The sequence below is a fragment of the Heterocephalus glaber genome, unplaced genomic scaffold (genome assembly GCF_053883595.1).
Source record: "Heterocephalus glaber isolate CG9 unplaced genomic scaffold, H.glaber_assembly_v1.0 deba00001689, whole genome shotgun sequence".
Classification (NCBI taxonomy): Eukaryota; Metazoa; Chordata; class Mammalia; order Rodentia; family Bathyergidae; genus Heterocephalus; species Heterocephalus glaber.
Genome location: NW_028258414.1, coordinates 14,739,717 through 14,983,509, shown reverse-complemented (window position 1 = coordinate 14,983,509; position 243,793 = coordinate 14,739,717). Strand labels below are relative to the sequence as shown.

Genomic DNA, 243,793 nt, shown 5'->3' with positions numbered 1-243,793 from the left:
CTACATCCCCAGCCCAGCTGACCATATTTAGTTTTGTTTTGTTTTGTTTTTGTACCAGGGATCGAACTCATGACCTTGCACTTGTGAGGCAGGTGGTGGAACCACTGAGCTAAATCCCCGGCCCCTTTGTTTTGTTTTTGAGACAGGGTCTCACCATACAGTGCAGGCTGGTCTTGGACTCACTATGTAGTCCAGGCTGACCTCAAACTCTTGGCAATCCTCCTGCCTCAGCCTCCTGAGTTCTGGGGTTACAGGCGTGTGCCACTATGCCTGGCACAGGGATGATGATCTGAAACTTTAATGCATTTTTGCAAACACTCTTACTGCTGACAACAAACATTGCCCACCCTTATCCCAGTGTGGAGATAACCTGTCAGTGTCCTTGAATTCTCACCTGCTCTCTGTCTCATATCTTGATGTGAACGCTGGGTCATATCGAGACTTCATCTGGTGCACAGCATGCCTCAGTCTATCTTGTGCAGTTTTGTTTTTTTTTTTGGGTACCGGGGATAGTACTCGGGACCTTAGGCCTGCAAGGCAGGCGGCGGAACCACTGAGCTACATCCCCAACCCTGTCTTGTGCAGCTTTGATGGCATACTTGAGATTGGGCAGGGAACAGAGATGATTGCTTACAGTTCTGGAGGCTGGGAAGTCCAGGGTCCTGGGGTCTGCATCCAGCAAGGGGCTTCTTGTGCATCACCCCATGGCAGGGATGTTAGGGCAAGAGAGAAGTGTAGGTGGGCAATGCTTTTACAACAAACCCGACGCTCTCTAGACACACAAACCATTGTGTGACTCTATCTTGGGGCCTCACATGTAACAGGCTCTCAGCGTACATCCATGAATGTACATGGAATGAATCGTGCACACCTTGCCAGCAGGTGTGGTCCCCGTGAGAGCTGAAGGACAGTTACAGAGCGTAGGGGGCCCTGGGCAGGTTCCTGGTGGGGAAAGCTGTGACTTGCACCCTGGAGAGAGGTTTGAAGGGAAACATGAGATTGCCAGGGGCATGGTGGGATTGAAAAAGGGCCGGACCTCTCCTTGGCACCGTCGGTGGTGGTCAGTGGTAGCTGGGGGAGGAGCAGCAGATGCTGAATTCAGGTGGCCCCTGGCCAACACCTGAGGAAACTGAGTTCTGGGAGGAAGAAGATTGTGTAGAAGGGTGCATAGCTTGTTGTACAAGGATGCCTGGAGCTTGGTTCCTACACATACCTTTGCCTAGATGCCCAGTCGCTCAGGCTCCGGAGGATGCGCCACACCTGCACCAGGTCGCCTCAGCATCTTTCCTAGGTTGCTCTCCAGAGGCTGTCACTCTCAGCCCCGCCTTGCCCCTGCCCCGCCCCCTCTCCAGCCAATCCGAGAACCCCAGCAACTCCCCTGGCCAATCAGGAGCCTTCAGGCCCGAGCCCCGCCCCCTGCACCTTCAGCTCGGCCCGGGAAGAGCGGTCTGCTGAACCCGCTCGGTGCTCCTCCACTTCTTCGCTCCGCGAACCCGAGCTGTGGGATGGGGGCGCGCTCAGTCCCATCCTGGCTCCCGACCCCCCTCGCAGGCTCGGGCTCAGCATCCGCGGGGCTTGGGCTACCGGGTCCGCTCCGGACCATTTAACCGAGGGCAAAACTAGGTCATATAAGTTCCCTCTGGACTGGGTCGGCTGTCCCGTTTGCTGTCCTGGCCTCACGGTGGGATCCCAACCCAGCCCAGATTCCTGCGTCCCCACCTCCATCCCCTCTCCCCCCAGGGCCGGTAGCCGAACCTAGCGCTGTCGCCATGGGCTTTGGCTCCACCTAGTGGCATTTAATTGCAGAGGCGCCCGCAGAAGCTGAGGTTGCGTTGAAGCTGAGGCTGGCAGGCAGTGGACACCCCAGCATCTCAAAGACAGAAGCAGGGACAGTGTCGCTTTTCTGTCTCAGCCACTGCCAATGCCTGGTCCCGAGTAGAGGCTGGAGGACGATGCACCTAAGTCTAGTGTCAGCTTTTCATGTCACCCCGGTGGGGGCCTGTGCCTGGGAGACGAAGAAGCCTCTCACATTTCTTGCACGAGGCCACCTGACTGGAGCACAGAAGCTATGACCCCAAAACAAGTGCGGGCAACTGCTCTGTGGCTCTGTGCTCTGTGGCTGGCTATGAAGACCAGGAAAAGGCAGGTATGGTGGTGCTTGCCTGTAGTCCTGGCACTCAGGAGGCTGAGGCAGGAAGAGTGCTGCAAATTCGAGGCCAGCCTGGGTGACATAATGAGTTCAAGGCCAGTCTGAACTGCATAGTAAGACTTTGTCTTAAAAAAAACTAACCAACCAAACAAAAAACAACCAAACAAAAAAATCCCTGGACAGGTGGCCCCTTCCCCTCTGCCCCCGTGCCCATGCCAATCCTAGGAGTAACTTGCCCAGGTCTCTGAGCCCTGAGTAACTCCAGCCACTGGGTGTAGCGAGGAAGTCTTTCCTCAGATGACCTGAACTGACACTGCTGCTGTGTCTCTGCACTGCCCTGCCTCGTCCTTACTTACTGTCCATCTCTGCAGCTTGCCAAGGTGGATGTCGTTCTAGTTATGCACATGTATAAGCAGGTGTGGGCCTTGTGTTGAGGAGGGAAGCCCTGTGTCCCAGGTTCTTACATGCTGTCTGCTGAGAAGTCACTGCCCGGGGACTCCTAGCACCCATGTGAGCCATGACAGCTGGAAAAAAGGATTGGCTCTAAAATAAGAACACTGTAAAAAGGAAATCAATAAATCCATCATCCAATGTCCAACTGTAACATTGTATCAATCTCATTAATTGTTAAATTTAGTATTCATAAAAATTTCATTACACTTGAAAGAATTGTGGTCCCTTTTTTTTTTTTCATTTTTTGAGAATTCCTGATTGCACTTGAAAGCAATTACTCATAGCCAAGTGGTTTCAAGAAAAAAATTATAAGTACCCTTTTTCAAAAATCTTCAGAGCTATTTTTTTTTTTTTGGTACTGGGGATTGAACTCAGGACCTTGTACTTGTGAGGCAGGTACGTTGCCATTGAGCTAAATTCTGGCCCCTTCAGAGCTATTTTTAAAAAAAATAGTTTAATGTTGAAATGATGGGGAAGGAAGCTTCCAAAAATAAAAACACCAGGGCTTACTGAGGTCCTAAACTGTTGTCTCCTGATGAAGGAGAAGGCCAGGTGGTGAGGGCTGGTTGTGGGGTGGGGGCCCAGGAAGATGGGGACAGTAGTCATGGTGGGGACGAGGTAGTGCATATCCTCCCTGAATACAGCAGGGTGTGCTCTGGGTTACACTCACCTCTCAAGTTGGGGTGGGGCCTCCTGGGACTTAGTGGGGCAAGGAGGTACTGCACAGGTTTGGATGGAAGATGTCCCCCCAAAAGCTCATGTGTTTCGAGGTGGGGCTCTTGGGGTGTAATAGGATCACAAGAGTTCTAACTTCATAGGTGGACAAAGCCATTGATGGATTCATAATTAGATGGCATTCTTGGGAGGTGATGAAGATTTGGGAGGTCGGGCCTAGTTGAAGGGAGTGGGTCATGGGGGTGTGACCTTGGGGACTATGTCTGGTCTCCAGCCCCTTTCTCTCTGGCTCTCTCACTCTGTTTCCTGTCTGCCATGAAGTGACCAGCTTTCCTCTGCCAAACCCTTCCACTGTGATGTTTCTACCTCACCACCTGGCCCAAATGCAGTGGAGCTGGGTGACCATGGATGGAGCCCTCTGAAACTGTGAGCCAAAATCAACCTCTCTTCCTTCAAGTTGTTTTTCACAGGAACTTTGTCACAGTGATGGAAAGAAAGCCAGTTAACATGACGGGAAAGCTGAGTGAAGATTGGGGCCCAGGCTTGAGATCATCCCATGGGAAGCCCACGTGAGCGATTTCCTGTAGGAGGGCTCAGGTGGCTGGGGCCCCATCTGGGAACACTGCATGGCTGAGGATTCTGAGCCCTTGGCTTTATGAAAATGAAAGGAAAAATCTAGCCAGGTGTGGTGGTTCATGCCTGTAATCCGAACACCTAGGAGGCTGAGGCAGGAGTACATATTGAAACTCAGTCTCAAATAAATAAATAAATAAATAAATAAATAAATAAATAAATAAATAGAAAGTCATGAGAGAAAGTTCACAAAAGAAGTGGGAGGCACTTAGAAAGCAGGATTCATGCCTGCTACCTGCTGCTACTGGCGGGTGTGAACTCAGTTCTCCTCTGACTGCGGGCCTCTGGTGCCTGGGGCTGGAGGTGGTATCAGAGGTCACCTTGTCCTTGTTGTAGGGCCTTTGTGAGCAGCAGAACGCATTCTTTGTTGTCTGTTGTCACATATTCTTTGTCAATGGCATCTGTCCTCTGCTCAAGCAGAAGTTTCCTCACAAAACAATTTTTAATACTTTAATAAATTGGCATAGCTTATCCATATAAGCTCCTACTTTCTCTGTCTTTGGAGCCCTGATTTACAGCTCTCTGAATCTTATTTCCCCAGCTGCAATTCCTGAAACTCCAAATGAAGTCCTTTCCTCTCGCACTTTCAGAGTTTGAGTGGACTGACAGCTTCCAGGTCTTGTCTTCTCCCTCCCTGACCCCGCTTTACTCCTGCCCCCAAGATTTTGCCAACTGCATGCTGGCCAGAAGGACTAGTTAAGGATCTATTAAAAGCAATGCTCTCAGCTGGGCGCAGTGGCACATAACAAACAAATATCCCCTCCCCCCAAATAAAACAGCAACAACAAAACAGTTGCCAAAGTAGGGGCCCCTTTCCAGGATGTGGAGTAACCAGGTGCCATAAATCTCCGTGATATAATTGCTAACCCAGGCTGTGAAGGTGTGTGTTATTCCTTCCCCAGGAAAGGTTTCCCGCCCTCAAATGATCACATCACCTTCCCAAGGCAAAGAAAAAGAACAGCAAAAGGAACTGAGTGTTAATCTAATGGTAATAAAAAAGTTTTAATAGTCACATTGTGTTACTTAAAATGAGAAATGCCATAACCTTGAATCTTGTCTCCAGGCCTGCTTTCTCCATAGACATCTCTAAGGTTCTTCCTACTTCCTTTAAATAATAATAATAGATCATGCAACATAAAAGAATTCCAATGCATAGTGCCATAGCCAGAAAAATGAAGAGTTTTTTTTCCCATTAAGTTGTTCCAGAGAACCAGGATGCCAGCCAGTCATTAAAGCTTACCGCAGAGTATCATTTTGTGAACATAGATCTTGTAATACATTTTCAGAGTTGTCAGGAATGTGCACACACCATTCTGTTTTGATACTAGCATAGGTATCACTTTGTGCTGTTGTGCAGTCAGTAATGAATGAGTCAGTACCTCTTAACACAATACTGTGATTATAGCTCTGGGTAGGAATCTATCCCATGTGTTGGGTGGCATTGTTCCATTTTTCATAAGTATGGGGTTTTTTGTTCCCATCAAAGAGGTGTTAGTTGGCTGAATTACCCTATAGTAGAGGTCACCCAGCTATGTTCACCCTGGACCTGAAAATCTTTATCTATAAACCGATGATTATCTTTCATCATGGGAGTTTTAGCACTGTGGAGTAGATCAAGATCTCTACATTTCCATGTATGAGTATTAATTGTGGCTAGAGGAAAAAATTTTCCCATGGCTCTTTTGATAAAGAGTCTCATTTATTGGCCATCAAGAGACAAAAAGCTTGCTAGCAAGCTTTAGAATTAACCCTGTAGTTTGTAAAATTTTGAAGCTTTATCCAATCACCTCCCTGTAGAGGAAATACCCACTGTAGTAGCCCAGCTGTACTAGAAATGGGTAACTGTCACAAATCCAGTATGCATCTTTGTTAATGTTTTTGGAATACTGCTGGGCCCAGTCAAGGAACATATCAGTTCCTCATTGGAGAACAGTATAAAGATTAAGAAAAAAATTCATTGTCTGACTTTGATTTTAGACAAGTAATCAAAACTTTGTTTTCCCATTAAGTTTATTGGTACCTTTTAGGTATAAAATACAGTTACATTCATCATTGGGATCTTGCACCATTACATGAGTATCTTGGTTCTTTTTTTTTTCCCCTTCCCCTGCCCTCCCTTCACCCCCTCCACCATTCCCTATTTGCAAAGATTTTGTTTCCATTGTTTTCCTTTTCTCATATTTTTTCTTTTCCCTTCTTTCCTTTCCCCTACCCCTCCCACTTCCCCTGCACCTTCAGACCTTTTCTTCCTGTTACACAATATCAATTATACATTTTTAAAATTACAATATCAAGATCTAGGAACATTACCACAGATTTTACAGAATTTAAAAGGATATAGAAAGCATATTTCAAAAATCTGTTTTGAAATAAATTTGACAACTTCCAAGAAGTACCTTGGAAGACAAATTAATGAGACTAACTCTGGAAGAAATATAAAATTTGAATAGCATCTATTAAAGAAAGTATATTCCTAGTTTGAAAACCTACCTATATGACAACAGCAGGCTCATATACATTATAACTGATAAATTATATCAAACAATTAAAGCAGAAAAAAGAAGGAACACTTCTCCCCTCATTTTAGGAACTCAACATTGTGCTAATCCTAAAACTGGATAAAGATAATAGAAGAAAAAAGTATGAACATAGAAATTTATTTAACAAAACAAACTATTAGAAGTCAGATCTGGCAGGATGTAGAAAGTGGTTTTGTTATAGGGATGGCAGTGTTGGTTCAGCATTGGAAGATCCACCCCCAAAAGTCATCATTTTAACAGAGGAAAGGAAAAAGCCATATGATCCTGTCACTAGTTGGAGAAAAAGTATTGGACTAAATTCTACAGCTGTTCATGGTAAAAGCTATCAGGAGACTAGAAGTAGAACAGAACCTTTTCAACAGATTAAAGACATGTACTCCATACTTCCAGCGAGAATGCTTTATATGAATGGAGAAGATACAATGCTTTCTCCTTAAGGTGGGGAATAAGGGCACATATGCTTACTCTTTATCTGTCCATTAAACTTTGAAACCTAGGCCCCACCAAAATAGTCTGGCAATAAAATGACACAATTAGGATAGGATTGGCAAGGTAGAAGCAAAATCTTTATATGTAGATGAAATGATTATCTACAGAGAAAATACTAAGAAATGTCTAGGAGCCCCTGGAACTTGTCTTTGAATTTAGCAGGATTAGAAAACACAAGGTATATATAAAAATTCAGGTCTATGTATACTTGCTATAAATGAAGAATTGGATATTGAAATTTAAAAGTTATGTAGGAGTACAAAGGACCTAGAAAAGTTAAAAATAACAGTGTCGGAAGACGTTTAGTACCTAATTTTAAGACTTCTTCTAAAGCTACAGTAATCAAGGCAGTGTTGGTGTAAGGAAAGACATATAGATCATTTGAATAAAACAGAGAATCTAGAAATAGAACCACACATATATGGTCCACTGAGTTTTGAAAGATCATTTAACATTAGCATTTTATAGAGTATAAACTCAATTCAAGAGCCAAGGAAGAGATAGTGTTTTCAGCAAATGGCACTGGAACACCTGGTATCCGTATATAAAAATTTAACCTCAACCCTTTATTTCCATACTTTAAAATAACTTGACGGGATCTATAGCTGGGGATTTAGCTCAGTGGTTCTGCCGCCTGCACCACAAGCACAAGGACCCAAGTTCAATCTCTGGTACCAAAAAAAAAAAAAAAAAAAAAATGAAGGGATCTATGAACCTAAATATGAAAGCCTAAAAGTATAAAACTTTAAGGAGAAATTATAAGGGAAAATGTTTATGAATTCAGGATAGGCAAGAACTACCTAGGATACAAAAGACATGATGTATAAAAGAAAAAATTGATAAATTAGATTCCATCAAAATTTAGAACTTGAAATGACATCATTAAAATGAAAAATAGTCCTTAAACAGACCATATTTACAATGCATATAACCTATGACCAGAATATATAAAGAATTCTTAGAGCTCATTAATAGACAACCCAATTAAAAAGTAGATATAAGAAGATAAATAGCCAGTACAGCAAAAGGAAAGGTGTGCAACTCTAGAATCAGAAAAATACTAGTCAGTACAATAACAAGATTGAATTATACACTCATTAGGGAGATGAAGTTAGAAGTTTTAAGTCATGACTTTTTCTTTTTGTTGGATTCTCCCCCTTTGCGTTTAATTTGTCATGCCCAATGGATTCATTCTGCTGGGTTTCCTGGGGTTGTGATCCTCATTGTCTTTTCCTAGGGTATTGTCTAAAATTTTTTGGAGTGCCAGTTTGATATTCATGAAGTTCCTGAGGTGCTCTTTATCATGAAAGTATCTTATTTCTCCACCAATTTTGAAAGATAGTTTTGCAGGGTACATCAATCTGGGTTGGAGGCTGTTTTCCTTTAGGGCTTGAAATACATCACTCCAAGCTCTTCTTGCCTTGAGGGTTTGCACTGAGAAGTCTGCTGTGATTCTGATGGGCTTTCCTTCGTATGTGATTTTTTTCTTTTGTCTCACTGCTTGTAGAATTTTGTTCTTCTGTTGGATTTCTGGAATCCTAACTATTATATGCCTATGTGTAGATTTTTTTGATCACGGCTAGTTGGAGTCCTATATGCCTCACTTATCTGTATGTCAAGTTCTTTTCCCCTGCTTGGGAAGTTTTCTGCCATCACTTCTGTGAACAGTTTTTTTATGTCATCTGCACTCTCTCCTCTTTCTTCATTGACTCCAATCAGTCTTATGTTATTCTTCTTTGCATCGTCTAGCAGCTGTTGGATTGATTTCTCGTCTTCCTTTACAATTTTAAAGCAATTTTTCTTTTCCTGGTCACTAATTGCAATCTTTTCTTCTATATCTGAAATTCTATCCTCACATTGGTTCATTTTGCTGTGCAGACTTTCGATGGAGTTTTTAATCTCCTGGAAATCTGTTTCATCTGTTTTATGGATTCCATTTGTTTCCTATGTTGGGATTCCATCATGTTCCTCAGAGCCTCTATTTTTTATCTGTGTCCTCTCTAGATTTATTAATCATGTCTTGCACCATGAGCAAAATCTTTGCTGTTATCTGAGTAATTATTTCTGATTTCATTTTTCCCAGATCCTCTTTTGTTGCCAGTTCAGGTGGTTGAGTATCAGATTGTTCCATCTTGTTTCCCTTTGGGGTTGCTGTAGGTGATCCAGAAGTCTGTTTTCGAGGCTTGTTTACGTGTCTTCTCATTTCCACGGTTGGCGGGGGGAGTGCTTCTGGCGCCCGCGCAGCTTAGCTTCTCTGCCCTAGGAGCTTGGGATGGTGGCGGGGGAGCTTCCTTCCAGGTGCTGGGACTGCAATCAAAACTTTTTATAGCTATAAGTCATAGGTACAGCAGAGACTGCTGGCAGAGGCTGGGTCAGTGCTGTGGAGCCCCCTTTTTTAGCCTAGCTTTTAATTTTATAAAATTTAATTTTATAAAATTTTGGTTATTCTGTCATGTTGGATGTTTAAAACTAAGTCAAAGTGAAACCTATATTAACCAACACTAATTCCTCTCGCTGTCTCTGTCTCTCTCTTTATGCCTGTCTCCCCCCCCCCCCATATCTCTATCTCTATCTCTATCTCTGTCAAGATCAGTTTAGGCTTCTCAGGCATTATTTTTGGGGCAATGGGCAGAACCACTTGGCTCCTCTAGTTTTTTCTGTGCCAGTTGTGTCATCTGCCAGGATAGGTCACAGTCTACTTGACCACACAACTTCCCTTGGAAGCACGGGGACAGTTCCCTCTTCAGTAACCCTCCTTTGATCACAATGCACACTGGTTGGCTCCTGTCCTCTGGGGTCCAACAGTCTCCCAGTGTAGGAGACTGGGTGGCAGCAGAGTTGTAGGATGCTTTAGAGAGGTCCTGTTATGGTTTGGGTCTAGATATCCCCTGAAAGCCTCATGAGGTGGCTGAATCTAGAGTGTATGATGCTGGGGTTAAGGGCGTGTGATTACTAAACCAGTACACTGATTGGTCGGGCACCATGCTAATCCTGATAGTCTGGGTAAGATAAAAGGGGCAGAAAGAGTCTGTGAAGCTCCACTGTTGCTTTTGCTACAATGTAAACACCATGAACTAGGGCCAGGGAATTAGCTCAGTGGTTTCGCAGCCTGCTGCACAAGTGCAAGTACCCAAATTCAATCCCCAGTACCAACAAAACAAAACAAAACACCATGAACTGTTTCTCCTCTGCAATGTCCCTCTGTCATGTACCACTCTGCCTTCGAGCCAGCTGATTATGGACTGAAACCTCTACAAGCTGTAAGCCAAATAAACCTTTCCCATCTAACTCTGGGTGCCCAGTATTTTGTCTCAGTAATGAGAAAAAAGTAACTAATACAAGTTCCCTCATGTCCTGGGTCCTTGTTGACCATGGAAGGCCAGGGCCAAAATATTGGCCATTTTCTTAGCCCAATTATCTTTTCAGCTTTGGTCTCTAAGCCTTAGTTGTTGAACACTCAGGAAGTCAGTTATATCAGTACTGAAGTGGGAGCAGTAGGTTTAACTATCTCATCTGAATACCAAGTACCTTGAAATATAAAGTATGGCCTGGGCCGGGGATGTAGCTCAGTGGCACAACACCTGCCTGGCAAGTGCGAGATCCTGAGTTTGATCCCCAGTACCTAAATATATATAATATATTAATATTAAATAAATAACATTATTAATAATTACTAATAAACCAATATAATCATTGATAATCAACATTAATATATTAATAAATATATCGATGATATTAATATTAAATAAATAATGCATTAATATATAAATATATTTAATAATATATTTATATGAATAAATAAATATGTAAAGTATGGCCAGGGAACTGCTATTTTTTAATCAGTCATGATTGTCTTAGAAGTCAAATTCCTGTAGAATATTTACAGATAAGAGTTATAAAGTTTTACTAAGAAAATTTAAAATTAAGAGCAATTCAGCATCTTAGCTCAACATTTGTGATGACTTTATTATTTTTGAAATACATTTAAATTTCCAGTTCAGTATAAAATAACTTTTCATTTGGTTATTTTAAAAATGTTAAATGATGTAAAGAAATTTTTACCTAAACTTGTTACCTTTTAATAAAGTGCCATTTAAGTAGAATGTACTTGTTCTTTTTTTTAATTCTTTTTTTTTTCCCAGTACCGGGGATCAAAACTTAGGACCTTGTGCTTTCGAGGCAGGCGGTACCACTGAGCTAAATCCCCAGCCCCTTAGAAAGTACTTGTTTATGGATGTATTTGATAGTTTACTAATAATGTCCATTTTCAAATCATTAGAGTGACATTGTGTGGACTGTATATCATTTAGGCAAAATCAACTATCATAACACAATTACATAACAATCACTTAAACATAAACCTGCAAACATCCATCATCATGAATAACTTTAGTGGAGATCATTAGTATGATCAAATCCTGCATCTTAGAAGGCCTGAACACTTGAGAAACACAAATATATTTAGTATACCATGAGGTTAGCAATAGTAATTAGCATCACAGCTATATAGAAGTCTTTATATATACTAAGTTTTTTAAGACAAAATTTAAATTTTTAAAAACATTTATATAGTGTAACTCTACTGACAAACACTAAAGGGTATCTTTAGTGCTCTTATAAGTTTAGGAAACAGTGTTACTGACCACAAATAGACTTATTATCTAATATATAAGTGTATCTTATTTATACAATGGCAAAATGTTTGATGTAGGTCACATTTTAAATGGCAGGACCAAATTTTAAAAGAAGACAAAAATTTTGATCATTTGATATGTCTAAGGCCTAGATATAATGTATATTGTATAAAAGAGTGCTTATTAGTTACTTTGCATGTATTAAAGTTAAAGGCAATTTTTCAGCATATTTTGTCTTCAGATTGATTTACATCTTTAGTCTCAGATATATATAGAATGTGTTACAAACTAAGATAATAGTAGTTTAAGTAATTATAACCTGATTATTGAAAACATTTTCTAAGTCAACATTGAAATAATCTAACTTTTAAAACTCAGTTTTTTAAGTCACAGCCTAACAATGGAAAACATAAGAAATTATTTTAGTAAAATATAAAACTGTTGTTTTAAAATCTAATTTAACCAAGAGAATTTTAAGATCTCAAGAAAAACTTATTGCTTTTGACATAGAAAGCTCAGTCTTTTAATTATAGCCAACTTAGTTCTATATACAAATATAATTTTTACTACACTTGATCTTAGCCAAAAGGCCAAGAAGCGATACAAATATAATTTTAAAAAATCACATTTGTTGGAGTGGGGCTCAATAAGACTCTGGGTGAAAAACTGGAGAAACTGTATCCATTAGTGGAGAAAACTGAGCAAATTAGTTCAGGCAGCTGCTTTTTCAGTCACAGAGGGCAATTTTGCCCAGTAATTCCTCAGGCCCAAGGGCCCCCACCTAGGATAATATTTTAAAAAATATATTATTTTAATATTAGAAATTTAACTTAATAACAAAGCAACTTTAAACCTTAATATATATTAATAATTTATGAAACACATTTAATAGACCAAAATATGTTTAAGAAGCCAAGAATACTTGAATTTACATTTAGCAACTGATGATTTAGATGTGATAAACATTTATAAACATTAATCTTATTTACATTTACCTATTTATTCATCTTAACCATTTAGATGAATCATGAGAATAAAAGCATAGCACAGTTAACATTTGTAAGCTATATATTTTTATTTTCTTTGACCAAGGAAAAACTTTTAAGTTATTGTATGCAGACAGCATTAGACACTGTATTTCTCTTTCTTGTTTTTGTTGTTGTTGTTGTTTGTTTTTTGAGACAGGGTCTTGCTATGTAGTGAGGCTGGCCTTGAACTTATAGCAATCCTCCTGCCCCACCCACCCGAGTGCCGGGATTACAGGCATGCACCATCATGGCCTGTGGACATTGTATTTCTAAAACCAATTTTTAAAATAAATATTATCTGGATTTGCTAACAGCCTGTATGGAAACATGTCACCATTTTTTTTTTTTTGGTACCGGGGATCAAACTTGGGACCTGCGTTTCTGAGGCAGGTGGTGGAACCACTGAGTTAAGTCCCCAGGCCCGATGTCACCAATTTTAAAGACATCTTTATTTTTATCTTATTAACTCACTGTTAAGCCATGTGAACAAAAGTATTGCACTATGAGTGTCAACTTATGTATAAGCCAACTTAAGCAGAACTTTTGAAGTATAATATATACCTGGAAGTTAACACACAGAAACACACATATTAACCTAAATCACATCTAACCTTTATGTTACATTAACTCGCCTGTAAGCCTTGAGCCTATTAGCTCTCATCTGGTTGTGTTTTGAGTTTGGCCATCCTTCAAAACCTGTACAATCAATTCTTTGTTTGGGAAGCCTTAACCAAGCCAGAAGTCTATAAGGACAAGAAATAAAAATAAAAAGGAATGAAAACACTGATCATCTATTCTATGCCAGCCACTGTGCCCCGGGCTGCAGGTCTCTGAGGTTCCAGGCACATCTCTGTCCCTGGAAGTCCTGGAGTGATTGAGTGACAGAGGAGACATGTGGCAAGGTAAGATCACCAGCTCCCTTCCTGGGGAAGCGGGATGAAGAGCAGGCCTCAGAGTGACTGTCTCAAGCAGGCTTCCCTCCTGTTCTTTCCTGACTTGCTCTAACTTACTGTGGCTCAGGTGGCTGGCTGGGAACATTGCCACCAAAATCAGAACAACCTCTTCCAGCCTCCCTGGAGCTAGGTGCTGTCACGCAGTTAAGTTCTGGCCACTGTGATGTAGCTGGATGTGTGTGGGACTTGGAGCAGGGCTGATTACATGGAGCAACTGTGCAGGGAGGGGCTCTTTACCTCTTACTCCTCCTCCTGGTCACTGACATGGTTAGAGCTCAGCAGCAGCATTTTGGACCATGAAGTGGCCTACAGGTGCAAATTAAGTGGTTATATAAGGAAGCAAGGAGACTGAGCCTGGGGTTCCATGGGACCCGCACACCAGTCCTGCACTGCCCAGGATTGAACTCAGGTCTTTGCTCTTGCACAGCAGGCGGTGAAACCACTGAGCTAAATCCCTGGCCCCTCTTCCTTCTTCTTTGAGACAGGGACTCAAAACTTGGGGCAATCCTCCTGCCTCAGCCTCCCCAGTGCTGGCATGCAAACAACCCTTGCAGCTTCTAATGTCTTTAAGCCTGTGATTTGCATTTTCTCTTTCTCCACCCTAATCAGATCACCATCGATAAAGCCACTTTCTTCTCAATAGTCCTGTTGGGTGGGTGTTCATTTTCCCATGAGCAAATGAGGAAACTGGACAGAGGGGTTGGCAAAGGCCCCTTGATGGTGGTGGATATGGATTCAACTGCATATTTGCCAGCCTCGTGAGCCTTTTTACCCTTTTCCTCCTACACATTGGGGTGACTGAGATAGCACTGTTTGAGCTGGAGGTGGTGACATGGAAGGCATGACAGGAAGGACCTGCTGGTGCCCAGAGGATGCAGGGCCCATCGAGGCCTCAGCAGGTTGATCTGGTCTTGAGACTGGAGCCCGGGTAAGGGACTGGGTTGAGATTGGTTTTGATCTTAGAAACCTGGTACTTGTTGAGCATTCTGGGAAACCACATGGACAAAAGCCCACAGGGGCATCAAATCTGCATAGTCAGTGGTGTGAGGTTGCCAAGGATTGCAGGGCCACCCAGGGGGGCACATGCCCCCCTGCCACATGTGACTGTGACCAGTGGACAGGATAAGATGACAGCTTCCAGCCTGGGCCCCTCCTGGTTCCACAGTGCATGGGCAAGGGGAATATGTGGAAGCTTGGATTGTAATTGGGGCAGCTGCCAGGCAGGGGACCACAGAGTCTGTGCTGAGATCTGAGGAAAACATGCTGCTTTCTTTGTGGAAGGTGTCACCTTGGTGCTGCTGGTGAGCTGCCACAGTCTCTGGCTGATGTCACCGAGGCTGGAGGCCCTTCGGCACAGAGCAGGCTCTCTGCAGACTGCCTTTGGCAGAAAGCCTGTGCCCAAGGGAGGAGTGGGTATGCCCATTAGAACAATGACAGCCACTCTTGAGAAGGGATCATTATTTTTCTGCTAAAATATCATGCTCTGGGTTTGCTGAAAGTGGCTTGATGCTGTTGTAATCTTGGGTCAAGTGGCTGTGTAGGGATGGTGTCTGCTGTCATCTGGGATCTATAAACCATAAGAACAAGAGAGGGGTCAGGAGGACATGGCTTTGTGTGTCTGCGTGTGTGTGTGTCTGCGTGTATGTGTGTGTGTGTGTGTGTGTACGACCTGTTGAGAGAGAACTGGAAGATCATACAATGCACACATCTAAAGTGTACAGTTTAATGGTTTTCATGTATTCACAGTCATCTCCACCATCAGCTTTAGAACATTTTCATCTTTTTTGATTTGTTTTGAGACAGGGTCTCACTGTATAGTTCAGGCTGGCCTTGAATCCTCTGGCCTTAGCCTCCCGAGGGCTGAGATTACAGGCAAGCGCCACCACGCTTGGCAAGAACATTTTCATCTTCATCACCCTGAGTCCTTGTACAATTTACATATTGTAACGCCCTAAGCAACCACCAATTAATTCTTTCTCTCTGAAGTCCTGGGGATTGAACCCAGGGCCTTGACACTAAGCTACATCCCCAGCCCATTTAGAATTTTTTGTGTGTGGAGACAGGGTCTCGCTAAGTTGCCCAGGCTGGGCTCAAATTCGTGACCCTCCTGCTGCAGCCTCCCAGGTGTTGGGATTACAGGTATGAGCAACCATGCCTAGATTTACTGCCTTTTACAGGTATTTTAAATGTATCTTTATTCACCAGTGGATGAGGGTTGCCGTAATATTCCCTAGTCTAAAATCTGAGTTATCGTGTAGACAGCTGCCAGGCAATGTTCTGTGGGGAACGTGTGTTTTGTGTTGCACATACTTTTACCACGGGGCTTTTGTGTTGTGAGATGATTCCACAGCTATCTGGTCAGGACTGCCTGGGAAAGCATGTGAAGAGGGTGGGCTGGGAGGATGGATCTGGGGGTCTGGAAGGGGTCAAAGACAGGGAGGAGGTGACATGGGGCATTTGGTGGTGGCCAGATCCTCCTCTGAGGTCCTGGAGTGAGCCAGCCACATCCTGACCTTAGCCCAGTGGACCCGGGCCACCTTCCAAGGCAGCCTCACTGACTCATGACCCAGGTGGACAAGGAGGGAGGACAAGGAATTGGATTCCAAGGTCACATTTCTTCCTTTGTTCCAGATGGCAGTTGGCACTGTGACTTTGGCCATGTATGAAGGATGACTGAAAAATATAATGACCACTTAATTTAAAAAAACCATTGCAGTAAAAACACATCACCAAGAATAATGAGATAAGTGTATTCAAAGCAGGGAGGAGGGTTGTTTTTTTTTTTTTTTTTTTTTTGCTACTGGGGATCAAACTCCGGACCTTGTGCTTTCGAGGCAGGTGGCAGAACCACTGAGTTAAATCCTTAGCTGGGGAGGAGGGTTTTGAGGGGCATTCATGGCAAATGGGTCTTTCACTATAACACATTTTTAAAAATGTAAACATTCAGCATATTTTTGAATCACACCTTGTAGGCAGCCTGCTGAGCCTCAGTTTTCTGTTGCTGGGACAAAATACCCAACATCCACAACTTAATGGAGGACAGGGTTATTTGGCTCATGGTTTCAGGGGTTTCCATCCATGGTCAGCTGGCCCTGAGGCAGACATGGGGTAGTGGAGGAAAGCTGCCCACCTCATGTCATCCAAGAAGCGGAGGCCAGGGAAGAGCCAGCAAGCAACTCTCCAGGAACCTCTTAGTACTGTCAAGTTCCAATTAAGACTGTTACCACACACACACGGTCTTCTCCACATTCCCCAATCCAGGCCTCTCTACTTCTGCTGGGTGCTGGGCCCATTTGCTCCACATGGACATGGCATTGGAGGAGCTTTGGAGGAAGCCCAGGTAGAATGGGATCACAGGGGACCTGGGATCGGGTTCAGATAGCTAGGCAAGCTGTGTCCTGCTCACTGGGGCCCTGTCCTTCCTCCAGTACAGCCCAGTGAGGCTGAGACAGGACTCCAAGTAGACACACTGTTCCCTGGGGAACTGCCCCTTGTCCACTTTTTCTTGCCTCGCTCTCATCCCGAGACAGGCAGTGTGTCAGCCAGAGAGAGCTTTCTCTGAAGCCAGTCCCCTGTACCTGCACAGCCTTGCTCCTCCACCCACCTCCTGCAGTGCCAGGCTGGCCTCACCTACTCTCTCCTGCCCAGCCTCCTCTCTGGCCTTTCCTTTTTCCTCTGCTGCTTTCTGTCTGCATAGGTATCCCTATTTTGCCCCCCAAAGGAAATAAAAGCCACCCTAACTCAACTTATCTTTCTGATCCAGGTGCTGTCCAGGTCCCTGCCCCCCACGGCCAAACTCCCAGGAGTCATGAGGTGCAAGGCTTGTGTGGCCCAGAGGACAATGTCCTGTAATGGACAGGAACATGCTGAGTAGCTGTGTGACAGAGGTGACTGTCACCAGAGAAGTCAGTGAGCTCTGGGCCTCAGCTGGGAAGAGGCTGACTGTGGTGGGTCCAATTCGGAGCCAGGCAGGACCCTGCCTTGGTGGCTGCTCTCAGTCCCTTCCCATGGAAACTGGCGGCAGGAAGCCCGAAGGCTGTGTCAGACACCTAACTCACCATCCTGTCCTAGTAGTTCGGCCAGTCAGCTTCATGTACTGATTTATGTACAGTCAGTGGTACTGATGATGGCTTATGTGTCAATGTAGCTAGGCTAGGTCCCCACTTAGACAAACCCTAATCTAGGCAGATATGATTTTTTGAGACAGGGTCTTGCTATGTACCCCAGGCTGGCCTTGAATTTGCAGGGATCCTCTTGCCTCAGCCTCCTGAGTGCTGGGATCACAGGTGTCCACCACCAGGCTCAGCCTAGGTGGATATGATTAAAGTCTTTAATCAGCTGACGAAGTGAGGGAGGACAGAACATACTTCCTGATGCCTTCTGGGAACTTGCTTAGTCAGCCCGAGGTTGTACAAGTCATTCCTGGTACTGGGCCTTGAACACAGGACCTTGCACTGAGCTGCATCCGCAGCCTTTTTTATTGTTTGCTTTGAGACAGGGTCTGACTAAATTGTCCAGTTTGGCCTTGGACTTTTGAACCTCTTACCTCAGTCTCCTGAGAAGCTGGTATTAAAGGTAAATTGATCTCTCAATTCATATTTTCTACTCTTCTGCTTCTTTGGTTGAACCCAGACTGATATAAGTGTTACTTGAATTTTTTTCCAGTGCTGGGCATTAACATGCTAAGCAAGCCCTCTGCCATGAAGCTACACCCCAGCCCTTTAAATTTTTTTTAAATTTTAAAATAGATTCTCAATAAATTACCCAGGCTAGCTTGGAACTTGTGATCCTCCTGCCTCAGCCTCCTGAGTAGTTGGGATTATAGGTGTGAGATATCATGCCCAGCATGACTTGAATTTTAAATCCATCTATGTGTATTATCTTGATAAAACTAGACATTGAAATAGAAGTTTGATAAATAAAAGTTCAGTCACCCGGAAAAAAAAACAAAGAAGCATTCATTAGAAAAGGATGGGAAAGGTACACAGAAAAATGTTTTTTAACAGTTATCTCAAGGTGATGGAACTACAGGTATTGTGGTAACTGTCTCCAAATTACAAGTAAGATGGTTTAAATGATCCAACTCAGTTTTTTGAATTGAGGTGCTAACATGATGTTTGAAATATAACAGTATGACCAAATTTTAGCAATATAAGTTGTTTACTACTGTGCCATCCAGAATTCTTAGTTGTCACAACATAAGTCACTGTGACTAAGATGTAGCAGGAAAGGAGTTTGTCAAGGGAGGTTAGTTACATACAGGAGGGTAGATAATCAGGCTTCTATGCCATGGTGTCAGGAACATCACTTGAGTTACATCCCAGAGCTGCCCTGGTGGCCACCCATGACCCCCACAGGGCTTAGGCCCGGAAGCTGGCCCAGGCTGGAGGCTTTTGTCGGCCTTGTGTCAGAGTGTGTGCACAGGGTGCCTGGCTTGTCAGAGCTCAACAACCAAAGTTTCATGAGGGCTCATCTGATTGGTGGAGCCCAAGGCACCTGGGTGCATTCCAGTTCCAAAGGATGCTGGGAAAGTCCGTTTTAGCTTCTGCTCTAAGAGGAGATGTGCAGTTAGTGGGTGGAGAATCTCTATAAAATCGGTGGGAATTTATATCCTGACACTTCAGCTCAGGATGCTAAGCTGTTTTGATAAAAGGCAGATCCAAGTTAATTGGCAGAATCAATTGAGAGAACAAGGTGGCTGTCACCTGAATCATCTGCAGGAGGGCAGTTTAGGTTGGCAGGGCCCTCACCCCAGCTGGGAACCACTGAACAAACTGCTGCCCCTTCCCTGCCAGATAGCAGTGACCCACAGTGCCTCCAAGAGCTGCTGGCTCCCAGCGCCCACCTCTGAATCCTCTGTGCCACACTGGGTGGGCTTCACTCTGCCTGGGGAGATAATCCCTGTGGGCTCGAGCTGGCACATCCTCACAGTGCCCAGGAGGAAAGGCTTCACCAAAGCTTATTTTGGGTTCATCTCTTTTTTAATGAGTCAGTGTCCTCTTGGGAAAGTCCTTTGGTTTTTTTCTACAAAGTAATCTGATAGGAACAGATGCAAATTTTTTCATTTTTCTTTTTATTGGGTAACATAATAAAAAACATCACAAGTATGTAGTTCAGTGAGTTTTGATATACTCTGAAGAATAAGCATTCCAAGAATTCCAGAAAGTTCTCTTGTTCCTCTTTCAATCATTACTCTGAGACAACCACTTTGAACACCTTAAGTAAATTTTGCTGATCCTTGAAGTCAACCTGGAATCCAATGGCATGTGTCTGACTTCTTTCACTCAACACTAATGGCTCATAAGATCTTAATTTTCTTGTTTGTCCTTTTCCTAAGTATTCCATAACAAACAAATAGGACTGTGATTTTTAAAATTGCAGGGGGTAGTGGTGCATGCCTGTAATCCCAGCACTTGGAAGACTGAGACAGGAGGATGGCCTTGAGTTTAAGGCCAGCATGGGCTGCGTAGCAAGATCAAGGTCAGTCTGAACCACGTAGTGAGACCCTGTCTCAAAAAACCAGTAATAATAATAATAATAATAATAATAATAATAATAGTAGTAGTAGTAGGAGTAGGAGTCGTAGTAGTAATAATACTTGCCAATTATCACCTTTTCAGAGAACATAGGATTTTTTTCTTTGGCAAGCAGAAAAAAAGTAGAACTTTAAAAATTAGGGAGCTATAAAAATGTTTATAATCACACATACGTAAATAGCAGGGTCACAAGGAAGATGTCAGATAAAGTTGGCAAAGTGGCTCTGACTTTCTCTTGGGCCCCTACTGACCCCTAAGTCCAGGCTGTCCCATCTTGAAGAGACAGAGCCTGGATGTCATTCCTGGGGACAAGAAAGGTCTCAGCACAAGTTAAGAGGAAAATGTCTCTGGGCCTGCTCTGGCTGTCCCTGGGGACATAGACTAAGGGTCTCCTGTCTCTGGCTGCAGAGATTCTAGGCTGGACATCAGGCCTGGGTCTGGGAGGGGCGGTGAGCTCAGGAGGAGTGGCAAGGGCTTCACTTCCCTCTCAGCCTTGAGCCCGTCCTTATAAGCATGGCCCAAGGTTCAGGCTGGTTGCACTGTGGCAGAGTCTGTTCTGAAGGGCACGTGCTGTAGTAGCGGGTGGAGTATGCTGTCCAAGAGGCTTTCCCTGCACTCAGTGCTGGTCAAAGGCTGCCAGGCTTTCCTGAGCATCAGCCTTCAGGGCCTAACAAATCATCCCAAGATGCTCCCTAGAGGCATGGCTGGCACCTCTGCCCGCCGTCCTCGCCCCTTCCAGGAGATCCCTTCCCCAGGTGACAATGGTTGGCTAAACCTGTACCATTTCTGGAGGGAGAAAGGGACTTACCATATCCACTACCGCCATGTCCAGAATTTCCAGAAGTACGGCCCCATTTACAGGTGAGCCTGGCAGAGGGCGAAGGGCAGAGGGTGCAGGGTGGAAGCAAGTGGGGTAGGGAGGCGCAGGTGGCTTCGGGTGCCAGACCCCTAGCTACTTCCCAGTGCTGGTGGACAAGGATGAGTCCTCCCCTCTCCCAGCCCTGAGACCTGAGCCTTCTTCAGGGAAACTATACACTGGGGTGTGTGTGTGTGTGTGTAGAAGAACAAACCCCCCATCATCCCCAGGACACCTCATGAGGGGTTGGAGGCTGAGCTTGAGGATCAGGCTCCCTGGGACCGGTCAGAGCCCTTTCCTCACCTTGCCTTGCATAGCTTTGTGCTGTCCCCTTGCTTCTGGAAGCATCTGCCTTGCTTCTGCCAGCTGCAAAGCTGTGCCCTGTGCCCGGCTTAGCATTGTCCAAGTCAGTAGCCTTGAAGCCACTCCTGAGAGCAGTGTCGGAGAGGGGCGGTGCCGGCCATGGTGGCTAGGGGTGGGGAGGGGAGGCCAGGAGGGCCACTGGGTAAGTGACAGGATCTTTAGCCACGCAAAGAATTTTAACAGGAAAGTTGTGGTAGGAAGGTGGCATGTGTGCCTAGTCCTGTCCTGCCCCCTCTCTCCCACAGCCCTTTGATGTCCAGTCCAGACTTTTTTTTTTTTTTTTTTACAGTTGCTTGGAGGCAGAGAGCCCCAGTCCCCACGACTGGGTTAGGAGAGGTGGCTTCTTCTGTGTCTCTGGACCTATGTCCTCAGTGTCCCTAGTTACCCTGGTTCCTGCCCTTTTGCTCCTTCTCCATTTCCCAGTCCAAGTAGGATGCCTCACTGGATTAACTATCTCTGTTTTCTGAACCACTTTCCTCTGAGTTTTTGCCCTGTCCTTGAGGCTGGGGTTATGATCCCCATTTTATCTTCGGGAATGGTTAGGATTAGACAGGGTAAGGTTGGGGTTAGCCACAGGATTAGTCAGGGTTAACCAGTGTTAGCCAGGGCTAAGCCAGGGCTGGAAAATGAATCGTGTGACTCCCAGGTCTGTGTGCCAGGATTAGGCTACAGTTTACAGCTGCAGATAATTAACTCTGGAATAAACATGAGGGATTTAAAATAAAACTTTCAAGGCTCTCCCCACACTACAAAGGCTGTTTCCATTCTTCTTCTTCTTTGTGTTTTTTCTTTCAATACTGGGGATTGAACCCAGGGGCTTCACATTGAACTTCTGCCCCAGCCCTTTTCATGTTTTATTTGGAGACAGGGTTTTGCTAAGTCACTAAGTTGCTCAGGCGGGGCTCAGACTTGGGGTCTTCCTGCCTCAGTCCTCCAGATTGCTGGGATTACAGGCATGTGCCATCACACCTGGCCAGTGTTCCCATTCTTTATAGAGTAGGTAACAAAGTGCAGTCCAGTGCAGATGAAGAATTGCCATGGAATCCATGGATAAAATTTGAGTACCACAGCAGCTGAAGTGTGAATGAGCCAGGTCTTTAAGGCAGTCCTGAAAGGAACCGACCTCCCTGGACATGCTGGGGTAGCTGTTGCTCAGGCCAGATCAGTTTTACCTTGGGCTGGGTTCCCAGATGGCATAGATAGCAGCCCAAGGCCTCAGGAGCCTAGGCTGGGGACTAGAAAACACAGAATTTTCTGGAGGCCATAAATAAGCCAAGGTCAATACAGGCAGGCAGGCACAGGCCTTGGGGCTCCCTGGCGAAGGCAGCACTCTCTGAAGCGGGGAGGAGAGAGTGAGGGAGGGAGAGAGGAGGGGAGGGAGAGAGGAGGAGAGGGAGGGAGGGCACACTTGGACCTGTACAGGTTCATTTTTTAATATGTTGCCTTAAATATATGTTTTCAATTAATTATACCTTAGAAAAAAGGAGATTCAAGAAAGTAGCCTTCTTTTTTCCCCTTCCCTTCCCTTCCTTCCTTCCTTCCTCCCTCCCTCCCTCCCCTTCCCTCCCTTCCCTTCTATTCCCTTCCCTTCCCTCCCTCCTTTTCTCTTTCCTTTCTTCCTTCTCTCCCTCTTTCCTGCTTTTTTCTTTCTTTCTCTCCCCCCTCTCCCTCGCGCCCTCCTCTTTCTCTTTTGCTTACATAGCAGAAGCACATTGCCTTACAGTTCTGGAGCTGGAAGTCAGGGGCTGGTGGCTTGGGCTGCTTTCTCTTTGGCCTTTCTCCAGGGCTGTGAGATGCCAGCTTGCCCCTGGCTTCACACAGCCGACCCTCTGTGGGTCAGGACTCTGCCAGTTGCTCTGTGAGCCCCTTACCTGCCCAAGTTTATGCCAGGGGTCTGATGTTTTATTGCCAGTTTAGTTCAACAGAGATGAAACGCTCTGCGTGACTCCTGGAGAGGGTGACAATCTGCACTATGACAATCCTAGAAGGGACAGGCTGGCCTGGGACACTTGCCCACCCAGCTGGTGAGTCACTGCAGGGCGCTCTCTGTGGAGTGACATGCATGTGTGCCACTGACCTAGCTCTTAGGGTGGCTAAGAGGCTGAGGTATGGGGGAGGGCAGCGACACTGGAAGGAGAGTGTGGGGCAGGGGACCAGACGGTCTGCTGGAGGCCAGGGGTATGTGACAACAGCAATCATGAGGCTGTCACTCACAGAAGGCTTGGCAAAGGTGCCATCTGTGTCAATGCCTTCATCCATCCCTACATATGGAAGAGGAGCTGGAGACCCAGAGCTGCAAGGCTTTGTCCACACCCAGAATGCTGTGGCCCACAGGACAGCTGTTGGGGTCCTCTCAGACTCACCCACAGCCCCCTTCTTGTCTCCCAGGGAGAAGCTTGGCAACATAGAGTCGGTTTATATCATGGACCCTGAGGACGCGGCTTTGCTCTTCAAATGCGAGGGCCCGCACCCTGAGCGATACCTCATTCCACCCTGGGTGGCTTATCACCAGTACTACCAGAGGCCCGTTGGTGTCCTGCTCAAGTGAGTCCTACATGTCTGCAGGCTGGAGAGCTGGGTGAGAAAGGGGAGAGCCTGGGGGAGGCTGGGAGTCGAGTCCCTGTCACCCTCCTGCCACCACAGGACAGAGGACGGTGACGATGGTGACAGGAAAATGTCAGGCTGCAGATCTGCATGAATAACTCAAGATCTTGCAAGGATTAAGTCTCATCTGATTGAGCACCTGATGTGTGGCAGGGCTAGGGTCAGGTCCAGGGGCACCATGACAAACAGGTCTGGGCCTTGCCACCTTGAGTCCCCTATGATCTAAAGGAGGTGTGAGGAACGAGGATGCTGGCTCAGTGTGAAGGCCTTGAGTTCAATCCTCAGTACCGCACCCCCCCCCAAAAGAAGTGTGCCATTCAGTTCTGAATCTCTGAAGTCTCCCTGCTGCAGTGAATCCTGGGACACCTGAGGGGTGTGGAGGAAGAGAAACCCACTTTATTCGGGAGAGAGAAAAGATGACCTTGGAGAGGCGCTTGGTGTTGAAGGTGTGTGAGGGTTGGAACACAGGTGGAGGAACGAGTTTTAGAGTCACAGCAGCAAGAGCGGCCGGAAGCTTCATCCTTCTTCTCTTTGTCCCTTCTCTCCTCGGCCCAGCAGAGGGCACAGGGAGCAGGCACTGTGTGGTGCCAGGTGCTCGGGCTCGGGCCCAGGCCTGGAAAGCCCTGTTATACCTCGGCATGGACCATACTGGGATCTGCAACATGGGCCTGTGTTTTCTCAGGAAGTCGGAAGCCTGGAAGAAAGACCGTGTGGTCCTGAACCAGGAGGTGATGGCACTGGAGTCCATTAGGAACTTTGTGCCCCTGCTGGAGCCAGTATCCCAGGACTTTGTCAGTCTCCTACACAGGCGCATCCAGCAGCAGAACTCCGGGAAGTTCTCAGGGGATATCAGTGATGACCTGTTCCGCTTTGCCTTTGAGTGTAAGGGTCTTGCACTGGCTGGCAGGGGTTTGGGGTGAGAGGGCCCAGAGTTCATCCTCTTAGCTCAAGACCCAGCACAGCCCCCGCAGAAGTGACAGGCCTGCCTTCTGGGAGGAGCTGCTGGACACATCTGCCACCATCAGCCACCTATCAGGTAGTAGTGTCCCCCATGTCTGGCACTCATCTTGGGGGGTGAGGATCCTCAAAGGATGGATCCCCTTTGCCATCATCCCCCAAAAGTCAGAGGTTGGCTTAGCCCTTAATTCTGTAAGTCTCCCTCCTCTGAGAAACAAACCTTTGAAGTCTGGGAAGAGAGAGGAAGGTTAGGTGGTTATTCACAGCTAGGTGTTGAAGGATGTGTAGGAGTTATCCAGGCAAGATGAAGCAGTCAGGCAACTTGGGCAAGGGGAGTAGCATGCGCATATGGCTTAATGGAGATCATGTGGTCACTGCAGGAGATTTGGGGTGCTCTGGGCTTGCTATAAAACCAGCATTCAGGTTCCTCACCTGGCAGGTGAGAAAAGTTTGAAGTTCTTGTGGCTTCTTAGGCACAGCCAGACTGGGATGCAATGAGCAATCTCTCTTGCAGGCAGGGTGGCAGCTCGAGCCCTCTCCTTACCAAGCAGCCCTCCTCATGTCTCCTATGTGCCCTTTGGGGGCTGAGTAGTGGCCAAAAGAGCAGCTTTCTGCTGTCCTGCAGGCCCTGCTCTGCACCTGTTTCTTCCCTAGAGGAAGCTAGGGTTGGCTGGAGTGTGCTGGGCGTGGTGGGCAAGGTGTACAGAGGCTCTCAGCTTTGGGGTTGGAAGGGGCTGCTCAGCTTCAGTGCTCCTGCCCCTGCAGCCATCACCAACGTCATATTTGGGGAGCGGATGGGAATGCTGGAGGAGGTTGTGGATGCCGAGGCCCAGCGGTTCATCAACGCCATCTACCAGATGTTTCACACCAGCGTGCCCATGCTCAACCTGCCCCCAGGCCTCTTCCGGCTCTTCAGGACCAAGACCTGGAGGGACCATGCGGCTGCCTGGGATGTGATTTTCAATAAAGGTGAAGGCTTCTTGGGCAGAGCGCTGTCTTATCAGGGAGAAAGACGAGACCACTAAAAGCCCACGCCTCGGGCTACCTGTGTCCCAAGACTTGCTGGGGGCCACGGATGTGCCATGCAGGAAATCCACCTCTGGTGGGTAGGGATGAGCGTTGGGAAGACAGTGGAAGCCCTGGCCTTGGTGGTCTGAGCCAGGCTGTTGGGGAGGATTAGTTTTTTTGGGGTGGAAGGTGGGTGACCGGCCATGGTTGTACCAGGACCCTTGAGTAGAAGAGATCAGAGAAGGTCAGGTGGAGAAGGGTGACTGGGAGGTGCTGAGTCAGTGTCCCCTTGGCCCCTTAACCCACATGACCTTGGAAAGTGACCATCTGTGCCCTTGTTCCTTTCTCTGGAAAATAGGAATGACATCACATACCCCACAAAGTTGTGGTCAAGAATTAAGCAACATGAAGGGTTTGGTGCAGATTAAGTGCTAGGTAAAATGGCAGCCTATGGAGCAGGAGCCCCAGAATTCCATCCCTGGGTGCCCCCGTCTCCCCGAGATGGCCACATCCTCCTTCCTTGCCACTGCAGGGCCTCATGCCACTGTGTCCTTTGTCCCTCCCCACAGCCGACACATACACCAAGAACTTTTACTGGGACTTGAGACAGAAGAAAGACTTTCAGGACAAGTACCCCGGCATCCTCTATAGCCTCCTGGGAAGTAACAAGCTGCCCTTCCAGAACATTCAGGCCAACATCACCGAGATGTTGGCAGGAGGTGTGGACACGGTGAGTGGCAGTGGGCATGTCCTGGGCCTCCCTGTACCCACGTGAGTTGTCTGAAGCCCTGATGTTTAAGGGGGTTGTGTCCAGGTGGGGTCTGCCTCCTCTCTCTGGACACTAATCTAGGAGGGTGAGGTCAGAGGGCACCCACTGGCCGGGTTGGAGGCTGATCAGCCAGATTTCTCTGTGCCTGTGGGAAGGAATAGACTGGGCTACACTTTCTCTGGGTACCTACATGGGGCCATGGCCCATGTCATTGGAACTCCGATTCTAGACTGTTTATACTACGGGGGCTGGTGCTGTGCCCTCCTGGTCACCATGCTGGTCAGGATGGCAAGAGAGGTGACTTTGACCTAGCCCAGGAAAGGTCAAAATGCAACATTCAGGAGTTATATTTCTCCCAATACTTACTGCTTTTGCATCAGTGTACAGTCGAAAAATCCTTAAGTCAAACCATCCTCAGTAAAGACTGTCTATATGTTTTACATGACGTGAGGACTCCATAAAGAAACAAAGACTCAAAAGCAGGCAAACCTGAGGGCTTTTGTACTAGGCAGTGAGGCCCAGGTTCCTCATAGTCTTCATTTTTTAAATTTTTAATTTTGGTCTTTTATAACAGGCTCTTGAAATGTAGTTCAGGGTGGCCTTGAACTCACCATGTACCCTAGGATGGCCTTGAATTCACAGTGATCCTCCTGTCTCAGCCTCCTGAGTGCTGGGATTGCAGGGGTGCATTGCCATGCCCAGCTCTGTGGAGCCTTTAAGGGTGTGGCTTCTCAGATCTAGGAAGACAGGCAGACAGAGACCAGAAACATTGGAGTTGGTTTCTGGGGTCCTTTTGTCATTTCTTCTCCTCTCCTTTAGACCTCACTGCCCCATGGTACCCTGAAGTCCAGAGGCTTCCACTGTGAGGCCTCCCTCCCACTGTCTACACTGTATCCCAGAGGCTTCCCTGTGTGTGGCACTGGGGATTGAACTCAGGACCTTTGCACTGAGCTACACCCCCCCACCCTTTCTAAAGGTTTAAAGTCACTTTGCGGTTAATACTTTCTTTCCAAGGTATTATGCTTTGATGGAGGAGTTTAGTCCTTAAGGCAGTTGGAGCCTCTGAGTGCATTTGGGGCATAGTTCATTGCCATGAAGTAGAGGAGCTCTCCAAAAATTGCTCCCTGCACCCAAGCAGCCCTCACTAGGAGATGCCATTTATTTAGCACGTGCTACCTGGCAGGCAGCATCCTAAGCTTTTCACAGTGCTGCCTCCTTTACTGCTTGCCCAGGATATGGTGAAGTAGTCGCTGTCATCCTCTCTTCTTTTAGATGAGGAAACAGGGCTACAGACAGGTTAAATAACTAGGCCAAAGTCACACAGCTAACTTAAAGTCACAGTTAACTTAGTTAACTACCTTATTAAACAGGTCCCTTCCAACTACCTACTTGGGGACAGGCCTGGGAGGTACTGAGATAAAGGCACGCATGTGGTTGGTATGCACTTGCTTCCTGAGTGGGGAGGGAATTCCAGGAGGGGGAGTTAGTGTGGGGCAGATTTCTGGGCCTCAGGAGTTATGTGCAGCCCTGTGTCACCAGGGACCAGATGTGTGCTCTGTGGAGGTGGGGCTATTAGAGCCACAGGCAGGTATTGGGGTGGGGTTCAGGCCTCTGTATGTCATCTAGAGGCCTTGGGGAGCCAGGCAAGAATTCAGAGCTGGGAAAGGACTGAGTGGCCCTTTTTCATTGTTGCCTCTCCTGGGAGAAATGAAAGGTAGCCAAGCCTCCTGGGAAAGGTAATGTGCTGATGATCTGCGTCCCAGCCCCAGGGAGGGGGGTGTTCCTGGCTGGGGCCCCAGGCGGGCCTCTCTGTCACCAAGGAGGAGTCTGGGAGCGAGCGGTTTGAGGGCTGCCGGTCACAAGCCCTGGCTTCTGTTGACACTGGCTACTCTGTCTCTGTATATCCTGCATGTTACCTTCAATCCAGACAGAAGTCCCATCTTCCACCTGGCTTTGGGACCTATGTGCCTCGCTCTAAGCTCTACTGGGGTTTGGGGAGTCTGGCTAGGAGTGGGTGGCTGTTTGAAAGAGTTCAGGAGTAGGGGCAGTTAGTTGTATAAGAGATGACCCATGCAGAGGCAGGGTTGGCTTCTGAAGGCACCGGGAGTCCTTTGGAAGAAGCACTGACAGGTGCTGATGCTCTGTAGCTGGAGATAGATCAGGAGGGCTGGGGACAGGGACAGCCGAGATCACCTTCTTGGGTGTTTGCTTTTCACATTCTGCTTTGCTTCTGCCCATGATGTCTTGGAGATGGTGATGAAGGCAGAGAAGGGAGAGGTTCTTGGAGAGGAGAATTTAGCATGGGCCAGGGACCTCAAGGTGCCCAAGTGACCGGCCCTGCTGGTCTCTGTGTCCCCCCCTCTCTCCCTGCCAGACATCCATGACCCTCCAGTGGCACTTATACGAGATAGCTTGCAACCTCAAGGTGCAGGCCATGCTGCGGGAGGAGGTGCAGGCTGCTCGGCGCCAGGCCCAGGGGGACATGATCAAGATGCTGCAGCTGGTGCCGCTGCTCAAGGCCAGCATCAAGGAGACACTGAGGCAAGCCCACCCCACCCCATCCCACTGTGCCTCCCTGCCCATTCCCCACCCTGGCTGGGGCTGAGGGAGGGGTCCAAGGAGGGGCTGGCAGGGATCAGATGCAGGCAGCATGGAGTCGGAAGACAGCTGAGAAGGGGAGGAGGAAATAGATCCCCCGGGGGCTGCTGCTGGGGCCGGGACAGGATGGAGGGCCTGGCACGTGTCCCAGTCTTGGGGCCATCCGTTTCTGAGTGCCTTCTTCCCACAGACTGCACCCCATCTCTGTGACCCTGCAGAGATATGTTTCGAGTGACTTGGTTCTCCGTGATTACTTGATTCCAGCCAAGGTAGGAGCAGCCGGGAGCTGCACGTTCTGTCAGTCAGACAGAGGAGGCAGGGGGCAGGTGAAGAAGGCTGCCGTTGTGACAGATGGTGGCTATAGACTCTGTCCTACCTTTCTTCTGGGCCCTGGGGCAGTAGCTCTTAGTGGCAGCAGTCTGAGTTTGAAGGAAGAAGAGCAGAGGTGGGGGGATGGTGGGTAACGCTGCTGCCGAGTTGCTGATGCTCAGAGATAGGAAGTAGATCTCACCTCGGACCCTCCTGAGGCTCAGGAGCAGTGGGAGGACCCATTGTTATCCTGGCCTTGGGTTTTCAGCAGCCCTCATTTCCTGGGAGTGAGGTCCAGGGAGGGGCTAGACCTGGTTCAAGGTCACACAGTGAGCAGAATGCCAATGTCCTGACCTGGGTACTTGGGCAGCCATGTGGGCAGCGGATTTGGGGGGTGGGAGCACAGGAGCCTGGGGATGCAGGGTGGCCTGCTCAGGTCTCTGGCCACCTTTCCCTCAGACATTGGTGCAGGTGGCCAACTATGCCATGGGCCGGGAACCCAGCTACTTCTCCAAGCCCGTCATTTTTGACCCAACCCGGTGGCTAGACAAGGACAAGAACACTACCCACTTCCGGTATCTGGGCTTCGGCTGGGGTGTACGGCAGTGTCTGGGTCGGCGGATCGCAGAGCTGGAAATGACCATCTTCCTCATCTATGTGAGTGGGTCTTGGGGACACCTGGGCACCCTAGGCTCCCTGGTCCTTGTAAGTCACCAACCTCGCCTTCTTCCATCTCTGTCCAGAGCCCAGGAGGTGCAGGGCTGGAGCACATTGTCTCCTTCCTCTCCTGGGGTGACCCACGCATCACTCACTGAAGTCCTCAGGGCCATCGTGAAATGGGGAGGGGTGGGGAGGGATGTTGTAGACTGGTTAAGGGCAAGGCCTAAACCCAGGGAACAGGACGCTCATGGTGCGTTTAAATGAGGAGCTGGGGCTGCAGCCCTTGGGCTCCCCAAGGTGCACTCAACAGCCCTGTTTGCAGGTAGATGAGCCTGGCCTGGAGAGACAGCCCTCTGGCCCCTCCCTAAGTCCACCTCCTTTCTCAGGTGCTGGAGAACTTCAGGATTCAATTGCAGCAGTTGACAGATGTGGGTACCAAGTTCAACCTCATCCTCACTCCAGAGAAGCCCATCTACTTCACCTTCCTGCCCTTCAAAGAGGACACTGCCCAGGTGTGATCTCAGAGGGTGGCACTGCCTCCTACCAACAAGGCTGCAGTCAAGTGGGCAATGGCTGGAGGCGGGGCACTGGGCCTCACATCTGCAGTCCTGTGTCCCCACTCCTTCAGGGACGGTGGTTTGGCTCAGCGTTCACCTGCCCCAACTCCATTGAACCCTCCCCTGCCTTCCCCTCTAGCCCACTTTTCCCCTTCTCCTACCATGGGAAGACAATAAATGGCTGAACTATGGGAGTGTTTTTCTTTCCCGCAGACCTTATGGTGCTTGTCACCCTCGTGCAGATTGGGGCATGCAGGGGGGACCCTGATGTGACCACCTACCCACAGCAGCTCAGGCTGCTGGGAGTTGGGGCAAGGCTGGGAGGGGAGGGCTAGTGCCACCATGCGGGACAGGCAATAATTACAAAGGAGCTGGGGAGGTCCCCTTTGAGGACAAGATGGCTTGGGCCAGTCCTGCCCTCTTGGGTGGCACACCCAACAGTGCACTGCTTTGCTGATCCCAGGTGGGAGTTCCTTGTGGGGTTGGAAGGGGCTGGTGTGAGGTGCCTGGCCCAGGACAGGGGCCTTGCATGCTTGCTCCACCTCCTGACCCCTCTCTGGGTTTGCCATGCCTTCTGCCTGGCTCCAGGGAGACATGTCCAAGCCCTGGACAGTAGGCAGGGGACCAGAGCAGTCCTGGTGCATTATTGGGACTGTGTGACTGTCCCTGTCCAGGCCCTTAAATCCCTCTGAGTTTCTCAACTCTGGCCCAGAGCAGGGGCCAGCCTCTTGCGGGCTCTTGGTCCCCCAGGTCTATTTCCTGCAGGTGGACAGGGGACTTGTCCAGCCTGGGACAGTGGTCCGACTGGCTTGGGCTCTTCTCCCAAGGACCTGCAAGTTCTGGGTCCTCTCCCACAGCCTTTCTGCTTTTCCCCACCATGTACTCCTCCTCTCTTTTATCCTTTTTTCTCCTTCCTGCTTCTGCTCTGCTCTCTGGGCTTGAGTTATCTTTGGCTCAGAAATGTCAGAGCTGGAAAGAGAAAGACACCCAGCTCTGTGTGGGATAGAGGAAAAAACTGGTTCAGAGACTTGGAGTTATCCGAGGTCACACTGGATGCTTGCAGCCAGGACCCTGACCTGTTGACTCTCAGTGAGGCCCTGGCTGCTTTCTGGTCCCTGGCCGCACTTGGACACAGCCCAGGTGGATGGGGTATTTTACATGGTGATGCCCGGGAAGGCTTCAAGCCTTGCCCTGCCCAGGAGACAGATGAACCAACCACGTGAGAGAAAGGATTTCAGGCACGACAGATGTTGGGGGCAGGTGGGGAGTCCTGGGCTCCCTCCCATCTCCTGACAGGGTGGCTTCATTTCCCCTGGAGGGCAGGAAGGGGCTTGTCTCCTCTGTCCCTCTTCTCACCACCCCCCTAGTCCGTTACAGGCAGGAGCCTGTGGGGCTGAGGCCAAGGACTGGGGATCAGAGTAGGGTCTGAGAGGAGGCAGCAGGGCCCAGGCCACCCTGTTCCAAGAAAGAGAACACTTGTTGAGCTTCAGCATTTAATAAAGTCATCTTTAGGGGGTAGGCTCAGACTGCCCAGTGCCCAGGGAAGGAGGAGGCCTGCGTGGGGCTCACATGTGCTGGGAGCTGAAGGTCTCTGCCTGGGTGTCTGAGGGCCGGCTGGGCTTGGAGTCTGAGTCGGGCAGCAAAACTTCCTGCTTTGAGGGCCGCATGAGGTCCTTGGCATGGGTCGAGGCATTCTGTGGGAGGCAAAGTGGGCATGTGAGTGTATTCTCATTCCCAGGGGTAACCTCTTCAAGGCATCTTGGCCGGCCAGCCACAACACTGGGATCCACCACCCGTAACTTTTGGAAGATTTCTCAACTGATCCGACCACAGCAGATGACACCTAATTTCTCCGAGTCCATGGGCCTAGAGGGAGTTGCAGATGGTTTCTATGTCCCCGTCAGCCTCTGTGTCCTTGTAAGGCCCTTTCTGGGAGTTTGGAGCCTTAGCCATGAGCAAAATACTGAGGGCCAAGAGCAGAAGTCAGGGCCTTTGCTTTGAAGGGCCAGGGTCCCCAGGGCTGGGGTGAGGGGTGGTATACACAGGCCTGTTTGTGCCTTGGAAGCTGCCAAGATGGCACCCACCTCAACTATGTGGGAGCCTAAGGGTGGGTGGTAAGGGGACTCGGGACAGTGAGCTTGGTGAGTGGAGGCTCCTGCTACTCTGAGTATAGCCAGTCCTCGAATACAGGCAGTGACAGAACAGTCCAGAAGTGCCTGTGTGGGCCCCCACTCATCCAGTCATCTCTTCCTGGAGTTTCACAACAACTTGTGGGGGAAGGGGTTCCTGTTCTCCCAGATGGGTGGGGAAATTGACCAAGTGACAGCTTCAGTTGGTAGCAGAGCAGGAACTGAGCTCAGTACTTCTGATCCCAGACTGTGGGTTGGCCCCACCCAAGTTCTTCTTAAGCCCAGTGACTTAGAGATAGGGTCCCAGGCCTACCATCTGGATTCCAGCAGCAGGGTCACTCACAGGCTGGTCTGTGATGAGGTTTGGGGGCCGCGCAAAGCCATGTTCTTGCTCCTGCAGCCGTGTGGCCAAGTTCTGCTTCTCTCGGCCCCAGCGTCGGGCTGAGTCCTCTAACTGCAGACATGGACAGGAGTAGTGGGAAGATCCATGGGTCCCAGGGCCCATCAGGATCTGGGCCTGCTCGCTGGGCAGAGAGCAAAGCTACTGGGCAACGGACCTTGTGGGTGACGAGGTGAGGGTGACAGAGAGGGAGCCAAACAGCCAGACAGACATGGAGGACCTTCTCTGCAACCTGACAACATCCTGAGCCCAGACACTGAGTCCATGATGGTTCTGGACTCTGGTCACAGACCAAATCTAAATTGGTCATGCACTGAGCCCTGATCCTGCTTATACTCTGAGCCCTGGCTTTGGCCACAGACAGAGCAGTGGGCCTGGCCCAGCCTGACTGACCCCTGCACATTACCAACCTGGCTTTCCAGGGACAAGATCCGGCTCTGAGCCTGCTCCAGCTTGGCCATGAGGTTAAACTTGTCTGTAATACTGGCAAGGAGATCCTGTGGGCAGAGCAGAAGCTCATGTTTGGTCCCAGCTGGGGCAGCGACCCCAGGAACTCGGGAAGCTGCAAGGTCCTGAAGGGGAGACCAGCCAGGTCTGAGTCCAGTCAGCTCCTGGAGGCAGCACCTCTTTCTGAAGTTCTGGGCCTGAGTTTCCTTCACAGCTATTTCCTCTGCAGGTTTGGGGCACCACAGTGTTTTAATGTAAAAGGCATCATCGAGCTCCCTTGTAATGCCCAGGAGGGAGTTGGGCAGGTAGTCTTTGTGCAGAGTGAAGAATCTGTGAAGCCAGGGCCCCATCCCTATGTTTTCCCTGGATGTCTGCCATCCGAGGCTTCAAAAGGGAGCTCCCCTCCTATAAGTCCTGTCCTGTGCACCCCACTCCACCTGCTCTGACTCCAAGCAGCTTGTCATTGAATGTGTCCAGTGGCAGGCACCTGGAGTAGCCTACATGGAGGAGGGGCCTGGGACACCCACCTGTGCAGGCAGGGTCTCAGTGCACTTGGAGTGGCCGGGGCCATCTGTCTTTCGCATGCTCTCTGCCAAGTCTCCACCTGCTCCCAACTCCCTGGGGTCCACCTGGGATGGGGAAAAGGGCTCTCCAGGGCTGCACCAATCCTAGAAAATGCTCTGGAAGCTCGGAGAGGCCTGTGTGGGTGTGGCTGGGAGCCAGGGGTTTGCTTTTTCCCGGGATGCTAGGCAAGAATCAAGGTGAAGCTCAGATGCATGCATTCCCAGGAGCTCAGGCACACTGGTGAGCCCAGGAAGCCCAGCTCTAGGCCTGGGTGTTCAACTTGGATTGTGCTGTGGGTGATACTGGGCACCTGGTGATCAGTGCAGGTGGGTCCAGGCCAAGCTGTGCTGGAGGCTCTTACCGGAAGGGGCTGCTGCTGCAGGATGATCGGAGCTGATAGGTGGCGGTTCTTTTCCAGCTCAGCCCGCAGCCTTGAGTTTTCTGCCAGTAGCGCCGAGTAAAGGTCAACAGATGTCTCTCCTGCGGAACCCAGCTGGAGGCCAGAGGCTGAGGGCACAGGGAAGGCTGTGAACACCGCCACAGGTGTTTGTGAGATAGGCCTTCTTGCCTCCATGTCCCTGCCCTGGGTCAGCCCCAGCATTTTGCTCCTTGATGCTCTTCCTCTGCTCCCAAGCCATTGATGGCTCCCTACTGCCAGTGGAACCAGGCCCACACATCTCAGGCTGTCCTTCTAGGCTGTTTAGAATCGGACTGCAACATTTTACCCTCCCCTCTGTCCAACTATTTGGCCTCTGGATATTTCAGGCTGTCCTCTCTCTTGCCTTCCTTCTCTGCTCCCGGCATTCTTCCTCCCTGGCCCTTTGCCTGGTTGCGGCCTTCCCTAGATGCTCTCACCCAGGTTCCCAGGGACCTAAGGGTCCCTGAAAGGCAGGCCAGGCTTTCATTATTTTCTAATGCCTTTCAGACCCCCAGGGCCCCCAGCCAAGGGGGCTGAGCACAGAGCCAGGCTCGCAGAAGGTGTCCCTTGCTTTGGTTTCTTTCTCACTCTTCCCTGCCTATCCAAACAGCCTCTGGCTGGCAGTTCTAGGTGGCTGTGGTTAACCTGAAAGGGTTTCTGCACAGTGTTCATTCATTAGCTGGTTTGCTTTGCAAAGAGAATCTTTGAAGATATGAAATAATTCAAAGGATTTGGGTTACGGAGTCAGAACTGCTACCCAGGGTGGCTCTCTGTTGGGCAAGCCCCTCTCTGCTGGCCCCTGTGTCCCTGCCGTGTCCCAGTCTGCAGGCCTCTCCCTGGAGGGTTGGCCTCTTTCCAGCCTGGCTTATACCAGTGTCTCCCTAGAGGCATCCTGGCTGGAGGGAGCTCAGGGCCCTGGGGTGGGGGGCAGCACTGTCCTGGGTGTCCCAACCCACAGATGTGACCGAGTAGGTTCTCCTGCAGCTGGGGGTGCCAGAGGACTGGGCCTCGAGAGAGAGCTGTGCAAGAACTGGGGAGTGGATCCCCTCCTGATCAGAGTGGGGCATGGGGGACCCACCTGACTGCGGCTTCCCCAGTGGCTTGCTGGGCAGCATGGGCTCCTTCCTCTCCCGCAGCAGCAGCCGCCCCCCCAGCACCTGCTCCATCCTCTCTATCACCTGTGGGGCGGAGCACGAGGGGGGCTGGGCTGGGAGACGCCACACCTTCCCGTGTGCAGCCTCCCACCATGGGCGAGCCAGGCACCTGCCTTCTCCTGCTGTCGCACGGTGTCCTCCAGCGCCTTCATTTTCTGCAGCTTGTCCTGGTACCGCCTCAGCAGGGTGGCCTTAGGCTGCTGTGCCTGATACTGTACCAGCAGCTCCTTTTCTTGGTCATTCTTCTGCACAGAGAGGAGCGGTGGGTGGGAAGAATGGGTGCCTGGGGGAAACCCTGGGCACCAGCCACCCAGGTCCCCTGGGATCCCCTGCTGCCCCCTACACTGCCCACCCCTTCCTCTCAGCCCCCACTCACCCGAATCAGCTCATTCTGCAGGTGCTGCACCTTGTCCCTCAGTTTCTTCACATCCAGCTCACTTAGCAGCAGCTGCTGACTCATGGATGTTGCTGGGGTGGGTGGGGAGTCAGCTCATGGGAGGGGTCTCCATTTTCCCTCAGCAGGGGAAGGGGGAGCAGGCGCCCCTAGGCCTGGGCTGGAGACAGGGCTAGACACTCCTTTTCCCATCTGAGAGGACATCACTGGGTAGGGACCGTGTGAGGGTCTATGGGTGGGTGGTGGGGTGTTTGGGACTCCTGCTAGCCTGAATCCAGCTGCATGCACATCTGGGGGAAGCTCCCCATCTACCACCCTGTCTCCAACCCAGACCTGGGGCCCAGGGAGGTGTCTGGATGCATGTGGTGGCCTGTGCATTCTCACCCAGGTCCTGGGTCTCAACAGCCTTGTTCTCTTCCACCTCCTGCTGGACCAGGCGGCTTCTTAGCACCTGGTTCTCCCCCTGCAAGAGGCTGGCCTGTTTCCGCAGTGACAGGATATCCTCTGCCATCCTCTGCATGGCCCGCTGGTAGTTATTCATTTCCTGTGGGTCCCAGAGCCAGAGCTGAGCCCTCTGCCCCCCAGGAGCCCCTGTCCTACATCTGCACCCATGCTTGGGACTCTCCAGGCTAAGGAGCAGCATAAGCCCCAAGGGGTGTCCCCATGTCCCAGCAATTCCCTGGAGGGGTGACTTGGTCCTCACCCTCCCGGATGCATTAGGGCAGCTGCATAGATGTGCTCTCCCAGGGGCCACAAGGATTCTGGTGATGGTGATTTGGTGGGAACCGAGGGCGCAGACCCCAGGGGAAAAGGTAAGTGAGCTGAAAGGATCAGGGCCACCAAATCTTGCTAAGTCATAGCCATTCTCTGCCGTTTCCCTCTTCCTTTCCCCTCTTCCAATCCCCCTTCTTCCAGAGTGGCTGACCCCAGAGAACAAGCTCTTAGAAATCCCACTCATTGGCACTTAGGAGCAGACCCTGGCACCAGCCCAGAAGTCAGGAAGGGACACAGAGGAGGCGAGGAGTCTCAGGGTCAAGGTCAGATGTGGGTTGCAGGGTGGGGGCCAGGGAGCAGGAATCAGAGTCAGGCATCAGGTTAGGAACAGTAATACTGGTGTTCCTTAAGCATTTACTATGATCCAGGGCTCCTTCTGACTGTTTTATGTACCTCCCCTCATTCAGTCCTCACAATGAGCCCATGAGAGTAGGTGCTCCAATCACCTCATCTTTACAGATGAGGAAATCAAGGGTCAGAGAGGCAAGTAATTTGCTCAGTGACAAAACCAGTGGGTAGCAGAGCTGGGGCCTGAAACCCAGGCCCATTGGTGCTTGAGTGTTCTTACCTGCTGTGCCGTCCTGCCCTGATGTCCCCACCCCCAGAGACCTCGCAATATGCCTAGACATGATCAAAGCAGGCAACAAAAAGCCAGAATGTTCGGGTAGAGGAGGCAGAGCTAGGCTGGGTGGGGTCTGGCGATCAGGGACACGTGCTTGCTCTGGGAGCTTGGTGGCCTACGGACTTCCTGAGGCTGACAAACTGGGGTGGGGACTCCCAAGCCCCAGGGAGCAGGGATCTGTCCCCAACCCCCACCTGGGCCTCATGCTGCCTGGGGAGGTGGCCTGGATACCCAGCCACTGCCTCCCACCTGCTGCATGGCAGGCCACTGGCTTCTAGGGGAGGAGCCTGAGACAGCAGGGGCCCAGCAGCCACCACTTGTCATCTGTCACTGTCTACCCCTCAGGCTGGACTCCGTCTAACTGGTGGTGGCAATGTTGGGTCTATCTTACCAGCACCTGCCCCGGCCAAGGTCCAGGTCTTGGCTTTGCCCAATCTTTCCATCTGGCATCCTCAGAGAGCATATTGGCTAGGACACTCAGCTCAAGGACCTAACAAAAGACTGTGTGGTCGAGAGAGGCTGTGTGGGGTCCAGACTTGGGGAGCCTCAGAGTCCTCATAGTGGGGACTCCTGGGGTTGCTGCAAGGCTCAGAAGCAGCAGGTGAAGCCCCTGCCTGGGCAGAGCTAATTCAGAGGCACTATTCTCATCCCATCCCACCCTGAGCTCCTTGCTTCCTGCTCTGCTGTGCTCTGGGTCTTGATTTATGGGGTTTGAAGGCCCAGCAGGCTCGCTGGAGAAAGCCCATGATACTGTGGCAAAGGAAATTTGCCCCTTCTTTCCTTTCCAGCCTAGTTCAGCCTCTTATGGTGTCTGCTTTGGACAATGACAACAGCAGCCAGTAGACTTTCTTGGCTTCTAGGCTTACTTTCTTATACTTGTGCGCGTGTGCACAGGCACACGTGCGCACACACACACACCCACACACATGCACGGCCAAGAAATCATGTTCAAGGTTGCTTACTGCAGCGCAGCTCATAGTCTTATGCCAGGGAACGCTTGATGTCTGCTCAACAGTCACAAAGAGTGACCTGGAATTAAGTGTCAGGTCACAGGGACAGCCACACTCTATTGTGAAATGAAGAGCGTGCAGAGAGAGGGAGAGGATCAGTCCATAACTGGTGTGGATGTGCATATCCCCAGGGGTCCCAAGAAGGGGCTGCCAGTTGCCCAGCTCATCCCATAGGTCTGATTCATTCAGGGGCTCTGACTCCTGCTGTTCCCAAACCCCCAGCATCCTCCACCTCCTCAGCTCTGGGGTTGTGTTCTGTCACTAGCACACATGTCCCTGGGAACCTGGGGTCTGTCCTTCCTCCTCAGTTGGCCCCACCTGCCTGGTGGAGCAGGAACCTTGGGAGGCCACTGTCTGCAGACAGCAGCCCTGACCTCTCCCCACAGCTGGGGCTGGGCTCTCTCAGGGCCACACTGTGCGTCACAGCCTTGAGAGCATGTGGACACTGTGCCCCAGATTCTCCCTGTGGTCCTGCCCCCCAAACCTGTGCCCTTGTCTTGAGGCTGGCACATCTGCCATGGGCACCGACTGCAGTGCCACTCTACCTGACCCTGAGTGCCCACCGTCACCCACTGACACTGCCACCGCCAGGACCTCAATCCTGAACCTCCCCAGGTGAGACATGCTGGGGGCCCAAAGCTACCCCGTTGTCACCAAGCACTGGTGACCTTGGCCACAGCAACACCTCTTTGGCTTGGGAGGGGAGCAGCTGTTCCCTGAGCCTCTGTGTCCTCATTTGAGGGGTGGAAAGGCCATGCCTGTGGGGTTGCTGTGGGGTTGGGAGGGGAGCATGAGGGCTGGCGGACCCTGGTCCTGGGTACCCGGCAGCATAACTCCCTTCCCTGCGGCCCTCTGAGTTCCTTAACAAAACAATTATTAGAAGGGCCTGGGCACTGGGCACAGAGCTGATTAGATGATGGCACCCACGTTACAGAGCAAGGCCGAGTTTCCACAAAGAAGGGCAGGGCTGTCACAGAGGCAGAAGAGGGTGGTGCTCTGCTCCCTTCTCCTGAGATAAGAAGCCCTGCAGTGGGCCTGAGGCCCCTCACCCAAGTGGACTTTCAGCTATATCCACAGCCACAACCAACTACAGGGATCAGAAGGATGCTTATGCCCTCCTTGTATGGATGGGGAAACTGAGGCTGGGTCCCCAAGGCTTCCTGATAAAAGGCTCCACCAGAAGCAGTGCAGTAAACTCCTGGCCAGTCAGCATGTGCTGAGGGCCACCATGTCTAGACTGATGTCCCTGCCCACAGTGCTCTTGCCTCTGCACTGGGGGGAGGCAGAAGTGTCCCGGATAGAGAGGGCTTAGAGGAGGCTCTTTCTTGGCCTAGGGGTCCTGGAAGGCTTCCTGGAGGTGGCAACAACAAATGTTGACTCTTGGATACATGGGTTCTATCTGGGGGTGGTGTGAGTGGTCCCAGACAGAGGTGGGACCACGGGTGACCAGAACAAAGCAGGTGTCACTGGAGGACAGCGGGTGGGGTTGGAAGGAGTGTGACAAGACCTGTCTGGCTGCCCAGCACCAGGACAGAGTGGAGATGATGGCCGAGAGCAGCGTACCGGGAGGAGGCCGTGGGCACGGAGAGGGGCACGGGAGGTTTGGGACCCAAGAGGTCGGGATGGCAGATGAGGAGCCATGCAGGACAGCAAGTGGGAGGACCTGGCACAGGAGGTGTGGCTGGAGCTTGAGAAGGAAGTGATCTTCAGAGTCAGGGGTGTGGGGTGGGAGGAGCCCAGAGAGGAGGAGGCCGAGGGGTAGCACAGGCTCGAAAAAGGCTAGGCCAGAGAGCTTCCCAAAAGAGGCTGGGGTGGCTGAGCCTGGCTTCTGGCTTTGCTGAGCCGGGCACACTTTTGCCTCCTCCGCCTGGGCGTTTGCTCGACTCCCTGGTCCCCAGCCCCAAGACCCTTGCTGGCCAGTCCAAGCCACTTGCATGTCATTAGCCTTTTTGGCCACCAGAGAGCAGCCGCCTCCCACAGATGCTCCTTCAGCCTGACCTAAAAACCAGGGCAGCTCGGGCATGGTGGCGCATGCCTGCAATCCCTGCACTTAGGAGGCTGAGGCAAGAGGATCATCTCCAGTTTGAGGCCAGTCTTGACTAAACAGTGAGCTCAAGTCCAGCCTGGACTACATATCGAGACTCTGTCTAAAAAAAAAAGAAAAGAAAAACAAAAAACAAACCAGGCTGGGCCACCCTGAGCAGGCCCTACCGGAGAAAGGCAAGTCTACCTCCTCGGGACACCCCTCTGCTCCTGGGACACCAGCTGACGTGCATTACCAACCCTCCTTGCATGGATTTGCTCTGCCCAGGGTGGATCGCCCACTGCCGTCTGGCCTGAAGTCTCTCTCTTCTCTCCAGCACCCTCCTAGCTCCAGGCCTCCCTTACAGCTGGTTTCCTTTGTGCTACAATACACAACCCAGGTAGCTGAGGGATGGCTGCTCCTCCCCTCCCTCTGGATCTGGGCTGGTGACCTTGGGGACTTGCAGGAGGCAGCAGACAGCCAGGCTTCGGCTCCCTGGAGAGGCCGTTCAGTGGGAAGGCCCCTTCGGGCCCAGCCCTGGGCTGCCTGGCCTCTGCCCCCTCAGTTACCTGGCGAGGATGGGGCCATGGGGAATAGAGACAGCCCTCCCTGCTGGGCCTTGGCTGACATCTTGGTCCACGGAACTGAGACGTAACAATGAAGACAAAATGACTATTTAGATTGTACTGTCCAGAAGTGGTTTGTTAGGCAGCAATAGACAGTGGAACATTCCCCCTGGCATCTTGGATGAAAGCCATCCACAGCTTCTCTGTGCCCACATCACATACTTCCAACTTTGAAGTTCAAGGCAGCCGGTCCCACACAGCTCAGCCCCTTGCACATGGGGTCAGCCTCCTGGGCCCCTTTACAGCCTCACCTATGTGGACACGTGGCCGTCCCTGCCCCATGCAGCCTGGCACTCATTCCCCTGCCTCTCTCAGGCAGAGCCCCTGTGGTGGCCCTCCTACCAGACCTGCCACACTTTGCACACTGCAGACCTGGAGGATGAGAGAGGCCTTTCCTGCTAATCTGTTATCCAGGATTTGAAGTGAATCAACCACAGCTCTTTTAAAATAAAAGAGATAGGGCCAGGGATGTAGCTCAGTGGTTCTGCTGCCTGCCTTGTAAGCACAAGGTCCCGAGTTCCGGTATAAAAAAAATAAATAAATAAATAAATAAAATAAAAGAGACATGTCACCACCAGAGGGCAGGCAAGGGAGGCCCATGCATTCCAATGGCACAGCAGGACACTGAGGCACAGAGCTGGCCAGATGGGGCAGTGAAATGGGAGGGGACAGCGAGAGATGCCACAACCCAAGACACAGAGGGCAGGGCTCCGAGGTCTGGGCAGGGCATTCTCTTTGATCGGGGCCTTGGGCCTGGGAGGAGGGGTCTGGCAGTAGGGCCTCCCTTCTCCCTGCCATCACCGGGGTGCGCCCAGCTTCCCAAGCCTGTTCTGGGCTCTGCATTGTTATAAATCTCCCTTCCACCTCCTCTTGCAGCAAGGCTGGCAACCAGGATCTGCACCCCAAGCTCAACTCTGTTGGTGTGGAAAGACCCTTGTCCCCAGGGAGCCACCAGTCTCAGGGTGGGGACTCGTCACTGGACTCTGCTCACAAAGTGTAAATAAGAGGCAAGGAGTGGAGAGGGGGTGCCCCCCCCGGAAGGGGCGGAGCCAGGTCTTTGAAGCAGAGTCAGGATCTGCCTGGACTGGGTGGGATTCAAGAGGTGGGGACACAACACAAGCCACAAAGCACCTAGGCTTGTGTGTCCAGAGAGCTGAGCAGGCCTCGCCTGTGTTACTTTGAGTCCTGCCTCTGAACAGAGAGCAGTTGGGAGCCACGGATGGTTCCAGCACCAGGGCCTGCCCACCCCAGCTGTTGCCCTGTGAATGCTTCTCCTCATATGCGGCTGGGTCTCCGGGCCACAGCAAATCTGTGCCAAGTGCTGTTTCGAACAGGTTCCCCCGCTCTGTGGGAATCACATGCCCTCCTGGGGAGGGAAGGCGTTGCCTCTTTGTTCAGCCCAAGGTTACAGCAAAGAAACAAAAGGCATAGATTTCCCCTTTCTTCTGCTCTTTCTCTTGCCTCCTGGAGCAGCAGAGACATCTAGAAAGCCTTTGTGCTGGGCTGGGCAAGTTTGGGGGTGGGGGTGGCCTTGGCCGGTAGCTGACCCTGGCCCTGGTCTAATTGGGCCCTGCAGGAGCCAGGCCTGCTAATTGGGCCAGGCTGGGACAATGCAGTGGGGCAGCGGGTGGGGGGAGGCTTCCTGGAAAATTCCAGCTTCCTGTCTCCATCCTCATCCTTTTCCCCACACTCAGGCCTCCCTCAACCTTTCTCAACCTTCAAGGCTCAGCTTGGGGGCCTCCACTTCCAGGAAGACCCCAGGCATCCCAAGCCCAGCCATCAGTCGCACTTCCTCATCTGACAGCACCTTGGGTCCTGCCCTTGTCTATACTCCGGGAGCTGGGGAAGGAGTCTGTCCCCTCCCAGAGTGGCTCTGCTCACTCTCCCACAGAGACCCCTTCCCACTTTAAGGGATTTCCCCAGGGCCCGGGCTCTCCTCCCTCTCTGGGTTAGGGTGTGGGGCTGGGGACCGCACAGAAAGTTCCTGTGACCTTGGGCGGCCAGGAGCCAGTGCCTGTCCTCCCCACCCTCCTGTGGGCGCTGGGAGTGCCTCTGCCAGTTGCCTGGCAACCACCCTACACACCTGCTTGCTAGGTAAGCGCCCCATCTAATCCTGGAAGCAGGGGCGTGGGCACTTACAGAGTCACTGTCAGCCAGGCCCAGGGTGGCCTTGGGGGCCAGCAGGGATTGGGAAACTTGCTCCCCCATCTTTGCTTCTAGCTGTGCTGGTCCCCTTGATGGGTCCCCAGGGCCGGTTGCTACAACAAGCGCCTGCCTGGAGACCCAGCCCAGCCCCCAGGAAGGCAGGCAGCCCAGGCCATTTCCCCTCTGTCCCAGGGCGGGGGCGCCTGGGCTGGGGAGCTGAGGCTGGGCTCACTTCTTGGCCAGGGAAATACTGCCAGGGAGGCGGCAGGGCTGGGAGGGCTGTGGGGATCCCCAAGGATTTGGGGCTTCTGAGTCCCCCAGCCTGGGTCTCGGCAACCCCCATGCTACGTGTCCTACACTTCCCTCCCCTCTTCTCGCCTGCTCTTGAGTTCTCCCTCTCTGTCTGCGCTTTTTTTTGAGACAGGGTCTTGCTGTGTATCCAGGCTGGCCTCGGAATTGAGGCAGTCTTCCCGACTCAGCCTCCCAGGGTGCTGGGATGACAGGCATGTGCCATCACGCCTGGCTCCCAGTCTCCACTTTAGCCTGCCCGCCTTCATCCTCCCTTCTCTCCCTGTCCTCCTGCTGTTTCTCCTCTTTGCCCCTTCTCGGCGCTCCCTCCAGCCATCCAGGCCAGCCTCCCTTCCTCCCTGCAGCTGTGTGTGGAGCTGAGTACACCCCACCCGGCCCCTGGGGCCTCCAGGCTCTGCTTTCCTGAGGTCTGGACAAATTCCTTTCCCTTTAGTTCAGCAGGACGGGGCGGGCTGGGGTGGATGTTTTCAGAAGGAACTCTGGGAAGCAAAGGCAAAACAAACCCAAACAAGCTGGCCCGCCCCCTAGAAACCCTTGGCCAGGGTCATGAACTGCCCCAGCCCGGTTGGAGGGGCCCTCCTGTGGCGGGTAACGCCTGTCCGCCTGTCTGCCTGTGGACGGCTGCATCCCGACCCGGCATGGTGCCTGCCCAGCGCTGGGCTTGCCTGCGGATGCCTGAGGGTCAGGGTCTGGGTTCTCCTGACCTGGTGGTGACACTTGCAGTCCTGGCACCTGTTTCCTTCTCTATCCCCGGGCTCTGGCCTCTGTCAGTGCCACAGGGGCCTTAGTCTTCTCACTTCAGGCCTCATTTCCCACTCCACTTTTTCTTTCTTTTTTTTTGCTTTTGTTTTATGAGATGAGATCTCCCTTTGTAGTTCAGGCTGGCTTTGAGCTCCCCAAGCAACCCAGGATGGCCTCGAACTCAGTGGCGATCCTCTTGCCTCAGCCTCCCAAGTGCTATGATCATAGGCAGGCACCACCATGCCTGTTTGTTCGAGGGGATTTCTTTCCCCATGTGACAAGGCCAGGAAAGCAGTTGGACAGGACCATCCCACCCTCTCAGTAGCTCTAGATGGCCTGGTGGAGGATACTGATTAGCTGTGTGCCTCTGGACAGTCACTCAACCTCTCTGTGCCCACCTCATGGAGCCATTTCCGGGCACTGTGTGAGGCAGTGAGTGTGGGACTCTGAGCGGTGCATGGCCTATGCCCCCTCCTCCGTGTGAGCTTCACGGTGGGAATTGGGGGTCCTAACTCTCCTTCAGGGGAGTAGAAACCAGGCTTGGGGTGACACCCAGTTTTGGCCCTCCTGTGGCCTAGTCCCTCCCCTCCAGGGACATGGGCTGCAGACTCCTGCTCTCCTCCCAGAGGTCCTAGGCCCAAAGCCTAGGGGCCTGACAGGGGCCCCTCCCTGCAGGGGCCCAGGCATCCTGCACCCGCTGCGTTGCCAATCGATAGAATCTGCTCCTTCCTCAGGCTCAACATGAATTTTTCATCAAAGGCCTGTAGACTTTGGGAAATGCACAATTAGGACCCCATCAATAATGCACCATGTGTCGGATGGTGGGGAAGCCAGATTTCAGCCCGTGCTGGCAGGAGGCAAAAGGAGCACCACGGAGACCCTGGGGTCCGTCCCTGGACCTGGACAGGTGGGGATGTGGAGGGGTTCGGGAAGCTGCACCCTCGAGGCGCTTGGGTCCAGGGGTTCATCTAGAAAACAGGTGCTAAGGGGCCCCCATCCCTTCCCATGCTGGGCCAGCGCCAGGCCCTGCTGAGGAGGGAGAGGGAGGCAGCACAGAGACCCCGGGGATGTTGGGGGCTTTTGCACCCTTCCTTCCTGTGTGACCATCAAGGTATACATGGTCCCCTTCCTCAGGCACGGCTCCCCACCTGCAGGCCTTTCCAGGTCACCCACTCCCCACAGAAGTCCTGCTTGCCTGGTAAATCTGCTCATGTGCTGTATAGGACAGCAGAGCTCAGAGAGGGCAATTGGGGGCCTAGCCTCACACAGCATTTTGGTGGCAGAGCCAGCTCAGATTTCCCAGCCCTCCAGGGTCAGAGCCTTGGGCCCAGGGCAGGAAGGAGGTCTATTGGAGCTTGAAAGGGGTGGGGAAACTTCTGGAGGGAAGAAGGTCCCAGAGAAATGCAGGCTGAGATGCGGGTCACCAGAACCCTTGGGATGGAGACAGTCCAGGAGAGATGCTGTGTGCATTAGCTTTCTGGATGGGTCGCTTGCCTGGATGTCCCCACACACCCCTGGCAGCCCTTGACTGATGTTGCTCCAGGGAGGCACACTTGGGAGTGGCTTCTCAGCCCCTTCTCAAGCGGGTGACTCAAACATGTCACTCTTCCTGGAGCAAGCAGGGACCACCAGGACCTCAAGCTGGAGCACCCCCTCCCCGCACCAGGGCTGGCTTTGCCATCTTGGTCCTGGATGAGGGGGAGCCTCAGCGTGGTGAAATGGGGTGCTCTGTTGCTTCTCTGGGGCACGTGGAGGAGGGGACGCGACCCACACATGCCTGCTGAGGATGCCGGAAAAGAACAGATGGCGCCAACAAGTGCAAATTAATTGAGCGCAGCCTGTGTACCAGGCGCTGCGAACAGGCGGCTGACAGGTTGGGGAGGCGGGGGACAGGGCAGGGAGCAGAGGAGCTGTAACGAGCACTTATCGATGTCTGGCTGGCTCCGCAGCCCAGCGCAGCGTTATTGACAAAGCCTGTCTATAAAGCTCCCAGCCGCATCTCCAGAAGCCTTAATTACGGGGCCTCATTACCCTTCACACCTCTGAGTGCGGAGACCAGGCTGGGCTGACAGATGGGCTGAGCCCCTGCAGCAGGAGCGGATGCCTGGGGACACATTCGGGGCCAGTGACTGCCCAGGGGACAGGCAGAGGCCTGGGGCTGGGCAGGGCGGGACTTTGGAGCCAGAGGGCTCTAGGTGTCCATCCCAGTCCTGCCAGTTACTGTTGAGTCTAATGAGCGCTTTCCTCAGTTTCCTCCTCTGCAGGATGGGAAGAGGGCTGTGGGAGGAATGGGAGTGGCTGTGGGTGTGGTGCAGGCCGGCAGCCTGGCCCCGCCTCCAGGTCCCGCGTCACTCCCCAGCACGGCACAGGCTGCTCTCTGACCACAGAAGCCACCAAACCGATCCCATTCCTGGCTAGTGGGATGATGCTGCGGCTTTACAGTGACAGTTTTAACCTTGTGTTACCAGCCCTGCCTTCTAGACATCAGTGACCAGGATCCCCACTCACAGAAGTCTCCCCGTGAACAGCCAGGCAGAGCAAAGCCCCAGTTCCTCACACCAGCAAACATCCAGGCCCTGCTGCCACCTCCTTGTCCTCCCCAAGCCCACCGCCTCAGGGCCACCTCCTGCCTGGGTCTTGTCTCTTCCCTAGTGATGGAAACCCAGGGCCCAGACCCTTCCAGTGCAGGTGGGATGGGGGAGGTGGCTTCGTGGGGGCAGCCCCCTTGGCCTGGCTCCTAGAATGTCCCACCCCCACCCTGTTACCCAAGTCCTGATTAAGCTGCCTGCCTGCACCACGCCGGCCCAATCCTGCCTCCCTTCTGGGTCCAGGCTCCCCTTGCTAAGGTGGGTGGCAGATAGCAGAGGGTATGGGGGTCTGGAACCCATCCACAGCGCATAGGTGGATTCCGCAACAGAGCAGCGTATGGATGGCTACCCCCACGTGAGGGTCTTGGAGGAGAGAGAGAGAACCTGGCCCCCAGGCCCTGCCCCCATGCACCAAGGAGTCCCATCACGTGCCCGTGGGTGATGATTGGCATCACCTGAGGCTCCTGTAAGTGCTGGGTGGAGCAAGCTGTCCTCCCATCTACACCACCCAGCTTCGGGGGTGCGGAGGTACTGCTGGGCAGATGGCTGTGGGTGGAACATTCTGAGTTCAGGCAAGGACATGGGGTGCAGAGTTCAGAGGTCCCAGATCCATCAGGGCTTGGGGCTCAGGCTGCAGGTCACAGAGCCATGGAAGGGTTCAGGCCAGAGGCAGCATCTCTGGAACTGCACCAGGGAGACGGGGTGGATCAGTGTCTCCAACTGTCATGAAGGAGAGGATACAGTAGCGGGGGTCTAGTCTTCCGAGCTGGCCCTCCCAGGGCCCTTCCAAAACCCAGAGTCACCATTCGTCCCATTCCCAGGGTCCACAGGGCCAGGCGGATTTGCATATCTGAAAGCGAGAAAAAATTCTGTGCAGAGGCTTAGTGCCATCGGGGCTGGGAGCCCCCTTTGTCTGTTTGAGTAAGAGCTGGCTAAAGGCAGAAGGATAATTGGTCCCTCGTGGGCTGAGCGCCCCCTCCTTGAAGATTTAAAGGCACAGCCAGCACTGCCTGCACCCCCACCTCACTGAGCCATGGGAGCCGATGAATGGGCATTTTATCTGATTAAACTGGGAGTGAACTGGCTGTTCTCTATTATCTGTGGACTTGATTGGATATTTAGCACTAAGTGTGCGCCTGTGTGTGTGTTGGGCTTTTCTAGTCTGTGTGGCAGGAGGAAATTGGATTGCACTGGAAAGCATTTAATCTGAGCTCAGAGGCCACCCTACGCAGAGCTGGAGTGGCACTGGGGGGACAATTTGGCCTCAGCCCCAGACAAGACAGGCTTCCTCCCTGAACCCCGTGTTTGAATGTCCTGTTTCTGGTACTCTGGGTGTATAACCTTCCCACAGGGTAGAGAGCTCCCCCGGACCACCAGGGTCTCCTGTGAATCTGGGAGGTCTCTGAGGTCCTGCATAAGTTGCATCTGCCATGGTTGAGGGACAGAACCTATTTAATAGTCTGCTGCTTCAGCCCAACTTGTAATTGAATTATTTGGAGCGTGGGCCCTCGCTCATACTCTCGAAGCCCCCAGATGGGCCTGGGAGGGGACTGGTAGCCACAGAGCTGTCTCAGTGTTTACGAGGAAACTGAGGCAGCCCTGCCTCCCAGATGGGCCAGGAGGTGGTGAGTCAGGCTCCCCAGGCGCCCACCCTCTGAGTCATCACGTTCAGCCCAACTGGAGCCCAGGGCTGGTTGCTCAGGCTTGCCAGGGCCCTGGGTGGTGCCGGAAGGGTGGAAGGTTCTTTTCCCCACTTGCAAAGGGGGGCTGATAACTGTACCAGTTGTGATAAAAAAATATGGTAGATGTTTAAAAAATTATTACAATTAAAGATTCATTGCCATTCATCTCCCCCAACACAACCCCAAACATAACCCATTGTTCTTGCTACTTTTAGAAGCAGTCCTGAGAGTTCTCCTTTGTGCATGTCTTTAGTTGTGCAGTTCTGGCTGCCTTAATGTCCCGAATCCATTCAAAATGTTTCCCTTTCATGGTCATTTTGATTTTGGGGAAGAGCCACAAGTCCTGTGGTGCCAGATCTCTTGAATAAGGCAGATGAGGACATGCTGTGATGTTTTTACAAGCCTGCCTTTCCATTGCATGGCACTCAGCAGCAGCATTCACTGCATTTATGATCACACTCCATATGTTCCCCATCAGGTTGAGGGAATGATTAAGTGAAATTATGGCGAAAGTCCTGAGCACAGAGTGGGTGCTCACTAAATATTGCTGGCCCTGCTTAGCATTATTAACTGGAGGCTCAGGATGGCGGCTGGCACAGGAGGGACAGCCCTGAAGCCCAGGCTGGCACTCTCTCCGTATTCACCCTCACCAATCAGCAACTCAAGCCCTCAGCAATGACGGCCTCCTCATCTCCTCCCCTTATTTATGGAAAGCACCTCACTCCTGACCCGTCCTCCACCCGTGGGCCCATAGTTAATTAAGGGCTGAAGGGGGGCACCTGGGACATGGTTATCCTGGCCACCTCACTAAGGAGCAGGGTGAACAAGCAAGTCATCAGGACCTTCCCCTCACCCAGAGATGGGGTGTCAGAGGCCCAAGGTGGAGGATCAGCCAGGGTGACTCTCAGACTGAAGTCCTGTTTGTTTTTTTTTTTTGAGACAAGGTCTCACCTTGTAGCCCAGGCTAGCCTGGAACTTGCAGGGATCCTCCTGCCTCCGCCTCTCAAGTGCTGGGATGACAGGCGTGTGCCACCATGCCCAGCTCCCTCATTCCCCAGTCTTGAAAGATTCAAGAATGTGCTGTGATAGAGCCTCCCTCAAAGTGGACAGCCCTCCACAGTGCCCAAAGCACTGCCGCCCACACTTGCGTCAGAGTCTCAGGAGAAGGGCGGGGAGACTGTTTCTTCTACTTGACAATGGGGACACTGGGTGGGGGAGGTGTGGTGACTGCCCCCAGGTTGCACCGCTCTTGAGTGGTGGTGATGGGGCTCCCACATGCTAGAGCTACACAGAGGGAGCCTGAATGAAAGAGTGTCTACCTGCTAGACTAGCTGCAAGCCCAGCTGGCGGGGAGCCCTTGCCAGTTTCTCCCCCATGCTCCCTTGATCCCTTCTTGGCCCCTTGAGTGCAGCTCACACTGGGGTTTCAATCCTAGCCCCTCTGTGGCCTGCAGGGTGACACCCTCTCTCTTGCCCTTCCCAGCTGTCTCACTCCCCTTGGCCTCTGCAGGCCTCTCCTGTTAGGCTGGGGCTTTCTCTGTGGACGTGGGATTCCCCCTCCCCTGGGGTTACCCCAGTAGTGCCCCCCTCAAGCAGCTACCCTTGGGCCTGAGGCTGCACCCCCTGAAAGTATTTGACCCATAGGGAGATGAACTTCAGGAAGGGCTTGCATAGCCCTCAGCTGGAGGGCAGGGGTTCTGGGGCCCTGGGGCCCTGAGAGTGGTCCAAGTGTGGGGCTTGGGCCCCAGGGCCTTTGACCTGCCAGGTGGGGAGGGACCAGAGCCTGCCTGTCTGCACCCTGTTCCCGGGCTTGGGGCTCCGGCCTTGGGTCCAGGCCACTCTGGCAGTGGATCAGGAGGACCAGGCCCTCCAGGGGCCTGGGGATGGGGCGGGGGGAACTGAGCCTCCTGGGGGTGGGTTGGGGGAGGGGAGCCGGCCAGCAGGAGGCCGGCCCAGCGCTTGCGCACCCGGAGACAATAAATCGACAAACACTTAATCTCTCTGCAAATTGAAACGAAGCCGTAAATATCTGCTGCGTCCTAGCCGCTGAGTTCTGAGTCTCGTTTATTAATCTCTTCATTCCCGGGTGACAAATGGAGGAGAATGGCTCGCAGGGGAGGCAGGGGTGGGGGAGGGGCCGGGGATCCGGGGCAGCCCCTCCAAGAAGGGGTCAGACAAGGGAGAGGCTTCAGGACTTGCGCTTCCTCCCCGCCCATTCTTGGCCTCCAAGGTCCCCGTGAACGCTGAGACTATTATAATAATCAGGCCCCTGCAAAGTAGCCAGTCCTTTACACTTTCCAACACACTGCCATCCACTCCCTCATTAATCCTTCCCACAGCCTCAGGAGCTGGGCAGGGGGACAGCAGTCCCTCCACGTTATAGTGAGCACATGGGGCCAGAGAGCCGCAGGGATTTCTCCAAGGTCACACAGCTCTGGAGTGATAGAGATGGGGCTCCCACTTGCTAGAGGCACACAGAGAGAGGAAGGGTCTGCAGGGAGGCCCCAGGCCCATGCAGGGGACACGAACCTCCTTTCTTACTGCCCAGCTTTCTGCTTTCCTCTCTCCCTTCCTAAAGTGCTTAGTAAGCACTGCCTGTGTACTAGAGGAGGAAACGGACAGAGATGGGAGGATTAGGAGGGAAACAGAGCTGGCAAGGTTATTTTTAGAGCTCCTTCCAGGGACCAGCTCAAAGGGCTCAGAGCTGCAGGGCACAGTGGGGACCAGCAAAGTGGCCGGGGCCCTGAGAAGCCCTCCTGCCTGCTGGAGTGGGGCCTGGTGGGCCAAGTGCGGGTGACAGGGCCTTTGGGGGTGTGCAGTGGGCATGAGCTGCCGGTGGGCCTTGGGGCCAGGTGGGCAGACAGGGGCTGCATAGGTGGTGGCATCAGGGGCTATGGAGCCTGGGCTGTGGGGGCAGGGAGGATGGGCCGAAGAGGTGTCTGCTGCTCATGTGGGAGGCCTGAAGGGAACACCGAGTTGGGAGTGTCATGGAGGCTGGGGCACCAGCGGCTCTGTTTTCCTGGTCTCCACTGTCTCACTCCCTGTCCTCTCTTGTGTCTCTACCTCTTATTCCAAAGGATCAGGGTCCCCCCACTGTGGGGGTTGCTGCAGGTGGGGGACCTTCCCCCCAGGCCTGGCTTGTGCTCTTTGCTGGTCTCCCAGCCCCTGAGAGGCCCAGGCATCCTGGTCACCTCAAGGCCCTCACCCAGTCAGATGCGCAGATGCATCTGGTACTCTCTGCCTTCCTTGTGGGCAGTTCCAGGTGCCCTGGTCCCCTCATCCTCTGTGACTCCTGTCCACGGCGCCAGAAGCTCCTGCTCAGGACCTGCCACCAGGTGGAGCTGAGCCCCATGATCCGCAGTCCCCACAGCAGGGTCCTGGGCTGGACAGAGGCTCTGCCATGGAACATAGCTCATTTGCTCCAACCTCCTCACTGACAGAGGCAGGGTCTGGGGACCAGAGAGGGGAAAGGGGTGCAAGGTCATTTCCAGGACCAGGAGAGGCTGTGAGTACTGGGCACAGCAGCTATACCCTGCAGGATGCTCAGGGGGAACTCTGTGGGGCAGGAGCAGGGAGGCCAGGCAGGGCCCATGGCACAGGGCAGCTGCTCTCCTCGGCTACTGATGGGACAACCGAAGCACAGGGATGCAGCATGCTGGGTGGGACACCTGTCCTCCTGGTGTGTGTGACTTGGGAGAAGCCAACGCTCCCTGGCCTTGCTCTCCACGCCTAGGAAATTGGGTCTCTGGCTGCAGTTGTCTCCCACTCTTGGGCACAGTTAAATGGGGCAGGAGTAATCCTGTGGGGTCCAGCAGGCTCAAGAAAGAGAAAGAAACAAAGCTGGAGCTGGGGGCAGGAATGGCAGAGGAAGACAGAGGCTTTCACAGAGAGAATGAAAGAGAGTTATTCTAGCATGGGGAGCCTGGCAAAACTCCACTGAATGTTTAAACAACCCTGTCAATTATTCATCTCCCGGTATGAGGTCCGCTGGTCTGCTGCAGATCTCCTCTGAACAGGGGAGGAAGGGAGAGGAAGGAGGCAGGGAGGAAGGGAGAGAGGGAGAGGGAGAGGGAGAGAGACAGACAGACAGAAAAATATACACAATGAGAGAGAGAGAGAGAGAGAAGGAAGAGGGTGTGTGTGCATGCACATGTGCGTGACAACCCCATGCTTGACTTTCTGGGCTGGAAGCAGGACTGAAACACACCTACTTGGGTCCTTGTGCTTGCATAGCAGGTGGCGAAACCACTGAGCTAAATCCCTGGCCCAGAAACACACTTCTTGAACAGCCACTGAGCACCTCTGCCTCAGTTCATTCAATGCACAACCCACTTTTTCTCCAGGAAGCCTTCCTGCCTCCCTAACTACGGGAGGCTTACCAGGTGTCTCCAGCCACGTGGGTGCACGTGGCAGTTAGGAAGACACTGTCCCCATCCTGGCCCCTCACCTGCTCATGTGTCACCAGATCTTTCCTGTGAGTCTAGACTGGGCCCCTAGTCGTCTGGGAGACATGGCAGTTTCTACTTCTTAGGGACTCTTCAGGATCATCCTGCCCTCTTCCTTGTGCTATGAGGCACAGGGCCGGGCATCAGAAGGCAGGGCGGTCTGGTTTTCTCCATACCTGGAGCGATGGGGAAACCGGGGATGTGGGGGGGTGGGTAAGTGGGAGGGGGGATCTCATAAGCCTCTGTGAGTGAGCCCCTCAGCTCACCTGCCACAGTGCTGGTGTAGGAAGACAGGAAGTGGCTCAGCAGGAGGGGCCTCAGTGTGTCTAGGGGTGAAGGGTTGTTTGAAGAGCTGCCACATTTAGGATGACCCAAATCTCCCCTTCACACTCACTCAGCTGCCACCTCTTCAGGGCGGATGTCCTGAGCTGCTCAGAAGGGAGGTGCATGCCACCCCTTAGTTCTCGGAGCCTGGTGCCCACACTTGACCTTGGTGGGCCTGTCCTGGGCCCCTGCGTAGCACCACGGGACAAAATAGTACTCAAAAGGCCTGGGGCAAAGACAGGTGTCGAAAGACAGGAAGAAATAGCTGAGTTTGGCAGGGAGCCCGGGTTGGCTTGGTGGCCTGTGGGTGAGGGATGGGCAGACCCGGAGTCTCGGCACAGAGAGGCAAAGGTGGGTCCCCTCTGCTGCCCCGCAAAGTGCTTCGTTCTCCACAAAATGTTCATTTCCTGCTAAGCTGAAATAGGCTCTGTAGGGAAACAGAGAGCCACGGCTCCCTACGCCCTGGGATATGCAGGTTAGACAGAGACCAGTACTGGGGAGTCAGAGACACTACAGGCTCATCACGAGGCCATGGCCAAGAGCAGAGAGTGCCTGGGCTCACTCACGGTCACTACCCACTCCTGTATGTCTCGCTCGGCAGGGCTTCCCCTGCAGGCTCTGCTATGTGACCACCCCCAGAGACACGTCGGGAGCCACAGGCTTGTGGCAGAGCCACACTGCTCAGATGGGTCCTGGCTCCTCTGGAATCTTCCACCACTCTGTAAATCTGTCCATGGCTCACACCAAGCTCTGCACCCCTCCTCACTCTGTCCCACGGTCATAGTCTCCTGCACTGCCATGCTGTGTGACATGGTCCTACACTATTATGTGACTTCTGTGCTCCTGTGCTCCTGGCCACATTCTGTTGCTTGTCACTCTGCCTCTTGGTTGCAGGAGTACAGGCATTGCTATGTAATTTTGTTTCGTTGCTATGGCACAGTGACCCGTGGCTGCGCAGCCACCTGTGATTGTCGAGGAGCTGTACATGGTTGCTACCCGCCCACATGCTACTCCTGTAACAGGCTCAGCTGGCCCTGCAGATGGATGTGTGTGTCTGGGTCCTGGCCTGGTCCTTTTGGGCTCTGGTCAGCAGATGGGAGCTGATGTCCAGGACCTAGCAAGGGCACAGTGTTGGGTGGGACAGTGTGGGGAATGAATTGGGGATGGGAAAGTGAACAAAGGATGGAACTGAGAGTTGGGAACCAGGAGGAGAGGAAGGGACAGAGTGGGCCTGGATCAGACAGGGATGGGCAAGGATGGGGCAGCTACTGACTGGAACACTGTGTGTGTGTCTGAGGCACCTGATAGTGACTGCAGCAGGGTCTGGAGCCGTCCAGGGCTTCCTGGGCTGGATGCAAAGCAGCATGGGAGGGTGAGGTCAGGAAGCCCAGAGCAGGTGTCACCTCACGGCCACCTCAGAGGAGAGGGTGTGGGAGTAGGTTCTCCCTTCTGATGCCCTTGCTGTCCGGCCAGGGGTTCTGTGGCATTGCCTCACAAGCATTTTCCAGAGTCTGTGTGGGGCCAGGTATGCACAGGGCCCAGGAGCCCAGAGAGGGGACAGGCACTGTGTGCATGAGTTCAGGGCTGGATGGCAGCAGCTGGGGGACACAAGCCAACAATGAAACAGCAGCCAATCTTTAGGGCTTTGCCAGGTGTCCAGCAAGAAAGAGGGAGGAAGGACAGGGGACCACCCTCTGGATGCATGGCCCACAGGTAGGAGTGCTGGGTGACATAGAGGGTGGGCATGCTGGGGTACTCGCCATGGGACCCAACTCAGTCTGCAGGGATGGGGCGACCCGAGCCTCCCAGAATTCTGTCCTGAGGTCTGAAGCCACTTATCCCCCACTCTGTCACTCCCAGGGGTTTCTCTTGCTTAAAGACAAGCCCTGCTCGCTCCCAACCTTGGCATCCCTGGGCACAGTCCAGTCCCCTCTTGTCGAGGTTAATCCTTAAGAGACTGATGTGCACTCCCTGTGTGATCATACCATTCTTTCAGACATTTAAAAGCATGTCCACATTGCCCACCCATCACATCCATCCTGTATCTGCAGGCGTTTTCCTCCCCAGCTCTGTTTTTCCCTCCCTCCTGCTTCCATTATTATTCTCCTCACGTTTGATAAACACAGCATGAGTCCAGCCAGCCCATTCCCCCAAACCAATCTATAGTATCGAATTGTCTGTAGCTGATGTCTCCTGCATAATCCAGGCCCCCAGACCTGTGGCCTGCTGCCCCCCAAAATGCTTCGTTCTCCACAAAATGTTCATTTCCTGCTAAGCTGAAATAGGCTCTGGAGGGAATCAGAGACGCACAGCCTGGACCTTTACCCAGAAGACACCAGGCCAGGGAACCCAACTGGAGGGAGCTGCAGAAATGTCCTGAGAGAGCTGTGGCTGCCACAGAAGGCAGTGGAGACGAGGTCACTCAGTAGGGGCATCCCCAGGCTCACCCAGCAGTAGTCATCCTTCCTATATGTGTAACGGTGCATGTCCCAGAAGGGTGCAGAGGTGCACGGGTGGGTGAGGAGGCTATTGGGAGTCAGGGACAGGTCCTGGAACAAAGAGGACCCAGGCTTCCTTTGGGCTGGTGGCCTTGTCTGGGGAACTGTCCTCAGGGTCTTCTGGAGCAGTGTTCCCCATGGGACCCACTAGGGAGGAAGGGAGGAAGCCATGGGTGGAGTCCTCCAGGGTCACCAGGTGCCACCTCCACTGGAGACTTGGGGCTATCATTTGGGCAGCCTGTTCTTTAGCTTTCTGCACCAGGGGGCTGAGACTCAGTGGTGACCCCTCTACACGCCAGCTCCCATGATCAACAACATGGGAAATGTTGTCCTCTTTTCTGTCAGCCCAACGTCTTCTCTTACCAGTTGCAGACCATCTCTGAAGTGCTTCCCATGACCCAGTGGACATGCTCCCAAGGGATTTGGGACAGTGCTATAGGGGCTTGTCCCCAAAGAAGCCCCATGAGAGTCCCATTTGAAAGAGGAAGAATGTAAATGAGTGTGGTGGGGCACACTCCTAAACCCAGCACTCGGGAGGCTGAGGCAGAAGGATTGCTACAGTTTGAGGCCAGTCTGGGCTACATAGTGAGTTCAAGGCCAGCCTGGATGACACAGCAAGACCCTATCTCAAAAACCAAAACTGAGAAAATAAAAAAAAAAGAAAAAGGAAAGACCCCTGCCTTCCATCACTTTCAGAGTGCACCCATCTCATAGGTGGCCCCCAGCCACCTTCACCAAGGCTCCTATGGCTGCTAGGGGTGGGGGCACTCACCATGTCATGTGACGTGGTCTCTGGCATCTGAGGCTCCTCCTCTGCTTCCTGAGAGGTGGACGTGCTGGAGTCCATTGAGCTCATGGTGGCCCTGGACCAGGACTCACGGATGGTACCCAGCTTCTCGTCTAGGATCTTGGGGTCCAGGGTGGGTAGAGTCTTGCTGTTGTTGGGTGTCAAGAAGTTTTCTGGCCTCTGAGAAGATGGAGAGGAACTTTGGCTGGGCCCTTTCTCTGTGCCTCTTGACACCCCAAGCCTCACATCCTTGTAGCTCAGGATGCCTGGTTTCTGTCTACCTCTTACCACTGCCCCCACCCCACCTCTGTCTTGCTGGTTGGACACTGGTCACACTGTCTTGCTGTTCCTCCAACAAGCCAAGCTCTTCCCTGCCTCAGGGCCTTTGCATCTGCTGCTCTCTACCTGGAAGGCCTTGTGGAACTTATACACTGTCCTCATTGTCCAGACCTCAGCACAGACACCATCTTCTCTGAGAAGCCCTGCCCATGGAGAGACATAGACCCCCACTCTACCGAAAGTAACCCTACTCCCAGAGTACTCTATTCATAGCATCCCATTTTATTGTGCTCATAGAACTTATTCTACCAGAAAACTAACTTTCAAAATATGGTTTACTTGTTAACTGCCTGCCCCCTCTGCACCTGCAATGCCCAGACTATGATGTAAGTTCCATGTAAGCAAGGACACTGTTTATCTGAGGTCCAGCTCATGGTAGCTGCTCGGTAAACATATATAGGTGCTCAATAAGTTTGCCTCCCAGAACTCCCTCCCAGTGTAGTAACAGCTCCCCAAATCCCCACTCTGTGGGCAGCCTTTGCTATGTAGACTTGTTTCCCTTTGATCTCCTCTCTCATCCTCGAATCTTGTCCAAACTCTGATCCTACTCAGACCCCTTCCCAGGAAGCCTTCACGCTTCAGCCTACTGTTGCATGTAGTTTTTCTGGGTGATTCCAGTCCAGCATCGCTCTGTCTGTGCTTTTACATTGCTCTTTAATCCTAGACTTGCTTGCTATTTTTGTTTTTCTAACAAAACTGTAAGTTTCTGGGATTTAGGGGCATACTCGTGCTCCCTCTGGAGAGAGGTGGCTGTAAAGTTTGCTTGATATCCATGGTTAGTTCTAAAATCTGCCACTGTTTAAAAACCATGCAGTCTCAGCCTTTGTAGGGGTCTCAAAGGTGATTCAGTCCCACCTCCCATCAGCTGTTGGAACCCTCCCTTGGCCACACAGCACACACTTCATCCCACGTCTAGAGTGCTGTGCTAGACCAAGGACAGCAAGGGCCACAGTGGCAACCAGGATAGGTGTGCTCAGTCAGGGTTGGAGGTGCCCCAGTGTCTGACTCTGAACCACCAGAGATTGAGTGAGGGCAGAGGACCTCTCTCTACCTGGACATTTATCTGCACATATGAATTTGGTGAATTGGGACAAGAGCTCTTCACTTTACCACTGAGATCCTCTAATTAATTCCTTTATGTGCTCTGAAATCTGGTGTGCAGAAATGCATGAACATGGAGTCTGTTCAGGTTTGGGTTAGTAGAATAAGGGACAGGCATACAAGAACAAGGAATCATTCAGTCCATGCTGGGTCACCATTTCTGTGGGTCCCTGTCACATGGGGATGGAAATAGAGCAAAGAGAAGGCAGCTATGAAAAGACTCCGGGAATGGGAAGAGGGAGGCATGGGTGCCTGAGGCTGACTTTGGCAGGCCAGCTACTGCCTGTCCTAACCAAGACTCTGGGAGCCTTTCATCCAAGTGCGCCAGGTCTGGCTCTTTCCCTCTTGCTCCTCTTGGTAGCTGAGGGTTAGAGGGGGCAGGATTTACTCAGAGGCTTCCAAGGGCATGAAGCCTTCTATCGCCTGAGTACACCCAGTTCAGCATCTGCATCATCACACAGGTTGGGTTTCCTGTGTGTTTTAGTCAGGAAATAGTACACATCTGTCTCCCACTCAGAACTGCTGAATACCAGACTAGGGCAGAGGGACAGCTATGATATTCTTATTGGATGGATAGATGGATGAAGGAATGAAGGAAAGAATAAGCCAGGGCAAAGACTGCCTCCTCATTGACCAGGTGGCCCCTGGGGTGGGGGTGAGATGCTGATTCAGGACCTGTAATGATATTTCTTCTCATTTCCAGGCAGAAAGCCAATCTCAGTGCCCTGGATTTCATAGACTGCCATCTAATCCAGTTAGGGGAGGAAGTAGAAGTAATGAAATCAAGGGAGGCCTCCAGAGGTGGCCCCATCAGTTCTGAAAGCAGGGACAATTGTTGAGGGAGTCCCCTCCCCCACAGCCAGGTTCCCTGATGTCCACTCTGCATGGCTCAGGGCTCAGGGACCCAGAGCTGATCTTTACCAAGTCCCTGGTCAGAGCCAGGCACTTGTCAAGTACTTTCATGTATAATCCATTAAATTTTGTCACAAAGCTGAATTAAAAATGAGACCAACCCCTCAGTGCAGATCAGAGCCTTCACCCCATCAGCTTCTGGAGGGCAGGGGGTACCTGAGGAGGGGGGAAGGCAAGTCAGAGTGTCCGTGGGCTTCCTGTCTTTCTGCTCACCCCAACCCATTGACTTCCTGCCACCCTGCCAGGCTCAGGGGCTCTGCTCCTGCCCTCCCTCATCGCTGGCTCTGGCCTGGCTTGCTCGGTGCTGTCACCTTCCACCCCAATGGCCTCCTGTGCACATTTCCAGCCCCATCCCATTCAACTTCGCCAAGATCTGTCCTAGCTTGGAGCTTGAAGATGAGCTGGGTGGATGAGTTTTCTGGAAGCATCTTTATACCTCCAAGCAGCATAGGTCCTGCAGGGCAGGCCAGAGGCAGTTGCTTTCATTATGTGAGGTGCGGGGACCAGGCAGACCACTGAGCCTTTTCCCACAGCCCCCAGATTCTCCCAACAGTTCCCTTTCTTTAGGGACAGCATTGTCTCCCTTGACTACAGCTTCAGTGTGCACACGTTTGGGTAAGAAGCTGACCTGAGACCACAGGGAGAGGCCAGGGTGCTGAAGGGTGAGGAGAGGGGGAGCACTGGAGATGAATCCTCCCAGATAACCCCCATTCCCACCCCCCCCAAGTTTCTTCAGCGCGGTTTGGGATGGTGCTGCTAGCCCACCCCACAAACTTGTTTACTTGCTTGTCTATTTGGCAGATTGTGCCTCTTTTGCTGGGGCACCTTGGGGCTGACAAGTGGCCCCTAGCTCTGGGGCTCCGTGGCTGCAGCACATCCCACTTCATTAGGGTACTAATTGGAGGCTGACTTTGAAAGCTCAAAGCCATGCATAGCCACGTGCTAGCTCAGACTCAGCGCCCTGCCTGCGCTTCCTGTGCTGCTGCAGCTGTCCCCAGACACATGAGCACCGCGGTGGGGAGAAGACACCCCTTTCCCGAGCCTCCTGGCTCTCACCGTTGCCACCAGAGACAGACAAACCAGGCCAATGGCATGCTAGGCTGGCAGTTTTATAAGTCACCTGTCTCCCTCCTCCCCCTCCCCCTCCTCCTCCTCCTCCCGTCCTCAGCCTCTCTCCTTCCTCTTCCATCCCCTAAATCCCTGGTCGTACAAAATGCAACGGCTCCAGCCCGCCCTGGCAATTAGGGAGTGACCAGGCCACAGATGCTGTCCTTAGTGCTGAAACGGCCGCCTTCCGGGCTGCCTGACTCTCGGCCCTCCCTGAGCCTCCTAGCTGGAGAGCACACGCTCTTAATTCAATTAGCTGGCCTTGAACCCTCCCCAGGGAGCCTGGAGCGGAAACTGACAAATTCTGTTTAACAAAGACATTTGTCCCTTGCCCCGCTGGCTTTGGGTTCTGCACTTCTGTATCCCGCTCATTAGGTATCTAACAAAGTGCGTCCCAAGAAATCTGCTTCCAATCGCTAGTAATTCAGGAGGCCTGATGCAATTTTCTCCCTGATAAGGGTGTCTCGCCCACTGGCAAGTGCGGTAATGAGCCCTGTGCAGCGCCTCCCTGATCAGTCACTGCTTTGTCATTTCCTGTGGCCACAGTGGTAGGTTCTTATCTCTTCTGTGGTAGGCGAGACTCAGACAATGGGATCCCTCAAGAGGACTGCGCCCTCCCCTGCATACTGCAAGCTCATTTATAGCATCCTGCATGGTCTCGCAGCTGTGGTGAGTCTGTCTCCCAGCCAAGAAGGACCCAAGTGTTAATTCTCCATGGGACCATCATTTATTTCCTAGAAAAAGGTGTCAGAGGGTTAATCCAAAAGCAAGTTATGGGGCCGGGGAGGGGAGCCACTGATAAAGATTTTGTCAGGAGGTCCGGGGATTTAGCTCTGTGGTTTTGCCGCCTGCTGCCCAAGTGCAAGGACCCGAGTTTGATCTCCGGTACCAAAAAAAAAGATTTTGTCAGGGGTCTTAGGATTAAACAGAGCCTTGAGTATAGCTTTATGGATGTGCTGTGGGCTCTTGTTAGCCTGAAACCCACTCTTTCTGTATTTAATCTTTATTTTCCTTTGGAATTCCCTGAGTCACATCTACAGAGACCTTTACAACCTAGATGTTAGACTACATCCTACTCCTGCTTAAGGACCTTCCTTAGCTTCCCATCACTTTTTGGCAATGTCCAAACCCTATATCCTGGCACCCAGGCCCTCCACAATCTGGGCCCCATCTCTAGTCTCATTGTCCATATGTCCAGGTGCTCCAGACACTGCCATGCCTCTATCTTTGCCATGCACTTTTGCCTGATGCATATTTGCCATCTATTTCCAAGCCACAATAAGGCAGAGCTCAAAGCATGCCTCTTTGTGGTGCTCAGCACACCTGCCTCAACTAGGCTCCTCTTAGCAAGATGGGTGGTGATAATCTGTTGGAGCACAGACAAGGACAGGTCAGGGATCTAATCAATATTTGATGACCTGGTTGGCTGAAGGCAAGTAGGTCTAGGCGAGGGGCAGTCTAGCTTTGAGATGGGGACCCTTCCAAGGCCATCCACCACTTTCTGAGAAAGCTGGTCTGGAAGCTTCTGCCTCACCTCTCTGCTTTCCCTCTCCTTTCTTCCATCTCACAATGATACATTGGGCTCATAAGGAGAGTAGAGCAAGGTGAGTCCAAATGTCCTGTATCTCAGCCATCCCAGCACCTGGACCTTTCTGTGCACTCTCTGGAAGCAAGTTACTGGCTCACGGTCCCAGGCAGCACAGGCTCCTGTGGGGGTTGCAGGTGACATGAGCCTGTACCAGGCCTCTGGAATTCCTAGCAAGTGGAAGCAGCATAGCTTTTGGTCCAGCCTTGCCTGCCTGGTCCAGGAAGCAGGCCTTCATTTCTCCATCTCCTGCATAGTCCCCACCTAGGGGCAGGCTGCTACCCTGGGAACTTCAGCCCATCTGACTTCTGGAAGGATCATTGTCTGTCTCATTCCTATTTCTTCATTCTTTGAAAAATTGCTCAAGACAAAATATAAGGCTGGGAATGTTTATCTCCAGCACTTGACAAGGTCTCCTGATGTCTTTATGGATGCAAAGCCACTGGGCATCTGTCAGGAGGGGCAGGCGCTGAGTGATGGATTAGCAGGGCTCCAGTGTCCCCTCCCCCAGGAGACTGCTCTCATCCCTGATGAGTTTAGCGCATTTGTCAGCAACTTATTATTTTATTTTGGGGGGCAGCACCGGAGATTGAACTCAGGGCTTTTGGTGCACTAGGCAAGCTGGTGGGACACTGTGCTGGGCACAAACCCATGCACCCTCATTCAATTTTCACTGCACCCCTGGCTGTGTGGGATGACTATTCCTTTTAAGGACCAGGAAAGAGGATCTCAGAGTCACCAGGATGATGTGGGAGACACAGTATTCAAGCCCGGGTCTCAGCTTGTGCACTGGGGGTCACTACACACTGAAAGCATCCTGACCATATTGCAGGCAACCTGGAGCTTGGGATGGGGTGCAGGTGGAACCCTGGGTGTGCTGCATGATACAATCAGGGTCCAGACTGACCTCAAGGCTAGAAGATGGGCCAGACTGTTGAAGGTGAAATCCCACAGGGAAGAGAAATCCCATTGGAGCTCAAAACACAGCAGTAGATGTGCAAGGTAAGGACATGCAGCCTTCCTGACATGCCAGAGTTGGACTCCTGCCTCAATGCACCCTCACTGCCTCGCCAAGGACTGAAAACAAACTACAGACTCTGGCTGCACCAAAGTGAGAGTTTGTTTAGAGAGGGGGGGTGATGGTCCTGTTCTACCCACCAGTGCTAATGGGGTCCTATAACTTCTGGGGACTCTTTAAGAGGATTGTTGTCAAGAGGAGACAGCCAGAAGGATGAGAATCAGAACGCTAGTACAAGAAACAGCCACCAGCTTGGATGGGCCTGGATCGGGCTGGGGAGGGCACAGAAGTTTGCAAATATCACCAGGGCTGACATGGGTATAGAAGCTGACCTCCTGGGGACGTCAGCAAGGAGAAGGCAGACCAAGGCAAGTAGCCACATGGAGACAGAAGGAAGAGGCTATAAGAGCACTAATAGAGGTTAAAGAGGCTTTCCCATGAGGTAGTGAGTTCTGTCATGAGAAGCAAGCAAGTAGAGAAGCGCCCTGTGTATGCTTTGGAACGAGTGTCAAACTCTTCCTCCGGTGGGAGGAGTTTCATGATATCCAAGAGACTGTGGAGACCATTATTGTCTTCAAGGCAATGGAGGGGTTCAGGTACTGTGAAAAGCAGACAGGAACTCTGTAAAGTGGGACAATGAGCCCTGCTGCACATGGTAGATCTGTGACCCAAGCCCAGGGTGGCCCTTCCCATCCACGCCTGTCCACAGCTTCCTTCAAGTTGGATGGGAAGATCTCCCAGGTGGAGCTAGAACCTAAGATGGAGGGCACAGGAGCACTTGTGAGCTGGGCGGGGTGTGTGTGTGTGTGTGTGTGTGTACAGCTTGCTCGATGTGTGTGACTTTCAAAAAATTCATCAAGCATCATCAAAAGCCAGCATGATTCTGCCTGTCTCTACCTTCCTCCCCTCCATCTGCTAAAGAGCCTGTTGTCCCCACTTTGGGCTGGTCCCCACAGAGAGCTTTGTAGAGAAGGCACCAGGGCAGACTTCCCCACCCCCTTCCAGCCTGGAGAGGAATTAGCTCAGACCATACCATGACAGTCATCCTCCCACAGAAGGGCAGTAGGAGCTGTCACCTCCTCTCCTCAGATGCACTCTTCCATGCCCAAAGTCAAGGAAGCCAGCAGGGTTCAGGTCTTCCCAGTGTCTCCTGGGCTGTAGGCATCAGAGAGGCTGTGTCCTGCCCAGTGCTCTTGCACCCTCCCTGGGTGAGGCAGTGAACCCCAAGTCCCCACAAGGGGAAATGTTGCTGATCACCCAGATGTCCACCTAGACCTGTCTCACCCACAGGAAGCTGGACCTCCAGGCAGGGGCAGGCTTGGACCCAATGAGCACCTACTGTGTGCTCGCCAGCTCCACACCTCAGGGGTCAACCTGGGAAAGCTGCCCAGCCTGCACTGTACTTCAAAGAGGCTGGCTGAGAGCTGGAGGGCACCGAGGGTGCTGCGGGACCTGGTGCCGGTTCATTAAAAGGAGCCAGGCTGCTTAGCCTGGAGAAGCAGAGCTCCAGAGGGAGCATAGCCCACTCTTCAAAGAGAAGGGGCCTGATCAGAAGGGGAAGGGAGAAGACCAAGAGCCAATTCCTGTCTGTGTGCTGAGCGGCCAGAGGCGCCTGGATTTCTGCACCCAAAGGATCTTGTATGCCAATCCATCTGGCTGTGCAAGGAAGAGTTTTCTGTGTGTGTGCAGGTGTGCATGCTTTTCTGGTTTTTACTTATTCTGTGTGTACTGTGTACTTATTCTCTGTGTGTACTTAGTCACGCTGTCACCTCACACACAATGCCAGCTTAAAGAACATCACTCAGCAAGTGCCTACACAGAAGCCCCATCAGATCGTAGAAATAAATCCATCACCAGCAAGCCACCTTCGTGCATGCATCCCAAACCAGAGACTGCACCCTGCCTTTCTGTTAGCTGCTCTACCCATGAACCTGCTTGGTGGCTGGTGCTGTGATGTGCAGCAGGCTGGATGGAGGTGCACTGTAGCCTCACAGTGCAGAGCTTGGAGCCTGGGCAGAGGGAGGATGGGAGGCAGCACGCACTCAATGTGAGGGGAGCAATGTGAAGGTAGTGAGCTCCCTGTTGTGGCACAGCAGGGGGAAAGATCAGGAAGACCACTCAGGTGGACGTGGCCAAGGAGCTGCCTGTCTAGGTGGGATGTTGAAGAGAGCCCTGCAGTCTCTATTTGGAAACCTCACCACGTTCTTGTTCCTGGAGCTCTGAGAGCATGGTGGATGTGAAAGGCTGTACTCATCGATGTCCAAGAAACTAGGATAGAAAGAGGCGGTGCCCTCAGCCTGGGCTATGCACACATTGTCGCTTCTCCTGAAGTATTTCCTCTCCAGAGCCCCTTGGAGCATTGCCCTGACTTGAACTTGTCAGCCATGTGGACCAGGGGCCCCTGTAGCCCAAGTGTCCCCAGGACCTCGACAGCTCCAGACTCCAGCCGTGACTCCTGGAACTTTAGGCAGGGTTTGGTTTAAAGGGTGGAAGACTTGATGGAAGAATTCTGGTCCTTGATCTACAGCTGCCTCCCCATAAGCCAAGTACCTCCCAGGTACCTGCCTCCCTTAGGAAGGCACAGACAGCAGTCAGGTAGACAATGGTGTGGGAGGGGCCTGGTCCCTTTGTGATAGCAGCTTAGCTTGTGCCCTTTCTCAGGGAGTCCAAATAGCCTCTGCAAAGACTCCCTGTCCTGTTGTCACCTCATCATTAGCTGTATCTGCTCATAAAACTGCTAGTTCATTGTCTGTCCCACATTTCCTGCTCTTTATCGATGCAAGCTTCATAAAGGAAGATCTGCTTTTTTGTTTTGTTTTGTTTTGGTCTTGTTCAACATAATATCCCTAGAACCCTGCAAAGTACTGCTGCACATCAGGCGTTGCAAACATGTTTGTGGTGGCATGGAGGACAGTGATAGTGGATAGCAGCGGTCATGGGTAGCCAGGAGGGGGGACCTTGAGACTTACCTGTAGGACCACCTGGCCCCGGCATCAATTCTCAACACTCTTCTGTCACCCTTAGGGAGAAGTTGCCAAAAGAGCTCAGACACTAGCAGAGAGCCATGTCCAAGACTGGTCAAGGTGACCTTGGGTGACCTTGAGGCAATTGGGTTTCATGGCCACTGCCCCCCTCCCCCTACACCAGTATTCATGGCATAAATGGATTGGTGCTGGGTCTGCACCAACTTCTGAGACTTCACCCACTCTAGCATTTCAACCCAGGCCCCTAAATTGGTCTTCAGTATTCTTGGATTTAACTGAGTCAGTTATTGGCCAATTCTTTGATCAAGAAGCAGTTAAGCTGCAAAGAAATTTAGCTTCCATGTGTGTCAATGTAGGTGTGAAACTGCCTATCAGTTTACACGAGTATGTATATGTGCATCCTACAGAGGCACATGCATATCTGTGCATGTGACTGTCCCTGCGCAGATATTCAAATGTGACTATGTATATGAGTGGAAATTGTGTGTATCAGTTCTTGGCAGCTGGTTCTGAATTTCTGCTAGTACTGTTTTCCTGGTACACACCCAATCTTGATCTCTTTTCTTTTCCTTTCTTCTTGGAAATCCATTACTAAAAGGTTTTTTTTTTTAACCCACCTCCAGGGGGAGGGGGACTGAGAGAAGGGGAAGCTAAATTCACAAGGCCCAGATCAAAACACTCAGCAGCTAAATGAATTCGGCAGCATTTTCCCGCATGACTTGGAGGGATAATTTAGTGAGGCCGCCAGCTGGAAGGAAAGGGATTAATTCTGCACTTAGCACAGCTCCAGTGAATAATTCATCATTGGAGACCTTTGTGCCAGCCTCTGGGCCATCAGGGCAGTGTCCTGCCCACCTGCCTGTTGCCTGCCTGCGCCCCCCAGGCCCTTGACCAGGGGACCCAATGCTCCCTTCAGTCCCAGGATGCCTGTGCCCAGGGCAGGGGCAGGAGGCAGAGGGAGGAGAGTAAGGGGCTGGCAGTGGGAACTGGCAGATTCTAGATCCTGAGAAAGGCCCTGGAGGCTGGGTTTCTACCTGGGAAGTTTGTGACATTTTTCTCCAAGGACCCTGTTGTCCTCTTACCTGGGGTCTTTGGTTTTTTGGTGACCTCCACTTTTAGTGCTTTCTTGTTGCTGTGCGGTGGGGTGGCTATCAGAGCCTCTAACAAGCTCTTCCCTAGCCAGGTGTCAGAGGAGCCTCCTTGGATGGAGAGCATGATGCCAAACACCTGCAGCAGGGAGAGGCCTTGTGGGGGATGCTTCAGGCCGGTACCTTCCAGAGAGACCCCTGGAGCCTGTGATGTAGCTCCCCATGTCCATCACAGGTAAGGTCCCTGATCCTTGGACCTGTATCACAGTGAGCTGTCGTGCGTGGGACTATGTCACGTCATGTGATGCTGCTGACCTGAAGGCTGGGGGATTACTCAGTAGCCTGACCTCATCCTAGCAGCCTTTTTTTTTTTGGTACTGGGATGGAACTCAGGACCTTGTGCTTGCAAGGCAGGTGCCAGAACTACTGAGCTAAATCCTAGCAGCCTCTTTAAAAAGCAGTTTTTTCTGGCCAGGGATATAGCTCAGTGGTGCTGTGCTTTCCTGGTAAGCGCTAGGTCCTGAGTTTTTTCCCTGGCTGCTGATGGAAGAGGAAGTCAGGATTTTCAAGCTGGGGGGATTGGACAAGCCTACTGGCATGAGATGGAGGGGATGTGATGAGAAGGAATGTGTGTGGTGTTGGGGAGCCCAGAATCTGAGGTGTGGGTCCTGCACTGCAGGGAGCCAGATCCTGGCAGCAACCCAGATGAGCTCTTCCCTTAGAGCCTCTGGGAAGAGGGGGACCTTGCCAGCCTGTGGTGCCCAACTGCCTTCCTGTTACAGAACTGTCAGCGAGTATGTAGTATTACTTGAAGCTAAGTTTGTCCTAGTCCACCTTTGCAGGACCTGGGCCCCAAGGAAACAGGCCCGGCCTGGGCTGCATCAGGGACAGACCCCCAGGTCGAGGTGGTCCTCTACTCTCAACTCTCCTCATCTTAACCCCAGATTTTTCTCTGGATTTCTGGAGCCTCAAGTCACGTGCGGACATTTCTATCCAAAGTAGCTGTCAAAAGTCCCAGGCCCCAGTCCCCAAGCACAGCCAGCAGCCAGGAAAGTGGCTGGAGCTCATGGGGGGCGGGTCACAGAGCTGGCTGGCTCAGGCATGACCTTACCGGCCCAGCCTTACCTCGGAGGAGAACAGCTGGAAGGAGAGGTCCACTGTGGGCGCCTCTCCATTGATGGTTTTCAGGGTGGTGTCCTGTGGGGAGGAAGGAGCAGTCAGACGGAGCTGGCCAGGGCAGATCTGGACTCTGCTCCTCCCATGGTTCTGGGTGCCCAGGAAGTGTCTGGGGGAATGGAGTGGTGCCCAGGAGGGTGGAGGGAGGTAGGAGCCAGCCTCTGCCCCTGTTTTCCTCCCTGCTCCCCCCCACCCCCCCACACCCTTCTCAACCCCCCTGGAGCCCTGACTGGCAGCTCTGGGCTCACCTCCTGGCATCTAGTTATTGAAGTCTGCTATGTCTGAAAACCAGAAGCATTGTGGGGGAAAAGAAGTAGATATGGACATAGACAATGATAATGGGATAATAGACATAGAAATAGGTAACAATAACAGAAACGATATTCATGGTTACTGAGAACTTATTCAAAATGCTTTCTATACATGTTTTTCCTAACAAAATCTCAGCAGCCATATGAGAAAAGTACTGTTATTGTGAGCCCATTTTATAGGTGAGGAACCTGAGGCCGTGAGACTTTAAGCAATTTTCCTACAGTCATGTGCGCTGGTAGGTGGTGGAACCAGACTTTGGACCCAGAAATCTGGCCCTAGATCCTGAGCTCTTGAGGCTGTGTCTGGTATGTTGTTCCCATCTTACAGATAAGGACTCTGAGGTTCAGAAAGGTTAAGTCATTCACCCCGGGTTCCACAGAGAGGACAGGGCAGGCCGGAATTTGAACCCAGGTCTGGTTGAAGGCCTGAGCTCTACCCTCTATCGTGGGAGCCTCCCTGGGCTTCTTCTCTGGCTCTGTTCTTCAGCCCCAGAGGCAAGGCTGGTCCTGGCTCTGGGGGCCCCTTGCACCCACAGGGTCAGCTCATCTGGCAGGTCTCTGGCCCAAGCTGCTGAGGGAACCACATTTCATTGGAGCTGTGTTACGATGGAGCAGGTAGGGCTATGGTGGTGACACTGGGGACCTGACAGGGGACTCACGGTGATGGGAAGCTGCTCAACGTGCAGCCCATTCAAGCCTTTCCCTGTGAGCATCTTGCGGTATAGACGGCTCTTCAGCGGCAGCACGGAGATGCCCAGGGGCTGGCTGAGGGTCCACGGTGCACTGCCCTGTGCTGCAGGGAAGGACCAGCTGGGCTCCTCAGGTGCCAGCCTCAAGTCCCACCTGGGCCCAGCTCTGACAGGGACCTTAGCTCTCCACCCCACACCTCTTCCTGCTCCCTGGCTCCCACCTGTGCATCCATCCTCCTCCTCCATCTTCAAGGCTTCATGAATCTACAGATTCTGCATCTCTGGGTATTTATATGGTCACCCTCATCTCTGTCCTTGGGGGCTTAGTTTCAGAGTGTCCAAGTGAGGCTTGAAGGGTGGTCTCTGACTCCCATCTCCCCACCCCTCCTCTGCACCCTGGGAGCTGAAAGCTCAGAGGCTCCACCCCTTCCCTCCTCACTGATGGCTGCTATAAAAGCCTGTGGTGTAGACTGGAAGCAGGTGTCCTGGACGGTACTCTGCAGCTGCTCTATGCACAACAGGCCAGCCGGGCTCTCTTCTCTTCATCTGCCCACCCTGGGAGCCCTTAACCTATCCCTGCAGGAGGCAGAAGCAGGAAAGTGTGAGTATTCCCAGGCATCTCCCAATGAGTGGCAGCCCCAGCGTGGCAGCACAGGGCAATCACCTGAAGTGGCGGGGTAGTACTCCAGCACCAGGGCTGTGTCCTCTGAGAAGTTGGTGGCACCATCTCGGCCTTGGAAGAGGAAAGACTGGTTCCACATTGGCAGCTCTGGGGGCCCCCCAGGTTTGGACAGCTGGAAGGAGAGATGGGAGCGGGCATGGGGCTACAGTGCCCTCCAACCCCAGGCATTTGGCTGTATGTCTTACATACATGAAGCTTTTCCCAATTGTAAAAAAGCAACATACACTGAATACTTTTAGAAAATGCAGAAAAGTAAAAAGGAGGACAAAATCCTTATAATTCTGTGCCAAAGACAAACATTCACAAAACTGTTTCTAGACTTTTTTCTGTGCACATTTTGTATATAATTGTCATTCTAGCTGCCTGTCTTTCTCATTTACCACCCAAACCAAAGCATATCCAGAGTCACAAGAAACTCCCGTTGCCCATGACTTTAGTAACTTCAAGATCACCTGTCAGGTCCCAGGGCCCCAGTTTTTTTCTCCCTTCCCATTTTTTCCTGCAGTAACACTGCACTGCATGCCTTTTGTCATATACCGCTGAGTCCCAAATACCTAAAGAACTGTTGGGTTAAAGGATGTGATGCATAGTTCAAGGCACTTGGCTGGCGACATTTTTCCTAAGTGTTAGGCCAGCGTTTGCAGCCATTGCTGGTGGTACCATTAATGCAAAGTTAGCTGTGACCTCATCACAGCCCCTCTCTGTCCCATACAAGTTCCTGAAGCCCTTGGAGAGGCCCATGACAGGTTTGCAGACCCCAGGACCTTGGTGTGTCCATGGAGGGGGCATAGGGCACCCTGGGGACTTGGTGGCACGCTGAGCCAGCACCTGGGCACACACATGGGAATAATGTAGACAATGCAGTGACAGCATTAACTATTGCCCAACTACCGAGGCAACAGGAGATGTTTCCATGAGTGGCCAGAAAAGCTGCCTTGAGGGAAGCAGGGCCAGAGGAAGTCTCTGGAGGAAGATCTGGCAAGGTGAAGCCAGGGAGAAAGTTCTGGGTGAGAAAATGGCACAAATGACCAAAGGTGGAGTTGGCTCCAAGCATGACCTGTGTGGAAGGTGCCTGGAATGAGGAGGGTCCCTGGGGAGACCCAGCATCTGCAGAGGCTGGCAGGTGGGGAGATGAGAGTTGGGTGTCAGCCCGAAGCAGGCGGCCTTGCATTGTCCCAGCAGAGACTCTCCACATGGCTGCCTCGCCCATGTGTCTGTCAGGGGTTGTCATCAACAGGGACAGCTGCTCCCACCTCCCACTGCTCCGCGGGAGTCAGTCATTGCTAGTAAAGGTCAGCACAAATGCACTGCAGGCTCCACGAGTTATTCATGCAAGATCGAGACCCGTCAGCATGGAGCCACTCCCCTGGGTGGCAGCACCCTGATGCCTGTCAGACTCATGTGCCTGCTGCAGGTCTCCGAGGCTCAGCTGTGTCTGCCCCCATCCCCAGGGAGATGGGCTGTGGTCACCGTGGGGCTGGGGGCTCTGAACACTGGGATAGTGGCTGGGGTGAAAAGTGTGTCCTTGAGACACCAGGCTAAGCTGGTCCTGGGCTCTGTGGAGCATGGGAGTCATCTTTCAGGACTGGTCCCCAGATCATGTCCCCCGGGTGCCAGAGTGGCATCCATATGGCCTGGGCCAGCTGCCAGGCACAGGGGCACCAGGAGGGACCTGTGACTCAGATCCCTGCTGCCCTATTGCTTGCCCCCACCCTGGAGCAAGGTATTAACGGATGCAAGCTGTCTGCTCTGGGACCTATTAATGTGTCCAAATGGGGTCTCGAAAGCAAGAGGTGGTGAGTGGCTGCCTGCCTAATAAGAGACTGTCCCTTCCCTGAGTGGCTTTCCAGGGTAAGTCCCCTGGAAAGACCCCCTCAGACCTACAACTGGGCAGGGAGGGCCAGTCCCCTCCCCATCCCCACGCAAGACTCAAGGTTGAATAACTGCAGAATCTGATGCTGGGGCTCTGCTGAAGGTGCTGGTGGCTGATGTGTATGCCAGTGGGGGTAGGGTGAGAGTAGACATTGCTGCAGATGCTAATGGGAAAGGCCAAGGCTGGCTGTGGAATTAAGGGATGTGATTAACCCTCAGCTGTGATCTTCAGAAAAGCCATTAACCCCCAGCCACTGAGGCAGCCCTGCCTTCCCTGGGGACAGAGACTTAATTCCATGGGCGCACAGCCCCTCCTCTTGTGCCCCTGGGCCACCCACACCTGCACCCACCCTTCCTGCTGTGCTCAAGGACAGCAGGGCCACCAGAGAAGAGCAGCTGCTGGCAGCTGGGGCTGAGGTGGGGCTTCAGGGAGCCAGGACCTTCTGGCTCTGCGACTGGTTCTGCCTCAACCTTGCTGTGTGACCTTCAGCAAGTCCCTTCCCTTCTCTGGGGCCTGGATTTCTCACTGCCAGCAGGAAAACACATTTTGTGCCACACCTGGAGAGTCTGCTGTGAGGTTGAAGGGCATGATGGATATTTTGCTATTAAAGTACAGGTTCAATTCTGCAAATGTTGGCTAGGGGCTTCTCCATGACAGACACCTGTTGGGTGCTGCAGGGCATACGGGGGAGTTAGAGCCAGATCCTGACCCCACCAGAGCTTACCATCTTCAAGGAGCTAGGGCTTGTGCGCGCGCGCACACACACACACACTCCTAGGATCCTTGTATAGGCCAAGCAAATTGTAGTAGTGGCAGCTGGGGTGTCTGAGGAGAAAGCCACACTCTGACCTGGGGCAGGGAGGGTCTGAGGAATGAGGCCGCAGCCCGGATGAGCAAGGCCATTCTGGGCTGAGGGGACAGCAGGGAAAAGGCCAGAAGTGAGAGAGGACACAAGCGTGTGGAGCAGGGGGCCGGGAGGCTGGCAGGGACAGGGATGGGGGTCTGAGCGAAGGACTTGGACCTGGCCAGGGGATGGCCAGCCTGATTCTCAGAAGTCCGTGGTGCCAGAAAGGACCCCATCAGAGCTTGGGGACAGACTGGCTGTGGGCTGAGACAGGAGGAGGTGGTGATGGACACAGCAGGCTCCTGGGAGGCCAGGGAGCAACCTGTTGGGTCCAGCCTTACCACCCACCTTAACTCATTAGTACCCAATCATCAGTGATTGGCTCAGGGAGTGCACATGACCCAGTTCTGACCAATGAGATGAGAGGTCTGCTGAGGGATTGGTGGGTAGGTAGGTTTCCTTTCTCCTGAAAACATCACTTAGGAGGAAGCTCCCCACCTCCACTGGCCTTTGGTCATATCTGGGTGGGTTCCTGGGACATTTTGCCCCTGTAAGCTGTTGACCAGCACTGATGGAACTTCTGGGGGTGTTAGATCTTGTGGGGGTTTTTTTGTACCTGTGATTGAACTCGGGACCTTGCGCTTGCGAGGCAGGTGGCAGAACCACTGAGCTAAATCCCCAGCCCCAAGATCTTATGTTTTTGAGGACACCAATTCCTGGCAGCATCCTACGGTCAAGACTAATTGTCATGTGCAGCAATCAGTATCCTTAGTATTCAGATCCATCTGAGTTGGGGTTTCTGTTGCTTAAAGCCAGATATAACAAGGGCAGTGGTGATTCTGGCTGCAGGGAGTGTTTGGTACTAGGGGATATATAGCTCTGAAGGGGACAGAGTCCATCTAACTTAGCCTGGGCTTGTTAGCCCATCTAACTTACCCCACACATAGCACCCTTTAAACTCTGAACAGCCCAATAAATAGGACCCAGTAGGTCCAGAGGACCAGAGCAGCTTGCAAAGCCCACACAGCTAGTCAGTCACAGAGCTGGGGTTCCCCCCAGGTCTGCTGGACCCTCTAGCTCCTGCCCACAGTGCTTTGGTAGGGTGGCAGCTGGTGCAAAGTCACAGCATCCCAAGATGACAGAGAAGACAGGCCCCAGAAATTTCCTAGTCCAGTTCCCCCGCCCCCATCTGTAGAGGCGAGGGGATTGAAGCTCAGACAGGGGAGGGGACATGTGAGCTCTGAGCCCAGGACTGCTGACAGGTGGCCCTCCCAGGTAGGGCTCTGCCTACCCTCCACCCTCTGCCCATTCTCTCTCTCCTGGCACCTGGACACCTCTGTGCAGGGTGCCAGCAATTTCCCAAACTAGCCCAGCTGCCACAGTGCTGGGGAACCTCCAACAAGTGTCCTGCCACTGCTGGTCCCCTGGCACTTGGGGGAAGTCTCTGTGGTGAGGTGCACTTCCCCCACTCAGGCCAGTTAGGCAGCAAAGGGGGGGGAGATAGGAGGAGGCCCCCTCATTAAAGTAGGCAGAGCCTCCTACCCCCCGGGACAGCCTGCTGATTGGTTCATAATTTTCTGGGAAAATGCAGGGGCATGTGTGAGATGACTCTGGGGAAATCAGGCCAAGGATTGGTTTGGGTTTGAAGCTTCTTTCCCCAGGGTCTCCCTTTGTCCCGCCCCTCCCTGCCACCATCACTCTTGGCTATGTCTGAGCCTTCTCAGAACGTCTTTGTCTTTAAATGATGGCTGGGACTCCAAAAGGGTATCTTGTTCTAGTTTTGCAGAGGCAGGCATGAACACTGGTGGGCGGATAGCAGGAGGGACTTCCCAAAAACCTCCTGTCCTCCAAGGCCCCTAGAAATGTAGGGCAAGCTCCCACTGAAGAGCGGATAGGAGAAGAGATCAATCTGGACCATGACCTGTCTGCCCCCTCCCCAACATCTTCAAACACTACCCCCATGTCCAGCCCATCCCTTGCTGTCCTCGACTGCCCTGGCCAATTCTCCCCCTATCAAAAAGTTGGGACTGCTGTCCCTAGCCACCCACGCTTCCTGTCCTCTGATTCATTAAAAATATGTATTGTGGTGAAATATATATACGACAAAATTTACCATCTTAGCCATTTTAAGTGCACAGTTCAGTGGTATTAATACATTCATATTGTGTGCAACCACCAAAAACACTTCTAGAACTTTCTCATTGCCCCAAACAGTGACTCTGCATTCATTACACAGTAACTCCTCATCCTTCCTCCAGCCCCCAGGAACACTATTCTGTTTTCTGTCTCTGTGAATATACTGATTCTGTGTCCCTCTGCACCTGGGACCAGGCAGTATTTGTCCTTCAATATCTCCTCTCCTCTGGTTTTTGCAGCTCTGAAGTCCCTGCTGGTTATTAGGTTATACATGATCTGGGCTGATATTTAACATCCCACGTGTGTAGACATGTGAGCCGCTGACAGGGTCACTAGCAGAGGGCCTTACCTGTGGGCACCCATCCTGCCTGACCTGGGGCACGTCGAAGTTCAACACTGATGAGATGGGGAAGGAGAGTGGAGTGATGGGCAGCCTCCTGGAGGCCGGGTCCCGGCTTGCCTGGGTGCCCCTGGGGAGGCAAGGAGACAGGACAGCTTGGCACTCTCTGTCCTGTGCCCAGCTGGCAGCTGGGGCTCCCTTGAGGACTCCACATTGGTGTGAGATGGGCTGCCTGGTTCAGGATAGACCTTGGCATAGCGGTTGGGCCTGATCCTGTGGGTGTTGGCCCAGCCTCAGGAGGGCTCATCTGAGTTGGGTGATGGGCTGCAGCTCCCCGGTTCCCTTGTCTGGGAATTGCTGTGGCCTTGGTCACATCTGAATAGGTCAGCTTGCCCACTTTGGAAATGACTCTCACCTTTGGGGAACCCTATCAGAGTAACTTCCCTTCCCATCTTGTGGGAATCCTGGCTTAGGCTGGAGGGGCATGGAGAGCCTTGCATATGCATGTGTGTGTGTGTGTGCATGCACGTGTACATGTGTGCCAGGCTCACTGGGGTATCAGGGAATCAGTCATCTTCATTCTTCCAATAATAAAGGGGGCCCTACAGGTCATAAAATCCCCCAGGGGTGCAAGGGAGCCAGGAAGTCGTCTTGGGCCACCAGGGCAAGTGACAGGGCAAATGAGTGCCTGTTCGCTGGGGGACTTCCCACTGTGGCCTGTGATGGCCAAAGTAGCTGGAATCCCTCCCTGAGGACAGTGATCCTACAAACTCCAAAGGAGGTGTGTGTGGGGGGCGGGGGGACTGGCCAGGGAGACCTCGAGGAGGTGAGGGAAGGGACTTCCATGTGGAATTCCAAGATGGCCTTAGGCTGCTTCCACTGGGGATAGCTACCCCAGTGGCTGGAGCCTGTGGCCCTAAAGCAGAGTGGGGGAGGGAGCTGTGGAGACGATGGTCAGGAGATGGGAGGCAGGTTTGGAGCAGCAGAGGCACCTGGGCGGGGAGGGGTCCTCAGCCCTCACTGCACAAAGCTCCCAGCTCTCCAGGCCTGTGCAGCCCCACCCCTGCCCACCTGCCCAGGAACCACCCCTGCTGCCCCTCTCCTGGCCCTGAGGTCACCTGGGGAAAGGAAGGCCTGGCCTGCTGTGGGAAGCTCTTGGGACCTCAGAGGCAATGTGGGGAAGCTTTGCTGCATCATGAGGGCAGAACAGGCTTCTAGGGCTCCTGGAATTGGCCCCTGCCATCCTCTGTCCTCCAGCCCCCTCCTTCCTGGCCCACGCCCACCTGGGCCCCACTCACTTAAACTCCCTGAGGCTGGGAACCACCCGGGCAATCACCACCATGGGGTTGGAGTTGTTGACCAGAGGCTCATTGACTCCCCTGAGAAAGACCTGGAGAAGACAAGAGGCAGATGAGGCCCATGTGGACCTGGCCCCTGTGGACATGGCCAGCCTGCCTGCCGGCCATCTTTCTTCCCCAGTAAGACCATCTCTGCCTTCAACCCCCACACTGCCCTTTCCTGCCCCAGCTGCTCTTGGTTCTTGCTCTGCTCTCTCTCTGCCTGGGGCCTGTGCCCCTGAGTGCCTTGGGGCACTGCTGGAGCTCAGTAGGGGCCCTCGAACACCAGCTGCCTCTGAGGACAAGGTCCAGGGTGAGAGGGGCTGGGAGTGTGGGGTCAGTAGTGTGGGGTCCTGGGGCAGGACAAGGGTGGGTGAGGCACTGTGCTTTCTCTATGTTTCTGTCCATCAAAGGGGGCACAAAGCCTGGTTCTGGGTCCTCCTGGATCTCTGATTAGATTTTTTTGTAAGAGGACACTTTGTAAACTGAGGCCATCAAGCACAGATCTGGTCTCTCCAATCACATTGAGCTTCCCACCAAGGTCAGAGGTCACAGTCTGACCCCCATTCACAGTGGCCATCACTGGTGCCTGCTCACCCCAGGGATTTTCCTGATTTGGAAGGGAATCCCCAGCACCAGGATCTCTGGGCTCCTCTGCCTCACCACCCCCCACCCTGAATGACCTCCGTCCTCTGTCACCTCTTGGGCCTCCCTCCACCCTGGACCCGAATGCCATCTCCTCCTAGGACTTCCAGTGGCAGCAGCAAAGCGGCCATGTTCCCAGGGAATGGTGGTGGGCAAAAGTATTGTCCTAACCCTCACTGTCACCTGCTTAGCCCAGCCCTAGGCCAGAGGGAAAAGACAGGGATTCTGGCCTTGCATTCCCCTTGTCCATCCTAGAAGCTCCTGATCCAGCCTCTGACCCTCACCTCTCACCTCTTCACCTTCACTGGTGCACAGCAAGGAACCGCACCTAGGACAAAACTGGGGGGAGGAAGAGCCCTCACCAGGTCCCCTTTAGCTGGTCACTCTGGCATGTGCTTGCTCCATCCTGGGCCTCAGTTTCCCAGCTTGCACACTGAGGATTTGGGCCAATCCCTGGGGTCTTTCTAGCTCTGGCCTTTAGTGGAAGGAGAGGGCCCAGGAGGGGGGCTCATGCTGGATCCACCCCTTGTCCTCCTTCCCCTCAGCACTGTCCCCTGGGCCCCTCTGCCAGGATCCTGCTCAGCTGGTGCAAGCTGAGGAGTGCGTGACAGACCCCAGGACCTCCCAGTGGGTCTCTGACGGTGGCATCACTGGAAGACTGTCAGGCCCTGTTGCTGACAAGGACTCCAAAAAATGTAAGGTAGGGGGCTAGACAGTATGGGTGCCACTTCACACCGGTTCTATGCTGGTTTTGGTCAGGTGTGGATGAGAGCTGCCTGAGCATACCTCCTCACAACAGGTGGGACAAGCAAGTTCTCTCCCTGCACATATGGCTAAAGAACAGTGCCTGCCCTGCCAGTCTCACAGAGCTTGGAAGGGAGGGGATCAGATGAGCCACACTGGGTAAGGCACCTGGGGCTGGGTCCTGTGGGTCACCTCCAGGCCATGCTGGTGTGATCTGTCACCCATGGGCAGTTTGAAGGCTGCAGGGAAGGGGGAAGGGCCAGGTCCCCGCACTGTGTCTGCCTTGAGCATCAACTCTTTCTCCCTCTCGAGGGCACTGAAAGGCCAAGTGTGAAAGGTGATGGGTCTGGGATGGAGACTGGGCCTGAGCTAGACCCAGGCCTGGCCTGGCTAATGGAAGAGGCTGTGTGAGTTAGTGATGAATGAATGAATGAATGAATGAGCTCCTGAATACCTAATCAGCAGACTAGCCAAACTTCAGGCAGAGTCAGGGATGGCCAGAGCTTTTGCCTGGGGCACTTGGGTCAGGGATCACTGCCTGGAGAAAGAACCAATTGAAATTAGCCAGGGGCTATGGCCCAAGGCAGGGAGTGCAGGGTCTTCCCCCACTTCCTTGAGATGCAGGGAGTCCTGAGGCTATGGGAGGCTCTGGTCCTGGTCCTCCCTGCAGCACAGGGCAAGGGTGAGTAGCAGAGCTGTAACCAAGGACAGGAGAGGCTGGAACATCTGTCTCGTCCCACATCACAGCTATCCTCACCAACTACTCTGGCTATTTAGGGAACTTCTGGCTGCTTTTGCTTGTCTTGGATTTCTTCCCTGGACGGCTCTGTTCCACACTTCCAGGCCAGGCAGAGGTGGCTGTGGGCAGACTCTGGGCATCTCCCCACCCAAGCACCAGCTCAGAGGCCTAGGCCTGGTACCTCCAGAGCTGTGTGGTCACAGCCGATGTAGCGAGGGATGAAGCTGCCTTTCCGAATGATGGTCACGTATAGCTGGGTCTTGGCAGTGGCTTTGTTGGAGTCCTCAGTCTGGATGGGATAGGGACAGAGCGGGAACAGAAGACACACAAGGAGGAGCATGTCTGAGGGGCAGAGCTTGGCCATAAATCCAGTCCTCTGCAACCATCACTTGGCATTGCTCCACCGGGGCTCTGAACGATAATTAAAGCTCATGGTCCCCATGAGCCCTTCCAAGGAGATCAATATAATAAATCTCCCTTTTCCATTTGAATATTTCATCACCCTTGCAAGGGCCACCCAGGCCTGCTGTCTGGGTGAAGAGGTGATAACGAGGCTGGGTTATTAATGGACAGAGGGGTGGGGCCTGGGAGAAGCTCCGGAATGCAGCTCCAGGGCTGAGTTTCCAGGCATCATGCATCTCCAGGCCTTTGTTTCCCTGTCCTGCCTGGTGCTTCCTCCTGGAGCTTTGGGGTCTGTTCCAGGTCTAGGGAAGGTAGAGAGCCCTGGGGCCATGCTCAGAGAGTTGCCTAGTGGGAAGGTCAGTGCTGGGGTCTGGAGGAGGGGGTGAGGAGGGAATGTCCAGACCTGAGCAGCTTCCATGGGCCAGAAACTCTGGATCTCTCTGCAGAACCCTCCAAATGACCCTATCAGGCTGGAACTGTCTGGGGCCTGGCACTAAGTGACCTCCCATGAGCATCCAGCTGATGAGTGGCAGGCATGGGACAGGAATCCAGACAATCTGCCCTCACTGTTTTTCACTCCAGACCACTCCAGGCGTCTGCAGTGCATGGAGGCAGGAGAGGACAGGGGTGCTGCTGCTTATCTGTGGCTCAGTGTGTGGCATATTATAGGTCCTTAATTAGCACTTGAGCAATGAGAGATTGAGTTCTCCCCTCCACCAATCAGTACTGGGCAGGGAGCAGAGGACCCGGAGGCTTCCCACTTCAGCTGGAGCTGTCTCTGAGGGCAGCGTTCCAGAGAAAGCTTAATCCCCTGGCCTTCTTGCCAACATGGCAGGTGGAGGCAGCACAGAAAGAGCTGGCTTGGAAGCCAGCATGACCTGGGCTCACCCTTAGCTGCCACTCAGAGCTTGCTCTGGGACCCAGGGTGAGAGGACTCCTCTCCCAGAGCCACAGTCCCTTGGGGCAAATGTAATTGACCTTGAGGGTTAGGGATGTATGTGAAGCATGTAGCTCAGGACTGGAGCACAGTAGGGACTTTGAAAATACTCTTTAATTGGTGCATTCACTCAGTGTGGTAGTTGTTTTATGCAAATTGGGTTGCTTTATAGAGATGAATGTGTAGAATTCCAAATTCCTTTTTGTTCTGTATTGTTCTGTTGAGACAAGGTTTCACTGTGTAGTTCAGGCTGGTCTTGAACTCACCATGTAGCTCAGAGTCACCTCAAACTCACTGTGATTCTCCTGCCTTAGCCTCCTGAGTGCTGGGATTATAGATGTGCAACACCACACACAGCACAAAGAATTTCAAATTCTTGTGGACATCATTCCTATTAGGAGCTGAATCCTATGTAGTTCTAGACTTGTCTTGCTATGGGGTGGGCATATGATGCCCAAGTTGCTCTTGAGGAGTATTTGGGGGTATCAAAGTGCTCCTCACTAGTTCTTCTTTTATCTGACCAGAGGTCATACCCAGAGCCCAAGGCTGTGACTCACCTTCCCCAGCTCAAAGTGGTAGGGGTGGAAGACACGCAAGTACTTGATGGGGATCCCATAAGACAAGAGCTCCTCTTTCTTTTTGTTGTCCACCACCTTGAGGACCACATCTGGAGAGAGAAAAAGAGCACAGAGTCAGAGAAAGGCCCAGATACCTTCTCTCCCAGCAAGGAGAGGCAGTGTGAGGTGAGAGACACTGCTGAGCAGAGGGGGCAGGGGCCACATGCAGAAATCAGCACATTTGTCCTATGTGGACACACGGGTGCACTGCTCGAGTCCCTGCACATTGTAAGACTCCATGGCAGGTGCTGTTAGGACCCAAAATATGGTTTTCTCCTGTGGTCAAGAAACACCCAGCCCAGAGGTACAACACAGAGCTGAGCCCAGCCCCCCAGGGTGACAGGCACATGTGCCCCCAGACACACACAGGCAAGCAGGGACAGTCCTCTCTTCAGGAGAAAGGAGTGGTCATCAACACTCCCATCAGCTTTGCAGGCAGGATGGGAGGGGTTATCTCCCCATGTTACAGGTGGGAAGACTGAGGCTTAGTCAAGAAAAATGATCTACCCAAGAAATCCTTCAATGCAGCTGTCAACAAAGGTCTACTCCAAAACTAGTCTCAATGCCAGGAATAACACTTTCCCAAATGACCACATTTTCCCATCCAGTGGTGTGGACTTTAAGATGAACTCCAATGTCCTGGACATAATCATATAGTCCCACTTCATGAGCATCTGCTCTGTGCCAGACATAGGGATGGGGCTCTTTTGTCGCTACCCTTTATGGTGGGTGTCACCATCTCTGTTTTTGCAACATGGGCATGGAGTGCAGAGGGGTTACATAACCAGCTGACATCACACAGCTCGGAAATGGATGATAGGAGAGGCTGGGTTTGGTGACCTTTGAGGCAACTTCCTGTTCCTCAAAAATCTATAATGTGAGGAGGAGGAAAATGAGATGGGGAAGGAGGGAAGGAAGGAAGGATAGAGGAGGGATGAAGGAGGGAGAGAGATGGAGGAAGGAGGAGGAAAAAGAGCGATCTAGAGGAGAATGAGGAAGGAAGTTGAGGGAGGGGGATGCGTGCCTGCCGGAGACCCTTGGGAACCCTTCCTCTGCCGTGGGCCACGTTTCAGCACCGGGGACAGCAGCAATGCTGGAGGCTGACAGACCCGAAGCCCAGGGCTGAGCCCAATCAAGCAGCACCTGGGCCCCTTGGAGATGATGAGTCATTTGGAGGGGAGGGTGGAGAAGGAAGTGGGGGGCGTTACTAACCTTCTTCCTCTTGAGCTTTCGCACAGACACCCTGAACTCACAGAGAGGGAAAGATATTTGCCAAGAGTTGTCTATAGGGTTCATGCTCAAGGGGAAGAGGGCAAAGGGGAACCACAAGGTCTTGAGATTGACTTAAGAAAGTAGAGTAAGGCAAGGGATTTGAATTCATCAGACCTGGGCTCTAGGACCAAGACTAATGTGCTCTGTGACCTTGAGCAAGTCAACCTCTCAGAGCTCCATTTGTCTGCTCTGCAAAATGTTAATACTTAAGCAAACAAACCGATGAAGAAAGAAACCCTATCTCCCTCCTAGGACTGTTGGGGGAGGAGAGTGTGTATTTCAAGCTATAAAATTCTATGAAATGCTCCTTGTGTCCATCACCATTTACCTCTTTGTTAATAATCTGCAGCTCTCTACACGTTCACCCAGCCCTGAGCAGAGAGGAGAAAACCAGCTGGGGTCCTGTGTTCCTGGCTGCAGCCGTGCATGCCCACTCACCATGGGCCAGGGCTGAATCTGATTGGGATTTGCTGAGGCTAACCAGGAGGGCACTATACCATGTTCCCCCAACCCCCAGCAGTGGGCTGTGACAGGGGGACAATGGCCACCCCTCCTGCTCCTGTCTGCACGCTGCACACACGCTTCATCAGCTTCTTCTCTGGACATTGTGCCCTTCCGGCCTCCTGCTGCTCCCTTTGTGCACTCAACAAGCCATTTCTGCTGCTGCTTTCTTTGGCCCTGACCCAGGGTCTGCAATGCCCCTTTGCTTTTCAATGCCCCTTTGTGCTACCTCCCACCCTCCTCCTGCCTCTTGGCCTGCCACCCCCCGATTCCCTCCATAGATGTCAGCAAAGCAACTGGTTCTCACCAGGTTTCAACAAGCTACTCGGACCTGCAGATATTGCCTGCCAATATTCCCTGCCTGCCCGTGTGGCCTCCCCATGGTCCTGTCCCTCCTGCAGTTGTCCTGTCCTCTTTCTGCTGCACAGATGGACCCTGGGGCTACTGACCTCATCCTATCCTTTCCCCATCACCCCAGATGTCTACCGCCCAGGGCAGGACCCAGCCCAGGTCTGTGCTCCCAGCCCCTAACTTCCTGAACACACAGACACACATACACACACTCATGCAATGCCACATGCACACCACCATCCAGATACCAGTGTATCGATGCACACACAGAACACAGCTGCAGCCACACACACACCTATGCACAGATACAAGACACAGAAATGCATGCCTATAGGCACAGAGAAAGCATGCCCCCACGCACACAGTAATATTCACACGAACATGAGCCAGCATGCAGGCATTCACAAAGATACTAGCACACTCGCATGCACAGGCCTCTTCATGAAATCCTAGGCCAATTTGTCCTCCTCTTTTGCATCTTCCTGAACCATCTCCACAGCTCCACCTATCCCTTTACAGGCAGAAAAACCAATTCTCTGCCTTGACCCAGAACTGGACTCCTCCCCTTCACGGAGGCCCTCCCTCCCTATTCTGTCTCCCTCCCAGTCTCTGGCAGCCGGTTTGCTCTTTGTGAAGGGAACAAGGAATTCTGGCCCTACAAGATCCCAAAGAGAGAGAAGCCTGTCCTTTCTGGAGCACACCAGTAGGAAGACAGCCGAGGGGGTTCTCACTAGATGAGACCAGGGACCTGCCCTCTGGTTTGGGCTGCGGGTGCCAGAGGCAGTGCCCTACAGCAGCCCTGGCACCACCAGGCAGTGCTCCTGGGGGCCAGCCCCAGCTCTTCCCTGAGAGTTGATGTCAGATGAGCCCACAGTGTGGAACACAATTGTACACATCCAGAAAGTACCTGGAGGCTCCTTATGAGACCCCAAGAGGTCTATGCAAGAATGAGGATTAAGAAACCAGATTTAGCTCAGTGGTTCTGGCGCCTGCCTTGCAAGCACAAGGTCCTGAGTTCAATCCCCAGTACCAAAAAAAAAAAAAAGAAAGAAAAAGAAAGAAAGAAACAGGCACGGTGGCATATGCCTCTAACCCCACTACATGGGAGGCAGAGGCACGAAGATTGCAAGTTCAAGACCAGCTGGGCACTTATGGAAATTCTGTTTAGAAATAAAAATTTTCAAAAGGGTGTGTTCTATCCCCATTACTTAAAACAAAACAACCCATCCAAGACTTAAATGGAAGCAACTAGAATGCTGGGGTGCTGGTGAGAAGACACAGTGCTGAGTCCTGGGTCCTCTGCTTTCTGAGAACTTCTGCTTCAGTCAGTTATCAAATCTCCTGAACCAGAGTCCTCCTTTACACAGGAGCGGGGTGGCTCCTCCCGAGAGGTGGTGATGCCAATGACAAATGTGGAGGACATGCCAGGAAGCCATAAAGTGCCTTTTCAGGGGAGACGGCAGTAATAACAACCATGGAAATAATAACATCAGCAATAAAATGATAAGCATGCATTGTCTGGCAAATTCATTTATGTGGAACAAGTCATTTTTGGAGCAGGCCAGAGACATGAGGCGTGACGGTATTACGATTTGTTTTTTGAGTGCTTTTAACTGTACCCAGGGGGTTGTTCAGGTGGCTCCCAGCTGAGCAGAGAGAGAGGCTGCTTGTGCCTTTCATGGCTGGCGGGTCACGGTTTCAGCCCCTCGAATACACACCAGCCTCCCAGCCCCAGCCTCACCTTCTTGCCCTGCCTCCTCTTCGGGAATCTGCATTTGCACTGAGTCTCCCCAGATGGGGTTTCGCGTGGGTTCTGAGGTCACAGAAGTGACTGCCCTGGAGCTCTGCTTGTTGTCTTCCTCAGATGTGGTTTTCCTGGGGAGGGAGGGGCAGGGGGAGTGTGGGGAGGCCTACTCCACTGTTTATAAATCCAAGTGACACTCATGCCACCCTGGGCCCAGGAGACACCAGGCCTGTCCCCTCTGCTGTCCTGCTTCCCTGGTGACCACACTGTCTCACTGGCCACAGCTGAGGCTTCATTGACCCAGGTCTAGGGTGGGGCAGACAGACGCCATGCCTGTCTGCCACCCTGCCTCTCGCCGGGGCTCCCACCAGACACCCGTGTGTGTGGACCCCCTCCTTACCTGGCCCCTCCCCAAGGCTTGGTTCAGGGGAGGAAGCTTCTGACAGCCTGCATGAATGAATGTGCAATGCCTACCTAGCTATCCATGCCTCTTGGTCTTCAATTCCCTAAGCATCTGGACCAGATTCCTGGGATGGCCCAGCTGCCCCAGCTGGGACTCTTAGTGGAGCACACTGCTCTCCTGCAGTGCCTACTGGGTGCCAGGGCCCTGACTGGGCACTCATAGCTGGGCACCAGGGCAGAAGTAAGTGCCCACAGGCAAGGTGGCAGCTTGGCCCTCTGCACTCCTGCATAGCCCCCAGCAACCTGGGGTACATGCCCCGAGATCCAGAGCCACCAGCCAGCTCAGTGAAAGCTAACACTGCTTGTGTTGCAGTATATCCTGTTGGGCTGCAAGTGGTGCTGCTACCTAACCTGGAGTCACCCTGGCACACTGGCAAAGGAGGTGTGGTGCATACATAGTAACCGGGTGGGAAGCAGGGACTGTGATAGTGTCCCCACCAGCCCTTAGCTCACCTCAAAGCCCCAAAACAAGTGTGTGTGGAACAGTTGCCTTAGAAACCCAGATGCAGTCTGCCCAGCACCTCAGCAACACCAGCCTGTAGTACTTCCTTCTCAGCCCAGCAGTGCCCCTTCTCTGAGAAGCCCTGGGATGCCCTGGGCCTCATTGCTGCCTCTGTCCCTTAGACTTCAGTGACACTGCAGCTGACTCCTGTGCCCTGGCTCCTAACCGTTCTTGGGAGAGTCCTAGTGCCAAGCTCTGAGGTCAAAGTAGATCCCCTGCTCTGCTCTGATAGAGAGGTGAGTGGCATAACGATTCTATCAGCATCCTGTAGTCACAGCACCGGGATTCCAAGTCCCAGCTCTGCCCTACCAGCTGTGTGACTCTGGCCAAGGTGCACAGCCTCCCTTGGCATTACTTCCTTCATCTGGGAAATGGGGTGGGCATGGGACCCATCTTGCTGGGTTGGGTGGAAATGAAATGAACACATGAATGTACTGGCTGGCACACTGGTAAGCACAGGAAATGTTAATAATTATTATTAGCATGTAAGTATAAATGAATCCCTTATTATTAGTCAATAGTTTGAAGATCTTGGACTCAGTGGCCCTTCCATGGCCAGCGCCCTTGCCCCTGGCCTGGTTTCTTCCCAGGATGACCCCCAATTCTGGGTCTGTGACTGCGGGGGTCTCTAGCTGCCATGGCTGAGCTGTGGAGCATGGGCTCTGGAGTTAGAGGCTGAGTTTTCCCCTGTATCCCTCCTGGCACGAGGCCTCCCTGATGAGCCTCAGCTCCTCCTCTGTAGGAGGCTGGCTGTGAGCTTCACAAAGAAAAAACCTGTCACTCCTAGGACATAGGTGGCCCATCTGTGCGATCCCCCTGGGTGATAAAACCCAACCTGGGCGATACAACCCAACCTGAGCTTTCCCCAAAGGGAAGAAGGTAAGCACTGAAGGACTGGGGTTGGAGGGGTGTGTCTCCCAGAGAGCCTGAGCACTCTGGACCCATGCCCTTCAGGCCCTGCAGACCTGAGCGTGCTCCTGACACCTGCAGATGGCCGTGGCCCAGAGTGGGGGCTGTGAGCCTGGAGAGGGAGCCACATGAGACCCAGCAGGGCATCAGGGCCCAGCCCACCCATTTGCCCCCAACCCTTCCTCCCAGCTCCAGGACCTTGACTGAGGGTGCAGTACAAACCCTCCCTGCCACTCTGAGCCCTGGTCTCCCTCCTGACCTCCACCCCAAGTCAGAGACCTCAGAGCTCTCAGGGGTCCCCTCCTGCCACAGGCCACTACTTTGCCCTCACAGCAGCTGTGCACTGTGACATTCCTTGGCTTCTCTGCCAGGGACCTGCATGTGGCAGTAGCAGACAGGTGAAAGTGCCAGGTGTGTAAGGAGGGAGGCAGCCTGTCTACACCCCAAATGTCCCCAAACCTACTCCTGGTGGGATATTCAAGTGGCTCTGTGTGACCAGAGAAGATAGAACCAAAGGTGTGAAGCCATAGCAGTGCAGGCAGAGGATTCGGGCTGGACCCTGAACAGTACTTGCTAGCCTGTCTCAGGCCTTCTGATGTCTGTGCCCCTGGTGCCCTCCCCTTCTCCATATGACAGTGGGTAGGGAGGCTGGGCTGGTGGGATGCATTCCAGGTGTTAACAGATGGGAAGAGCTATGAGCCCAGGCCAAGGGCTGATTCCCTCAGGTCTACGAAGAGTTAAGTCTCCCCCTGCCAGTCCCTGACACTCAGAGGTCTGCAGGGCTGGGTGAGGGAGATGGAGCTGGGTGGGAGGGGGAGGCCCCAGGGAGGGGAGGCTTTTAGCAGGTGGAGGAAGCTATCAGGGCAATGGCTTTTCCTGGCACTGCTGACTCCTCTGTGCCTGGATGCAATTCTAGCAACTAGAGAGCAAGAGGGCCTCTGATTGCTCACCAAATAGCCAGGGGACTTGCTCAGTCCCTGCCCCCACCTGCACTGCCAGCTGGGAATGTGGCTGAGTTCTATGCACTGCCCCAGGGCCTGTTGAAGACCCCCATCCCTGCAGGCTGTCTGCAAGGACAGACACCCCCTCCTGCCCCCAAAGATCTGTCCTGGCTCTGCACCCTGGCGCCAGGCAGGCAGGGGCAGGAGCTGACAGTGGTGCCTGCTGTCTTGGGCTCAGAATTAATCCAGCCGCAGCAGGCTGGGACTGAGGGTGGCGTCAGAGGCAGGGTGTGGGTGTCCTGGGCCCCAGCTGCTGGCTGCAGGAGAATATAACTCCAGGGCTCAGCAGGGGTGCATGCGTGTGTGTGTGTGTGTGTGTGTGTGTGTGTGTGTGTGTGGGTGGGTGGGTGTGTGTGGGTGTGTGTGTGTGTGTGGTGTGTGTGTGTTTGATAAATGCCAGGCCCAAGCCTCTGGTCCCTGGAGCCCCACCCCAGCAGGGTAGAGAGGCCAGGCCCAAGCGAGTGAGATGGAAGAGAACTCAGCTTTGATTCCCCAAGGTCATGGTCAAGAGAAAGTGGGTTGTCTAGTTCCCTGGGGCTGGGACTGTGGAGGGCAGTAGAGGAAAAGCACAGGACACTGATGGAGAGAGAGGGAGCTCACGAGCCTGCAGGGAACACACACACTGCCCTAGGAGGACTCTGGGCCATACCAGACCCTGAGCAGCCTAGAGGTCCTCTAGTCACACCTGAGCTCTCCAGCTGCCCCCCAGGTCCCCTTGGCCTCCTCAGAGCAACAAATCACAAATGACAGTCAAAGTCTGACTGCCTCCCAGGCAGAGCTCTAGAAGCCCAGAACGCAGGTGACCTACCTTTTTCTGGGTGCCAGTCTTAGGGAAGCCTCTAAGAAAACAAAAGAAAGGGAAGGGTTGAGATCCAGGTCTGCTCTGGCTGTAGGATCCTGGCTGGGAAGGCTTCTAGGATGATAGAAAAGACCAGAGGAAACTTCCCAGAAGCCCCTGGGAAGGAAGCAGTCAGGCAGGTGCTGAGCCAGATGACAAAGGGCAGACCCTTAGGTGGATGGGCAACAGGATAAGGGGTTTTGTGACCCTTTGATGTAATGAGCTCAGTGGGGCAACTTGGAAGGAGGTGGGAGAACAGATTCAGGCTGAGTCCTTTGAGCCAGCTGTCCTGTGAAGGTGGGGACATTTCCCTCTTCTGCATCCTCCATGCCAACCTCTGAGCCATGAGAACAGCCTCCCCATCCTCCAGAGTCCATGAGGAGCCAGACTCCTGGGCCACAGGCCTCTCTCTGTCCTTGGAAAGCACTGAAAACTTAATGATCTTTTACCTGAACCCAGAGCCCAGCCTCAGGCATCAGGGACAGGAGTTGGGGAGGGGCCCTCTGCAGAGGGCCATCGAATGGCATGGTCAGAGGCTGAATTCCTATGTCTGAGGCCACCTGGCTGGCCTGGAGAGAGGGCTCTGGGCGGAGGGCAGGTTCACAGAGATGTGGAGGAGGGCTCCCCATGGAGGACAGAGCCTGAGGCTGGGAGCTGGCTCCTGCACAATCAGTCATGGGAGGGAGGGATAGGCTGCTTGGTCCAGTTTCCAAGGGTTTTAGCAGCCTGGAGAGTTCCAGCCTCTCCTTTCCAGGCCACCTGCAGTGTCCCTGAGGCCAAGCAGGCAGGAGGACCAAGCCCCTAGGAATGCTGGGAAAGAAGTACCCAGAGGCTCTTCCAACAGGAGAGGGGCTGAGGTCTGAGGCAGGGAGGGTCCAGCCTGAAGCCTCCTTCTTACCCCTCTTTCATTTCCCCAGATATAGCCCACCATCCGAGGCCTGCACAGCAAGGTCCCCAAGGAAGGTGGCTGGTCCGGCTGGGTTCTGAGTCTCTGGAGGCCCCACTTTTTCCTGTTTGTTTTTGGTACCAGGGATTGCACTTGGAACCTTGCACTTTCCAGCCAGGCAGTGGAACCAATGAGCTAAATCCCCAGCCCTGGAGGCCCCACTTACAGCATGAGCTGGGCATTACTCTTGGCAACGTGGTGGGCTCTCATTCTGGGCTTCATCTATTAATTGGACTCTAATGAACTGTCACTAATTGCTGATGGTGCTACCACCCTGCAAGGGGGCCTCGATTGACAGACTAACTGATTTAGGACTCAGGATCCAGTGGGTATAAGCTGGATGTCAGCATCTATGGTCAATCCATCCCACCTGCAGGGGCCAGGCCCCTCCTCTGCAGGGAGGAAGTCTGCTCTGGAAATAGGCAAGGGCACATTCCAGGGAGCGCTGAGATTCCAAGGAATTCTCTGGTCAAGGCAAACATCTCTGAAAAATAGGGCTGCTTTTCCCCTACCCACACTGCATCTGAGTCACCCAGGTGTTCCCGGGGACCTCTTCATGGGCAGCACGAACCCCTCACCCCACCCACAGCACTCAGGGAGGCAGGTGAGGCAGAGGAGCCTCCCCAGGTGGCCCAGAGAGAACCCAGGAAAGTGAGACTCAGGCCCTATATGTTGGGTCATTTTTTGTCAAATCTACCTTTTTCTGGAAGGGGATTTTCTTGTTTTCCAAAGATACTTCTTTCTCTGTTTGAGGCTGGGACAGTGCAGGGCCCAGAAAAGGCCCTGCTTGCACCACCTGCCAGCCTTTGCAGGGCCTTGCTGTGGTCTGTCCTGTGTGAGGACAGACCCCCATGGCTGGTGAGGTCCTGGAGCAAGAGGGAGGAGGACCTCTGGGGTCAACTCTGGAGCCCATGTGGTGGAGTGGCAGTGCCCTCAGAAGAGAAGGCCTGGGTGAGCCAACATGGAGGCCCTGGCTGTGACTTGGAGTCCTCTCGAGGAAGACAACTGTCACTCTGAATGCCCACTCTCCCATGTGCCACTGTCTCAGTCCCAGGCTGCCTGGGAAGTCAGTGAGCGCCAGGGGAGGGAGAAGGTTTCGGCCACCTACTGTGCCCTTCCAGGCCTGGCTCCTTGGTTCCCATCTTCCCTATCATAATGCCCATGGTCTCTCCCATTTCCCAGGCCAGTCATGTTAGTGCTTGGGCTTGTGGGTCATGGGTTCCCGTCCTGGCCTCTGGCTCTACTGTTACCGATGGGAGGCTCATCCCTTAAACATCCTTGAGCTCAGCTCCTCCCTGATCATCATGCACTGTGTATCTCACCGGCTCCTTATGAACAGCAGAGGCCAGAGGAGGGGAAGGGAACCTGGGGGAGAGAAATCCAGGGAAAGTAGAGTTGCAGAGGACCAGTGGGGTTGGAGCTGGGAGCATCAAAACGTTGTCAGGCCTGGGACAAACATAGACAGTAGCCCGAGGCAGGGGAGTGAATCAGGAGTGGGGCTGGCTGTTCTTGAGGTGAGAAGAAGGGTCCTCCAGCAGGGGCCTGTCAGCCAGGTGTGGTGGCACATGCCTGCTACCCAGGACCTGGGAGGCTGAGGCAGGAGGACTGTGAGTTCAAGTCCAGCCTGAACTATATAGTGAGGCCCTGTCTCAAAATTTTAAAAATAGGAGAAGGAAGAAGAATAGGAGGAGACATGCTGTTATGGTTTATATCAAGCATGTCCCCCAAAGGCCTCGTGCACTCATACGCAGGGCTTTTGGAAGGTGATATAATCATGAGGTGATGATGTATAGTTGACTTGCTGTTAGGAGGTGGGCTCACTCAGGGTATGACCTGGAAGGGTTTATCTCCCTTCTCTGTGCTTCCCATCCAGCCAGGCTGTGAGCAGCTTTTCCTCCACCCAGACCCTTCCACCACGCCAGTCTGCCAGGAAGCCGCCAACCCCGGACTGAAACTCTAAGCTAAAATAGCCTTCTCCTCCTCTGTGCTGCAGGTGTCGGTATTGCATCCCAGCAATGAGGACACGGGCCTAAGTGACTACTCGTGTAAGTAGCGAGGACACACAGCCAGGGGAGGCTCAGAGAGGGAGACAGTGAGGGGCCACCGCAGGGACCCTAACTGAGTAGAGCTGTCTGGCCTGCAGGCAAAAACTGGCTGATTTCACACAGAAATCTGGGTCTTTGGCTTCTCTCAAAAAACAGCAGGCAAGAAAGCCCCCTTCCTCCAGGTCAGAAATTAGGAGGAGGATCCCGGAGGCTGCGCCTCCTTGGAAGCCAGGGTGTCTGGTTTGCCAGTGTCTTCTACTCTGGGTGGCTTCATGGGGAACACAGAGGCAAGAGAGCTGAATAGGGCCCCGGGGCCAGCCCCTGCCCTGTGGCTTTCCTTGCCTTCCCCAAGTGCTAGCCAGTGTGGCACCTGCCCCTGAAGCCCACAGGGGCCAGGCCAGGGCAGAGGGAAGCCAGCCAAGCCTAGAGGGGGAGCAGGCTCCTGGATGGCTGCTCTTCATGTCTGGGAAGGGAGGAGGAGGAGCACTGGCAGCTGCTGCGCATGTTCAGGAATAAGCAGCCTTGAGGAACACAATGGGGTACCAGGAAGGCCAGAGCTTCCCATCACCCAGGCACACTTGCTTCTCTTGGGCAACGCTGCCCCCCAAGAGGTCCCCAGGAGTTCCATGCCCTGGGGGAGAGCTCAGGCTTTGGGGTCTGACTGCAGAGTTGTGGCATGAGAATACCTCAGGGGCGCTAGGTGGAGGTCATGGGGGACATCTAGAAAGAGTCCTTGTAACCTCTGTCAGGCCAGCCCTGCCTTAACCATGGATGCCAGCTGTGTCTACACTCTGTGAGGCAGGAAAGTTTTCACTGATCAAAAATGTGGAGGCTCTGAGCCCTGAGGGGCCAAAGCCACATGGAATAGGTATGGGCAGGAATCAGGCCACAGGGCAGGAGCCTGCAGTGCTGCTGGATTCCCAGGCTCCACCCAGGACCCACTCCAAGCCCATTTCTTTCCCCAACCCTGTCTCTCCCCCATCCTCATCTCTTTTTCCAGGGCATCCTGCTAGGACAGAAGGAGGTTTGGCCTCTTCTGGAGTCAGTGGTCAGATGGGAAGGATCGTCTCCATCCGCTCCACTCCACTGATCAGCCATGTGACCTCCCAATAGTCCCTTCCTTCAGTCCAGTGGGCCTGGAACTCCTGCTACAGGGTTGCTTGGTGAGGCCAGAGTGTGTGGAGACGCGGCTCGCTGTGAGTTTTAGAGTGGGACCACGGGCAAGGGGGGTGGCTTCATTCCTGAGCCTGTCCCATGAGCACTGTCACTACTTTTGTTAGTTGTACTGAGCCTGACCCTCCTATGGCTGAGACAAAGGTCGGTTGTGAGTCATACAGGCCTCTACCCTCTGCTCAGGTCCCTGCCACTGGGGCAGTTGTCGAAGGCCACAGTCACACAGGGAGGACAAGGAGTCCAGATTGGGGGAGAGGCTGCAGAGTGGTCTCTGGGTTAGGGCCCTAATTAATACCAATGGTCCCCTTCCAAGACGGGCAATCGCTTCATGCAAGACCAGTGCAGGCAGTGAGGTGGCAAGAACTTCTAAAGTCTAGAAGTCCGGGTCCTTCCCTGGGCACAGACTGATTCTGTGATGGTGAGCAATCATGGAAATGTTCCTAGCCTTAGGAACCTCATCTGTAAAATGGGAATAATATTACATCTAGCTGATAGGACTGGGTGCCAATTAGTATAGGAAACACACACACACACACACACACACTCACACTCACTCACACCTGGTGTGTTTGCCAGTTCTGTATATGGAAGGGGGTTTCTTGATCTCTCTTTCTAGGACCTCCCACAATTGTCTGCCTTCAGTACCCTCTCCATGAGTCACCAGGAGTCAGGGCCCATGTGAGGCCAGGGCAAGGATCCATAGATCCTCGGAGCATGGGCCTGCCCAGCCCTGACCTGTGCTTCCCCTCTGCCCTGCTGAGCCCAGCTGCTGCACGCACGGAGGAGGCAGAATCTCTTGCTGGGTGCTGGCTCAGTCCCCACTCATTAGCCCTGGGCTGCAGGTACCCAAAGCAGTGGCTGCCAACCCTGACAGCCTTTACCAGCCTTGGGGCAAGGGTCAGAACCACAGACTGCCTCCTGGCTAGCTCCTCACCCCCTGTGCCCATCCTGCCCACTGGTACACCCCACCTGCACCCCGTCTGTCAGTGCCACCTCTTCCTGGTCCCTGCTGTGCTGACTGGCAGGTCTGTCTATGCCAGGCAAAGAGGCAGGTGCTAGACACTGGTCAGGCCCCAGTGCCTTGAGCCAGGCTGTGACCAGTCAGGGGAGATGCACGATTCCATGCTGGGCACTGGCCCAGCCGGTATAGGCATGGAATCTGTCTTGGGCAGCACAGCTGGGTTCTGAAGAACGAGACTGGGACCCAGGCCAGAGCACAAGCACCCGGCGAGCCTACACCATCATGGAGACATGAGGAGAATGAGGCTCAGAGAGGGGCAGGGCCTGGCCAGAGGTCACAACAGCAGTCAGGGGCTTCTGGATTCCAGTCCAATTTCCACCACCACCCTTGACTTTCTCCAGTTTGGTCTCACGTGCCCACGGCAGGCACTGGCTAGGCACTCCTCTCCCTCCCATCGTGCTTTGCATCTGCTGCATCTCCTGCTGCCTGGCTCTTTTGTCTCTGTAGCCCTTCAAAGCCCATTCCCTGGGAGGCAGCCTGGCACTGAAGGGTAGGTAACTCTCCCAAAGTGACACAGTGAGCTAGAAACATGGCCACATCCATTCATTCAGCAATGACTCATTGCCAGCTTCCTATGTTCCTGCTTTTGTGATTCACAATGGGGATGTAATAGTGAGCAAAATGGACCTGGTGGCTGCTTGTGGAAAGCATGGGACTGGGAGATCAGGGAGGGCTTCCTGGAGGAGGTGATGATGGAGGGGTGATCTGAAGAAGGGGCCAGATTATGCTCTGGGGAGGGGAAAGGCATGGGGTGGGAGAGAACAGGGCTCCCCAGAGAACTGAGAGATGCCCCATGGCTAGGGCAGAGAGAGGGAAGTGGGGGAACTAGCAAAGCCCCAACCACCCTGGGCCTGGGATCCTCCTTAATCTGGGAGCTTTCTTTGAAGGGGGGCTTCCAAGGGGGCGAGTGTAGACACCCCAAGAGCAGCTGGGAAAATAGTGCACTGGGGAGCGGAGCTGGTGGAGAGAAGCAGCCCAATCCAGGAGGCAAGAGAGACAGTGACACCTTGGTGATAGATTAAATGGGGGCAAAAGAGCTTGTGACCTCTGGCTCCAGGGTAGAGAGAGGGTAGAGAAAGAGTGGGCGGGTGGAAACCTGAGACAGGCGCAGTTAGTGCCAGAGAAGAGAGAGGGGCGTGGCTGGGGAGGGAAAAAAGACAGGCAACTTGGGAAGCCAGGAGAAGAGAGTGAGCAGCACAGTAGCAATGGCACTGGGCGATGATGCAGGATGAGGTGCCCACTGGACACAGGTGAGCATTGTGGCCACCGGGGACCCCAGAGAAAGCTGTTCCCATGGAGAAGTGGGGTCAGACTGGATCCAGATCAGTGCCTTTGACAGACACAGGCAGGGCCACGGCTGCACCCAGTGGCCTGCTGGCTGGTATGTAACTAGAGGACGCACTCCAAGATCACAGGGGTCCAGACTAGTGCCACAGAGGGGTGAAGGGACTGCACCCCACATAAGCCAGGCCCCATCTTTGGGCCTGCAGCCTCTTCTGCTCCCCACTGATGCAGTGATGGCATGAAAGACATTGGGGCATCCTTAGCCCGGGCTCCACTCCCCAGCAGCATCCCAACTGTTGGCTCACCTACCCGGGAGGTGACAAGCCCTTCTCAGGCTGGGACAACACAGGATGGCAGAGAGCAGGGAGCTAAACCAGGAAACTATGCATACAGCACCAGAAAACAAGGCAACAGAAAGGTGGAGAAATGCTTAGAAAGACTGTGAAATGTACCTATTTTTTTTGCAGCTTTACTGAGGTATTTATATTTCTTTTATATTTTAAAATGCATACCCTGATGGTTTGATACATGTATTATTACGAATCACTCCACATGATCAGGGTACTGAACACATCCATCACTCTCACCAAGTTACCCTTCTCGTGTATGTCAGAGGGAACACAGAAGGTAACCCTTATCAAATCTCACGTACACAACGGTGTCATCAGCTATAGTCACCATGCTGCACATTAGAACTCCAAATGGAAATATTATATATATATGTATATGTACAATATTTTCTTTATCTATTCATTGGTGGATGGAGACAGGATGATTCCATGCCGCGACTATTGTGAATAATACTGCAATGAACATAGAGATGCAGATATCCCTCAAGACACTAATTTCATATTCTTTGGCTCTATATCCAGAAGTTGGAAGGAGAGATCACATAGTAGTTTTAGGTTTTTTTGTTTGTTTGGTTTTTTTCTAAATTTTGGGCACCATTGCCTCCTGAGGATTCAAAGAATGTTATTTTATTTTTATTTTTATTTTTATTTTTTGTTACTGGGGATTGAACTCTGGACCTAGCACTTGCAAGGCAGGCACTGGAACCACTGAGCTAAATCCCCAGCCCAGTAGTTTTAGTTTTTTGAGAACTACCATTCCATTTTGCAGGCTATACCAGTCTTCATTCCCTGCGGTGGTAGCACAGCCAGGCAGGATTCTCTTTCTGTCCTCTCCAACAAACCAACAAATGCTTTGGAGTCTAGCCCTCTTACCAGGTGTGAGGTGTTGTCTCCTCCTGACTTTCATTTGCTTCTCTCTGACCATGAGGGACGGGAGTGCCTTTTCATATGCTTATTGGCCATTTCTATCTTGTTTGGAAAAATAATCTACTCAGGTTCCTTTGCCCATTTTGCCATTGAGTTGTGAAAGTCCCTCCTCTATTTTAACTCCTTGTTTTTTGGTGTTTTTTTTTGTACCAGGGATCAAACTCGGGACCTTGGGCTTGCAGGTGGTGGGACCGCTGAGCTAAATCCCTAGCCCTTAACTCCTTGTTAAAGATATGATTTGCATGTATTTTCTCCATTCCCCCTCCCTCCACCTTGCATTTCCACTTCATTAACTGTTGTCCCTGCTCTGTAGACCTTTTTAGTTGTAGCTCTAGGTGTTTATTTTTGTTTTTAGGCTCATGCTTTTGGTGTCAAACCCAAAGAAATCATTGCCATGACCAAAGTAAGGAACTTCCCCCATCCCATTTTCTTCTGGGGGTTTGACAATTTCAGATTTTACATTTAAGTATTTATGGATCTTTTTAAAAAGCATTGAAATATTCATTATGAGAAAGTGAAAACTTTACTGGACTTTCTCATGCTCCATGTCTGCTTTGTGGCTGTGCATTGTAATGAGACACAGAGGGCATCAAATTTCTTTCCAGCGCCTGGAGACCGTGGGGGTCCTGTCTTCCCTCTGGGGTTCCCACCTGCCTGGGAGTGGGGAGCCCTGAAAACCACCTTCAGGTTCCGGACAGCTGGGCCGCTCTTGGAAGCCCTCCCTTCTCTCATTTGCATCTCATTAGCACCACCTGGAGCTGGTGGCTGCTCAGCCTGGAGCCCTGGGGCACAGTCTGGACCAGGCCTGGTTTTCAGCTTTCCGCTCAGCCCCCACCCCCACCCCGCCCCGCGTGCCACCGGGAGGGTGCAGGCAGACTGGGGCGTGCCCAGCTCTTCACACCCCCACCCGGGCTCCGGTTGCCTGGGCTCCCAGCAGTGCGTACCCATGGCAACGGGGTGAAGGTGCAGGGTTGCAAAGCCTGCTGAGGAGCAATGGGGCCACCCAGCTCCCCGCCCCTCCACCACCCAGGCTGGCTTGGTGACAAACAGGCCCTCAATCTCCTGAGATGATCAGCGATAATTGGTTTATGGAAATAGTGGAGGGGTGCTGGCCGGCGAGCTCTCAGCGAGGAGCCAGCCTCTGCTCCCTGCCACCTGTCCCTCCCTTTCCAAGCGGACGGAGTTGGGGGAGGGGAGGCCCAAGGAGCCAGGCTGTGCACATGAGGCTCTGGGGTCCAGCAAGGTAAGCGTGTCACCTGTTGGTCCTGGCACAGCATCTCTGCCCCTTCCCTGAGGTCATCCTAACCCCTTTAATCTTGGCCCCAAGTCTGGGCTCGGACCTAGGCTGAGCACACTGCTGGAGAAATGGAGGATGAGCCTCGGGACAAAAGAGGAGCATATAAACCGCATTTATATAACGTCAGACTAGTGCTCCCACTGTCGTGGGACTCCAGAGGAGCCAGTGCTCAACCCTGGGGGCTGCCTTGAGGAGGAGTCCTGAGCAAGGCTTTGGGGTACAGTTTCGGTGGGTGCTGGAGAGAGGGCTGGGGCAGGCACTCCCCAAAGGCAGGAGCTGAATGATGCTGGCCTAGAGGAGGAGGGGAGATGGAGGGGAGCCTGGTGGGGATTAGAGCTCCTGGGGGAAGGGGGTCCTGCAGGACTTTACAGTAAAGGCTGAGCCAGGCTGGCTGGCACGGTGATGCCGCCTCTGGGATTAGTGAGACTGTGAGGTGGGGAGGAGACATGGTATGGAGGTCTCAGGTACTGTTCAGGGGAAGGACCAGGAGCCTCAAGATGGAAAGGACTGGGGAAAGGTGGGGGGCCAAGGGTGGGGGTTGTGAGGACCCCTGGCCACTTGGGCATGGTGGGCTAGGGCACCCAGAGGCCAGGAGAGGGGACCCCAAGTCTTCTCTTTGACCATCACCTGCCACTGAGCCCAGCCCAGGCCTCTGCAAGTTCCAGCTGCGGCCAAGCCCTGCCCAGCTGCTTGTGAGATCAAGAGGTGGCCCCCTGGACCCCTTGATACCTTTCCTCCCATCTGGAGAGCCACAGCCCCTTCGAGACTTCTCTGGCTGTCACAGTCTAGGTCCTGAACCTTCAAAGACCCATTTCCAAATACCCATCCCCTAGTTTCTGCTCACAGTGCCGACACCACCCCTGCCCCTCCTCCAGCTACTTACACCACCACATAGGGACATGGCTCCGAGCCATCCGAGCACGCAGGGAGGTTGGTAGCCCCATGCAGAGTGACCTCAATGGTCTCCTTATTGGAGGGAGACAGGTGGCTGATGTCAGGCGGTGTGCTCTGGGGGACATTCGGGGCCGGGCCCTCAGTGACCTGTGGGGAGAGCTGGGACTGAGTGAACTCTTCCTCTAACCTCTACCCCCCATTCCTCAAGTCTCTGTCACCCTGGCCACACACTACAGGGCAGTCACCCTTGAAGCCACTCTCTCCCTGCCACTGTCCCATACCCTGCAGTGTTCCCCAGTGTTTCCCTTCCTCTCCCCAGGCCTAGAAGTGTCCCGTCCTGCAGCAGGAGACAGGCCACCTCATCTTTTAAGCCCAGTGCCACTTCCAAGCCTCAATGCTTCTCACAGCCTAGTGGTTGGCCACCTGTCACCATGGGTCTGTCATGTGCACAGCACTTTATAGTTTACAAAGCATATCCCCCGCTGTGAACTCTCCGAATACTGGTGGGGACAATGATTGTATCTGTCTCAGATGCTCATCCACTTTCTACCCAGAGGACCTACGCAGGAGGAAGCAGGGTCCTGGTCCGCTCCCAGTGCTGCCTGGCTCCTGACTCCCATCCTTTCCTGGAGTGACCCTTGCTAGACCTGCCCTGGCAGGAGGCCACCTGCCCTTTGCCCTCCAGGTGTGATGAACTGATGAGGGGCCGTGGGCTGCAGATGGGCACCGTCAGGACAGCTGGGTCCCCCGCTCTGCCTCTACCCACTGTGGGACTTGGGCCACCGTGCTCTGAGGGTGGCTTTCCCCAATGGGACATGAGGGCTTGGACCAGCCTGTCTGGACCCACCTTGCACTGGGGATCTGGGCACAGTGCTCCCTTGCTGGCTCTAGGAAGCCTCAGACACAGGGAAGAGAGGGGCCGAACACTGAGGCTCTGCTCAGCCCTGAGGACCTTTGGAGATGTGACCTCCTTCAGTTCTCAGGACAGTGGTGTGGGAGGCCTCCCAGGAGCCACGAGGCCCTTGATAGCTCCCCTGGGGTTTCCTGTCACCCCAGAGCAACAACCCGAAGGCCACCCCTTGATTCCTCCAACATCTCTTCCTCCTGTCTGCCCCACTTGGTGATAGCCACTCCAGGCTTCTGGTAGCTCTAGGCCCAAACCTTGGAGTCCCAGATTGTTCTCACTTCTTCTCACTTCCTGTCGGCTCGTCTTTAGACCATCTCTAGAGTCTGTCCCTTCCCAGCACATCCATGTCAGACACCGGGTCCAAGAGCCCAGGGTGTCTGCCAAGCCTCCTCATCGTTGCTTCTTTTCTTCTGGCCCATCTCACACTGCAGCCAGAGTCCTCTGCAGATGTAAGTGGCTCCTCTGCTCTGGATCCTGCTGTCACTCCTTGTTTCTCTCAGAGCCCATGGAGGCCCAGGAGACCCTGCAGGACCTGGGCCAGGAACCGGCTTCACCTTGGCCCTGGGCCCCTTGCTCCCTCTTTTCCGGCCACACTAGCTTCTTGGCTGTTTCTCGATCACTCCTGCCTCCCAGCCTTTGTCCTGGTTGATCCTCTGCCTGGACAGCTCTTTACAGATTTCACAGGGAAGGAGGGGCCCATCATCCCTGTGGCTTACTTCTTTGCTTCCTCTGGCTTCCCTGTGCAGGTCCTTGCCTAACAAGATGCCTCATTAGGAAGTGAGAAGACGCCCCACCCCAGGCCCAGCGGGGCTGTCACCATCTGCAGTGGTACTGATGAGTGTCCTCTCCTCCATTCTTCTGCGGGGCCAGGTGGGAGGAAGGAGGGAATCCCTGGGGTGGAGTGGCCACAAACCATGCCTCCCCTCTTAGCCTGACCACTTCCCTCCTGGCTTCCTTCGCATTGCTCCCCAGCAGGTCTGTCTCTTGGTTTAGTGGTTGGGGACCAAGACTAGCAGCCTTTGGGGCAAGAGATATAGATCTCAGCTAGCTCTGTCCAGCTCTTTTTTCCACCTCTGAGCCTCAGTTTCCCTCCCTGCCAAGCCTGGACTGGCTTTCGACTTAGCCTTCCCAGCAGCAGGTGTGCCCATGGCTCCTGCAGGAGGCCTGGAGTGGAGACTAATGTCCCTTCACACCCTGACCTTGACTCCCTTCATTATTGTGAGTGAGTGGGGCCAGTCATGGGGTTTCTAGTTGCCACAGAGGCAAGGGCCCAGAAGCATTGAGGTCATCCCTGGCACTCTGGAGTCCAGCCAGGCCTCCATGGCCTCTGCTAACTTGGGCACAGCCTTCCAGGAATGCAGCCTGCAGGGGCGGTGTTGAGAACAGCTCCAGCACTTCACTCCGACCTGAGGCCAGCTAGCAGGCTGGCGCCTCCTGGCGAGGCCTGCAGGCCTGTGCCCACTGTACCCACTGGGCAGGTTGGGACAGGGCCAGGGAGGCCTAGGCCAAGGAGGAGAACTGTGGTGGGGACTGAGGGGCAGGGTCCCAGCCTCCCTCCTTCTCCCTTTAAGCTTCCTGCCTCCCCAGGCTTCCCTCAGATGTCCCTGCATCAGGACAACATCCTCTGCCTGTCCCCGACTCTGCCCAGCACTAAAAAATGTACTAGTGCTGACTTGCACGTGGAGGAGTGAATATGGCTGATGGTGAAGTTCCCCTAAATCTCAGATCATAAAACCCAAGCAGGGGGTGGACTGAACCCCAGGAAAGAAATTCCCTTCCCCTGAGTGTCCCCACTAGCTGGGTATAGAGCTGGGGCTCACACTGGCTTCTCAGGCCTACTCTGGACCCTCCCACCCAACACTACTAGGGGCAGAACTCAGCAGCCCACTCTTCCAGGGCACACTGCCCACAGATAGCATAGCTGGGTCAGTGCTGAAGCCTGCTGATGCCCAGGTATGGCGCCTGGCACCCTGAGCCACAGGGAGGCTCAAAAGTTACTAATTCTAGTGACTTGCCCATTCAGACAGGTAGATTTGCTCTCAAAAAGCAAGGAGTAGCAGCAGCTATTCTAGGGAACCTGGGATTGTCTGTCACGCAGGTCATTTGGGGATGTGTGTGGATAGGATGGAGGATGGGATGGCAGTGGAGGGGTTAATGGCTCTTTCAGTTCAGCTCCCAGCAGGGCTTATTCTGGGGCAAGGATGGAAGGAACCCCCCCCACCCCCGCCACTGCATCTCCCTTGCCACTTCCCAGCAACCAGAGGGTGGGCTTTAGACCTGGGGGCTGCCTGGATCTGTTGTTTCTTGCTGTTAGACTCCAGTGGGCTTCAGTTAGTGCATGGTTAAGCAACCAGGGCCAGGGCTGGGACTGGAACCAGAACCTGCTGAGCCCCTAGACCTTGAGGCCTCTGCTCTGCCTTCTGCCTGCACCTCTGGACATGGCTCGTTCTCTGGGCTGCAAGGTCTACCATGCAGGCCTCTAACCTGGGGATTCGTTAGTAGGTCCAGAGTTTGTGGCATCTGAAGCAGGAGAGCCTTTTCAAAAGATGACATGGGGCTGGCGGTGTGGCTCAGTGGTAGAGCAACTGCCTAGCATGCACAATGTGGAGAAAAGAAGACATGAAATTCAAATCATAAAGAAAGAATTGATAGGCTTGATTGTTTGACTATATTTTTAAAAACCCATACCAATTTTTATAATGGCCCAATTTCACCACAATGCCTCCCAAAAAAGACAAACAGGAGAAAATTGCAATAAATAAAAAGAATTAATATCCTTAATACAAAGAGCTCTGACATCTATAAAGATCACCCAATAAAAAGACAGGGCCTGGGATTTGCAGAAGAAGAAATATGAATATATACTACTATATAAATGATGAACATCTTTTATAGAGGATTCTACCCAGCTATTAAAATGTTTCCCACAGCTAGAAATCAAATCAAATGGATCTGGCTCCTCCTCAGGGCCCCTCACACTTCCTGGGTCCCTGCATCTGCTGCTACTTAGGGCTCCAGTTAGGCCAGGCTGGTCCCCATCCTGAGTGTATGGCAGTCCAAGGAGAGGCTTAAATAGGAGGGTGGCATCTGGACAGAGAACAGGAGGGCTGAGAGACATCTGAGCCAAGAGTAGTAAAGGTGGAAACCACTCTGGCTCCCGGGCATCCCCAGGTATCTGGTTTATTTGACCTAAGGATATGGCTACCAGAGGCTGTTCTCAGGGAGCCCATGCTACCTGTGTGCCTTTGGCCTTAGCTCTTTCTGCTATCCCGGTGGGTAAGTGACGCTGTCACAGGCTTGACATTGCCAGTTAGCAGAAGGTAAGGAAGCTCCTGTGTTGAACTATTGTCATATTGTTGTTGTATTGAGGATCTAGTCCCCTCCTGGCAGGCCCCGTTCCTCTGCCATAGAATTTTATTAAGCACCTACCAAAAAAACCAAAACAACAAAAAAACTGCTTTCTCCAGGAGTTGGAGCACCTGTGTCCCAGCAGGGGGCTTGGGCCTGGGAAAGTCAGGATAGGAGCTCTGTGGGCATGGAGGCCACTTCCAGGGATGTTATAGGGGATGAGCCACTTCGGTGGGCTCTCTGAGCCCAGCATCCGGGGCAGAACCGAGCAGGGAAGGGCAGTCCCAGTTGACCCCTCCAAAAAGCAACATTTCAATTCCCACAGGGCCCAAGGAGGGTCTGAGACCACCTTGCTCCCCATTTCACAATTGTGAAACCTGAGACCCATAGAAGGAACATTTTTGTCACAATTTAGGAGCAAGCAAAACAAAGGACTATGCAGGAGGGATGGGCTCACATAGGTGCGTGGCCTCTGCACCTAGGCCTTACTTTGTTCTTTTTCCGGCCCATTCTCTCAGGGCAGGTGCATCCAGCCTTGTCTATCAAGCTCCGAGACCAGTGTCTGGGTCTGGGTGGGTGACTGGGTGTCAGTCCTTCCCTGATAGGTGGCTTGGGGACCTCAGTGTTAGTGTGGTCTCAGGACTGCCATACACCAGCTCTGGGCTGAGCCAGGAAAAGGGAAATGTGGGCAGTGACAGTGTCTGGATCTTTCTCAGGAAGGAGAGGTTCTGTGGGTGAAGCTGGGAACCTTCCAGAAAGGTGAAGAGAGTTTAGCCTCTCTCTGGCCAATTCTGGAAATACAATGAGCTTTTCTATCCAGCTGGGTCACCTGGCAACACTGTGTGACATCACAGCTGAGTCACACAGGCCCCTGTGCAGGAGCAGAGGGTGGAATCAAGCCCTTCTCTGTCTCCCTGGAGCTGCTGCCTGCTTTCTGGCATCCTCTCCACCCCCTCCCAGCCTTGGTACCCATGGCCTCAGCTGCACTGTTTGCCCAGGCCTACACTGCTCCCAATCCCCCAGAGGGGACCCAGCATTGCCTTCATGGCAGTCGGAACTCGGTTTGGAAAACAGCTACTTCTGCTAAAGAACCAGAGCTACCCTCTGTGGATACCTGTGGTCTTCCTCGTGTTTAATAATTACAAACACACGTCGCCTGCCTCTCAGGCACAAGGTCCCAAGTTCAATCCCCGGTACCCAAAATAAATAAATAATAATAATTACAAACCCAAAATTTAAGAGGATGGTTTCATCTTGGAGGGTGGGCTGGAAGACTGGAGAGAGGATGGTGAAAGACATGTAAGTGGATACATTATTAGTGACATTCTGCTTTTTGGGTTAGGTGGTCAGTTAAAGGGAGTTTTTAATAGAGCAGTGCCCCCTTAACTGTGTCTTTTGATTGATAGTCTCTCAGAGTCAACTACCATGACAGGGTTTATGTCTGGATGTCCCCCAAGAGCCTTATGTGCTCATAGGTGGGGCTTTTGGTGGGGGATTGGATCATGGAAGCTTATAGCTGGCTTGCTGTTAGAAGGTGGGGCCTAGTGGGAAGAGGTGGGTCACTGGGGGCGTGGCCTGGATGGGTTTAATCTCCTTCCCTGGCTCCTCCCTTGTCTCTCTGCTTCCTGTCTGCCATGTTGTGAGCAGCTCTCCTCTGCCAGCCCCTCTGCCATGATGCTTCTGCTTGGAGCCAGCTGACCATACAAACACTGAAACTTTTAAAACATGAGGCAAAATAAACCTCTTCTTTAAATTGTGGATGTTGGGTATTTTGTCCCAGCAATGAGAAAAGTAAGCCATACAATCTGAAAATATTAAATGGCCATGTCCAGAAATAATAATTCATAAGTTTCATAAGTAAATTTAAGTTTCATAAGTAAATTTAAGTTTCATAAGTAAGTTAAAATTTTAATACAGTGTATCATTGTGGTCATTCTATGTTTTTATTAAATTCTTTTATTGGTACATTGTAGGTACACAACACAATTACATTTCTCACTGGGAATCGTACCTTTACATGATGCATCTTGGTTCTTATTTTTTCCCCATTCCTAGCCCTCCTTTCACGCCCTCCACCCTTCCCTATTTACAAAGACTTTATTTCCATTTCTCAGCATTTTTCCTTTCCCTTCTTTCCTTTCCCCTGCCCCTCCCACTACCCCTACCCCTTTGGACATTTTCTTCCTATTGTACATTTTCGATTATTCATTCTCATCATTGGTACATTTTAGGTATACAATATAATGACATTTAGCATTGGAAATCTGCACCTTTACATAGTCTCTCTTGGTTCTTATTTTTCACCCTTGCCCAGCCCTCCCTTCAACCCCTCCAGTCCTCCCTATTTACAAAGATTTTGTTCCTATTTTTCCATTTTCTCATATTAATCCCATTCCCTTCTATCCTTTCCCCTAGCCCTCCCACTTCCTTCCCCTTTGCCTCTTTTCTTCCTATTTCACATTACCTATTATACATTTAGTCCTTACTTACACTTTCAGTTTCTCATACCAGAGAAACTATTCAGTATTTACACATGTGTGTCCTATTTATTTCACTTAAGAGTATCACCTCAATGTGCATCCACTTAGCTATAAATGTCTCTAATTTCTCATTTTTTATGGCTGAGTAGTACTCCATTTTATTAAAAAAAAAACCCACATTTTCTTTCTCCAGTCTCCAGTTGATGGGCATTTGGGCTGTTTCCAAGTTTTAGCTATTACAAACTGTGCTGCTATGAACATGGGTGCACATATATCACTGTGGTATGATTCTTTTAATTCTTTGGGGAAGATCCCCAGCAGGGGAATAGCGGGGTCAAATGGGACTTCCAGTCCTAGTTCTTTGAGGTATCTCCATACTGATTTCCACAGTGGTTGCACCAGTCTACACTCCCACCAGCAGTGGAGCAGGGTTCCTCTTTCCCCACAGCCCTGCCAGCATTTGTTATTGGTGGATTTCATGATAGCAGCCATTCTTTCTGGAGTGAAGTGGAATCTCAGCGTTGTTTTCATTTGCATCTCTCGATGGTCATTCTATTTTATTATTAGTTATTGTTAATCTCTTACTGTATTAATTGATTGATTACTTATTATTTGTGTGTGTGTGCGTGTGTGTGGTACCAGGGATTGAAGTCAGGACCTTGCCCTTGCCAGGCAGGCGTGGCGCCACTTAGCTACATCCCCCGCCCACTGTACCTCATTTATAAATTAAACTTTTTCATAGACGTGTATGTATAGGCAAAAACATAGTAGGGTTTGGTACGATCTTCAGTTTCAGGTGCCCACTGGGGACCTTGGAACACAAGCCCTGTAGGTCAGCGGCATGACTACTTTATTCAAAATAAGTTGTAATTAAAGAGGGCCATGTATGGGCCAATAGCAGTACTAGAGTATGAAACAAAGATGAAAGAAATGATTGCAAAGAAACAAATCTTTTCATTAAGCACTAGCAACATGCCAGGCAAAGTGGGAGGATGAGGACAACTAGGTGGGGGGGCTGCTCCATGGAGACGGGACAAGTGGGCTGGGTTAGAAAAGGAGTGCTGGGAGCCAGCTTTGCCTAGGGCCCCCTGGGGCCTCTAGCAAGCCAACTGTAGTTAAGGGAGACTCACTCCCAGGCTGTGCGAGCAGCCTGGAAACATAACTGTGGCCTGCCTTACTGCGGCCCTGGTCCTGCCCCAGAGCACCTCTCCAATTCCCAAAGCTCTGGGGTGGCCCCTAGCTGCCCTGCCTGGCACCTGAGCTTCCTGCCTTGGAGGAGGGCAGTGCAGCTGGGTGTTTGTTCCGGGCTGCCTGGCTCCTGAGTGCTGGTGGTCTGCAAACATGGCAGCTACCAGCAGCCACTTCTGTCCCTGCCTCCTCTTGCCTGTGTCCATCTCCTTGGACCAAGGAGCCCAGGGACCCTGGCTCCAGTGCTTTTCCTATCCTCCCCCACCCCAGTGAGAAGGCCTTGCACTCCAGCCACCTCACCTTCTCTTCCTTCTCTGCTCCTCAGGTTCCTTGGGAAAGGTGCCTGCACCCCAAGTATCCTGAGGAGCTTCTGCTGCCCTGCCCAGGGCCCAGCCCCAAGCACTGATGAGTCAGTGTGATCTCAGGTAATGATTAATCGCACAGCTAATTGATAACCCTGCTCCTACTGGTGCCCCCCAGGAGGGAGCACTGAGGTTAAACGCACCATCAGGGAGCCCAGCTAAGGCAGAGGGAAGGCCTGGGGGTCAGATCCCAGGGAAGGAGGACTCTTGCTTCCTCCTTGGGTTTTCCCTAGGCCCACTTGGCACAAGATGATGCTTGTATGAACATAGCTGTCCATGTCCCTCCTGCTGAGCCTGGGCCTGGATCCCCAGAAAGAGGCAGCCCTGGGGGCCCACAGCCCAGGCAGCAAGTCTCAGGGAAAGTTCTCTCTCAGAACTCCCTGGGTTGGCCTTCCCCGGCCCCGTGGTCATATCCATGCCCACCCCACCACCACTACTCTCCATTCCTCTCCACTTTCACTGGATGACTGAGTTGGGTGAGGTGGGAAACACATGCTCTGGACCCCACCCCACAAGCTGACCCCAGGTGACCACTTCAATGGTTCTGGTCTAAGTTGCTAGGTTTCCCAAGCTGGGTTCAAACTCACCATCCTCCTGCCTCAGCCTCCCAGAGTGCTGAGATTATAGATGGGCACCACCATGCCCAGCCTGTTCTCTCCTCTTGGCCCTTCAGTGAGGGCTCCTCACAGTTCCTACCCCCAGGGAACACACCCTTCCTCTTTCTCCTCCTAAACCTCACCCTCAACTTTGCAAAAGGTCCTTATTAAATTCTCCTCAAATCCCCAAGCAAGAACGCCTTTTCCCTGCCAGACCCTTCTCTGTGGGCCTCAGCTCTCACCTGCTGTGTTAGCATTGCCACCACCACCCTCACCACCAGCACCTACGCAGACCCGCAGTGAACAATCGATCGCTCACTACGTGCTGGACACCCTATTGCAGTTGTACCTGTGCTGTCTTGCTTGAACCTCACGTTCACATGCCCAGCAGTACACATTCAGGAGTAACTGGTGTTCTCCACGTTGCAGACTAGGACTCACATGCTCTGGGAAAAGGGTCCTGCCCAAGGCCACACTCAGCTGGGAAGCAGCAGACCCAAGACTTCAGTCCAGGCTTGCTTGCTAGAAGCCTGTGATTGTGGTCACAAAACCACCTGCCTTTCCTCTCCTTCTGGGGAGAGGAGTTGGTCTCCTTCCTTCTCTCCAGAAACTGGAGCAACATGAACAAAGTCAAGCCTTGTCACTCACTCACTCATTTATTCATTCATTCGTTCATTCATGCAGGGGATAGAACCTAGAGCCTTGCATAAGCTTGGCGAGTGCTCTGCCACTGGTCTGCACCCCCAGCCCTGCCTGTCCTTTTGAATAAAGCCAGAGAGATGGCCCTGGGACCTTGCAGCCCAGATGCTGGTACCAGGAGAATGAGATGACCTGTGCTGGAAGTTCAGCTGGGCATGGCTGGGAGGTGGAGGGAAGCAAGGACAGAATCCGGGTCTGGAGGAGGCTGGTGCACACAGCACAAGTGGGTCATTGGGATCCTGAAGCTGTGGGGCTATGACCTCAGGCTGTGCATGTTAGCACTGAGGCTGCAGGCTCTTGTCCCACAGCCTGTCAGCCTCGTAGGCCAAGGGGACTCTGGGAGATCCTTCTGCCTGCCCAGGTCCTTGCTATGCAACGGTGACCTAGGCTAAATGGCTGTGGGCTAAAATCCATGGGTACCCCAGTTTTGTCTCAGACCCTGTTCTGACCTTGTCCCTGCTGCCCTTGGTTCTTGTGGGCTCTGGCTGCTAGGACAGTCTGGCCCAATACCGCCAAGGCAGAAAAGAATTAGGTGGGAAAAAAGTAGAATCCTCGAATCCCACAGGCCCTGGTCTATCCCTGGCTCTGCCAGGCTGGCAGCAGGTACTCGGGCAGTCACTCCACACGTCACTTACACTCTGAGGCCTCAAAGTCCTCATCTACTAAGCAGATCTGCAAGCAACGTGGAAGTGAGGGTCACACAAGAGAACAGATGCCCCATACAGAGCGGGCTGCCCCCCAAACGAGCTTTCCCTTCCCTTCCCACCAGTTTATGTCCAAGGGACACCCCCAGGGCCCAGCCCTGGTGGCAGGAGCCTGGGGAGTGACTGAGAGGGTGTCACATTCTTGTTGGTGAGCACTGCTTCCATTGGCCTAGCAGGCACTTTTGCTGATTGCTAATGGAATGGCTTTTCTTAGTGTTTGGTAACCAGAACTCCCATTTAAGGCAGTGAGATCCCTTCAGCAATTCATAAATCACTTTGCTAAATATGCAAAGTGGCTGTGGGGCATTTTTCTTTTAAAAAAGTCAATAATCTCATTAACAAGAGATTGGATAAAAAGGTAAACCTTGACACTCCCCACTTCACTTCCATCAGGAGGGGGCAGAAGTGGCATTCTGCCAAGGTCTCCGGGGTCCACTCAGAGGGCAGTAGGCTCCATCAGTCTTCAGCAAATCTGTGTCCCCTCTACCATCACACAGATCCAACCAAGTCCTTCTGTGGCTTCAGTACTTTGGCCCCTGGGTCTGCTCACCTGAGGAGCCTCCATCTTGGCTCACTGATCCCTACCTCACACCCATGTTCTGGCCTCACGACACACCTGTGGTCCCCCTATGTGGGCAGGGGGTCTCTCCAGCTCCTGGGTCTTCATGTTCACTGTTCCATCTGCCTGCCAGCCCTCCTGCAGCAGCTTGAGTACTTCACAGTGCTTCTTCAAGACACAAGATGGCCCCACCCCCACCCAGGGCCATCAGATCCACAACCCTGGGGCCTTCCCCTAACCTGGCTCGTGACCCTCTGTTCATTTCTCTGGCACAGGTCTGTCTTCCTTAAGAGCAGGGACTGTGTCTGGGTGTTGGCATTGTGTCTCCAGGGCCCAGCCTGTTGCCTGGCACTAGGTGAGTACTTGTGGAATGAGTAATGGATAATATCAGTGGTAGGTGGTTTCCTTCTCCTTGTAACTGCAGTGTGGGATGTGCTGCCTGCTCCCAAAAACCTTTCCCCTCCAGACTGCAAGCCCTCAGGGCCTCTCTCATGATAGGGGGTGAGTAGTGTCTATGCATCTCACCATCATGGCTGATAGTCCCAAGCATTGTACTCTGCACTTCACACATGTTGGTCCTCACAGCTCCATACAAGAGAGTTACTCTTATAGACAGACAAGAAAACTAAGGCAGAAACAGGAGCAGATGAGACCAGCTTCAGACTCATGGTGTTGGGCTTATTCCAGCCTTCTCTTACTGAAGAACTTGGCTTGTGGGGATCCTGGGGATGCGCAGGTGAGCTGGCCCCAAGCACCCCACCCACAGGACAGGATGAACCAGCAGGCCCAATGGCTCAAGTTATAGGAATCTGCTTATTCAGACCAACTGGGCCTGGGCTCCCTCCCTCTCAGACTCCCTGCTCAGTGCTGGTCACCATTGCCCCCGCTGCCTGCCTACTGTCTCTACCAGAGAGCAGAGCCTCTGGCCCTAATCGCATTTGAGGCCAGGAAATCGCATTTGCAGTGTATTAATGCAGCGTAGAGCTGGTCCAGCCCTCCTGTCTGCTGGAAGAGAGAGGAGCCTAGAAAGCAATCTCCTGGGGAAGGATGTGTCTCCAGGAATGCCCGCCCGCCGACAAAAAGCAATTATGCTTCAAGAGGAAGATTCAAATGATGTCTATACCCCCATACCCACTGAGGGCTTCAGCTGCATCCTGCCCAATGTGACTCAAGTCAAACTTCCTGCTAGGGGAGGCCTGGGTCCCCAGGGCTGAGCCTTCCCCTGCCTTGCTTATGACTTCCCCAGAATCCCCAGGTTCTCCAAAGAAGCTGCACACTCTCAGTCTTCTGTGTTGTTGCCCAAGCTGCTCATCTGCCTGTGCCACAGCCCCTAACCCTGTCTCCCTGGCAAGCTGCCACTCACTTGCCTAACGATCAAGGCTAATGGGCTCTGAGCACTTGCCACATTCTTTAAAGTTCTTTAAACGTACTAGATATGCAGTTCATCGCTCCTGTCAGGGGAGGATTGTTATTGCCAGTAACAAAGGAGGTGCTGACAGGTTAAATCCCACTTCTGGCTGGTGGCAGAACAGGGATTAAGGCGAACTTTCCACTACTGTCCTCCCTGCCTCCATCCTGACACAGGTACAGTTGGCCCTCAGGATCTGCGGGTTACATGTCTGTGTATTCAGCACCCTCGGATTGAAAAGATTCAGGGAAAAACTGGAGCTGGGAGTATAGTGCAGAGGTGATGTAAACACAGCATGCGTGAGGCCCTGGGTTTGATCCTCAGCATCAAAAGAAAGAAGGAAGGGAGGGAGTGAGGAAGAAAAGGAAGGAGGGAGGGAATAAATTATATCTGTATTGAACCTGTATAGCATTTCTCAATCATTACTCCCTAAACAATAGAGTGTAACAACTATTTACATGGCCTTTGCATTGTATTAGGTATTTAAATCATCTAGAGATGATTTTAAAGCATATGGGAGGCGGTGTATAAGTTAGATGCAAATACTACACCATTTTATACAAAGAACTTGAACACCTACAGATTGTGGTAGCCGAGGAGGTCCTGGAACTAAGACAACTGTCCTGCCACCCTCTCCGCTGTGTCTTTAGCCTCCCCAGGGAGGGCTCATCTGTGTCCCCTCCTACACCCAATGACTGCATGAGGTCTCTCCATGGCGCCTTTGACCTGAGAGCCTCAAGAGGCCAGGCCTGGCGGAGAAGCAGCACTCCACACACATTTCCTGCATGGAAGAATCTGCAACACTACCCTGTGGGCCACAAGGTGGGAGGCATGAGTCCAGGCTGCCTTTCCAGGCTGCCTGTGTTCTGGGAGTCTTTGGAATCCCCTCTCCTCCAAGAAGCCCTCCTGGACTACAGTGCAGCTAGCATATTAATCCTAACAAGCACGTTGGAGAGTACACATCATTACCCCTTCCTACAGAGGAGCAGACAGAGGGCCAGAGACGAAAAATGACTTACTCAGGAGCACTCACCATGAGGTAGAGCAGGAATCTGATTCCAAGCCTGAGTCCAAAGGTGTGTCCATGGCACCCTCAGACAGGGTAAGAGATTAGGTCTGGGCTGCAACATTCATGTAACACTTTTTTTTTCTAAATGTCATTCCTGGCTATGGTGGGTCCAGGGTTTGTCCTGGGTCCTGAGCCACTGACAGTCCTATTTCCACCCCAGCCTTTCTCCTGAACTATCCCGTGCAATGAGCACTTGGTGTGGGGCTCAGCAGAACACTGGATACTCTGTCTTGGCTGTTCTTGGTTTGATATAGTTCCATCAGGAAGAAATCTGCTCCCTGAAACTGCTTCCCAATCCTGTAAGAGTCCAGAAAGCCCAGCATCAGAGCTCTATTCCAATGGGCAAGGGACAGCTTGCAAAGTGTGAGTCCCCTGGGAAGGGATGGTCTAGGGCACGCCCACCTGTGTGATGATTGGAGAACCCCCTGGAAAGGGATGCTCTAAGCCATGCCCATCTGTGTTGATTGGAGGCCAGAAAGACCAAAGCCTGTCTGGGTATCTGGATTCCAGCCTGGCCTTGCTACTTACTCCCAGGAGACTTTGGACAAGCCATTCACTTCCTCTAGGGGCTCACTTCCTGCCCCCCAAATGGGCACTGCCAATGGTACCCTGCCCACCTCTTAAGACTGATGCTCCAATGGGCCTTGCAGGGACCCGAGGGCATATGAGTCCTGCCTTTGCTAGCCTGGCTCAGAGCAGCCTTCACTACAGAGGGAAGGGCATGGGGCTCGGGGCTCTTGGAGATGACACCGTCCATCCATCCTCTGGGTACTCCTACCTCTCCCCACCCTGCAAACCTTCAATCTGTGTCCTGATTTCTCCTGATTTGCTCTCCCCTGCATACCCCACATTCCAGTCTCTGCCCCTTTGCTTTTGCTGACTTCTCCACTAGAAACCTGTCTTCCAGGGGTCTGCTGGACTCCCACCTGTCCCTAAGAGGGCCTCAGCCTCTCCTGATGTCTGTGAGCTGGGCTGTAATGCATCACCCTCATCCTCATCAGCCAGGCAGCTCCCTGTCCTTATGCAGATGAGAAATTCCAGGCCCCAGGAGGAAAGTGACCTACTCCAAGTCATTGCTGCTCTCTGCTCAGATGCAACTGGGAAGTGAGGTTCTAAGCCAAAGTTCCTGACTCCTGGCCAGACCTGTTTCCTATAGCAGACAGATGGACAGAGTCCTTTGTGACCACTCTGCTCGTCCATAATTGGGTTGGAAAGGCACTGTTCTCTGCTCCTATTCTCTCCCTCTGCCCAGCCCGGCAGCTCCCCATGGCCCTGGCTGACAGCAACCTAATTTCCCACTTGGGAGGGTGAATGGATGGATGAATAAATGAATGATGAGGAAAGGCAGGAAGGAAGGAAGGGAGGAACAAAAAAAAGAAGGCAAAGAGAAGGAAGAAAAAAGGAAGGAAGGGAGGGAGGAAGGAAGAAAAGAGGGAAGAAGGATGAATAAAAGAAAAGAAGGAAGGAGAGAGGGAAGGAAGGAGGAAAGGAGAGAGGAAGGCAGGGAGGTGGGCCATCTTATGCCAAGGCAGGCGTGACAACGGGAGCCCTCCCAGGCCTTGGATCCAGATGGAGGAAGAACATCCCACGCACATCCAACATCCATCCTGGGAAGGGGGCTGCTCTCCGTGGGCCTCCACTGCTCCTGACCCTGGGATTCTGTGGAGCCAGCCCAGGCAAGTTCTGCGTGACCCTGACAGGCCAGCCCCTCCCCAGGGCCAGGGCCACAACTGGCTGTCAGCCTCCTCCCTCGTGGCCCTCCCCATGCTGTTGAGCTGTGGAAAGACGGCTTCACAAGGATCTGCTGTCTCATACATCACCCATGCTGTGCCCCCAAGCTGCTTGATTATTTGGTGGAGACTGCACTTGGGGTTTGTACAGAGATGAACCAGGAGGGTTCCTGGGAGCTTCAGGGTGCAGCGTGGGAGGATATGTGTTTCCCATGTGATGCTGACAGCCTATTCTTGTGACGAGGGGGGCCTGTGTGTGAGCACATGTGTTCATGCTTGTGTCCATGTGGGTTTCAGCCTCCGTGCTTAGGGGAGTAAGCACCAGGAAAGGGCAGCCCCCTCCTCCCACAGCATAGGTCATTCTGGAAATGAGAACCTCCCTACATTCCCTCCACTAGAGTTGGAGGGCCTGCAGGACATCACAGGCAGCCCCCCATTCCTCTCCATCTCCCCTCACACACAGAGGCCCCAGGAGGTGTGGATCACGGAGCCCGCGGCTGGGGTGGGGGAGGGGCACGGGGCCATCTGGTGTGTTCTGTTCCCACAATCTGCTAATGGAGCCACTTCCCAGGCTGGCATCCAGTCAAGGCTGCCTGGAGAGAGAGTGCCACTCACAAGTTCATCACCGCCCTCCCTGGGGAGACCAGCTAGGCAAGAAGCAAACCTATTCCCCAGGTGCAGAGTCAGAGGCCCAGATGCACCTGCTACCTCAACCCCACCAGCCCACATCACTCGTTACTGGGACAGCACGTGTACACTGAGCACCTCCTGTGGAGCAGGCGAGGTGCAGGCCAGCTCATTCGATCTTCCCAGTAATGCAGGACGCATCCATTTCACAGATGTGGAAGTGGAGGGTGTGTGTGGGGGGTTATGTAACATGCACACGGCGAAGCAGCTGCTAAATAAAAGCTAGAGCTTAATCTGCACCCAGGTCCACCTGACCCCCCTGTGTTTGGCCCACTGAGTTTCAGGCCAGACCCTGACAGAATGCTGGGACCGCAAGCGGGGTGGAGGTGGGGAGCAGCCCAGGGTGAGGCCTTGAATATGAGACCTCTCCATTTATGCATCCTCAGGCCTCATCCAGGACAACGGGGGTCTCCTGGGGGGGGGGGCTGAAGCACCCACCTCCCACCCTCCACAGGGCCAGCCTCGGATCTCTGCCACTGGGCTGGGCCTGCACCCCTCCCTTTGCGGTGACAGCACTCTCTGCAAACGCCTTGACAGTGCCTTTGTTCCCCCGAAATAAAAGAAAATCGAGCTACAAAGAGAAACCTCAGGTAGCTTTTAGCGGGGCTCAGCTGCCTGGGGCATAGTGTGTTTAAGCTAGAGGCAGTTGTCACTGCAGTAGAAGGGGGAGCTGCCCGCGGTCCCCCTCCCGTCCCCTTCTGAGGGGGGGGAGGGGCGCCCAGGATCGCGTTCACTCCAGGAAAAGGCTCTTTCAAATAGTGGCAAAGAGAAAATCAATGAAAATTGATAGAGAAATGGAAAGCAGCTGTCGGCCGTGTGTCTGCGTGCGTGTCTGTGTGTCTGTGTGTCTGTGTCTCGGCAGTGGGCACGGCCACGGCAGAAGCTGCTGCCCAGACCCAGTGTGACCCGCTTGGGCTCAAGGCCTGGGAGGGCGGGGGCTGGGAGTCAGCGCCCGGCACGTGCGACTGGGGGAGGGGCAGCAGCGAGTCTAACTCGAGTTAAGAGAGAGATTAATATATTCAATCTGCTCCGGGGTAATTGAGGGAACAATTGCAGTGTTTTTCTTCGGCCCATAAAACTGCCTCATTTGCAAAGAGGAGCTGCCTGGCTGCAGGTCTAGTTTGATGGAAGCGGGAAAGACGGAGGGCGGGGAGGGTGCTTCCCAGTCCGAGGCAGGGTCTGGCAGTCCTGGTCTAGCCTGGTCTCACCTTCCTCCCCTTGCCACTTGGGAGGGTAGCACCCCCTGCATTGCCTTCCAGCAGGGCAGTCTCCCCACCTGGGACTTGCCCAGGCCCCTACATCCCTTTCGCCTAGGACCCTGGAAGAGAGCAGCTAAGACTGGGAAAGCTTCGTGTCCTGCGGGCTGGCACCCAGAGGAAGAGGCATGGACCTTGAGGGGCCCAGCTCTCCAGCCAGGCCAGCGCCCCTGGGATTCGACAGGCGGTAAAGAGTGAAGTTAATGAAATCTGCCTTGTGTGTCTCTCCCAGCTTGAACCACTCCAGTCTCCAGGGCAATGGAAATAGCATATGCAAAAGCCAGCAATAAAAGGCATAATGAATTTAAAAGCAGGGCGAAGAGAGGAGTGGAGACCCTCAATGCTCCAGCCCAAGGCCCAGTGTGCCTGGGGCATGGAGAGGCAGCCGGGAACTCCAGCCTGGATTGGGAGGGGAGGGGAGGGGCAAAATGGGGCAGGGGAGAGGGAGCGCAGAGGGGATGCCAGGCAAGGCACTAACAGCTCCTGACTGCCTGCTCCCTGTTCCCTTCCACTTGTCCTTAATAAAAGCCCCCAGCCTGGCGGTGACAAACCCACCTTCAGAAACCAGAGGCTTGGAGCCAGGTGCTCCGCATTTGATGATTGCTTTATTAGCTTTTCCTCTCTTTCTTTCCCCCTCCAGGGCAAGAAGAAAAAAAGGTGTTTTAAATGGAAGGAATTAAAAAAAAAAAAAACACTTTAAAAGCACCATTTGAAAAGCTCCTGGGAAACTGAATCGTTCACAGGAAACAAAACTGGGATTGTTTGGAAGGGGGGGAGCACCACGCCCTCCTCCTCTTCCCTCTCCTGCCTGGGATCTGAGTGCTGGGCTGTGTGGGAGGGAACCCCAGGACGGCTCCCAGAGCCACAAGCAGGGAATACGTTCTTGTTTTCAGCAATTTCATCCCTGGGGATTTCCAGCCCGAAATTTCCCTCTTAAACAGCGCTTCCAGGGGGAAGTCGTCCTTGACCTTTAGGAGGCAGGCAGAGAAGTCTGGGAACCCGGGGGCCTCTAAGAAACATTTGTCCTCGGAGGTCAGCAGATCATCCTCAGGGCCCCTTGCCCAGGCTTTGCCCAGTACCTTCCTGTTCTCCTTGCCCAGTGCTGGATAGGCTGCTCTCCGAGAGTCTGATAACTTCCTGACCCTGGGCAATGGGGCGGGGGTGCTGGGGTGGCCTGCCATCTGGTCCCAATGCTGCTAAGAGGGTGTGGGCTGAGTTGGGGAGCCTTTGGAGTGACCTCCATCCCAGAGGCTGTAACTGTCCATGCTAGAACATTTGTGGGGACAGTCCCTTCTTAATCATCACCCCCAAAAAGATTTGCTCAGAGTAAGTGATCCATTTCCAGAGGCTCCCGGATCCAGGGAATGCTGGGGGCAGTGTTAGTGAGGTCATCTAGGGCCATGTTACCTGTGGGCCATGGCTGAGAAGAAAACCATTCAGATTCCAAGATGATCTTGAAATTCATACAGAGCCCTACCCTGGTTACACACACAGCCCTGTCTCTGCCATGGCTCATTCCTGAGCAAGCTGATCTTTGCACCCCAATCCCCTGCCTTCCACCACCCCATATCCCACACCATGACCTCCATCAGTTCTGGTGGGAAAAAAAAATGAGACACTATGCAAATTAGGGGACAACTTGGGAGCTTATAATAAAGATCTCAATTGAATAGATTCAACTGTTGAGATATCTGATCCATAGCTTAGAAGGGGTGAAATTCATGCTGGGAAAACTTACTGAAAGAGGTGGCCCTGAATTTAGACATTTGTGTCTGGAGCCCAGAAACCCATTCTTGGACTTGAACTGAGTATTGCTGAGGCTAGGCTATATCTCCCGTCCTCTGGATTATTCCTACAGCTACCAGTCACCACCCTAACTCCTACACTACCCCCTTCTCCCCCTCTTTGAGAACCAAATAGTGAGGGGAAGTCCTCCCCTCAGGGGCTTCCTGGCCCAGATTCACAAAGGAAGAGCAGGATGGTTTCAAGGGTCCCTGTGGTTCTGGGTCAGTTCCACTTCCCAAGGTCCAAAGGACAAGGAGGGCCCACTGAGTCTGGTCTTGCTGTCCTTCTGGCTGTGTCTGAGCCTTCAGCAGCAACACAGAAAGGCAGAACCAGAACCGGAATCGGAGCTGCCCTACCAAGTTCCCTGGCTGAAAGTACAGCCCTGTTCTCGGGACCTTCCATTGTCTGCTCCCATCTCGGGGCTATGATTGCTGACCCCCTGGAGGGGGCAATTTTCTTCTCCCTGGAAAGCCATTTTGTTGTCTTGGTAGAAGCAGACATCTGACACTTGAACAGGGAGTATGGTGCAGAGATGATGGCTTTAAATAACAGAAATTAGAGCTGCCGGGCTGCCGCAGCCATCTCACCAGCCCCTTCCCTGGATCAGTCCCCTCCTCCCACCTCCCACTGCAAACTGCAGCCTGAAACATGCAGCTTGGGTGGCCAGGCCATGCCAGGACCTGCTGAATAGGGAACATCTTGTCCTCCAGCTCTGAGCTTCCTGCGTTCCTGGTCCTATGATAAACCATAGAACAGTGGGGCCAGGGGCCAGGCTCTGAAGTCAGGGAGCTTGGAGGGACTAGGATGTCACAGAGGAGCCCAGGTGACACCCATCTCATTTTATAAGCTCTGCATGGGAGGGATAAAAAGCGTGTTGATTGATGAGTGTGTTATGGATGAATGATCAGAGGCCAAAGTGGGCCATAGGGATAAGTTGGGGACCCCAGAAGAGGATCTGTCCCTGGGTCTCTAGCACAGGCCACCTGCTCTCTCTGGCTGCACCCCACCTCCCATCTTGGCTTTCTTCCTGAATGAAGTACTCCCTCTGCCCCTCTGCCCTGTACCCTGGGCCCTGCTGGGAAGAGAGGCCCCACAGGAGCCCTGTCCCCATCCTACCTATGGGTGGCAAATATTTACCCTTTAAGCCGATGGCACCCTGAGCTTAGGGGCTGACCCTGCTGTAGGTTCCTATTGTGCACGGAGGTCCCCAGAAAATGTTGGTGCTGCATGGACTCAAGCACCCGTGAGCCTCAGAGCCCACTTGCTCTCCCTGCTTCTCCCTGCTGGGTGTGAGGCCCAGTGGGGTCCCTGCCTGGCTGCGGAACACAGCCAAGGTAGGGACCCTCCTGCAGCTCAGATGAGGACTGACCCCCTTACCTGCGGCTGCAGGGGTGCCGGTTCTGGGCTGAGCCCCTGCTGGTCACCGTGGGGGCTGGATGGGCTTGAGGGCAGGCACCCAACGGAGACCTCTGTACTGTGCTCACTCAGAGCCTCCTTGGGAATCTGCTGAGAATGGATACAATTGAGGCTGGGGACTGTAGGGTCTCAGGGGGCACTCAACCCCTGAGCCAAAATATTCCTGCCCACATGTGTCCCTGCTCCATGGGCTTTTGGCCCTTTTTTGGAGGGGAGATATTAATTTGTTTGTTAATTTTTTGAGACAAAGTCTCACTATGTAGCCCAAGCTGGCCTCAAACTCATGGTGATCCTCCTGCCTCTTGAGTGCTGGAATTACAGGCATGCACCACCATGTCCAGCTTGATATTGCATTAGGGATTGAACTCAGGGCCTTCATGTACTGACCTAACCCTTTTTAATTTTGTACTTTCTTTTGAGATAGGATCTCTCACAGAGTTGCTAAGTTCCCCAGACTGGGCTTGAACTTGTGATCGTCCTGCCTCAGCCTCCCAGAGGGCTTTGTTCCATTTTTTTGGTTGCTTTAGACCAGGATTTCCAAGTCCATCCTCAGAAAACAGGCCTCCCAGAGGGAAGGTGCATTGTCTTATTCGGTGAGGGACTAGGGTCATCAGGCTTATTGGAAAGGTTGTGACTTGGGTCTGGGGCACCTGGCACCTGAGCAGGGACTCCAGGAACACCCACCTGCAGCTGGGGGGATCTCAGGCCCCGGTGCACATGGAAGGCCACCTTGTAGGCCAGGCCCCCACAGTGGCGGGCCGTGGGGTCTGGGCCAGCCCGGAGCAGAGCCAGCCTGCCGTTGTAGCTGTACAGGTCCTCGTGCTCATGCGCCTCGAGGTTCATGGGGGGCTGTTCAGGCCGTGGGTAGATGGGGAAGATGGCCTGACCCACACACAGCTGGCCTGCTGCTCTGCTCAGCCTCAGGGCCTCCACACGCAGCTGGGCATCATGCTGCCCGTCATTCTTGCAGAAGCCTGTGTGGGGGATGAGCTCAGATAGGGGGTCATCCTGACTCACCCACAGGGCGAGAGGGACAGGCAGGGCCCTGGGGCAACTGCGCTGCTTGGTTTTGGGGACTAGGGGATGGACCCGCTCTCCACCCCTGCCATGGCTCCCTCCATTACCCATGTGTGGTACAAGCCCACTGGAGTGAGGAGGGGGCACCGAGCCTATGGGTCGCCCCCCACCCTGTACCGGACTTCAGTCTACCCATGACTTCTGGCCACTAGGGCCTGGGACTTCTCCATTTTCCCCACCCCCAAGGCTGCCTGGAGGGGCCTCACAGTCTTGGCTCCCTGCCCCTGCTGAAGGTTCCCACCTCTCTACCTGTCTGGAAGCTCCTGGCAGGGACACCTTGGTGTTCTTGTCTCTGTCCTCCTACCATGGGCACTCAGGGCTGGTTCTAGTGCTACTTGGTGTCTCATCCGCTGCCCACGACTGCTCCAAGCCTGCTATGGGCTCAGTTCTTTGCAGTTCTCATCTGCCCTCCCCTTCCCTCCTCTCCTGACCCTGTGTGACCAGAACTAGTGTCCCTGTGTCCCACTAAGGAGGCAGGGCTCATGGAAGTTGCCCAGGGTCATGCAGGCAGAGTTATGGGATTCAGTTCCCAGCTCTGCCCCGTCTCTCCCTGTTCCTGAGGCTCCTCAGAATCCCCAACCTGGGCTGGGGCAGAGATTTTGGGGATCTTCTCTCCAGCATCTGCGGCTCCACCCCATTTTGTACCTTTGGGTAAAGTAAAGACGAACTTGTTCCTGGTGAGGGTGAGGCTCTGCCCAGGATCCCGCTGCTCAATGACATCTGTGACAGCAGAGCAGGCCAGGAGGGGGTCCCCATTGTTCACCCGCAACTGCACCCCTGTCCCAGAGCCTGTCTGCAGGGGGTTCTCAGCAGACAGCCGCAGAGTGTATCTGCCCTCCTCGTTGAACGCCGCACTCAGGACCTCAAACTCCAGATCCAGGGTCTTCTCCTCGGCCTTCAGCCTCTGGCTGAGCAGGGACGAAGGGAGCCAGGGCTCAGGCCCCCTAAAGGCCATGGTCATGAGCAGTGGCCAAGCCCAGGCTGAGCACTGCCGCCTCCTGCCACAGCTCCAGCCTGGGTGAGTCCGAAAGCCTGCAGGCTGGCTGCTCCACCGTTTGTTTGCAGAGAAACCAGGTAACAAGCCAGGAAGCTGGGCCTGACACACCTGGAGAGCAAAGGCGGGCACTAGCCTCACCGTTTTAGCATTTGTTCCATTAACAGATATTTATTGAGCACTTACTCTGTGTGTGGCATTATTTTAGACATTTGGAATATAGCAGTGAATTGAAAGTTTTTGCCTTCCTGAGAAAACTTATTTTCTAGTGGGAGAGGCACGTGAAGAAGACAAAATGAACATGAAATATGGAAAATAAGTAACTTATGACCTGTGCTGGAAGATGTTAAATTCCAATGTTTAGAGCAGGAAAGCAGGGGCTGGTGGTGAATGCCTGTGATCCCAGTATGTGGGAGGCTGAGGCAGGAGGATCACAAGTTCAAGCCCAGCCTGGGCTACATAGTGAGACCTTGTCTCAAACAAAACAAGTTAGAGCAGGGTCAGAGAAGAGTGGCACATGGTCTGTGGCAGTCAGAGCATCCCGTTTCTGTGGAGCCCATCTCCCGGTGCCGTGCCCTTCGTCCTCAAGAGTTCTTATCCTGAGTTTGGCGGACCATGGGGAGGGGCCCTCCGCACCCGCCTGTGCAGCCAGGTCACAGTCTGGACCAGCACTCACAGCATGGGACCCAGCTCAGTGCGACCTCACAGGCAGTGCAGAACCTCTCACATCAAAGAGTTGCTGAGCTGGAGTCGTCCTCCCTGACCCGGGTCTTGCTGATACCCAGTGGGAGTTGGGAGATTCTGGATACTCCTCAGTAAGGACTGTCTGCTCCCACTGCCACTGTCACTACTGCCACCACCACTGTCGTCACCACCCCCATCAGCACTATCACCAGCATTACCACTTCTACCACCATCACCCTCACCCTCACCACCACCACCACCTCCATTATCATTGTCATTGGCAATGTCATCTTCAGCATCATTAATGTGACTTCTCATTAAGTAGCTTCTGGGCACCAGGCATTCTGCGTGGCTCTGTGAGGCAGGCATAATTATTTCCTATTTCACAGATGGAGAACGGGACGCTGAAAGAATTAAACTTCTCCCAGCTCACGTGGCTAGTAAGTAAGAACTGAGATGGGAATCTAGGTATTCTGTCTGTACTTGCCCCTACTAAACATGCACTGGGACCAGCTGAAAGAGATGAACTCATTCTCTTATGGAATTTTATACCACCAAGGCAGAAGGGCGCTCCTGAGCCTGAAGAGAACACTTATATACAGCATTAATTGCATTATAAAAAGTTCACTTGGAGCTGTCTTGGCCAGGAGGTACCATTTCCATAAAGGGGAGATGCCAGTCTAAAGGTGGCATTGGCTAGCCCAGCTGAGGGTCTCAGTGTATGCAGCAGGCTGCCTTTGCAATGAATGAAACTCAATATCTTTGAGTTCCCTGAGGGGTAACTGAGTTCTTGACCTGTAGGTGAAATTCAACTGATCCCATCTCTCTGGATGCCTGGGCCCTCTTCTGTACACTGGATGGGAGTGGGGTAGGTAAATCAGCCCTCAGCTCAGTGGTCTGAAACTCTAAGGCACACTGGGAAGGGCCACAGGATGGCTGTGACAGGGAGAGGATGGGTGGCTGAGGCTGCCTGGAAACCACTGACCCTACAGCCGTGCTTGGCTAGCCATGCCTGTGGACATCATGATGAGGGGGAGCAGCGCTTTTCCCTTGCTTGTATGAAGAGACCCCTAGAGATGTTGCAACATGGGCATCCGGTCCTTCTGACCCAGGGGCAACCTCTGCACCCTAGCCCCATGCCCTGCAAGCCAGGACCATGTGCAGAGTCTTCTTTCCCCAGTATGTGTCCCTGAGTTCCCTCTCCACCAGCCGCCCCCCGTTTTCTACCAGGTCTTGGAGGTGGCTGTATCAGCCTGAGCATGATTTAGCGCCCTCTACCATCTGGCATCCACCCCCTGTTTCCCACCCTGTCTCCAGGGAAGGCTGACCTTTTTTGGTATGTGTATATAGTTACTTAAAAAAAAACAACAAAACTATGGTAAAATAGCATAATATAAAATTTACCCCCAACCAAATGTGCAGTTTAGTAATGCTAAGTACATTCACCTTGTACAGCTAATCTCCAGAACTCTTTCCATCTCGTAAAGTAGAAACTGTACCGGTTAGACAACAGCTCCCCCCTCCCTGCCCCCAGCCCTGGGAGCGGCCCTTCTATTCTCCTCTTGGAATCTGACTGCTCGGGGCACTCACGTGAGTGGAACCCTGCAGCATGTGTCCTTTTGTGACTGGCTCCTTTCGAGAAGCAGAGTGTCCTGGGGAAGGACGGTTGCCCAGGCCAGGCTGCCCTTTCCCCCTCCTGCTCTTGCTGCTGTTGTACTCTCTGCCTACACTGCCCAGAGCCCCCCAAGGCAGCTCTGGTCCTCCTGCAGACTGGTAAGCATGGCCTTCTACCCAGGCATGACTCTGCCTTTCCTCTCCTGTCCCCAGTGATGACTTGTGCTTGCTGGATGGAATATTCCTTCAGGACGGGGCTAGGCAGGGGATGGATGCCTGAGGATGGTTGAAGAGTGGAGGGATGGGTGGGTGGGTGGATGGGGTGATGAACAGAAGGATATATGCATTAATATACAAACCCAGCTGAGCTTCTGCTTGTGGCCATTTCATGAGGTTTCCATCCATGAGAAGCAAAGACCATTCTGGGCTTTTGAGTCAAACTTGGCCTCAGAGATGCATCAGGTGCCCTGGTGGTCCAGCTGGTGCCCAGGAGGGAGGACAGTGGTGAGGGGGTGAGCAGTAGGGCAGGAGGCAGGGGCTGCTGATGCTTGGGCTCCCCTAGACCTGGCCTCAGTTCTACAGAGAAAGTCTGGCACCATGAGGGAATGTTAGCATGCTGGGGCTGGCGGAACCCCACTTTATAGCTGGGGAAACTGAGGCTGGTGGTGCATGGCAGGACAGTTCCCTGCCTCTACCCCAGGCTTCTCTCCATTCCTAGCTACCTCCCTGGGTGAGCCTCCAGCAGCTCTTGAGGGGTCTGGGCTCCAGGCAAGGCTGTCACTGGGGGGCAGGGATAGGAGGTAGGGGAGGCAGCCCTAAAAGAATGATTTCCAAGCCACCTCTGCCACCCAGCATGGGAGACATCATGGGGCCTTGGACTCCTCTCTCTCTTTGGCATAAAAGCAACCACTTGAGTTCTGGCTTTGTTTGGAGGAGCCTGGGCCTGTAATTAGCCCCCCAGTGGGGGGGCCCTCTTTTTCTGTTCCCACAATGGCTCTTTTCAACCTCCTTTGGTGCCACCTCAAGGGCTCCTGGGGCTCTTAGACCCTGGTGCCCAAGGACCCACCTCCCACTCTTGGCCTGGCCTCTCTGAGCTGAGTCCTCCCAGCAAGCTGGACATCAGTGAATCCTATGGGTGAGACTTACCTGGGCTGCGACCTTGCCCCTTCCACAAGGAGGAAGCGGCCTCCAGAGGTCAGGTGGGTGGGGAGAGTGGACTTGGGGCCACCGCCGCTCTGCTGGGTCTGCAGTCCCCAGCCCCTCTGCAGCGTCTCTGCACTCAGGCCCCACCTCTCTCTTTAGGGCTGAGGGTCACAGGTTAGTGGGTGACCTCAGCCTGAGGCTGGCAGAGTGAGGCATGGTGCCTCTGTCTCCACTGCAAAGATGGGAAATCGTGGCTGGGACCCTGGAAGGTCTGTTTGAGCCACTTGGCTACTAAGGGACAAGGACAAAGTTAGAGACTTGGGCTCTTCTTCCCTCCACAGAGTCCCTGGCCACAGGAGACTGTCCTCAAAGAGACAATCGTGATCCTGCTTGGGCCTCTGGGAAGCCCTCTTGCTCTGGCTCAGCTGGGTACAGCTGCAGGAGGGGCCAGGGCTACATGGGGATCCCCATGCTCCCCTGCCAGCCTGGTTCCCAGGGGCTAAAGTTCTTGGGCGGGGGGGTGGGGGGAGCGTATCTGCAGTGTCAGCCATACTGGCCTTGGTGTTCATGCACCAGATGACCTCCCGGGCAGGCTCCCGGCACTCAACTAGCTGGGGAGGCCACCCTGGGGCTCTGACACCAGTACCAGCTGTCCTGCAGCACCACTGGGGACAGACAAGCAGGTAAGGGGCAGCAGGAGCAGAGCTAATAGGGCCACCCTGTCAGCCCAAGCCGGCTGGGGATCAGACTGAAGTGGAGCAGGAGCCAGCCTGGAAAAGGTACTGCCTGAAACTGTTAGGAGGACAACAAACTTCATAGCCGGGAGGGGGGGGGGGGACAAAAAGGAAAAGATGACAAAGTTAGACAGAGAAAGAGATAGAGGCTTAACCTGGCAGCACACACTTGTAATCTCAGCACCCTGGGAGACTGAAGCAGGAGGGCTGCAGCTTCAGTCCAGCCTGGGCAATTGAGCTAGACCCTGTCTCAAAATAAAAATTTTAAAAAGGGCTGGGAATACACCTTAGTGTGAAGGCCCTGGGTTCATTTCCTGGTACTGAAAAGAAAAGAAGACTGGGGATTTAGCTCAGTGGTGCGGACACCTGCCTTGCAAGTGCAAGGTCTTGAGTTTGATCTCTGGTACCAGAAAAAGAAAAAGAAAGAAAGAAAAGGGAAAAAAAGAGGCAGAAATAAGGTAGGCTGTCTGGGTGAGACAGAAGGGGTGACAATAATGGCGATAGAAAGAGACTGGTGGACAGGGCAGACAGACAGAAGGACAGTGAGATAGAACGAAGCCCAAGAGGGGAGTGGACAGAGGCCGACAGCGGACACCTGTGCTGAGAAGTGTCCTTCCACCTGCTGTTTGGATTAACCAATTTGGGGGTTGCCCTCCAGCCCTGAGAGGTCTCCCCACCACAGAGCAGAGCAGAGTCCACGCTCTAGGAAGGGAGGTTCCTGGGGAGAGAGCAGTGAGCTGTGTGATAGACCTGGGGGATCTCTGGCCAAACTTCCCACTCAGCCGCTGCTGACCCTGGAACCTAGTGATCTCCTTGCGCTTAGGTTTCTTGCGGCTGTGTCTGAGTACTGGGTACAGTGGGAGTCCCTGAGTCTCCTTCTACTTCCTTTTTCTATCTCCCCAGCCAATACTTAGTCTCAAGCTTGCACTAACTTTAAGGGAGGCTGGGGGGTAAGCAAGACTGGGCTAAGAGTAGAATCTACTTACACAGTCCAGTGGTGCCTTACATCAGTCTTCACTGCAGCCTTACAATTTCCTTTTGCTTATTAAAAACAATTACACAGGGCTGGGGATTTAGCTCAGTGGTTCCACCGCCTGCTTCGCAAGCATAAGGTCCCGAGTTTGATCCCCAGTACCCCCAAAATGAAACAGACAAAAAAAAAAAAAACAATTACATAGGCAACACAAAGTTTCCAACACATGAATATCTCCCTTCTTTTCCCTCCTCTCCCGCAGTGTGATGCTGTGAACTGTTTGCTGTTTGCCTACTAGGTTCACCTTCTCTGTCTGTACACACATCTGCCTAGTTCAAGAAGTGTGAGATGAGATCACAATGTCTGAATTATCCCACCACGGGCTTCCTGGGCTACTATGCTTGGCCAGTGTCCAGGGAGTTCCACTATAGCCAGGAAGTTCTGCCATATCCGGAAGTTCTTTACCACGTAAGCCATCAAAACCAATTGTGATGGCTGCTGGGCTTACTGCCAGTCTTTTTGCCATAAATAAATAGTTTTGGGCATCTTGTCTGCATATCTACTTAGGTCTTTCTTTTTTCTTTTGTTTTGTTTTGGTTTGGTTTTTTGAGACAGGGTGTTGCTATGTAGTTCAGGCTGGCCTTGAACTCTTGATGATCCTCCTGCCTCAGCCTGGTAAGTTCCAGGATTCCAGGTGTGTGTCCCTATGCCTGACCACCAAAGTCTTTCCTGATGGGTTCCTCCAACTGAACCTAATGTTAATTCTGTGAGGGTTTAATCCTTCCTACCTGCAAGCAGTTCTTCTCCATGGAGAATATGATGCTCAGGTCCAAGCTGGGGGCAGGTTAGTTTCTCCACCTGGGCTTGGGATCCCTCCTGCTCCTCCTGGGATCCCTGGGTTCCGTGGGCTGCTCTTTGATCATGGGCTGCTGTTTGATGGACTGCGCCTCAGCCTGTTTGGTTCAAAGAGGCAGGGGTGGCCTGCCCTACGCAACTCCCTCCTCCTCTTCTTGTCCCATCTCTCTTGGGCTTTAGGAGTTGGGGGAGTGGAGTAAGATGAGCAGAGCTCAGGAGCTGGGAAATCAAGGTGCAGTCCTGAACCCTGGGGTGCACAGGAATCTTCTGGGGTGAAGAGCATGATGCCAGGACCCCGCCTTTCTAGGAGGAGCAGAGGGGAAGGTCTGAGGGCACCCTTTGGTCCCACTCAATGGATCACACCTGGGAAGTGTCCTGAGCTCCCCCTCCCCTGGTGGCCTATCCCAGCTGGGAAGCAGCAGGGTGCTGATCGCCTATTAAAAGCTGAGCTGGTGGCCAGCTCAGTGGAATTCATCAGGCCTTGGCCCCCCGGGGACTGAGGGATGGTGACAAATGTGGGAAGGTGGGGAGGGGGGAGTGTTCCTGAGCCCATCCTGTCTACAGCTGGAGAAGCTCAGCCATCAAAGCGGAGTGCAGGCTTCTCTGCTGGGGTGACTTGGAGGGCCAAGGGGATCAAGTTTCGGGCAAATGGCTGGGGGGGCTGAGAGGCCCTGCTGAGGGAACCAAGGCCTGTACAGCAGGAGTGTGGGGCCCCAGGCTCTGGGCCTGAGCAGCAAAGGGGGTGGGGTGGGCTCCTCTGATCCTAGAATCACAGTGGCCAGCTGAGGTCTGGGGGCAGGAGGAGGGGGCAGGCTGCCTTCTGGAGGAGGAGACCATGCACCTTTTAAAGCAGGTGCTGAGGACTCTGCTGGGACCAGTGGCTGAGACTCACAGCCAGCCCTCCCTTTGGGACCCCAGCTTGAGTAGCTGGTAGGGTTCGGGGAGGGGGCCCTGGTGTTGGGCAGCACCGTGCAGCCCCCCAGAGTAATCAGTAGAGGACAAGGAAGAGGCACAAGGTGAGAGGCTGACAGAGCCCTGATGGAGGTGGGTTGGAGCCAAACTGAAAGACCAGGTAGGACCTGGACAGGTGGGAGCAGGAGAAGATGGGGTGGGGGCAGAGCGGGCACCGAGGCCAGAAGAGGCAGGACAGGGTGAACAGTGGGTTGAGGGAGCAAATATGGCCTCTGAAGGGCAGGGAAGTCAAAAGTTACCTCTGAGGGGGGCCTCACTGCTGTGGCATGAGGTTGTCCTGTGTCGGCAGGGATGCACCCAGCACAAAGCCTGCTTTCCAAGGCCAGGTTGTGGTGGTGCCGCCCTAGGGAGGGTGAGCTGTGAAAGGAGAACTGGGCTCCTCACAGCTGGGAAGTCCTCACACCCTTTTGGCCAGGGCACCTGGATGTCACCTTTTCTTGACTGCCTCCCAGGAAGGGAATCTTACTACTCCATGAGAGCAAGAAAGCTGCCTTTGTCCTGAGCTGAAATCTGCCTCCCTACCTTCCTTCCACCAAGCTGGTTCTAGCACAGCCCTCTGGGAAGGGAAGGAAAAGGAAGGAAGAGCACAGTACTCCCTGGAACACCAGGTCACCTTCTTCCTCTTCATCCTCTTCCTCCTCCTTCTCTTCCTCCTCTTCCTCTTCCTCCTCCTTCTCCTCTCCACAGTGTCCACCCTCCTCCCAGGGCAGGGTGGCCTAAGTCCCTCCTGTCAGGGTGATGCTGCTGGTGCAGGACCACAAGAATCCTGGGATGAACACATCACAGATGCTCTCAGTGTTCTGGACTACAATGGAGACAGGAGGGTGACAGACACCCACACCTTTCTTCTGTGAGCCCAGTAGCCTTGCTCCCCAGGCCACTGCAGGGGGGCCAGACTACTAGGTGGGCCAGAGTTAAGCCTTGTGCATGCTGGGCAGTTTGGAGTGTACATGTGCATGTGTGTGCATGTGCATGAGTGTGTATGCACACGTGGGCAGCCCCTGATCCCTCTGCCTGCCTGGGGCTGACCTGCTTTGGCTACTTGCCCATGGGCTGCAAGGGTCCCCAGGCTGCTCAGGCAGGCATGCAGGTCTGGTCCTCCTCATCCTGCTGCTGGCCGGCAGCCCCCTGCTGCACAATACTGCACTATGGGGTTGGGGTATTGCTGAGTGTCGGGTGTCAGGGTACTGTGTGGTGTGCTGCTGGACTCAGAGCTGGGGCTGGGGTGGGAGGCTGGACAGTGACAGATGTGGAACCTGCTCACTGTGGTGTGGACCATCTTGCTGTAACCCAGGCTTGATTTGCCAGCATCTCCGTGTCCCATGTCGCCGAGGTCCCTCAGTGTGGCAGCGGTTCTATGGGGTTTCTGCAGTTCTGAGGCTTTCTGGGGGCCACGTGGAAGTTCTGGAGGAGTCTGGGTTGTCACTGAAGTTCTGGGAATTTTCTGAGCTCCTGCAGATGCCCTGGACATGGGGAGTCCATGGGGTGTTTCTGAGATCCTAGGGATGTTGCTGGCCTTCTCTGGGCTTAGCTCTTTGGCCTGGAAGGGTTTGAAGACCACAGACAGCTGAGGGCACACACATGGCCTCTGTCCCTGGACACAGGCATTCCTTGGGTTTAGTCAACTTGAACAAAAACACAGAGAGGAAGGAAGCCCTGTCCCAGGGCTTCATGGGCCAGCTGCAGCCTGGGGGCGGCACCCTATGCCAGGGCCAGATGGCAGATGGCCTTCATTGGCTAAGTGCACATTTGAGGACTCCTCCCTCTCACAGGGCGCAGGGCTTAGCCATCCCAGCCATGCAGAGGGGGAGCTCTGCTGGCCCAGGATGGTCCAGGGATATTGGCATCCCCTGCCTCAGACTGCCCCAGGGCTTGTGCTGGCCCTGCAGGACGGTGGCCCAGCCCTGCCCTGCCCTTCTCGCTTCTTTCCTTTAGCACATCCCATCTGTGCTCTCCTGAGATGATGAGACTTCATTCTTGCTGCTTACTGTTCCTGGCCCTCTCTGTCCCCAGAGCCCTGCTCTGCACCCCCTCCTCCAGGAAGGCTCCAAGATTGCCCAAGCCTTGTCCTCACTCCCTCACCCTCCACTCCTCTGAGCCTCTGCAGGTGTCCCCAAGAGTCCCTACTTTCTAGCCCTCCACTGATAGCAGAGCTGCTTCCCACTGACCCTTGTGGGCACCAGTGCCCATGACCCTGCTGCCCAGGCCTTTGGAGAAGTCCTCTGGGGGTGCAGCCTTCCTGTCTTTCTCTCCCCAGTGCTGCTCCCTGCCAGCTGCCTCCTTCCTGACATCCTTGAGCCAGGTTGCCATTTGCAGATGGGCACCCCAGCCTCAAGAAGTGGGGTCTGCTTCCCAGCTGGAGCTATGTGGCCACCCAGCACCCATGGATCCTTACCTGGGCCGATCCCTGCCCCCACAGAGGGGGTGGAGCTGGGGGCAGAGGGGCAGGCAGAAGGCAGTGGGCACCTGGGCACCCTGGCCAACTCTGTGGCTTTGATCTGCTTGCTATGACTAGGTCTGGTATGCTGGCTCTGCATTCTTGAGCTGTGAAGTCACTGAGGGAGGACAGGGTGAGTGAGTGTGTGTGTGTGTGGGTACCCACAATAGAGGAATCTTGAAGAGACTCACAGGGCCAGAGCCAGCCCAGGGCTCAGACTCAGAGAGCTGCTTCCCTGCCAGGCCCCACCTCCCTACCTGCTCCACTTGGTCAGCCCAAGGTACCCACCTCCATCTCCCCAGTGAGAACAGAGGTGGCACCTTGGATCTTGGACTCATGAGGGGTCACAGGAGTGGGGACAGTATCCACAGGAAGTCCTTTTTTTTAGTTCAGAGCAGGGAGGGATTATTCCTGGATTTAGGGGGCCTTTCTGGTCTGGCTGCACCTCGAAGGCTGAAGGAGCCTCTTCTTCCCTGCTCCTTCCATGTCTCTCTCCCTCCAGATATAAGCCAAAGCATCACCTCCCAGAGCAGCCTTCCCTGTCCACCTATCTAGAACAGCCAACTCCAATTCTGCCCTTTTCTCCCCTCTTCATGTCCCTCTCAGCACATAGGGCGTGGGTTTGTCCCCTCCACACCATTACCTGTTAAGTCCCCCTGAGGAGCAGGGCTTGTCTTCTGCCATGGCAGCAGCATTACCTGGCACAGAAGATTTGTTGAATGAATGAACAAACCAGCCAGGGGAGGCAGATTTGGGCAGGACATGGTTCCCATGGGGTGAGGGACAGAGTCTCAACCCCAACAGCTCTGCCTCTGTGGGGAGTGAGCCCCCATCAAGGATGAGGCTCCAGTTGTTAGAGTCTTGTGAGGGGGATTTAAATCGGATAAGATTGCTCCCAAGCTGAGGTTCTGAAACCCCTGAGCAGTGAAAGGCGCAGGGGCTGTGGTGATGGAGCAGCAGGCTCTAGAAAGCCTGGCTGGTGACATCTTCCTTACAGGATGGGCCTGTGAGCAGATGACAGTCACCTAAACAAACCAGGCCTTTGCCAAACTCAATTTCCAAAATCCCTTGGACCCCAGAGCAGGCCCTGTGCTCACAGGAAGGAGAGGCAGAGTGCAGCCTTCTGGGGACCCAAGCCTGAGTACAACTATCACCCCCTGACCCTGGGGTGAGCTCCTGCCTCGTCCTCCTAAAGCTCAGGCTCCCTCAGAGTCAGAGAGCTGATTTGTCTCCCTCTGAGGTGTGTGTGTGGGGGCACCCTCAGGCTCTGGAATTTGCTTATCACTCAGGGAGTGCCCTCCTCCCTGGAACTGTATGCTTCCCAGCCCCAGGGAACATAGTGGGCACGCAGTAGGTATCAGCTCATAGTAGGTATTCCCTGAGTTTCTGTAGAAAGAAGGAACAAATGCATATTGCCCATCACCATGAAGTACTGAAAGGATGAGACCCTCAAAGTTTCAGGGAGCTACACCCCCACTCTGGGACATGGCTGAGAACTTTCTCTGCCTCTCCCATCCTGGGTGGCCAGAAGTCCAGCTACCCCGGGAGGAGGAAAGAGGAACCCAGGCCCAGGCAGGAGGATCAGCAGGAGGCAGGGTACTACTTGCCTGCCCATAGGTCTGGTTCGTGTTCAAAGGACTCATTTCCGCCTGTGAGAGTGAGTTATCTTCTTGTGAAATCAAGTTGTAGGAACAAAAAGGTTCCACCAGTGAGACGCATGTGGCCTCCTTCCTGGAAGCCCCAGGAGGCGGCCCAGCTCCCCTCTGTCTTTGTGGGCTGCTGCCACCCCCAGCTCTACAGATGTGGTGGGCAGAGGTGCAGGGCTTCTGAGGCGGGTGCTGAGGGCAGGTACGTGTGCCCCGTGGTCAGGTGCCGCTCCTCTTGGCCATGCCCTGCAGGGCTTCTCCTTGGGGGCTTCACCAAGGACAATGGTGTGCTGTCACCGAGGCTCCAGGGGTCACACAGGACAGTGGAGGCCGGGGTGGGTCTCCAGGGCCAACGGGCAAAAGGTGGGAGGTCGGGCTGGACCCTGAGGGTAGGAGGGGTGGGAGCCCAGCTGGGAGGGCCTGACTGGGCAGACGGAGTGGAGCCGCCCGCCCCCGCCCACCCTTTCATCTGCACAGCTCCTTCCTCTCCGGTCCTCCCTTTGGCCGTGCCCGTGGGTCCATCTGTGGGATGGGCGGGGAAGGAAGGGGGTCTCTGGGGCTTGTGTACCCAGAACATCTTCGCAAGCGGTCTTTGGAGTGTTCAGACAGCCAGATAAGTGCTGTAGCCAGAACTCAGGGACCCTGAGGAGTGTACCCAGATAACTGTTTCTGTGGGCCAGGCAGGATTGGGTGGGAAGGGACAGGAGGGGACAGGAGAAGCCCTTCCCCTCCTCCTGTGCCAGCCTTCCCAGGCCTGCAGTCCCAGGCTGGCTTTTCCCAGAGAGCCAAAAGCAAGAAAGTAACCTTCAGGATTAAAAAGAAATCTCTCTTTGTTTGAGTTTTTCCTTTCTTTTTTTTTTTTTTTAAGCCTCTTTTCACATTTTTTTCCCTTTTTTTTCTTCCTTTTCTTGTCTGGGGGTCAAAGGAGAAAGGCCCAAGAATGTCCTTGTCCCAGGCAGCAGGGAACCAGACCTCTTCAGGGGGTGCAGATGACTACAGCAGCTGGTACATTGATGAGCCCCAGGGGAACAAGGAGCTCCAGCCAGAGGGGTGAGTGTGGCAGTCCCATTCTGCCGGCCATCAGTGGGATGTGGGGCACAGACCCCTGGCAAGGACTGGCTTTGCTATTCCTTTGCTGTGTGACCCTAGACAAGCCACAGCCTCTCTGGACTTCAGTCTGCATCCAGTTCTTAACAGCCTCAGCCCTTCTGTTAAAATGCTTGAGTTGGGAGGATCTGGGCCAGGCTGGTGGACAGCACTGGGTGCCCTGGCCTTGCAAGTCTGGGGTGCTCCGGGGGGCTTGGCCAGCAGCTAGCAGGGAGGAGCACAGAGAGGAGGCTAGAAGGGCTTTACAGGTGTCAGGTTTTCTGGGCCTGCTGGGAGGGTGGAGAGGCAGAGAACCAGGATGAAAGGAGGGGGTTTGGGGTGGACTCGTGGGCAAACTCTGCCGCTCTGTTATCTTTGGACCGCTGAAGTCTCAGGAGGGAGATGCACAGGTCCAGTTTCTGTGGAAAAGGTGCTAGGGCCAGGGGAAGGTGCGGAGGGAGGCAGGCAGCCAGCTCACCCTGGCCCGGGTCCTTTTCATCGTGGTTTAACCTGGGTACCCTGGCGGAAGAGGTGGGCCTTTCTGTGTCCCCCACCTGCTGCCAGGGTTGGCCAGCTGTATGAGACCCAGAGTCCAGTTCTCCCCAGTTGACCCTGGCCATCCCCTGCCTCCCTGCTCTGTCTGAGGGTTTGGGGGACTGGAAAGGCGAGACTGTATGTCTTTGTGTGTACCCATGTGTGTGTGCATGTGTGCATATGTGTGTGTGTGTGTGCGCATGCGCTAAGCCAGATGTGTGCACATCTGTTCTCCATTAAAACTTGAAACTAGAGAAGGAAAAATGCTCATGCACCTCCTCAGGGCTGGGGCTGCAGCCTGGTCAGGCCTGGGTCACCCAGCAGGGACAGAGGCCCCACCCAGGCCTAGGGGAAGCACTGTTGCTTGGAAGACTTGGGGTTCTGACCACCTGTATGTGTGTGTGTGTGTGTGTGTATGGGCTGGGGAAGGCTCTGGGAGCCCCTGGAGGACTGAGAGCCTGACCTGGCTGAGCTCTCACCAGAAGCCATGTCCTTGGGAGGGCCAGGGCCTGGGCACTGGCTGGGGTCCAGGCACCTGCAGCCAGGTCTGTGGCCAGAGATACAGTCTCCAAATAAATTTGGGGGCATGGTAGGGCCTCGGTGCTAGGGATGCTGGAGGTGCAGCCCCTCATGTGGGTGGCAACTGGAATTTGCAGCCCCCTTCTCCCACCGTGGGACACAGTGTCTGTAGGAAAAGAAGGTGGTTTGATTCTACTTATTTAGCAAAACCAAGAAGAGATACTTGCTAATCCTCCCACTCACCTCTACCCCAAATGAGGAGTGGGAACCTGGGAGGGTAGGGGAATCCCAAGGCTGTGAACTTGGGCTCACCTCTCTCCCTGTGAGTCAGACACTCTGGGGATGTGGTGTGTTAGGGGTGTGAGGGGCTCCAGATAGTGGTCCACTGCACCCTGGGCTGGAGCTGGGGTTGATCGGCACTGGTGACTGTGGCTAGGGTGGGCTCAGCCACAGAAACCTACCCAATACTGGAACATGGCCCTGCTCCGACACCCTAATGCTCACAGGGCTCCCCTCACCTCCTCCAACCTGGCCGAGCCCCACCTCTGGGCCACCATCAAACCTGGTGCCAGCTACCCTGTCTCCCACCTGCCCCTTGTCCTCTCTGACACTTCTTCTTCCTCAGGGCTTCCTTTCCCCTTCTTTTTCCAGAGAGATGCCAACCCTAGCCCACACTCAAATCAGAATCCACCTCTCCTCCTGACCCTTTACCCATCCTGTGCCTTTCCTGGCATGGAGCCTCCTGCTCCCTGTGGCAATGTCCTTGTCTGTCCCATAACACAAAGCAGGAGTCCACGAGTGGTCACCCAAACATAGGACTTCAGGGCCCTGGAGAGGATGCTTAGGGTGTGGCTCCTGGTTTGGAGCAGAGGCCTTGGGGAAATGGTCCAGCTGCTCCAGGGACAGTGTGCCGGGTCCTTACCTGGCTAGGCCTGGCAGGACAGGGCTGAGCAGGACCTGGCCCCTCCCTGGTGGCCTGAGGCGATGTAGGCTGAGGGGCTCTAAGGAAGTGAGGTTCTCACTCTTGGAGAACCAGATCCCCAAAAGGCACCCACTCTGAGAGTCCCACAAGTAGGGAGTGAATCCCAGGACCAAGTAGGGTGAATCCAAGATGCTTCAGCCAGGGTGGCTTCCCTGGGAGCCTGCAGTCTCCAGCCCTAATCCCCAGAGCCCCAGTGCTTAGCACAGGAAGAACTGAGAACTGGGCAGCTATGTAGGAGAAGGCAGAAGGTTGAGGGAGATGCTGGGTGGAGCTGCAGTGTACATAGCCTCGGCCCCAGACCCAGCAGCACACCAGGGCCCACAGGCTGAGCCAGCCTTCCTTTGCCCCACAGGGAGGTGCCCTCCTGCCAGCCCAGTGTGCCGCCTGCCCTGTGCCATGCCTGTCTGGCTGTGCTGTCGGTGAGTCCAGGTGGTCTGCCATGTGTGCCCACCTGGGCGCAGGGACTGGTGCAGGGGCCCCCAGATCCCTAGGAGTGAGTATTGGGGGTGGCCTCAGGTGGGCATCCAAGCTGGGCGTAGGCCAAGGCCAAGATGGCATCCCAAGATGTCACAGCGTGGGCACTGGGTGGGTATCGGGTGCTCTGGGGCTGACTGGGGCCAAGGCCTGGGGCCCCCAGTCTCTTCCGCCCTTTCCTTCCAGATGCTTGTCCTGTTGCTGCTGGCCTGGCTGGTGTTGCACCGCCGTCTCAGGCCAGGCTGTCGGCGAGGAAGGCCTAGTCTGCCCAGGTTAGTGCTGGGCCTGGGTTCCTTTGCTCAGGGCCCTCTGGGAGAGTGGGTCATGTTGGGTATTAGCAACCAGCTCTGAGTCAGTGACACTCATCCCTTGACTGGGGCTCTGCCCACCTCCACCAGGACCCGTTGCAGTCAGAAGCCCCAGTGCGGGAAGGGGACCTGCTAAGGAGCAGATCTGGCCTGACGTTAAACTCGGGTAGCCCTGAGTGTTTCACTGCCTGCCGTAACCAGCACCTGATGCTGTCCTGACCCTCCTATCCCTGAGGGTGTCTGGGGACCCTGCCTGACTCAGGAGAGAGGGACTGACCTTCCCTGCAGTGGAACTTTCTCCTCTAGCTGTGTTATCTCAGAGCCCAGGGCAGGCGGGTGCAGGGGACACCACAGGGTTGGGGGAGGTGGTAGTGGAGCCTGAGTGTAGACCAGGCTGAGTTTTGTGGGGACCCGGCAGGGGGTCTCTGGCTGAGCAAGGAGCCGGGGGAAGAGCTGGACAAGAGCCACGAGGCCGGGGTCAATGCTAGGGCAGCCATGCGTGCTGTCTGCCGGGCCCGGGTCCCCGCCCAGGCGGGGCGGCGGCTGTTACACAAGGATGTTGTGGCTCCAAGCGCTCTGAAGCCCTGCCAGCCCACACAGACAGCAGGGTAGTGTGGAGGCCGAGTTTCCTGGAGCTTCCTGGAGGGTGGAGGGAACAGGGCTGCTGCTGGGGCTTGTCCCCGCTGGGGGTGTTGTCCCTTCCCACGCACAGCCCAGAGAGAGCCAGGAGATGGAGGTGCTGCACAAACACCTCCAGATGAATAGATGGAAGGGCAGGTGGTCGCCATTTCCCTGGTTCCTTGACACGGCCTGAGGGTGATCCCTAAGCATTGATGACCCCCTCCTGACATGTCCCCGTCTCTGTCAGCCCTGTGGATTTCCTGGCTGGGCACAGACCCTCGCCCGTGCCTGCTGCTGTCTTCATGGTCCTCTTCAGTGCCTTGTGCCTTCTGCTCCCCAGTGAGGACCCACTGCCCTTCCTGGCCCTGGCCTCCACGCCTGGCCCAGGTATACCGTGCAGCCTCAGCCTGGGGCTGGGTGAAGGGGTGGGCTCAAGGGGGTGATGGTGAGAACAGCTGCCCTGCTGCGTGACCTCAGAAAGTATGGATACCACCCCATTTTACAGTGGAGGGAACCAGAGGCCAGAGAAAAAGCCACCAGAAACAGCAGCTGAGTTACAGAGTCCTTCTGTGGCTACTGTGCTAAGCACTGTAGTGTATAGATCCCATCCTGTTCTTGCTAAAACACAGTGATTATTTCATCTTACAGATGGGGGAGCTGAGACTCCAGGAGGTAACTTGCCCAAGCTAGCAGAGCTGGTCCGAGGCAGAGCCTGGGTTTGAACTCAGAGCTCTTGGCCACCGAGCTGGCTAAGGGGTGTGGATGAAGGAGACGGGAGAGAGGCCCATGGCTGCCCCTCTAGCGCTTGTCTCTCTGCCCATTTTAACTCCCAGGGCCCTGGAAGATGCTGGCCCTGCTCTACTACCCTGCTCTGTACTACCCTTTGGCCGCCTGTGCCACAGCCAGGCATGGAGTCGCACACCTGCTTGGGAGTGTGCTGTCCTGGGCCCACTTGGGCGTCCACATCTGGCAGAGGGCTGAGTGTCCCCAGGCACCCAAGGTAACCATTGACTCATAGTGGCCCGGGGCGAGGGGTGCACAGAGCAGCCTGCTTGGACTTGCACTGCTGTTTCATCTCTGTTTATATGCCAAGCACCTTCCTTATGCATGGGTTCCATGCCTGTAGGCATAGGCAGTGCCAAGCTTGGCCCCTCTAGGGGTGAAGCAGGGGACAAGGCAGCTGAGGGGGAGAAAGGGAAGGAGGAGGAAGCTTATGACTCCTATCACTGACCCCAGCCTCCCTTGGTCAGGCCAGAATGTGAAGGGAAAAGAAAGGAAGGGAAGGGAAGGGAAGGGAAGGGAAGGGAGACAGAGTGGCCAGTGCCGAGTGGGGAAGGAGTTCAGAGAATTCAGTCTCAGAGCTTGATGCTCAGGTTGCAAACTATATCTACACGGAATTAGACCGCCATCCACTTTCTGGGGTGTCTGTCTGTGTCCTCACATGCTGGGGCACAGGAACCCGGAAACTGGGTAATGGAACCTGGAAATAGGGGTGGAATTGCGTAGTCGTCTCCCTTTGGCTCTGCCAGGCCTGTGGGTGTCAGGAGAAGGGGCAATAGGTGTACTCATGGGGGTGGCCCGGGGTGGGGACAGAGAACTAGAAGCTTCCTGTGGCTCTCCTGTCCATCCTGGGGTCACTGGGGGATGAGATAGGAAGGGAGGTGGATTTGGTTGTGGTTGGGGAAGAAAGCTAGAGGTAGATCTGTCTGTCTGCTTATCTGTCTATCCAGATCTACAAGTACTACTCTCTCCTGGCCTCCCTGCCTCTCCTGCTGGGCCTTGGCTTCCTGAGCCTCTGGTACCCAGTGCAGCTAGTGCGGAGCTTCAGCTGCGGAACAGGGACAGACTCTGAGGTAAAGGGACAGCCTGGGTGGGGTCTGCCATGTCTGTGGCCCCTGCACATGGCTGTGGTGAGATGCTGGCTGACCTCACAGACCCCCTCCCCAGGCAGAGCTGTGTCCTGACCAGGCCCTAGGTGGGAGGTGGCTGAATAATGGCAAAAGCAGGGGAGGGCTTCTCAGAGGAGGTGGATTTTAGCAGCAGCCTGAAGGACACGGAGGATCTGGAGTGGACGAGTATAAGAAGCAGATACTGTCCTGCAGGTGCAGGACAGAGCATGACAGAGGGCAGAGAAGGCTGTGTGTCTGCTCTGTTCATGCCCACATTGGTTTACTGAGTAGAGCACAGCACGTGATAGATTCTCAGCAAACATTTTAAATTCTGAGGATGAATGGATACATCATGGAGAAAGAAGATTATTACAATTTTTAGGGGGGATTGAGACAGGGTCTCACTATGTAGTTCACATTGGCCTTGAACTCACTAAGTAGCCCCAGGCTGCCCCTGAACTCTTAACATCCTCCTGCCTCAGCCTCCTGAGTACCGGGAGTACAGGTGCACGCCACCACACTGAGCTGAGAGAGGATTCCTGAAAGATACTATAGTTTCGTAGGAAGCCCTGTTGGCCCCTGACATGTGTCAAGCCCTAGACTTGGTGCTGGGACTCAGAGCTGAGTGACTCGACCTGGCCTGCTGGAGCTTCCTGGGGTGGAACAATGACCAGAACAACAGACCTGGACATTACCACCAGAAATGCACCATGGGAAATGTGTCATGGGAAATGTGTCATGGGAAATGCACCACTGGCATGTGGGTGTGAGTGAAGGCCAGTGGCTTCCTGGCTGGTGGGGGAGGGTGAAGAAGGCCCTCCAGTGGCCCTCGAAGGGCAGAAAGGGTGACAAGAAAGGCTGGGGACAAAGGGGCTGAGGCCTTGGATCCCGAGTGCCACCTTTCCTGCCCTCCTGTTGCTCATGCTCCTCTAGGGAGCCCTGTGTCCCCTCAGTTTCATCGATGGCTCAGGATATACCACATGCCAGGCCGGTCACTGCCTCCAGCGACCCTGTGTCCCTTTCCAGGACCCTCGCCTCAGCTGTCCTCCTGAAAGGGATAAACGGTCTCTGGACTTTGGTCAAAGAGGTCTAATCCACAAAGAACCCAGCCAAGCTTGAGCTGACCCACTCTGGCCTGGGACCTGAGTTTCCATGGCAAAGAGTGGCCACGGCCTGGGTTCTCAGGATCACGGCTCAGGTCACCTGCCCATGGCGTGTGCCATTTTGCAGGAGCCATAAGGCTTAGAATGTGGCTCAGGCAAATCTGGTCACCCTTGTGATCTCCCTGAGTTGAAGCAGGAGGAGAGGCAGGGGCCTGCCCTGGAACGCCCTGTGCTATGTCCTGGTCAGCAGTGTGCTCATGGGACCCAGGCTCCTCAAGTCTTATCTCGACGAGAAAGGGCCAGAAGGTGGGACAAAAGGAGGACAGAGCTGAGGATATCTTGGGCGGAATGTCCCAGCCCGGGGGGACTCAGAGAGCAGGCTGAGGGGTCTTAGATTTTTGGAAGAGAATAGAGCACCTTTACCAGACCTGGGTCTTGTTGCTGTAGGTCAAAGGTCAGCCTTGTATACCCCCACCCCTGCATGGCCAGGAGGTCCCCACAGAGACCTGCTTGGTGTTCCCACTGGTCCCCAGAGCCTGGGGACAGCTCAGGCAGGTCTCTGGCCCTACCCCTCTCTGTCCCCAGGGGCTGTGGAGCCGTGACTCCAAGGAATACCTGAGGAGCCTCCTGTGCCGGAAGCAGTCAGGAGGCCGGTGAGGCCCAAGCACCAGGGGAGGCTGGTGGTGGTGGCCAGGTGGGGAAAGATGAGGGGTGGTTCAGCCAGGGCAGGGGCTTCTCCTGTGACCCTACTTGGCTGGTCTTTCTGCAGCTCCTACCACACTAAGCAAGACTTCCTGTCCCGGGCCTGGGACTACTCTCGAAGATACATCTATATCCCGCAGCCAGGTACGGGTCCCTTATTGCCAGGACGGACAACTGTCAGCTTGGGTTGGTGAAATCCCCTGGCTTGGTCCTGGTGGCCTGGCTTCCTGGCCTTTCCCTGGGCCCCTTGCAGGGGTGGGCTATGTCTGGTGCTGCTCCTCACCACATGCCTTTCTTTGGGGACCCCAGGATTTCGCCTGCCCTTGAAGCTGGTGATCTCAGCCACCCTGACGGGGACCGCCACTTATCAGGTATGTCCTGTATCCCATAGTGCCATCTACCTCTAAGCCTCTGCCTGTGGCCTCCAAGCCTGCAATGGCTCCAATCCAACTCATAGATGACAGCTGATCGATGGTAGATGATACATTGGTAGATGATACATATATATATAGATGATGGACAGATGGTAGATGGCAGGCAAGTGACAGACTGATGGATGGAGGGGAGCCCTGCAGGGTACTGCCCAAGCTCCGTCTAGCCCTTCCGGCTGATGCTGTCTCTGTCTGCACTGTGTGGTGTTGGGACCTGAGGGCACTAGGGAGCACACAGGCTGCCCTGAGAACCACAGGCTGTGGCCTCACTGCTCTGGCACAGGATGCTTTCTGGCTCCTGCAGGTGGCTCTGCTGCTGCTGGCAAGCGTGGTGCCCACCCTGCAGAAGGTGCGGGCAGGCCTCACCACAGACGTATCCTACCTGCTGGCTGGCTTTGGGCTGGTGCTGTCCAAGGACCGGCAGGAGGTGGTGGAGCTGGTGAGGCACCATCTATGGGCACTGGAAGGTGAGGCCACTGGGGTCCGAGGGGACTGTGATGGGCACGGGAGTTGAGGGCCAGGCTGGGTCCCTGGCCAGGGGGAGCCGGGTCGTTGGGCACTGCCCTCCCCTCCCTGGGCTCTGCTGTTTCATTGCAACTGGGGCAGCTGGGGCAGCTGGGGCTTCCAGTCCAGGTTCCTGGGACCTAAGGCACTGTGTCTGGGCAGCCCCCACCCCTTGTCACCTTCAGGGTTGGCCCCACCCTCAGGCCCAGTGTCTCTGACCGGGTGTGTCCACAGAGGAGTCTGTGGCCATGGGGGCCAAGGCTGAGGAGGAGGATAGGGGACAGTGACATGGGCAGTGGCAGGGTGTCTCGCTGAGCCTGCTGGTCTGGGATGTGTTGGGCAGGGCAGGGACCTTTTCTCCTTTCCTGGCCTCTGTCCCTCCCTGGGCTATTCACTCTGGCTGGGCTTAGAGAAGGGGCTGAAGCTGCAGTCAGAGTGGGCTTGGGCCCTTGGGTCTGCTCTTAGCCCAAGGAGCAGGCGTCTTAGGGCCACCTCCACTTTCCCTACCTGCAAAATGGGTGCCACTAGCCAGGTATGGTGGTGTATGCCTGGAATCCCAGCACTTGGGAGACTTGAGTTTGAGGCTGCCTGAGCTACAGTGAGACCCTGTCTCACTGAGGCTTCATCCTTATCCTGGAGGCCCTGTGGGTGTGGGAAGGCAGCTCTAGCCACCAAGAGAGCCCAGAGAGGACAGGAAGCAGACCAGAGAGCAGGTTTTATGGGTGCCAGGATGGCAGCCCACAGAGGGAGAGAGAAGTAGGAGGTAGGCAGATAGTAGACAAAGGTAGACAGAGGCCAGGCCTGTGGCCCGGGCCCCGTGAGCCTGTCACCCACCACTCTGCTCCTTGGCAGAGGCTTGGCCAGTGCAGGCACTGTGGGGTCTGATGGTGGCCTTACCCTGGGAGACAGATGGCACACGGGCACATGGAGGCTAAGGGAGGCAGTGCCTCCTGGGGCCACACAGCAGGAATGGGCAGTGGGGGTCAGACTCCAGGCTGGGGATCACTCACTGGGGGTCACAGCAGTGAGGGCCAGGCCCATGGCCTCAGATGCTCCTAGATCCTGGAGTGGGCCGGGTGCAGGCAGGCAGCATCAGAGGCTCTGAGACCCCTGCCCTGCCCTGCCCTGTGCCCTCAGTGTGTTACGCCTCCGCCCTGGCCCTGTCCTGCTTGCTCACCATCCTGTTCCTGGTCCGCTCGCTGGCCACGCACAGGTGAGAGGCCAAGTGGGGACCTGTGGGGGCCCAGAGAAGTCCTGGGTTAAACAGGACAGCTGGCGTTCACCTGTGAGGGACAAGAGCCTGTCTGCCTTGCCTCCTGCACCAGTGACCTTGTGTCACCCTCATCATCACTGCTGGTGCCCGCTATTCTGACTTGGCTTGGGTTGAGCCCTCCTCCACCTGGCTTTGCCTCCCCTCTTTATACCCCTACCCCACATCCTATGAAGACTCTGCCTGGACACCACCTCTTCCAGGAAGCCCTCTCGGATTGAGTGGGTGGCCTTCTCCAGGCTCCCATGGCCCTGAGCTTCCCTGCTGGTGGCTGTGGTGGCAATTAGCCCTGGAGTGTGGCCAGGGGCTGGGCTGGGGAGGGATTAGGGAGAGTGTACCACCCCTGAGGCCCCTGCCACCCTCGCCCCCACCCCAGGGCCAATCTTCAAGCTCTGCACCGTGGGGCCACCCTGGACCTGGGTCCCCCAGTACGGAGCACTCGCCCGTCCCGAAGAGTCATATTCTGCTGGATGAGCTTCTGTGCCTACCAGGCCGCCTTCACCTGCCTTGGTGAGCTTCTTAAGGTGCCTGCCCTCCGAATGAAGTAGGGTGCATGAGCCCTCAGGGAAGGGGATCCCTTCATGTGGCCCCAGTGCTGGCTGCCACCAGATTTGATTATAGGGGTGGCCCTGGCCTGGAGGTGGTGAGTTCAGGGTGGCACGTTCTTGCTCCTGTAAGGTAGCAAGGCTTCCATCACTGGGAGTATGCAAGCAGGCATGGACTTGTTGGGGACTGCAAAGAGGCCCCTTCCCTGAGAGAGTTGGACCAGGTGACTTTAGAGGACCCTCCTTGTGCAATTGCTGATTATCCCTTTGGGCACTGCAGTGTTGTGGGAGGGGCTGGGCCAGCATACACATCCCTACTTTCAGTGCCTCTGCCCCCACCTCACTGGGGAGGAGGACAAGGGTGACAAGAAGCAGAGGCATCACTGGAGCTGAATGCCGGGTCTCTTGGATCATAGACCAGGTGCCCCCGAGGCCTTTGGCCATGTCCCATTGATCAAGTGGCCTGGCTGTTGCCATCGACAGCTTCTGGCATCTGCTCACAGGAAAGCAGCCACTGATTTCCAAAGGGGTCTCAGTTCCAGGGACTCAGGAGCAAGCAGAGGAGATACTGTTTGCAAACTGCTTTGGATTCCTGGGGGTGGCAGGGTGGGGACCAGAAGCATGTCTGTCCTCTGCCTCCCCTGTCCTGCAGGGCTCCTGGTACAGCAGCTTGTCTTCTTCTTGGGGACCACAGTCCTTACCTTCCTGGTGTTCATGCCTGTGCTGCACAGCAGGAACCTCCTGCTCCTTCGGTTCCTGGAGTCCTCCTGGTGAGGGAATGGGGCAGGGGGCTGGGGACCCTGTCCCAGCGGCCACTAACAGCAGCTACCCTTGCCTGCTTGCAGGCCCTTCTGGCTGACCTTGGTCCTGGCTGGGACCCTGCAGAACGCAGCAGCCCGTTGGGTTTTCCTGGACAGTCAGAATGGACGCCCTGAGGTGACCAACAGGTAAAGCGGCCCTGGGCTTTTCTTCTTCAGTGTCTCTTTCCATCCTTCTGTCCCTGCACTGCATCTCGCCCCACATTAGTCAGGAGCCTGGTGGATAGAAGAGAGGGCACCCTCCTCAGAGGAAAGAGTCGGTGGCCAAGCCTACATTTTTCCTTTCATTTCTGCACAGTGAGAAATGGTGCTGGGGAGAACTGTGCATTGAGCTATACCCCTAACCCTGACCCCGAACCTCTCCTGACCCTGTGCAGGAAGGAGGTTCAAATGTCAAAGCTGGGGAACATGGGCCCCGGGAGGGATTTGGATCGGGGACCCAGAGGAGGGAGGCAGGAAATGCCAGGGTGAGAGAACGACACAGGTGGACACAACCTTTCAGTTCTGCCACTGAGGAGCTCTGCAGCCTTGGCTAAGTCCCTCAGGCTTCTGAGCCTCAGTTTCCCCTCTCCCGAGGTGGTGGGTGGAGAGAGAGAAGGCTTAGCTTAGCATGGGGTGTGCAGAGGCGTGCTTGATAAACAGCAGGCGCTCAATCCATGCACGGCCACTTGGGCACCCGGTTCTCATGCTGGCCCTGGGGAAGGGGTTGGGAGTGGCCTGCCTCAGCCTCCTCTACCTGCCCCCAGGCGAGTGCTCTATGCGGTCACCTTTCTTCTCTTCCCCATCAACGTGCTGGTGGGTGCCATGGTGGCCACCTGGAGAGTGCTGCTCTCTGCCATCTACAACATTGTCCACCTCGGCCAGATGGACCTCAGCTTGCTGCCCCCAAGAGCTGCCAGTCTGGACCCTGGTAAGGTCCCAGGGCAGGGATACGGGGGAGGTTGCTCTAACCTGAGAACTGTCGTGCCTATCAAGGTGTCTGTGGCCGCTTTGCAACAGGCAAACTGCAGGTATGGTGTACTCCAGCAGGTGTGCTCCATGTGCAGTGTATGTGCCACATGCCTGGCGTGCCTACATGCTTGGAGACAGGGGTGCACACATACTCCCCGTGTGTGTGTTGGGGCGTCTGTGCCACTCCTGCCCCAGCACGGTCACCCCTGCTCTGCTGCAGGCTACCGCACATACCGAAACTTCCTGAAGCTGGAGGCCAGTGAGTCGCATCCAGCCATGACAGCCTTCTGTGCCCTGCTCCTGGAAGTGCAGAGACCCCGGGCCCGGGCCCAGTCCCCAGCAGCTGCCCAGAACTGCCTCAGACTGGGGCAGGAAGAAGAAGGTGTGTGGTCTCCCTGAGTTGGGCAATCCAACCTCGCTGGCCTCTTCTGGGAAGGGGGTACAGGTGTGTCCCTTCTGGCCCGAGAACAGAATGGCTGCCTTGTTGGAGATTCTTCCATCACCACTTCCCCCTGGGGAATGTGCCCTCCTCGTCCCCCACTGCCCGGGATATAGGCAGCAGGAGGAGACACTAAGCCAGCTCATTCCTCCAGAGACCCCCTCCCTGGATGGGCCTCTATGGGCCTGTAGCTGGAGCCCAGGCTCCCTGCCCTGACTGTGTGAGAACTTTTTTTTTGGTACCGGGGATAGAACTCGGGACCTTGCACTTGCAGGGCAGGCAGTGGAACCACTGAGCTAAATTCCTGGCTTGTGTGAGAACTTTTAGACTCTGCCCAAGTCTGGACTGAGGAGGCTTAGCAGGGTGTTTGCTAAGCGACTAACAGAAGGTCTTTTCCTCTCAGGGATGCAGTTGCTACAGACAAAGGACCCTGTGGCCAAGGCAGCAGGGCTCCGTGCAGGCCGCAGCTGGGCCCGCTGGGGTGTGGCCTACACACTGCTGCATAACCCTCCCCTGAAGGCCGCTCGGAAGGCAGCCCTGGCTGGGGCCCGGGCCAATGGCACCCAGGCCTGAGGCCCACCTGACCCTGCACCTCCCCAGCTCTCCTGCTCCACCCCAGGTGGGCAGCCCCTCTGTTTGAGCAACTGGGCCAGCATATCCTGGCCTGGGGATCATGGGTCTTGAGACCAGCTAGGGACTGGGTTGGCTAAGGTCAGATGGCCTAGGAGCACCAACCTGGGCTTGGAGGCAGTGTCTGGTGCTCAGTTTTGGTCCAGGACCCAGTGGAGCAAGGGGGCCACATGCCTGTCTCCCCTGCCTGGCTGGGCCACCAGCCTTGCAGGAACCCCTGAGGCCCCCTGACAGGGCCAGTGATCAGGGTCAGGACAGCTCAGGCCCTAAACCTCCAGCCTGACTCAGCCTGGGCCTCCCCCTTCTGCTTCCCCACCCCAGCCTAGCCCTCCCCTCTTGTCCTGGGTGGCTGGTAGCTCTTCTCCTTGGGTCCCCAAGGCAGCCCAGAAGGAAGACCCGGGCTCCAGCTCCAGCAGCAAATCACAACTTGAACCAGGCTCGGAGCTGACTGGCCCCTCCCGAGAGCCAGGCATTTGTAGTTTCTTTGCCTTATGGGTGATGAAAGGGCCGAGTGTGCTCCTGGTAATAAATCTGTCCCCCAGAAACTGTGCTGCTTATGGGGAGGCATGGGGATGCCCACTTGCAGCAAATCCGCATGACTGCAAGGGGCTCCTGTGGGCTGGGGTGGCCGAGAGGGCCCCAGCTGTGTCCTTAGGGTGATGGAGGTGGGAGACCCTGCGATGCCACTCCTGAGCAGGTGGCTGTTAAGGGCTGAATGGGTGGGGCTGAGTGCCCATCTGGGGCAGGGAGGTGGCATCCTAATGGCCAAAGACCTAATGTGCAGAGGGGATGGGTTGAGACCCACTAGGGTCCCTCCTCTGCCAGGGTTGGGGGAACTGGGGACCTGTGAAAAACAGAGATGTAGCTTTGGCTCCCTGGGGCTGGAGCCACAGGGCAAGGGCAGCCCTGCACAGATCTGTGTCAGTTGACAGCGTTTCCTGGCAACTGACAGGGTCATGGGAGGGGGGTGCAGACTCGCCCTGTGCCCTTGCTGAGGACACAGGCAATGGAGTGTGAAAAGTTTGGGTTACAGGACCCCTGGGGCTGCGGGAGCCTGGTCCACACAGGGCCCAGGGCTCATCCTGGAGGGCTTCCTGGAAGAGGTCATCCTGACTCCACCAAAGGAGGAACAGGGAAAGGGCGCACAGGCTGAGGGAACAGTGTCACTGAAGCATGGTGGAGGGTGTGGTTTGCTGAGCATTATGGGAAGGCACCGTGGTAGGGGCCAGCAGAGGGGCTGAGCTGGCTGTCTGGGGCTTCAGGCTTCACCCCAGAGTAGCGGAGTCACTAGTTCACCAGGGCGTGAAGTCCCCTGCCACCCTGACTCAGACTGGGTTCCCCTCCTCCTCCAGGAGCCAGAGACCTCAGGGTCCATGGGGTCCATCCCCACTCTGAACCCTGCCTCACCCTGTCATTTGATTTCTGAGCCAGCTCCAGCCCAGAGACAGGCAGTGACTTACCCGAGGCAGCACAGCGTGCGAGAGCTAGCTCTGTCTTGCTGCAGATGTGAGGTCATCCTGGACCCCCAGTGCTGGCTCAGCCCGAGGTGCACGTTGATGGAGGATGGGGGTGGGGGAGGCCCTGCACTGGACCTGGAGGTGGGGAGAGGTCAGTCCCCCAAAACACAGCTGCCACCCTAGGCTTCTGGGGCCACAGCTGGCATCAAACATGGCTCTGTGTCCCTGGGGACCCCAAAGGGCTCTGGTAATGGTTGCCAGGCTCCTGCCTGCTGGTCCTCTGACAACTGCGACAGCTGTGACTCTCCAGGTCTAGATCCTGTCCCTTGTTTGGGGCTCCTCTGTCCAGGCGCAACTCCAAGCAGACACAGAGGAGCGTGAGAAATGCTGTTTATTCTCTGCTGCCCCAGGCCAGCCCCTTTGCAGGCACGGGCTACAGATGTAAACAGGAGGGAAGAAAGGGCGGGCAGGCGTCCAGGGCAGAAGGCACAGGCTGGGAGGGAGGTGGCAGGAGAGGGAGACCAGGCCTGTCTGGGAGGAGGCAGAAGAGCTCTGGAGCCTGTGGTGGAGAGAACAGCAGGGGACAGGGGAGCACAGGGCTCGCTGAGCCACCACCCCTGCCTTCTCCTCACCCTCCTCTCCCTTTGCCTGCTCCCAGCTCTGCCCTGGTAGTCCAGCCCCCACCACGTGACCCTCACTGTCAGTTACCTGGGACTTCGGCGGCTTGGCATCGCCCTGTGAGCATGCTAGCCCTGGGGTCACGGGTGACTCTGTTAGCAGCAATGGGCACCAAGATGGTGCTGGGACCCAGCTCTCCACTAGCCCCTCACCTTGAGAACGTCTGGGAGCTGGGGTGTTGAGTGCCCAGAAGAGATTAGAAGGGAGGTAGGAGAATGTGAAGTCACCAACTCTGAGCCCCTGGCATTTATGAGGCACATAGGCAGGGCCGGTGCCAGCTTCAGGGCAGACCAGAGCTCGCCTAGAAGGGGATGCTGAGGAGGAACAGACTCTGGGCCAGGACCAGGACCAGGCCGAGGCACTGCTGCCCCGAGGCCCCTTCTCCCACCACAGCCGCCTCAGAGCTCCCAGCACGGCTGAGGTAAATGATGACCACATTGTCCTCGGGCCCAGACGGTTGCACCTCGTTATCAACCGTGTAGCAGCCTTTGCCCTCCACTGCCTTGCCATGGAACCTGCGCCCCAGTGCATCCTCACCACCCTCGCCCGTGGTGGCCAGTGCCACATTTACTGAGCTCTCTGCACCACCCAGCTCATTGGTGGCCAGGCAGCTATAGGTGCCCTCCTCCAGCTTGCCAAAGTCAGGGATGAGCAGGCTGCCATTGGCAAAGGCCTGAAAGCGTGGCCGGCCACCAGGCACTGCTGGGGCTCCAGGCAGGATGTGGCCGTCAGCACCCACATTGGGACTGGCGATCTCCACAGTGCCGCCAGGGGTCTGGATGTGCCAGTGCAGCTGTGGGGCCGGCTGCCCGTCCACGTTGCAGTGCAGCGCCAGCACGAAGCCGGGCCGCAGCTCAGCGCCATCCTGGCTGGGCTGGTAGCTGAGCTGCACAGAGGGCGCCGAGCAGGGCAGAGGTGGCAGGCGGCTCAGTGGGGTGCCCTTAAGCACGTGAGGAGACGTGCAGGCCACATTGTCCTGCTCCGGGATGGACACGGCCGTGGCCAGCGCCCATGTCTTGAGCCACACGAGGCCGCAGTTGCAGTCGAAGGGGTTGTCATTGATCTGCAGGTGGGACAGCGCTGTGAGTGGTGCAAAGGTGCCCTCAGCCAGCGTGTGCAGGCGGTTGTGGTTGAGCTGCAGGGAGCGCAGGGCGCGCAGGCTGCGGAAGGCGTCGCGCGGGATGAAGGTCAGCTCATTACTGTCCATCTTGAGGAGCTGCAGGGCACTGAGGTTGTGCAGGTCACGCCAGGCGAAGTCTGAGATGAGGTTGTGGCTGAGGTCCAGGCTCTTGAGGTGGCCCAGTGAGGCTAGGGCGCCTTCAGCCACCTTGCGGATCTCATTGTGGGCCAGCCACAGCGACTGCAGCAGTGGCACCTCCCGGAAGGCACGCGTGGGCAGCCCTGGTAGCCGGTTGGCTGATAGGCTCAGTGTGGTCACGTTGGCTGGGAAGCCAGGCGGCACAGCTTCCAGGTCACGGTAGGCGCAGTCGGCGATCTGGAAGCCATACTTCTCACCACAGTCGCAGGGCTCAGGACAGCCTTGGGCCAGGCCCAGGAGCAGCGCCCAGCACAGCAGGCGCAGCCCCGGCATCATCCCTCCTGTGGAGGAGTGTGTGTCACCCTCACGACCCCAGGACCTGGCCCTGAGGCCCATCCCGCCCCGGGTCCCGGCCCAAGCTCTTCCCAGTGAGGGTAGGCCCGGTCCCAGAAAACGAAAGGGAAGCCTAGCATCCTCTAAACCACCAGACCCCATCCTCTGCAGAAGGCGAAGCTGAGGGCCGCAGAAGGGCCCAGACTTGCCGAGGTTGCACAGCCAGGCAGGGTGGCGGGAGACGGGACGGAAGAGGACCCCAGCTTCTCTGCACAGAGCTCTCCCTGCCTCGGCCGGCCGCTCCTGGCTGACTTGATGACTTGAAATCTGTTCTCCAGCCGCCCCCTCCCCCAGTACATGGCAGAGCCTTCCTCCTGCCCTCCCACGTCCTGGACACGGTCCCTCCCACTGGAGCCCCCCATAGGTACACTCTGCCCCGGCCCACACCAGGCCCCTTGTGCAGTGCATACCACCCCCACGCTTCCTGCCGTGACCACAGCAGACACCAAGCCCTTTCTGTGGAATCACACCCAGGCCCGTTTGGTTCCAACTGCGCCAGGCAGCTGCCTAAATAAACCCTGCCTGGACCTCTGGGCTGACTTGGGCGAGGCCCGAAGTGAGGCCCAAATACAGCTGGGAGCTTGGAGGTCTGGGTCGTTCAAGAAGCAGCCACTCCCAGGATGGCTCCCAGCAAGGGACTATCCCCAGCACCTCGGAGGTGCCAAAGGGAAAGGCCCTGAGTCCCACGGGCCACTGCCTCCACCCTCTGGCTGGCACCCTCCTCCCCAGCTTACCTTCAAACCACTCTCCCTCTTCGGGCGAGGCTCTTCTGAGACAGAACCAGAAAGCAACAAAGGACTGAGTTAGCCGAGGGTTGGCACGGCCCCTTGGGGTGGGCTGGGTGCTGAGGGAAGGGACGATTTGTGTCCCCAGCAGGACAGGAGCCCGGGATGTGGGGAGTGCAGGAGGGAATCCAAGCCCGAGCCCACACGCTCTCCTCCTCGAAGAGCACACAGGACTGAGGCTCTGTTTCCTAAGTGACACCAGAAACTTAACTGGAGGGGAAGAGGGCAAATATTTTAGGGTTGTGTTCTCTCTCTCTCTCTCTCTCTCTCTCTCTCTCTCTCTCTCTCTCTCTCTCTCTCTCTCTCTCCTCTCCAACGTCAACTTCCTTAAAGACATAGCACTGCCTGGACAGGATCCAAGAGGAGAGGGAGGCTGAGGGTTTTGAGGGGAGGGTAAGAAATTGGATCTCATGGAAAGTGGGAAGCTTCTACCCTCCCTGCCAAAAGGGAGAAAGGAGCTGCTCTCCCTCCCTGCAGCTGTGCGGGGGTTTGTGTGTGTGTGTGTGTATTGTATGAGTGTGTGGATGCGTGTGTGTGTGTGTGTGTGTGTTAGTGCGGATGCAGGTAGGAGACTGTGTGTGTGAGAGAATTTGTAGGTTGGAAGTTGAAGTTGTGGGGATGTGTGTGTTTAGGGGTGAATGTGACCCTCTGTGTGTAGCTGTGTCTTCTGTGTGTGTTTGTGTGTTCGTCCGTGTTGTACATGTGAGTGTGTGTGTGGAAGAGAGTGTGTGTTTGTGTTGTATGTGTTTGTGTGGTGCTCTGTGTGTCTGTGTTTGTGTGTGTGCATGTGTGTGTGTGCACATATGTATGTGTGTGTTGTCTCCACGAAAAGCTGAGAATGCTGGAGTGTATGAAGCAGCTGCCAGGCCCCAGCCTCTGGGCAAGAAGCCAAAGTACTGGGCAAGCTATGCTAAGAAAATACAACCAGCCACACATTCTGTCCAGGCGGAGCTGGGCCCCATAGAGCTGGGAGGAGGGAAGACAGAAGCCCCAGAAAGCTGGCTCAGAACCCCTGACCAAATGCCTGGGCAGGAGCCTGGGGGCACCAGTGTCCCCAGCTCAGTTTAAGGAGGCCCACTGGGCCAGCTGGCAGCAGGCATGAGGCCTTGCTCGGAACGTCCTCGGACACAGCATGAAATCCTGCTGGCCTCTCTGGGCCCACAGTTCCCCTGGGTTAGGGGTGTATACCAACAGCGGGAGCATAGGTGACAGTTTTTCCCAAACAAGAGGGCACAGGACAACAGGGATGGAGGAACAAAGAGGCCCAAAACAGCTTGCCATGGTGGTGCATGCCTGTAACCCATGCACTCTGGGAGGCTGAAGTAAGAGGATGGGAAGTCAACACTGCCTGGGCAACTTAATGACTTCGTGAGACCCTGTCTCAAAATGAAAAATAAAAGTTCAGTGCAAAGGCCCTAGGTTCAATACCCAGTACACTGAAAAAGAAAAAGAAAAAAAAAAGCCCCAAATAAGCTGAAGGAGAAACTAAAAACTGAGGGAGCCCCAGGCTGGATGACCCTGCCAACCATGGTGAACATGTTCATGTCTCCTCGGTAGCCCTCACCCAAGGGTCCTAGTCTTCTGTTTGTTAAGCTGCTGAATTCTGCTCATGACTCAACTTACCTCTTGGCAAGGCCAAAGACTAATGGTGTTGTCTTTGGCTGAAAGCATGAGAAACCCTGCCCAGCCCCTCCTGTCCCTTCCCTGTCACCAAGCATGGCTGCAGAAATCTTACCGTTCTGCCGGCAGATGCTGGGCCACAGCCCGAGGCTATGATTAGCGTCTAATTCAGACTGCTTGCCCTGTGGAGGAAGCCTTCTCTTGCCACATCCCACTGTGCCAGCAAGTTTTTGTGCCCCCCCACCCCCCGAACCGGGATCAAACTCAGGACCTTGCATTTTCGAGGCAGGCACCGTGCCACTGAGCTAAATCCCTGGCCCTGCCAGCAAGTTTCTGGGAAAGCCCTGCACTGGGAGGCTCGACCAGAGGCTGGAAGTACATATATCCAGGGTTCAACAGAGCAGAGGACAGAATTGGTGACATCAGGGTCAATCGGGGGGCTTCCTGGCACAGGAGGTTTTGCATCAGGCATGTCCACTGAAATTGCCTCCTCTGAGGAGCCAGTCAGAGACACCCAGTGGCTCGCACAGACCTCCTGGATTCCCTTCTTTGCCCTCCCCTAACATTGGCAGTGGCTTATGCTTTCCTGTTGAATGTGTGACCCATTTGTGGGGAGGGCAGGGGCCTTGTCCTGTCGATCTCTGGCACAGAGAAGAGACTCTGTAAGTGTTCTCGATGGAATAAGTAGGCCAGGTGGATGGTCATTCGGCAGCACAAAGGAAAGTGCTTACCTCCCACCTGTGGCACGGATGGGGTTGGGACATGCCCAAGGTCACAAGGGCATTTAGAGAAGTCACATGCCATGCCAGACTCTGCTGTGTCGGGGAATGTGTCACCAACTGTCCCTGGGCGAAGGATCCCTGGCTCCCTCGTGTCCTGTCCTTGCACCCCTGGATGGCAGCCACACACCAGCGCAGCCTCAGAATCCTACCTTGGAACAGCCAAGGTCCAAGGCAGGAGAAGCGACAAGGACCAGCCATCCTGCACGGGTGGAAGCGAGCAGCATGTGTCAGTCACTGGTGGTGGTGGTTCCTGTTTGCCCAAGGCCTGCCACTGCCTGTAGGGTGACCCATCATTGCCACCAGGAAGGACAGTGAGGCAAGGGTCACCAGGGTCAAGTGGACCTCATCCATCCCCAAGGGGTCTCACAATGGGACAAGGACAGGGACTTGTTACCTCCTGGGCAGCTCCTCCACTCTCCCCTTTGTGTCCTCAGCCCATGAGACACAACTGAGGGGACTAGGGGACAGCCAGGTACCCAGATCCCCGTCCTCTCCCATCCACTTTCTGTGGGCTTCCTGGCCCTGCTTCTGGGTCCTTGGGCAGCTGGCAGGGTGGCAAGCCAACGCCTGGTTTGCGTGGCCCTATGGCTTTTGGTGCTGACATCTGGACTGTCCTGGGCAGACTGAGACAGCTGGTCACCCCCGCAGGGGATATGGCCTTCCTTGCACTCTCTGCCAGCTGCCACTGCCCTGCCAGGACACTTCCACCCCAGAGGGGCTCAGGGCTGCTGGCTGCCATGTCGTCTTTTCCTGGAAGGCAAAGTTAACAAAAGATCTTGAAGAGAAAATGGAGGAAAGGCACAGAGCCTGGCAGAGACAGAAGTGGAGAGAGACCTAGAAGAAAGAGGAGGGGAAACAGAATCACTGGCAGCAGGGGTGGAGGGAGGTGGAGAAAGGAAGATCTGGGCCCATTGTTAACATTCCCCACCCCCACATCCAGCCTTCCAGAAGATTCCCTGGTTCCTCACAGGATGTCCTGGAGTCCTGCACCAATCACAGGCCTGCAGTTCACCTGGACCAATCACAAGCCTGCAGCTGCTATATAAGCAGCACTCCCCACACTGTTGGCTTAGTCTCCCTCCAGTGTGCTGAATCTACTGCACTGTACCATGGGCTCTGTTACAAGATTTTGGTGGTCTTGTAAACCTGCTCTTGATTTCTTTTTCAGGTAGTGTGGGCTCCAAAAGTCCTGTAAATCTACTTGGGATTCTTATCCAAGTAGTGTGAACTGAATGGTCAGTTCAAAAGAAAGGGCAACAAACACCTAGGGGCGGTTAGCCCTGAAGCACTCAGAGACCATCACCTGGCAGAGTTGACCTAAAGTGTCCAGCACAAGCTGGCACAGGACGATGGCAGCCAGCTGTGTCCTCTATTGCTACCCAGATTGTCTAGGTGACTTTGTTGAGTCATGATTTCCATCTGAATTGAGCTGTTTTGAAAAAAACCCCAGGCTGATTGGCAACAGGGCCAGCCTGTACAAATGGTTTTTGTCACTCTGCCTTATCTGTCTATCTTTCTCCCTAATCCTTCTCCTGACATATAAGTGTGTTTCTGACCTGTTTCCCCAATCTAAATGTGAGGCAGGGGCCTGACTCTGGTGAAGGGCCTGCCATTTGGTGGATGTTTAATACACAGTTGTTAAGTGACCAAAGAATGATGTTGGCCCCCAGCTGCTTGTGGCATCACTGCCCGCTCCGTCCTCTTGGCCTGGGGAGGAGGGGATGTTGAACCTGTGGATGAGGAAGTGTGTGGAATGGGTGAGAAGCAAAAGGCCAGCAGTGGGCAGAGCTGGAGGGTTGGGGTGGGGAGAGGAAGAAGAAACTGGAAGAGAATGGGGAGGGGGGACTGAAACATAGGGAGAGCTGTGATGGGAAAGGCCTTACCCAGGACAGCAGAAGAAGGCCAGCCACTCGCTGACAGCAGGGCTGTGGTATAGAGACACCTGCTTCTCATTAACAGGTCCGGGTGCAGCACTGTCCATATGCAACGCTGCCTCCCACCTCACCTTCAGCCCCCAGACCCAGGCTGCAGCCAGGAGCGCCAAGCTGGAGACGGGGGGCTCTGGCAGAGACCACCAGTCATGGGGAGGGCAGGGCTGATCTCAACCCAGGGGAACCTTGCAGAGAGAAGAAGCCAGGTGACCGGGTGGCCTGGGGAGGTGGCACTGGCTGCAGAGGTCTCATGGAGGGCAGCCCGGGGCAGGAAAAGCCTGCTGTACAGCTGGGGTTGTAGAGGCTCAGAGAAGAGAGGTGGGAGGTGAGGGTCAGGAGGACCCCAGGACGTAGATGGGAGCTTGACTAGTTTTTCTGAGTTTTATCATAGGAGAGCATGCACGGCAAAGAGAATGGAGTTCACAGAGGCTCTAACCAGCACCACCACCCTCTTTCTCCTATCCTTCCCTCCCTCTCCCTCCCTGGAGGCAGCTACTTCAGATGCTTTCTGTGTTTCTTCTGCCATGGTCACACACCTCAGTCTGCTCAGAATACTTGCAAGGCCCGCAGCAAGAGGACAGTGGGAGGCCACCTACCCTACAACTAAATATTTCAAAGTTATGCATCGTACAAGCTGTTTTCACTTTTTCCAGTACTATAGAGACCAGGACCTTGCACACGCTAGGCAAGTACTCTACCATGGAGCTACATCCCCCGTCCCCAGCGTGTGCGCTCTCTCTCTCTCTACATATATATATATATATATTTTTTTTTTTTTACTGGGAATCAAACTCAGGACCTTGCCCTTGGGAGCCAGGTGGTGGAACCACTGAGCTAAATCCCTGGTCCATGGCCCTATATTTTTAAGGTTTTATTAATTTTTAGTTTTTTGAGACAAGATCTCACTATGTAGTTCAGGCTGGCCCTGTAGCCCAGGCTGGCCTTGAACTCATGGCAATCCTGTTGCCTCAAACTCCCAAGTGCTAGAATTACAGGTGTGTGGCACCATGGCCACTCTAAGTTTATTTTTGAGACAGGATCTTGCTATGTTGCCCAGGTACCCTCAAACTTTCAATCCTCCTGCCTCAGCCTCCTGGGTAGCTAGGATTACAGATGTGTACCACCATGCCTGACTCTTCAAGGTGTTTAATATGTTCTAGTCTTCTACCTTGGCAAATGTATCTTCATGGCCAGCAAGCTCAAATTTAGAGTTCTTGATGTCCTTGTACAAAGGGGGTATTGAGACACAGAAAATGGTCGGAAGACAACAAGGAAGGGATCCACAAAAAAGGCAGGAAGATATTTCAGAGACATGTCTACCAACAAAGGAATACCCAAGACTGTTACCAAGGTGGCAGATGCTGGGGAGAGGTAAGGGACAGACCCTCCCTTCCAGCCCTGCTGCCACCTCAATTTTACAGCATCTGGAACTGTGAGATGATACATTTCTATGGTTTAAGTCCCTAGTTTTTGGTGCATCATGACAGCAGCCCTAGAAAATGAACACAATCTCCTATGAAAAGTACAGTTTTGGAAGCTCACTTGCATGGTTCCCTTTCCCCCCTCCTAAGTCCTCTTGGGTTTTGCTAGTTAAAATATTCTTGATTATCTGCTGAGTCCATTTGAGCCCTAAATAGTATCACACTTCCTACTCTGTGCAGTGGAGATACAATCTCATGGGTCCCCACTACATGAGATGTTTATCACTTTCATCTCTCCTCATGCCTTTCCATTCCTGTACTGCTCAGCTTAAGTCTTCACTGGTCTTTCTTTTACATTTTAAAAGATGATAATATTTAGATATGGTTCTGAAGTCATAATGATGGTGGTTGCATTTCATCCATAGATTAACTCTAAAAGTTAAGGAAAAAAAGTCAATAAGCCAATTTTAGCTTAGGGCCACTGCTGAGCCAAGGGATATCTGAGGATTGTGTTTCCTTCACTCCTGAGTCAGTGTCAGGATGCCTGGCCCACTCAGAAGGGGTTCACGGCTCTAAGGTCAAACGTATTCACTTTTCTTACGCCTCATCAATTGCTCAGAGGAGGGCCAGGTTTCATTCACTTTATCTTGGAGCTATTGCTTTTTTAAAATACATCTTTTGATTTTCTTGGAATTTCTAATTGCTTTCTTTATTCTTCTTGTCAAAAGAATAATGTGCCTCCACCAAGTACTAAAAATAACCCGGCTTTGTGAACATTTCCATGTGCCAACATTACCTGGCATTACAAGCACTACTTTCCTTAATTGTTTGCCTTATTGACAAATGAGCTGCTTCTGTTTACTTTGGCTTTTCAAACAACTGGGAGCTCTTTTTCCCCAAAGCCTGCTTGGTTGTGGAACCCACAACGAGACTGGGCTGTAGAAGGCATCCAATTAAAGCCCATGCGGAACTTCCTCTCCCTGATACATGGTCATCATGTTCCTTCTAGGATCCCAGTGATCTGGGGCTCTTCCTACTCCAAGGAAGCCTGTCCACTTTGGAAAAGTTGTGAGTGTCCTCTTCTTAGAACATCTCTGTCATAGACCTTTTGTGCTGGTCTAACAAAATACCTGAGATCGAGGAATTTGTAAAGAATAGACATTTATTTTCTCATATTCTGGAAACTGGGAAGTCCAAGGTCAAGGCACAGGCAGGCTCAGTTGTCTTGTGAGTGCTGCAGCTGGTGGGTGCAAATGGCAGAAGGGATGGGAGGGGTCGATGCCCTCCCCCAGGCCTTCTGTCAAGGCACCCGATCCCATTCACCTGGGCCTCCCCACAGGCACCCTCCGACTACTGTTGCACTGGGGGTTAAATTTCAGTGTGGACTTAGAGGACACACCATCCTTCAAACCACACCAAGCTCCAACCATCTCTAGATGCATGACTGTGCCCAGGGGCCACATTCTGTTTGCTTGTCCTTACCTTCCTCCTTCATGGAGTCGGCGGTGGGATGGTCCCAAGTGTCCACAGTTGAGAATGAAGGGTTCCCCTTCCCCAGGTGTCTTCCTCATGTCCCCTTTTCACTGTGCCCTTGGTCTTCTGTGAGCCTTGGGGCTAGGGCAGTGTCACCCACACTAGAAACATCATCTTTATACCTGGGCAATTCGTTTAATGTCTTTAGAGAAATATGCTCCAGTTTTTGAGATAGAAGGTTAGGAGATAATTTATTAATTATACCACTATTTTTAGCCTTTGTTTCTTTTTTACTCAAGGCAGAAATCATCCCAAATCCTACCTACCAGTCTTTAAGTTTCCACTACGTGCCAGATCTTAGGTGCATACAACCTCTCCCAACCACAATACAAGGGAGGAACTTTTCTTGCCTATTCCAGAGAAAAGAATATTGATGCTCAGGCCAAGGCACTTTTTGTTGCCCCTTGATTGAGAAATAGAGAAACAGATTTCAAACCCATGTCTCTCTGGGTCTCATGTTTTGCCATTCTGTTCTCCCATTCTAATGAGGGAGATGGGTTGGGTTTGGCTTCAACAGAAAGGTGCGAGGTCAAAGACACAAACCTCATGCTTTCTGGAGGGCCGGTGGAATCAAGAATGTAGGAAGATGGGGCCAGACTTCCTGGCCGCTTCTCTCTTATGGACGACAGGGAGTGTGGACCAGTGCTTAAATGTGCTAGAGACAGGGTGGCATTGGGTGCAGGTGAATGGATAGAATGTGGGGGCAGAAGGGGACAGGGGGAAGTAGGGAAGGCTGTAAGGGGAAGGAGAGGGGAAATGACCAGGGGAGAGGAGCATGAGGTGGCTCGGGTGGGCAGAGGGGCCTTGCCGAGACAGGAAGACAGCAGTCAGAGCTGCTGAGTGACAAGAAGGGACAGTACAGGGAGGCACTAAAACTGACTGGACTCAGCCCTCCTGCATTTCATTCATGCCACCCAGCCTCATGGGCTCCTACTAAGGGAACTGGGTGATGCGGACTGGTGTGTCAGAGGGATGGGTGACAGCTAGGGACACAGGTGCCACCCTCCAAGAGTGAACTCCCTGCCCCGCCCCACTGCTCTTTCCTTTTAAAACACAACAACAGGACTCTGGGACTTTGGTGCGAGTCCTGGGGCAAGGGGGAGTCTGGCTCCCCCTCCCTGACGCACACACACCCTGCCTGGCCAACGCTGATCCTTCACCCGGAATATGCTCAGTGTCACACACATTCCTAAGGCCCTTCGCACACCTGTTCCCAGTCTTTGGTTTCATGGAAGGAATTCTCTTCCTTTATGTTTTCCTTCTGGCTCAGTACCATTGGAGGCAGCTGTGAATGCCTATCAGAATGGCGGCTGGGTGGTTCAGAGATAAAACAATACCAGAAAGGTTGGAAAGGAGGAAAAACTTAAACTCTGAAAGGACCAACTGGCAGCTAGCATGCAGAGTAGCTCATACATCCATTCAGGAATGCAGAATGATTCTGCCAGTTCAGAAAATAAATGGGGAGGTCCTTACAAAGCAACACACTTGCTACACAATCCAAGAATTTCACTTAGGTAGTTACTCAAGAATAGGAAAACATATGTTCCCATGCAAACTTGGAGGCACAGATTTATAACAGCACATGCTTCAGCACCCCAAACTGGAACAACCCAAGTGTAACCAAGTTATGAACAGACCCAGCAAACAAAACACCAGGGGTGTCACCATGCGATGGAAACTGCTCAGCAATAAAAAGGCTTGAACCACTGCCACATGAGGAGTCTCAAAAACACAATGCTGAGGGACAGGTAGGGTCACCAATTTTGAGAATGACAACCCAGGATAATACCACACAAATAAAAGTCATAAAAATACAATACATAGTAAATAAATGTACCCATGTGGGCTGCTACTTTGGTTTTTTTTTTTTTTTTGGCACCGGGGATCGAACTCGGGTCCTTGCGCTGATGAGTCAGGCGGCGGAACCACTGAGCTAAGTCCCAGGCCACAGCTTCTTTTTCTAATAATATGTTTCTAATGGCTTGTAGCGTTGAGAACATCTGTCTTTCCTTTCACGCAGTGGGAAAGCCAAAGAGAAATTAATGTAAAATTCATTTTGTGACCCCCAGCTCTGTTCTCAGACCCACAGTGCACTGAGTCCTGTGTCCCATCAATGTGGCCACACCAAGCTCATGACTTCCAAGAGGTGTCTGAGCACAGCCTGCTTAGGATTTCCTTACTACCAACAGTAGGGTTGTAGACTTGTAGGAATTAATTAATTTCTGCTTCTCCATAGTTGTCCTTCCTCTTTGAGCTAAATGAGTACTGTGGACCAGGCTCATTCTGCAGACTAGCTATTATCTTTACATCCATACATCCATCACACAACTGTCCATGTTCAAACTGCCAACCCCCTAAAACACTTCAGAGGACAGCAATGTCACCCAAGGCAGGCCTCTTTTCTTGGAAAAATGGATGGAAAGCACAGAGGTAATTTGAACATGTGAATTTGAAATTGGATTCTAAAGAAAGCACAGTTTTAGGGCTGGGGATTTAGCTCAGTGGTTTTGCCGCCTGCTGCGCAAGCGCAAGGACCCAAGTTCCATCCTCAGTACCAAAAAAAAGAAAACCCAGAAAGCACAGTTTTAGTGAAGAAATTGAGAAAGTCCTGTTTTAACTTGGATATCCTTTCCTGGTGCTAATATTTTTTAATTCCAAAGAAATCTTATTTCCAAGAAATGAGTCATTTTTTTTTCCCCACCAGAAGAGTTTTCTTGTCACAACCCACATCTAAATGAAAAAAGCCAGGAGCACTTAGTTCATCCTTTTCTCTGGCCTTTTCAAAGAGCATGAAGCAATTTTGAAGAAATAGCACATACTTTTTTTGAGGGGGAGTGGGTAGTACAGCTGTTTGAGCTCAGGGCAGTCTTCACACATGCTAGGCAAGCACTCTACCATAGGGCTACAGCCCGAGTCCTTTTTATTCTGAGAAAGACTCTTATTATGTAGCCCAGACTGGCCACGGACTTGTGATTGCCCTGCCTCACCTCCTCAGCACCACCTTGCCCAGAATAACAGTATATATATTTCTATTTTATAATAATTTTTTTCTCCACTCATATCCTCAATCTATTTCCAAATTAGAAAAAGAACACTTCTCTTATTCCACTTTAAAAATGTGATTTTATGGTAGGCCAGCATTTTAACATCTTTTCCACATGACATCGTGTAGACATATGTCTGAGAAGGCTATCTCCTCCCACTTCCGTAAATCAAAAATGTCATAAAGTGTTCTGCACACTGGAAGACACTGAGAAGAGACCACAGATTTCATTATGAAAGTGTCGGTAACACAAGGAATCACATCACACTTCTTTTTTTTTTGCAGTGGTATGCAAAAGCTGTAAAAATTTTACATTTTTCTTTGGTAAGAAGTTTATCAACTGAACAGAATTTTCCAAAGTTTACATTTGCACCATTTGCCAGAAATGCAGATAGAAAAGCAAAGTCTCGTTTGAGTTTGGCAAGATGTCAGAAATCTTTTGTTTTATGTATTCTGTGATTTCATTAAGATCTTTACAAAAATCAGGAAAACAACTCGAAACTCTGTTTTTCCAAGTCAAAATACCAAAGCGCTAGGGAGGACATGTTTTGTTGCCCTCATCCAACACACTGATGGACCACAGAATGCATGTCTGCTGGATTAGCTCATAGTCAGCTGTATACTGTAAAGTGTGCAGCCATCTGCTATCAAACCTTCCCCTTTCCTCCCTTAAAGGATCTTTGAGTAGCAGCCTCTGAATCAGGAAATGCAACTTTCCTCTGTGCCACAGAGCATCAAGGAACAGCATGATAATGAGAGTTCCCTGGTGCAATATTCCCAGGCCTATTCTGTGGCTGCTCTTTTCAGCTGGGCATTAGCATCTTTCTGAAAGATAAAGAAACATGATTGGTTGCCCAATGGACTGATTTAGAAGAACCTGTCTCATCCCAGACCTCTGAGATCCAGTGTCCACATTGGTGCACAAGTCTCTCCCACCCACACAGGGCCGTGGCACACAGCCCAGGACACATTTCCCCTGCTGCCAGGACAGCAGAAGATGTGTCATCTCCCCAAACTAGAGCTTGTTTTCAGGGTGACTTTTCCAGGCTGATGCACAGCTGTTCAACCATGCAGATGGGAAGGTGGGAGGTGACACTGTTATCATTGTTCCTGCGCCTGGGCCTTACATGTGATAGAGCAATGGGCTCTGTGAGTGGGCTGAGCATCTCGCTGGGATAATGCCCTAAGCTCTGCACTGGGCAAGGGGTGAGGGATGGGCCAGGTGGGCAGACACGCACCGAGGATGCAGCCTCCTTCCTAGAAGAGGGACCAGGTAGGGGACACAGGCTGGACCCACTTTTGTCATCAATTATCTGTGGATGAGACTCTGTTCACTTCAACCCCACACTGCACCTCAAACAAGAATGTTTTGCCAGTCTGGGAAGGGCCAGGCAGAGGTCAGCTTTGGGGAAAAGATCCCTGGAAAAAACTGAGGGGCAGGCCACCAAGCCAAAGGTTAGTGACTGTAGGAGGACATCAGTAACCGTTAGCCTAAAACCTGAGCCCCAGAGGGCACCCAGGGCAGAGGAGAAATGCTTTTTATTGTTGGATAATTACATTTGTCTTAGCTTGTTCTATTACAGGCAGAAGAAATAATCCACTAAAAATAGATTTAAATGATTTCCTAAGTAAGAAGGAAAAAGAAAAACTATCACATTTACGAAAGCCAGACCATAAAAATGCTTCAAGATGCACAAATGTTTGCAAAACTTTTCCACGGAGAATAAATTATCAGATGGGGAAAACCAGGAATTGGTGCTGTTTGGGGACTGGGGACATTTGTATGTGCCCACATTGCTTTTGCAAAATTGGTTTTTTTGCCACACTGGGAGGCTGGCTCTGGGGGGCGATGTCAATTCTTCCTGCTGCTCAGAGTCACAGACACTGGGAAGCTGGCAGAGGTGCTGGGCCTGTCAGAGGACACTATGGATCCAGAAATAAACCAGAGACCGTCAAGAGCAAGGCAAAGATAAACAAAACCAGCAAAGCCTAGAGGGTGGAAGCAGCCGTAGCTGCAGATTCCAGGAGGAGAGTGAGCAGAATTTAGTTGGCTCAGCTTTGTCAAGAGCACCTGAGGCTCACAGATGACCCCTCTGCCTCAGTGGCAGAGTGGTGGCTGGGTGGTGGCTGAGACGTGTGGGCACAACTGGGAGTAAGAAGCTACAGAAGGTAAACAAGGAGAGGGCAAGACAGAGACTGGCAGGGAACACAAGTAGCTGGCAATACTGTTTGCATTTCCAACCAGTTGTTTTAGCTTCATGTAACAGCATCACATTTGACCATGTAAACTCGATTACTGTCACCCAATCACAACTCCCTCAGAAAAGTCATTTCCCTCTGCTCACACTGGGTCTGTATTCATTTCCACAGCAGCAGACTGTGTATGGAGAATTCCTGGGGGTTGTAGCTGGGCACAAGGAAAAACTAGGCATTTTCCAGCTTCCTTCTCAGACTCCTGAGCTTAACAGCCATTCATTCAAAAGACACAAACTAAGCACCTACTGTACCCCAAGCACAGCCTCAAGAAGACAAGAGTGAAGTATTCCTGACTATAAAGAGTAGACCCTTGGGTTTCTGGTGTTATCCAAGCTTTCATTCCCAGAAAACGGTGACTGTATACCATTTTTCATATATAAACGAATCCACACTTTGATAGGAAGAGACTTTAGTTAGAAACACAGACCATTGCAATGTGGAGAAATGTCCCTTCTCAGAAATCTGTAAGCACCTCAAAATCAAACAGAAAAGGGGTTTTCTTCCTAGGGTGAAAGCAGAGGGAGCAGAAACAAGCAGATCTTTAGAGGGGAGCTGAGCCACCAAGGGGAGGAGAGCAGCAAGGTCTAACAGGAAGTGTCTGGTTGTGGTCAGGCGGTTCCCAGAAGGACCTGATAAGGGGTCACATCTCACATTTTTGTGTGTGTGCTTACTCAGCCTTGGAGAAAGCAGAGCCCAGGGCCCTTGAACAGAGAAGCCTGGCCAAGTTTGACTGAGACAAAGCAGAGGGTGAGAAACAGGCAAAAGTGGTCAGCTCCAGGAGGCAATGCTTTGACAAAAGCCAAAGGTGTGGCTGGGAAGTCCCAGGCTCCACTGGGAGTGGCGTTCTGTGACAGTTTCCCCAGAACCATCCATTCACACATCTACACTCAGGCAGACCCATAGGGCTCCCTTCCTGCAGTGATTTTGATTGCTTTCCTCTATATTTTAGAATTTTCTAGGCCACTCACAGTAGTTCCCTTCTGATGGGTAAAATTCAACCTAATTAAGCCCGAAGCACACCCAATAGCTACAAAAAAAAAATATGAAGAAGCAAGTTCAGATATATCCTTTTGTTTCAGAAAGAAGAAAGGCCAGGAGAGCAGAAATAGGGTTTGTAACTTGCAGACCATGAAAGGAAACTTAAAATACCTTGAGTGTGATCCATGTCACAAAAGCGAAAAGCAGGGGAGAATAGTAGATAGGAAACACAAAGTAAAATGTCAGGAATCAATCCAAACATATCATTAACTCTAATAAATTGTGAATCCCTTGTTATCCATTTGAAGAAAGGTATTCTGACTATTGTGAAAATCTAGATGGATGCCATTCACAAGTGTTGTTATCTAGTGCCACAAGACAAACATTCCAAAACTTAGTGGTTTTAGACAAAAATAATTTGTTTATCTTTTTTGCAATCCAGTGGGTTGGCAGTCTGGGAAGTTCTGCTGGTCTTGCTGGGACACACTTGTGGCTGCTCTCAGCTGACCCCTCAGCAGTACTGGAAAGACCCAAATGGCAGTTGGTAATGGCTGTTGACCTGGAGTCTCAGTTTTCTTCAATATGGTGGCAAGTGGTCCTACTGTAAACACATTTGGGCTAGGTGCTGTGGTGCATACCTGTAATCTCAGCTATTTAGAGGTCTGAGATATGAGGATATCAAGTTTGTGGCCACGCTGGGAAACTTAGCAATGCCTTGTCTTAAAATAAAAATTCTATTTATTGATTGAGGTACTGGGGACTGAACCTAGGGCCTTGGCACTGAGCTACATCCCTATGTCTATGGGACCCAAAACTGCAGCTGTATTATAAACTTCAAGTTCATTTATGTGAAGTCCAGTGTTTTATGAATCACAACTAGAAATAATAAAAATAAATTTTGAACAAATGTATCAGAGAGCAGCTAGAACTATTTTTATTCTATCTGTGGAAAATGCTACAAAAGCATTACCATTAAGAAGCAGTGGAGTGGCTTCGTTATGGGTCCACTTGAATTCCCACTTCTAAATTCCATTTCTGAATTCCAGAATTCCCTTTCTGGAATAATTCCACTTGGAGTGGCCACAGGAGACATTTTGAAGGGACCCATTCAGTTGCTCACTGACCAGCTCTGCTCCTGGGTGTGCAGCAGCCGCCAGTGTGTAAACCTTCCACCTTTCTCTTGGATCCTCCTCCAGCTTCTGTCACACCTGAGCCAAGTGTGCATTTACCTCTGTGAGGTTGGCACTAGCATCTCCTTCAGGACACGTCGCCAAAGATGGAGAAAACTGTGGTCTGTCCTCCTGGGCCCCAGCCCATATCCTTGGGTTCCAGCTTGTCCTTTCTCTCCTCCATTTTTCTATTCCTCTTTCTTTCTCTCCTCTACCCTGCCCTGTGGACATCAAGCTCCAGCATCAGAGGGAGAGGTATTGGCTTTAGAAAGCAGACTTAATCAGCTTCCAGGATTGGGCAAGGTCAAAGCCCTGTAACAAATCCTTAGATAGATCAATGGATAGATGAATGGGTGGATGGATGGAAAGAAAGAAAGAAAGAAAGAAAGAAAGTCCTTCTAGTGGGATCTGCTTTTAATTAAATCTCAACTGACACTGAGGCCATCAGAGGTACAATTTTTAAAGTTCAGGAGAAAATTACTATAAAGGTATGTCATGCAGTTTAATGTTAAACTCATTTCCTAGATCTTTGTGGTTTGTTCTCGTTGTTCTAGTTTTCAAAAATTGCAATTCATTGTCATTTTTCTCACACTAAAATCTTTTCTGTGATGCAAAATTTTATATTTGTGATTTTTTTACATCATTGCATACATTTTAGGTTTCACGAAATCAGGATCCTCATCTGCTTCTCTAGAGAAAGTGCCCCACCAAAAAGAGGGAATAAAGCAAGTAGAGGAAGATGCAGCATGCAAGACACATGGATGGCGGCCAGGGTAGTCCTGGGCTGACAGCTGTGCCGCAGGCCTGGAGAGCAGGCAGCTTGGGGAGAGGTGAAGAGACAGAGAGAGAGTCTTAAAGGGGAGAAAAGAAGCTGATTGAACATCTAATTATTTAACTATCAAGAAGAAATGTGCATTTCTTCAACAAGTTTGAGATACAGTAATAGAAATAAGTAAAATAAGCAGACAAGAAAAACAAGGTAATTATCAACTCCAGGGAGAACAAAAGGTTGTACAAGAAAAGAAGTATGAAGGTAATTCAATACATGGACCAGCTGTGAATAATGTTTCCATAATTATCATAATGAAAACATTGATTTAAGCAAAAATTGCAATTTAATTGCACGGGAAGATTGGAGGGAAGCATAGAGTAGTGTGTGTGTGTGTGTGTGTGTGTGTGTGAGTGTGTGTCTATGTCTATGTGAGAATGCTAACTCATCAACCTCCACAAGAAGTCATTATGTCACATAGAAAATTGAAAAAAAGAAGAAACATGTTACTTTTTAATATAGTAGGAAATAGCAGAAGAAATGGGAAAAGTTGAAAGTGGTTACTCTAAGAAACTGGAATTAGAGGTGAAGCACAGTGCTATTTTATTATTGTTATAACCCTTAGAGAATTATTTGATTAAAAATAAAATTTAATGAGGGAAAAAGATATATTAGGCTTATACGAAAAAAAAAGTGGGAGTTGCAATATTAACATTTGAAAAATAAATTCAAGTCAAAAGACATGAATAAGAAATAGGAGGCTATGTTCTCTGAGTGGAGAGTAGAGGCCACCAAGAAGGAATGATCAACATAAATATTCACATGCCTATTGATGCAGTTTGGACAGAAATGTCAAAGAGAAAACAAATTTACAATCCAAGCAAGAAATTTTTAGCCCATGTCCCAGAAGCCCACAGATCAGGAAGACAGAAAATAACTAAAGACATGGATTGTCTGAGAATAACTAAGCAGCTTGGTCTTAAAGTTAATCTAAAACGTTTTACTCAATAACTGGAAAGTAGGTATTTTCTCCAAGCATACACGATGTTTTCAAAAATAGTTAAACATTTATTCGTCCACAAAAGCAACCAATAAAAATAAAAAACCAGAAATCCTACATGACATGACATGTTCAGAAACCACACCCAATAAAATTAAGATATTAAAAAAAAAAGAATGGCCAAATGAAACAATAGTGGCAACAGTCACAAAACCATTCACCTGAAACATGTGAAATACACATATAACAAGTCTGGGATTAAACAGGAAATTCAAGCAAAAATTTTTAAAATGATAGTAAAATATATGAAACAAAAAATTAACCACTTTTAAGTGAACAGTTCAGTGGCATTTAGTTCATGCTTAATGTGCAACCATTGCTGCTGTTCATCTCTGGATCCTTTTAATCAATGGACATAAAATTTATAAAATTTATGTAAAATAATATGCAAAGGGTCTATAATTTTCTTTTTTTTGGTACCAGGGATCAAACTCAGATCCTTGAGCTTGCGGGGCAGGCAGTAGAACCACTGAGCTAAATCCCCAGCCCCGGGTCTATAACTTTCAATGGATTTACCCTAAAGCAATATGAGTTTTAAAATTAATTAAGTTCTCAAGGAACTAGAAGAAAAACAAAAATAAATAAATAAGCGCTAAGAAAGTAGACAGGAAAAAAAAAGATAAAAATTAATATACTATACAGAAAAAGAAGTATCAATCCACAAAAACAGAAATTGGGCTTTTGTTTTTAAAGTCCACAACTTGGGGATTCTATTAGAAAAAAAAAAGAGCAGACATGAATTGACACCATTTGGAGAGATAATGAGAATGTGGCCAGGTAGATAAATAAGAATTGTCTATAAAATAACATTTAAAATATCTACCTAGCAGATCCCAAGGAAAATATAGAAAATTTTTAGAGCTGATAGTTCAGCAAAACTATAGATATAAGATCAACACACAAAAATTCTATTTTTATATATTCATAATGAACATGCGGAAACCAAAATTTAAAACACAATATCCTTTACAGTCACCCCCCGCCTCCATGAAATACTAATGTATAAACTTAACAAAATCTGTAGAGGATCTGCATGCTGAAAATTACAAAATACTGACAAAAGAAATGAAAGTCAACCTAAATAGACAGATAATATCATGTGCATAGATTTAAAAGTTCCATCTAGTAAAGATGTCTATAGGTTTAATGCAATTTCTATAAAAATTCCAGCCATGGCTTTTGTGAACATAGTTTATTTCAAATTTTATATGAAAAGTCACAGCTCCTAGAATAACTAAAACAATGTAATAGTAGGCAAAATAAAGCGAGAGGAGTCACTCTGTTGCCATTAAGTCTGTTGCATAGCTACAGTAACCAGTAACAGGCCTATGTCACAGTATAGAGACCCCAGAAGCTGACCCGTCCAATAGACCCAACTGATTTTTCACAAAGTGCAAAAGCAGCCGTATGGAGGAAAGATAATCCTTTCAACACAGGATGCTGGAGTAATTGCTTCTCTGCCCAAACTTCACAAAAATTAACAGAAATGGATCATAGATATTGACATAGAACCTATAAATCTTTTAGAAAACAACACAGAGAAAAATCTTTAGGATCTAAGGCTAGGCAAAGAGTTCTTAGGCTTAGCACCAAAAAGTTATGATCTATGAAAGGAAAACTTAGTAAATTTGACATCATCAAAACTGAAAAGGCTTGCTCTAAGAAACACCCAGCTAAAGGGGAGAAAAGATAAGCTATAGAGTGTGAGAAGATATTTCTAAACCACATGTACAACCAAAGACTAGTATCTAGAATATATAAAGAAGTCTCAAAATTCAATGATTAAAGAAAAACACAAACAATTCACCTAGAAAGTGATCAGAAAGTATAAAAAGATACTTTGCTGGTGGCAAGTAAGCACAAAGGCATTCAGCATCATTAGCCACTAAGAAAATAGAAACTAAAACCACAGTGAGATGTCATTACACACTTATTGGAATGACTAATATAAGAAATGGTGACAGCATCAAGTGCTGGTGAAGATGCAGGGAAACTGAGTCACTCATTGTGGTACGTGGACTAAGCCCTCCAAAGATATACAGTACATGTCTTTTTTTTTTTTTTTTTTTTTTTATGTACTGGGGATAGAACTTGGGAACTTGAGCTTGCGAGGCAGGCGCCAGAACCACTGAGCTAAATCCCTGGCCTACAGTGTATGTCTTAATCTGCAAAATCTCTGAATATGGAAGGTCACATGGCAAAAGGAATTAAGGTTACATTTAGAGTTAAGGTTGTCAATCAGTTGACTTTCAAATGGGAAGATTAAACTGAATTATCTGGTGGACTCCATGTAATCACAAGGATCTTAAAAATAGAAGAGATCTGATGAAAAAGACGTCACCTAGCTAATGACAAAGGTGGCAAGGCGGGGGTGGGTGAGGGATAATCTTTGGAACAGAAGGTTTTGGGTCAACTGGATGCAGACATGAAGAAAAAGTCTTGCCTCAATTCCACACACAAAAATAACTTCCAGGGGATTGTAAAAAGTGGAAAATGATGCTTTCAGATGAAAGCATGGAGCTGGGCATGGTGGGGCATCCCTGTAATCTCAACTCTCAGAAGTCTGAGGCAGGAGGATTGCATTGAGTTCAAGGCCAGCCTAGGGTACATAATGAGTTCAAGGACAGCCTGAACTACATAATGAGACTCTGTCTCGAAAAACAAACATTTAAAAAAATGAAAACATGGGAGAGTATTTTCATGAACTTAAGATAGGCAATGATTTCTTAATTGTTGTCCAAAAAATTACTAATCAGAGTGAAAAATTGATAAACTGGAACACATTAAAATTAAAAACAGCTCTTCACTGAAAAATTGAAAGTGTGAAAGGAAAAGCTAAATAGAGGGAAAAGACATTGTAAATACAAATGATTCATGTTCAGAATATGTAAGTAATTTCTACAAATCAATAAAAGACAACCCAATATGGGCTGGGGACTTAGCTCAGTGGCCCTGCACCAGCCTCGCAAGCTCAAGGGCCTGAGTTCTATCCCCAGTACTAAAGAGAGAGAGAGAGAGAGAGAGAGAGAGAGAGAGAGAGAGAGAGAGAGAGAGAGAGAGACAACCCAATAAAAAGAGGAAGATGCTGTATAAGAGGACACACAGCGAGCAATGGTGTTCATTTCATTCATCACCAGGACAACACCAAAGAAACCACAACACAGTCCTGTGCCCCACCCAATAGAATACACAAACCAAAGCCAGACAGTGCCAAGTGTCAGCCAGGGCCCTCATGGCTGGCACAAGTGTGAATGGGTACATTTGGAAAACTCTTTGGCAGAATCTACCAAAGCTGAACATAAACATATTGTATGGCCTCCAAATTCCACTCCTACCGAAATGCAGAAATTCCCCTAAAGACCTGTGGGATGGCATAAATAACAGCATGATTTATCATAGCCTCAAACTGGAATAGCACCAATGTCTGTCCACACAGGAGGATGCATGAGTGAGGAGTGATGCCTCCATGCAGGGGGCCCTAGAGCCACGAGATTGGCTGTGTGCAGTCATATGGGTGAAACCCACAAGCATGACAGTGAGTGGCAGAAGCTAAACACAAAGAGTACACACCATGTAACTCTATGACATGAAACTCAAAATCAGGAAAATGAATCTATGATGCTAGAAGTCAGGATGGTGTGGGGAGGAATTAGAGGAAGAAGCAGCTGGGGAGCTGTTAGTTTTGTTCTGTTGTTGCTCTCGTGTGGTGCAGGTATTATCTCTGTGAAAATATTTTTTTGTACATTATACTTAAGAAGGATACACCTTATGACCTGACCTTAAAACTATACAGCCAGGCATGGGAGTATACTCCTATAATTGCAGCTACTTGGGAAGCTGAGGCAGGAAGATTGCAAGTTTAAAACAGGCTGGGCAATTGATTAAAAATCTGTCTCAAAATTTTACAAAAGGGCTGGGAATGTAGCCAGTGTTACAGTGTTTGCCTAGCATGTGCAAGGCCCTGGGTTCAATACCAGTGCCACAGACATACACACACACACACACACACACACACAACACACAAAATAATAAAATATGCAAAAGTGAGCAAAATTACAAGGAAAAATGATCAAGTCTACAATCACAACATTTAAACATGTCTCTCTCAGAAATTAATATACCAAGCTTTCCAAAAATTAAGTGAGAAAATAGAGATATGTAATCATTAAAATTAACAAGCAAACCAGGTGTGGTGTTGCATGCCTGTAATCCCGGCACTTGGGAGGCTGAGGAAGGAGGATCCCCATGAGTTTGAGGCCAGCCTGACATACATAGTGAATTCAAGGCCAGCCTGAACTACATAGCAAGACCTTGTTTCAAAAATAAATAAATAAATTTAACAGACCTGTTCTAATGAGCATACAAAAGTCATAAACCCAACAATTCAAGAACATTCTTTTTAAACTCATATGAACATTTACAAAAATCAACTATACACTACCCTCAGAACAAGTTCTAGTATCACCAATAACTGGCATAATAGTCTCTGTTTCTAACAATCATGCAATGAAAGCAGTATCAAAACCATAACATGGGCCGGGGATTTAGCTCAGTGGTTTCACCACCTGCCGCGCGCAAGCGCAAGGACCCGAGTTCGATCCCCAGTACCAAAAAAAAAAAAACCATAACAAAAGTGTAGCAGGGAAAAAAATATAAACATTTGAAAATCGAAAAGCATATGTCTGAATTATTCATGAGCCCAAGAACAAAGCTTGTGGAAATAAAATATTTAAAACTAAATGACAATGCAAACACTACTTATCAAAACTTGGGGGAACCCGCTGAAGTAATACTTAGGGGGACATTAACAGCTATAAATGTACACATTAAACTGAAGAAAGTTAAAAAATTCATGAGTTAAGAACCATACCCAGATGTAAACACGGGGAAGTGTACAGTGCGATCAGTGCTTACGTCTCTGCAGTGCCACCAGAGAGACAGATGTCACATGAGCACAATGGGAACCAGGGAGGCTTCATGAAAGAGCTCCACACTCACATGTGGTGTTCATGAGAGCAGCAAAGGGGAGTGAGCCATGCCTGCAGCCTCCTGACCCACCCTGGCCAGTATCCCCTTCAGGCAGCTCCTCACACAGTCAGCCCTGCTCACAGTCAGCCCCTTGCCCTGGGGACACTCACAGCGCTAGCACCTATTGGCTCTGTGCTTGGTTCTCGACTGAGCTTTCCTGGGTGATGTCTCCTCCCACAATATCCCAGGACCACAGGAGCTCAGGATTTGGAGAACCGTAGACATCTGGTGAGCGTGGGTGGTGGGATAACACCCTTCGGGTGCCTGTGGGAGACTGAACTGAACAGGTGGAAACTCCCTGAGCTGAGACAGCACTAATGACAGCACTGTGTATTGCCATGCTGGGACATGTGTGTTTATAGGCACATGCAAAAAATGGCCTGAAAGATACATGGTTCACTACAGGGTAATGTAGTAAACACAGTTTTCTAATTGCTTCTGGGGAGAGCTCTGGAACTGCAGGTGGTGGTCAAGGGGAGTTTCACTGTATCAATTATTATATTTAATTATTTTAGGACAAGAATGTGACTGATGCAATGTAATGGAAATTATGTGAGAAAGAGCCTGGGCAAAATATAAAATCCTAACTATGGTTTTCATTGGATGGGGGAATTGTAAATATTAAATTATTTTTTCAATGCCTTTCTGTATGCCCCACTTTTCTACAGTAGCACTATAACAGAATTTGCTGTGATGCTAGAAATGGTCTCTGTCCTTGCTATCCCCACACAGCAGCCCTGGCCATGTGTGGACACTGAGGACTTGGAATGTGGCCAGTGTGATTGAGGGGCTAAATTTTAAATTGTATTTAATTTTAGTTAATTAGAAGTTGAACAACCACACGTAGCTCATGGCTACTATCCTGGACAGTGCAGTTCTATAACGCACCCATACAACTCTGTTGCCTTATTCTCAAGGGTTATTTTTCCATTTAAAAAACTGAAGTGTAACAAATACAATAAAGGGCACAGATCTTAAGTAAATTTTTACATATGTATACAGCCAAGTGATCAGTTCTCGAATCAAGATCTGGATCATTTCCAGCTCTTCAGAAGGTGCCTTTGAGTTCAAAGCCAGATGTGATGGTGAATGCTTATAATCCCGGCATTCTGGAAGGCTGAGGCAGGATGATTGCAAGTTCCAGCCCACCTTAGGCAGCCCAGAGCTCTGGTGAGACCATGTCTCAAAATAAAAAACAAAAAAAGACTGGGAATATAGCTCAGTGCAGAGGCTTTGGGTTCAATCTCCAGCATGGAAAAAAAAAAGAATTCAATAAATGTTGGGTGTCCTCGGTATTATTTATATTAATATTAGGTGGCAGTCATTAGAATACTTAGTCTAGATGTATAATAAAATATTTTATTAAAAAGCATTTGAGGGACTAGGGAGGCAGCTCAGTGGTTCAGCACCTGCCTAGCATTCATGAGACCCTGGGTTTGATCTCCAGCACCACACACACATTGCTTTTATGTTCCCATTCCAACACTGATCAATTTTTACGAAGTTCCTCTCTAATTTCTGCAATCATGGCAGTTTTTCTCTCAAGTGGCTGGATGCTTTCAATGGCTTTTAGACTCAATTTGAGGACCAGTTTGCTAGTGTTGCTAAGAGAAAATGCATCTAATTTGCCAAAACTAAATTAACTCCTAATACACAAGAGGATAAGCCTAAGCCATAAACAGTTGATAAAAATATAAACACTTTTATTCTCCTTGTTCCATGTGGACTTAAACTTAATTATTATACTTACATTCACATGTCCAAACAAAGGAGACACAATTAGCACAATTTTTAAAGTCCTATCATCTTACGATTACTTATTCAACCAAGGGAAAATACAAAGTCTTTCCAACTAATTTAACCCAACAAGTTGTTTTTTTCTACCCAGCATGAGGTCTTTAAATGGCTTTTAAAAGAGAAAATCCATATCAAGTCTCCTTTGGAACACTGGTTATATTTTGAGCTAAACGCTAATATTGCAAGGCATTTTCTAATCCAACGTCTACGCTAGTCACAGCAGATCTTTAATTTTCAATATAACATTACTTCCTTTTGAGCCCTAAGGGAAATTCTCATCATTGAACATATACGTGTGGTGGGTGTGTTTCAAATGCAATCAGTTAATTGACATCTTACAACTGAAATGCCTCTGCTTGCTCCCTGCCCAGTTTTCTGGCAGAGATCCTCGAGTCAATGTCATTAAGTGGCAGATGTGTAAGGTAAAGGTATTTGTTAGGTCAAAGTTGCCAATTTATGGCCTGGATCCTGAGCCTTCCTTATGTGTTCATACATGGGTTTGGCTTTCCACTAAGTGTGCACCTCACCCCTTGAAAAAAAAACAGGTTTCCCAGTTCTTCTTGCTCAGTATTCACATGGCACATCCTTTCTCTGCAGGTCCCTCTTTCCTTGGGGAGTGTCTCCTAACAGGCTCAGAGTGAGGTGGTCATAGATGCCACCCCCTTCCCTTTACTTACTAAAAACATCTCCCTGAAAAACGGGTAGGAAAATTGAGATCCACATCACCCTCTGGGAGTAACAAATCAAACATTCACCTCACCTCCTGACCTTGGGCCATGTTAGCTTTAGTTGTGGGTATTTCGGGGGAGTCGTGGATGGAGAGCTATGTTCCTGACACCCACCCATTTTGAAGCAGAAGACCCCACACCAGCTGCTTCCTTCTCATAGAGGCCCTGCTGTCCTTTGTTCCTTTGTGTTAATGGACTTTCTCTGATGGCCCCCTCCTCAAAGCTGATCTTTAGGAAGCATTTTTATGTGGGGTGCGGGGCTCTCTTTTCCAATCACCTTTCTGGAGACAGGTTTCTGATCAGATTCAAGGCCACATCCTCGGCACCTGGTTTATGTCTCTCAAACCATTATTGTTCCTGACAAACTGCAGTGGGTTCTGAGGCTACTGCTGTCATATTGCATTTTCTGACCATTTTCCAGGCCCCCCGGTGCACATTCAGAGACACACAAACATGCACACATGTAATGCACATACAGGGACACACTCCTCAAACCCCATGTGGTATCCAAGCAATTTATGCCCTCTAGGAAGCTAAGCCAGGACAGCACTGAAACACACAGGAGTGCTCAAAGGAGGTGCTCTGGATGCAAAGCTGGGGAACCTTGGAATAAGAGATGGAGGTGGGAAGACACCTCCAAATCTCTGCAGACTCTGAGGATGTGGCACACTCCAGTGGCTGTCAGGCCTGAGGGGTGGTGTCAGGGAGAGATGCATTTGAAACTGCTCAGCCCTGGCTCCCTAGGGTGGGGGTGGGGGAGTAAATAATGAGCTCCTTGTTGCTGGATAAGTACAAGCCAGGGTTGCACAACTCTTGATGGGGATGCTGTAGCAAAGAATTAAACCTCAAGTGGGTCACTGAATTGGGGCACTGAAAAGAAAACAGAAGAAAAAGGGGTGGAGTCGGAGTGGGGGAAAATGAAAGAACAAAATTGTAAAAGAGATAGGAGGGAAAACCAGAGGCTAGGCATCATTGTGTGCATGAGCTCAACCTGTGGCCAGAAACTGGAGCATCTGAGAGGGCTGGGTCTCAGAACCGTGCCCTTGGCCTCTAGCACCTACCCCTTCCACTACTGGGGCCTTAGGCCTGGCCTTGTCCAGGGAGCACAAGGTCTGGCTGAACTGTGCCTGTTTCTGTTAGGAAGCTCTGGCTCAGAAAAAGAAGGGGCTGAACCCTCAGCTGCCCTGTTCCTTTCCCAGTAAGCACCCAGGACTTCTGGAGGTCTCAGGAGGGTCCTCAATCCTGAGGGCGGGAAAGAACAGGGAGGAGGATTATGTTGGGCCCAAACTGCTGAGTCTGGCAGGTGGAACAAAGCAACGCTCTTCCTAAAGGAGGGTGTTCCTGGCAATGGGTGGGCTGTAGGGGCGAGGCTTGCACCGAGACCCGGACAGCACTCAGGTGGTGGCCCTTGAAGGAATTTTTCTCTAAAACAGTTACTGGTGTGAGAAAAGAGCCTGGCTCAGGCTCTGAGAAGTGTCACAGTCTCAACCAGGAGTCAAGCCTGGAGAGAGAACGGGATGCTGGTGGCTGACCTGGGCCAGTTAGGAAGACCTGATCCCATAGACAGGATGAGGAAGGAAAACAGATGGGAAGCAGGAGGCCGGTGGGGTCAGCAGGAAATCCTCATCTGTACCCCTCCTTGCTGTTTCTTTCCTCTTCTCCTTCCTGGCCACTTTCTACCCCTTGTGGGGGATTCAGCTAAAACATGTAAGCAGCCCAACCCCATTGCCTCGGGTTGGTCTGGAGCAGGGGGTCCACTCTTGGTTCCCCATTTCCAGGACTATTAAATCAGTGCACTTTCAGCCCTGACTCCATGTGCACCCTGCTCCCCACAGCTGTCCATGCATCACCCAGGGAGCACTCCCCACTCCCCCACAACACACATGCAGGGTGAGGAGCCAGCTCGTTCTGTGGAATCTGTGTCCCCGAGTTTCATCCTTTTTCTGTTCTCCATCTGCCTGCTCTGAAATTTGTGCCAGCCACAGCAGCCTTGTCCCTGCGAATCCCCTCTATCCCGTCCCCAGCTTCCTAGAGAGTTCCGTGGCTGGTGTCAGCAGAAAGGAAGCTGCTCACAGCTGCGCCCCCGTAAAGGGCTGGTGCACACACTCACGTGCAAGAGTGCACGCACACCTTCCAGAGGAACTCTCTGCTTTGGGGGCCTGGAGACATTCGCCTTTTCCACCCAGTCCCAGTCTCCTCACACCCAGGAGGTTTCACCCTTCCACCCTAGACTCAGGGAACAGAAGTGCAGGGTCAGGGCAGTCAGACAAACACGGAACCACAAAAAAGATCCCAAGGGGAGGTTCTTCCTTCCCTCACTCTCCTCCCTCATCCCCTAGACCTCCTCATTCTGCCCTCCTCCAAATGTCACCCCCCACAAAAGTCACCAGCCCAGTTCAAATTAATTGTTTTATTGACAGTGTACATACAGACGCATTTAGAAAAGAACGCGGGCTCCGGGGGATTACTCCACCCCGGGCCACGCTTGTGCTGCGCTTGGCCTAGAGAGCTGCTCCCAAGGCCTGAAACCCACCCGTGACGCTTTCCTGCAAAACCAACAAAGGAATCCCGCCCAGCCCCCGTGCCCCTTTCCCCCTCCCTCCCGGCCCTCTGCTCCCGCCCTCCCCCCTACACTACACGGTACAGACTTCTCCTACAGACCACGCTCGGATAGGACGACCCGCGGCAAACACGATTCTCAGGGAGGGAGGGGCGGGGCGGGGACAGAGCGGCTTCCCAGTCCCCCTCGCAGCAGGGAGAGGCTTTGTGCACTCCAGGGCGCCAGCCCCGGGAGAGACGCGGGCCCCGGAGCCTCTGTCGGCGTCCTGCGCCCGGGTTTGCTACCTGGGGGCGCGCGCCCCGGTGAGCTGCGGAAGCTGCTTTTGCGCGCGACCATCTCAGGCTCCCGCAGGACACGGGCGACGACATTGGCCGAGGGCCCCGCCAGGCCCCCTCTGCAGAACCGGGAAACACGGTCCCCGGGGGCTTTTAGTTAGGAGAGGGGCAGGAGAAAACGGATTCTTCTCCTTGCGCCTTGATACACCCACACCCAGTCTTTCAAAGGTTGGGAAGGAGGTGTTAGCACCAGACCCAGAATGTCACTGTCTTTTGAAAACAACGAAACAGGACACAACGTGGAACTCCAAGGCATCCTGGGCACCCGATTGGGTTCCAGCGGGGCAGAAGTGGGTTGGGGTGGGGTTGGAGGATTTGGCAAAAGGATTTGTTTTCCTGTCTGGAGGGGGGCTTTGAAACTAAAAAGTAGCCGGCTTCTGGTACGTGCAGCCCAGAAAAGGCAGGGTAGGGGTCGAGGTGAGACCCACGTGCTCCATGAAAGCCTGGGTGCCACAGTTACCATCAGACATTTCCAGTCTCCCCCTGGCTCCAGGGCGCACAGGTGGGCGGGCTCCGGGGCAGAGGCAGATTTCCAAGATTTTAATAGCCATAAGAATGGAGGGGCATAGGCTGCTCCTCGCCTCCAGCCAATGGTGCTTTGTGTGAGGAGGCCAAACCAGAACTGTGTGCTTGGGGGAAAAGGGGACTCAGCCCATCAAGAGAAAGACGCCCACCGGTGGCCAGAGACTGGGGAATTCGGCCCACTTCCTACTAGGAGTTCCCAGTGGCCACAACTGGGGAGTGGCGAAGGGGTTGAGGGCAGGGGGTGGGGGGATAAATTCTGCCAGCCCTAAGCTCCTGCTGCCAGGCACCCAAAGTGGGGTAGGGCGGCCGTTGGGCACGCTGAGGCTCAACCCGCTGTCTGCCTGTAGTTGCCATTGATCTCCTGCGCCAGGTTGACCGCCTCCGCGCCCAGCGGCAGCCGATCGCTGTACTCGGAGCCCGCCTCAAACTCCTCCTGGTTGGCCTTGGACTGCGATTCTGCCAGGGAGCAGGCGGCCAGGCTCTCCTCTCGCTGCAGGTCCCCTTGCGGGTCCCCCTGCTCCGGATCTTCGTCGAGCCCCTCCCCCGGGGCCTCTTCAGGCTCCTCGCCGCCCTCTCCGCCCCCCGCCTGGTAGCTTTTCTCCGACTCCAGGTAGGAGGCGCGGGGGTCGAAGTCGGCAGCGATGCGCTTCTCCATGGGGTCGGGAGCCTGCGGCCTCAGGATCAGGCGGTAGGGCTTGCCAGGGTGCTTGGCAAGCAGGTGGCAGCAGGCAGCGCCCAGAAGGGGCACGGTGGCCAGCACTAGCAGGAACACGCTCACCGCCACGATGACCAGCAGCGAGGGCAGCTCCTTCTTGGTGGCGAACACCACTTGCACGTGGCAGGCCTCGCCCGCCAGCGCCAGGCACACAGAGTAGTTGGTGCCAGGCTGCAGGCCGCGGAACCAGTATGCGTTGACGCCCTCCTCCACGCGCGACCACTGCACGGCCGCACCGCCCCCGGCCGGACACAGGTAGAGCAGGCGCAGGGGCCTCCGCCTGGGCCGCCCAGCTCCAGCAGCCCCTCCGGGCCCGGGGCTCCAGCGCGCTGCCAGCGGCGTCAGTTGCACCCGTGCCTCTCGCTCAGCCACATCGAGCGCGATGACGCCCAGCTCAAAGACGTGCGGCTTGAGCTCTGAGCTCTGGTTGAACGCGTGGTTGGACACATACCGAGAAGGGTCCCCGTGGCCACAGTGTTGCTCCTCCGCTGGGTTCACCGGGATCTGGTCTTCCATTTCGTCCCCTTCATCTGCCTCCTCCTCCAGCTCCGCTTCGGTCGCCCCCAGGACGCTGACTCGCGCCTGGTCCTGGCTTTTGGCTTTGCCCTCAGGTTTGGAGGGCAGGACGCTGTTGCCCCGGCCCTTGGCTGTGAATTTGCGCTCAGAGTTCGGAGCTTGCCTGTCGGGGTCTCCCTCCAGGCCGGGAGCGTGCTTCGGGGGCCCAGCGGCAGCCACTGCCACGCGTACTGACGTTGAGTTGGCTCCCAGCTCATTGTGCGCACGGCATGTGTAGAAGCCCGCCTCCTTGGCACTCAGAACTGGCACCAATAAAGAGCCATTTGCCAGAGCCAAGAAGCGCGGGGTGGCGGGGGGCGCGGGCCACACAGGTGCTGGAGTTGGGGTGGGGGCCTCTGTCTGAGTGGGAGCTTCTCCGTCTCCTTCCTCTTCCCCATCCTCTGCTCCTTCCACATCGTCCTCATTGCTCTGAACCGGCGCCTCTAAGACCACAGTTCCGCCCGGGATATGAAGTTGCCATTGCAGGCGGGGAGTGGGGTAGCCTTCAGCGACGCAGTGCAACGTGAAAGCCAAGCCGGCACGCAGAGGGGTGCCAGGCTCCTCGAGCGGGGGCTCCGCGCTCAGCCGCACGCTGGGAGGCGCACAGGGCAGGGCGGGCAGGCGGTGCACCGGCACTCCTTTCAGCGCGGGGGGAGAAGCGCAGGCGATGGAGTCGGGCTCTGGCAGCGAGACCCGAGTGCTGGCGGCCCAGGCCTGCAGCCACACTAGGCCACAGCCACAGTGGAAGGGATTGTGGTACAGCTGCAGGTGAGACAGCGCGCTGAGCGTGTCGAAGGTGCCGGGCTCCAGCGTGCGCAGCCGGTTATTGTTGATGCGCAGCGAGCGCAGGTCCGGCAGCGCCCCGAGCGCGTCCCGGGGCAGAGAGCCCAGTCGGTTGTGGTTCATTTTGAGCAGCTGAAGCGCGCTCAGGTTACGCAGGTCGCTCCAAGGGAAGTTGGAGATAAGATTGTGGCTCAGGTCGAGGTTCTTCAGCTGACTCAGCACCGCCAGGGCCCCCGGCTCCACCGTGCGAACCTCACTGTGCGCCAGCCACAGCGACGTGACCTGCGTGACGTTGGTGAAGGCCCCGCGCCTTAACACTGTGATCTTGTTGGCGGACAGACTCAGAGTGGTCACGTTGGCTGGGAGTCCTTCGGGCACCTCGCGCAGCTCCTTGTAGGCACAGTCTGCAAACTGGTGCGCGTACTTGTCCACGCAGGCGCAAGGCTCGGGGCACGCTCTGACCACTCCTAGAAGCGCCAAGGCCAGCCACGCGGCTCGAAGGGACGCCATCTCTGCTTTTGGGAAGGAAGGCGGGGGCGGGATGGGGGAGAGAGGGGAAAAGGTGACTTACCGAGCGAGCTCCAGCTTAGCGTAGATGCCAGTGAACTCCTCTATGCCCAAGAACTTCTTCTGGACGCCACTGGAGCTCAATCTAAGTCTCAGGATTCTCTGGATGCTCCCCCTCAGGACCTCGCCTTCCTCTTCCGGAAGGTGAGGCCCATGCTCTTTTCCCTACCTACTCCTCCCCCTGTAGCTGTGCCTCCATCCGCTGGCCAGTCGCTGATCTGCAGTGGGTTCCACACTGACCTCTCTGTGTTTCTGTCTTCATTTAACCCGGTAAGATGGATACACAGAAAGGATGCTTTTATCTGGCTGTCCTCTCTGGAACCCTTTGTCCCACCCAGGCATATAACAGCACAAACAGAAGCTGTGGCATGGCCAACAGCCCCCACCTACAGGACCTGTGGTACAGGTCCCCCACCTACAGGACTAGGTTCGAAGTGCGTTTCACAGACAGACACACAGGGACCCGGACCCCATTGTTCTTAGAACTGAACCTAGCACTCGTACAACGTTTTCCAGCACGGTGCAGAGCACTTTCCTGTTCATTATGAGAAGCAACCCATGCACAAGGACATGGGAGCTACTTTCTGTGCACACAGCCCTCCTCTGAGCCTGAAATCAGAGCAGAGGAGCAATACAGAAGACTGGCCCCACTCACAGACCTTTCTCCACCCTCGGTGAAGTCGCTTGTCCCCAGGAAAGAGGCAGGGCTGCTCTGGGGAGAGAAGCTGCCCCCCATACCTGGAAAAGATGTGTTGTGGAGACAGTCACTGTCACCAAAGCTTTCCTCTGGGGTCCCACAGAGCTCAGGCAGCTCCTGGGGTGAGGGACATAGAGGGGTCCCCAGCAGACAGGTGAGGGGACAGCTACTAGCTAATGAAGCTGGACAAGGTTCAAGATTCTGCAGCATCTCCATTGCTCCAGAATCCCAGAGAGACTCCACGAAACCTCATTCCGGCCACACACAGACTCCCTCCCCCTTGCAGGTTTGGCAGAGCCCCTCCCAACCCTGTCTGTGGGCTCCCGTGACCCCTTACTGCCTTTGCTCCGGGGGGGGGGGGGGACATCCCTTCCCAGTTCCTCCCGAGGGTGGGTGGGGTGCTGGAGGCTGCCTCTGCCCCACCCCCATCCCGCTGAGGCGCTCACCCAGCCCTCGAAGCTGACCGGGACTCAGCCTTCGGGCGGCAGCCCCTTCTCCAGACTCGATGACAGCCCAAGGGCGCTTCACGCATCTGTTGCTTCGCTGCAGGGAGAACCGGGTACGGGGGCGCAGAAGAGAGACAAGTAAGTTTTGAGGACTCCCCTGACCCCGAAGACCCACTTCAGTCTTTCCCGGCGTTGGGTCCGTTTGCCTCACTTCTACCCGGCTGCAGGTTGGAGTCCTCGCGCGCCTCCGGGCTCCGCGGGAACGCGCACAGCCTCTCCCACCTCCTGCGACGTCTTCGTTTGTGAAAGCCGTAGAGACCCTCCCCGAGAGGCGTTGTCGCCAGAGGAGCCACACGTCCACCGCCCCGGCTCGGCTCTTCCCAGCCCACTGCACCCCAAGTCCCACTTCCCCCTACATTTACACACTCGCAGGCACTGCCACTGCCCCTCATCACAGTTACCCCCACACGCACAAACGCATTTCACACAATCGACCTTCCAGCGTTAGAATTGTCCATCATCCTGAAATAATCGAGTCGATGTGTCGCGCTCTTGCTACGTTCACACGCATTTTCACAAGCACACCTTCGTCGGCACGCTCACCCCGCGCGTTTCGCACCGCACACCCATTCATGTTCACTCACCCTCGCGCGCCCGTCCCGCCAGCTCCCGCGAGGTACGCTGCTAATTGAATACGAGCCGCTTTTACGCCCAGCAACACGTGAGACAAACCATCTTTGAGGAATTTGGGAGCAGGCGTGGCGCACAACGGAAGGGAGGGGGGCGTGTCTCTACCTTTAAACACTTCTGCAAATACAGACGGTGGCACCGAAAGACTTCAGCGGACCAGTCGCTCGCAAGGTTCCCTTCTGCGCTCCTGCTAGCCGCCTCCTCCCCGAAGCCACGTTCCACACTATGCATAATTGATAGTGTTAGCAGAGCGCCTGGCCCTCCCTGCCATTTTTGCCTGGATCTGGGCAGATTCAAGCCCTATTCTCCCCTCACCCTCCACCCTCGCCAGACGAAAACGCGCAGCCCTGCAGGGCGCTCCGGGAAGAGCCGCCCCTCTCCCCAGCGCACCGCAGCCCTGCCCGGCCAGAATTCTTTACGTCTGGCCTTTGTGGCAAAGTCAGCCCTTGCAGCCCACGGTCCACAGCGCTACCGCGAGGAGAGGTGGGGCGCCGTGTCACCCAGGCACCCCACTGTCAGTTCCTGGCGAATGGGGCACTGGAGCTGCAGGGGATAGTGGCAGGGACAGGGCTCGGTACAAAACGTCTGCTCTTCTTGAACACTGTGGGAGGAGGACGTAAGATTTTAACATTTGCACCCCCACACACTCCCGCCAGTATCTTCATAGCCTCTCTAGCGCGCGCGCACACACACACACACACACACACACACTGTCCCCCAAGTGTGATGGCACGCCACCACCCCGCTGTCTCACACCCTCACACAACAGCTGGCCTCAGCAGATTCAGGACTTGCTGTTCTCGACTCTCCCTATCTGGCAAAACCAGACACTTGATCTAGCGACAGGGAGGTGGAGACACAGGGATGTCGAGGCATTTGGCTAAAACCCCTTCGGGCCTTGGTGCTGCCTACAGCAGCCCAAGAGACAGAGCTGCTGGCCAGAACCAGAAAGGGGTTTGGGCTCCTGGAGAACCAGAGCCTCAGCTCCTTGTCCCTTTTGTAGACATTGGGATCTCGGGCACGTGAGCCCCCTCCCCCCCAGCCCACGCCCAGGCGGGTGGGCGAAGGTCTCACTTGGCAGTCAATAGTGCGCAGGTTTGGGACCTCTGCAGAGATCAATATCCCTATTTGAGTGTTAAGCATTTTAATGAGCCCAGGAGGGGGTGGGGGAAAGAGACTGGGTGCTGCGTGGTGCATTTCAAGAGACCACCCAGCCAGCTGGGGTTCTGTGGCTCCTTTGTAAATTAAATACGTACAGACTGGGCAGGCACACTCTCAGCCCCTCCCTCTGTCCTATTCCTCCAGTGGCTGCGAGCTGCAAGGCGCCAGGCGAGCTGGAACCAACACATCTCAATCAGCCAAGTTCTGAACCCAGAACATCACTAACCGGCTCAGGCCTGCGTCCCCACAGCCTACCTCAGGGGAGACTGCTGGGGCACCCTTGAAGAGAAGGTGTGGAGAGCGCAGGACTGGCCAGGCCTGGGGACCCTACAGCAGTCCCTAACTTAGGTACGAGATCTGAGGTTTGGGCCTGGCTGGGCCAGGGCGTGGTGTGAATGGCGGGCCAGGCTGGGACACCTTTGTCTGCAGAGCGGGGTGGGGAGGAGCATCCTGGGTGGGTTGTCGCCTCCTGGCAATCTTGAGGGGTGGGCCTGGGAACCTTCCCCACCAGAGGGATTCAAGGGGACAGATGCCTGGCAGTAGAACCAGGACTTTCTGGGCCTCCAGAGGGACACAGGTGTGAGGACAGACAGGGAGGCTCCAGGCCGGGAGCTCAGGGCTAGCAGACCCTCTTCCGATTCTCACCGCTGTCTAGTTCTCTTTGCTTTCTGCGGGAGGCCAGCGGGCCAAGGGATAACTTGGAAAGAGAGAGGAGAAGACAGAGTCTGGGGACTGATTGAAGAATGGGCTTCCAGCTCTCAGCTCAAAGCTCCCAGGACCACAGGGGCCCTGTCTGCCCGCCTCCGGGAAGCCTCTCTGTGCCCCCTTTTTTCTTGCTGTCTTGCTAGGGACGCAGGAGCTGGGGGTTCGGTGGAGGAGACAGCGCCTAAGGTGCAGGAGAGAGGTGGCTAAGAGCGAGGTGGCCCCCCGGGCACAGGCCCCATCCCCGCGGCTCTGGGCGGCGCGTGCTGTCTTTTGCAAGCTTTTTTCTGTTCCCCGATCCTGCCCCTGGGGACAAACACCCCTTACCCCAGCTTTTGACCTGCAGAGCCCTACGCCCGTCCCGGCGGGGCTGGAGCCCGAGTCGCCCCTGTGAGAGCCGCGACCTCAGTTTCCGCCCGCGAGCTGAGCTGGAAAGCAGCGCGCGCCCCCAACGCGCGGGAGCCGCAGGGTTGCGGCTTCGGGGCGATGTTCACAAGGATACAGTTACTGCAGGCCGAGAACAAGGACCCCACCCCCGCCGCCGCCTTCGCCTCCGATCGTTAAAGAAACAGGCATCTAATCAGCTGTGTGGACGCAGAGATGGGAAAGCGGGAATCCCAGGTTCCAAGGCGCAGAGCACAGGGCCACAGATTCAGAAGCTGGCGACCCCGGCTTAAGCTTTTCTCCAGGCTTGGGGTCCTGAACCCAGACAGAGCCCAGGGCTGCTTTTCCCAGATTAACTTCCGACATTAACCTTGTGGACGCGGAGGGCCGGGAAGGTGCGAAGGGTTGAAATCTGCAGGATGGGACTTGCTAAATCCTGGGCTCCCCTTGCGCTCAGGTCTCTAGCCTGGTCCTGATCCGCTCGCGACACCTGCTGGACGCCGCTTTCCGGGCTCAGAGGCGGGTGGGGACCAGGCCCCGCTCTCCGCTCCAGTGGGGCGCGCTCTCCGTGCCCACTCAGCCTAAATCTCAGGATCTTCAACCTTCCCTCCCCTCCAATCGCAAGGATGCTGTTTCGCGTGCGTGATAGTCCCAGCTCGGAGAGCTCACGAGCACCCCCTGAAGGCTCCTTAGGAGAAAGCTCGTTGTGCCCTCCACACTCACAGGATTAGGACAGGTTCTAGGATCAGACTCCATCATGTACCAGCTGTGCAACCCTGGCCAAGTTACTCAACCTCTCTGTGAATTAAGAAAAAAAGGGCATAAATTAGAGAACCTAAGTTCAAGGTCCTTGTGAGGATTCAGTCAGTCAAGGTATGCAAGTGTGTGGCACTTCGTGCTCAGGAAAGGAGCTGTTTGCCACAACTGCTGAATAGAATTTGCTGGTATTATTACCTTGCAGAGCTGGGGGCAGGAACAAGGAGGAGGGCAGGGTGCGCCTTTATGCTTCTGTCTTGCCTTCTCCAAGGTTAGGAACTCAGCTGCGGCCCCACGCATCTGTTTTCACTCTCCTGCACACACAGACACTGTTGAGATAGGCAGCAGCCACAATTATTATTAATAAATGATAATAGTTGCTGGAGTGGCGGTGCACACCTGTGCTCCCAGCACTCGGCAGGCTGAGGCAGGAGGATCTCTGTGAGTTTGAGGCCAGCCCGGGCCCCACAGTGAGTTCAAGGCCAGCCTTGAACATAGTGAGACTCTGTCTCAAAACAAAAACAAAATAAAAATAGTAAGAGTAAATACTATTTACAATTATTGTTTGTAATGGTTTCCTGTTTCGGATACTTAAACTTGTCACCAGCATGCCTGCTTGGAAAGAGGACCTGCAGCTGCAGACATGGTGGAAGGTTTTTAATTAAAACCACATTCTGTTTAAGTATTTATTGGGCTCTTCGAGTTTAATTATTTCCTAGGGGAGAAACAAAACAACAGCTCCACCTCTGCTTCTGGGAAGGAAGACTGTTGCTTTCCAAGGGAAGCTGCAACCTGTGGCTGTTTGCTGGAGGCAACCAGGAGGAATCTTCTGAAAGGTTCAGATGCAGCACAACATTAATAACCCTGGCCACAGCCAGCCACCTTCCTCCCCGTGCTTCTGTGAAATTAGCTGAACATGCTAGCAATGCCGTTTATTGCCATCAGAATTAATGACAGCTCTTAGAGTGGCAGCTCACATAATTGTGCGGCCTGTGCTCATCTCGTGGAAGTTGGGGCATGGCCAGGAAGACACAGGGCTCCTGTGTGCAAGGGAAACACACTCATGGGTACATTCCTGCCCCGCCAGGCTGGGGCCCCAGTGAAGAGGTCCTGAGGCTGCCAGCCCCAAGCAGCAAGACTAAGCATGGCAGAGCTGGGACAGTGTGGTGTGGGAGGATGGGGGGCCACACAGCCTCCACCTACAAGTAGCAAAACCCCACTCAAATTGTGGAGAGTAGTGAGCTAGCAAGTGAGCACCTCACCTGCAGGGTTCTGCCAGCCTGGCTTCAGAGCGGGATGATTCAGCGATTCAGCGGCTCACGGACAATGACAGTCCCAGATGCATTCTTTTTCTCTCTGTCATTAAAAAAAAAAATACTGGGATTTGAACCCAGGGCCTTCACGTGGAGCTACATCTTCAGCCTTTTTTAAATGACTTTTTTTTTTTAGACAAGGTCTCATTAATTTGCTAAGTTGCCCAGGCTGGACTGGAACTTGCAATCCTCCTGCCTCAACCTCTCAGAGTGCTGGGATTGCAAGTGGGAGGGGTAGGGGAAAGGAAAGAAGGGAAAACAAAAAAATACAAGAAAAGGAAAAAAGGGCTGGGGATTTAGCTCAGTGGTTTCGCCGCCTGCTGGGCAAGTGATCCCTGGTACAAAAAAAGGAAAAAATGGAAACAAAGTCTTTGTAAATAGGGAAGGGTGGAGGGGGTGAAGGGAGGGCAGGGGAATGGGGAAAAAATGGGAACCAAGATACGTCATGTAAAGCACAAGATCCCAGTGATGAATGTAACTGTATTGTATACCTAAAACGTACCAATAATCTTAATGAAAAAACAACAACAAGAAGTGTGTGCCATCATGCCTGGCTGCTCTGTCACCCTTAGGGTGACAACCTGTGACTTGTGTCCCTTGATGCTGGACAAATTCAGCAGCAGTAGGGATGACATGCTTATCACTGACAGACTAGTGGGATAGAGAGATGAATTCTCTTTCCTGATTCCAGAGCCTCTCCTGGGGACTTACTGACACTTCCTGGCTTTGGACACCACATCCCTGAGCCAATCACTGGCCGGGGGATGGAATCTATTGGCTTAGAAAAACCTAGTCCTGAAATGGATGTTGAAATTCCATCCCAAGATTCCCTGCAAGCAAGATCACTTTCAGACAGCAGGGTTGGAGAATGCATGTTCAGAGTATCCTAGTATTGTATCAAAATGAATTGAAGCCTGGCACGGTGGTGCGCACCTGTCACCCCAGCACTTGGGAGGCTGAGGCAGGAAAATTGCCGCAAGTTTGAGGCCAGCCTGGGCTACATAGTTCAAGGCCAGCCTGGAGTACATATTGAGACCCCCATCTCAAAAATGCACAACAACAAATGAAAAAAATTGTGGTGAGAGTGGCCATAACATAATGAACCAGATGCTCTACCTCCTTGCATGGAGATGAGGCCAGGCAGGCACAGGCTGGGGTTGGGGCCAGGGCGGTGTTCAGGGAACTCTTTCTGCTGGCACACACCCCAGAGAATCCTCCGCTTTCACAGAATTCTTGAAAGGACTCCAATCTGTTCTTGGAGATGCCTGCGCTGAGACACAACACTATTTTGGGAGTGGTGGAAGCTGCAGCCGTTAGTTGGGTATTTAAAAGCAGGACGTGTCTGTGAGCTCAAAGATGTTCCTTGGTGATGTGACTTCCCATCCTGAGTGCGTCCCAAGGAGGGGAAGGGAGGTGCGGTGCTGTCAGCTGGAGCCGGGAGGAAGGAAGCTACCTGGGTCTCACAGAGGATGCGGAGGCAGCATGACTAGAGGAGACCACACAGGCTTGGAGCCTGTTGCGGCTGTGACTGAAATGTCCCCAAAAGGCCCAGTGAGCCGAAGGTTTGTTTGATGGAAGGCTTTTGAAGTAACTGATCATGGGGGTTCTAACTTCATCAGCAGATTTTTTTTAAACACTGGGGATTGAACCTAGGGCCTTTGCACTGAGCTCCATCCCCAGCCCTCTTTTATCTTTTATTTTGAAACAGGGTCTCACTAAGTCACTAAGTTGCCCATGCTGGTCTTGAATTTGGAAGCCTCCTGCCTCAGCCTCCTTGAGTGCTATGATTACCCACATCCCCCACCAGGCCTGGCAGGATCAATCCACTGAGGGATTTATAATTTGATGGCATGTTGGGGAAATGATAGAAACTGGAGGTGGGGCCTAGTTAAAGGGAGTGGCTCATGAGGGTTCGATTTGGAGGCTGTCTTGTCCCTGGCCCCTTCCTCTCTGGTTTCTACTCCATCTCTCTACTTCCTGCCCCCATGAAGCAAATGCTTCTCCCCCCATGCCCTTCCACCATGATGTTCCTCCTTGACCTCACACCAATGGGACCAGCCAAGTGTGGACCGAACCCTTTGAAACCATGAGACCAATTACACCCATCCTTCTTTAGGCTGCCTTCGTCAGGCATTTTGTTCAGCGATAGGATGCTGCCTAATGGAGCTCCGGGCCTTGAGCCAGCCTCCTCAGCCTCCCACTCTGCTCCTGAGATATCCACACCAGCCACGCCAGTGAGCCAGGAGGTGGCTGCAGACACAGCTGGGAAAGGGGCAGGATCCATCCACCTTGGAGCCACTTTCTGGGCCACATCCACCTTCTGAGTCAAATCTTAGGCCAGGACCAATGGGAACGGGTACCCAGGTAACAGCTTACACACAATGAGCCCCTGTGCATGTGCCTGGGGTGAACCTAGCCACAATTACCAAGCCACTGACTATGCAGATTTGACCCCCACCTCCCCAAACGGTGGGCTTTGGCTGCCCTGATGGTTTCTCCAAGGGCCATAAAGGCCAAAAACTGTGCTGCCTGACAGAGGGGCCGAGTCAAGCCGATCATTGGCAGGCGTTGTACCTCAGACCCCTCAATCTCACTCTTGCCCTAAGGATTAAAGCCCCCTTGGGACTGTGAGTTCTTCTCACTGGCTGCTCCCACCCTGTGCAGTGGATCTTGTCTTTTCTCTTTCAAATAAATTATGAGCCAGGCAAAGCAGTGCACACCTACAATACTGACACTCTGGGAGGCTGAGGCAGAAGGATCTCAAATAAATCACTGATTCTATGACAACTTTTGGGTGTTCTGCTCAATTCTTTGTAGGATATCAAGGACCTGGACAGGACCCCAACCAGATAACACCAGGACCATGGACTAGAGGTGACCTAGTCCCTGACAATGCTGCCCCTCCAGACCCTTGTTCCTGGGTGCTGTGGCTTTAGGGTGAGTGGGCTTCTTGGGCCATCTGGGGCCATTGCTCCCCTCTGGGTACCCTTGGCTGTTTCTGTCCCCTACCTGTCATACTGTACCCTGCTTCTTCACTTGAGGTTGCCTACATCCTTGGGCCCTAGGAGCTAATTCACCATAGAGTGGCTGCCTGTTGCTCTGAGAGTAAAGAGGCCTCTGGCTTCCAAACACATCCCAAACTCCTCCCACAGGAGGACTGAAATCTGGTCACTGAGTGCTTGGGAACTTAGGCATTGATCAAGGAAGGACACCAAGGCTGCCCCTCCCTCTGTCCCATCCCTTCCATTCTCCATTGCCTGGTGCATCAGATGACCCAGACAGGGCCCCCAGTAAACCCAGACCAAGAGACTCCTGCACCCAGAACACCCCTAGAGCAGGGAGGGCCTGGGAGCCACCTCCTCCTCCTCCTCTACACCCTGCTTCAAAGCTTCTGGAGAGCAGAGCATAGTGGTACATGCCTTCAATTCCAGCACTCTGGGAAGCTGAGGCAGGAGGATTTCATGTTCAAAGCCAGCTTGGTCAACCTACAACCTTAGCAAGACCCCCTATCAAAATTTAAAAACCTGTACCAATAAACTTAACTTTAGCACTCTTTTTTTTGGTACCAGGGATCAAAGTCAGGTCCTTGCACATGCAAGGCAGGCAGCCGAACCACTGAGCTAAATCCCTGGCAATAAACTTAACTTTTAAAAAAGGGGGTTGCACAGGGTGGAGGAGGTGAGCCGTGCGGGTGCCAGCAGCACCCCCAACCCATGGAAATGAGGAGACACATAAACAAGCCTCAAAAACAGACTTCCAGATCACCTACAGCAACCCCAAAGGGAAATGAGATGCAACAATCTGATACTCAACCACCTGGACTCTCTGAACTGGCAACAAAAGAGGATCTGGAAAAAATGAAATCAGAAATAATTTCTCAGATAACAGCAGAGTTTGTGCCCATAGTGCAAGACATGATTAATAAATCTAGAGAGTACACAGATAAAAAAATAGAGGACCTGAGGAACATGATGGAATCCCAACATAGGAAACAAATGGAATCCATGAAACAGATACAAACAGATTTCTAGGAGAATAAAAACACCATTGATCGCTTCTCGGCCTTTTGACTAAGATCAAGTGTAAAAACACCATTGAAAGTCTACGTGAGGATAGAATTTCAGATATAGAAGATAAGATTCCAATTAGTGACCAGGAACAGAAAAATTGCTTTAAAATTGTAAGGGACCATGAGAAATCATTCCAGCAGCTCCTAGACGATGCAAAGAAGAATAACATAAGACAGATCAGAGTCAATGCAGATGACATAAAAAAACTGTTCACAGAAGTGATGGCAGAAAACCTCCCAAGAAGGGGAAAAGAACTTGACATACAGATAAGTGAGGCATATAGGACTCCAACTGGCCTTGATCAAAAAACATCTATACATAGGCATATAATAGTTAGGATTCCAGAAACCCAACAGAAGAACAAAATTCTACAACCAGTGAAAGAAAAGAAGCAAATCACATACAAAGGAAAGCCCATCAGAATCACAGCAGACTTCTCAGTGCAAACCCTCAAGGCAAGAAGAGCTTGGAGTGATGTATTTCAACCCCTAAAGGAAAGCAGCCTTCAACCCAGATTGATGTACCCTGCAAAACTATCTTTCAAAATTGGTGGAGAAATAAGATACTTTCATGATAAAGAGCACCTCAGGAACTTCATGAATATCAAACTGGCACTCCAAAAACTTTTAGACAATATCCTAGGAAAAGACAATGAAGATCACAACCCCAGGAAGCCCAGCAGAATGAATCTTTTGGGCTTGACAAATTAAACGCAAAGGGGGAGAATCCAACAAAAAGAAACAGTCATGACAAGGCTTTTAAAATTTTTAACTTCATCTCCCTAATGAGTGTATAATTCAGTCTTGTTATTGTACTGATTAATATTTTTCTGATTCTAGAGTTGCACACCTTTCCTTGTGCTGTACTGGCTATTTATCATCTTCTTGTGTCTACTTTTTAATTGGGTTGTCTATTAATGAGCTGTAAGAGTTCTTTATGTATTTTGGTCATAGGTTATATGCATTGTAAATATGGTCTGCTTAAGGACTACTTTTCATTTTAACAATGTCATTTAAAGTTCTAAATTTTGATGGAATCTCATTTATCAATTTTTTTCTTTTATACATCATGTTTTTTGTATCCTAGGAAGTTCTTGCCTACCCTAAATTCATAAACATTTTCCCTTATAATTTCTTCTTATAGTTTTATAGTTTTAGTCCTTCATATTTAGGTTCACAGATACTTTCAAGTTATTTTTATGTATGGAAATAAAGGGTTGAGGTTGATTTTTTTACATACGGATACCAGGTGTTCTAGTGCTATTTGCTGAAAACACTATCTTTTCCTCAGCTCTTGAATTGAGTTTATATTCTATAAAATGTTAATGTTAAATAATGTTTCAAAACTCAGTGGACCATATATGTGTGGTTATATTTCTAAATTCTCTGTTTTATTCCAATGATCTATATGTTTTTCCTTACACCAACACTGCCTTGATTACTGTAGCTCAAGAGGAAGTCTTAAAATTAGGTACTAAACATCTTCCAACCCTTTTTTTTTCTTTTTCTTTTTACTTTTCTAGGTCCTTTGTACTCCTACATAACTTTTAAATTTCAATATCCAATTCTTCATTTATAGCAAGTATACATAGACCTGAATTTTTATATATACCTTGTGTTTTCTAATCCTGCTAAATTCAAATACAAGTTCTAGGGGCTCCTAGAGATTTCTTAGTATTTTCTCTGTAGATGATCATTTCATCTACATATAAAGATTTTGCTTCTACCTTGCCAATCCTATCTTAATTGTGTCATTTTATTGCCAGACTATTTTGGTTTGGGCCTATGTTTCAAAGTTTAATGGACAGATGAAGAGTAGGCATATCTGCCCTTGTTCCCCACCTTAGGGAGAAAGCATTGTATCTTCTCCATTCATATAAGGCGTTTTTGCTGGAAGTATGGAGTACATGTCTTTGATCTGTTGAGAAGGTTCTGTTCTACTTCTAGTCTCCTGATAGCTTTTGCCATGAACAGCTGTAGAATTTAGTCCAATACTTTTTCTCCAACTAGTGACAGGATCATATGGCTTTTTCCTTTCCTCTGTTAAAATGATGACTTTTGGGGATGGATCTTCCAATGCTGAACCAACACTGCCATCCCTATAATAAAACCACTTTCTACATACTGCCAGATCTGACTTCTAATAGTTTGTTTTGTTAAACAAATTTCTATCTATGTTCATACTTTTTTCTTCTATTATCTTGATCCAGTTTTAGGATTAGCACAATGTTGAGTTCCTAAAATGAGGGGAGAAGTGTTCCTTCTTTTTTCTGCTTTAAATATTTGATATAATTTATCAGTTAAAATGTATATGAGCCTGTTATTGTCCTATAGGTAGGTTTTCAAGCTAGGAATATACTTTCTTTAATAGGTGCGATTCAAATTTTATATTTCCTCCAGAGTTAGTTTCATTAATTTGTCTTCCAAGGTACTTCTTAGAAGTTGTCAAATTTATTTCAAAAAAAAGATTTTTGTAATAGGCTTTCTATATCCTTTTAAATTCTGTAAAATCTGTGGTAATGTCTTCTAGATCTTGATATTGTAATTTTAAAAATGTATAATTCATATTGTGTAATAGGAAGAAAAGGTCTAAAGGAGTAGGGGAAGTGGGAGGGGTAGGGGAAAGGAAAGAATGGAAAAGAAAAAATATGAGAAAAAAAAAATGGAAACAAAGTCTTTGCAAATAGGAAAGAATGGAAAGGGTGAAGGGAGGGCAGGGGAAGGGGAAAAAATAAGAACCAAGATACATCACGTAATGGTACAAGATCCCAATGATGAATGTAACTGTACTGTATACCTAAAACGTACCAATAAACTTAATGGGGAAAAAAAGGGGGGTTGCAGGATGGGGATTTAGCTCAGTGGTGCTGCCGCCTGCCTCGAAAGCACAAGGGCCTGAGTTTGATCCCTGGTACCAAAAAAAATTAAATAAAAAAATAAAAAAGGGGTTGGGAAATAGTTTCCTAGAAGTAGAGCTGAAGCAAGGTTTTTGCATGCAAGTGGTTGATTAAGGAACTACCCTGGCAGATATCAGTAAGACAAAGAAGAGGAAGCAAGAGGCAGAAAAGGAGCGAGGCAAGGATGTGATTCAGGATGGAGTCCTAGGGAGCTCTGGGCTAAAGTGACTCCTGGGAGTTCCTGGGGGCCCCCAGGCACTGCCCCCGCTCTCTGTGCTCACGGGCGGTCAGCTCTGGTGGCCTTCAAAGACTGCGAGGCCAGTTCCCCCTTGGAGGAGGGCGCACTGGGAGCTGTGATGACTCAGGAGGTCCAGAGTCATCAAACATCACTGCTGCCCCAGGGCCAGAGGTCCTCTGTCTTCGCCTCATTGGAGGGGAGTCAGGGCTGTGAGATGCCCTGGCTTTTCTGAAATACTTTTCTTCCAGGGGCAGTACAGGCCGGGGAGTGCCCTGCTTGGTGGCCATGGGGGAGCTTGCTGGTCAGAGGCCCTCGAGACTCGGGCGGATGAGGCCTCTCCAGTGGAACCAGGCAGATATTCCCTGTACCCACTTCTGGGCACACAGTTGCCAGAAGCAGAGCGCCGTCCATGTCTGGCAGAAACAGATTACACCCTTGAATCGGTATCTGGGACAAGATGCGGGCCCCAAGTCAGGCAGCAGGTCCAGCTGAGACCTGCAGTTAGGAGAGCCCTCCCCAGGGTCCTCTCAGCAAGCTGCCGTGGCACCAACTCTGTGCCCAGGTAAGGCTCCTTCTAACGGGCTCAGCTTGAGAACAATCAGGCAGGATTTGCAGTACAGTGTTCTAGAGCAGGTCAGGGGGTGAGGGCTGAACCTATATTTCCATAGACTTCCTGTGAGACTTGGGAAAAAACCTCTCTCCCTTCTCAGCCTCAGTTTCCCCTCCTGTTCCGCAGAGCTGAATAACTGTCCTGCATGCCCGCCTCCTCTCGGGCTCGGGCCTGTCCTACCAAGTGCAAACTCAGCACAGAGCATCCCAGGAGACTCTTTGAAGTGTCCCATGCACCATGCAGGCTTTGCTGGGAACCAGCATCTGTGAGTGCCTGTCTCATCTCCCTGAGTCCTTAGCTCCCTGTGCCTTATCTCCAGGCCCAGCTGGGAACTTGATGTATTTATTTGTTCCTCCCAGGGCCGCCTCTATCCAACCCACAAGTCTGCCATGCTGGGAGAGAACAACCTTCTTGCAGAGGGCTGCCTGGTGGCCAGGTGGGAGGACGAGGAGGAGGCGACAGCTATAAATCCCTCCAGCCTGCAACCGAGGGGTGACCCTGTCTGGTAGAGGACGCAGCTGAGGAGGCTTGGAGAGGTGGGGACAGAGATACTAGAAGAAGTAGTTGGGGACAGAATCACCAGATCCTAAATAGACTGGAGTCAGGAGGAGAGGAGGGAACGGAGGGAAGGGAAGGGATGGGAGGAGGAGTAAAGAGGTGGGAGGAGGGGCAGGAAGGGATGAAGCCCGAAGAGCAGTCTCTCCTCCAGGGTGCTGGATGTTGAGCTACTATTTTTATTGCATGGCTGATTTGCTAAATTTAGAACTTTACATATGTTATCTCATTTAATCTTCTCCATTTGTGAGTGTTATCACTCCCAGTTTGCATGAGATCACAGAGGCTAAGTAGTTTCTCCAAGGTCACATGCAGAGCTGAGATTCAAACCCAGGTCCTCTGAAGTCCAAGTTCTTGCTACCATGCACACCTCTACAGGGTGCCACTGTAGGCCCAGCCTCGCCCCCTCCCACACCTCCTTGGCCAATAATTGACCTGGTTTGGCCCAGCCTGGGGTGACCCCTCAGCTTCCAGCTGCACCCCAGGCCTTCCGCACCAGTCTGCCCTTTGACCACAGTGTCCCACAATCAGATGAGTGACTCCAGATGTCAGGATCAGCTAGCTCGTGGTTATCAAGTTTGGGATATTTATGATACTTATTAGCTGACTTTAGCATAGTCCAGGCAGCTGGTCTCTGGGAGAATTCCTTTGGGCTGAATTTAAGAAGTTCCTCAAGCCAAGAACAAAGACCTTGGGCCAGGGATTTAGCTCAGTGGTTTCACTGCCTGCTGTGAAAGCCTGAAGACCAGAGTTCGATCCCCGGTACCAAAGGAAAAAAAGAACAAAGACTTTTTTCTTTTCCTTGATGGCAAATGTATGTTGGAAGGGTGGCTTCAGTCATCCAAACTTCCTGCTGTTGTTTATTTTATTTACTTACTTTTGAGGATGGGGCTAGTCTGTGGAAACCCTACATCTTTCTCTCAACAGACTCCTCATGCATTTGCTGTACTCAGGTCCTGTGGGTCTGAAGGTGATACTTGGATTCAGAGATGAAAACAAAGGGAGGGACTGCACCCCCCTGTCCTCCGCCCAGGCGCAGCCTGGCCTCACACCTCTCTGTGTACAGAAGAAAAGTTTCTGGGTTCAGATGCTGTGATTTTGCACCTAGAAAAGCCTAAGAAATCTGCAGAGTATCTCTGGTGCTAAAATTTCACTGGGAGGAAAATAAAATTAGGGAAAAGCATCTAAAAATGCCTCATAGTGGGGAAATAATGAAAAAAAAAGTTGGAGAAACATTGGCTTAAAAAAAACCCTTGGAAGTAGGAAAAGTTTCAAGCAGGAGGACTGGGAGGTTGGGGTGGCTTTGGGGTGCCTGGCTTTCCCATCAAGGAGGAGAAACCGGGAAACCCGCACCCTCCCCAGGTCCAGGCACCCTGTAATACCCGCTACAGATGGTGGCAGTGTAGACACGGACTCCTGGTTTCCCTTTGGGCAAGCCCTCCTCCTATTTCCCCAGTACCGCAGACATAGGCCACTCACTTCCATGACCACAAGTTTTGCAATACCTGTGTCCCTGCTGGTCATGTCGTTACTTAATGTTTGTCCTAAGTGGATCTTTAAGGAATCCCTCGTTATGCCTGGTGTGGTGGTGCACACCTGTAATCACAGCACTGAGGGAGACTAAGGCAAGAGGATGACAAGGTCGAGTTCTTTCTGTGCAATTTATCGAGACCCTATCTCAAAATGAAAAATAAAAAGGGCTGGGGATGTAGCTCAGTGGTAGAGTGCTCCTTGGTTCATCACTTGCACAAAAAAAAGAAAAGAAGAAAAGCAAAGAAGAATCCCACACAAACATCATTTTGAGCAACGCAGAAACCATGGTTTTGATGGTTGGTTACATGGTTTCAAATAGATGTTAAAATAAATATAAAAGGTGAAACATTTAGGAACTGTTCTCCATGCACACTCCCTGTTCTCTCCAACAGCCTGGGAAGGCGACAAGGTGCTGTAGAAAGGGCTGAGGTCCCCAGCAGCCAGCACCCAGTTCCACCCTCTTGCCCAGCCCAGTCCAGCCCAGCCTCAGTCAGGCTGGTGGGCTGTGGCGCCCCCTGCTGGCCATGTCTGGGAGCGCCCCAAGCCAAGCTCCCCTAGCCCGCCTGGGAGTCTAGGATGCCCATACCCAGCGGGAGGGGGAAGGGTGGAGCGTAAGAGAACAGCCAGGCCCGACACCAGGGCAGCAGCTGGGCATCCTGCAGGTGGAAGGAAGAGCAAGGCTCGGGCTGGGGTTCAAGCGATTTTTGTGGCCTACATGGAGATGAGTGTCTTCAGAGTGGACAGGAATTTTTCCGGCTGGCCTCTGCCCCAAGTTTGCCCCCTTTGGCGTGTTGAGAACACAGAGCTACCCACTACTCTGCCACTCTCAACGGGTCCCCTGCTCTTCTCGGTGCCCGTTGAACCCAGGACCCCACAGCTGTCTGCTCTGTCAGACCAAGCTTTATTCCCTGGAAGCCAAGCTCATGACTTCCTCCCCCTTTCCCTTTGAGATGGGCCCTTGCTCTGTCCTCAAACTCACAACCCTCCTGCCTCAGCCGCATGTTATTTTTCTTTTTTGCTAAGATCAGTTTATTTTTCTATCATTTATAAAGCAATCACATTCCCATCTTAGTTGTCTGTGAAAGATCTTATATTTGTGTGGTTTTGTACATATTAAAAAGGTATTTTCACACATACATTTTCTGATTGGTTCACATGAAGATCCTATGACAAATAATCTGCACAGACCCATTTTATAGTGGGAGAGCTGGGGGATCAGGGAGTTAAATGTGCAGGCTGTGAAAGCTGAAATCCAGTGCCCGAGGGTGGCAATGTAAGCTGTCTGACATCCACACAGTGTGTGCCCTGGGCACCCCCCCCCACCAGTTACTCTTGGGGCCCAGCAGAAGGGTAGGGCTGTCATCAGGGGCCAGTGGCCAAGCTCTCGCTCACCCTGGTCTCAGGCTCCTGACTCCCTCTGAAGGGACTCATGGAGCTGGTGTCTCTTTTCCTGCCTGTGGCTTTCCCCTTTGGAAATGGCCCGGGCGCAAGCCCACTCTGGGTCTCCCTACTTGAAATAGGGGATTCACATTCTGGAGACACTGAATGGGGGGCTCTCAGCTCTGCTATGTTCTGGAGGACCCCACAAAGCACAGCTATGTGGGGCAGGCGATGGTCCAGGCAAGAGGCACCTCAGTGGCTCCCTGGGCTGGGCTGGGCTTAGTGGAGTTTGTGATTGGAGAATCAGGCTTTTAAGAGTCCCTTTTTTGGGGGGACAGTGAGACAGGGTCTCACTATGTAGTCCTGGCTCTCTGACCCTGAACTCACAGTGATCCTCCTGCTTCAGCCTCCCATGTGCTGGAATCACAGGCACATACTACAGTGCCTGGATAGATTCCATCTTTATTTAGGCTGTGACAGTCTGGACAGCCCGAGTGCCCCTTTAGTATAAAACCTGTGATCCACAGTGCCTCAAAACAGCCAGTATGGTAGGGCTAGAAGTGGTCAAGTCTGAGGGCAAAGATGAGGGGCCCCTGGGCCAGGGATTTAGCTCAGTGGTTTCGCCACCTGCTGCACAAGTGCAAGGACCTGAGTTCGATCCCTGGTACCCCCCCCCCCAAAGATGAGGGGCCTCATGCTACCCTGTCAGCTGCCAGGGGGTCAGCACAGCCAGGCTGGGTCCTGGCATCCCTCCCTCCTCTCCCTCCACTGTCTGCTCAGAGCCAGAGTTGTAACAAGAATTTGTTTCCAATGCATCTGAGTTCACTGTGGGTGCCAATTGTGCCCAAGCTAGGAGCAAATCCTGCAGGGTGCCTATGTGGATCCTGAGCCACCCACTGGACAGGGTGGGGTGTGGGTACTCAGCCTTTACTGTGTGAAAGCGGAGGCCATCCACCATCAAGGTGGGCACCTGGGCTCTCTGGGAACCAGGAGGAGGAATGGGGAGAGGGGAGGGTGGGGGAAGGAATGGCCCTGAGCACTCCGTTCTGAAACTGACCTCTGGAGTGCCCACGGGTTTGGAATGGGAACTAAGCTCAGGATGAGAACTTTTGTTTGTTTGTTTTTAAGACAAGGTTTCCTTATGCAGTTCAGGCTAGCCTTGATCTCACTATGTATCCCAGGCTGGCCTCGAAGTTGCAGAAATCCTCTTGCCTCAGCCTCCCAAGTCCTGGGATTATAGGCACACACTGCTCCACTGGGCTCTGGGATGAGAACATTTCTCATCTGCTGACTCAGAGGCCTGCTGCCCATGCCTGAAAGCCCAGGATGGCAGAGCTGGCTGTGCAGAGCTCCCCCAGCCCAATCAGCTCCTTTCAGAGATGGGGACACCAGTGCTCCGGAAGGAGGAGGAACAGGGAGGTTTCCTCTGCTGCCCCACATCCATTTGGCTGGAGAAGCACAGAGCACTGGCCCCACCAGCAGAGACCCTGCTCTGGAGGCCTGAGGCAGACCCTGTGGATGTGGGGGTGCCGGTGCCGCCGGCCACCCATGGGGACATCGCTTGGGAGGCTGTGGGTAGGGTGGTGCTGGGAGAGGTCTGCAAGCCAAGGGCCCAAGAGCAAAGCTGTGGGATGGAAAAGGCATGTTAGTGCAGTGGGGACAGGGATGGCACAGTTTCTGCCGCTTTTTGTAGCCCAAGGTCCCTTTGGGTGAATTTGCTCCAAGAAGGACTCAAGCAGAGAGTGGGCCGAGAGGCTGGGAAACCAGCACTCATGGGGGGAGTTTGGTGTGGAAGGCACTTTGGGTACCCATGGGCACCTCTATGCATGGGTGCTAGGGAGGGGCTGCAGGGCCTCAGAGACCTGAGGTTATGCCTTCACTCGGAGCCTCTCTGGCTCAGGCTCCTGGATGGGAGGTGTGGGTGCCCGGCCTCCTCTGTAGGATTTGCAGAGAAGGGGAATTTGGTCCCAGAGAAAGGGAACTGATTTTGGGCCAAAGGATCACAGAGTGCTGGGGACCAGGCCCTGGGAATGCTGGATGGGCGGGGCCTACTCAGGCATCCCTCAGCTCTGCTTGGGGCCAGTGAGCCTGGGAGAGAGGCCTCTCTCCTGGGCCTGGGCCTAGGCCTGCTCCTCCAGCAGGAGGCCATCCAGGTAGGTCCTCAGGGCTTGCAGGTGGTGTGAGGGCTGTGCAGGGGACAAGGCGCTCTGTGGGCTCAGGTAGCGGCCATACTTCTTCAGGCCACGCTGTGGGTCACAGCGGTGTGCAGTGAGCAGTTCCAGGAAGCTCACCCTGTGCAGGGCCAGGATCTGGGTCTTAGCCCGGGGCAGGATGCCTGCCTGCACCAGGGGCTGCAAAGAAGAGAAACACTGCAGGATGCCAAAGGGGTGGACATGCTGGGTCAACTGTGGGCCACGTGAGATCTCAAGCAGCCGGCACAGGTCGCGCATGGCCAGCACAGTAGCCAAGGCACTGTGCTTGCTCACGTTCCTTGCCAGGTAGGTCTTAGCCAGGTTCTTGAGTTTGAAGCTCCTGGCCCCAGGCACCTGCTCCCGGATGAGGGGTAGTGCAGCCAGGAAACCTGAAATGGCCTCCTGGAACTCCCAGAGCCTATTAATGTCCTCCAGGGCCTTGAAGAAGTTGGGAAGGCCGGGCCCCCACAGCTTATAGCAGGCCAAGATGGGGCGGTGCATGGACCTCAGGAAGCTGAGGAAGTGTCGCAGTCCTGCCTCCAGGGAGACGGCCTTGGTGTAGACGCTGTTGAAGGCCTCTGGCTGGATGAGCACACGGAACTTGCTTTCCTGGTTCACGGCCGCCAGCTGGCTAATCTTCTGAGCTGGGCAGGAGAGAAGGACATGGTGAGGCCTGTGGGCACTGGTGATGCTGTGGAGGGTGCATCTGACCCACCTCCTAGAGATCCTGCCTTCGGGCTACTGGTAGAATGAGGCAGCAGCCTCCAAATGCAGCTCTGACTGGGCTCCGAGGCCGAGGTCATAAGGAGAGCCCAGACTGTCCTTCACATGCCTCACCCACCAGATGGGGGTCCAGCTGTCCTCCACCCCTCCTGCCATCGAGTTTGCCAAACTTGTAGGAGGAGCCAAGTCATTCCTCTCTGTCTTCTCTCACCTATACAAGAGAACAGAGACTGCTTCTCCCTGGCCCCATCCCTTAGCTAAGGCTTTCAGTCCGCTCAGCACCCTGTGCTACATGAGTACCTGCTGCTTCTGGCTGGTGGGGCTTGCCCCAATGTCAAGTCCACACTGCAGGCCAGGGCCAGGGTTCCTGCTCCAGGGGACATTTCAGGGCCAAGGCAAGTGCTGGGGGCAAGGGGTCATCTCTCCCATGGCCCTGGCTCTGTCAGTTTCCTGTGCACTCTCTTGTAGGTCAGCCCTGTACTCAGGGCCACAGCTTTGCTGGATGACCGGTCTCAGCAAGGAGCCTGCCACTATTCCTGGTCACAGAGCATCCCCTGGGCTCTCTGCCCAAGAAGAGGTCTGGTCAGGGGTGAATGCACAGGGTGCCTGCCTCCCTCCCATAGCCAAGCCCTACTCTCAGCTGCTGTCCTCGTTCATACCACTGAGCCATGTACCTTGGGGCCCAGGGCAGCCGTGGTGAGCTGTCTGCCTGGCTGTCACTGGCTGGGCCTTGTAGAGAACTCTGCCTGCACTTCTCCCAGGGACTCAGAGACTAAGCTAGAAAGGGACAGGGTGGCCCCAAGAGAACCCACTTTCATTGTCAATCTTGAGGTTAAAGAACACCAGGGGCCTGTCTTCTGCCCGGGGGTCAGCGTGGCTCTGGTCTTGGACCTGGAGGGAACTGGTCTCCTCCAGCTGGAGGTCACTAGACTCACTGCTGCTGTCGTCCAGCTCCTGAAAGGACTGCAACAAAGAAAAAACAACAGGTCAGGGTATCCAGGGACTGTGGAAGGAGATCGCAAGGTGAGCATGTGCCCAGCAGCTAGTGTACATGAGTTTGTGCGCAAGCCAACACAACTAGGGGCATCTGTGTGCACACAGGGAGGGTGGATTATAGAGAAACGTGTGCGTGAGAATGTGTGTGCATGAACAGGTGTGAACAGTGTACATTGCATGTAAGGATCACATGTGTGAGTCAGGTCACGTGTCTGAGGGAGTAGGTGTGAGGGGTGAGGTCACACGAGGAAGCGTGAGTGTGTGTGGATCTGCACAGATGGTAGTGAATGTGAGCCTCTAGCATACTGGTGGGCAAATGTGTGGAAGTGTGAAGATGTGAATGAGTATGTGGATGGACAACCTGTGCCGTTTGTGGAGATTTGGGGAAGGGGCAGGTCACTCTGAGCGTGCTCAGTAGAAATGTTGCAAACTTGGAATGTGAGGAAGCAGCCTCATCTGCAGTCCTAGGTAATGTTTCTAAAAGGGGTCAGGGACTTGGATTTCCCTGTCCTGAAAGCCAGCTTCGGTCCCAGTACCTTGCACAAAAGGGAGGAGGACAGCTCAGCCTCCTGGATGCCACCTCTGGGTGGACGCTCCGGTCCCTGGCAAAGAGAGGGCAGTGTGGGAGCTCAGAGCTCAGCACTCACACCTGGCTGCAGGGGAGCTAAGCCCTTTGAGCCAGGCCTGGCACCCGAGACCTGGCACCCCAGCAGCAGCACTGGTCCTGGCTGTGGTGCTAGTGAGGCCCTGGGCAGGGAGCCGAGCTGGAAGAGCCCCACTTTGAGAGGTTTCAGGGAGCCTGGGCTGCACAGTGGGTGGAGCATCTAATGGGAACACAGAGTCAGTTGCTGAGCATCTGCACAACCACCAAGCCCAGATGTTCAACCTTTGGTGAACCTCCTGTGAATGCCACTGTGGACGTTACCCAGAGACTGGGAGGAAGGGACGCAGCCAGTGTCTTGGAGACAGAGCTCAGTGTCTGTTTCCTCTGGCCCCTGGCTGACACCCGCGCATTGGGAGACAATCCACATACCCCCCAGGGCATCTACTGTTGGGATGAACATGTTTTCCACAAACCTTCAGCCAAGAGGAAAGTCACCCCTGCCCACGAGCAGGTTAAAGTGGGTGGGTTTCACTCTATTTGTATTTTGGGGCCTGTGCCGGGCTCACCAACTTCCTCCAGGCAACTGATGGAATCAGACATCAAAGACAGATCTGTCTAGGGCTGGGTTTGCTGAATGTACCCCGCACCTCTGAATCGTTGACTCCATCAGTGTCAGGCTGATTTTCCGTCTTCTTCTGAGCATCTCCTCTCCACACAGCCTCCCTTGAGGCATCCTCCTGGTTGCTGGCTGCAGCACCATGGTCTCTGTCCTCTTCCCTTCAAAGGCTATGAATTGTCTTCCATCTCTAGCCTTCTGGGTGCTCCCACACTTGAGCCATGGATAGGGCTGGGCTGCCTGCTGTGTCCTCCCTGGCCCCAGCTCCCTCTTGCCAATAGCCGGGCCCCATCTTGCTGGGCCGCAGCTTCATCCTGCTACTCACCAACACAGCACACTGGGCTTTCTCTTCTTCCTTCTTTCTGCTCCCAACAGAACTGCCGAAAGGTTCTCTGTGATCCTGAGTGCTTCTTCCTGGCTTTTCCCATCTGGCAATGTCCCTGGCAGCCCCAGAGCCATCTTGCCAGCTTTAGACCTGCATCTCCAAAAGCAAGGCTCTCCAGAGAGCAACACAGCTGCCCCTCTGGGCCACTGTCCTAGTCACTTTCTCCCTGCTTAGACATAATACCCAATACCTATGACTTAAAGAAGAGGTTTATTTGGGCTCACAATTTGTAGAGGTTTCAGTCCATAGTCATCTGGTTCCAAGGCAGGGCGGCACGGCACAGGGTCACAGCACAGGAAAGTGTTCATGGCATGGCAGCAAGGAAGCAAAGGGAGAAGGGAAGAGCTGGGGAAGGAGATAAACTCTTCCAGGAAGTGCCCCTAGTGACCCACATCTTCCAACCAGACCCTACCTCCTAAGAGCAAGTCAGCTCTAAACTCATCAGTGGACTAATCCACCTATGATCATCACACATCCATGATCCAATCAACTCCCCCAACCCCGACCTGAATGCATGAGGCTTAGGGGGGTGGTGTCCAGATATAAACCATGACAGCCACCTCCCCATCTTCACACCAGGTCACACATATGGCAGCCCTCACAGCCTTGCTGTCCATTGTCCTGGGGGTGTGGAGATGAGGCTTCCTTCCCTAAGGGCACCTTGGGGGCTCCTCATGGATGGGACCCCTCTTCTCCCGAGCTTTCCCAAGAAGGAAGGGTGGGATCTCACAACTTGACACCTCTTGCCTTTGGGGACTGTAGGAAGGGATGGCCACCCTATGTGGGTGGATTACTGGACACCTTGCATTTAATCCAGACAGCTGTGAACCTACAACTTCCTCTGCCCTTAATCCCAGCAACATGGCCAAGGAATCCCAGGACACTGAAGCAAGACTTTTCTAAAAACTCTGGGCTACCAGGAAGAAGAGCAGTGGGCACACAGAAGGCCAGACATTGGCGCCTTTCCCTCCCTGTCCTCTAAGGAAACTCCTGTTCCACCTCAGCTCCAGCTTTATTCCATAGAACAGGATGGCTGGGTGCAGGGCAGGGGAGTGGAGCACAGATGAGGACAATCTGGGGACAATGCCAAGAGATTTGATCAGATGAACAGGGAACGGGAAGAAGAAGGCAATAGGTTCAGAAACTCGGCAGCCTATGGGTGAGGATAGGAAAGGGAAGAGGAAGAAAAGGTCTGAGGATCAGTGGATCGGGAAATGCCGAGAACTCAGCATGGGGGCTTGAATTGAAGAGTGCGGGTGTGGGTTTTGAGCCAGGCTCTCTTTGACAGTCTCAGAAAGAGGCAACTAAACACTGGAATAGGTCACTCTGTTAGATTGGCTTGCTGGGCTGTGCTTCTCTGAAAGCAAACTGACGGAGCCTCGTGGGATCCAAGAGGTGCTGAATTAAGAACACACATGCAATCTGGCTGACCAGCTGTGTCCACCTCGTGCATTTCCATCACAGATCCCATGGCCTCTGCCAGTCGACTGCAGCCTAGCTCAACACAGCAGGCCCGACAGTGGCCCCAGGTGTGTGCACAGGAAGTGCTAGCTGACAGTGGAGCCAGCTTCCCAAAGCCTGGGAGGTTTACCGGGGCATCCTGGCTCACTTGTCCCCCATTGTATCATACCCTGTAGGGAATATCACCTCCATTCAGGCCTCAACCACATAACTTGACATTAGTAGCACTAAAAAACTCCGGAAGCCAAGACTGTATCACAGAACAACAGAATCAGAATCCCCAGGTGTGGGGACCCAGGAATGCACAGTTGCTGAAACTCCCCAGTGCCAAGGAAGGCCTGGGAACCACTGTCCTCCCTGTGGATTAGTCCCATGTTTGGTCATCAGCCAAGTAGCCCTCTTTGATGGTCAGCATCCACCTCCTGACAATATCTAGCATCTGACAGTGACATGCAGTGAGTTCCCAAGCTCCTGAGAGCCCTCTCAGTGCCCAAACCTCAGCGAACAAGACACACAGTTCTGTTCCTGCAGACACAAACCTCCAGCTCCTGCAAAGTCGCATAGGTCCAGGAGACAGTATCACTGGCTAGGCTGTGCCTTCTGTGGCCCCTTTCACGTGGCACTGTGCCCCACCTTCTCCACTGAGCACCCCAACTCTTTCTAATATGCACACTTACCAGCACCATGGCTCCCCGCAGCACCAACTGCTCCCACCACTGCCACCTCTACCTAGGGTTGCCCCCTTGGTGGGGCCCTCTCCTGCTTCCACTTGGTCTAGCTGCTACCAAGGCTGTGGAGCTCGGCATCTCTCACAAAAGTGGGTGAGAGAACCTATCTTCATCAGCTTTGGATCCTCAGACAGGCTCTGCTAGAGGTGCTGCTGACCCATCCCAGATGTTATATTATGTTATATTTCACAGTCCTCACCCCAGGGATTCCAAAAGCAGGCCTGAGATTCACCTTCCACTCTGACTTACTGTGCCACACAGCACACCTCCTTGCTCCAGGTCTCTCCCTGAGCCCCAGACAGGCAGAGACAGCAGACACAGAGGAAGTCCATGCCACAGCCCCTCCAAGCCCTGGGCCACTGGGAAGAGGCACCGCTTGAGCAGACCACCCTTCTACCAGCTCTCAGATGAGGCTTGACAAAGGCCATGGGCAGGCAACACATGGGGCTGGGTGGCCTGGAGCACCTTGTCCCTTGGCTCAGGGAGTGGGAATTTGCAGAGGGAATGCTGTGGGTTCTCTAAGGGGACCAGCGGTCTGAAGGGACTCAGAAAGTGGGCGAGCAATGCACCAGGAGGACCCAACTACTCATTTTTAAAATACTCTGGGGCCAGGGATTTAGCTCAGTGGTTCCGCCGCCTGCCTTGCAAGCACAAGGATCTGTTCAATCCCTGGTACCAAAAAAAAATACTCTTTGTATATTTGGGATTGTGGTGATGGTTAATTGTTTATAGGCACCTCTAAGGAAGAGGTCTCTGCTCTCTCACAACTTGGAGCTGCTTACTAAAGTGAGCGCCAGCTTCTAGCTGTGCACTTTTCCATAAACTGAAATGCACTCATCCTGCCCCATGATTAACCCCTCCAGACTCCTTGCTGACAGCTGGGGATTGGACATGACCCCCACTCACCCCGTACCCCTGCCCCTGCTCCTCAGTGCCACACTCCTGATGTCTGATGAGGCTCTGGGCACCTGTCTTTTCTTCACCTTTCCTTCCACAGTCAATGGCAGCTTTAGCTTTGTCACTATCACAGGATGGAGAGTGCCCAGGTACCAGAGGATGCAGGCCATGAAAAGAGGTTCCAAAATTGGCTGGATACAGGGAATAGGAATAGGATGGGTGGCTTGGGACTCCACCTACATAGTCACACAGACGGTGCAGCCATTCTTGAGAAGAGGGAAGAGGGGCTGAGGTTGAGAGGCCTGGAGCCACACCTATCAGGCAGGCAGCAACAGGACAGGAACTGCAGTGAGGGGTTGGCTGGGGCAGAGAGAACCCACAGATCAGAGAGAGTATAGGGCCAGGTCCAAAACAAGGAAGAGGCATGGAGGGAAGACTCAGAGTGAAGCCAAGGACACCCAGGACTAAGCGGGACACTGTGCTCAGGGGCGTGGAGCTAGAGGGGCAGAGGTAGGTGTCTCAAGGGAGAAGCAGCATGAAGCATCAACAAGGGGCCCAAGGGTGGGTGGAGACAATGACATCTTTCAGAGTGTTCAGTTGAGAAGGAAGTGGAAGCATTAGAAGATGCAGGAGAGATGAAGATGGAGAAACAGAGGCTCCCAGGGACAAGGGCTGCACCAGGACACAGGGCTGAGTGCTAGGGGCAGGCAGATGTCCTTTCTACCTGATGCAGAGGACAAAGAAGGCCTGGATGGGAACAGGTGAATCCAAAATTAGGCAAGATGTCCACGATCCCATGCCACAGGAGGCTCTTGTTTTCTCCCAGAAGCAGAAGGTGCGGTTACCAGCAGAGTGACCATTCATTTTCCAATGAAACCCAGGGAGCAGCCACATGGTGCCGGAGGGAGTGGCATCTGGGGCACCCAGAGGTCCTCAGAGGCAATGGACAGTGTGTCCTTTGCAGTTGTCTCTGGTGGCTTTTCTCTGACAGATCTCACCTCCAGGGGGCAGCAGGGAGGCAGCAGGCTCCTGATTCCCTTGTGTGCTCTCAGCCTAACCAGAGGCCCAGTGGGCAGGGAGCAGAAAGCCTGATTATGACTGACCAAAACCAGGACAGTGCCTGTTGGTTGAAGTTTGATTGATAGGACCAAGGGGTTAAGGAACTAGAGGCTGCACTCAGAGTCCAGGAGGAACAGTTTAGAGATGAGATGTGGTGGCGGTGAGGTGTAGGGTGGCCATAGAACTGGCAGCTAACATGGGATGGGATGATGACCCTTGGGAGGTCAAGGAACAGAGGTCAGGGGGCTGATGCTGATGTCGCCCAGGAGGAAGATGGGACTGAGTGGGAAGGCTATGCTCCCACCTGCCTGCCCCGAAGGGAGGTGGGCAGACCTTTGAGATAGACAGGTGGGGCTTGAGGAGACCCCAAGAGGGCCTCAAAGGCACAGGGGCCTCACTAGACCTTGGGGCCTTGCCCAGCCCCCACCTTGCATGCTTGTGAGTGTGGGAGGAAGTGGGGACCTGAGCCTCAGTGCAGCCTGCTAGCCGTGGAATAAGGGCTCGTAACAGTGGTTGTTCAGCAAGTGTTTATTGGGCAGCACATCTGCCGGGGCTTGGGACAGCCACATAGGCTGTGGTCCTGGAGGAGGCCCAGGGAAAGGACTGGGTGGGGATATAGGCTGGGAGTATGGGAGGGCACAAGGGGTGAGAAAAACTTCCTTCTCGGGTAAAGAGGCCTGCGAGGAAGGCCGGCCTAAACCTCAGCCATGTCCAGGGGCCATGTTACTGGACCCCACGGCAGGGGGTCTGGCTGAAAGATGGAGCCAGCAGCCACAGAGGGAGGCTCTTGGGGCTCTCAGAGGCCTGGCTGAGGAGAGCCTGGCCCAGGCTGGTGAGGGGCCTCTTGGGCTCATGCGAGGGTGGAGATGCAATCGGAGAGGCATCCACTGGGACTGGGACTTGGGGGTTCTCCCCAGGGGGCTCTGCCCAAATCCCTGTGGGGAACCCCTGCCCCTAGTCAGGAATGCTGAACCCCTCCAGGGAAGAGGCATTAAGCTGGGAGGTCGTGAAGGGAAGAGGAGGGCAAAAATACTGTCAAGCCATTGGGCTTAACTGGGGGAACCTCGGAGCGCACGGCAGCGGGATGGCACTGCCCTGAGTGCCCGGTGGGGCAGGCCAAGGAAGCTCCATAGGCGTCCAGCAAGCCCCTGGATGCTTCGAGGATGGCTGGGAGCTGATGTGGTGACAGGGGTGGTGGCCTGGGCCACGGGGCCTGACAAAGTCCGTACAGTGCCCCAGTGCTGGTGGAGGGTGTGGTGAAGGCTGATGGGTGCTCTCTGTGCCCTGCGCAAGCGAGTGCGGATCCCTCGGAGGACAGCGGCAAGCTCCTGGCGATTAGGAGGCTGGTGGGGACACTCGGTGCTCGGGGCTGCGGCAGGCTGGGCAGGATGCCAGAGAGGCCAAGCTGGGGGCCAGCATGTGGCCAGGGGCTGACGGGAGGCCTCTTGTGCTCTCTGCAGCAGGGGGCAGGCTGGCGAGGAGGGTGGCTCAGTGGTCTCTGGTGGTTGCAGGCACTTTCAATATAGAACCTCATATTGAGGGCTGTGTTCTATCCCATCCCTTTCCCTGGACAGGGGACGCCCCAGCCTCTGATACCACTCACAGACAGAGGGGTCACTAACCACAAGCCCACTGGTTTCATCTCAGGATGGCTTTAAAGTTGTTTCTTACATAGAGCCAAAACTTGCTAGTCTGGTCCCTGTGACTTCACACCTTTCCCTCTTCCAGTCCTTACTGGCTGTGACAAGCAGGGGATAGATTCTTGTCCAGCCTCCCTCACAGAGGATTTAGGGGACAGGAAATGCATGTGGAAGTTGCTAAGGCCTTGAACATTGCAGAGGACAGCGGGCTCTGGAAGGAAGCATGTTACCAGGCATCTTGCAAGAGCACATCTGGCCGCCAAAGGTCTAAGGTGAGTTTGAGAGTCACCCACAGAGGCTGTGGTCCCTGGGACCTGAAATGGGGGGCAGTGGGAGTCCTGGACCGGCCTTGTGGGCCACTCACCGAGTTCTCAGCATCAGAGTCTTCTGAGCTGCTGATCACCACAATGCGCTCATCTGGAATGGAGAGCAGGGGCTGCATTAGGGCCCATCGGGGTGCACACCTGGAGGATGTGCTGGCTGGGCGGTGGGGGTCATGAGGTGGGGAGGGAGGGTCATAGGTCAGGGCATGGGGTCCTTGCAGGCCAGTGGGCTGGGAGGTGACAGTGTTCTGCCAGGGGCAACAAAAACGTGCTGTGTGTGCACCAGTGGATCTGCTTTGAGCATGGATTTTTCAAAAATGGATTTCTATCATTTCCAATTGTGCTCATCTGTGTATATTTATTCAAGCTACTGGCCAAGAGTTGAGAATTTTCTCCCTGTACAAGGGGCCTGATAACAATCTTCGGTTTGGAACTTTGTTTTTGGTCTAGGGATTGAACTCAATCCTTTTTTTTTAAATTTTGAGACAGGGTCTCACTAAATCACTGAGTTGCTTAGGCTGGACTCGAACTTGTGATCCCACTGTCCCACTTAGTCCTACTGCCTCAGCCCCCAAGAGTGCTGGGATTACAGATGTGCAGCACCACCCCTGGCTGGAACCCTTTACAATCCTAGAGAAGAACATTGGTTTGTTCCAATCTCAGCCCTGTGCGAGAGGAACAGGAGGCAGGGCCCTGTGTGTGACCAGAGTTGGGGCTCTGTTGGGAACCTCCAATATAGAATAAAAACAGGCCTTCTAGTTCCAGAATATTTAGAGTTGACCTCAACTCCTTCCTGAGGACTCAGTTTCCTTGTCTGACAGGGTCCATAAAAGATATTAGAGAGGACAAAGGAGATACCTAGGTGGGTAGTGTTTGCAGAACTGGGGAAATGTGCAGGTGGACTTCACACAGCCCTCTCTGGGAGTGTTAGATCCTCACCAACAAGCATTTCCTGTACTGCAACTGCCTGTGCAGAGGCCTGGAGTGGGCACTGGAAGTGCTGGAGAAAGGACACAAGAACTATGGGTTTCAGCCCCTCGGTTTCCTCATGCTGGAATCAAGCAGGGCACATGGGAGCCCAGGGAGCCCACCCCTGGGCAGGTCGTAGGCTGTCCTCCCTCTGTGGTGGCTCAGAGCAGGACCCACAGGGGGTCCTGTGGGCTCTGGGCTTCCTGGGAGGTCAGGTTTTAGAGGGGGCCTCACTCTGCCCCTGTTGTCCCACCCCCAGCCTACCTGCCTCTGCAGCACCGCTGATCACTGGGGTGCTGTTGGGCTGCAAGACCTCTTTTCCCACGGTGGGGCTCTCAGGCTGGGTGGGCCCATCTGGGTGTGGGGGTGAGACTGCCCTGGAGGTGCTGGGCCTGGGCTGCTCTGTGGGCCTGGGGGCCATGGGCACCTCCTTGCCCTCTTCCGACTCCAACTTGATGATCTTCCTGGAGCACTGGGTCTGGGAGGACTTTCTCTTCTGCGGGGAGACTATGTTGGAGACCTGTGTGGCAGGGAGTCACAGAGCTGGGTCAGGTCTCTCCAGGGTTGGCAACCAGAGACCTGGACTGGGTACCAGGGGCCTGTGGCCACATCTTTTATTTTTATTTTTGCAGTACTAAGGATTGAACTCAAGACCTTGTGCATACCAGCAAGTGCTCTGCCATGGACCTACATCCTCAGTCCTTTTTATTTTTAATTTTGAGACAGGGCCTTGATAAGTCATTATGCTGCCAGGGCTGGGCTAAAACATGTGATCCTTCTGCCTCAGCCTCCTGGGTAGCTAAGATGACAGGTCTGTGTCACCATGCTCAGTGCTGTGGTCATATCTCTCTTCCTCCTCCCACTGTCATTGTGCCCTTTCCTCTGTTCTCTGCTTTCAAACCATGCCTCTCATGCACAGGAAGCCTCCTGGGCTGCCATGCACACTGGTCCTGGTGCTAGGTACCAGCCCCTGTCAGCCCCTTCCAGCCTCTACGGGCACTGGGGTCTCAGTGGCCTGATAGTCTAGCCAAGAGCAAGGGAGAGGGCAGACTGGGCGTCAAGCAGATCCATCCTCAGGAGGAATTAATGACAACCAGGACTCTTCCCCCATGCTCCCTGCCTGGGTGGAGCTAGGACTCAGGGAGGGAGGCATGGAAAGTAGGGCCTTACCTCTCCAGATGGGGGGCTTCTCATGGAGAAGGCATAGATGGGCATGGGGTGTGCTCTGGGCACCAAATGTACCACGGCTGCTGGCTGGGCCTCAGACAGCCCCAGGGGCTGGGCCTGTGCCTTCGGTGCCTTGTTGGACTGCAAAGTTGGGAAACAAGAGTCAGAAACAACTGAGGGGCCCCAGGCGCATCCAATCTTAGGCAGGCTCCCTGGTCCCAAGCTGGGTATTCACTGGAGGCAAGGAGCCTTCCCTAAACCTGCCATGACCTCACCTCCACCAGACCCTGGGGTGGTGTCCAGTCACATGTCAATTCTCATGTGTCCTAATACCTCAGGCTCCACACTACCCAGTTCCTCCTCAAGATGTGCCCAAGAGTCTAGCATGTGCATGCAGGAGAAGGTGCTTGCTGCTAAGGATCACAGCTCCCTCAGCAACACAGAGTTCTAGTGGTGAGAAAAATCCTGGCACCAGGCTGACCCTGGCCCCTGCACAATTAACTCTCCCTGGACAGCTATGTCACAAACTGGGCCAGTTCCTCCAAACTTCTTGGCCTCGGCCTCCTTCTGTAAAATGAGAGCAACAACACCTCCCTTATCCACCAGTGTGAATGACATGGGTTCAACATAGGCACAATGTTTGGAAGAGCACCTCAAACTTTGAAAGTTCCATTAATGCTGGTGATGATGATAATGACAAAGATGCAGACAAATGCTGTTTTATGACAACTCCATGCTGGGATCAGTGTTTAGAGCTTCATGCACCTCCCTCACAATGAAATAAATGGGTGGGCAGGGTCTCGGCAGATGAAACAAAGCATGACCATACAAAGCACAACCATAAGCAATTCTACTCCTTAGCATGTATCCCAGAGAGACACTCAGATGACCTGCACACAGGGCTGGGAGTGTAGCTCAATGTAGAGCCCTTGCCTAGCATGGATGAGGCCCTGGGTTTGATCCCCAGCACTGAATTAAAAAAATATATATGTTATATTTTATATATTTATGTGTGTAGCACTGGGGATTGAACCCAAGGCCTTCACAGGGACTAAGCATTGCAAGAATAATGCACTGACAGGATTCAATAAACACCTTGCAATAACTCAATATCAACAGTCTCAACTCCCCAGTCAAAAGACACAGACTAGAAGATGGGATCAGAAGACAATATGCAACCATATATTTAGTACAGGAGACACACAATTCATCCAAAAAGAGTCCACAGACTGAAGTGAAAGGATGGAAATGATATGCTATCCACCTGGAGCCTGAAAACAGGAGTCTTATTTTCAGACTCAGCAGACTAAGTCAAAAGTGACCAGAGGAGACAAGGGTGGACACTATATACTGGTAAAGAAAACAATTCAACAAGAAGAGGTAACAATTGCAAATACCTATGCATCGAATGTTGGCACACCCAACTTCATAAAACAAAAACTACTGGACTTAAAAGGCCAGACAGATACCAACACAGTCACAACAGGGGACTTTGATACCTCATTTCCCAATCAGATGGTCAACCAGACAAAAATCCCCACAAAGAAACATCAGAGTTAAACCACACCATTGAACAAATAGACTTGAGATGTCTACCGGGATTTCATCCATCAATAGCAGAATACACATTTCTTATAGAAGCACATGGATCTTTTTCTGAAACAGACCGTTTCTTAGGCCATAAAGCATGCTTAAATAAATATAAAAGAACTGAAATAATCCCCTGCATACTAGTGAAGCTAGAAATCAGCATCATGATGATGATGAAATGATGATGATGATAATGATGATGATGATGATACAAAGGGTTAATGAATCAAAGAGTTGGTTCTTTGAAAGGATGGAAAGGGGACCTGAGGATGGGGGAAAATGGCAGGGAGGAGAAGGGAAAAGGAAGTAAAAAGGATCAAGATGGGACATGCATATGCACCATTTCCCCCATGGTGAATGTTACTATGTATCGCAAACATGTACAAATAAAAAAGGAGGGGAATACTCAGCATTGCAAATACAAAGAACAGAAATAGACTTTGGGTATTAAGAAAAAGAGTTAGCTATCAATCCTTCATTTAGCTTCCCTTGGGTAAGCTCCAGCTTCTTTCTGGGCCTCAGCTTTATCCTCTCTCCTAGTTCTAAAATTCTCCAGCTCCATACTCTGCCTCCTCCAGGAAGACTTTCCTGACTACCTCAGCCCATATTCATCCCTCTCTCCTATGGCTCACACCGTTGGAAAACTAGGAAGGCTTCCCACTCCTGCCTCCTCTTCAGGGAGGAGTGCTTGTTCCTGGGCCCAGATCCTTGGTAGGCAGCACACACTGATCAGAGGAACCAGGCTAGGGAAGGGACCAGGTGCCAGGGCCAGGAAGGGAATGGGAGCTCATTCCACTGGAAGGGAGCCCCGCCTGTGAACACCATTGCATCCCCCCGGGGAAGCCCTTTCAGAGTCAGAGCAGCCCAGGGATAGGAGCAGCTGTTCCCAGAAAGAACAGCCTCATGTCCTGAGAGGGTTGTGAAAGTGGGATGCCCATAGGTCACAGGCACTACAGAGGAGATGCCAACATGAGATGCCAAGAATTGTGGTTCTCAGGCATTTGATGGCCTGGAGTATGGAGAAGCCAGGCTGCTGGAAAGAAGACTCGTTCTTGGTTCTGTTCTCCATTCCAGTCCCAGAATCATGTGTGGGAAAAGAGAAGGTCAACCTGTGGTGGGCCCAGGAAATGGTCACGCATTAGTGTGGGGTTGAGGGACTGGGGAGGTCAGATGCCATAGCCAACAGGGCCACGCCAGTGAAAGCTTCCTTCAGTGCCTGTCTACCCCTGGGCCTCACTTCTGATGCTGGCTCATGGTCCATCAACCTCAGCGTTCAGGAGCTCAGTGCCACCCACCTGATCCCTCATTAATGCCTTCTTTTAATCCTTCCCAGGAAAGCTCCCATCATGCCACTCACTGTCCCTGCCCAACACACTCCCTGCAGACACAGTGACATGAGGCTCCCAAGTCTCCTGCACCTGCTGACCTCCCCTTCCCACCGCATAACTCTCTCACCTGGTCAGTGACAGAGGAGTCATTGGGGGTGCTGGAGGCCTCTGGGCTGGCTGTCTTGGACAGAGCTGCATCTGGAGAACACAAAGAAGGGGCAGGAAGTTCAGGGACACCCCAAAGAAGGGCATACTGGTCTGGGAAAGGGATGGGCAGGAGGTCTTTGTCGATTCTCCTGGATATGCTTTCTTCAGGGCATCCACAGACAGCTGGCAGTCAAAAGGAAAGCTCTGACTACAGAGGAAGGGACCCAGGCAGAAGGAAGGGAGAGAGGGTGGCATGGCAGAGCCCTAACCCAAATGTACCTCTCTCCATCTCCGGGCCAACAGTAGGGAAAGATGGGGACAGCCCTACAGCCCTTCCTGCTCATGAACTCTAAGGTGAGGGCTCCATGATGCTCTTCCCGATCTGTTTTTATTAAATATAATCTAAACCTCACCTGCTTCAGAATAAAATAACACTTCTTTCTGCTGCTGCCCAGTTATGATATGCAGGGGAGGCTACTTAACTCACTAGGCTCATTTTCCCGGAAATATGAGGCATACACCACCACCCACCATTTTGCGGTAGGAGGACTGAATCCAGGGCCTTAACCCTGAGCTACATTCCCAGCCCTTTACTTTTTAAATTTTGAGATGGGGTCATGCTGAGTCGCTAAGTTGCCCAAGCTGGGCTCGAACTTCTGATCCTCCTGCCTCAGCCTCCCAGAGTGCTGGAATTATAGGCGTGTGCTGCCCGGCTAGTTATCTATAAGCCCTTACATGATGAATGCCTGGGCACTCACCTGTCCCCTGAGGGATGCAAGACATGAGGTCCTGTAGGCGCACCTTGACCTCATCAAAGCTATCGGTGCGCACCGGGGCCTGCAGGTGCTGGGGCTCCTCCTGGCGCAGGCGGCACAGTGCCTCACGCAGGAAGCCGTGCATCTCCAGCATCTCCTGGTCGGAGGCATAGCGCTTCATCCTTTGCACCAGCGTGCCACCCACCCGGATGCGCTGCAGCACAGCGTCTAGGCGGCCCAGGCGCCGGGCCATGCCCTCATAGTCTCGCTGGTACTGCGCTTGCACAGCCTGCAGCAGCTCACGCTCTCGCGCCTGCACATGCGCGATCACTTGGCGCACATGCGCGTGGATCTTCTCCTCGGTGTCGGCGCGTGCCTGCCCCAGCTGGCTGACAGCAGAGCGCACCTCCGCACGCACTGCCTGGAAGGCGCCGTCCTGGTCCTGCAGCGAGCGCGCCATCGCGTCCAGCTCAGACTGCCGCTGTTGGATCTCCGTGCCGATGTCGCACCTGAGGTCGCCATGGTCGCGGTCCAGAAGCGCACACGAGCAGCACAGAGGCTTGGAGCAGCCTCGGCAGTAGAGGCTGTGAACACACAGGGCCAGCCTGGGTCAGGGTTCTCCTGCCCCTTTTCTTTTCCAATTTTTGTTATTAAATTTGTCTTCCTAAATTGCCAAACTTTCTGTCATGTTTCCAAGTTCGTACTGTCCCTCATTCTGTATTTATGGTTACGGTGATAGCACCCGAACTATCAATGAAACCAAAGGTAAAAGATTACCATAGCAACAATTTCTCCTTCCATGCAACAATGCAGAAATAAACACAAAGTAACCACTTAGCACCTCTTAGCTCCCCGCATCCAAAGCCATGGGTGAGAATGGTGGAATGAACATTCATCATCGCCCTCAACCTTTGCCAGAGCCCTCTGGGAAGTGTGACGTGCACACATTAAATCAGAGACCACATATCAAAACCATTTAGGGAACGGGTCCTCGACCCCCAGGCCCCAGACCAATACGGGCCAATTAGGAGCTGGGCTGCACTGCGGGAAGAAAGGGAGCAAGGCTTCATCTGTGTTTCAAGCTTCTCCCATCACGGCCTGAGCTCCCTCCTGACGGGTCAGGCGTGGCGTCAATCTCAGGGGAGCGCAGATCCTACTGAGAACTGTGCATACGCGGGATCTAGGCTGCCAGAGCCTTTGAATCATCCTGAAACCAACCCTACCCAACCCTGGCATGGAAAAACTGTTTTCCTGGACATTGGTTCCCGTTGCCAAAAAGGCTGGGGACCGCTAATTCAAAGGGTTGTGTAAAATCTTTTAAAAAATCAGTTCCAACAGTATCATTTCTGTATGACTTCCTCCTCTAATCTTACTTCCATTCATGACATTCCTCCAGGTCCACAGGCATAGATTCAATGTGTCTAATAGTTCCATTATATTCCAGATGGGTAACTGACTCCATCACTGTCCTATTGACAAGGCATTCATGTAATGGTCTGTTTATGCATTTTTTTCCTTTTGTTCTTTTCCTTCCTTCCTTTTTTTGGTCAATATAGACGATGATTTAATAACAACTACATTAGGTAGCCTAGTGCTTTGGTTTCTATGAAACAGTACAAATAACAAGTTAACTAAAGAGTGTACATTTCTATTTTAATATTTTATGCATTAAATATATTTTAGTTAAGGGTAAGTATGTGAGGTAATAGGCATATTAGTTTGATTTAGTCTTCCACAATGTATACATAACTATATACCATTATTGTATATATATAAATTTGTACAAGTATAAATGTATACATCATAAATATATACAACTTGTGAATTATATATGCATACATTTCTTTTTTAGCTAGCAGACACTTTTATAGCCTTTACTACATTCATTTTCCTACCAACCTTGTTATGTCCATGGCAAAGGGGACTTTGGCAGTATGGTTAAGAAACTTTATATAAAGGGATGATCCTGGACTATGGGGTGGGTCCAATGGGGTCCAAGAGGGTTACACAAGAGAGAGGGGTGAGGCAGGAGAGAGGGAGGAGGTGTGATGGGAGCGGAGGCTACAGTGACTCTATGTTGCTGGCTCTGAAGACAAGAGGGACCCAACAAGATAATATATCTGTTAGGTCAGCATGGTGGTAAACAACTGGAATGGCCGCTCTTGGGAGGCTGAGGCAAGAGGACTGCAGTGAGTTCAAGGCCAGTCTGAGCTACATAGCAAGTCTTGCCCTCACTCATCCCTCAAAAAAAGATGTTACAGTCCCAGGGATTTAGCTCAGTGGTTCTACCACTTGCCTTACAAGTGCAAGGTCCGGAGTCCGATCCCCGGTACCAAAACAAACAAAAAAATCAAAAAGATGTTACATCTGTGTTCTTTTTTTTTTTTGGTACCAGGGATCGAACTCAGGACCTTGCGCTTGGGAGGCAGGTGTGTGGTGTCACTGAGCTAAATCCCAGGTCCACATCTATGTCGTTCTATGCCTCTAAATTTGTAGCAATCTTAATTTTGTTACAGCAGCCAGAGAAAACTAATATCAAAACTCAGACAGGCAGGCTTGGAGTCCATGCATTTAAATTGCAATGCTGCTTCTTGTTCTTCCTGACATGTAGAGTTCTGCTTATCCCTTTATGACCATTCACTGAATTTCCTACATCAATGATTTTCCCCCCAAGTACCAGGGATCAAACCCAGGGGCAATGTACCTCTGAGCTACATCCCCTTTTTTCAATGTTTTTATTTTATGACAAGTCCTTGCTAAGTTGCCCAGATGGGACTTGAACTTGAAATGTTCCTGTCTCAGCCTCCCTCAGTGCATCAGTGATACCTTAATAGAAGCCTCAGCAAGCTTCCTGGGGTCTCAGTCTCCCCATTCTAAAACTGAAGGGTCTACACTGCCCCACCAGAGACCATGGGTGTGGACAGAAGAAAAAGTTCATGAGGAGACAAAGCCTGGCCTGTATCTGAGCTCTGCCAGTTCCTAGCTGAGGCCTTGAGCAATTTTTCCAAGTCTTAATTTATCCTCCTGTAAAATGGGAATAACAATGCTTCCTTCTCTAAGAGACTGCTTCAAGGACAAAGCCCACAGGTGGGTGTGAAGTGCTCCACTCAGGGCCAGGGGCTCATTCCAGAGCCATGAAATGAGACCACGAAAAAGCTACTCATGGCAGAGGTAATGAGGCAGGAGACCAGGGCATGGCAGCATGGCTGGGGAACTGGGCAGGGCCTGTCAGCTGTGGAGATTTGTTAACCATGGTGCAAGTCCTGCACCTGATACCAATCTTCTGGCACGAGCTCAAGTGGGTTTTTGATGGGAGGCTTAGAGCTGGCGTCAGAAGCGGGGGTATAAAAGATGGTGGCCATTAAGCCTGTGGTTGCTGGGGCTTTCTCACCAACTTGTCCTGCTGCACCCTGCAGACTGTACAGTACTTCCTCTCCTACTTTAGCTGGCCTCTGCTCACTCTGCAGAGTCCTTCTTTTTGGAGCACCTTTTCTTCTTGAGCATTTCTTTTGCAATTTTCTTCCTCAGCAAGGAGTCAGCACCACCAAGTGTGTCCCAGGGCTGTCCTCTTCTCAAAATGGGCAGGATACCCCAGTCTGGCCTCCTCTCCTGCTAGAGCCAGAGAAGCGCGTCCTATCTGTGGTAGAAGGAAACTGGGAGCTCAAATGCAGCAGGTGGAAATGCTATGAAAATGGGGCCAGGGGAAACTTGGATTCCACCTGTAATCTTAGCACTCAGAGCCATGAGATTAAGGCCAGCCTTAACTATACAGCGAGACCCTGTCTCAAAAAACAAAACAGAACAAAAAACAAAAACTAGGACCAAGGAGCTGGCACTGCAGCAGGATTCGAGGCAGAGCCTGGCTTGCCTGAATGGCAGTTGGAAAACTGCTCTTCTCCAAACCTGCACCTGCCTGTAGCAACTTGGAGCTTTCATTTTAATGAAGTAGCGAAGGGTCAGCTCTTTTGGAAATTCAAATAAGTACGAGGCAACCAAACGGATCCAGCAGGCATTCATAGACTAGTCCGGAAGCATTTAGCTACAACAGGTGACAGAGAGGAGGAAATGAGTTTGGAAGCAGGACAGAAGATGGGTAATTCCAGAACCTGGGCTGTTTAAAGAGGGAGTCCATTATTCCCAGTGACCTCCCTTCCAACTGGGCACTGATGGAGACAGGGAAGCTGAGGTCTTGGAGGAAAAGATATCAGCAGTCAGAGCAGGAAGGAGGAAAGAGGTGGGAGAAGAAGCACTGTCTATTTCACTGACCCACAAAATGTGAAAGGGAAAGACTGAATCTACCTAAAAAAGAAAAAAAAAAAGCATTAGGCTGGGGCTGTAGCTTAGTGATAGAGCTCTTGTCTAGCATGTGTGAGGCCCTGATTTCCATCACGAGGACCATACCAAAAAAAGGCACAATGGAAAGACGGTCAGATGACATGTTAGTGGAAAGGATTCAAATTTTGAGGAAATTCACTGACAATAATGCGCTGTGATGAAATAGTATTGAACACTGGCGAACAGGAACATAATTTGGATTTACATGCAGAAAAGGTTGTGTGAAGTAGGACAAAGTTTATCACAGTGATAATTGGGTGTGGTGGTGCACATCTGTGATCCCAGCACTGTGGGAGGCTGAGGCAGGAGGATCACAAGTTCAAGACCAGCCTGGGTGACTTAGCAAGCTACTGTCTAAAAATAAAAAGGGGGTCAGGGATTTAGCTCAGTGGTGCCATCGCCTGCTTTGCAAGTGGAAGGTCCAGAGTTCAATTCCCGGTACCAAAAAATAAATAAATAAATAAAAAGGGCCAGGGATGTAGCTCAGGGCAAATGCTTTGGGTTTAGTCACCAGTATTGGGGGGAGGGGGGGATTACTGAGCTATTTTTACCTAAATCTGACCTATTTTCAGCAAATTAAATGAGAAAAGAGATGGAAATATCTAAAATAGTTCATTAAAGCCATGAATAAGAAAAAAGATGTTTGGTAAGTAAGGTAAAATAACGCTATTATTTAAGTAGCACATGCTGAAAATAGGCAGCTCTCCTATTTTAGCAGTACCTATCTTGAAATACCTCACCAGCTCTACCAGTTTTGGCAGAACACATCCAAATCGCAGTGCTGCAGCAGGAACTTATTATAAAACTCAGTAAAGTTAACCATTAAATGTTAGCTAGGATCAGGTAACAGGACTCCTTATGTAACAAACAATTCTGGTATTCTCAAGTAATTTTATAAAACTGTAAAGTTTTTGTTTTTTACATAGTTTTGAATGTATATGGTGGCTCAGATCTTGGTCATTAAGGAAGTTCCCCTCCAATTGTAGAAACAGTTAAGAGTACTTATCTGAAACATTTGCAATTAATAAATTAAAAAATTCTAATACTAGTGATAAACCAAGAAAAACAACAGAAGAAAAAAAGGAAGAGTAAGAAGAGGAGGGGCAATAAAAACATAAGAAAATTTCAGTGAAATAGAATTTTTAGGTTGAAGAAACGAGGGGGTTCCAGAATAGTTTCATACAAAATGCTCAATACCAAGACAGCTGGGTTAATTAGCAGGTTTCAAGAATGCAAAACAAGCTGGGTGTGGTGGTGTGTGCTTGCAATCTCAGCAAACGGGAAGCTGGGGCGGGGGAATCGCCAGCCTTTGCTACGTTGTAAGTACAAGGCTAGAACCCTTCTGTGAGTAGAGGGGCTTCAGCACAAAGCCAGCCACAAGAAAAACAGAGAAGCCCTTCCTGGTAATGGTCTAAGTCCGGAATTGGGTCAGGTCAGAGATCGGCCTCACCCTTACTTGATTTTTTCTTTTTTCCTTTGAAATTCATAGAAACTAACAAAGCTCTTAAAGCCTTCCTTACTCCATTTAATTAAATACAAGGTCATCCCCCCCCCCTAAAAAAAGGGAGAAGGTAAGAGAGGGGTCAGGGGACTGAACATGACCAAGATGTGTTATATGTGTGCACCAATTCTCCAAACACAACTATTCTACCTTACAGATGTACACTAAATACTTGAAAATTAAAAAGAAAATCTGCGCTTTATTTGAACAGCATCCTGGGGCCTAGGGACCCCTGCATGCCAAGCTCTCCCACAGGCCAAACCTCTGCAGCTTTGGACTTCAAAGAAGCCAATTTTCATTTACTTGGCAACAGCTGTCTCAATGCCACGAACCACGAGTGACTATTCAATGGCTGGATGGGCAGATGGGCAGGAGTGGTGCAGTTAATTCAATGAGAGTCCTCAATCAACAGTGAAAGCCTGCTCCTGTTGGGTCTCCCGGGTCCACATTCTTCTAAAGGATTCAGGCCTCCACACACACAAACCCATGGAAAGGGAGGGAGATGGCTTTGGGGAGGACTAAAACAAGGACATGAGCCCAACACCGATCTTGGCTGAAGTTACTTGAAATTCTTTGCTTTTTCTCCAAAAGCTCACAGGGGGTGCGGGGGGGGGGGAGGTCCCCTTTTATCCACATGTTATTCTACCAAAGTGATCTCCAAGTTTCTTCCATGAAAAGCAGCTGTTGCTCCTGGCTCTAAAAGTAAGTCCTGTGTGAGTTCACAGAAATGCTGGGAAAAGGATCATTTATTGTCATCCTGTCCTGCTGCCCAACTCCTTGCAGCAGCCTTCTGCCATGGGGTTTTCTTCAAGGGCCAGGACAAAGACCAGGATGAAACACCAATCCTATCAGCAATCCCCAGTGAGAGGCAATTTACTGAGAATGGCATGGGGTGAGGTGCAGCCAGGGCCAGGACTCGGACCGCAGCAAGGTTCCCCAGTGAAGGTCTCCTTCAAGCCGTGCCCTTGGCGGCTGGCTGACCTCCCCCAGCCCCGCCCCGCCCTAGGCCCCTCCCTGGCTTGTCCGCAGCGTGGCCACCACTCTCCCTTGGCTTCTGCCCTGAGCTGTTTTGAGCCACCTGTTGCCAATCATTACAGCCTCTGGTTTGGGAACTTTGCTGTGTTTACGGCCTCATCACGCTTCTTAAACTTCATTAATAAGTCTTTGTTTTCACCACTCAACTCTGATCTGTCGATGCTTTTCCTGGCTACAGGCTTTGGTGGCCCAGGGTGAACTCCCCTCGCCCGATGGACCCAGCTTTAGATTTGACACCCAGACAGGCAGGGACCTCAGTGTCACCTGCAGTCTGGACTCAACATCACTCTTGGGTGCAGGCCTCCACAGCGCTCCCTAAGGTCCTCGGGGGTCCTGCAGGCCCTGGCAATTGAGAGCCTATCCGCTCCCCGCCACTCTGTCTCAGCCTTCCTGCAGGCCACACCCCCACCTGGACCACAGCCAGACCCCCACAGGACTACTTTGTGCTGTTTCAGATTCCTTTCTGAACACACCCAATGCACAGTGGTGAACTCCATCAAAAGCTCTGTGGAATGGGGTGAAATACAAACAAAAACGCAGCCAAAGAAACAAACCCTGGTCTCCCTGCTGGATGTTCCAGAAATTGCTGGATGGAGTCTCAAAATCCTCCTAAGAAGTCTGACCTTAGCCCCCCTCATTGTCCCTAGACTGCAGTTCCTGAGGAGCAGCTGCCTCTGCCTTGCACCTGCAGCCTTGCCTCTAGATGGCTTTTTTCTTTCCTCGTGTCCCTGTTAGACACTGCCTCCCCGCCACTCCAGGCCTGGCAGGTGGCTTCCCTGAGGTCGTTGGCCTTTGTGCCTGCCTGCCTTCTTCCTTCCGCCCTGCAGCAGTCACCAAAGCACACACAGATGCCAGGGGACACTGGCCAGGGAAAGCATAAGTGCAGGTGTGGGAACGTGGCACAATAGGCAGCAAGTGTCGCAGGCTTACTGGGACCTCAGGGGGCCGAGCCGTGCTCATTTCCTGAGCACTTGGCAGAGAACACGCCATGTGGTGGGTGCAGCATGGATGTGGGCTCCATGTTGGTCATGCCTGTGGGGTGGTTCCCCAGGGCAGGCTCCAAATCAGCTCAGCTGCAAAGGGCAGGGTGGTTTATCACTGACTTGTGACCAAGTCAAGGAAGTCATGGGTATTTATGGCACTGAGCATTTGCAAAGAAATAATGTGTTTTTCTAGTAACTATTTGCAAATTATGAAACAGCGTGAGTGGGCATGTACTGTAGGATTGCTAAGGATTAAGCATCCGCTGTACCCAGAGGACACAAATCCTGGCTGAACGGGCCTTGCCTCTTGTCCCTGCAGTCACGATCCAAAACATGGCTCTGCAAAATATGTCACTTGTGCATTTGATTATTTTGAGCTGCAGGAGAGAGAAAGAGAGAGAGAGAGAGAGCGCGCGCGTGTGCAAGCCCATCCCCTATCTGACCCAAAGCAGAAACTCCAGAGAAATGAGGACAGCCAGAAAGCTCTCCCAGGGAAGGTTTGCAGCCATGGAGAAGACAGAGTCGGTGCCAACTTGAGCCTGCACCCAAACCATTACTTGACAGCCGTCTCATAGTCTGCTGCCCTTGAAAGCCTAAATCCGATCCTTCTTGTTACTCTTCTTAATATTTTCCTTTCCTTTTTTGTTTTCTTTTCAAGGTGCTTGATATCGAATACAGGGCCTCAAGCACACTAGGCAACTGCTCTACCACTGAGCTAGACCCCAGCCCTAACAATGTACTTTTCTTTAGTCAAGATGTGGACGTGGGGGGCTGGGGATTTAGCTTAGTGGTTCCGCTGCCTGCCTTACAAGCGCAAGGTCCCGAGTTCGATCCCTGGTACCAAAAAAAAAAAAAAAATCTGTGGACATGGAAGTTCTAACCTTCATACTCCCTTGTACTTGTATAAACATAATGCACATGGTAATACATTTGTTTTTCTTTTGATAAGCTGTCTTTTGTTAGTCTAGGAGTCAGGGGCCCTGCAGGAGGCCCTAAAATGGGTAAAGACTTTTTCCTCTCCTTAACATTGTCTGGGGAAGCCAGGCATGGTGGTGCACACCTGTAATCCCAGGGCTCTGGGAGGCTGAGGCAGGACAATTCCAAGGTCAAGCTGGACAAGTTAGTGATTTAACAAGACCCTCTCAAAATAAAAATTTTAAAAGGGCTGGGGAGGTAGCTCAGTGTGAAGGCCCTGGGTTCAATCACCACTACAAAAAAATAAACAAAAAAAACCAAACCCTTCTGTATATGCCAAGTTTGTTCTTCACGGAGATTTAAGAACATATAATGTTGAGTAAGAAGAATAGCCTGAAAAGGAAAATTAAGAACATTAAGCTCTTGAGAACTAAAACAACAACAACAACAAAAAAACTCCATAGTTGCTGGGGGAATAAAAACAACCCAACCTAGAAAATAAAAAGTACAAAGGAATCTGCTGAAAATATTAGTTGATGAATCAGAAAATTAATTCAAGGAACACTCTGAAAATCTGAAGGAAAAAAGGCAAAGCAACATGATTAATGGGGAAAAAGATATAAAAATGTATTTGGAGTCCTAATATCTGTTTGTATTTGTAAAAATAAAGCACTAAGGGAAATCAAGATGTTAAAAAGTAGAAGACAGTTTTCCTAAGCTGAAGGAAAAACATGAGTCTTCAGATCAACAATAGGCCTAGAAAATAACTGAAAAGAGAAAAGACAAATCTCAACAGAGCTTTCTCAGTGACTTTCAGGAAGAAAACAAGTGTGTATTCTTAGTAAACAAAAACAGTGTGCACAAAGGAAAAATAGGATTTCTCGTTCAATACACCAGAGGCTAGAAACTTACAAAGCAATGTTTATATTTTCTGAAATGAAAGGATTATGACTGTGATCCCTGAATTTACAGCTAGCTAAATGTTCCATTAGCAAAAGGGACATAAAAATAAGACATTAAATACTTAATGTTTAATAAAATAAATATAAATAAAATAGTGTATTCCAACCAAATGGAAAAATATATCAAATAATTCAAGAACAGGAGGACAAGCTATAGAAATTTGTTAATTGTTTGCTTTTGTCTTGTGATCCTAGGGGTTGAACCCAGGGCGCTCCATCACTGAGGGACATCCTCAGACCCTTTCTTTGTCTCAATAGGTCAAAAAGAAAAAGTCTAAAGTTATGGCTAAGAAGGTGTAACTTGACTATGAAGCTTACTAATTATTAAGAAAGGAGGTTTAAAATAGAGAAGGCACAAAACCTTGGTAATAACTTGGAACTAAATGCTCACGTTACTTGAGCTAAATCATAAAATGGTAAGGGAAAGAAGGAAAGGAAAAAATATGCAAAAAGGTTTCATCCAGAAGGAAAGTTATGGTGATAGAGGAAATGCATGCTCGTATGTGCACGCATATGTGTGCATACATGTGAACCTACTTATATATGTATATATACATATGTACATAGACATATAAATTTACACATAAATATTATATAGTTTATCCTCTGTATTCAAGGATTTCACTGACCACAGGTTCAACCAACCATAGATTGAAAATATTTTTTAGAAATTGTCTACATTGCCGGGGATTTAGCTCAGTGGTTCCACCGCCTGCCTTGCAAGCGGAGGGACCTGAGTTCGATCCCTGGTACTACAAAAAAATTGTCTACACTGAACATGTACAGACTCTTTTCTTGTCTATATTCCCTAAAGAACTCAGTGTAACAACTACTTGCACAGCATTCACGTTGGATTATGTATTGTAGGTCACCTAGAGTGGACTTAGAGTGTATGAGAGGCTGTGCTTGTATCTGCTGGGTTAGGGAGCCCTGAAACCAATCACCCCCAAATATTGAGGGACAACTGTATTATGTCTAAAAAATAAAGTTTACAAGTCTTTATACTAATCTCTATTAAAGTATATAAAACTTTTCAAAGATATCACACATATTTCACCAAAATTTGATTACATTTATGAATATAGTTAATCTAATTAAATGGAATCTAAATGGAATCTAGTTATGAATTAAAATAACAATGTATCATGAGCAAGCAAGGTCTTTCCTTCTGATAGTTAAAAAACAGTTCCACATAAACACTGATTTAGTTCATCATACTAAAATGTGAAATTTCAAGATACTTTCGTAGAGTCCCAAAAGACACCTATATCTGAATTTAAAATAAAACAACAGCAACAACCAAACTCTTAATAAACCAAGAATGGAAACCAGCTGTCTTAATGTGATTTTTTTTTTTTTTAAAAAATCACCAGGGCTGGGGATGTAGCTCCACAGTGCCGCACCTGCCTGGCAAGCACAAGGTTCTGAGTTTGATTCCCTGTACTGGAAAAAAAAAATCACCCATGGAAGCCAACAATAAACATAGCAAGAAAACACAACCTTTTTCATTAAAAAGACAGGAACAAAATAAAGTTGCCTTCTCTAAACTCTGTTATGCAATATTGTTTGGGTGGTTCTGAACAATGGAACAAAGCTATAAGTGATATTGAGCCAGGTGTGGTGGCTCACACCTGTAATCCTAGCACTTCGGGAGGCTGAGGCAGGAGGACTGCAAGGTTGAGCTCAGCCTGGGCAATTTAACAACTCAGCAAGACCCTGTCTCAAAATTTTAAAATGTAAATAAAAAGGGTTGGAGATGTGGTTCAGTGTAAAGACTCTAGGTTCAATCTCCAGTACCAACAAAAACAAACAGCAACAAAACAAGAAAATCCTAAAGACTTATATTTTAAACACCAGACCACAATACTAAGCAATGTGACAAAAGTCACCACTGGGAAAGATATAAACAGACCCATTCCTCAAAATGGTGGGGGGGGGGCCCTGCTGAGTATCTAAAGAGGCAGTTGACACTGGGAGAAACACCAACACCAGCCTAAACAGCAATAAACAGACCAAAAAGCTACTCAATCTTAATGACAAAGAAATGCAAATAAACTAACAAGCAGTTGAGGATTCTGAAAAATCATTCTTGCTGTGGGAAAGGAAGCTTAACGGGTAAACACAGGAAGCGAGGTGTCGAAAGGGCCCCAAACACCTCACATTAATTGCAGGGAAGGGAGAAGGAAGCCCCTAGAAAGGGCAAGCTATTTCCCGGTTCATGTTGCTACCTTTTTGGCTCAAAGGGGAGGGCAAGACCTTATGAGGCCATCTTGTCATGGTTCTGAAAAGAAATATTCAGCACTATGTAGTAACAATGGCTGCAGAGGAAGGGAGAGGGACAAGAGGTGGGAATTAAATGGCAGTGGAATGGGAGCCTCTGCTTTCTTTGTATAAACTTTGTGAACTATATAAATGCATTCTTTATTTTAAAAATGAAATTAAAATGTGTTGTTAATAAAAATAAGTGGGTTTGATATTTTTTTCTTTTTTCATATAGACATTTCCAGAAAGCACTGCTTGGTGTCATTTAGACTTTTCAGATAGAAACTACTTAGCTCCATCTGATCCTAGAATCCAGCCTTGGAATGTCTCTTAGAATCCAGTCCTACTGAGATTCCTCGTTGGTGTTTATGGAACATTGAACTGTAAGACTTCTCTAAAGGTATTTGGTGATACGCATCAAAATGTACAATTTTTTTTTCACTACGTGGTTCAGGCTGGTCTTGAACTCACTATATAGTTGGCCTCAAACTCCCAGCAATCTTCCTGCCTCAGCTTCCTAAGTGCTGGGCTCACAGGTGTGCACCACTATGCCCTGCTCAAAATGTACAATTTTCATATCCACCCCACAATGGCACCTCTAAAAATCTACCCTAGGCCCGTGGACCCCATGCACCCCTGAAGTTGCAGAGCCCGGTAAGTGAGCGCCTCTCTGCGTCTTTGCTATCCCCACGCCCTGGCTAGGGGCCCACGCATTCCACCCAGGCATCCACTCTCACCTCGTCTGTGTGGGGGTGCGGTGGTTGGGATTGGAGCAGAAAATGTTGTTGGACTTGCGAGTGCTATCCAGAAACTCGCGAGCCTCGTGCTGGCGGAGCTCGACCAGCGGCCGCGCCTCGTGCTTGAGGAACCACTGGTGCGCCTCAAAGCACTTGGCACACAGCAACTGCTCGCACTCAAAGCACCAGAAGTCGGCCAGCTCCTTGCAGCGGGTGCAGGCGGCCTGTGCGTCCATGATCTGTCTGTACAGCGTCAGGCGCCGTTGCAGGCTCTCGAAGAACACGTTGTCCAGGGCGGGCACAGCGCCCGCCAGCTGGGGCGCCTGGCAGATGGGGCACTGCAGGCCTGGAGCCTCTAGGCATGCTGAGCACAGTGTGTGCAGGCAGGGCAGCAGCTTGGGGCACTTGGCTTGGGTCTGGCAGCCCTGGCAATTCAGGAACTGGAACTCCTCCTCCATGGCTTCCTGGGGGACCAAAGAGGGAGGTAAGGCCGGGAAGTCCTGGCAGTCCCCGCCCACGGCACCACCCCTTAGCCACAGGCAGGACTGGAACCTCACATTCCATTCTACCCAGATGATGCTAAATCCCCGCCCGTCGGCACCCCACCTCCACAGCTGCTTAGGACTTCTGGCTCCCACTGCACTGTTAATTGAGCATCTACTTCCTTGATACCAGACACAGACCGGCACCTTGAAACAAGAGTGTATAGGATACATGCCCGCCTTCAAGGAATTCAGTGTGGACAGTAGATTGGTAACTACCAACCTCATGTACAATACTGAACAGTCAAGGGGGAGCTCAAAAAGTTAAATGTATAACTGCCACATGACCTAGCAATTCCATTACTAGACATAATACCCGAAGGAACTGAAAACCCCAGATACTTGTACTCTAGCGCCTGTAGCAGCATTAGATATAACACTCCAAAGAAATGAAAACAAAAATACAGACACTTTACTACTCTAATGCACTCTATTGCAGGTAGCAGCATTAGTCACCATAGCCAAAAAACCGACGTGTCCAGGAACAGATGAAAGGGTAGACAAATTTCAGTCTCCACACAGAATGGAATATTATTCAGCCTTTGAAATGGGTGAAATTTTGACACATGCGATAAGACTTTAAGACTTCATGCTTAGTGAAATAAATCACAAAGAATGACCATAGGATTCCATTTATATGGAACAGTCAAGTTCACACAAAGGAAAAGATTATCAGGGAACAAGGAGTGATTGTCTAAAGGGGGGCAGCATTTCTGGGATGAAGAGGTTCTGGAAATAGATGGTGACAAGTCTGCATACAAAAGAGAGTGTTCTTATGCCACCAAATTGCACATTTAGACACGGTTAACATGGTAACTTTTGGTATGTGTGTTTCACCACCACAACAAAGTCCCCAAAGTGTGCTCACTACAATACCTGGTGATTGAAAGTGCTCATTAATGCTAATTAGTATCTATTAGTAATATTCTCAGTGCTAACAATCAAAGTTATAGCCACATGGTGTGATTTGTGCCTTCATAAAGGGGAGCAAACTCCTGGCAGAACACAGAACAAGGCAGCTAAGTGGCTCCTTTTCAGGATTGGGTAAGGAGTGCCCTAGGCTAAGTAAAGCAAGACTTCCAGGAGGGGGACCTAACAAGTCCTGGGGTGCAGAGGGGCCAGGAAGGGGTTTCAAGAGGACTGGGGGAAGCCACAGGAGCTGTATCCAGGCCCTGGCCTAAGTACATCCCCAGACTGGACCATAGGTCTCCATTTCCGGTCTGGGAACTCGGGATTTGTAGTTTTACCATGCCTGGGCTGTGCTCCTTGCTCCAGGCCGTGCAGCAGGATGCCACCTTCATTCCCCCCTAAACTGTGACTCTGCATCTGAGCCAGGGCTAGAACGAAAGGCCCGGCGTGGGGAAGAGCCTGCTCCGGCTGCCCAGAGAGGACCCATGGCCCGTCCTGGCCCCCTTCTGCTCTGTCCTACCCTCTGCTCTGCTGCTCCTCCAGCCAGGAGGGGTCAGGACCCTGGTGTGTGGCCTCCTCACTTAGTGTCACTTTAAGTTGCTTGGCCATATTCTCCACGATGACGTCTCTTCCCAGCTCTCCCGCTGCCGCCGCCGCCGCTGCAGCAGCACACCAACAACGTCTAAACCCCTTATCTCAGACCCATTAGTACCTCTGCTGGGCTGTGGCTGGGACTGGGCTGGTGGCCTTCAGAGGGGGCCTCTGGGGGTGGCATGGTGGGTGACTGGGACGGAACAGAGTCCTGCTGGAGGTCTGGCGATCTCGTGGCTGCAGGTTCCTGATGCATGGAGCCCAGTGCAGTTTCGATTTTCTGCTTAGGTTGGGAGGGCGGGAAGACGGCTGTCCAGAAGGGAGGTGCCTGCTCGGGGCCCGCCTCCCGAGAGGAAGTGAGACAGGCAAGGCGGGCCTGGAGGCAGAGAGGCTGGGTTTGCAAAGGATATCACGCCGCCGAGGAAAGAAAGGCTGAGCGGCTCCTGAAGGGAAGCAGCCCCAAATGGCTTTGATCTTACCCCAGCTGGGACCAGACACGGAGATGAATCACACACAGCCCCTGATTTCAAAGAACCTCGATCTAGTGGCAGAGCTAACCCCCAAAGGGAGACTTTCATGCATTTTTCGAGACTGGTTGCAAAGGAGACCCCTCATCTGGGACTTGGGGAAGTGGTGGGAATTCACAGGGATTCAGGGGTGGGGGCCACTTAAAACGGACAGACCAGCATGTGCAAAAGGCATGGGGCAGCCTGTTTGAGGAGGGGCTTGGGCCATTTTCAGACTAAAGAGAGGACTTTGAGAAGTGTGCCCGGGTGAGATTGTAGCTAAGGAGTTTGGACCCGTTATGGGGGTGACAGAGTTAATAAAGGGTTTGATTCTGAAGGAACCACAGGATTAGCTCTGCATATTGGAACAGTCACTCTGACAGCCTAGGGACAGAGGATCTAGTCCGGTAGAGTGCATGTAGGATACCAAGGGACCTGAGCCAGAGACTGGGAGGATAGTCACTGGAAATGAGGGGAATGGATGATGGGTTGAGTGGTAATTGGGAAGACGGGTAAATATGTAGGGTAGGGATCGGGGAGTGCAGGGCAGCAGATGAGAAGAGGGTGAAGACACAGCATGAGCCATGAGTTGGCTCATGAAATGCAGGCTAGACTCCAGCTCTAGGCAGCCATACCGGGCTAGGACCTCTGGCTTCAAACTTCAAACCACTGCACCGGCCTGTGTGCCCATTCTGTGTTCTGCTCTGAGGTGGGACAAACTAAACGGGATGGTGGCAAGGCCTTGCCATGTAAAGCTAAGTGCATGTGTCAGGGTGGGGCTGGAGGGAGAGCCAACATCCTGGAACAGGAGAGGTCTGGGAAGCATGCCATCCCCCATCCCCCATCCCCCATCCCCCATCCCCCATCCCGGCTAGCACCCCAGAACCCGGAATCAGTCCACCAAACAGGAAAAGCCAAACGTGGTAGGCAGCCATCTGCAAAAGAGACCTAGAAATGAGCTATGATGGGGGTAGAGATGGAGCTGAGGGAACCGAGGTGTTAAAACTGGGAAAGCTTTATTAGTTTCTTTGCTCAAGTTGAAAGCAAGCCAGCCCCAGTAACATCCCGTTGGAATGTAATGCTTCTCAGGGTAAATTTTTGCTGTTTGTGATGCTTGAGGTCCTGCCCTCAGAGCTCTGCACTGGACTTGCCAAGGGACCTGCACGCGCAAGCCCACCTTACTCCACCTTGTCCAGAGTGAGCGGATGACACCACGACATAAAGAATAAGTACCGAGATCTGCCCCGTGACAGCCTTGCTTGCTGCGCCGTGGGGGGACACAAGGACAAATTATTTGCTGGCTACAAGAAAATATAGTCCTGGAGAAACCCTAAATCCAGTGTGTGAGTCTGAAGAGGGGGTGCTGATAACCTCATTCTCTTGATCCTGGAAATTTGGCTCCTCAAAAGCCTCTTGAGAAGCCCACCGTTACCTCACCTTCTCAGGGGCAATGATCCCTATAGGCTCCCCAGAATGCTGGCCTCGCCCCACGCCCAAAGTTCGGTCCTCCGGGCGCACGGGGACGCTGTGGGCAACGGGTGCTGTCTGGTCGGCTTCCTACTCTCCTTCCTCCGGGCGGCCGTGGGTGAACCCGGAAGCGGCAGGGGCGGGCCCGCGGGTCGGGGAGCTCCTTGACTGCTGAGTGTGGCTTCCATAGCAACCATGCTGGGCCGGGCAGGTTACCGCGCGCTACCCCTAGGGGATTTTGACCGCTTCCAGCAGTCGAGCTTCGGCATTTTGGGCGCGCAGAAGGGCTGTCTGTCCCCAGAGCGGGGCGTCGTAGGGACGGGGGCTGGTGAGTGGCCCCCAGCAAAGCGGGCCGAGGGGACTGCGGTACCCTCAAGCTCAGTCTCTGCCTCGGCGGGCCCGAGGGATGCCATGAGCGGTGTAGACAGGGGCCTGCAGCCCCAGAGCCCGCGGTGCCCTCGTCTCCCGCAACCTCACCCCACCACGTTTCTCTGTCACGGCAGAGGCCTTGAGCTCCCTTAAGCATTGAAAGAAACCCAGTTCTAGGCAGAGGAGGTCACTGGCACCCTCAGGGCGTCTCCCTGTTGGCGGTGAAGATACACAGAGCAGAAAGGCAGGTCTGCAGCTCTCCGTTATGTCCGGTCCGTTAGGCCTGCCCTGGCCCTGTCTTGTCCCAAAGCCTCCTGTAGCTCCTTTGGCCCACAGGCCAGATCCTGCATGTCTCAGCCTGACCCTGGAGGATTGGGGCCCTCCCTCCCTCCCTCTCCTGCTCGGATGACTACCCTGTCCAAGGATTCAGCCAGGTTGGAAGTCGAGTCTTGATGCCCTGGGGCTTGGGATTCCTGAAGGATGAAACAGAGGCTCCTGCCTGCTGCTTGTCCAGGATTGGGAGGAGAAGGGGAGCAGAGAATAAGCTCATGGCTGGTTCTGGGGCTGTCTCTGTTCCACTTCCACTCTGGGCTCTCGGATCTCTCTTTGGCCTGAATGAGACTCAGCTTCTTAGCTCCTGCCCCCAGGTGCTAAAATTGAAATAGAAACTTTTGATGAGTCTTGGGGCTTAAAATGGGATGAGGGCTAGAAAAAAAAAATCTTAGCCCCTTCTCTGGCTCCTTTTAATAGGCAATTAATTGTGTACCCTGTAGACTCCATAAAGAGCTCTTGAAAGCACGCATTGAGCTGTTGGTGGAGGGAGGGATGTGTTATTCCAGCAGCATTCAGTTCAATGCAGCACATGTCTACAGATGTCCAGGTACTTCTTGTTCTGTGCCAAGCATGGGCAGGCAAATAAATGAGACAAGGCATTGACTCTGCTCAATCAGTGAGGAGAGCATGGCATGGATTGGATTCTCGGATTCAGGGGCTGTACCCAAGCAGAGAATAAGGCCTTTGTGAAGGTTGTTGTGCTTTAGACAGTTGGTTTTGATGTGAGGAGGAAGGAACCCCAGTGATCTCCTGCCCTGAGAGAGGGGCATAGTAGGCATGGAGCCAAATTGAGAGCTGTGAGGTAGAAAGAAGGGGGAAGGTGGGTGAAGGGTGCTCACTGTACTTGCAGCTGTCCTGCCAGGCCTGGCCAGGGCCATGACTCCTCCGCTCTCTTGCTCCCAGGCGTGCCCCAGAGCTGGCCCTCCTGCCTCTGCCATGGCCTCATCAGCTTCCTGGGGTTCTTGCTGCTTCTGCTCACCTTCCCCATTTCTGGCTGGTTTGCCCTGAAGGTAAGGGTGGCTAGCTCAGCCCCAGCATGGTTGGGCCACATTGAAGGTTCTGGAATTGATGTGTACATTCCCCATCTTCTACTCTCTACCCCTAAATATTACCTGACATATACAACTTAAAGGAAAAAAAGGATCATTTTGACTTCGAAGTTTCGTGGGTTCAGTCCATGGTTGGCTGACTCCAAGGCAGAAATATGAAGATATCAGAAGGGAATGGAGGAGGAAAAGCTGCTCACCTCATGGCAGCCAGGAGACAGAGAGGGCAAGAGTCAGAGGAGGGAAGAGCCTGGGACAGGATACAGGCCGGTACTCATCCATTGATGAGGAGAGTGTCATTATAAGCCAATCATCATCCCAAAGCCCCACCTTTCCGATAAGGATACTGAAGCCCATACTTATCCAGAGTCTTCCTAGGAGCCAGGAAGGAATAGAAACAAGTCTTCCCAAACTCCCAAGTCCTGGGACCTGGACACAGATATCCAGTCCAATCATCTTCCCTTTGGGTTAGGCCAAATTAGAAATCAAAACACCCAGCTTGGCCCGGCAGATTATTTGTAGTAGGAATTCAGGGCTTGTTTTCAACGAGGACAGTGCAGATGGGAAAAGAATGACTGATAGAGCTGTAGTTGAGCATCGCCACTCAAAGTAGGCCCCAGGCAGGCCTGGCCTTTTATGCAGCCCTGGGTGCTTGTTTCTTTAGAAAGCTTCTGATTTGGATAGTCTGAAAGGGAGTCCTTGGATGGTCCTGGATCCTGGTTCTGAAGTACCACTGAAACAAATGCTGTGTGACCTTGGACAAGTCACTTTGCCTTTCAGTTTGAACATAGTTGCATCTTGCAGCGCTCTGGGGATTTGAAATTGGCAGAGTCTGCTCAGGTGCTGTTAAGAGTGGCCCAGCCTCTTCGTCAAGGAATCCATGGGGAGATGGTTTCATGGTAGGAGTCATGGCTAGCCTCCAACCACAGAGATGAAGTTTGTCTGGGAGTGACATCAACACAGTGGGCTTTGGAGTCATTCAGACTGCATTGAAATCGTGCCTGTTTCCTGCAGGGCCTATGTGATTTCTGGGCACCTCTCTGAGCTTAACCTTTCTGAGCCTTGGTTTTTTCATCTAGAAATAGCTAAAGATACTGACTGGATTGTGACCAAAGCAAAAGGGACGGAGGGGGAGAAGAGACCTGGGAAAACATCATTGACCAGCCTAGGCCAGCCACTTCCAGTCTTTCTCTTTGCCACTTGGACAGATCGTGCCCACCTATGAGCGGATGATCGTGTTCCGCCTGGGCCGCATCCGCACCCCCCAGGGGCCTGGCATGGTTCTGCTCCTGCCCTTCATCGACTCCTTTCAGAGGGTGGATCTGAGGACACGAGCCTTCAGTGTCCCTCCTTGCAAGGTGAGGGGCTTCTAGCCTGATGTAGCGATGCACATGTATAATACTAGTACTCTGGGAGGCTGAGGCAGGAGCATCTCAAGTTGGAACCCAGCCTGGCCAGTTAAGAAACTTTTTAAGACCCTGCCTCAAAATTAAAAATAAAAAAGCATTTGGGATGCTATTCAGTGTAAAGGCCTTGAGTTCAATCCCTAGTACATGTGTGTGTGAAAGGCTTCTCGACTGCCTCCTGGGTGGGTGGTGGGAGTTGGGTTTGTGCAGAGTGTACTGTGGGTACTAAGACCTTGGTCTGTGGGTAGCTGTCTGGGGTGGTGGGCTAGAAGAGACTGGAAAGTTGAAGGTGGAGGCTGGGAGGGTACTCTTGCTCCAGAACCCTGACCGCATGTCCTTGGGGACGCCAGCTCATAGTCAGGTGAGTGGGTCAGGTCGATGATCCCCCTGAGCCTGACTGCCCCACAGCCCTGGGCCCTGAGCACCTTGTCTCTCCTGGCCTCCCCACCAGCTGGCCTCCAAGGATGGGGCTGTGCTGTCCGTTGGGGCCGACGTCCAGTTCCGCATCTGGGACCCAGTGCTGTCAGTGATGACCGTGAAGGACCTGAACACGGCCACGCGCATGACGGCCCAGAATGCCATGACCAAGGCCTTGCTCCGGAGGCCGCTTCGGGAGATCCAGATGGAGAAGCCAAAGATCAGCGAGCAGCTCCTGGTAGGCGGCTCCTCCTGAGGGGGAGAGCTCAGCCACGGGCACCGGGCCTGGCTGTGCTGCCTGGGTCACTTTGAGCAAGGGCTCCGGGTGTCAGCTGACCACGTGTCCCTAGAGTATAGCCAGCCTCAAAGAGCCAGGGGTCTGGGTGAGGCTGTGCGTTAAGGTGGGTATAGACCACAGCCACTGTGGGCCACGTGTCCCCAAGAAAGGGAAATGCCTGGTGGAAATTCTTGGGGCCCTGCCTCTGACTCAGGTTTCACCCTTCACTGCTGCTGTGACAGCTTGAGATCTCAGGGATGCTGTATGTTCTATGCTGGGTGAGTGTGGGTGAGGGACTGGATTCCCCAGCCCAGCCACTGCTGGGAGGTCCATGAGGACATTTAGCTCCCTTCCCTGGCTTCTCTGTGTGTATGAAAAGCTCCCCTGGAGTTCACCTGACTTCCTCTTTGCCACCAGCTGGCGTAGAAACGAGTGTGCACATGGTGGCCTGTCCCTCACAGCCATGCTCAGCTTGTGCTTGTCCTCCGAGGGCAGTGTGGTTAAAGTTCTCCCTATCTCCCGCCCCTTGATTTCCCCAAGGGAGCAGTGGCTGGGGAGAGGGAAGCAGTGCCTGTCCTGCAGGTCCCTTATCCCTTCAACAAGGACACCAGCAGCCAGCTGGGGAGAATTCCTAGGGACTGCCTTTGTGACCATTGCTGCTTGTAAGGCCAGGATTACTGTTTCACTCTGTGGGGAGGAAACCGAGGCTTAGACGTGATTCCACTTGCCTCTCAGAGGCAGGGTCCAGGGTGGAGTCGGGCCAGGTCCAGACCACCTGCCCTCCCAGCCCAGTCTGCCTCCTGCACCACTTAGGTCATGTGTGGACAGCAGCATCATTCAAAGAACCACTGTCCCCAGGCTCAGCTGGCCGGACAGTGCCAGGGCCACACCTCTCCAGGGCTCTTCGTCCATCTTGCTCCCCCTTTCTGCATACAGACCTACCCCCCTCTGCCCTGCTCCCCCTCTAGCTCATACCCCTTCCCCGCTTTCCTGCTGGGGGCTCCCACTCCTCCCCGCCCACCTTGGGTCCAGACATCCCCAGGGCTCCTGACACAGCCCTGGTCCTCTTCACGGTGACCTCCATCTTGCAAGCCCTTCCTGTCCTTCACCTGGTAGCAGCATTTGGTGCTGCTCTCTCGCTGTCCCTGTCTGTCCCCTCAGGGCCCAGGGGCTGTCATACGCCCCTTCTCCCCATGGCCCTGCCCACTGCTCTAGTCTGTTGGGCATCTGGCTGTCCCACAGACACCAGAGCTGACAGTGAATAGCTATGGTGCCCACTCCGTGTGTCCGCTCTCAGTGACTGCCGCACTCATCCCCAGGACCCATGCTGGAGCCCGGGACATGAGTGCTCCTCCTGTGTGCCCACTATGGTTGGCAGAGTTGTGGGCTCCCCACCACCTCAGCCCATACCCTCCGCCAGATCTGCTTCCTGTCTGGTCTGCAGTTTGCGATAGTGTCAACCTAGGTCCCCCCACCCATCCGGTGTCCACACAGCAGCCAGCAGATAGAAGATTTCTTTCTGAAAAGTGTATCTGCCCTGTGCAGCCCGTCTGCAGCTCCTCACTGCCAAAAAAGAACCCATGAGCAGGAGGATGCCACCGTGGACCCCTCAGCTGTCCACAGTCCCTCAGCCCACACTGTAGGGTCAACGACCCAGTTTCCTGAACATTGCAGGATCTCCAGCCTGGGCTTTGCACATGCTTTTTCCATTGCCTGGAAGGTCTCTGTCCCTCTGCCCATCTTGACCCCTCCTGCCTCAGCTCTTAAGCAGTGGGGCATTCCCAGAGTGGCAGCTTCTCTGAGGTGGGCATGGTGTCTCCAGATCCCAAAGCAGGTGCTCAGGCAAGGTTTGTTGACCAAATTCTATTCCTTCCTGCAGCTGGAGATCAACGATGTGACCAGGGCCTGGGGGGTAGAGGTGGACCGTGTGGAGCTGGCAGTAGAGGCTGTGCTACAGCCGCCCCAGGACAGCCCAGCCGGGCCCAGCCTGGACAGCACCCTGCAGCAGCTGGCCCTGCATCTGCTGGGTGGAGGCATGAACTCCCTGGCAGGAGGCACACTGCCCACAGGGCCAGGTGAGCTGGGGGAGAAGGGTGGACATGCTCACCAGGCTGGTGTCCAGCATAGGCATCGCCACCTGCCCCATTACCAGGCACCTCTGTGCAGTGTGTGTATGCCCAGCTCTTTAGCCCAGCCTGACTGCCTAGCCAACCAGAGCTGGGGAGGTGAAAAAACAAGTCTGGGTGTGTGCAGGAGTGCAGGTTCCTTGGCAGACTCTGTGGGCTAGGTGGCTCCAGGAGGGTCACTGGAAAGAGGCTGGGGTAAAGAAAGGATTGGGGTTTCGGCTGGACCCTGGGGGCAGCTTCTTAGCAGAGGACGTTGAGCACAAGTCTGAAGGGGCAGTGGTCACCATGATCCTGCCCTCAGCAGCCCACTGACCTCTGCACCTCCCTCCCAGCACTGCCAGCCGCCCCGGTGGACACCCTGGAGATGGTGAGCGAGGTTGAGCCGCCGGCTGCCTGGGATGGGTCCAGCCCGAAGCAGCTGGTGGCCGAGGGGCTGCTGACGGCCCTGCAGCCCTTCCTGTCTGAGGCCCTGGTCGGCCAGGTTGGCGCCTGCTACCAGTTCAACATCGTCCTGCCTGGGGGCGCCCAGAGCATCTACTTCCTGGACCTCACTGCAGGTGCTGCTGTGCCACCCCTGGCCACCCTGCTTGCTCCTGCACCCCTGCCCCAGGTTTAGACTGCAGCAGTTTGAGGCGAACCCCTGGCAGGCGGGGGCTCAAATGCATCCCTGCACAGGCAGCACAGCCGGGCCATTTGAGCCCCAGGCCCTGAGCCCTCGTGTGTGGCAGCCTCCTCTGTTCCTGGTTCATGCCAAGCCTGTGTCACCAGCTTCTCCCCATGGGCCTGAGCTCCCAGCTGCACCCTGTGCGCCTCCCCTGCCCTCCCGTCCCTGTCACCATCCCCACTAAAGCTGATTTCTTTCCCCCGCAGGGCGAGGCAGGGCAGGGCACGGGGTGCCTGACTGCATCCCTGATGTGGTAGTGGAGATGGCTGAGGCCGACCTGGCCGCCCTGCTGTGCCGGGAGCTGCGGCCCCTCGGTGCCTACATGAGTGGGCGGCTGCAGGTGAAGGGAGACCTGGCTGTGGCCATGAAGCTGGAGGCTGTGCTCCGGGCACTGAAGTAGCCACCAAGGGCCACCTGTCACCCACCCCGAGCTGGCACCGGGCCGGCGGCTGCTTGAAGGAAGAGGCTCCAGCCTGCAGCGAGGATGGCAGGGGCCCAGCCAGGAGCTCCTGGCGGAGGTGGGAGAGACCTAGTCGGGCCGGCCTGCACGTCTCTCCTGTGGTTCCCCCTGGTCGGGCCCTGACCTTCCCCGTCTCCAGCCAGGTGCCCAGCCCTGCCGAGCCCAGCCCACTAGGAACAGCCTGATGCCACCTGGCCCGGGCCTGCACCAGGGACTAAAGCGTGTGGGTCCAAGTGTGTGATGAGGGCCCACAGAGGACAGGAGGGCAGACTGGCGGGTGGGAGGCGGCAGCCCCCAGGAAGAGGTTGCTGCACCCCCTCCTGACTGTAGTCCAGGCCTTACTGGTGTGAGAGGATGAGGGACAGTGGGGCTGCCGCTGACAGCAGCGCCCCAAGGTGACTCGTCCCTCAGCTCCATGCTTTGTGCCTGATCTGGGGCCCAGGACAGCATGCGGGGCCCTGATGTTCGTGCTTCTTCCAGGCTCCATGCCTGTGGCCAATAAACGTGGTGTTGACAGTGTGGCACAGAGTGTGGGGTGTGGGGTGCGGGCTGCAGGTGCGGGTGGGCTAGGTGTCTACACAGTGATGACCTTGCTGGGCCCAGGCAGACACTGGGACCCTGGAGACACTGGAGGGTTCCCCCTGAGGGTCTCCAAGCCCCGCAAAATCATGGATGGGGTGCTCTCTGTTCCTTTTTTTTTTTTTTTTGCTTTTTTTGAGATAGGATCTCAGTATGTAGCCCAGGCTGGCCTTGAACTCTCAGCGACCCTCTGCCTCAGCCTTCTATGTGCTGGGCTTACAGACATGCACATCCACACCGGGCCCTCTCCTTTTCTCTTTATAGTCAGGTACAGGTTTGTCAGGAAGTAGGGACACGGTGCCCCAGAGCTGGTCCTACAAACATTGACCTGATGAAGTCTGGGTGAGGGGCCCCAGTCACCTTCAAGAGAGGAGTCGGGGCCATGGCAGCTGCCCCATCGCACTGTCCACTGCCTGAGGGGAGGGACACAGGCAGGGAGTCCAGGTTCTGGGTCCAGCAAGGACCTGTGAGTGCCACAGAGCTGAGCAGCAAGTCCTTTCTGGAGAGTTGGCGGGAAGAAATAGAACCACACACACAGCCTGACCTCTCTGTGGAGGTTCAGTCCTTAGCTGCCCTGTGACTCGGGCCTGTCCCTTGGCCCAGGCCCTTTCTAGTTCATTGGTTGTCCCCACCAGTGCCAGACCCAGCCTGTCGCTCCTGTAGGTCTTGCCCAGCTGGGGCCACCTCCCTCAAGCCCTGCTGCTGTGCCCTGGGGCTCGGGGTTCACCTTGGGGTCCTCCTTGGGGTCCCGGCCTCTCTGCTTCTCCGGGGGCCTCTTCCAGGCCTCCTCTTCGGTCCCCACCTGCCACATGGCCACCCTGAGGCCCAGCAGGGCTGTCCTTGGCTGAGCAACCCCTCTTCCAGCAGTCACTGTGCCTGTTCCCTGCCATCTGCCCCTGTTCCTGCTGGGCCACAAGCCCTGTGGCATGGTCACCACAGTTGCCTTCCCAGGCCGCTACCCACAGAGCCCAGGGCATCTCCCAAGAGCCTGCGCTGCCCCCTCCCCTGTCACCTTTAGGGGAAACAAATTCCCAGACCTTCAGGTGTGAGAGGCTCAGACAGCTTTTAGGGGAAAGTGAAACTCCTGCCTATCTGTGTGGGCTGGAGCTAGAGGTCTGTGACTGCTGTTAACGCCCCACCCTGCAGAGAGGGAGGACTGTTGGACGGCCACCTGTTAATCAGAGATGGCTTCCGGGAGGAAGTGAGGCCTGACCTGGAACTCATCACAGTGGGAATAGTGCAAGGTGGAGGGAAAGCCCCTGCCAGGGCACAGGCGGAAGAGGCAGGCTGGCACCTCTGATGTGCGCCCCTGGAACCTCAAGTGTGAGAGGGTTGTGTGTAGGGACTTTATGGGAAGGAGACAGAAGTAACTGTCATTATATGCCAATTGTATGTCCCTGTACTGAATGAGACACTTCCTATATTTTTTCTTCAAAATAACCTAGTAGATAACTATGCTACTTAATATGTTAATATACAATGCATTATTTTGAAATAAGTATTTATACTTTGAATAGCTAGTACATGCACACATGGTTCTAAAGTTTAAAAGGATTAAAAAAGGCATACTATGAAAATTGTCCCTCATACACGTGTCTCAGCACATGTGACCCAGACCTTCCTCCAAAAAGGTTTCCCTGCCATTAGTCTCTTGGTTTTTCTTCCAGAAGGTTTTTGCTATTTTAAAACACACTGTTATGTTAGAAAAGCCCAATACAAAGATTAAAATATGCAGTGTGTTTAAATAAAATTTATTGCAATGAAAGACACATTACCATGAATCCCCCTCAAAATCCTTCCTCTCACTTCAAACACTTATCCCACCATTCTTGCCACTTTCTGAAGCAGGTCTAGAAGTCCTCTTTTGTGTCTTTTTGAGGTGTGATTGAGAATTCAGTGAATGCTGCTGCCAGGCGCCATCCTGCAGAAAGGCAGGCTCATAAGAACATGACAGTGTGTTCTCATCAACTTTATTCACCGGACCCGACATTGTTACTTCCGGCTCATCCCAAAGTCAAAATGATCATGAAAGAGAAGCATTTGGAATGGATTCCGGACACTGAGGCAGCCACAATAGCTCAACTAAAAACACTGAAGAAAGGACTCCAGAGCTGCTTTAGAAAGTGGTCAGAAAATGGGGTAAACACCTAAGAGTGTTTGAAGGAGGATTGTGGAGGGAAGGGGTTAACTGCAATGTGTCTTTTACTATAAGAAATTATTTTGTAACTTAAACGTTCATGGTATTCTTTTTACCCAGTTCATAGCTATCCTCTGGATACAATGTTGCTTTACCCATTTAAGGACATGCCTTAGGATCTTTCCTTATTAGCACCCACTTTCCCCGTGATATTTTGGATTACAAGGGATTCTACTGTAGTACCATCATTTATTTAACTTTTCCTGGGTGGGTGATTTCTTTCTAGTGTTTTGCTACAGCTACAGTGAATAACCTGTATCAACTTTTACTGTGCTGTTTTGCCAATGGCTGACAGAATCTTAGAACTGGAGCTGCTGGGTCAAAGCACTTGTAAATTCATAAATATGTAATTTAATAAATATTGCCAACATGCCCTCTTTGGAGATTTTACCCATCATTGGTGTTTGAGAATATTTTTTTTTCTCATAGCCATGTCAGTGCAGCATGCTATTAAATTTTCCGGCTTTGTTTTGTTTTTGTTTTGACACTCAAAAAAGAGAAGTCTCGGTGTAGTTTGTTTTGTTGTTGTGAGTTTATTGTTCAATTGTTTGTTGCTTTTTTCCCCCATTGCTAGGGATTGGGACTAGGGCCTTGACGCTGAGCCACATCCCCAGTACTTTCTAAACAAAAAACAAAACAAAAGAAAATTTTAAAAATTTAAGACAGGGTTTCACTAAGTCACTAAAGTTACCCAGGCTGCAATCCTCCTGCCTCAGCCTCCCAACATACTGGGATTACAGGTATACAGCTGCAGGAAACAGGAGAGAGAGAGGGAGCAGGGGGTCAGGCAGGAGAGAGGAGAAGCGAGGAGAGACTGAGCCGAGGAGGAAGGATGATCCGGGCGGGAAGGGTGGCCGGGCGCCCTCGGGTCCAGACTATATTCCGCCTTGGGGCTGGGGATAGAGGAACTGGGCCACGAGGGGCCCGGACTGCTCACTGGCGCTGAGCCCTGCCAGTACCAAAACCGCGACCCTGCCGCGGAGACAGAGTCTGCGGGTCAGCCAGGACTTGCAAGCCTGGAGCAGCGCAGCCCGAGCTCGCGGCGCCACCTTGTGGCGGGACCACGGCTGTCTCCCTACAGATGTGATGTTTCTCCTTCCACAGGGAGCTTTCCAGGGCCAGGAAGGGCGGTGAGCTGCGGTGCGGTTAGTTCCCTCCCCACACCTTGCCTAACACTGAAATGCCCAGCATTCCTACACTAAATAGTACACGGTGTCATAAAACAGTACGAAGTGAATCTTGGAAGGTTTCCGTGGGAATCGCCCTGCCAAGAGTCGTGCATTTGTGTGTAATTGTCCACTGGTTGTCAGCCCTTCGTGGATACTTTTTTTTTCCCTCTCCTATACTGGAGATTGAACCCAGGTCTTTGGCACTGAGTTTTATCCCCATCCCTTTTTTGTGCTTTTGATTTTTGAGGCATGGTGTCCCTACGTCTCTTAACTTGCCTGGGCTGGGCTCCAACTTTCAATCCTGCCCAGGGGGCCGGGATAACGGGGTGTGTCCCCGATTTACAGCTTCATTTGCATCCTTGTGTGCCCACACAATTAAAAATCCTCTGATTTACAAACTCTTCAATTATAATGAAACACTCATAAACACTACATTTAATAAACCAGCAATGAATTGCTGTGCTGACATACATTAACAATGATGCTTTGTAGGCATTTGATGAAGCATTTGGCAATTTGGATTGCTCTGCAGTTTTTGCACTTCGGAGTGGAGACTGTCTTAAAGCTTAAACACTTATTTAGGTCCCAAAGAAGCTCAGGCACCCTGGGCTGCCCCTCAGGTTCTACCTTACCCGAAAGACAAGTGACCTCATTTTAGCCAACACTCCTGGAAGGATTAAAAGTTCTCAAGAGTAACTCAGTGAGATCCTGTCTCACAATAAAAAATGTAAAAAGGGAGGAAAGAGGGAAAGAAAGGAAGGAAAAGGAAGAAAGGTCTCTTAAACACCTTCCATGGGTTGTGCAGGAGAAAGACCCAGAGACAGGAGAACCCATTGGTGGTGGCCGGCGCATGCAGGCGGTGTCACTGTGGGAGGAGGACGGGCACCAAAGGCCACCTGACCCCTAGCCCAGCCGGCGGACACCGCACCGCCCAGCAGCACCTCGCCCACATCCTCAGCCTGCTACCTGCAGCCCAACATGGTCACAACCCAGAGCTCGCCACCAGGGGGCGAGCGAGACCCCTGAGAGACGCAGGGCCGCAAGCTCAGGAACTGCTAGCCCTGGGCTATCAGAAGCTCATTTTATCTGTAAATTGTGATTATTATTTTATTTCAGTACTGGGAGTTGAGCCTAGGGACACTCTACCATTGAGCTACATCCCCAGG

The 243,793-nt window shown here is 52.6% G+C and overlaps 7 protein-coding genes and 1 pseudogene across 43 annotated transcripts; 3 read left to right on the top strand and 5 right to left on the bottom strand.

Moving 5' to 3' along the window:
* Window positions 1–12,021: 12,021 nt before the first annotated feature.
* LOC147821871 (U2 spliceosomal RNA) lies at window positions 12,022–12,175 on the bottom strand (annotated as a pseudogene).
* Window positions 12,176–20,610: 8,435 nt separating this feature from the next.
* Cyp11a1 (cytochrome P450 family 11 subfamily A member 1) lies at window positions 20,611–30,962 on the top strand. Of its 2 annotated transcripts, none has more exons than XM_004855473.3 (9): window positions 20,611–20,951; window positions 23,698–23,853; window positions 24,596–24,795; window positions 25,636–25,839; window positions 26,448–26,608; window positions 29,022–29,188; window positions 29,436–29,514; window positions 30,014–30,211; window positions 30,601–30,962. In XM_004855473.3, the coding sequence occupies exons 1-9, from the start codon at window positions 20,680–20,682 to the stop codon at window positions 30,730–30,732; spliced, it is 1,569 nt and encodes a 522-aa protein (XP_004855530.1). In that variant the 5' UTR covers window positions 20,611–20,679; the 3' UTR covers window positions 30,733–30,962. The 2 variants fall into 2 exon arrangements, with proteins under 2 accessions (XP_004855530.1, XP_021092573.1); XM_021236914.2 differs by lacking the exon at window positions 20,611–20,951 and adding an exon at window positions 23,157–23,333.
* Window positions 30,963–32,257: 1,295 nt separating this feature from the next.
* Ccdc33 (coiled-coil domain containing 33) lies at window positions 32,258–120,315 on the bottom strand. 11 transcript variants are annotated; one of them, XM_087199093.1, is made up of 22 exons: window positions 119,890–120,310; window positions 118,852–119,141; window positions 118,129–118,254; window positions 97,963–98,120; window positions 84,322–84,455; window positions 80,397–80,506; window positions 78,682–78,789; window positions 76,334–76,425; window positions 75,045–75,165; window positions 69,825–69,954; window positions 69,131–69,264; window positions 68,110–68,181; window positions 56,836–57,030; window positions 36,662–36,821; window positions 36,260–36,351; window positions 35,997–36,128; window positions 35,808–35,907; window positions 34,673–34,818; window positions 34,275–34,376; window positions 33,711–33,797; window positions 33,214–33,354; window positions 32,258–32,465 (listed from the first exon to the last, which is right to left on the bottom strand). In XM_087199093.1, the coding sequence occupies exons 1-22, from the start codon at window positions 120,203–120,205 to the stop codon at window positions 32,337–32,339; spliced, it is 3,075 nt and encodes a 1,024-aa protein (XP_087055219.1). In that variant the 5' UTR covers window positions 120,206–120,310; the 3' UTR covers window positions 32,258–32,336. The 11 variants fall into 11 exon arrangements, with proteins under 11 accessions (XP_087055219.1, XP_087055218.1, XP_087055220.1 ...); XM_087199092.1 differs by having other exon boundaries at window positions 34,673–34,836; window positions 119,890–120,307; XM_087199094.1 differs by having other exon boundaries at window positions 33,244–33,354; window positions 34,673–34,836; window positions 119,890–120,307.
* Window positions 36,815–145,666, top strand: Stra6 (signaling receptor and transporter of retinol STRA6). Of its 14 annotated transcripts, XM_021236932.2 has the most exons (25): window positions 36,815–39,298; window positions 67,080–67,219; window positions 85,411–85,524; window positions 90,976–91,027; window positions 92,028–92,223; window positions 106,222–106,321; window positions 109,092–109,171; window positions 121,312–121,362; window positions 132,222–132,346; window positions 134,770–134,836; window positions 135,078–135,163; window positions 136,068–136,207; window positions 136,654–136,820; window positions 137,551–137,673; window positions 139,398–139,465; window positions 139,582–139,658; window positions 139,824–139,885; window positions 140,250–140,412; window positions 141,587–141,662; window positions 142,096–142,229; window positions 142,917–143,034; window positions 143,110–143,211; window positions 143,829–143,992; window positions 144,254–144,415; window positions 144,876–145,666. In XM_021236932.2, exons 8-25 carry the CDS (start codon window positions 121,312–121,314, stop codon window positions 145,043–145,045), a joined length of 2,055 nt encoding a protein of 684 aa, XP_021092591.2. In that variant the 5' UTR covers window positions 36,815–39,298; window positions 67,080–67,219; window positions 85,411–85,524; window positions 90,976–91,027; window positions 92,028–92,223; window positions 106,222–106,321; window positions 109,092–109,171; the 3' UTR covers window positions 145,046–145,666. The 14 variants fall into 14 exon arrangements, with proteins under 14 accessions (XP_021092591.2, XP_021092595.2, XP_021092592.2 ...); XM_021236936.2 differs by lacking the exon at window positions 67,080–67,219; XM_021236933.2 differs by lacking the exon at window positions 85,411–85,524.
* Window positions 145,667–146,934: 1,268 nt separating this feature from the next.
* Window positions 146,935–150,094, bottom strand: Islr (immunoglobulin superfamily containing leucine rich repeat). The gene is made up of 2 exons (XM_004855475.4): window positions 149,623–150,094; window positions 146,935–148,836 (listed from the first exon to the last, which is right to left on the bottom strand). The coding sequence occupies exons 1-2, from the start codon at window positions 150,083–150,085 to the stop codon at window positions 147,539–147,541; spliced, it is 1,761 nt and encodes a 586-aa protein (XP_004855532.3). The 5' UTR covers window positions 150,086–150,094; the 3' UTR covers window positions 146,935–147,538.
* A 26,089-nt stretch (window positions 150,095–176,183) lies between these two features.
* On the bottom strand, window positions 176,184–184,614 carry Islr2 (immunoglobulin superfamily containing leucine rich repeat 2). Of its 10 annotated transcripts, XM_004855478.4 has the most exons (4): window positions 183,852–183,966; window positions 181,616–181,884; window positions 180,972–181,068; window positions 176,184–179,773 (listed from the first exon to the last, which is right to left on the bottom strand). In XM_004855478.4, exon 4 carries the CDS (start codon window positions 179,769–179,771, stop codon window positions 177,534–177,536), a length of 2,238 nt encoding a protein of 745 aa, XP_004855535.1. In that variant the 5' UTR covers window positions 179,772–179,773; window positions 180,972–181,068; window positions 181,616–181,884; window positions 183,852–183,966; the 3' UTR covers window positions 176,184–177,533. The 10 variants fall into 10 exon arrangements, with proteins under 10 accessions (XP_004855535.1, XP_004855538.1, XP_004855536.1 ...); XM_004855481.4 differs by lacking the exons at window positions 181,616–181,884; window positions 183,852–183,966 and adding an exon at window positions 184,279–184,614 and having other exon boundaries at window positions 176,184–179,776; XM_004855479.4 differs by lacking the exons at window positions 181,616–181,884; window positions 183,852–183,966 and adding an exon at window positions 184,279–184,299.
* A 12,333-nt stretch (window positions 184,615–196,947) lies between these two features.
* Pml (PML nuclear body scaffold) lies at window positions 196,948–229,939 on the bottom strand. 3 transcript variants are annotated; one of them, XM_004855484.3, is made up of 9 exons: window positions 229,733–229,886; window positions 227,570–228,033; window positions 214,843–215,423; window positions 214,065–214,135; window positions 211,023–211,160; window positions 210,117–210,372; window positions 208,925–208,977; window positions 200,987–201,137; window positions 196,948–200,095 (listed from the first exon to the last, which is right to left on the bottom strand). In XM_004855484.3, the coding sequence occupies exons 1-9, from the start codon at window positions 229,865–229,867 to the stop codon at window positions 199,380–199,382; spliced, it is 2,565 nt and encodes an 854-aa protein (XP_004855541.1). In that variant the 5' UTR covers window positions 229,868–229,886; the 3' UTR covers window positions 196,948–199,379. The 3 variants fall into 3 exon arrangements, with proteins under 3 accessions (XP_004855541.1, XP_021092611.1, XP_012931703.1); XM_021236952.2 differs by lacking the exons at window positions 196,948–200,095; window positions 200,987–201,137 and adding an exon at window positions 207,434–208,418 and having other exon boundaries at window positions 229,733–229,939; XM_013076249.3 differs by lacking the exons at window positions 196,948–200,095; window positions 200,987–201,137 and adding an exon at window positions 207,434–208,434 and having other exon boundaries at window positions 229,733–229,887.
* On the top strand, window positions 227,138–239,203 carry Stoml1 (stomatin like 1). Of its 2 annotated transcripts, none has more exons than XM_021236956.2 (7): window positions 227,138–227,232; window positions 233,190–233,296; window positions 234,541–234,690; window positions 235,190–235,393; window positions 237,312–237,507; window positions 237,891–238,115; window positions 238,429–239,203. In XM_021236956.2, the coding sequence occupies exons 3-7, from the start codon at window positions 234,562–234,564 to the stop codon at window positions 238,620–238,622; spliced, it is 948 nt and encodes a 315-aa protein (XP_021092615.1). In that variant the 5' UTR covers window positions 227,138–227,232; window positions 233,190–233,296; window positions 234,541–234,561; the 3' UTR covers window positions 238,623–239,203. The 2 variants fall into 2 exon arrangements, with proteins under 2 accessions (XP_021092615.1, XP_004855546.1); XM_004855489.4 differs by lacking the exon at window positions 227,138–227,232 and adding an exon at window positions 231,708–231,912.
* The last annotated feature ends 4,590 nt before the right edge of the window (window positions 239,204–243,793 follow it).

Bases quoted from the DNA above. Each gene is read 5' to 3' on its own strand.
- Islr (XM_004855475.4), bottom strand. From the start codon at position 150,085: ATGAGATCCAATTTCTTACCCTCCCCTCAAAACCCTCAGCCTCCCTCT. The intron at 148,837-149,622 runs GTAAGCTGGGGA...ACTCCTCCACAG, and splicing joins AGAGGGAGAGTGGTTTGAAG to GAGGGATGATGCCGGGGCTG.
- Pml (XM_004855484.3), bottom strand. From the start codon at position 229,867: ATGCATCAGGAACCTGCAGCCACGAGATCGCCAGACCTCCAGCAGGAC. The intron at 211,161-214,064 runs GTGAGAGAGTTA...CCAACTTTGCAG, and splicing joins ACTCCTCTGTCACTGACCAG to TCCAACAAGGCACCGAAGGC. The intron at 210,373-211,022 runs GTAAGGCCCTAC...CCTGCCACACAG, and splicing joins GAAGCCCCCCATCTGGAGAG to GTCTCCAACATAGTCTCCCC.
- Islr2 (XM_021237115.2), bottom strand. From the start codon at position 181,892: ATGCATAGTGTGGAACGTGGCTTCGGGGAGGAGGCGGCTAGCAGGAGC. The intron at 181,069-181,766 runs GTAGAGACACGC...TTCTCCCTGCAG, and splicing joins ATTTGCAGAAGTGTTTAAAG to CGAAGCAACAGATGCGTGAA. The intron at 179,777-180,971 runs GTGAGCGCCTCA...CCTTCCCAAAAG, and splicing joins CGGTCAGCTTCGAGGGCTGG to CAGAGATGGCGTCCCTTCGA.
- Ccdc33 (XM_087199092.1), bottom strand. From the start codon at position 120,205: ATGACCATGGCCTTTAGGGGGCCTGAGCCCTGGCTCCCTTCGTCCCTG. The intron at 84,456-97,962 runs GTAAGTAGCTGG...CTCCCTCCCCAG, and splicing joins CCATGTCCCTATGTGGTGGT to GAAAACCACATCTGAGGAAG. The intron at 36,822-56,835 runs GTGAGTGCCCCC...TGGGACCCACAG, and splicing joins AGACCACGTCACATGACATG to GAAATGAATAACTACCAGCG.
- Stoml1 (XM_004855489.4), top strand. From the start codon at position 231,780: ATGCTGGGCCGGGCAGGTTACCGCGCGCTACCCCTAGGGGATTTTGAC. The intron at 231,913-233,189 runs GTGAGTGGCCCC...TCTTGCTCCCAG, and splicing joins CGTCGTAGGGACGGGGGCTG to GCGTGCCCCAGAGCTGGCCC. The intron at 235,394-237,311 runs GTAGGCGGCTCC...TCCTTCCTGCAG, and splicing joins AGATCAGCGAGCAGCTCCTG to CTGGAGATCAACGATGTGAC.
- Cyp11a1 (XM_004855473.3), top strand. From the start codon at position 20,680: ATGCTGTCCAAGAGGCTTTCCCTGCACTCAGTGCTGGTCAAAGGCTGC. The intron at 20,952-23,697 runs GTGAGCCTGGCA...CTTGTCTCCCAG, and splicing joins AAGTACGGCCCCATTTACAG to GGAGAAGCTTGGCAACATAG. The intron at 29,189-29,435 runs GCAAGCCCACCC...TTCTTCCCACAG, and splicing joins AGCATCAAGGAGACACTGAG to ACTGCACCCCATCTCTGTGA.
- Stra6 (XM_021236944.2), top strand. From the start codon at position 121,312: ATGGAGAACGGGACGCTGAAAGAATTAAACTTCTCCCAGCTCACGTGG. The intron at 121,363-132,221 runs GTAAGTAAGAAC...TGGGGGTCAAAG, and splicing joins TCTCCCAGCTCACGTGGCTA to GAGAAAGGCCCAAGAATGTC. The intron at 139,466-139,581 runs GTGAGGCCCAAG...GTCTTTCTGCAG, and splicing joins CGGAAGCAGTCAGGAGGCCG to CTCCTACCACACTAAGCAAG.